This window comes from Astatotilapia calliptera, chromosome 9 (assembly GCF_964374335.1).
Source record: "Astatotilapia calliptera chromosome 9, fAstCal68.1, whole genome shotgun sequence".
NCBI lineage: Eukaryota > Metazoa > Chordata > Actinopteri > Cichliformes > Cichlidae > Astatotilapia > Astatotilapia calliptera.
The window spans coordinates 31477760-31766117 of record NC_137430.1 but is presented as its reverse complement, the minus strand read 5'-3'; the positions used below and the strand labels follow the sequence as shown (position 1 = coordinate 31766117).

Here is a 288358-nt window from a genome sequence, read left to right as displayed (position 1 = left end):
AGGTTATATATATATATATATATATATATAACCTATATATATATATATATATATATATATATATATATATATATATATATAGGTTATATATATATATATATATATATATAACCTATATATATATATATATATATATATAGGTTATATATATATATATATATATATATATATAGGGGTGCAACGATACACAAAATTCACGGTTCGATATTTTTTCGATACAAAAAAAATGTTCATGCCTTTTTGTCATTTATTAAATTTTCACGGCACATTCTGCACCACATCTCTGTGCGTTCATCATTTGTTTGAAGCCAGCTCACCTCCTGCAACCACTTTTCCGAGAATACGCGCTTCTTTTGTGGTTCGGCCTTCTGACATTTCTTTGGAGGTGGAGGAACATCACAGTAATTGCTTAAAGGAGCTTCTTCGACATCTTTAAGAGTTCTAAACAAATGTCTGTCCTCCTGAAAATCTTATGTACGCAAACACGTTGTTGCAACTCCTTATCTTGTGCGTGTTTTTTATTTTGACAGCGAATGCGCACCTGCGGACCACTTATGTGCAGCCCTGGTTATTTAGCTCGTCATATTGCAGCCACAGAAATTATTTTGTCCATGAAACCATAAAGCTGCACTTTCTTTTTGCCTTATAGTCTGATTTGTCATAACTTCTCCGTTTTGTGGTAAGCTTTTCTTTGGCTGTCACTTCTTCACCCTGACCTGTCTTATTTGGCTCAGCAGAACTGAAATGCTTTTACACACTCACTCACATAAGCTCAGCGATTCTCTGCGCGATCAACCTCTCACATGTTTAAGCTGCGGGAGATTTCACTTGTCATGTTTGCATAGTAAGCTAACGATTAATAAGACGATGTCAGAGGAATTGGTGCACAAATTATCATCACTCACAGATCAGTGCTGTCGCTCTCTATACACAGTCCGCACGATTGCAAAGTGAAAGCAAAAAAACAAGCGCAAATTCAAACGCGACTTCAATATGTCACATATTGACAGTGGCTCACCGATGCCAATGACATAATTACCCAGCTACATTTCTGAAAGAATGCAAAAGCATTGACATATATTTTTCCTTCCTATGACAGCCCGACGGGCAAGGAAGAGATAGATTTTGGTAGCCCGACTGGAAAAATCGCTAGCCCGACGTCCCGGGGCTTGACAAATTGGTGACCCTGTGTGAGTTTTTTGGCTGCAAGAGGGAGAAAGGAGAATTGGAAAGGCTCCTCACAGATTTGCTGTCAGATACCAGAACTGCAGACAACTCACGCTCACAGAAGGCCTTCAAAATGAAGGTAAGCAGAGCCTGTGTCATTACCGAAATTTAAATGTGAGCAGTGAGCGCTCAAAGTTTTCGCAGTCAAGCTGATAGAGCATCTATATGATATGATATAAAGCACAAAAAATTGAATTACAAGTTGATTATATAAGATTTAAAAAGGGGTTTGTGCAAGGTTTTAAGGTTGAATAAATAAAAATGAATGACAAATTGAACACGGCAGTAGTGGGTGCATAATTTTCATAGAGCTGTTTATATATTCATAAGTCACATTTGGCATCACTGTTTTATCAGAGCTGCAGAAATGCACTGAGGAACTCGGGAGAAAAAATAAGATGAGACATTGCATCTTTTAGATTTTTCAAACAAAGAAAAAAACCGTAGAAATTAGTCCACAATGAAAAGTACAAGAAAACTCATGGTGAAATAAATACCTGACAGAAAAAACTGATTCACATTCAATCATAAAAAAAAATCCTTATGTTTTAAACAGCTCTGTATATACAAAAAAATAAAAGCAAATAATTAAAGACAAAGCAACATGCTGCTGTTTGTCTTCATGAAAAATTCTGAAACACATATACATGAGACATATCCATACAGATACTTCTGTATGGATTCATCTGTATGCATGTAATAATAATTAATAATAACTATTCATGAAAAAGTACTGAAATCAGTTCACAAGCTGTTAGAGTTTCATACTTTAAGTTACATTAAAATCTATTCAGACAATGGTAATAAAAATAATTTAAAAAAAGGTTGCATGACACACACTAGAGAAATGCGTCATAAATGTAATTATTCTTACTGTCTGTTCACATGGATGCGTCAGACCAACCCAAGATATTCACAGAGGAAGGGGTCAAGCTCACACAGAAACTCAATCATCTGTGAACTGGCAGCTTCACCTTTCTTCCTCACAGTGTCGATAACAAAGCGAGCTCTGTCACTTCTGTTTTGTATGACGTCTGCTGCATCCATCTCAGCATCAGTTAGGACCTTTTCATCCAGCAGTTTGTCCATCAGACTGCTGAGAACAGGTCCTGATATACTTTTGATGAAGCAGCTCCGTAGAGCTGATAGTCTCTTTATTGGATCAGTGTCCAAAGTATCAGTTTTCCCTCCGCTGGGCAACAGACAAACCTCTCTTTCCCAAACACAGCTGGAGCTGCTCTTGTCTCCCAGACTCAGGTTAATATCCGTGAGGATTTTTTTTAAGACTACCTGAAATGATGGGAAGTAGCTTTCATGGTGCTCCTCATCAAAATCAGCTTCTTTGGGTTGAACTTTAATCAGGTCATGCTCAAGATCAGTGACCAGAGTGTAAACCTGCTTTGGGTGCAGTTTACAGTGAGATGATGTCTCTATGTATCTCTCAGTTTTGTCTGACGTCTTCCTGTTACGCAGAATTTTGCTGAACACAATATTTCGTGGCAGCATGAACACACTGAGGACAGATCTGAGATCAGGATCAACTGGGGGTTTGTAGAAGAGCAGAACCAAAGCTTGGACTGGGTCAGGGGGAGAGTCTTCATCCTTCACATTACCATAACCAGAAAACCCTGTGATGTTTATAAAAGCATGACTTTCTGTTATCTTGTGGGGGGTAATAAACTTGATACCCTCATCATTCACATGAGCGACCTGCAAGAACTGACCTCCACCTGTGGAGATGAGCTCACAGTGTGGGAGACAAAGCTGACACACAGACTGCTGCTGACATTTGATGTCAAACAGGGGTCCTGCAGGCTTCTTGTGGTGTTGGGCCAGCAGCCTCCTGTTCCAAGGGACAGTCCTGTAAACCACGTCTCCTTCTGCCTTCATGTCAAACACCAGGCCGGTCACACTGCACTGGTACAGGCCTGGACAGGAGCACTGGAACGTGTAGTTTTCATCATCAAAATCATCAGTGATAACTGGTGTAAACTCATTTAACCTCATATCAGGTGAGCTTGCTGCTTGTATCAAGTTCTTGATTGGTGTTTTGGTCAGTGAAGACAGGCTGTGAGAACGAGTCAAGTAGCAGGAATCTGTGGAGGAGAACTGTACATGAGAACTCTGTGAAAGCGTATTGGTTGATGACATGTTCTTAGTCATGACAGGAGGATCTGCTTCTCTTGACTTGTTTTTTATCCATGGAGAAGAAACTCTGCAACCATCTTCTTCAATTGTTCCTTCACTTATATATTTAGGCAACCCAGTGGATTTACAGGGTGATGAAGTCTTGCCCATCAGGTCTGTGGAGCCAAACTTAATTTCACCACATTTACCTTCAGTATACTGGTGAGATGTGTTTTGTTCCTCTTGCAAATCTTCCATCTCATGCAAAACAACAGTAAAAGAGCCAGACAAATTAAACTGTCTAAAATCACTGTCTTCCACTTTGAGCTCCTTACAAACAATTGCCGGCTCCCGTGATGGGGAAGGATTGTGGCTTAAAGGTTTACGGTTCTCCTTTCTGTCTGACTTCTTCCACTTAAAACGTAAACTCTGGAATCCACGTTTATCAGCTGAAATCGTTTTTTCTTTAGGTAGTGAAATACTCCTGTAGCAGACACCATCATCATCATTGTCGTCGTCTGTGTTCAGCTCTGTTCTGATGTTTTCATCACTGATGCAGTATGTCCTACAGGAGGGCCTTCTGAGAAAGAAGCACCAACCTGCTCTTACATCCTCCTCACCTTCTTCATCATGTGACTTAAATGCATAATTTGTGTCTTCTTCTGTTTTTCCTTCACTTATTGGATCATCTCTAACTTTAGTGATTTCTCTCTTTTTCTCCTTTAAGTGTCTGTTCTTAAATAAACACTTCATCTTTTCTTCTTTAAATGTCTCTTGTTTAAAGAAGCTGCTTCAGTCTTCTTTTTGGTTCTGATGGTATCCGTCACTTTCTTGAACCTGGAAAACCAATTGTAGACTTTGTTTTATTCTGTAAGAATCATTCAGTAGCTGGTGTGTATACAGAATAAATACAAATCATTATTTACGCCTACACATTCAATTTTATTTATAGAGTGCAAAATCACAACAACAGTCGCCTCAATGCACTTTATATTGTAAAGTAGACCCTACAATAATACATACAGAGAAAAACTCAACAATCATAAGACCCCCCTATGAGCAAGCACTTTGGTGACAGTGGGGACGAAAAACTCCCTTTTAACAGGAAGAAACCTCCGGCAGAACCAGGCTCAGGGAGGGGCATCTTGTCTAATGTAGACAAGATGCAATCCCGGATTGAAAATGCTGATTTGAGATGGTTTGTAGTGGACCTGTGTGGTTAAGATTTGGAATTGCAAATAAATAACACAGAATTGAATAAATAAAAAAATCCAAAATTGAATTCAAAATCCCGCTCCTCACATACAAGGTCTTAAATAATCATCTTTTACTCCAGCAGAGTTCATTCGAGTTCGTTAATTAAACAAATGTATACAAATATTATAATATCATATAACATCTGTAGGGCTCTGCACAGCATGGAGGCTGCATCACATGAAAGTACCTGGCTGGAAAAAAATGTTCAGTGAGAGAGAAGTTACTTACAAAGGCTACACAGCAGTACACTGAAGTCACTCCACTTTGTCACCAACACTTGTGACCAGACAAAAAATATGAGCACACGTTTTCCCCACACACCAGCTGGTGTTTATACACGAAGTAAAAAGAACACAAAAGTGTCAGAACGCATCAGAGCCTGATTAAGTGACGTTAAAAGAAAAAGGCAAGAAAGAATTTAACATAACATAAACCAATGAACAAGATGTGTTTCACTCGGACATTTCAGCTTAAACTATATTTTCATTTTTCGTTAATAGTTTTATTATTTAATCATTGAATTTCATTGAATAAGTGCAATGAATATATTGTCCTATTTGAGCCAAGTAGCTTATTTGTCTCTCTCTTATTTATTTTTCTTTTCCGGCTCATGTGTTTTCACACATTTAAACTGATGTTGTTATTTTACTCCTGTAGAGAACTACTGTTGACATCAGTTTTTACAAATCCATAATCAAGAAACACGAAGCAATTAATTATTTTTCTTTGTTTTTGTTTTTTAAGCGAGCGATACAAAGTTATCTCGGTTGTTTGGATGATTATATTCCAGCTTGATCCAAAAGTATGCAAAAAGAAATATGCGCATATTCAGTGAAACTGGAACAGGACGCAACGCTGTAAACAGCCTGGGTGTGTTTAACAGACCGAGGATGTCCAACCTGCATTTCAGCTTCGCTCCTGATCTGGACAGAGCCACGTTTTTACACTCGTACGTGACAATCAGGGCCCGAAATCTCTCTGGATGTGCGCTCTGTACAAAAATGTTCATGCCACAACTAAAAATAAAAATAAAAATAAACCCTTCTTTAATTAACAGAGAAATGTTAATCGTTACAGACAAACACGGCCCGCTGACGCCTGGGTGCAAACGGGAGTTCTAAAAAGTTTGTTAGAAAGAATTTGTTTCTGTAAGCTCATCTTTTCTTAACTTTCATATTTTTAAAATGTTCTCTACAAATGTTTTAAAATGTTTCTCTGCAGATAACCCAAATGTTCACATTCTACATTACCTGAAGCTTCCTTAACGTTTCAGTCTTGATTTCCTTTTTCGGTGTGATCCACCGACTGCACCTGCCAAGATCTGACTTTGCCTTCGACCAGTAAGTTTTAAGAATATATAAACGAAAACGGCTTAAAATCACTTTACCACCTATCGACCTTGATCCCATGTACACCTCAGCTATTAGAAATGTTTTTTGTTCATTTCAAAGTCCAGCAGGGCGCGGCGACCTGTACACGTCACCAGTATCAAACCCTTTTAGTTTATTTCGATTTATTGTTTTTTGCTTTGTGTTTAATAAACTTTCAGATCTCATTTAAATCCAATCTAAACTATTTTGCTTGTAAGAAAGGAACATGCTGCTTTCAAAAAGCATAGATTAGAAGTGGGCAGAGATTTATAGCTAAAGAAAGTGAAACAAAAACTAATGTATAAAAACAAACGCTGAGCTGTCTGACTGCTCCGGTAATTATGTAACAACAAATGCAGTTCCTGCTTTCTTGTTTGTTTGCTTGTTTTAATCAATTTTAAATCCTGCTTTTTATTTGTTTTTGTTTCTAATGTCTCTGTAAAGCACTTTGAATCACCTTGTTGTTGAATTGTGCTATACAAATAAACTTGCCTTGCCTTTCTCTCTCCCTCTCATTTATTTTTTTTTAAGTAAATGATTCACTCTCACCTGTGTTTTCACACATTTAATCTAATATTGTTATTGTTAGTTCTGGTTTAGGACTACAGCTGAAAAAACTGTGACTACATTTTCGAAGGTATGTTTTGGCGCATCAGTAAAAACCTCAGTATGGAAACATCAGGTTTTACAAATCCACGATCAAGACACACGAAGCAGACGATGTCCGACCTGCTTTTCAGCTTCGCTCCTGACCTGGACAGAGCCACAGTCTCTACTTTCATTTTTACACCCGTGCGTGACAATCAGCGCCCGAAACCTCTCTGAATGTTTGAAAAATGTTCGGCGGGGCGACCTGTACACGTCACCAGTATCTCACCCTTTTAGTTTAATTCGATTTATTGTTTTTTGCGTATTTGTTTAATAAACTTTCAGATCTCATTTAAATCCTTTGCAAACTATTTTGCTTCTAACAAAGGAACATGCTGCTTTCAACAAGCATAGATTAGAAGTGGGCAGAGATTAAAGAAAGTGAAACAAAAAGTAATGTATAAAAACAAACGCTGAGCTGTCTGACCGCTCCAGTAATTATGTAACAACAAATGCAGTTCCTGCTTTCTTGTTTTTCACTTTTTCCAGGATTTTGATTAAATTAACCTAAATGAATCCAAAATGTCTTGGAAAGCTCAGAATTACATGTCAGGGTTTTGGTAGCTGGCAGTCAGTCCTGATCACCTTCACTAAATCCCTGTCCAACAAAGCAGTATTGAGGCCTTATTGATTTAACTTGAGCTCCAGTCCTGAGTTTTATGTTTATGAAGGTGGTTCAGGTTTTTCTGGGATACATTGCCATGGTAACCTATGGTCAAAATAAGAGATCCGTATAAATGCCCAGGGACCAATCGAATTTGTAAAAAATAGCATCACCTGGATTAGTGAGAGGCAAGATCCCTCAGACCTCAGTGGGTGGATGGTGTCTAATGTTTTTAAGAGCATCAGAAGTTTCTGTATTCACCCAAAAAACATCAGGAAAAATATCAGTTCTTAGAAGCAACATAATACTCACAAATTTAAATTAAGTTATTGTTTATACATATCAATATAGGTGACCTTTTATTAGGTTTGGTAGTAGACCAAGTCTGTGTGTGACTTGTGTTTTGTGTCGTACAGATAAGCATTCATCTGATGGAATCGCAGGTTAGAACAATGTAGCTTTAACACTGAGATTTCCACAGTCAGCGTTTTTGAAGAGCAATGGTGAATGCATGTCATTCTAAAAGTACTGTAGCAAAGTTTAAGGCTATCATTTATTCAATGTTATGTGCCAACTAAGCAAACAGCAGCTGCTGCTACTCCCTCAACAGTCGATTGTCCTGTTTATTCTGGTTCATCCTGCACGCAAACATCACACAACGCTCATTCTCGAGTTACTTAAAGTTTTGCGGGTGACAGTCTGTACTTCTGCGTGACAATGTATACATGTGTGGTCTGTTCATCAGGGATTCCCAAACGCTGACACTGTCTGCACCACAAATGGGTAAATGGCATCGCCTCAAAAAAGAGGACGTGGTTTAAATAAGTAAAGAAATGTTCAGGCCACAAATAACCACAACATAAACACTTGTTTGTTTAAAACTCAGATGTTAATCAAAAAGAAGAAAAATATGAATACATTTAAAAGTTAGTTTTTGATCTGTAAATTAGAAAATTGTTTTGTTCCAGGGTGCAGCACCGTTTTCCTTTGAAGTCTCTCCCTCTTTCCTCCACCTTTAATCTTCTTTGAAATATTTGAAACATTATCATCAGAGATGCAGAAAGACCCTGCGTGTAGCTTTGAGCCCCAGAAACAATCAACAGATGCTGATCGTATTGAGTTTCATGCAAACAACCATAGACACTCATTCTCCTCTTAAAGTTTCGCATGTAACACTCTTGTTTCTGCGTGACAATGTATACACGTGTGGTCTATTCATCAGGGATTTCCAAAAGTCACACTGGTCACATCAAAATGGGTTAATCTATCACTTAAGAAAAAGGTGATAAATTGAGTACACAACCACAAACTATGTACACACTTATTTAAAACTCAGATTTTAATCAAAGAGGAATAGGAATACGATTAAAAGTAAAAATTTGAACTCTAAATTCAGGAAGCTATTTAAAAAAAAACAAAAAAAACCTATATATATATATATAGGTTATATATATATATATATATATATATATATATATATATATATATAGGTTATATATATATATATATATATATATATAGGGGTGCAACGATACACAAAATTCACGGTTCGATATTTTTTCGATACAAAAAAAATGTTCATGCCTTTTTGTCATTTATTAAATTTTCACGGCACATTCTGCACCACATCTCTGTGCGTTCATCATTTGTTTGAAGCCAGCTCACCTCCTGCAACCACTTTTCCGAGAATACGCGCTTCTTTTGTGGTTCGGCCTTCTGACATTTCTTTGGAGGTGGAGGAACATCACAGTAATTGCTTAAAGGAGCTTCTTCGACATCTTTAAGAGTTCTAAACAAATGTCTGTCCTCCTGAAAATCTTATGTACGCAAACACGTTGTTGCAACTCCTTATCTTGTGCGTGTTTTTTATTTTGACAGCGAATGCGCACCTGCGGACCACTTATGTGCAGCCCTGGTTATTTAGCTCGTCATATTGCAGCCACAGAAATTATTTTGTCCATGAAACCATAAAGCTGCACTTTCTTTTTGCCTTATAGTCTGATTTGTCATAACTTCTCCGTTTTGTGGTAAGCTTTTCTTTGGCTGTCACTTCTTCACCCTGACCTGTCTTATTTGGCTCAGCAGAACTGAAATGCTTTTACACACGCACTCACATAAGCTCAGCGATTCTCTGCGCGATCAACCTCTCACATGTTTAAGCTGCGGGAGATTTCACTTGTCATGTTTGCATAGTAAGCTAACGATTAATAAGACGATGTCAGAGGAATTGGTGCACAAATTATCATCACTCACAGATCAGTGCTGTCGCTCTCTATACACAGTTCGCACGATTGCAAAGTGAAAGCAAAAAAACAAGCGCAAATTCAAACGCGACTTCAATATGTCACATATTGACAGTGGCTCACCGATGCCAATGACATAATTACCCAGCTACATTTCTGAAAGAATGCAAAAGCATTGACATATATTTTTCCTTCCTATGACAGCCCGACGGGCAGGGAAGAGATAGATTTTGGTAGCCCGACTGGAAAAATCGCTAGCCCGACGTCCCGGGGCTTGACAAATTGGTGACCCTGTGTGAGTTTTTTGGCTGCAAGAGGGAGAAAGGAGAATTGGAAAGGCTCCTCACAGATTTGCTGTCAGATACCAGAACTGCAGACAACTCACGCTCACAGAAGGCCTTCAAAATGAAGGTAAGCAGAGCCTGTGTCATTACCGAAATTTAAATGTGAGCAGTGAGCGCTCAAAGTTTTCGCAGTCAAGCTGATAGAGCATCTATATGATATGATATAAAGCACAAAAAATTGAATTACAAGTTGATTATATAAGATTTAAAAAGGGGTTTGTGCAAGGTTTTAAGGTTGAATAAATAAAAATGAATGACAAATTGAACACGGCAGTAGTGGGTGCATAATTTTCATAGAGCTGTTTATATATTCATAAGTCACATTTGGCATCACTGTTTTATCAGAGCTGCAGAAATGCACTGAGGAACTCGGGAGAAAAAATAAGATGAGACATTGCATCTTTTAGATTTTTCAAACAAAGAAAAAAACCGTAGAAATTAGTCCACAATGAAAAGTACAAGAAAACTCATGGTTAAATAAATACCTGACAGAAAAAACTGATTCACATTCAATCATAAAAAAAAATCCTTATGTTTTAAACAGCTCTGTATATACAAAAAAATAAAAGCAAATAATTAAAGACAAAGCAACATGCTGCTGTTTGTCTTCATGAAAAATTCTGAAACACATATACATGAGACATATCCATACAGATACTTCTGTATGGATTCATCTGTATGCATGTAATAATAATTAATAATAACTATTCATGAAAAAGTACTGAAATCAGTTCACAAGCTGTTAGAGTTTCATACTTTAAGTTACATTAAAATCCATTCAGACAATGGTAATAAAAATAATTTAAAAAAAGGTTGCATGACACACACTAGAGAAATGCGTCATAAATGTAATTATTCTTACTGTCTGTTCACATGGATGCGTCAGACCAACCCAAGATATTCACAGAGGAAGGGGTCAAGCTCACACAGAAACTCAATCATCTGTGAACTGGCAGCTTCACCTTTCTTCCTCACAGTGTCGATAACAAAGCGAGCTCTGTCACTTCTGTTTTGTATGACGTCTGCTGCATCCATCTCAGCATCAGTTAGGACCTTTTCATCCAGCAGTTTGTCCATCAGACTGCTGAGAACAGGTCCTGATATACTTTTGATGAAGCAGCTCCGTAGAGCTGATAGTCTCTTTATTGGATCAGTGTCCAAAGTATCAGTTTTCCCTCCGCTGGGCAACAGACAAACCTCTCTTTCCCAAACACAGCTGGAGCTGCTCTTGTCTCCCAGACTCAGGTTAATATCTGTGAGGATTTTTTTTAAGACTACCTGAAATGATGGGAAGTAGCTTTCATGGTGCTCCTCATCAAAATCAGCTTCTTTGGGTTGAACTTTAATCAGGTCATGCTCAAGATCAGTGACCAGAGTGTAAACCTGCTTTGGGTGCAGTTTACAGTGAGATGATGTCTCTATGTATCTCTCAGTTTTGTCTGACGTCTTCCTGTTACGCAGAATTTTGCTGAACACAATATTTCGTGGCAGCATGAACACACTGAGGACAGATCTGAGATCAGGATCAACTGGGGGTTTGTAGAAGAGCAGAACCAAAGCTTGGACTGGGTCAGGGGGAGAGTCTTCATCCTTCACATTACCATAACCAGAAAACCCTGTGATGTTTATAAAAGCATGACTTTCTGTTATCTTGTGGGGGGTAATAAACTCGATACCCTCATCATTCACATGAGCGACCTGCAAGAACTGACCTCCACCTGTGGAGATGAGCTCACAGTGTGGGAGACAAAGCTGACACACAGACTGCTGCTGACATTTGATGTCAAACAGGGGTCCTGCAGGCTTCTTGTGGTGTTGGGCCAGCAGCCTCCTGTTCCAAGGGACAGTCCTGTAAACCACGTCTCCTTCTGCCTTCATGTCAAACACCAGGCCGGTCACACTGCACTGGTACAGACCTGGACAGGAGCACTGGAACGTGTAGTTTTCATCATCAAAATCATCAGTGATAACTGGTGTAAACTCATTTAACCTCATGTCAGGTGAGCTTGCTGCTTGTATCAAGTTCTTGATTGGTGTTTTGGTCAGTGAAGACAGGCTGTGAGAACGAGTCAAGTAGCAGGAATCTGTGGAGGAGAGCTGTACATGAGAACTCTGTGAAAGGGTATTGGTTGATGACATGTTCTTAGTCATGACAGGAGGATCTGTTTCTCTTGACTTGTTTTTTATCCATGGAGAAGAAACTCTGCAACCATCTTCTTCAATTGTTCCTTCACTTAAATATTTAGGCAACCCAGTGGATTTACAGGGTGATGAAGTCTTGCCCATCAGGTCTGTGGAGCCAAACTTAATTTCACCACATTTACCTTCAGTATACTGGTGAGATGTGTTTTGTTCCTCTTGCGAATCTTCCATCTCATGCAAAACAACATTAAAAGAGCCAGACAAATTAAACTGTCTAAAATCACTGTCTTCCACTTTGAGCTCCTTACAAACAATTGCCGGCTCCCGTGATGGGGAAGGATTGTGGCTTAAAGGTTTACGGTTCTCCTTTCTGTCTGACTTCTTCCACTTAAAACGTAAACTCTGGAATCCACGTTTATCAGCTGAAATCGTTTTTTCTTTAGGTAGTGAAATACTCCTGTAGCAGACACCATCATCATTGTCGTCGTCTGTGTTCAGCTGTGTTCTGATGTTTTCATCACTGATGCAGTATGTCCTACAGGAGGGCCTTCTGAGAAAGAAGCACCAACCTGCTCTTACATCCTCCTCACCTTCTTCATCATGTGACTTAAATGCATAATTTGTGTCTTCTTCTGTTTTTCCTTCACTTATTGGATCATCTCTAACTTTAGTGATTTCTCTCTTTTTCTCCTTTAAGTGTCTGTTCTTAAATAAACACTTCATCTTTTCTTCTTTAAATGTCTCTTGTTTAAAGAAGCTGCTTCAGTCTTCTTTTTGGTTCTGATGGTATCCGTCACTTTCTTGAACCTGGAAAACCAATTGTAGACTTTGTTTTATTCTGTAAGAATCATTCAGTAGCTGGTGTGTATACAGAATAAATACAAATCATTATTTACGCCTACACATTCAATTTTATTTATAGAGTGCAAAATCACAACAACAGTCGCCTCAACGCACTTTATATTGTAAAGTAGACCCTACAATAATACATACAGAGAAAAACTCAACAATCATAAGACCCCCCTATGAGCAAGCACTTTGGTGACAGTGGGGACGAAAAACTCCCTTTTAACAGGAAGAAACCTCCGGCAGAACCAGGCTCAGGGAGGGGCATCTTGTCTAATGTAAACAAGATGCAATCCCGGATTGAAAATGCTGATTTGAGATGGTTTGTAGTGGACCTGTGTGGTTAAGATTTGGAATTGCAAATAAATAACACAGAATTGAATAAATAAAACAATCCAAAATTGAATTCAAAATCCCGCTCCTCACATACAAGGTCTTAAATAATCATCTTTTACTCCAGCAGAGTTCATTCGAGTTCGTTAATTAAACAAATGTATACAAATATTATAATATCATATAACATCTGTAGGGCTCTGCACAGCATGGAGGCTGCATCACATGAAAGTATCTGGCTGGAAAAAAAATGTTCAGTGAGAGAGAAGTTACTTACAAAGGCTACACAGCAGTACACTGAAGTCACTCCACTTTGTCACCAAGACTTGTGACCAGACAAAAAATATGAGCACACGTTTTCCCCACACACCAGCTGGTGTTTATACACGAAGTAAAAAGAACACAAAAGTGTCAGAACGCATCAGAGCCTGATTAAGTGACGTTAAAAGAAAAAGGCAAGAAAGAATTTAACATAACATAAACCAATGAACAAGATGTGTTTCACTCGGACATTTCAGCTTAAACTATATTTTCATTTTTCGTTAATAGTTTTATTATTTAATCATTGAATTTTATTGAATAAGTGCAATGAATATATTGTCCTATTTGAGCCAAGTAGCTTATTTGTCTCTCTCTTATTTATTTTTCTTTTCCGGCTCATGTGTTTTCACACATTTAAACTGATGTTGTTATTTTACTCCTGTAGAGAACTACTGTTGACATCAGTTTTTACAAATCCATAATCAAGAAACACGAAGCAATTAATTATTTTTCTTTGTTTTGTTTTTTAAGCGAGCGATACAAAGTTATCTCGGTTGTTTGGATGATTATATTCCAGCTTGATCCAAAAGTATGCAAAAAGAAATATGCGCATATTCAGTGAAACTGGAACAGGACGCAACGCTGTAAACAGCCTGGGTGTGTTTAACAGACCGAGGATGTCCAACCTGCATTTCAGCTTCGCTCCTGATCTGGACAGAGCCACGTTTTTACACTCGTACGTGACAATCAGGGCCCGAAATCTCTCTGGATGTGCGCTCTGTACAAAAATGTTCATGCCACAACTAAAAATAAAAATAAAAATAAAAATAAACCCTTCTTTAATTAACAGAGAAATGTTAATCGTTACAGACAAACACGGCCCGCTGACGCCTGGGTGCAAACGGGAGTTCTAAAAAGTTTGTAAGAAAGAATTTGTTTCTGTAAGCTCTTCTTTTCTTAACTTTCATATTTTTAAAATGTTCTCTACAAATGTTTTAAAATGTTTCTCTGCAGATAACCCAAATGTTCACATTCTACATTACCTGAAGCTTCCTTAACGTTTCAGTCTTGATTTCCTTTTTCGGTGTGATCCACCGACTGCACCTGCCAAGATCTGACTTTGCCTTCGACCAGTAAGTTTTAAGAATATATAAACGAAAACGGCTTAAAATCACTTTACCACCTATCGACCTTGATCCCATGTACACCTCAGCTATTAGAAATGTTTTTGTTCATTTCAAAGTCCAGCAGGGCGCGGCGACCTGTACACGTCACCAGTATCTCACCCTTTTAGTTTAATTCGATTTATTGTTTTTTGCTTTGTGTTTAATAAACTTTCAGATCTCATTTAAATCCAATCTAAACTATTTTGCTTGTAAGAAAGGAACATGCTGCTTTCAAAAAGCATAGATTAGAAGTGGGCAGAGATTTATAGCTAAAGAAAGTGAAACAAAAACTAATGTATAAAAACAAACGCTGAGCTGTCTGACCGCTCCAGTAATTATGTAACAACAAATGCAGTTCCTGCTTTCTTGTTTTTCACTTTTTCCGGGTTTTTGATTAAATTAACCTAAATTAATCCAAAATGTCTTGGAAAGCTCAGAATTAGATGTCAGGGTTTTGGTAGCTGGCAGTCAGTCCTGATCACCTTCACTAAATCCCTGTCCAACAAAGTAGTATTGAGGCCTTATTGATTTAACTTGAGCTCCAGTCCTGAGTTTTATGTTTATGTGGGTGGTTCAGTTTTTTCTGGGATACATTGCCATGGTAACCTATGGTCAAAATAAGAGATCCGTATAAATGCCCAGGGACCAATCGAATTTGTAAAAAAATAGCATCACCTGGATTAGTGAGAGGCAAGATCCCTCAGACCTCAGTGGGTGGATGGTGTCTAATGTTTTTAAGAGCATCAGAAGTTTCTGTATTCACCCAAGAAACATCAGGAAAAATATCAGTTCTTAGAAGCAACATAATACTCACAAATTTAAATTAAGTTATTGTTTATACATATCAATATAGGTGACCTTTTATTAGGTTTGGTAGTAGACCAAGTCTGTGTGTGACTTGTGTTTTGTGTCGTACAGATAAGCATTCGTCTAATGGAATCGCAGGTTAGAACAATGTAGCTTTAACACTGAGATTTCCACAGTCAGCGTTTTTGAAGAGCAATGGTGAATGCATGTCATTCTAAAAGTACCGTAGCAAAGTTTAAGGCTATCATTTATTCAATGTTATGTGCCAACTAAGCAAACAGCAGCTGCTGCTACTCCCTCAACAGTCGATTGTCCTGTTTATTCTGGTTCATCCTGCACGCAAACATCACAAGACGCTCATTCTTGAGTTACTTAAAGTTTTGCGGGTGACAGTCTGTACTTCTGCGTGACAATGTATACATGTGTGGTCTGTTCATCAGGGATTCCCAAACGCTGACACTGTCCACAACACAACGGGTAAATGGCATCGCCTCAAAAAAAGAGGACGTGGTTTAAATAAGTAAAGAAATGTTCAGGCCACAAATAACCACAACATAAACACTTGTTTGTTTAAAACTCAGATGTTAATCAAAAAGAAGAAAAATCTAAATACAAATAAAAGTTTTTGTTTTTGAACTGTACATTTGAAATTATTGTTTTCCAGGGTGCAGCACCGTTTTTCTTTGAAGTCTCTCCCTCTTTCCTCCACCTTTAATCTTCTTGTGTTCTCCATTCGATCATCCAACTAAATAAATCATCAGAGAAGCAGAACGACGTCCTGCAGGACCCTGCGTGTGCAATGCGTGTAGCTTTGAGCCCCAGAAACAATCAACAGATGCTGAAAGATGCTGATCGTATTGAGTTTCATGCAAACAACATGAGACACTCATTCTCTACTTAAAGTTTACCAGCTACACCTGTCTTATCTATGACCTATGACACCTTTCTCTGTAAGATCTTTAACAAAGTCTTAATAATAAAGTCCTTTAAAAAAAGTTTCAGTTTTTAATGAGCAATTATAGAGAAGCTATATCAGATTCCCTTATGAGAGAAATGAGTAATATAACATTGCTGCCTTCATCGGTCCATTACAGGGACATTATTGTAGATTATTTGAGTGCTTGGACTCGTGGGAGAACCCCAAGTTCGATTCCAGCTGCAGGAATCACTCGGCTGTAGTAGGTTTTCTGAGCACACAGACTGTGATCAGATGACCTGCTGTGGATGGTTCTAAGGTTTACTGCTTTTTGTGGATTTAGCCATCATATTGTATAAGCACCTGTCACGTTAGAGATGCTTTCAAACCCCTGGTCATTGTCTAAACACCATCAGCTGAAAATCACATTTTAAAATCTCTGCACTTATTGGCAGTTATTTAGTTTTGCACACTTAATCACTGTGGTAGGCTGCCACTTATGAAACCCCTAAATGACATCACAGTCGACTGGGAAAGAGGAAGGAGTCACATGACAGATTGGAATAAAAAGACATGACAACCTGTCTAAAAGATTCAGTTATAAGAAAACGACGGACAAGTTACTGGGTAGGTGAGATCTCTTTTTTTTCTGTCTTTAATGCATGTAGGTTTATGTAAAACTAGATAAGTTTACATAGTTTATCCAGTTTATTCTGATGTCAGTTTTCATAAGAAAAGGTCAAATTAGAAATGCAATACAGCACTGCTAGTCTCCAGCCTAGATAGAAAACAGACCTATTAATTGCACTTGTGTGAATACTATGCATTTAATTTTTGCTGAAAGCGTTTAACTTGTAATAATCTTGTGATTATTATTATTATTTGCCAAATTCCTTTATTTAAAAAAGTTACATATGCTGAGAACAAACTAGCAGCACACAGAGTTTTTAATAATTTCTGTCATGATCTCTTTTAAAACAAATCTGAGATCACACTGTTTCAAAATGTTTTATAAGAGTTGAGAGTGAAAAGTGTTGCAATGAAGAGTTTATTTTTAATGTTTCACAGATGCAAACAAGACAGGATGAAACGCAGACAGAAACATCCGCACTGCTTTGATGCAGGAGACGCACCACTGAAGAAAAAGCTTAATGGACAGACTTCTGTACCAATGAACACACAATCTAACAGTCAGAGTGTTAATGGGCAGGAAAGCCTAGAAGGAATCAAACATACTGGTGCTATTACATATAATGCAATGATCCAGAACAAAGGTCGGCGTCAGTCACTGACCACAACACAACGAAGGACGGATTTAACACAAGCAACCTGTTCACCTGACATGAAGCCACAAAGCTGCTTTGAAGAGTTTACACCTATCATCACTGCTGATGAGTCTGAAGATGAAACCTACACGTTCCAGTGCTCCAGTGCAGGTCTGTACCAGTGCAGTGTGACCGGCCTGGTGTTTGACATGAAGGCAGAAGGAGACGTGGTTTACAGGACTGTCCCTTGGAACCTGAGGCTGCTGGCCCAACACCACAAGAAGCCTGCAGGACCCCTGTTTGACATCAAATGTCAGCAGCAGTCTGTGTGTCAGCTTCATCTCCCACACTGTGAGCTCATCTCCACAGGTGGAGGTCAGTTCTTGAAGGTCGCACATGTGAAGGATGAAGGCATTGAGTTCATCCGCCCTCATCAGATAACAGAAACTCATGTTGTTATAAACATCACAGGGTTTTCTGGTTTTGGTAATGTGAAGGATGAAGACTCTCCCGCTGACCCAGTCCACGCGATGGTTCTGCTCTTCTACAAACCTCCAGAAGAACTTAATCTCAGATCCTTCCTCAATGTATTGTTGTTGCCAAGGAACATCATGATCCATGATGTTAAAAACAAGAGGAGGGAATTAGTTGGTGAAGAGATGTACATAGATGTACCCTCAAAATGTATTCTGTATCCAAAGCAGGTTTACAGTCTGTCCACTGTTCCTGACGATGACCTGATTGTAGTTCAACCAAATGAGGCAGAGTTTAATGAGGAGCATCTTAACTACTCCATCACAACCTTCCAGGTGATTTTAAAAACAATCATTACAGATATTAACCTGAGTGTGATACACCAGGGTAGCTCCAGCTGTATCTGGGAAAGAGAGGTTTGTCTGTTGCCCAACAGAGTTAGAGACATGACTGCTTCTCCAAAAAAGAGGCTTTTAAATGTAAGGAGCTCATTCATTGATAGGATATCAGGACCTGTTCTCAGCAGTCTGATGGACAAACTCCTGGAGAAAGGGTTGATGGTTGATGGTGACAGGGAGGAAGCAGACGCAATGCAAACCAGGAGCGATAGAGCTCGTTTTGTTATCGACACTGTGAGAAGGAAAGGTGAAGCTGCCAGTTCACAGATGATTGCGTTTCTGCGTGAGCTTGACGCCTTCCTCCACAGAAATCTTTTTTTGATTTGACGCATCTGGCAAATTTTGTTATGTTTGCCTAGATCTGATATCGTCTTTCAGGCTTCAGCTACAAAATCAATAACCACGAGTGATCCAGTGTCGCCCATGCATCATTGTGTTGGAGGTTGATTTTAGTTTAATTTGTCCAAATAGGACTAATGCAGCTTTTTTTGATCTTTAAGCAAAGTTTAATCCTGACCTTTATCTTCAGACTGAAATCTGGTTTGTACCTTGTGGTGAATCCTCTTGGGTTTTTTGTTTCTTTGTTTTGTTTGTTTTGTGAAGGCTCCTGTTTATGATACGTACACATAGACCACCCAGATAGCAAGGAAACATTGAAACAATGTTGAGTCAATATCAGGCTGTGTCATTGAATCAATGTTGAAGTGTGACGTTGACCTAACGTCACTCTTGCACCCTTTTTTAACGTTGAAACAACGTCAGGTTTTGATATTGAATCAATGTTGAAACCTGACATTGATTCGACGTTATATTTTCTAATACTGTTGACATTAAAACAATGTCAGATTCTGATATTGAAACACTGAGCTATGGTGTTGATTTTCCACCTCTTTCGCACAGTTGCTTTTTATTAAAACAACAGTTAAATCATGACTGGAAATCTACCTTTCTTTATAGGTATTTTAACCAATACTAAACTACTGCATGTTTCCATCAATACTTCAACCACCTAAACACATAATTGTACTTATTCCTCAAATTGGACACCCTTTATAAAAAAATGTCTCACAATGTATCATGTCAATATTAATATCCTAAAATAAGAAAGCATTGCATGTGATGTAACAGAGAAAAAAAACTAAACAATAAAAGGTCAATAGACATGTTTCGTTTGCTAAATACTTTATTAAAAGACAGTTTCCTATTTACATTTATATGTTTCACAGAAGTTTGTAATTTTTACTCTGGGATGGGGATGGATGGTGTGGTCCTGCGCCACCCAAACGATCTGGGGCGTATCGGAGCCATCTCTGGACTGCTTATGCAAAGACAAACTCGGACATAGAATTATGCTGCATTTTTCTGACTTTTTCTTTCAAGTCTCTCCATCTCTCCTCCACCTTTAACCTTCTTCCGTTACCCTATTTCATCAGCCAACTTAAGTTGTCATCGGAGAAGCAGGGAGACCTCCTATAAGACCCTGCAAACAATTAATAGGTGCTTAAAGAAGAGCATGGAGGAATCCTGAGAACTGCGTGGGGTTGTTCCTCTCATTTAATTCATAATGTTGTTGATGGTTCATGCAAATCCACTGGTGAACAACACGAGACGGTTATTGTCACGTTACTTAAAGTTTTGCTGACAGTTGTGGTACTCTGTACATCTGCGCCACAATGTATGCATGTGCGGTCTGTTCAAAACTAGTTAATGCCATCAATTCCAAAAAAAAGAGGATGTGGTAAAGAAAAGCACATTTCACAGACAACCACTCAAACCCCGATTTTAACCAGAGAAAAGAAAAAAACAATAAATGTAAAAGTAAGGATTTGAACTGTACATTTGAGAAGCTATTTTAAAAACATTTAGACTATATTTGTAATTATTGCTCTCCGCTAATACTTTTAAATTCTCCATAATTATGCTTTGGGTAAAGCTTTAATTTGACTTGATTTCCCAGCTGCACTTGTCCAAGTTATGACTCCAACTTTGCTCTGTAAGGTTTGTTGAAAATAGTAAAGAATAATAATAAAGGCCTTCAGGAAAAAAAGTTATTTTTAATCATCCATCTTTATCCCATGTACAAGTCAGTTATTGTGAAAAGTTTCTGTTTAGTGTAAACTTAAACATATGTTCCTACCATCGCCATCATCGCCAACATGACGCGTTTTTGGAGTTTGACAGGTTTTTTTGTTCCATGAATAAGAACAAACAAAAAATAATAAAAGTTTTACAAACACTTTTATCATTTCAGTTTTGGGAAAATAACAGAAAATAAAGAAGCACAATATTAACATATATTTTCCTCTTTTTTCACAGTGAAAATAAAAACAAAATTGTAATCATGTGACGTATGAATGAAACTGAAAGAAAAACCATGACGTCTGCTGTTACGTATAATCATATTGTTGGTGAAACACTTTCGTGTTCTCCACTTTTTGGATATTTCACTCAATTCATTGAAATTCTCATATAAACATTATGAATATTTCAGAAACTTTTACGTACACAGGAAGCTGCATCATGTTTGTGTTTACATAAAATATTATATCTCTTACATAAAACCGCTGAGTTATGTGCATCTCTGTAATGAGAAGGGGTGTGGTCTAATGACATCAACACCCTATATCAGGTGTGCATAATTATTAGGCAACTTCCTTTCCTTTGGCAAAATGGGTCAAAAGAAGGACTTGACAGGCTCAGAAAAGTCAAAAATAGTGAGATATCTTGCAGAGGGATGCAGCAGTCTCAAAATTGCAAAGCTTCTGAAGCGTGATCATCGAACAATCAAGCGTTTCATTCAAAATAGTCAACAGGGTCGCAAGAAGCGTGTGGAAAAACCAAGGCGCAAAATAACTGCCCATGAACTGAGAAAAGTCAAGCGTGCAGCTGCCAAGATGCCACTTGCCACCAGTTTGGCCATATTTCAGAGCTGCAACATCACTGGAGTGCCCAAAAGCACAAGGTGTGCAATACTCAGAGACATGGCCAAGGTAAGAAAGGCTGAAAGACGACCACCACTGAACAAGACACACAAGCTGAAACGTCAAGACTGGGCCAAGAAATATCTCAAGACTGATTTTTCTAAGGTTTTATGGACTGATGAAATGAGAGTGAGTCTTGATGGGCCAGATGGATGGGCCCGTGGCTGGATTGGTAAAGGGCAGAGAGCTCCAGTCCGACTCAGACGCCAGCAAGGTGGAGGTGGAGTACTGGTTTGGGCTGGTATCATCAAAGATGAGCTTGTGGGGCCTTTTCGGGTTGAGGATGGAGTCAAGCTCAACTCCCAGTCCTACTGCCAGTTTCTGGAAGACACCTTCTTCAAGCAGTGGTACAGGAAGAAGTCTGCATCCTTCAAGAAAAACATGATTTTCATGCAGGACAATGCTCCATCACACGCGTCCAAGTACTCCACAGCGTGGCTGGCAAGAAAGGGTATAAAAGAAGAAAAACTAATGACATGGCCTCCTTGTTCACCTGATCTGAACCCCATTGAGAACCTGTGGTCCATCATCAAATGTGAGATTTACAAGGAGGGAAAACAGTACACCTCTCTGAACAGTGTCTGGGAGGCTGTGGTTGCTGCTGCACGCAATGTTGATGGTGAACAGATCAAAACACTGACAGAATAACACGAAGAAGAAGGCTAGGCAGAGAGACGCGGAGGGACACTAAATGACACGGGGAAACACAGAGTCATGTGGAGAAACGCAGATGATGCGATGAGTAGCACAGGCAGACACACACAATAAATACACACACCAGGTAATCAGGAAATGGCACACAGGAGGGGACACAGCGGGAGAGAAAACCGGGAGAGGACACAGGTTGCGAAAACAGAAACACTAAACACACGACTAAGAACAAATACAAAACAGCAGAAACTGGAAAAATAAAACAATAAACTCAGAACACTGGGTCAACGACCCAGGACCATGACAGTTCTTAGTATCAGACCAGTTTGATTCATGCTACAGAGCAAAGAGTCGCAATCCTTCAGACACACACACACACACACTGTAGTTTTCTGTCAGAGTTTCACGTGTCGCTTTTTTTCACCCATTAAAATAAATTCTATTAAATAGATTTGCTGTTGTATTTGTTTTTGCTGCAAGCCTCTGCTCACACCTTAAAAATCACCCTGCTCACTATTGATATTTGACTTTTAATTTAGTTATTTATTTAATAACTTATTTATTATTTATTTAATAGTTAAGTATAAACTTAGTGACTTCTTTGGTTTATTAATTGAACTAATAACTTATCCAGCTTTCCCAGCCGTTTTGATTATTTTTAATTAACTGTGAACCAATAATGAAAATGAAAGATACTAGCGGAGTTTTTCCTTTGTAGACAGAACAATGAAGTAATTTCAACATACCAAGGACATCTTGTCCTTATCAGCAATTCACTTACTGGAAACCAGATAAACCATCAGCAGTCAGGGTAAGCAGTCTCACAAAAGCTTTTGTCAACATTGTCAGCCTGGCGTTTGAAATTATACTGTTAAATTTACTGTAAATGTGTGTGTGTCCTGTATAATCTCTTTGGTCAGTCTACAAAAGTGCTCATATTTTTGGCGTGTTTGGCCTATTTAAAAGGAAAGCTAGCAAAAATGTTCAAAAACCTCTCAGTACTCAACTTCTGTTCTCATACATGCTCCATTAAATTCATATTTACATATGCCGAATACTCTTAGTTATTTACTGAGCTGTAGCCCTGACCTTGTTAACAGTCTTAACAATTTCAATAAGTTAACAATAAGTAGAACAATAAAAGTCAAAGGTGGTGTCAGCCGGTGATCGGCTGTGATCAGCTGATCACGGGGCCGGGGTTAAAAGAGAGACGCCACCCACCTGTTCGCCGCTCAGACATCAGTATCCTCGTGTCAGGAGCTCCGAAACTCTGCCGACGTCAGTCTCCGCCTGATTCAGCAACTGTGAGTTACAATCCCTTTCAATCCTTTTTCTCTTCCCGGCTCCGCTCGCTCTCTGTCTGTAACGACCGTTCCGAAGCCACGCTTCGTGCTCAGGTCATTACTAGAATAACTGCGTGTCTGCTTCAAACCCACCGCTAGCCTTCGCCGCGCTTGGGTCTAGCCAGAACGCCACACGGGCACGCCGAATTACTGTGTGCGATCCGCCCGGCCGTGACAGGATGTCTGAGCCGCATATAGACCCAGCGGAATTCGAACGGCTGAAAGCCGAAGTGTTATATCTTCGCGGTGTGGTGGATCGGATGAGCACAAAGATGGAGTCTCTCACCGAAACTGTCCTCCAGCTTTCCTCTTCCGTCACCTCGCTGCAACGTCAGCCAGCGCTGGTGAGCGCTGAACCCCGGATCGGACTACCCGACAAGTGGAACGGAGTAGACGGCCGGCCTGATGGATTGCTCGCCACCTTAGACATGATGTTTGAATGTCAACCCACTAAATACGCCACTGCCCGTGCAAAAGTGGCGATGCTCACCTCTCTCTTGTCTGGCCAGGCTCAGGAATGGGCCGCGGCTCTCTACAACAATAAGTCTGCAGCGTGTAATGACTATGCTCTGTTTGTGGAGGAGTTAAAAAAGACTTTCGTTCCCCCCAGCAGTGAAGTGGAAGTGGAGTCACAGCTGCTTCATCTACGCCAGGGCAGCCGACCAGTCTGTTACTTCGCCTCCCAATTCCGCACCCTGGCTGCTAAGCTTCAATGGGGAGAAGCTTCTCTGCGCTCCATCTTTCTAGAGGGGCTGGCTGATTACATCAGAGACGAGATGGCCGGCCGTGAGGCCCCAAAGACCTTGGATGAGGCCGTGGACCTTGCCCTGAAGATCGACCAACGCGTGATGTCGCGGCCTCGCCATGCCTCTCGGGCCTTAAGACCCTTCCAGCCTCAGCGGACCACGTCGTCGCGACCTCCTCCCCCCTCTGATGGAGCCACGGCTAGCCCAAGCAGCACATCCAGCGAGGAGCCCATGCAGCTGGGTGGACTCCCCAAAGAGGAGAAAGAGAGACGCTGGCGTGAGGGCCTCTGCGCCTACTGTGGATCAGCTCGACACCGTCGTCCCCAGTGCCCGCTACGGCCGGGAAACGACGACGCCAGGTAGACTGCGGGGGTGTCCCACCTGGCCCTTCCCACTCCTCCGATCCCTCTCGTTTTCTGTTACCGGTCACATTTCACCTGAAACACCAACAGCTTTCATCCGAAGCCCTCCTGGACACCGGAGCCGCCGAGAACTTCATCGACCAAAAACTAGCCTCTCGGCTCCGCATCCCATTGACTTCCGTCGACCGATTTCTCCCGGTGACCTCAGTAGACGGGCGACCACTCCAACCCTACCCGGTCCAGTTCCAGACCCAGCCAGTCCGCATGTCTGTCGGGGACCATCAGGAGGAGATCCGGTTTCTAGTAGTCTCGGCCTCTTCCTCTCCTCTCATCCTCGGATACCCCTGGTTCCGTCGACATGACCCCCACGTCTCCTGGTCTTCCTGCCAGATCCTGGACTGGGGTCCCCGGTGTTCACGCCGCTGCCTTCTCCTCCGGACTGGACAGGACTCAAAGCCAGAAGAGGCGTCACCCCCGGAGCCCGTCGATCTGGATAGGATCCCTCCGGCTTACCATGACCTGTCCGAGGTCTTCAGTAAGAGGCGAGCCTCCGCTCTCCCTCCTCGTCGCTCCTACGACATGGCCATCGAGCTCCTCCCGGGAGCAGTCCCTCCTCGTGGTCGCCTGTTCTCGCTGTCAACCGCAGAGAACAAAGCCATGGAGGAGTACGTCACTGAGGCTCTCCAACAGGGCTTCATTCGCCCTTCTACCTCCCCTGCAGCTGCGGGTTTCTTCTTTGTAAAGAAGAAAGACGGCGGGCTTCGCCCCTGTATAGACTACCGAGGCTTGAATAAAATCACCGTTAAGAACCGCCATCCTCTTCCTCTGCTATCCACCGTGCTCGATTCCCTCTCCCAGGCCTGCATCTTCACCAAACTAGACCTACGCAGCGCTTACAATTTGGTGCGGATTAGAGAAGGGGACGAATGGAAGACGGCCTTCATCACCCCTAACGGGCACTGGGAGTATCTGGTGATGCCCTTCGGCCTCTGCAACAGCCCTGCTGTCTTCCAACACCTGATCAACGATGTCTTGCGGGACATGCTGGGCCGATGGGTGTTTGCCTATCTGGATGACATCCTGATCTACTCCCGCACCGAAGTGGACCATATTCGCCATGTGCGGGCCGTGCTAAGCAGGCTGCTCGAGTACCAGCTGTTCTGCAAACTGGAAAAGTGTGCCTTCCATCAACGGTCCACTACCTTCCTGGGCTTCACCATCTCCTCCAATGGCCTGACCATGGACCCGCAAAAGCTCCAAGCCGTGACCCAGTGGCCTCAGCCTTCCAGCCTTAAGCAGCTACAGAGCTTCCTGGGCTTTGCCAATTTTTATCGGCGCTTTATCCGCAATTTCAGCACCATTGTCGCGCCACTGACATCCCTCACTAAACCAGCTAACCTGCCCAGGCCCTTCTGCCTCCCCCCTGGTGCGAAACTGGCCTTCCGAGATCTTATCCGTCAGTTTGCTACAGCTCCCGTCCTGCTCCACCCTGATCCTGCCGGAGATTTTGTGGTGGAGGTGGATGCCTCCGATGTTGGCGCTGGCGCCGTCCTCTCTCAACATGGCCCGGATGGAAAACTTCACCCGTGCTGCTATTTTTCAAGGAAGTTCTCGACACGCAGCGACGGTATGGTGTCGGCGACCGGGAACTCCTGGCCATCAAGTGGGCCTTGGAAGAATGGCGGCATTGGCTCCTGGGAGCGAAAGAACCATTTCTGATCTGGACTGATCACCAGAACCTGATCCACATTCGTTCTGCCAAGCAGCTCAACCCAAGGCAGGCCCGTTGGGCCTTATTCTTCGAACCGTACAACTTCCACCTCGCCTACCGCCCTGGCTCCAAGAACACCAAGGCAGACGCCCTCTCCAGGCAGTTCGCCCAGGACGACTTCATGTCAGACCCTGGACCTATCCTACCGTCTCATTGTTTCGCTGCCCCCCTTCGGTGGCCCTTGGAGGACTCTATCCGGGACGCCCTGACCGCCGAACCGCCTCCGCCGGAGACCCCAGCTGGGCGGCTCTATGTGCCATCCCGGTGCCGTCAGGAGGCCTTGCTCTGGGCTCACTCCTCCCCGCTCTCTGGTCACCCAGGGCCCGACAGAACCCTCCAGCTCCTCCGTCGTGCCTTCTGGTGGCCCTCCATGACTCGGGACGTCCGTGACTTCGTTTCCGCCTGTGACACCTGTGCTCGGGCCAAGTCCTCCACCCAGCCGCCCGCTGGCGACCTTCACCCTCTCCCGGTGCCGAGACGTCCCTGGTCCCATGTCGGCCTTGACTTTGTTACCGGCCTTCCATCTGTGGACGGTCTTGACACCATCCTCACCTTTGTGGACCGGTTTTCTAAGGCGGTGCACCTGGTCGCCCTGGCCGGCCTCCCCTCCGCCAAACGGACGGCCGAGCTCCTCCTGGACCATGTCGTCCGGCTTCACGGATTCCCCAAGGACATAGTCTCCGATCGGGGGCCACAGTTCACCGCCAGGTTCTGGAAGGCCTTCTGCCGCCTGATAGGAGCATCTCCCAGCCTCTCGTCCGGCTATCACCCTCAGACCAATGGGCAGGTTGAACGGACCAATCAACAGTTGGGGCGCTTCTTACGGTGCTTCGTCTCCGCCCAACCGTCGCTATGGCCTCGTTACCTGGTGTGGGCTGAGTTGTCTCATAACCTTCACATCTCTTCCGCCACCGGTCTCTCGCCCTTTGAGGTCTGTCATGGATTTCAACCTCCTATCTTCAGCCATCAGGAAGCGGAGGTCGACGTGCCGGCTGCTGAACGGATGGTCCGCCGCTGTCGCCAGGCCTGGATCAAGGCGCGGGCTGCCATTTCCCGGGCCAACGCTCTGTACACCCGGCAGCATCGTCGCCGCCACCGCCCGGGTCGCCCCTTCCGGCCGGGGGACCGCGTCTGGCTCTCCACTAAGCACCTACGGCTGCGCGGCGAGTCCAAGAAGCTCGCTCCCCGGTTCGTCGGCCCGTACGAAGTCACCGCCCGGCTCAACCCCGTGGCTTACCGTCTCCGGCTTCCGCCCGCCATGAAGGTCCACCCGGTTTTCCACGTCTCGCAGCTTAAGCGGCACGTCGCTTCCCCACTGGCGCCCCCCTCCCGGGCCCCGCCCCCGCCCAGGATCGTCGATGGGGGTCCTGTCTACACTGTCCGTCGGATCTTGGACTCCCGTCCCCGGGGCCGGGGGGTCCAGTATTTGGTGGACTGGGCTGGCTACGGCCCTGATGAGCGCTCCTGGGTGCCGTCCCGCTTCATCTTGGATCCTTCCCTCATCTCGGATTTCCGTCGCCGCCGTCCTGGCCCGTCGGGTGCCGGTCCTCGGGGGGGGGGGTCCTGTCAGCCGGTGATCGGCTGTGATCAGCTGATCACGGGGCCGGGGTTAAAAGAGAGACGCCACCCACCTGTTCGCCGCTCAGACATCAGTATCCTCGTGTCAGGAGCTCCGAAACTCTGCCGACGTCAGTCTCCGCCTGATTCAGCAACTGTGAGTTACAATCCCTTTCAATCCTTTTTCTCTTCCCGGCTCCGCTCGCTCTCTGTCTGTAACGACCGTTCCGAAGCCACGCTTCGTGCTCAGGTCATTACTAGAATAACTGCGTGTCTGCTTCAAACCCACCGCTAGCCTTCGCCGCGCTTGGGTCTAGCCAGCACGCCACACGGGCACGCCGAATTACTGTGTGCGATCCGCCCGGCCGTGACAGGTGGGATCAGAATAATTGTAAATTAAACTAATTAACTAGCTAACTAACTGTAAATTGAAGGTCAACAAGTAATACTCCATTACTACTCTACTCCACTGTATGCAACAAACTTTTTTAGATGGTAAGGAATAATGCTTTGTTCATTAATCAATATTTATTAATTTATTTGTTTTTTGCTAATCGATATAAAATGGAAACTTTAACACTGACACTCCTATTGTGTGCGAACCACGGTCTCAGGAGTCTTCAGTGCTCAAGAAACCCGGCTGATCAGCAGGTGTTGGTTTAATCAATTGTTTAACATAAGTTACTAAACAATGTACCCAGGTGTGAGGCGAGCATCATCATAACACTAAAACTTAACACTTAAGTTAACTTAACGAGCTCCCAGTTTCACTTTGTTGTTCAGGCCTCAGGTTTGAAGTAGTTTTTCCTTATGAAATCAGAAAGTAGTGGAGGTCAGTCCTTGATTCAGTGATGAGGACAGTGAGTTCACATGCCCTCAAAAGACAAGGCAAAGTCAAGTTGCTGACCTAGTATGAGTAATGGTCTTGTACTTCTAAAGACAATGAAAACATTCCAGTTACAATGTGACTCTTACAGATCACATCAGGGCTTCATTCCATGGTGTTAGTAAGGTATGAAGGTTATGAGTCTGTAGGTTCTCAGTCTGACTCACTGCAGCCCTGCTCATTCTTTACATTATCATCAGTGTCTGTCTGCCCAACTGTCTGACACCAGCTGATAAGAATGCCTTTCTAAATATTTAGCCTCTGTTTTCTATCATTATTATTACACTGAAATTCAATCCGATTCAATATAAATTGTATAGCGTCAAATCAAAAGTGCTCTGAAGGTGCTTTATATTGTAAGGTAGACCCTACAATGACACAATGATCTCCCTTGAGTTCATGCATGGGGTTAAAAAATGCCTCCAGATGTAGACACCACAGTTACTGATCAACACACATTTTATCTGCTTAATTCATTTTTCCTGTAAATGGTTAATTACAGTGAAATAAAGGACTCTCCATACAAATTTTTCCCTGCAGTTAATCCAAGCATACAGTGTCTGTGCGCTATGGTGGCCCTGAAAGTAAGCAGCAATTATTCCAATTTTCTTTTATGTGTTTTTGCATCTTTTTTCTCATTGCTGGTTTTTTCTTAAGTTGTACTCCATTTCACTGCTTGGGGCCACCATAATGTCATCTAAAAGGCAGCAATATAGAAGCAAGAGCTCACATTTATCATGGGTCAGACCAACCACATGTCCCGTATATGATAACCAGTTTGTTTCTTTCCGTTCAGTTTACTCACAAACTCTGTGTTTTATTCTCTGTCAGACTCCTGTTACGTTGCTCTTTGGTGTTTTGCTCAGTGAAGGCAGGCTGTGAGAATGAATCAGGAAGCAGGAAGCTGTGAAGGAGAGCTGGAGGTCAGAATTACATGTCAGGGTTTTGGTAGCTGGCAGTCAGTCCTGATCACCTTCACTAAATCCCTGTCCAACAAAGCAGTATTGAGGCCTTATTGATTTAACTTGAGCTCCAGTCCTGAGTTTTATGTTTATGTGGGTGGTTCAGTTTTTTCTGGGATACATTGCCATGGTAACCTATGGTCAAAATAAGAGATCCGTATAAATGCCCAGGGACCAATCGAATTTGTAAAAAAAATAGCATCACCTGGATTAGTGAGAGGCAAGATCCCTCAGACCTCAGTGGGTGGATGGTGTCTAATGTTTTTAAGAGCATCAGAAGTTTCTGTATTCACCCAAGAAACATCAGGAAAAATATCAGTTCTTAGAAGCAACATAATACTCACAAATTTAAATTAAGTTATTGTTTATACATATCAATATAGGTGACCTTTTATTAGGTTTGGTAGTAGACCAAGTCTGTGTGTGACTTGTGTTTTGTGTCGTACAGATAAGCATTCGTCTAATGGAATCGCAGGTTAGAACAATGTAGCTTTAACACTGAGATTTCCACAGTCAGCGTTTTTGAAGAGCAATGGTGAATGCATGTCATTCTAAAAGTACCGTAGCAAAGTTTAAGGCTATCATTTATTCAATGTTATGTGCCAACTAAGCAAACAGCAGCTGCTGCTACTCCCTCAACAGTCGATTGTCCTGTTTATTCTGGTTCATCCTCCACGCAAACATCACAAGACGCTCATTCTCGAGTTACTTAAAGTTTTGCGGGTGACAGTCTGTACTTCTGCGTGACAATGTATACATGTGTGGTCTGTTCATCAGGGATTCCCAAACGCTGACACTGTCTGCACCACAAACGGGTAAATGGCATCGCCTCAAAAAAGAGGACGTGGTTTAAATAAGTAAAGAAATGTTCAGGCCACAAATAACCACAACATAAACACTTGTTTGTTTAAAACTCAGATGCTAATCAAAAAGAAGAAAAATCTAAATACAAATAAAAGTTTTTGTTTTTGAACTGTACATTTGAAATTATTGTTTTCCAGGGTGCAGCACCGTTTTTCTTTGAAGTCTCTCCCTCTTTCCTCCACCTTTAATCTTCTTGTGTTCTCCATTCGATCATCCAACTAAATAAATCATCAGAGAAGCAGAACGACGTCCTGCAGGACCCTGCGTGTGCAACAGATGCTGAAAGATGCTGATCGTATTGAGTTTCATGCAAACAACATGAGACACTCATTCTCTACTTAAAGTTTACCAGCTACACCTGTCTTATCTATGACCTATGACACCTTTCTCTGTAAGATCTTTAACAAAGTCTTAATAATAAAGTCCTTTAAAAAAAGTTTCAGTTTTTAATGAGCAATTATAGAGAAGCTATATCAGATTCCCTTATGAGAGAAATGAGTAATATAACATTGCTGCCGTCATCGGTCCATTACAGGGACATTATTGTAGATTATTTGAGTGCTTGGACTCGTGGGAGAACCCCAAGTTCGATTCCAGCTGCTGGAATCACTCGGCTGTAGTAGGTTTTCTGAGCACACAGACTGTGATCAGATGACCTGCTGTGGATGGTTCTAAGGTTTACTGCTTTTTGTGGATTTAGCCATCATATTGTATAAGCACCTGTCACGTTAGAGATGCTTTCGAACCCCTGGTCATTGTCTAAACACCAAACACTGTCATTGGCCTCATTCAGGATGGTGATGAGTCTGCATACCGGCAGGAAGTTGAGTGGCTGGCACTCTGGTGCAGTCAGCACAATCTGGAGCTGAACACTCTTAAGACTGTAGAGATGACAGTGGACTTCAGGAGACATCCCTCAACTCTTCTCCCCCTCACCATATCAGACAGCCCTGTGTCAACTGTGAAGATCTTCAAGTTCCTGGGTACAACCATCTCCCAGGACCTGAAGTGGGAGACCAACATCAACTCCATCCTCAAAAAGACCCAGCAGAGGATGTACTTCCTGAGACAACTGGGGAAGTACAGTCTTCCACAGGAGCTGCTGATCCAGTTCTACACTGCGGTCATTGAGTCTGTCCTGTGCTCCTCCATCACAGTCTGGTATGGAGCAGCCACTAAACAGGACAGGAGCAGACTGCAGCGGACTGTACGGGCAGCAGAAAGGATCATCGGCGCCCCCCTGCCCTCCATCCAGGATCTGTACCTCTCAAGAACCAGGAAACGGGCAGAGAAAAATCATCACAGACCCCTCACACCCTGGACACAGACTTTTTGATCTGCTGCCCTCTGGCAGACGGTACAGAAGCCTGCAGACCAGGACCACCCGACATAGGAACAGTTTCTTTCCCCTCGCCATCTCCCTCCTAAAAAAGTTGACCTGTCACACTGCTCCCGCTGCCAGACTGCAACTGCACCTTATGTACATTCTGTAGTATTCATTCCACCTCACTTCATTTCTGTATTTTATGTATATAAGTTTAGATTAGTTATTTATAGTTTGTTTACACAGCTTTGTGTATGTATGTGTAATGTGTATATATACACACTTGTGTGTATATATACACTCTATATATATGTGTGTGTGTGTGTGTGTGTGTGTGTGTGTGTGTGTGTGTGTGTGTGTGTGTGTGTGTGTGTGTGTGTGTGTGTGTGTGAGATTTACATTGCTGTGCTTGAGAGCCACCATCTACCGGAACCAAATTCCCTGTATGTGTCTGCACATATACTTGGCCAATAAACACGATTCTGATTCTGATTCTGATTCTGATCAGCTGAAAATCACATTTTAAAATCTCTGCACTTATTGGCAGTTATTTAGTTTTGCACACTTAATCACTGTGGTAGGCTGCCACTTATGAAACCCCTAAATGACATCACAGTCGGCTGGGAAAGAGGAAGGAGTCACATGACAGATTGGAATAAAAAGACATGACAACCTGTCTAAAAGATTCAGTTATAAGAAAACGACGGACAAGTTACTGGGTAGGTGAGATCTCTTTTTTTTCTGTCTTTAATGCATGTAGGTTTATGTAAAACTAGATAAGTTTACATAGTTTATCCAGTTTATTCTGATGTCAGTTTTCATAAGAAAAGGTCAAATTAGAAATGCAATACAGCACTGCTAGTCTCCAGCCTAGATAGAAAACAGACCTATTAATTGCACTTGTGTGAATACTATGCATTTAATTTTTGCTGAAAGCGTTTAACTTGTAATAATCTTGTGATTATTATTATTATTTGCCAAATTCCTTTATTTAAAAAAGTTACATATGCTGAGAACAAACTAGCAGCACACAGAGTTTTTAATAATTTCTGTCATGATCTCTTTTAAAACAAATCTGAGATCACACTGTTTCAAAATGTTTTATAAGAGTTGAGAGTGAAAAGTGTTGCAATGAAGAGTTTATTTTTAATGTTTCACAGATGCAAACAAGACAGGATGAAACGCAGACAGAAACATCCGCACTGCTTTGATGCAGGAGACGCACCACTGAAGAAAAAGCTTAATGGACAGACTTCTGTACCAATGAACACACAATCTAACAGTCAGAGTGTTAATGGGCAGGAAAGCCTAGAAGGAATCAAACATACTGGTGCTATTACATATAATGCAATGATCCAGAACAAAGGTCGGCGTCAGTCACTGACCACAACACAACGAAGGACGGATTTAACACAAGCAACCTGTTCACCTGACATGAAGCCACAAAGCTGCTTTGAAGAGTTTACACCTATCATCACTGCTGATGAGTCTGAAGATGAAACCTACACGTTCCAGTGCTCCAGTGCAGGTCTGTACCAGTGCAGTGTGACCGGCCTGGTGTTTGTCATGAAGGCAGAAGGAGACGTGGTTTACAGGACTGTCCCTTGGAACCTGAGGCTGCTGGCCCAACACCACAAGAAGCCTGCAGGACCCCTGTTTGACATCAAATGTCAGCAGCAGTCTGTGTGTCAGCTTCATCTCCCACACTGTGAGCTCATCTCCACAGGTGGAGGTCAGTTCTTGAAGGTCGCACATGTGAAGGATGAAGGCATTGAGTTCATCCGCCCTCATCAGATAACAGAAACTCATGTTGTTATAAACATCACAGAGTTTTCTCGTTACGGTAATGTGAAGGATGAGGACTCTCCCGCTGAACCAGTCCACGCGATGGTTCTGCTCTTCTACAAACCTCCAGAAGAACTTAATCTCAGATCCTTCCTCAATGTATTGTTGTTGCCAAGGAACATCGTGATCCATTATGTTAAAAACAAGAGGAGGGAATTAGTTGGTGAAGAGATGTACATAGATGTACCCTCAAAATGTATTCTGTATCCAAAGCAGGTTTACACTCTGTCCACTGTTCCTGACGATGACCTGATTGTAGTTCAACCAAATGAGGCAGAGTTTGATGAGGAGCTTAACTACTCCATCACAACCTTCCAGGTGATTTTAAAAACAATCATTACAGATATTAACCTGAGTGTGACACACCAGGGTAGCTCCAGCTGTATCTGGGAAAGAGAGGTTTGTCTTTTGCCCAACAGAGTTAGAGACATGACTGCTTCTCCAAAAAAGAGGCTTTTAAATGTAAGGAGCTCATTCATTGATAGGATATCAGGACCTGTTCTCAGCAGTCTGATGGACAAACTCCTGGAGAAAGGGTTGATGGTTGATGGTGACAGGGAGGAAGCAGACGCAATGCAAACCAGGAGCGATAGAGCTCGTTTTGTTATCGACACTGTGAGAAGGAAAGGTGAAGCTGCCAGTTCACAGATGATTGCGTTTCTGCGTGAGCTTGACGCCTTCCTCCACAGAAATCTTTTTTTGATTTGACGCATCTGGCAAATTTTGTTATGTTTGCCTAGATCTGATTGAGTCTTTCAGGCTTCAGCTACAAAATCAATAACCACGAGTGATCCAGTGTCGCCCATGCATCATTGTGTTGGAGGTTGATTTTAGTTTAATTTGTCCAAATAGGACTAATGCAGCTTTTTTTGATCTTTAAGCAAAGTTTAATCCAGACCTTTATCTTCAGACTGAAATCTGGTTTGTACCTTGTGGTGAATCCTCTTGGGGTTTTTTGTTTCTTTGTTTTGTGTTTTTGTTTGTTTATGATACGTACACATAGACCATTGTTGTGAGTGCGCACGCCAGGGGCTGACACATTAATACAGCCATATTTCACACATGACTGTGAAAGGCGGAAGAGGAAGTAGTTCCTTCCAATGCAGACAATCCGAATGTTATAGTTTCTATCCACTGTGTTCCTGTTAATCATAAACTACAAATTTACCATAAATTACTAAAATATCGATATTTTAATATGAGAATCGATTCTAGAACATAAATGATTGGTATCGGAGGAATCGATATTTCAGGCATTTCAAAATTATGCTGCATTTTTCTGACTTTTTCTTTCAAGTCTCTCCATCTCTCCTCCACCTTTAACCTTCTTCCGTTACCCTATTTCATCAGCCAACTTAAGTTGTCATCGGAGAAGCAGGGAGACCTCCTATAAGACCCTGCAAACAATTAATAGGTGCTTAAAGAAGAGCATGGAGGAATCCTGAGAACTGCGTGGGGTTGTTCCTCTCATTTAATTCATAATGTTGTTGATGGTTCATGCAAATCCACTGGTGAACAACACGAGACGGTTATTGTCACGTTACTTAAAGTTTTGCTGACAGTTGTGGTACTCTGTACATCTGCGCCACAATGTATGCATGTGCGGTCTGTTCAAAACTAGTTAATGCCATCAATTCCAAAAAAAAGAGGATGTGGTAAAGAAAAGCACATTTCACAGACAACCACTCAAACCCCGATTTTAACCAGAGAAAAGAAAAAAACAATAAATGTAAAAGTAAGGATTTGAACTGTACATTTGAGAAGCTATTTTAAAAACATTTAGACTATATTTGTAATTATTGCTCTCCGCTAATACTTTTAAATTCTCCATAATTATGCTTTGGGTAAAGCTTTAATTTGACTTGATTTCCCAGCTGCACTTGTCCAAGTTATGACTCCAACTTTGCTCTGTAAGGTTTGTTGAAAATAGTAAAGAATAATAATAAAGGCCTTCAGGAAAAAAGTTATTTTTAATCATCCATCTTTATCCCATGTACAAGTCAGTTATTGTGAAAAGTTTCTGTTTAGTGTAAACTTAAACATATGTTCCTACCATCGCCATCATCGCCAACATGACGCGTTTTTGGAGTTTGACAGGTTTTTTTGTTCCATGAATAAGAACAAACAAAAAATAATAAAAGTTCTACAAACACTTTTATCATTTCGTTTGAGAAAATAACAGAAAATAAAGAAGCACAATATTAACATATATTTTCCTCTTTTTTCACAGTGAAAATGAAAACAAAATTGTAATCATGTGACGTATGAATGAAACTGAAAGAAAAACCATGACGTCTGCTGTTACGTATAATCATATTGCTGGTGAAACGCTTTCATGTTCTCCACTTTTCGGATATTTCACTCAATTCATTTAAATTCTCATATAAACATTATGAATATTTCAGAAACTTTACGTACACAGGAAGCTGCATCATGTTTCTGTTTACACAAAATATTATATGTCTTACATAAAACCGCTGAGTTATCAAACAGTTTGCGTGGTAAACAGCTCTTTGAGTAGACTTATGTTCTGATATTTTAGTATCAGATTCACTATCAGAAATGTGTGATGTAACATTGCTGCCTTTCTCGCTCCATTGCAGTGACATTATTTAAGCTCTGAGCTTAGACTCGTGGGGGAACTCTAAGGCTACGTTCACACTGCAGGTCTTAATGCTCAATTCCGATTTTTTGATCAAATCCGATTTTTTTGTCTGCTCGTTCACACTACAAATAAAATGCGACAGCAAACGCGCTCTAGTGTGAACGCTCAAAGCGGCCCGCATGCGCAAAAGAAGATGTCACACACAACGCGCTCTGTTTAGACCCAGAGCAACAGTATTGTTTGACTGATGGCCCTTAATATAAAGACTTCGGTCTTCACGTTTCCCAATTTTTGCTTTAAGTTATTTTGTTATTTACATAATAATGTAAATAACCTAATAATGATCCTTATTGCTGTTTTAGAGAGGAGCGGTGCTTCAAAGGATAGCTGCAGATTTCTGTCAGAATCTGCAGATTATACAGTACAAATAAAATGTTTACGTTGTCTTCCCAACAGTTTCACTGACATCTACACTGGATGGCCAGGAAGCGTTCGCGATGTCTTCTCGGGCGCTTCTCTGGCGCTGATAATTGGCTTCAGTCTTGTGTCGGTGACGTAAAAGGCGGATTTAATGCGACTTGACCGTTCAAACAGCAGTCGCTTTCTAAAACATCGGATATGTATCGGATTCAGTACCACATACGAAAGTGACCCAGATCGGATTTGAAAATATCGGATTTGCGCCGTTCACACTGTCATAGCATGATCGGATATGGGTCGCATAGGGTCAAAAAATCGGATTTGATGCGCTTTCGCCTGCAGTGTGAACGTAGCCTTAGGCTACGTTCACACTGCAGGTCTTAATGCTCAATTCCGATTCTTTGATCAAATCCGATTTTTTTGTCTGCTCGTTCACACTACAAATAAAATGCGACAGCAAATGTGCTCTAGTGTGAACGCTCAAAGCGGCCGCATGCGCAAAAGAAGACGTCACACACAACGCCCTCTGTTTACACCCAGAGCAAACAGTAGTGTTTGACTGATGACCCTTAATATAAAGACTTCGGACTTTACATTTCCCAATTTTTGCTTTAAGTTATTTTGTTATTTACATAATAATGTAAATAACCTAATAATGATCCTTGTTGCTGTTTTAGAGGAGCGCTGCTTCAAAGGATAGCTGCAGATTTCTGTCAGAATCTGCAGATTATACAGAACAAATAAAATGTTCACGTTTCTCCAACGTTGTCTTCCCAACAGTTTCACTGACATCTACACTGGATGGCCAGGAAGCGTTCGCGATGTCTTATCGGGCGCTGATAATTGGCTTCTGTCTTGTGTCAGTGACGTAAAAGACGGATTTAATGCGACATGACCGTTCAAACAGCAGTCGCTTTCTAAAACATCGGATATGTATCGGATTCAGTACCACATACGAAAGTGACCCAGATCGGATTTGAAAATATCGGATTTGCGCCGTTCACACTGTCATAGCATGATCGGATATGGGTCGCATAGGGTCAGAAAAATCGGATTTGATGCGCTTTCGCCTGCAGTGTGAACGTAGCCTTAGTTCCAGTCTACCTGAGGGAATCACTCACTTTAAACTAAGTCGTGTACATTTTGAGCTCCAGCAGATTTTCTGTGCAGACAGATAGTAATCAGATTACTTGATGATGATTTCTAATTTTTTTCTGCTTTTTGCCATCTTTGTACATCACGTGGCAAATGGAAACAAGTGTTCATCTTGTCCAGTTTTCCTTTAAGTGAAGTATTTCATGTACTGGAACAGTTTCACTCTCGGTAAGGGTGGACTTATTCCAGGCCAGGAATTTGACAATAAGAGCAAATATTCAATGTTGTTAGTGGGATTTGAACCCGCACACCCAGGGAAAACTGCAACCTGAACGCAGCACAATAAGCCGCTTGGCCATCCTGACACACTTCTGCTGAATAATCGTGCACAGCTACTGATGTCCACTCAACCACATTAAGTATATAAAAAATAAATAAATAAAACGATTATTCCTTTTTTTTTATATGATCTGCAATTTATTTTCACATTTCAGCATTACACCTGATGATGGACACAAACCTAAAGATCGCACTATCTCTATCTATCTGTAATAAAAATTATTACAAAGAAAATGTAATGAACTTTTTTGTGTGTTTTGTAAGTTGGATAGAGATAGAGCCATCTGACTTCCAATCTCGGTAGAAACTGAGTTTTGGGAGGTGAAACCATAAGACATGCACTATAGTGCATGTCTTCTCTGACACATTGAAATTGTGTTTTCAGTTAGAGTTGTATAAAATCAAGCAGCTGACTCTGACGTCTGCCCTTAGAAACACTTGTGAATCACTATGTGGTACTAAACTGTCTACTGTCTCACTCACTTACTGAGAGGACAGACGGATGCTCCACTTGACTGTCGCGTCTCTTACCCTCTCTGTTTTTCACATAATGATATTATCCTATATCCTCGCATGTGATTGGCCACAATATGGAGCGATTGGAGCATAACTGAGCCACTTTGTGAGAGCTGAGCAGCGAAAGGAAATTAAGTGAGGGTAGAAATGACTGAAAGATTATTATGGTCTGTTTTGAGTTTTGTTCAAAAAAGAATGACTTCATATATATATATATATATATATTGGCGTAATGGTCTATTTGATTCACCTTTTATTGTTTATTTTATTTATTATTTATTTTCACTTGCTAGATACGGGACAGACTTGAATGAGGAAAAGAAAAGGGAGAAAGGAAGAGGGGGGAAAAACAGCGGACAAGAGGGATGGGGATAAAGGGCAAAAAACAAAAACCAACTAAATAAGCAGACAAAAATACATCTATCGATCACCTGGATCACCTGTTGAGAAAGAAAAAAGAAAACAAGCAGAAGAGAACAAGAGTAATAGAATAAACAACATCATGATGATCTATGGGAATATAACAGTAAATACTAAATATTAAACATTATTGTGCAGTACGTAATATCAACAGCGCACAGTGTGCTTTGAGGTAGGAGCCAAAAAGGGTGTAGTTTGTGTGTGTGAGCACCCGTGTGTACACCTGTATTTTAAAAACCAAAAAACCTATACTTGTGATTCTTGCTCTCCACAAATATTTTTAAATTCTCCATAATTAAAATCAGATATCCTCTGGTCTTCTCTGAATAAACCTTGATTTGATTTCTCAGCTACACATGTCCAAATTCAATCATTAGGATTTTCTTCTGTTCATTTGAAGCCCAGTTGATGGACACGGTCCTGCTACATCATCTACATCACAAACTTTTTGTAGTTTCTCGTTTTCGTTTAAAGAGGAAAAATAATAATAAAAGACCAAAAACATTCATCAACATTTCAAATTATTTTTCCTCATTTTATTTCAACATTTCAAGAATTATAGATTAGATTATAGATTAACAAAGAAGCAGAACAGAAACATCAGATTTTAAAATGGAAGACTGAAGATAAAAGCTACATTTTTTAGGTGACTCATGATGAACGAAACAAATAAAAAGTCAAAATGTTGTGCTGTTGAGTAAAATCATGTTATTGATCAAAAGCTTTCTTGTTTTCCACTTTTCTGATTTTTTGCTTAATACACTTACATTCTCATTTAAAAAATAAAAAGGTTTTCAGAAACATTTACATACACAGGAAGCTGCGTCACGTTGTTACAAAGTCACGTTGTTACAAAGTCACGTTGTTACAAAGTCACGTTGTTGTAAACATCACAGGGTTTACTGCTTTCGGTAATGTTAGTGAGGAAGACTCTCTGACCCAGTCCGAGCGTTGATTCTGCTCTTCTACAAACCTCCAGTTGATCCTCATCCCAGGTCTGTCCTCAGTGTGCTGTTGGTGCCGAGGACTGTAGTGATTCGTCATGTTAAGCACACCAGGAGTAAATTAATTGGTGAAGAGATGTATATAGACATACCCTTAAGATGTAGTCTGTTTCCAAAGCAGGTTTACACTCTGTCCACTGCTCCTGATGATGACCTGATTGTAGTTCAACCAAATGAAGCAGAGTTTCATGGAGAGTGTTTTAACAGCTCAGTTCCATCATTCCAGGTGATTTTCAACAGAGTCATTACAGATGTTAACCTGAGTGTGACACACCAGAGCAGCTCCAGCTGTGTCTGGAAAAGTGAGGTTTGTCTTTTGCCCAACAGAGTGAGAACATTGAGTCTCCCTCCAAATGAGAAGCTGTTAAATGTACGGAGCTCCATTATTAAAGGGATATCAGGACCTGTTCTCAGCAGTCTGATGGACAAACTGCTGGAGGAAAGAGTGATAACTGATGCTGAGAGGGAGGAAGCAATCGTAATACAAAACAGAAGAGACAGAGCTCGTTTTTTCTCTAGACTGAAACTGGCTATTAATATTAATGTTACATGGCTGATTACAACAATTAACATATAATAATAATATCTTTAGTTTAAACTGAGATTTCCTTTGACTGGATGTAGTGAGTAAAAAAAGTGCAAACACAAACCACATTTTATCTTCATAATTTGAAACAGCTTTTAACAGAATTGTTAATGTGAAATACAAGATTGTATAAAAAAGATTTCCAACAGTTAATCCATTATTTTAGTTTTTTTAACTCCCAAAATTAAAAGTAAATGTCTGCACTTTAACCTCATATTAAACACATATTTGCAACTTTAATGTGTTTTAGCTAAAAAAAATAAACTAAAATTGTTATTGTGCAGTAATTTCCTGATGTATCTGTATATATTTTATCCATCTCTGTTGTGTATTTGTGGATTTTTTTTAATGAGGCTAAAACAAATGGCAGGAATTTGATCTTGTTGGCCCAAAATGATCTGATGTGATTGCTTATTGTTGTCAAGTCTTAAAATATTCTATATTTGCTAAAGATTTGTTCACTTTATGATTCAGTATTCACCGTAAATTTGACTTGAATCCAACTTTTTTTGAGTACTAAATGCTATGTATTGTCTATCTGAATCGATCGCCCTGTAATTAAAAAGAAAGAATGAAAATAAATTACTTGTGCATGTAATGAAGTTTGGCTGAGTTTCCTCACAATGACACTGAAGGCCTTCACACGCTCGACCAATGTGAACATTTCAGGTGTTAAAAATGCAACATGACGGTTCGTTATGTGGCTCTGAATCTCTCTGAACTATTAGAAACAGCAAGATGAAGATGGATAACTTTCTTAGCAGCACCTTTAATCTCCACACAACAAAAGCAACACTTCCTGTGTGCAGCCCCCATGAGACTTCGCTAGCCAATCAGAAGCCAGGAAATCCTAGACTCAGGTAACTGCAGCATTCAGTACGTACTTATTACTGCTTTGAAAGTGCATGTGTAAACATTCAAATATGTAAATATGTAAATATCAAAACATGTAACCATCAAATGTAAAAATAAAATGGTTACATAACTAGCTCTGTAATCCTCATAAACACTCCGTTGTGTATTAAATGACATATAAATTTACTTCCAAACTTTACAAAATTATTTGTCTGTTCTTCATGCAGCCGTTCACACCAACTGCCTGCCACCAACACCAACCAAGCTCAATTTTCCCAGCTTAACAGATCTCATCAATCAGATCACTGCACAAGTGAATCAAAATGTGCATCAACACTGAACTTACAACGAGAAGAAACAGTTAAATAACACAATTTATATCAGACACACAGCTAAACGCTGCTCCAGGTCATCTCTGAAATGATTTCTCTGCCTCGTTAGATGTGATCTCAACTTTTCCAAGAAGACTTCAAAGTGTCCCATTAACACTTAAACCCCCGTGGAGCCTGAAAGCAGTTTTGATTCAGCTTCAACTCCTAAATAAAACTATGAACTTCTCCCACCTGCTGCCTTCTACTGGTTATCAGATGAACGCTCAAATAACAGACACTCCAAATTGCCAAAATAACATAATACAGAAATGAAGAAAACCAATATAGAACAAGAACATAATCCCTTCACAAAACCTGAATGAAACCCATCCATCCATTTTCTTCCGCTTATCCTGGGTCGCGAGGGCAGCAGCCCAGGCAGAGAAGCCCAGACCTCCCTCTCCCCAGCCACCTCCTCCAGCTTATCCGGGGAAACACCAAGGCGTTCCCAGGCCAGCCGAGAGATATAATCTCTCCAGCGTGTCCTGGGTCTGCCCCGGGGCCTCCTCCCGGTGGGACATGGCAGTCTTTCTCTCATATTTTAGGAGAAAATTATGCAATTGTTCAAAAACATCAAGTCTGATGAACAAGTGTGGAGAGGTTGTGAGAGTCTCCAGTAATAAGTCTACAAAGGTGTACAAAATAACAACAACCACCACCATCATCGCCCAACATGATGCGTTTTTGAAGTTTGACAATTTTGCTTGATGAATTGAAAAATGATAAAAGTTTTACAAACACTTTTATCATTTCATTTGAGGAAATAACAGAAAAATAAAGAAGCGCAATATTGACATATATTTTCGTTTTTATTTTCACAGTGAAAAAAACAATCATGTGACTTATGAATGAAACTGAAGGAAAGACGATGTCATCTGCTGTTACGTATAATCATATTGTTGGTGAAACGCTTTCATGTTCTCCACTTTTCTGACATTTCACTTAATTCATTTAAATTCTTATATAAACAATGCAAAGATTTCAGAAAGTTTCACGTAAACACAAAACTGCATCATGTTTCTGTTTACACAACACATTATACGTCTTACATAAAACCCCTGAGTTATCAAACAGTTTACGTGGTAAACAGCTCTTTGAGTAGACTTATGTTCTGATATTTTAGTATCAGATTCGCTATCAGAAATGTGTGATGTAACATTGCTGCCTTTCTCGCTCCATTACAGTGACATTATTTAATCTCTGAGCTCAGACCCGTGGGGGAACTCTAAGTTCCAGTCTACCTGAGGGAATCACTCACTTTAAACTAAGTCGTGTACATTTGTACATTTTGAGCTCCAGCAGATTTTCTGTGCAGACAGACTGATCTTTGTACATCATGTGACAAACAGAAACAACTCTTCATCTTGTCCAGTTTACCTTAAAGTGAAGTATTTCATGTACTGGAACAGTTTCACTGGTATCAGCAAGGGTGGACTTACTCCAGGCCAGGAATTTGACAGCAAAGGTGAAGACTCAATGTCAGGAGTGAGATATGAACCCACACCTCCAGAGGAGACTGCGACCTGAAAGCAGCTCCTTCGACCGCTCAGCCATCTTGACACAATTAGCTGACATCGAGCTGAAGAATCGTGCACAGCTGCTGATTTCAACTCAACATTCCTGCTGAGTATATAGAAAATAAACAAAAATAAACAAATCTATTAATAAAAATGATCACAAAGAAAATGTACTGAACTTAATTAAAAGTTTGTGTTAAATTTTGTAAGTTGGACAGAGACAAATAGATAAGTTGTGTGTGGACAGTGAATGATTAGATGTGATCTTCAGTGATGGAAGCGAAAGTGTAAGCAGGTATAAAATTGAGGTAAAGAAGAGATTCTGGGTTCTTCACTTTTGTCTTCTGTGAGATGAGCAGTTCAGAAGATTGGATCTAAGAGGTTCACAGTTGAAAGTTCAAGCAGAACGTTCAACTGTTTGTCCACATGTTGGCCTATGGCTTCCCCCATAGGCCAACATGTGAATTGATTTCCACTGAATGGCAGCTGCTTTCCTGTTGGGTGATTATCATCAACATATGATGACTCAAGTAGTGCTCATCCTTTCTCCATCCTCTCCTCACCAAAGATAAGAACAGAATCTGCATTAACTCAGAGTAGGTTAGTTAGATAAGTGTAGTTTACATAATCTGATTTTGTTTTTGTGATTTTACTTGATTTTGCTTCGCACCTGTATAAAATCAAGCAGCTAACTCTAATGTCTGCCTTTAGAAACACTTGTGAATCACTATGTGGTACTAAACAGCTGTCTGAAATTCAGCTGCACCCCACACAAAGTTACACAGTGGGGTGTAAGTTGAAGTTTTAAGCTCCACACATATTAAATCTGTAAGCATTGTGCTTTGCTCTTCTTACAGTTGTGATGAAATACACTTGAAATTTGAGTTCATCAGGAGGTTTCTGGAAACTTGTGTAAGTAAGTAAGTAAGTAAAATTTTATTTATATAGCACATTTATAGATAAAAGATCACAAAGTGCTTCACAAGGTATAAAACAAAAACAGTCAAAAGTTAACAAAATGCAATTTTAAAAAGATGTGTTTTTAGCTGTTTTTTAAAAGTAATCACTGAGTCTGCAGATCTTAAGTTCTGAGGAAGAGAATTCCACAGTCTGGCAGCCACAGTAGCAAAAGCTCTGTCACCCTTGGTTTTCAGTCTTGTATACTGAATAACAAAGTAGGCCCTGATCACAAGACCTCAGGGACCTACTAGGGGCATAGGGCTGTAAAAGTTCAATGATGTACGCTGGTGCTTGTTCTTGAAGAGCCTTAAATGTCAGAACCAGAATCTTAAAATGGACTCTGAATTCAACGGAGAGCCAGTGCAGCTGTATAAGCAACGGTGTTACATGAGAGTATTTCGATGTTTTTGTCAGAAGCCTTGCTGCAGCATTTTGGACAATCTGCAGACGCTCCAGGGAGTTTTTGTTTAGACATGTAAACAGTGAATTACAGTAGTCCAATCGTGATGAAATGAATGCATGAATAACAATCTCCAGTTCAGTATGAGATACTATGGGGCTCAATTTAGAAATGTTTCTTAAATGATAGACGCAGGACCAAACCAGAGATTTAACGTGGACATCCGGGGTAAGAGCAGAATCAAAGGTTACCCCGAGGTTCCTGATAGACGATTTCACAAATGTTGAAAGAGGACCAAGAGCATTCATTATGTCAGGTACATGTCTGTCTGGAGCACATACAAGGACTTCAGTCTTTTTTTCATTAAGTTGGAGGAAGTTGTCAGCCATCCAACCTTTGATGGTTTCTAAGCACACATTTAGAATCTGCAGCTTAGAAACATCTTCAGGTTTAAAAGATATATATAGCTGGATGTCGTCTGCGTAGCAGTGGTAGCAAATGTCCTCAAAGGGGCTCAAAATATGCTGGAGAGGAAGCAGATATATTAAGAACAATAAGGGCCCCAGCACAGAACCTTGTGGCACACCATAGGACAGGGACGTGGAAGATGACCTGTACTTAGAGACCGCCACAGAAAAGTATCGTTCATAGAGATACGAGGAGAACCACTCTAAGGCAGACCCAGATACACCAACCCAGTATTTCAGCCTTTCAAGCAAAATGTAATGGTCAACGGTGTCAAAGGCTGACGTGAGATCCAACATTAAAAGAACAGAACACTTTCCTGCATTGTTTTGCATCAGAATGTCATTGGAAACTCTAAGAAGGGCTGTTTCAGTAGAATGAGCTCCACGAAAGCCAGACTGAAATTTGTCAAAGATATCATTTTTGTCTAAAACTGCTGTAAGCTGCTTAGCCACAACCTTCTCTAATATCTTAGCAATTAACTGTATTTTTGAGATTGGTCTGTAATTGCTAGTGAGAGATGGGTCCAGCATAGGCTTTTTTAACAGGGGGTGTATAACAGCAGTTTTAAAATAAGCAGGGACTTTACCAGATCCCAGTGAGGTGTTAATTATGGTGAGCACACAGGGACCAATAGAGTGGAAGACATTTTTGAATAACGATGCGGGTAAAATGTCGAGTGAACAGGAGGATGCTTTTGTTGCATTAACTATTTTTTCCAGCTCTGATAGTGAGACGGGTAAAAAGCATTCTGAAACGACAGGCCGAGCTGGCATAGGAACTGACAATGCAGATGCTGATGGGGACAATTTTTTCCTTACATTACTAATTTTTTCTAGAAAGAAAGAAAGAAATGTTTCGCAGTCTTTATTAGAAGAAATAATGGCAGCAGGTGGAGCAGGAGTAATAATATCAGTAATAGTGTCAAATAATACCTTAGGATTATTTGACACGTATGAGAGTTGTGCACCGTTCATCCCTGAATAGGACATTTATTCAGGTAACTTTTGGGTTTTATGTTTGCATCTTATAATCACAGGTTTGAATGACTGTGTTGAGATGGCACGATACCATTTTTTTAATGTCAAATACGATATCATAAATTTGGATATCTGCCGATACCGATATGAATCTGATATATAGTGTGTTTTTTAATCAATAAAACTTTTTTATATCTTGCTACATTTTGTATAAGGTAGACTGTATAACTGCATCTCTACCAGTTTCTCTGCACTCCAGCCTCTTCTGTTCCACGTGAAGGGATTTTCCTTAATGCAGGAGAAATTATCTCCACGAAAAGGAACAGTTTCAGCCATCGCTTTCCAGTTCTCAATCAATTCTACCCCCAGTTCAAAAATATGTATAGGAAAATTTCCCCAATATAATATTATTTATAAATACACCCGTCTAGCGATTAATTGCATAAGTAATGGAAGCATGACCTCACAGCAGAAGCATATTCCATAATGTGTTGTACAGTATTATATGCATATTATATGTAACGTGGTGTTTTCCAGTTATTGTATTTACCAACATCAAGAAGTGAAAAGCAAAGAAAGACCACACAATGGTGCATGTTTAAACAAGGAGAGTTTACTGGTCAAAATTATTTATTACACAAATAAACCACATTTTTAACCCCAAAAATAAACGTTCAAAGCAACACAACAGCGGCCCAATATCAGACAAAACTCCACTCTGTAGAGTGAGTGGGCAATCATAATGAAGCAGTTGGTTTTATTTTGTGGATTCAAGCTGCTCTTCATATTTTTGGCCGCCAGATGTCACCTGAGAGGACTGTGTTGAAAAGCTTCGAGTAATGAACCGTTTTTCAATACAAGCTTCAGAAAGCTTCATTTGGCCATCACTAGGCGGGACTATTCATTTCCGGAGTTTTTGAAGAACTGGAAAAGATTACAAACGTGTATGTCTTTACCTGAGTAGCGTCGATAGAGTCACTAGGACTTTTTAAATTTATTTATTTAATTATCTGAATCGAATAAGGAAATGCCAGATTGGATTTAAAATGGGACCTTCAACAGCAGGTACGGAAACAAGAGAAATTGTATCAAAGTCTTGAAGGAAGGGTCTAACTGGGGTTTGTTTACACGGATTACATGTAGACCTAATTATTTCAAACTTCGGCCTTGATTAATCCTAACATTAAGATCTGGAGTGAGAAACGGAAAACAAGGAAGTGTAAAGCAGATGTCTGTACTATGAAGTACCATTAACGGCTTGTCGAGCTGAACGTCAGAGTTCCCGGCTAGGAAATACGGTCGTTATGTTTAGAGTTTCGGTTTAAAATCGGTTCGCTGTGGTCTGTAGTTTCTGCTTCTAAAGGCTGACTTTGGTCCAAGATGGCTCCGGTGCGTGTTGCTTGCCGTTTGCCTCTGTAAATTGCGTTATTGTTTGTTTTGTTTCTTACAATTTGTGCCACCAAAATCAACTCACTCTGGTGTATGAACGCCCAAAACGTTTGGATCTTCAATATTTTGCCACTAATCAGAAAGACTTTCCTGCTTACTACGTGGTGCGCTCCTGCCCCTAAGCATAGACGCCGGGGTAAACGTGCCGGTCAGCTGGTGAAGCTTAAAGCTTCAGCGCCTGCTGCAGTTGATTATGGTCGGTTCCATCGCATCCCTAGGCGTCTTCTAAAAAAAAAAAAATCTCATGCAACCCGCTTGGCAGGGGCGGATCTAGAGAAATTTTCTTAGGGTGGCATGAGGGTGGCAAAGAAATCAAATGGGGTGGCAAAATCAAAGCGCCCCCCCCCCCCAACACATATGCAGGTGGTTACATATGGTTAAAATGTTTCAAACGCAGTAAGTACACACGTTTTTCATATAAATATAGTCTGTAACTTAATTATTGTCTGTAGCCCACATAATTACACACTTTAGTTACATAAAACATGTGCGTTTTGATATTATGTACTGTATAGCCTGTATGATAAATAAATATGTAGCCCAATAAGTATAAAATCCAGAAAGCTACACAACATGGGACGCTTCATTTACAAACACAAGTCTAACTTAAGTTTCACAGTTTTTGTTAGAAAACAGTCACATTGTTACAGCTTAAATTACACAAAATTACAGAAATCTGCACTGTCATGAACAAAAATTTAAAACTAATCTTTCATGATTTGTTGGATTAACCCTCTGAGATTTGAAGTACAACCGGCCATGTTTGACTCCTTTTCAGTTTACATTTGTGTTTCACACTCAAATTGTTTCATTTTATTTTTTTTCCTCTTGCCTTGTTTGGTATCTTTTCAGCTCAACTGAATTTAGTTGTTTTTTTCACTGACATACTGCATTAGTATTACTGATCTGAAATCACACAAAGAACTTAAAATCCTAGTAGTATTTTTTTTACTGTAAAAAAAACCACACAGACACGTTGAGTAAATTTTTATAACTTGAAATGCAAATATAAATTGTACATTTTGTAAACATATACAACTATTTATCTAAAAATGCAGCCAATACACCTGCTGGGTTTTTTTTTCCATTTTGTACAACCATTTAAAAATATTACTAAAACTAAAATGAGAGAACAATCAGGTGTCTCAATAAGATGCTCCACAAATGATGTGTGGCATTAAAAAAAAAGTTTGTCCACCAAAAGACAGAAGAGCACAGGGACAAACCTGCAGGCCTGACAACAGGAGGTGTATCACTCCACTGGTTTTCTACTTAGTGACAGTGTTTACATTGCAAATGTGCCTTTGTGACATTCATTAGTGCCCTCACTGACACACAAAACAAAACGACTACACAAGACAGCACAACACACTAAGTAAACACTCCACGCTAAACGTCACAAATCTCCCACATCTAAAAACCCTCTCTCTCTCTCTCTCTCTCTCTCTCTCTCTCTCGCTCTGTCTCGCTGCCGTTGCTCCCAAAACTCTCCCTCTTCCTAAACAACCAAATCCTACGTGTTGCCTTTTTTTAAAAAATTGGTCGACATGGTACGTTTTTCCCCCGATAGGAAAGCTTTTTTCCCTTTCTTTACTGTTTTTGCGCTGTCCTTAGAAAATGCTTAAAACACACACACACAAAAACGTGACGACAGTATTTAGAACAAAGCGTGGCTGATATATATGATCATAACTCTGGATTTACTGACCTGTAATTAAAATTAAAAAACTTTGAAGTCCGAACTTTCAATATGGGCTGAAATAGAGACTCAGCGTGGCTGCAGCTTGTTGCTGTGTCAGCTTACATCAGTCATGTGATTTGGAGGTGCAGCGTGTCCGTGGACCACAGAGGGTTAATAACACTCACCTTGCTTCCATTTCCAGAGTGTAACAACCAACCACATGTGTGAAATCTGAAATTCCCATGGTGTTATTCAAAATGTGCTCTGGCACAATCATAAGCATCGCTTGCTAGTGAAAACAAGAAAAAAGCCGGTCCTGCTGTGGGCTGAACCATTTGTTACTGGTGCAGGGGGGAAACACGATCCAATATATTCAGTTTTAGCATTTATATTCACTGTTGACTGTAACTACGCTCAAACTGTTAATGCTATCTTATTTTAATAAACAACACTGTCATATGCAAAACTGGGGTGGCACTTGGGGTGGCAAGGGATCATTTTAGGGTGGCACTTGCCACCCCATGCCACCCTTCTAGATCCGCCCCTGCCGCTTGGGTCATTTATCAAACATGATGTCACAAATCTGGGAGTCATTATGGACTCGGACTTTAAATTGAATAAACATGTTAGTTCTGTGTCAAAAAAAAAGCTTTTTCCAGTGAAGGCAAATGACAAAACTGACGCCAGTTTTGTCAAGACATGACATGCAGAAAGTAATACATGCCTTTATTTCAACTCGCTTTGACTATGGTAATGTAGACTACTTTATGTTGGAGTCAGTCAAGGATCTCTTGCACATCTTCAGCTTGTTCAAAATGCTGCTGCCCGCCTCTTGACTGGTACCCACAGGCACAAACATGCCTGTCCGCTCTTCATTGGCTTCCTGTTTATGATAGAATTAATTTCAAAGTCCTAACGCTGGTTTATAAATGCCATGAATGGGCTTTCTCCACCATAGCTTTCAGAGGTACTTCAGCCTTGTATTCCTTCGCAGGCCCTAGGTCAGCTGTTGGGCTGCTTTTGGTTGTTCTGAAAACTAGGCTGAAACTCAGGAGAATGGTTTTTCAATTATGGCTCCCAAACTTTGGAATATGCTGCTATTAGACAGGCGTCTTCGCTTCCTGTTTTTAAGTCACTTTTGAGAACACACCTTTTTTCAATAGTTTTTAGACTGGTGTGAGTTGATATATTTATGTGTGTATTATGTGTTTTTGTGAGTGTCAGTGGTTTTGTCTTGTGTTTTACCCCTTTGTTTCTGTACAGCACTTTGGGCAAACGTTCCTTTTTTAAATGTGCTAATAGGGGTGGGTTTTTATAATAAATTGATGCACTTTCGCCTGCAGTGTGAACGTAGCCTAAGTCTCATCAGTAAATCCAGCAGCTTTAGCTACAAGAAAAGGCCCTGCACTGTTGGTAAATCTGACCCTAATGTTTCTTATTTAAAATAGATCTTTGTACTGAAGAGATTTTTTATTTATTTATTTTTTCCCACAGGGCTGTTCTCATTTAAACAACCTTAAACAGTAGGGGTGGATCACTTTCTGGTGACTTAAGATGCACATTTTGTGGTCCACCTTTGATATAATGGAACACCGCAAGATCCAGTGTCACATTGTTCAGGAGACTAAAGCAAGGTTGTTTAGTTTCTCAGCGCCTCGCTCCTTTTTTAAAAATTCTTTATGAATCATCCTAAACACCTTTCCTTGACAAAGGTGTTGGCTTTTGTTAGTTTCTTTACAGCCTGTCTGACAATAAAAACAATGTGCTGACACTGCTAAAGATTGTCTTTAACCTAACTTCACTACAAATGACACTGAAACCTCAGGCTATAGCTTCTTTTCATACAGATGTCTTGCTAGAGCTTTGAAGGTTTTTCTGACTGTTACGTCCCCACGAAGAAGTGTGAGTGTGGGGACCGGTAACAAATGGGTCCAGAACGGAGTGAAAGGAAAGCAAACAGGTGTTTAGTAAATAAAGCAGTTTTTATTATAGATAATCTTAACATAAACAGCCGGCAACACTGTTTTACCAATAACACTAGAAAAAGGTCGCAACAACAAAGAACACAACAACCAAACAAAAAACTCCACACCACGAGGAGGAACTTCCGGGGGCCCACAAGCCCACCCTGTCACTAACAGCAGGAAGTTCCACGGCTGCTGCTGTTGAGGCCCACAAGCCCACACTACTCGCATGAAGCAGCTACTCTCCCCACTGCTCCTACAGCTCGACACCACAGGCAGGACCTCTTTTAACACCTAAAACACAGTAAATTCCCCTCCCTCATCCAGTTCATCCCCAGCTATATGACCTCAGAGGTGATTGCTGACTGGGCCCAGGTGGTAAATGAGGCCAATGAACAGCAGCTGTGTCCTGGGGAGAGAGAAGAGCGAGAGGGAGAGACAGAGGGGTGGAGCAAGAGAGGAGGCGGAGAGAGACCACCACACCCACACCCACACAACAGTAGTTTCAGGAGGCCCTGCTAGAGCCCTAACACTGACTTTTATGGTGTTTCTCACAAATATAAGCCAAAATTCACCTTAAAATACAAAAACAAAAGGAAAATTTAACAGTAAAACTGTTCCTCTTCTTACATAAACAGGTCATCACCAGAGGAAATCTGCATTTAAAACTGATTACTGACCGGTGCTGTGGAAATACAAGAACCAGCTAAACTGCTTGCAGTTTAAGCAGGACGGCACATGCCATTCAGACTCTCAGCTGTAACTGTCACATTGTTGCAGTATTGTGTCAGATTGATTTTGATGTTTATTTCTTTTAGGATTACAGTTAATCAAACATTTATCATTGTAACATTAAAATAAACACAAAGGAACTGTGTTTGAAACCATGAAGCACTGATTATTTTATAAGGGTTTTAATTGTTTGTTTGTTTGTTTTTATTCTGTTTTTCAGCAAGGGAAAACTACAAGAGCGAAAAAAAGGTCATGAGGGAATAATTCAAAACATCTGACAGGAAGCAGTGAAAACCAAGACGAGACGAAACGCAGTGTTACTGGAGAAATGGATATGCTATTTAACACAACATCAAGGAGCGAAAGTAGGAGTGGGAGTGAAAGCACTGAAGAAAAAGAAGAGACAGATGTTAGTATACATCCTTCAGAGAGCCGGAGTACACCTCGAGTGCTTTCTAGAAGTTTTAGCCATCCTCCTACAAAAAAAAGACAGTTAAAATCTGCACAAGGCAAAGGTTTGGGAATTGGTGAGACTTTCAATGCCTTGATGCATGACAGCGAGCAGTATAACATGTACAATCAAGCACGGAATAGTTCAGCTCTTGATGTTCTAACTACTTGGTCAAAGAAAGATGGTCCACAAGAGTATGTAATGAAGGAAAAGAGAAGAAATAAGACAAACAAAACAGGTCTGTTGGAAGATTTATTCCTTTATGGTAAAAACAAGCCAAGTGAAAAAGAAAAGACTGAACGCTTACTTTCAGAACCAATGTTTAATCAAGATTACGATCTAAAAAAAAAAAAAAAAAAGATTACGATCTAAAAAAAAAAAAAAAAAAGATTACGATCTAAAAAAAAAAAAAAAAAAGATTACGATCTAAAAAAAAAAAAAAAAAAGATTACAATCTAAAAAAAAAAGAACAAAAAGAATCAGGAATGAATAACTTTGCTTGGAAGTATCCATTGATCCCCTCCACTGGGATTTCAACAGCAAGCACTGAAGCAATGGAACAAGAAAAGTTTGATCATCGTGAACTACAATCTAGGAAAAGAATAATCATACGAAACAATAAGTTGGGTTCTTGGTTAATTCCTTGTGTTAAACACAAGCAAACACAGACAGAAACAACAGGAAGCTTCCTTTCTAACACTCCAGGTGATGGGCTGAAATTTAATCAGCTCCAAAATCCAAAATCAAGCCACTCTAAATATCCTCCTCCCTGCTCCCTCTCTGTGACCTCTTTTGTTGACGAATCAGCAGCAGGTAGCAGCACTGCAAGTCCTGAGAGTGAAGAAATCGTGACACACCGTATTATGAAGTCTGAAACCATGCCAGACGATTATAAACTTCGAGGAACATCTGGATCTAGTGGGCTGTCCAGCAGATCCTGCCTCTTGCCTTGTTCTCACAGCATGGTCTCACTGAGCAAAATACCCCGTGCAAAGAACAACTTTACACAAGTAAACAGCTCACCTGATATGCTGTTAAATGAGTTTACACCAGTTATCACTGATGATTTTGATGATGAAAACTACACGTTCCAGTGCTCCTGTCCAGGCCTGTACCAGTGCAGTGTGACCGGCCTGGTGTTTTTAATGAAGGCAGAAGGAGACGTGGTTTACAGGACTGTCCCTTGGAACAGGAGGCTGCTGGCCCAACACCACAAGAAGCCTGCAGGACCCCTGTTTGACATCAAATGTCAGCAGCAGTCTGTGTGTCAGCTTTGTCTCCCACACTGTGAGCTCATCTCCACAGGTGGAGGTCAGTTCTTGCAGGTCGCTCATGTGAAGGAGGAGGGCATCGAGTTCATCACCCCTCAGCGGATAACGGAAAGTCACGTTGTTATAAACATCACAGGGTTTTCTGGTTATGGTATTGTGAAGGATGAAGACTCTCCTCCCGACCCAGTCCAAGCTTTGGTTCTGCTCTTCTACAAACCCCCAGTTGATCCTGATCCCAGATCCATCCTCAATGTATTGTTGTTGCCAAGGAACATCGTGATCCGTGATGTACAGCGCACCAGGAGGAAACTAATTGGGGATGAGAGGTACATAGATACATCTCCTCACTGCAAACTGCATCCAAAGCAGGTTTACACTCTGTCCACTGTTCCTGAGGATGATCTGATTAAAGTTCAACCAAAAGAAGCTGATTTTGATGATGAGTACTACGACAGTTACTTCACATCTTTCCAGGTGATTTTAAGGAAAATCCTCAAAGATGTTAACCTCAGTCTGAAAGATAAGAGCAGCTCCACCTGTGTTTGGGAAAGAGATCTATGTATTTTCTCCCCTACAGTGGGAACTATAAATCTTTCTCCTTCTGAGAGGCTGTTAAACACACGAAGCTGCTTCATTGAAGCGATATCAGGACCTGTTCTCAGCAGCCTGGTCGACAAACTGCTGGAGAAAAAGGTGATAACTGAAGCAGAGAGGGAGGCAGCAGATGCGATGAAAAACAGAGGGGAAAAGGCTCGTTTTGTTATCGACACTGTGAGGAGTAAAGGTGATGATGCCAGTTCAGATTTGATAAACATTCTCCGTGAGCTTGACAAAACCCTCTTTGAGCACCTCAGGTTAAACTGAACAGATTTTTTTGTAGCATTTGTGGGGAGAAAGTGAAGCAATTACCTGCATGTGTGTAAATGGTAAAATTGCCTGCATTTGTATAGCGCTTTACTCGTCCCTAAGGACCCCAAAGCGCTTTACATATCCAGTCATCCACACATTCACACACTGGTGATGGCAGCTACATTGTAGCCACAGCCACCCTGGGGCGCACTGACAGAGGCTGCCGGACACTGGCGCCACCGGACCCTCTGACCATGACCAGTAGGCAACGGGTGAAGTGTCTCGCCCAAGGACACAACGACTAAGACTGTCAGAGCCGGGGCTCGAACCGGCAACCTTCCGATTACAAGACCATATGTGTAGGGTCAGCATATGGTGGCAAATATTTTAAGAGGTAAAAACAGTTTGTTGGTCTGAAAATTATTTGATAACACACTTTAAATATACACAACCAGTCAAAATTTGGACACACATTCTCATTTAATGGTTTTTCTTTAGTTTTACTACTTTCTACATTGTAGATGCATACTGAAGACATCAAATATATTAAGCAAAACATATGGAGTCATGTAGCAAAGAAAAGAAAAAAATTATCTGAATATGTCTTATACTAGGGCAGCACGGTGGCACGGTGGTTAGCACTGTTGCCTCACAGCAAGAAGGTCCTGAGTTCAATTCCACCATCAGGCCGGGGTCTTTCTGTGTGGAGTTTGCATGTTCTCCCCGTGTTTGCGTGGGTTCTCTCTGGCTTCCTCCCACCGTCCAAAGACATGCAGTTTGTGGGGATAGGTTAATTGGATAATCCAAATTGCTACTAGGTGTGAATGTGAGTGTGAATGGTTGTCTGTCCCTGTGTGTTGGCCCTGCGACAGACTGGCGACCTGTCCAGGGTGTACCCCGCCTCTCGCCCTATGACAGCTGGGATAGGCTCCAGCGCCCCCCGCGACCCTGAAAAGGAGAAGCGGATGGATGGATGGATGTCTTATACTACAGATTCCTCAAAGTAGCCCTTTGCTTTGTTGACAGCGCTGTAAACCCTTGGCCTTCTCTCAGAGAGCTTCATGATGTAGTCACCTGAAATGGTTTTCACATCACAGGTGTGCCTGTCAGGGTTCATTGGTGAAATGTTTTGCCTTCTTTATGGGGTTGGGACCATCAGTTGTGTTGTTTTTTGTTTTAAAATTGCCCGATGCTTTTGTACGCTTCCTTATGTTATTTTACCTTACAGTAACACGATATAACTAACAATGGCATGACCAATATTTTAGGCTTCACACAGTCAAACTGGTCATTTCAGTGACTTTTTGCTTTGAAACTTTGCACTTTGTCACAGACGTTAGACTTCTTCTGTTAAGTTGTTGTGACTGTGTGGAATGAACCAAATCTGACAAGTGAATATAATTCTTTGAAAAAATTTGCATTAAATTAAACTTGATTTGATTCAAACAAGTTCTATAAAATTAAAAATGTTTATAAATTGTGTTTTACTGCAGATCTCACATGTTATTTACGGCAGGAAGTTTCTGATTAAAAATCCACAAACGCACCTTTTGTAAAGACAGCTGAATACTGACATGATGACAGTGTCATCATGTCAGTATTTAAACTCAACATCAGTCTGAGTTTAAATAAAGTGAATCTGTTTCAACAAATCTGACCAAAAGAAGCAGCTAAACACATTTACCTTTAAATTCCTGCTTTGTTTTGAAGCTGTATTGCAATATTGTGAATTGGGTTTTAGTCTGCTCTTTAGGCTACTTTTTAGTATTGTTTATTTATTCTCACTTTTATTTTTAGATTTTCAGTTTCTAGCTTGCTTTATTAAATATAATAACTTGTATCCATGGTTATTTAACTTGTTTACAGTAAAGTGAAATGGTTTTTTTTATTTAATTTAAGATGTATTTACTGTACCTTAAATTACATTAATTTACTTTGAAGATTTTTTTTTTAATATTTCGGCGACTCTCCCAACATTGATGACATAGACTGGGCATGGCCTCCCATCCAAGGCCCTGAGAAATCACTTGAATCACTATGGGTTACCCTATGTACCCACGTAATTGGTTTTTGGTCCCGTATGGTGATGAATTGTTAAGTAACAATTTTTGTATGTTAAAAAAGCATTTTTTTTCTTTTTGTATATAAATAAATGTTGATGTTGTGTGATGGGATTGTGTGCTTCAGTTTTATTTATAATGTGCCAAATAACTACAATTGATGGCTCAAGGCAATGCCATCCAGAGTAAGGATCTTGTTAGTCACAGTGTTACTAAGAATTTTACATCCAGTACGATGTCCTCAGTTTTATCTGAATTTAGAAGCACATAATAATGAGCATTAAAAGTTTGTGAACATGTATGATATGCCTTCTGAAGCATGGATAATATAAATAGAAATGGTCCCAGCATGAAACCCTGTAGAGCATCATCATTAACCTCAGTTGAAGTCAAATTATTATGATTGGGAAACAGACTTCGGATGCAGTATTTCTCTTCATGTAGGTGTAATTCCCATCAGGCAAGCATCACAAAGATCTCCCAACTGCTGTGATAGTTCTACATGGTTTGGGGGAAATGAATAAAATCTCTTTAAAACAGAATATAAATGACATTTGTTTTATATTACTGTATATCTCTATATATTGTGTATTACTTAACAGACATATTTTTTCTTTGTTTCATATTCTCTAGGTCACATGGCCGCAAACGTTAATACGTAAGATGTCTTATGGTACTACTTCATTCAACAATCTAATTTATCCTTTGTTTAATAAACAACCTGAAAAAACAACAAAGAAAAGTATCAACACACCCTTTAAAGCCAGGAGTTCCTTTCTAAATTAGGAAATGGATAATGTTTAAATAAAGTGTTTGGTCTACTTTAAAAAAAATCGAATCTGGAATAAAATAAACTCACATACAGTGCGGGCATATGAGTTTAATATCAAAGTAAGGAAAAGGATCAGTGATGATTCAGTCGAAACAGGAGAAATGGTTTCAACACTGTTAGCTGTCCAGTGGATTGAAGATGCAAACCCGCTGAGATCTGTGTTATGCTCAGACTCGAGTTCATCATTGGCCAGTTTACAAGACAGTCACTCAGACTGCAGACCTGACATCCTGATAGAGATCCAGCAAACGTTAAGGCTGACGCATTTGTTTGAGAGGATTTGATTGATTTTCACATTTCAGTCAAGACTCCAACCAGTTGGTGGCGGTAAAGCACTATTTTGCTGTTTGCAAACCATCAATAAATAATATCAAGAAGAAGAAGAAAAAGAAGACGCACCTGAAAAAAAGGTGGGCGGGACTATTCATTAGCGGAGTTTTTGAATAACTGGAAAAGATTACAAACGTGTACATCTTCACCTGAGTAACATCGACAGAGTAACTCGCACTTTTTTAATTTATTTATTTAATTATTCGAGTCGAAGGAGGAAATGCGAGATTGGATTTACCATGGGAGCTCCAGCAGCAGGTAAGGAAACACGAGAGCATCTCTAGCAAATTTATCTATAAACGTTACACTTTTAAAATGTATCAAAGTTTTGAAGGAAGGGTCTCGATGGGGTTTGTTTACACGGATTACCTGTAGACCTGATTATTTGAAACATAGGCCTTGATTAATATGAGCAGATCTGGTGTGACAGACAGAAAGCGAGGAAATGTAACCTCCTAAGACCCGAACTCTTCCATGGCATGCATTTTTTATTTCCCTTTGATATTCGGGCATATTGGGACCCGATAAATGTAAAAACAAAGAATTAGCAGTTTTTTTTTTTTTTACCTAATTTTCTTTTCTAAGAAAAACGAGAGCCACACATGAGGATATTCGTTTAAAATTTCGATAGAACAGTAGTAGTATAACGTCCCCGTAAGTCATTCAGTTTCGGTTTGAAATCGTCTGATTCTTTTATTTAAAGCATGTTTCATGCGCAGTAGTCTTTAGTTTCTGCTTCTTGTTCAGTTGTTGCTTTGCATGCCCTGTACAGGCTCTTGGTAAATGCATTGAGGAAATCAATGACTGGTTGTGCCACAATTTTCTCCAGCTAAACAAAAACAAAACTGAGGTAATAGTCTTTGGTGCCAAAGAAAAACGATTACAGGTCACCAGAGAACTTCAATCTATACATCTAAAAACCACAAACCAGGCGAGAAATTTGGGTGTAGTGATGGATGCAGACCTAAACTTAGAAAAACACATTAAGACAATAACAAAGTCAGCTTACTATCACCTCAAGAATATTTCAAGGATAAAAGATCTGATGTCTCAACAGGACCTGGAAAAACTAGTCCATGCATTCATCTTTAGTAGGCTTGATTACTGTAACAGCATCTTTACAGGTCTACCTAAAAAATCAGTCAGACAACTACAGCTCATTCAGAACTCTGCTGCTCGAGTCCTCACTAAGACCAAAAAAGTGGACCACATCAGTCCAGCTCTGAGGTCCTTACACTGGCTGCCTGTCCGTCAGAGGATAGACTTTAAAGTTCTGATGCTGGTCTATAAAGCTCTGAATGGTTTAGGACCAAAATACATCAGTGACCTCCTGACCCAGTATGAACCTTCCAGATCCCTCAGGTCATCTGGATCCGGTCTTTTATCAGTTCCCAGAGTCAGAACCAGACACGGAGAAGCTGCATTCAGCTTTTATGCTCCTTATATCTGGAACAAACTCCCAGAAAGCCTCAGATCAGCTGAAACACTCAGTTTATTTAAATCCAGGTTGAAGACTCACCTGTTCTCAGCTGTTCATGATTTTATCGACTGTTATTTTTTTAATCAATTTTAAATCGTGCTTTTTTTTAAATTGTTTTTGTTTTTTAATGTCTCTGTAAAACACTTTGAATCACATTGTTGTTGAATTGTGCTATATAAATAAACTTGCTTTGCATGAATAACATAAATATAAGATAAGATAACCTTTATTAGTCCCACATGTGGGAAATTTGTTTTGTCACAGCAGGAAGTGAACAGTGCAAAAGTTATATAGCAAAAATTAGAATACAATAAGAATAAAACACTGTACACAACTGTACAGAATAGAATAAAATACTATATACAGTAGAATAAATAGAATAAAATATACAATAGGGTAAAAATAGAATACAAATGCTTAATACAACTGAGTAAAAATACAAGGAGTTCTAATAACTTATCAAAGTGTGTTTAATATTCTGTATAATCAATTTGTATTATTATTGCCTTCAAATGACTTCAGCTGGGATAAGTGATGGATGGAGCGAGTGTTACTGCGGTCTGGGATTTTCCAAACAGGGGGCTGGAAAGGAATTGCACTGGAGCACAGCAGTTAAATATAAGAAATAAAATGCATTTCATTGGCTATGGGACATATTTGTTAGACAAAACATGCACCTACAAATGACATGATGTTACTTTATTCAACAATATATATTTTATGCTAAATAAAAGCCTGAAACTAATATAGAAATACAAAAAGCAAATCAAAGTAAAACTGTTCCTCATTCACATAAACGGGTCATCCCCAGAGAGAATCTGCATAAAAACGGACATCTGACTTGTGCCATGGAAATGCAAGAACCAGCTAAAGCTACATATTTTCTTTGCAAGCCATGTATGCATTTTTCAGAGTTTAAACAGAATTAAGATGGCACATGCCATTTACATTTTCACCTGTAACTTTCAAGTATTTGTAGTATTTTCTATGGGCTGTGTTATATTTATATTGTCTATACCAGCGGTCCCCAACCCCTGTGCCTTGGACCGGTACCGGTCCGTGAGTCGCTTGGTACCAGGCCGCGAGAGTTGAGGCTCAGGTGTGAAATGTATGGTTTTCAGGGTTTTTATCGGTTTTCAGCGTTATTTTGTTATTGTCTTTATCGTTAACTCTGTTTTCCTGGGTCTTTTCACATGTGTTATGAATAAATCTTTTTTTTCGGTACTAGTACTAGTTTTATTTTGTTGTATTTATCCACGACACCTTAAAGGTCGGTCCGTGAAAATACTGTCGGGCACAAACCGGTCCGTGGCGCAAAAAAGGTTGGGGACCGCTGGTCAATACCACAGGTGTCGAACTCCAGGCCTCGAGGGCCAGTGTCCTGCGGGTTTTAGATGTGTCCTTGCACAGCTGATTTAAATGGCTAAATTACCTCCTTGACATGTCTTGAAGTTCTCCAGAGGCCTGGTAATGACCTAATCATTTGATTCAAGTGTGCTGACTGGTGTTATCTAAAACCTGCAGGACACCGGCCCTCGAGGTCTGGAGTTCGACACCCCTGGTCTATACTGTTGATTGAAAGTTTTGGGTTTTTTTTTTTTTTTTTTTTTTTTTTTTTTTTTTTTAAGGTTACACAGTTAATAAATCATTTACCATTGTCGCATTAAAATAAACACTGTGAGGCACTGTGTTTATAAGAGTTTTAATTAGTTAATGAATTTTATTCTGTGTTTTCCACCAGGGGAAAACTCCAACAGCCAAAGTCGCTGTAAAATGTTTTGAATAGTTCATAACATTTTCAGTGGTCATTGAAAACAAAGGCAAGCTCAATTTCCCTTGATGGAGGAATTTGGATATACCGCTTAACAAAAAAAATCAAGAAGTGAAACTTCGAGTGGAAGCGAAAGCACAGGAGAAAAAGAAGACTCCGAAGTTAGATCGTAACCTAATGATCCAGAATAAACCCGTGTCTCAGCTTCTAAACCAGTGTTTTAGAAGTTCATCCCTAAATTCTCAGTAAGCTTGTTTTTCAACTCTTGTATATCATTGGATGTTCATACCTGGGTGCATAACAGCCACTAGAACAAGATGTACAGTCCAACACGGAATAGAACAGCAAGAGCTGAACTAACTTCAGTTCAGGCAGCACAAGATGCCCTTCGACCAGCACAAGATGCCGTACAGTTCTTTCGGCCAACACAAGATGCTGTTCAGCCCCTTCGACCAACACAAGATGCTGTTCGGTTCCTTCGACCAACACAAGATGCTGTTCAGCCCCTTCGACCAACACAAGATGCCGTTTGGGCCCTTCAACCAACACAAGATGCTGTTCAGCCCCTTCGACCAACACAAGATGCCGTTTGGGCCCTTCAACCAACACAAGATGCTGTACAGTTCTTTCGGCCAACACAAGATGCCGTTAGGGCCCATCGACCAACACAAGATGCCGTTAGGGCTTTTCAGCCAAGACAAGATACCGTTCGGTTCCTTCGACCAACACAAGATGGCCTTCAGGCCCTTCAAACAACACAAGACGCCCTTCAGGTAAAACAAGACGCCCTTCGGGCAACACAAGATGCACTTCGGGCAACACAAGATGCCCTTCGGGCAACACAAGATACCTTTCGGGCAAAACGAGATGACCTTCGGGTCCTTCAGGCAACACAAGATAACCTTCGGCTCCTTCAGGTAACACAAGATGACCTTCGGGCAAAACAAGACGCCCTTCGGGCCCTTCAGGTAAAGCAAGATGCCCTTCAGGCAAAACAAGATGCCCTTCAGGCAAAACAAAATGCCATTCATGCAAAGCAAGATGCACTTCGGGCCCTCGAGGCAAAACAACATGCCTCTCAGGTCCTTCAGGCAAAACAAGAAGCCATTCGGGCAACACAAGATGCCCTTCAGGCAAAACAAGACTCTCTTCGGGCAACACAAGAGGCCCTTCAGGCGAAACAAGATTCTCTTCAGGCAACACAAGATGCCCTTCAGGCGAAACAAGATTCTCTTCGGGCAACACAACATGCCCTTCAGGCAGCGCAAGATGCCCTTCGGGCAACAGAACATGCCCTTCAGGCGACACAAGATGCCCTTGGGTCAAGACCAGATATCCGTCAGCCTCTTCAGGCAACACGAGATGGTCTTAATGACACTTGTTCACCTTTTGTTGACGAATCAGCAGCAGGTAGCAGTTCTGACTATGAAGAAGTCATGAAACGCATTAATATGGAGTCGGAAACTGTGTTGGATGATGATTAAATAAACTTTAATGAAAATCTGCTCCACTCTCAGCTTATCCTCTCTTTCACTTCTCCAGTAATTTCAGTGGGCCCTGGAGGACATCCTGCCTCTTGCCTTGTTCTCACAGGATGGTCCTCACTGAGCAAAATACCCTGTGCAAACAACGTCGCACAAGTAAACAGCTCACCTGATATGTTGTTAAAGGTCTTCACACCTGTTATTAATGATGATTTTTAATGATGAAACCTGCCTGTACCAGTGCAGTGTGACCGGCCTGGTGTTTTTAATGAAGGCAGAAGGAGACGTGCTTTACAGGACTGTCCCTTGGAACAGGAGGCTGCTGGCCCAACACCACAAGAAGCCTGCAGGACCCCTGTTTGACATCAAATGTCAGCAGCAGTCTGTGTGTCAGCTTTGTCTCCCACACTGTGAGCTCATCTCCACAGGTGGAGGTCAGTTCTTGCAGGTCGCTCATGTGAATGACGAAGGCATCGAGTTTATTAATCCTCACCTCAGGATGAAGACTCTCCTCCTGACCCAGTCCAAGCTTTGGTTCTGCTCTTCTACAAACCCCCAGTTGATCCTGATCCCAGATCCATCCTCAGTGTGTTGTTGCTTCCAAGGAACATCGTGATCCGTGATGTACAGCGCACCAGGAGGAAACTAAATGAAGATGAGAGGTACATAGATACATCTCCTCACTGCAAACTGCATCCAAGGCAGGTTTACACTCTGTCCACTGTTCCTGAGGATGATCTGATTAAAGTTCAACCAAAAGAAGCTGATTTTGATGATGAGTACCACGACAGCTACTTCACGACATTCCAGGTGATTTTAAGAATCCTCACAGATGTTGACCTCAGTCTGAAAGATGAGAGCAGCTCCACCTGTGTTTGGGAAAGAAAATTGTGTCTTTTCTCCCCTACAGTGGGAACTTTGAATCATCCTCCTTCTGAGAGGCTGTTAAACACACGAAGCTGCTTCATTGAAGGGATATCAGGACCTGTTCTCAACAGCCTGATCGACAAACTGCTGGAGAAAAAGGTGATAACTGATGCAGAGAGGGAGGCAGCAGATGCGAAGCAAGACAAAAGGGAAAAGGCTCGTTTTGTTATTGACACTGTGAGGAGTGAGTTCACTTTCTCCATGAGAATGATCACATCCTCTGTCAGCACCTCAGGTTAAACTGAATGGATATTTTATGGATCATAATGTGTTTCTTTAATGATGCCAAAGTCATTTTTATCTTTCTTTGACAACTGAAGTGAGTGAAGAAAGACATTTTTTTTTTATTCTGAAACCATATAATTTAAACTTTTCATCAAATATTGCAGCTGCATTTATTTTTATTCTGCACTTTTGCACTTTGTCACAGACGTTAGAGTTCTTCTGTTCAGTTGTTGTGACTGTGTGAACCAAATCTGACAGGTGAAGATAATTCTTTAAAAAAAAAAAGTTGCATTAAAATCAATTTTGATTTGTTTCAAAGAAGTTCTATAAAATTAAAAATGTTTATAAATTGTTTTTTACTGCAGATCTCACATGTTATTTATGGCAGGAAGCACACATTTCTCTGTAGGTTTCTGATTTAAAAATCCACATACGCACTTTTTGTAAAGACAGCTGAATGATGACAGTGATTTCAACATCCTAGTCTGAGTTTAAATAAAGGGAAACAAACATTAAAGTGTCTTTAGTGTGTGTTTGAATCTGTTTCAACAAATCTGACAGAAACTAAACAGCTAAACACATTTACCTTTAAATTCCTGCTTTGTTTTGAAATTATGCAATAATGTGAGTTAGATTTTAGTCTGCTCTTTAGGGTGTTTTTCAGCATTATTTATTCTCACTTTTATTTTCAGTTTCTATTTTGCTTTATTAACTATAATAACTTGTCCCCATGGTTATTTAACTTGTTTAAAGTAAAGTGAAACAATTTTTAGCTTTAAGACGGCCTTTAACGAGGTATCAAATTAATTAAATTTACTTGAAAGTGTGTTACAAGATAATTTCCTTTAAACTGTTTGTACCTTCATCAGCCAGCAGGGGGAGGCATTTGCTTAATAAGAGTGCTCTTAAACTCACTGCAGGTGAAACCTGATGAAGCCACGGTTTGATATCCTGCACAAAGGAAACCAAAAGCAGGACAATCACAGAATCTGTGCTCACATCTTTAGACAGCTAAATTTCACCCTAAGTTAGTGTCTGTATGTGTGAAATATAATACTACATTATTCTACAGCTGCACTCTGGTGTCCACATTAATGCTGTATTGTGAGTAAACCAAACTAGCATTTGATCTCAGTATTTACAGGCTGGCATCAAATGCAGAAGGAAAGGTTTAAAAATAAGCTTCTGATTGTTTCCAGGTGAGCAGTTTGTATTGTTTTAGCTCATTTTATTGAGACATGATAAGGTAAGCAATATTTAACATGAAACTTCGACAGTAACCTAAAGTGCAAGCACTCTCTGTCAGTATATCATTTGACTGGTTAGCCCACTATAGAATGGCTTATATTACATAAATCTGAATAAGTTAAATCCAGGATGTCTGAGAATGTAACAGACTGATTCAGTTTCATCTCCACAAGGACAGACAGCCTACAGGACGTCTTTCGAAACACTCAGTTTGATGCATCACACTGTTTATTCAACTTGCGCTCACAACACTCAACATTCGCTTTAATAATCATCAGATTGTTGTACTGGCAGACCGGGGTGGTGGTCCTCATTTTTAAGAAGGGAGTTGAAGGGTGTGTTCCTACCATAGGGGAAATCAGACTCCTCAGCCTCCCTGGGAAAGTCAGGGTGCTGGAAAGGAGAGTCCGTCCCTTAGTCGAACCTCGGATACAGGAGAGGGTGGCTGTAGCTCAGGTGGCAGAGCAGGTCAGCCACTAATCAGAAGGTCGGTGGTTCGATCCCAGGCTGCCTCCTAGCTGCATGCCAAATATCCTTGGGCAAGATACTAACCCCATGTTGGCCTACTGGTGGTGGTCAGAGGGCCCGGTGGCGCCTGTGTCCGGCAGCCTCGCCTCTGTCAGTGCGCCCCAGGGTGGCTGTGGCTACAATGTAGCTGCCATCACCAGTGTGTGAATGACTGAATGTAGTGTAAAGCACTTTGGGGTCCTTAGGGACTGAGTAAAGCGCTGTACAAATGCAGGCCATTTACCATTTAACAATGGGAGTTTTTCCCAACCAGTCTGGTTGTCTTAATTCTCAAGATGATAAAGAGCTGGTCCAGTGTTCCACGACCAGGACGAAAGCCGCATTGTTCCCCCTGTGTTGTGTGGACTTGGAGAAGGCATATGACTGTGTCCTGTGGGAGGTGCTGCTGGAGTATGGGGTGTCTAGCCCATTGCTAAGGGCCATTTACAACCTTTGCAAGAGTTTGGTCCACATAGCCGGCAGTAAGTCGGACTCGTTCCTGGTAGGTGATGGACTCCGCCAGGGCTGCCCTTTGTCACTGATTCTGGTCATAGTTTTTATGGACAGAATTTCTAGGCATAGCCAAGTGGCGGAGGGCTTTCACTTGGGTGGTCTCAGGATCTCATCTCTGTTTTTGCAGATAATGTGGTTCTGTTGGCTTCATTGGGTGATGGCCTCCAGCTTTCCTTGGAACGGTTCGCAGCCGAGTTCAAAGCGGTGGGAATGAGAATCGGCACCTCCAAATCTGGGGCCATGGTCCTCAGCCAGAAAAGGGTGGATTGCCCGCTCCAGGTTGGGGATGAGTTCCTGCCCCAAGTGGAGGAGTTCAAGTATCTCAGGGTCTTGTTCATCAGTGACGGAAGAAGGGAGCGGGCGATCGACAGACGGATTGGTGCAGCGGCCACAGTGATGCGAACGCTGCACTGGTCCGTGGTGGTGAAAAGAGAGCTGAGTGTAAAAGCGAAACTCTCAATTTACCGGTTGATCTACGTCCCTACCCACACCTATGGCCACGAGCTGTGGGTAGTGACCGAAAGAACGAGATCGCGGATACAAACAGCGGAAATGGGCTTTCTCTAAAGGGTGGCTGGCCTCTCCCTTAGAGATGGGGTGAGAAGTTCAGCCGTCCGGGTGGGGCTCAGCTTGGGCTGCTGCCCCTGCGACCCGGCCCCGGATAATCGGAAGAAGATGGATGGATGGCACTGTTGTAGTGAACCGCTCAGTGTCATGTCATCTTTATTTTGCTTGATTTATTTATTATTTTTGCTGCATTTACAAAGACATTTTTGGCTCTGCTTCTACTTTGTTGACTTATTAAACATATTTCAGTCTTACCTTACATTATACTGTGCATTGTGCTGATGTTTGTTGTGTTTAAATTAATATTCATGTGGTGGAAGAAAACAGTTTCTCAAATTCATAAAATCTACATCTTACAGTATAAAGCGCCTCGATCCGACTGTTTTTGCAATTTAATCAGAATCAGAATACTTTATTGATCCCTGGGGGAAATTATTTTTTGTTACAGTGCTCCATTTTAAACCAACATTAAGACAAATTTAGTGCAATATATAAAAAACTGAATATAAATTTAGGCACTTCCGCCCTGGCTTCACTTTTATAACGGTGTCTTTGACTTTGAAAGGATCGTAAACCCGCTTCCTGTGTGCGCTCTGACTGCCGCTGGCTTGCGCTCTCAGATTGAGTGATCGGTCCCAGCTCAGCATCCAGCCTTCACACCGGACGGTGCGCCTGTGAGAGGAAGAGCAGAGCCGCTCTCTGTCGTTCAGCTTCTTCACAGAGTTTACAGCCTCGCTGACAGAACTTTGGCCTTTTTGGAGCTTCGGAGCTTCGTTTTACAACATTTCATCCCGGCGTAAACAAGCGGAATTTAAGCTTTGGAGGAGAGCGCAGCGGAGGTCTGGAGATGAACCCCCCGTGTGCCCGCTGTGGCAAGATCGTGTACCCGACGGAGAAAGTCAGCTGCCTGGACAAGGTGGGAACTTTTCTTTGGGGACAAATCAGACGTTTCTGTGTGTTAAACAAAATGATGAAAACAGTTTAACACACAGAAATGCGTGTAAACTGGAGGTGGGTCACGTGAACGGTGAAGTGAGGAAAACTCACCTTTCAAACCCTTTTTAAGCTTCATGCTTGTAAAAACACTGGATCATTATATATAACTACCTTATGAGTGCAACGCTAGTGTGGGTTATTTAAGATGGTCTAGTGACAAAAGCTGTGATACACCGTTGTAGAGACCAAATGTGTGGGTGTGCCGTTTAATTTACCAAATTTATTTCCTCTGTTATTTAAATTTATCTAAAACAAACAAACAAATTAATATATTTCTGTTAATTTAGATTAAACCCAGCTTGCTATAAACACAGTTTACAGTTTGTTAATGTCATCGGTCAGCTCACTTCAGTTGTTTTTCTCTATATTTTTGTAAGTAAAATTGTTAAAGTGTCACAATTACAGATCAAGAAATATTGTAACAACCAGCTGTTAACATAGCGCAGACTTCTTTTAAATAAGTGCTCGAATGGTCCAATGATATGATGAATAATGGCTGTAACAGGAATGTTTTGGACCATCTTTGCTCTTAAATTCCGGCGTAAAACCACATTGTTAATTTGTGCATTTGCTGGTAACACCTCTGTAATAGTCGCTTGCATAATGGTGATAAATTATTAAAATATCTTCAGCAGCCTCATGCATTCACTGTCAGTCCTGTGTGGAATCAGATGACACAACAGCATGTAGGCAGCAGCGCACATAATATTAGCTCCTCGTCTTCATCACAAAAGACTCTTGTTTTAGGAATCAGCAGCAGATCAACAGTTTTTGATTGTAGAAGTAAGAAGAAAATATGTGGATCCAACTTTATTATAAGAGCTCAGCAATGAGGAGAGTGTGGTTTAGAAAGAGAGAGCAGGCTGGACCAAATGCTACCTGAAAGTCTGGGTTATAATAGAACTAAAGGCAGTGTTGGAGGCAGTCATTTAGAGAGGGACGCAGGCAAAGAAAGAAGTTTAAGGAGAATGTGAGAAAAAGAAGGTCGAGGGACATAAAGATGTTTGCTATTCAAGCACGTCCCTGCTGTCCCTTACAAAATAACCTTTAATCAGACGTTTTCACAGGTGACACTCATTTTACATTTTTGACTCAAAGTCTGAAAATAAAACTAAAGAAATAAAAAAAGAAATCCAGGATTCTGTTTATCATTTGTGTTTTAATTAAAAGTTCCTGCAGGATCAGCATTAAAAATAACAGCAGAAATGTTTTAGCGCACAGTTCCTGTTCTTGCCATGAAGAGTATTTCAGAGTTAGCAGCTTTTTCTAGATCCAATGTGATTCTGAGACCTCGTCTTTGGTCATTTGTTAATATCAAATCCTGATCCAGTACCAGTGTTAAATATACATATATAAGCTGTATTACTCACTAAGGAAGAGACTGGGAACCAGTCATGAAGTGTGAGGCAACATCAGGGCTGAGTTAAACACTGATTTACTTACATTATTAAAAAAAATAAATAAATAAATGTGACCAACAATTTAAATTTACAGAACTGGGTTTTGTTATTAGCATATTAACAGGACTAAAATCAAAATAAAAAAGGTAAATTTAAGATTTAAGCTCAGTGTGGAAGTCTTTTCTGTACTTTAATGTCATTCACAGTCAAATCAAAGGAGTCGCCCCCTAGTGGCTGTTACAAAGAAAGCAGGTTTAAGGCACCTCTGTAGCAGCTTTGCTTCTCTGGTTCTTCGAGTTCTCTGTTTACTGCACATTTTTTTTTCTATTGTATCCCAGGGAACATACTGCAAATGGTTGCATCACGCATGTCCCAGCTCACAGTCTTGGCAGGAAGAACAAACAAAAAACTTTAATCTGATTTTTAACAAAATACTTTGTACAGAAAGATTAAAAAAAATCTACGCGGACAGTTAACAAAAGAACAGAACAGAACAGAGATGATGTTGTAACATAAATACACACCAGGAGGAGGAAACTAAGGAACAGGTGAACTTAAAAAGAAAACCATTTAAGAAGGGAAGGCAACTGACTTTCAAAATAAAACAGGAAGTGAATTGAAAGTGTGACTGTCCATGCGGATGCTAATCTGCAACATAAAGACGGAAAACCTTAAAGCCTCTTGAAAATGGCTCCAGCTGTTGTTTAGCCAATCTTCTTGAAGTACAAAAATTGTAGTAAAGATAACAGATACAATATTTGATTGCTTGACACAGAGTCAAATATCAGCCTAAGTGTGCATTAGTCCATTTCTAGTTCTTCCTTTACTGAAACTGAGTGTGTGCTCTGTGCAGTGGAAAATAAAAGTTTGACTTGTTACAGGTTCACTGAGGATTTGCATTTCAACACATCCTGCTCTTTGACTGCACTTAAGTAGAGGATTAATATGGAAGTCATATGACCATGTTGACATCTCGAACACAAAATGCAGTCGCTTTCTAACTAATTTGACTTTGACTTTGACTAATCCCGGAGCGGGACAGATGGAGGACGATCTGTGCTGGATATTAAAACAAGTAAAACAGAATCATATCTGTCACATTTTCTTCTGAACAAATATCAGTTTGCTTTCAGCTTCATACGTCATGTAGAAAAGTTTCTGATTTTTGTAGCAACATAAGGTGGAGCTGCTCAATCAGAGTGTTTGTAGTCTGGTGGTTGTTATCATGTGATCAATCATTGATAGTGTTGTGATAACAGGTGGCATAAGAAGCAGGAGCTTCCCACTGGGACTCTCAGATTTTGGCACATGCAAAAGGACTCTGTGCAGACGAGGTGTGAGATCTTAGATGTGACTTGTAGTGTGAGGAGACCTTCACAGGTGAAACAAAGGCAAAATTAGCTGAATGCAAACATCAAACTAAAACCAGCGACCTTTCAGGGGTCAAGAGTCAGTGACCTGGAGTCACTCACATACCCGAGGCATTTCTCGCCTGAGTGCCTGAGAACGGGGCGGCACCGAATACCATTTGAAGGCTCCGGTTCTTCATCAGTAATTAAACAGCCAAAAGTGAGAGACCGAGCAGGTTGGAGGTGCTTGATTTTTTTCAAAACTTGACAAAATGACCATATAGGAAATAAAAACAAATACCTGTTCTGAGCAGCATGGGGTCAGTACTGTGGCTGCAACAAGGAAGTGTGGCTATAGAAGTCTATGATAAAGACCAGCGTGACCACAGTAAACACTTCCCAGAGGACTCAGTTTTCAGTGTTATTTAATACATTATGATGCTTAGTTTGTATATTAAACTTCATCAGAATCCAAAAGCAGAAGAAAGAAGGGTGGAGAGCTTTAGGGTGGATCTGTCCTGTCACTGACTGGTTTCAAAAAGCTAAGCTGATGATGACCAAAATGCTCAACTTAAGACTTTAAAAACTGGACACTGCAAATGTTTGGGTGACATTATCATAGCTGCATGTGTCTTTTATATATAGCTGTGGTCACTAGCTGCTCTCTCACTGTGTGATAAAACAGAGCAGTGCTAGCAGCCGAGATCAAGCCTGTTGATTAGCAACTTTTTTTAAAGAAATTTGGTAAAGAGCTACAAAAACAGACTGAATCTAGAAACAAAGTGACTCAAGTGTGATGCTCACCTGTCAGCGAGAAGGACTTCAGGCACTCAAGCTGAGCTGATATGCATTTCCACATTTAAATAAGCAAATAAATAGGCAAATGCATCCCTACCCATGCCTAACATCTGCCTTTAACCACGTCTTATTACATGAGCAGAACTTCCTACAAGCAACTAACCACAGATATTAGTAGAGCCTGAGCGATATACTGCTGGGGCCGATGTTAGCTATCTGACGATTATATTGGTATCTACATTTATAATACGTCATACATTAAAATTGAAAAGTAAGCAAGAGATGGGAGAACCAGAAGTTGTCTGCATATGCTTGTGCAACATCCCAGCTGGAAACATGCATGAGTGGGCTGCTACCAACACAACAGCCAGCTGATCCTTACAGAGTTGGGCAGGAAAGTAGCGTCCATGACTTGCTGTGACAGAAAGACTCATAAATAACCTCACATAACAAATATTATGTAAATCTCTTTATGTTTGGTGTGTCTGAAAGACGTAGATAGATCTTATTTTTAAATGCCCAAATATCTGCACTGGTCCTATAAATTCAACATCAGTCGTGCTCTAATTTAAGGATTTAACACAAAGGGAAGGCAATGTGGAAGAGCCTTAGACCTGCACTCTTAATGCCCACAGGGAGGGTGAAAACTGTGGTTCTGAAATCAATGCCCTGACCTCTGTAACAACTTTACAGGTGAGTTTACAGGTTCGGTGGTTCGTGTCATGTCACAGTGAATGAAAAATGTAGTTGATTTAGTCATTTTCAAGTTTCAGACAGAAACATGATCCACAACTGCGTCTTCACGTCCAGTTTCAAAATACCAAGACGGGCAAAATGTGGTGTTTGAGGTTTCATGTGACTTCATAAAACAATGGGTGATGGCTGTAGCCATCGTTTGTACCATTAATGCATCATAGCCATTACTGTACTAACCAGGAAGTTCAATGAGGAAAACCACAGAATGAAGCTTGAAAAAGTCTCCATGAAAAGGACGCAGAGATTTCAGACACAAACTCCAAACTAATTCTGCACAAACACAGATCAGTTCAAACCTCAGTTTTTCTTCTGAGGGGATGAAAACACACTAAATGACAAACAGACCACATCATCATAAAGTAATTATTCTGATATACTTCGGTGATCGTGGCTCAAGAGTTGGGAGTTCGCCTTGTAATCGGAAGGTTGCTGGTTCGAGCCCCGGCTTGGACAGTCTCGGTCGTTGTGTCCTTGGGCGAGACACTTCACCCGTTGCCTACTGGTGGTGCCAGTGTCCGGCAGCCTCGCCTCTGTCAATGTGCCCCAGGGTGGCTGTGGCTACAATGTAGCTTACCATCACCAGTGTGTGAATGGGTGGATGACTGGTTGTGTAAAGCGCTTTGGGGTCTTTAGGGACTAGTAAAGCGCTATATAAATACAGGCCATTTACCATTTATATACTTCCAGTTCACCAATTTCCTGTACATCTCTGTAGATGACATCTTTCACCAGCGTAGCATGCTTACTGGGCTTTAATGGTTCCACGAGGGTATCACTGAACTATGGAAGCATTTGAATCTATTGATTCGAGTGTGAATCTGTGTGTTTTCAGAACTGGCACAAAGGATGTTTCCACTGCGAAGTTTGCAAGATGACGCTGAACATGAAGAACTACAAAGGCTATGATAAGAAACCCTACTGCAACGCGTGAGTCCCGAGTCTCTCTCTCTCTGTACATTATAAATAACTTCAAATACTCTCCAACGTTTTGCATGTTGTACTGCATAATGACAGGTTTGCAGAGTGCTTATCTAACCTTGCCTTGACTCAAGTGTGACGATTATACGTCCACGAACGTTGTGCGAGTATAAACAGCATCGCCTGGCTGTAGCTGCTGTGTTATTATCTGCAGGCGGCTCATATCTGTGTGGTGATGCTTCCAGGTTTTTATAGCAGCGGTGGTTTCAGTTTTTGGTTGGTTTCAGTGGTTTTGGTTGCGAGCCCAGCCCAACTTCACTCCACTACTGTTGCTTCTCCCACAGAGCATTTCACTTTTCTGTTAGCATGTTCTGCTTGTTATGATCTGTGCAGATTGAGACACAACACTGCTGTTTGTTGCCAGTAGAGGATACTTACTGTGCGCTGCCAGACCTTCACAGACGAGATTACAAACTCTCCAAGGATTCAAGACTTGGATCTGCATTTGATGGATGATGGGAGTAAATTACAGCTTGTGCTGCAGACCTTGTTGTAGTATCTTATTGGGAGGTTGTGCCTTTGACCTTTGACCCTGTTATTGTTAGTTGTTCAATGATCTGAGTGTCTGTCCTTGTTGCAGATTGCTCTAACAAACAGCATCGACCAGTAAAATAAGAATGCAACACTCCATTTATTCGCTCAGCTGTTGTCTACTCCTTCCTGCTAAATGTGCAGCTGTTTGGTGTTTTTTTATTTAAACTGTTGACAGTTAAACAGATTCCAAAGTAGATTGAGGAAAGTCTCGTCTCCTTAATCAGGACGGACTAATGCTTGAAGCTCTGAGCTCAACTTTTCAGTGAAAATGCTGAGGATGTCACATTTCTGAATTAAAGAGTAGTAGTGGACTATTACTGGTTACATACCGAGGGTTCAGAGACGTTGTGCGGCTTCTTATATGTTGCCAGCAGAAATGCTGAAGTTAGCTGCTGGTTTTTTTGAATTCGACTTCCAGGCTGTTAAACTCAACACACTCATCAGCTGTTATAAGTGTTTTATGTTTGTTGTTGCAGAGAGCATTGTTTACGGTGTAATCACGCCTGAGACTACACCGTAGACCTTTGATGCATTTGAACAGGTCATGGTGGTGACCTGATGACACGGCGTCTCTCTTTCTTCCAATAAGCCAGATGTGCACTGGTACCACTGCTGTTGGCATACAGTCTTTTTAACTACACATTGCAACAATTAACATCTATTAAAGCAGAAAACTAGAAAACTCTCCACAGGTTTGTCAATTTTAATACTTTCTGTAATCGTGATAATTTAATAACAGTCAAGTTAAAAGTTTCCAAGTAGGAGAATAAACAAGAAAACCCCTCAGATGTATTAATGTACAAGAGCAGGTAAATATTTGGACGATGTCCAGAAGATTTTGAGTGATGTTGCCAACTCATTCATTTGTTGTATTACAGTGTAACCATTAGTTACTGTCCTTGCAGACTTTACTAAACTAGTAAGAAAAGCTTTTAGCAGAAAACAACAAGAACCTGGTTGATGCATTTATATAGTGGAAGCAGGTATCAGTGTGTTTGTAGCAAAGTCTCTTAAATGAGCTGAATATTTGTAGGAGCTTTATCAGAAAGTTATCTTTTGAATGGCAGCCAGCTGTGAAGAGAACAAGTACACTTTGTCCACCGCATCGACTTACTGGCCTCACACACAAACACACAACAGGGCTTAAAGTCAGAGGCATTAAATCGACCTTTGACTGTGGTTAAAAATATGTTTCCTGGTGTTGACCTGGTCAGTGTTTCCTCCTGTAAACAAACAGCACTTTAAGCTTAAAAGGGACTCAGAGCGATAACACTGGTGGCTTTTTCACTCAGACGTCTTACTCTATGAAAGTGTTTCATCTTTGGGGTGGGTGGTATCCTTCTGTTTTTCATGGCCTCATCCCTTCCTGACACTCTGTGGTACAATTCTGTCACAGCATTTGTGTTAAAAATACGTTAAAGCTTAGATACTCGTGACTTAAGTCGTTGTAGTGCAATCAGATAACCACATAAACAGAAATATCAGGTGGCTGATCCAATTATTGTTGTATGAGTAATGTACAACACTGAGTAACAGCATGGTTAAGGAGCTCCAGGCTCTGTCCATGCTAACGTCTCCATGTTGTAAACGAGTGTGACAGACAACATCTGGTAAAACCAGCATGGTTTGGCAGTATTTTCTTCCATGAAAAGTCATTTGTGTGCAAGCTGTGCATGCAAATATCTTCTAAACACTTCATGAGTACAGAGAAACACCCAGAGCTAAAAATTCAAGTGTCAAAAACTGCAGTTCCTGCAGGCACCACTTGAGGTGCACTCTTAAAACGAATCAGTTCCTGTAGACTCACATGTTACAATGTCAAAGAGACACTCTGGTTTTGCCCTCTGTGGGTTGTTTCCCCTCAAAACCACTGTGTCAGGTGGATGTTTTACAGCTGGGCCCCTGGATAACTGGATTAGGGACACGGCTGCATTGATTAACAGGCGTCCCTGCCCAGGCAGCTTCTGGTCTTTAAACAGGGCCTTCTCAGTTATGTGTGGGTGTGCTGCTGGTGTCTTTTGGAGAATTTTAATGGACTCACTAACAACATGACTTGCTGTGACGTCGGGCTAGCGATTTTGCGAGCCCTGCACCTGAATCAAATGTTTAGTTCATTACCAGGTCTCTGGAGAACCTCAAGACATGTTGAGGAGGTCATTTAGCCATTTAAATCAGCTGTGTTGGATGAAGCACACATCTAAAACCTGCAGGACACCGGCCCTCGAGGCCTGGAGTTTGATGCCTTTGGGCTCGGGGATCAAGGACGTAGCAATAGTGTCCCATAGTGGGGCACTAAATCTGCCAATCAAAAGAAAAATGTTCGCTGGTTCACCTTTTGTTTTTTATCTTGTTAGTTAAGTGGTTGTTGCTTTCACAGCTGAGGCTGCTCTGTAGTCAAACGCAGTAAATAATGTCAGTTCAGGGTCCTTGTCTTTATTTTATTACAGTACTGAAAATGATGGCCTTGGGATTTCTAAACAGAGGTGGGACCAAGTCATTGTTTTGCAAGTCTCAAGTAAGTCTCAAGTCTTTATCCTCAAGTCTCAAGTCAAGTCTCAAGTAATGTCAGGCAAGTCAGAGTCGAGTCTCAAGTCACTGGTGTAAAAGTCCAAGTAAAGTCACAAGTCTGAAAGTTTGAATTTCAAGTCCTTTCGAGTCTTTAAAAAACAAAAAACAAAAAAAAGCATGTTGCAGTTATATGCTAAATGTAAATATTAGACCATGTAATTTTTAAATCTGTTTTTCTCAACACATACAAAATAGTGAACTTAGAAAATATACACAAATTGTGAAATTGCACCTCTTTAAAATGCAGCTCAATTAAACCTAGCTCCAAGAATAATTTTCACCGACAGTTCTGAGATAAGCTGCATGTTATTCTTGGATACGGTTGTAGGACCGGCTTTAAAATCGCATGACAAAAATATCATACACATTAAAAAAAACTGCATCACCAACGTAGCCTGGACAACATTTGCTAGTTAGATGAAGTCAGCTATCTCATCGTAGCATATTTATATGCATATTTATAATTATACGGTTCTTGGAGTGAGTGCATACACTCATGAAGTTTAGTAACTTCAGGTCACTGCAACAAGCCCAGGTACAGTTTACCGACGGATGGGTGCAGGACCTTGAAACGCACAGTGTAGAACGAAAGACCATCGTACGTATCATAAGTTTACCAGTCTCACAAATCGTCGTCATAAATACAGATTCGTTAACCGTTTATTAATAGGACCTTTGAGCTCAACGGTAATTAATTAGTAGTGGAAATAATTTCTGGTAGTATCACAGAAATGTAGCAGTGACAATAATATTGTATGCTGTAATCGTACTGGGCAATTAGTGATACATAAAACCTGTTTTATCCTGTGAATAAACGTATATGTTTTTGTCAATGTACCATAATAACAGAAGCGAAACGCAATATTGTGTCAGGACAATTCACTATTTATGCACAATAAACAGAGGAGCATAGCGCGACAATTTCTGTTCAGCGCCAGACTTGCTTGTAACCTATATCACCAATTATGTTATGAAAATGACGCATTAACTACAACAGCAGACTGACCTTCGTGTAAATGCTTGGAGCAGACTAACATGTGAGCTGGAGGGTTCTGGGACGTTATATTTGCTCTTTGAATGGCTGCAATCCAGTCGCCTCTTTGTTACTTCGGAAACATGGCTTGAACAATTTCTCTTCAACGACATAATCCGATAACAACCGATCTCTTTACCCGTCGGCTTCCCGTGGCTGTCATGCGACCGGCTATTGCAGTTAATAATACAACAGCTTCTTGACATTTTTGTGTTTCTTTTTATCGCTGTGTAACTGATTTTAATTGAAAGCCTGCGTGCGCTAGTACCGCTTGCCACGAGTTCCCAGAATCCTTTGCGGTTCTACCCGTGAATGACGTCACATTTTCAATCTCTATATAATATGCATGTTAAATTTTATATTTGGGGTAAAATATCAAGTCTTTTCAAGTAAACCGGTTCAAGTCCAATTCAAGTCCCAAGTCATTGGTGTAAAAGTCCAAGTCAAGTCACAAGTCTTAGAACATTTTTTCAAGTCAAGTCTAAAGTCATAAAATTAATGACTCGAGTCTGACTCGAGTCCAAGTCATGTGACTCGAGTCCACACCTCTGTTTCTAAATACCCTGGTATACCATTATCTCATGAAAGCCCCCATGTCTACTCACCATCAACTGAAATGAGATTTACAAATGCTGTGTCACTTGCTAAATGAGAATGACTCACACTTGTTTTCTACAAGCACCTTTAAGCTGTTTTTGCCTCTTAAGTTTCTGCTGCACAAAAAGCCAAGTCTATGTTTTGTGTCATATAACTTGTATGCATAGAGTTTAACCACTGCCTGTAACATTGTGTGTTAATTTAGGTCAGCCCTCACACCACTTTCACACACTCTAATGGCTTTAGTGTGTGTTTTTCCCATAAAACACATTAGAGTGTGTTTGCTCTCTGCTGAAGAAAGTCACAGCAGGTCAGTCATTAAATTGGTCCACTTACCACGGCAGCTTTAAAGTCGTACATATATCTGAGGTTTCATGTTATCGTTCCACATTCGGTGCTTTTGGTATTTTAATTAGAAAGAACTTAACTCACAATCATACATTTCACCTCTCCTGGCCTGGGAGGACCTTTCAGACTATGGGAACAAACACATGAGAATGATTTCTGGCCTAAGTGGAAAGAAAAGTTGATTTTTTTTAGTAATTTTACCAAGTTAAAACATTTGATATGACATAGAAACCCAGACCATAATACCTGTAAAATGTTTACCTTTAGATCTACCATATATGTACAGTTAGTAATAGAAACTTTAGACTACAAGCAACATGCAACCATACATCAAACTCTATCGGCTTTATCTACCTCACATCCATGTGCTTAGATTCTACCATCAAATATCACTAAGCTTCTACTTGGATAATGGTTTCAGCCTGCAGACTGATTACCTGACAAGTGTTGGATCTGTCTGTATACATTCTGTTTTTCCCTTATTTGTACTTGAAGGTCCAAAGGACAGGATGTAAATCATTGCTGTGGCATAGTTATCTCCATCCATCAGGGTGGGACAGTCAGGACACGCTGCCAGTCCATCACACGGCTGTTATTTCATAAACGATTAATGACTAGAAGAGTTTGAAAATGATGCCCACAGCACTCCAAGCAACGGTCCTCCCTCCAATAAAAGGAACATTTTGTTTTCATTTACAACCATGAACAGTATTTTCATTTTGGAGATGATTTGCATTTTTTGTTTTCCAAAGCAAAGCAATTTATGATTTTTTTATAGGATATATTCAATTAAGTTCATTTTTTGCAAAATGTCTTACTCTGTTGATGTCATATGTAATGATGTACATCATTTGTTTCCAAGGTTTTAATCAAAATGCATAAAAATTAACAATGTTGGATACCAACAGATAGTTCCACTAAAGAAGCTGCTTTAAATGCATTAAATCATTGCTCATTTTGAGGCATATGGTACGATTGTTGTTAATGTTTCATTTAATGTGATCAGATCTAATAAACTTATTATCAACTGTCTCCTGATGGGAGGGAAAAAGCAAAAAGTCAAAGAGAACTCACAAGAAAAAGCCAGGTGTCTGTTTGTGTAAAGGTTTAAGTATTAACAGGTCATGTGACAGAGACTCGTGTAGTGATCAATGAGTCCCAGTCAGCATGTAATGTCCAGGGTTGTTGTTACAAAGTAAATAAAACCATTGCTTCTGTAACCGTGCGGTGTATGGGGCACAAAAAAAAGCTCCGTCTCTCAGCACAAAGTCTCAAAACATGGTAACTTCAACTTTTGTATTAATTTTGTCTTTAAATGCAGGAAAAATCAAACATTTATAACTGCAGCCTAAAAATATACAGAGTTCCTGCAAAAGTCTTAACCTCCTAAGACCTGAACTCTTCCACTGCATGCATCTTTCATTTCTCTTTGATATTTGGGCTGATTGGGGCCTGATGACTGTAAAAACAAAGAATTTTTACCTTATTTTTGTTTTTAAGAACAATAAGAGCCACATATGAGGATATTCGTTTAAAATTTTGATAGAACAGTAGCAGTATAATATCCTCGTAAGTGGATATCAGGCCCTTGTAGAGCAAAATTTAGTATTTTGGTCTAAATAAGCCAAAATGTGATGTCCACATATGTGGGCGCAGGTCCTAGGAGGTTAATGGTGGAAAAAGATGAAGGAGCCATATTTCCCTTTCTTGCCAGTTTTTTGAGTCGCTGTGTGTGATTAGTTCCTTCCACTGCTGCCTGGCTTGCTGTCTCTGTCTGTTTGTTACTCTGTCAGGTTTGTTTACTGTGCAGAAAGTGGCTGCAGACTTCCTGCAGGGAGTTCTTACTCATCAGTGAGAGTTTTGCTTTTGTACCTCACTGTTACATGTAGCGCTCAGTGTACAAACCAGCATCCTGTAATTACAGCGTCTCTGTGAGGCTGCGACTCTGACGCGCCTTGTTTTTAGTGCTGCCGTATATAACTGCTGTCTATTGTGCAAAAGCCCGGCAGCCATGTTTTTCTTGGCTGCTTGTGTCATCCCTCACCATTGTTGAGCTGTGGCTGAAGTCAACACTATAGTGACAACAATAACATCTGAATTGATGGCCTCATTTCTTATTTTTAGCTTTTTTCTATCACTCATTTAATTCTTGATGTTCTTTGCAAAGTAGCAGGTTTGATCATTAAAATGAGTTAAATCTAGACTTCCTTATTGAAGTATTTAAATGGAGGAAATGGAATAAATGCTAGTTTTTAACTTTAGACTTTAAAGTGGGTACAGAGAGTATTTATAGTCAGTGGCAATGCTGAGTCCTGACCAGGGTTTTAATAGTTTTGCAATTTTCATTAGTTTTTATTTTTATTTAGTTTTGACTTCAGATTTTAAATTTTATATCAGTTTTGATTAGTTTTTACCAATTGTTTGCTAGTTTAGTTTTTATTTTTTTGAAAATCCTTAGTTTCAGTTTAGTTTTGATTAGTTTCAGTTATAGTTTTAGTTGTTTGCAATAATTAACTGCAACAAAATCCCAGTTTCATCATATCAGTCATGCTCTTCTGCTTATCCTTGGGTATGTTGCTATTCCAGCTACCATACCCTGCACCCTGGACAGGTCGCCTGTCTGTCGCAGGGCTAACACGCAGAGACAGACAACTCACATTCCCACCCATGGGTTCTTTAAATAAATAAATAAATACATAAATAAATAAAGGCAGATGAACAACCATTGATACCAGGCAACTATAAAATGTATATCTTGGCCCCAATGAGACTATTAACTCTTGCAGCACTGGGTGTTTGTAATTTTGGTTCAAGTGAATTGATAAACTTTTTGAAGGCAATTGACTCACACAGTTATGTAGATATCCCCGTCCTGTTGTCCCAGGATGCATCACGCTGCCTTGCCTGGGGTTAGCTTCTGTTTCTGGGGATGAGGGTTGAGTGTGCTCCCTTACCTTCTCAAGGTAAGTTAGGTTAGCCTTCTTGTGTGAGCTTTTCAAGTGCACTTTAAGGTTTGTGGGATTTTTTTTCCCTTTAGAAATGTCCCTCATAATTTGTCTCTTCCCACTACAAGACACTTGTTTTATCCAAAACACAGTCATATTCAAAGTAATCCCAAATTGGACTTTGGCGCTTTCTCCCGACTTTTCCTGACACGATTCTGCGCGTGGACGGAGCAGCGACACAGACGACTCGACTAACGTACTGCCACCTGCTGGCATAATGAGACAGCAAGAAAAAAATCTGGAAACTAAACTTCATTTTGACTATTGTATGACACGCACACATCAATGAAAACGAACACATTTTTGCTATAAATTCAGTTAATTTTAGTTCGTTTTGTGAACACTCATTACAGTTTTAGTTTTCCTTTTTTTGTTTTTATTTTTATTCCCGTTAACGAAAATGTTTTTTCACTTCTAGTTTTCGTTATTTCGTTAGTTTTCGTTAACGATAATAACCTTGGTCCTGACAGTTTCTTTTAAGCACCCGTCTGCTCTTTGAGTTTGCACTTATTTTACAGTTTCTTCCATTAAATATCAGCTTCATTGCTATAAAACACTACAACAGTACCATAGCCTTAAAGGTTAAGTATTTTCTTCCCACCCTCACTGAAGCTTCCATCCACATGCAGTTTTGCAGCTTTTTTGCAAGACTAACCCAATCCCAGATAGGCTGTTAACTTGAAATGTGTGTCAGCAGTGCTATGGTCACTCTTCAGTGAGCTAATAAGGCTTTAATGCCAAGGATCCTGAGATTTTAATCACTGTATTGATACCAATTTTGGTCACCACCTCCTCAGAATCGTCACTGCTGCAATCCACAACAGTTGTGGCCGAAGGTTTTGGCAGTGGCACCAACACAAGCAAAAACTCACCAGTTCGTGGGTGAACTGAGTTAACTTTAATGTCATGATGCTTGGTGTAAAGGTTTAATAGGTTTCTTACATTAGATGTACATCTAGTGGAATTCTGTTGAAGCGTTTTATGAGTTGAATATTTTGCATGATTTCCAAATCTACAGATATTCAAATATGATGATACACATGACAAACATGAAAAACGCACATCATACATTGAATTGACAGTTTGGCTAATGTGAAAATATTTGTAGAAAAATGGATAATAATGTGAATGTGTGTGCTGCTGATGTGAGACAGTATGCACATTTAATCTGTATTACACAGGGATAAAGAGGCCACCGCTGAAAATTCTTTAACCTTCAACCTTGAATTGATGCACTATTGAAAAGAGTCCTTTTATGTGCTTTATTGACATCCTTGCTTCACCTGTCTAATTCAGACACATGGGATACTGTCAGGTGTGGATTGTTTGGCATTGATTGTTCACTTATCTGGGAGCCAAAGTGCAGGACACAACATTCAATAATAAGTCAGCCTTTTTTTGCATCTGATGATAAAATAAATAAAGTTCAAATCTAAAGAATGTCTACAAAGACAAAAATATAAATGCAGAATCCAAAAACTCAAATATATTAATTAAGAATACCAAATTTCAACAAAAATCTCGGGACCATGACATATGTCCTTTTTAACATGGACAACGTTTATATTTAATTATTATTGGAGTATAAATAAAGATTCTTTATGTTAGACGTGAGGACAGACGCAACTGACCTCTTTTTCACTTTGGGGGGTAAACTAAAGGTCTGCGGATCTAACGACCATAGTCCCGTGCTTTCCAAAATCCTATCTACACTTCAAAAGGCGAGGGGGGCAACAAAAAAAAGAACAGGGGGGCAAGTAGGGACAAGGATTACAGAGGCACATGAGAGCCAAAACTCTAACAGGCAATGCCTACTGACGTCACTAATGGACTAATGCAACCAGAAACTAGCTTTCACAAGCAGTAATGCTGCAGAGAAACCTCAAGCTGTCGCCTCTCACACACAGGGCTCAGTGTTTTCTTCAGGCAAAGGCACACACGCATGGATTCCTGTGGCAGGTCATGGGTTGAGTTTTAATCTGTTGTGTCTGAACCAGGACAGCGTACGACCTCTGAGCTGTTTCATTAACGAGGCTCTGACACGCCGAACTTTGACCACTGTCTGCAGGGCCTGAGAGTCATCGTTTGTCAGCGTTGTCAGATTAAATTGTCTCTTTAATTCTCACATGCGCTACATGACAGATCATTAGCTTTATATGCAAGGTAATTAAATTTGCATGACTGCTGCTCTGGCTCAAATAGCCGTCTTTGCTTTAGATATTTAAAAAAAACATCAGCAAGCAATTACACAAGAGGAAAGTTTGGTTTTTGCACAATTAAAACACAACACATTCTCTTATTTCTGTTCAAATGTGGAGATTTTTTGCTCTTTTTTGTTTATTAGTATCGGCAATAACCTTCAGGAAAAATACTGCAGTTCCTCTAATGGCCACTAGAGGCAGACTGCAAGAGTGAGTCAGTCAGTGAGACTGTACCCACGTAGCCACCATGAACCAGACCTGGGATCATGTTAAATGAGACAATGTAAACATGGAGAACATGGAGTGTCGAGTTATAGGCTGATGCTCACTGTAACAAGTTGCATTCATAAATTGTAGCAGCATAACGCACAAATTCAGGTACCTGCTAATTAGCACTACACAACACTTTCTTTCTTCTTTTTTTTTAACAAATTCAACACAAAGTAATTTGTTATGTTTAAGTAAAAGTCTGTTATGAGACCTGATTGCTTTTACAGTCTTATTTTCAGACTCAGTATTGACCGTCTCTCCTCTTAGGACATTTTATTTCTGACCATAAATGTATTCTTTTAATGAATCTTCTGATTTGAATCGTCTTACTGGACATCGTGTAATTACCACTTGCATTTTTTATAAAGCCTCTCTGCTATTTTTAATCTCAATGAATCTTATTTTTCTGAATAGAGGTGTAAGTTTCACGGTGCATCTTTCTAATCATCACTGTTTTAATCACATAATTTCATTTCATTAATATGGTATAGCATTTTGCATGTTTTGTTCTTGAAAAGTGCCACATACATGTACTACTTACTATGTAAAATATCAGAATTTCTTTTTACTAAAATTGGAGCACAAACTTTTTGGAAGGTTTATTTGTGTTATTTGTCCAAATATTCCTTTTAAGATGTAGTGGTCGAGTTCAGGGAAGTTATAAGGTCTCAGCTTGATTGGCTGTAGCTTCCTGTGTTGGTGTCCAGCTGTCAGTATAAATGGCTGTAGTTCAGAACTATTGTTGTGAAGGGGAAACTTTCCACAGAGACCAAAACCATTTCTGTAGCAGCCATAAACATGAACATTTTAAAAATAGGGCTTGAACAAAACTGCAGACTCTATGTTAAACTGTTGAATTTTACTTTGCCTCAAATATTCATTTCCGGCTCAGAAAAAAATGAACTTAGAACAACCAGCAGGCTCTCACCTGTTTACTGAGTTATATTCAGTATTTACCTTTCTGGTCGGGCAGTGTGTGTGTTGTCTCAGGTGAAGATATATTTTACACCCTCAATGTTTTGAGTCAATCTCAGATTATATCGCAGTTGATTAAAGACCAAATTAGTGACGCGCTTCCAGGATTTCCTGCACATCGCAGCAGAAACAGTCCGCTGACTGTGTTTGTGGGAGGAATCTTCCTGCATGAGATATTTCTGTTTAATTAAATGATCCTTTATGCAAATTAGTATTAATCAAAGCTGGTTATGTAACACTGCACACCAGCTGCTCCTTTGAACAAGAAGACACATGGAACAGATCACACTGAAGTCCCAACGACTCTCATCCACTCTCGTCCTCTCATCAGTGTTTCTGATCTGTGCATGTATTTAATGTAAACATTAGTCAAATTATTCTCCGTGTGTGCATCTTAACAGTCTTTTATCAGCTCAGATAATTGTGGTTAAGACTGTGTGGTTATGTAATGCAACTGCCCACATAACCCACATACTCCAGTCTTATTGTGCTCCTCACAGCGCAGAGAGAAAACACTGTTCGTTTCTGTCTCTGCTTCACCGAGGCGATGGAAATGAAAGTAAAACGGAGACAACTTCTGTTTAATTCATGCATCTTATTCAGCACAGCCGAGTTTACAGAGTAAGCAGGTAGATGATGAGCATCTCCTCCAGGTGTTTGTGCAGAAATCAGTCACAGAAGGAAATGCTTCCTTTAAGATCTATTAAAAGCTTCACTGCTCTGTTTTTAGATGTTTGTGCATTATTAATTTTGAATTTGAGTGCAGGAGCAGAGACGTGCACCACAGATTACAAGAGTTAAATAACTGTTGGAAGTGGGGAGTTTTCAAAAGAGTGAACGGCGTAAACACATGAATGGGGCAAATAACGACTGACATCTAATAATGTTATTTGTGCAAAAGCTTCGCACTGACTCACTGAACACAGGCTGAAGATTATGTTTTTTAATCATATATTTAAGATTTTTAACTGACTGCCTGAACAGATTGTTGTGAACAAGCAAGCTGATTTTACTCATAATAATACTGCTACTAATAAAAATAATGATAATACATGGGCGCCTTTAAAACCCTCAAGGTCACCTTACAATAGTACAATAACAGTAGCAATATAATAAAACAAAGCAAAATAAAATTATACATAAGGTTAAAAAAGCTGTAGCAGTTTAGTTGAGTATCGAGTAATTTGTCTGCATCAGTACGTGAAAACAAATCAGCAGGACATTCATCTCATGGAGGCATCGTGTCATTTTTTGGAACATAATGAAAAGTTGGCTATTGTCTGGTTAATTCCTTCTAATGTGGACAAACTGCAAGCTGTGTCATGCAGTAAACTGTACTCAGTGGATAAAGTTAAGCACAGTTACTTTAGCAGCTCACTGTATGAACAAATCATTTTCCGATTCATGCAGTGTAGTCAACTTACTACGGAGCCCCGCAGGGGACATGGGAGAAAAAAAAATTAAGGCGGACTTTTGCGAGATCTCGCAAAACTTTTGCGAGATCTCGCAAAACTAACTCGGGATCTCGCAAAACTTTTGCAAGATCCCGAGTTAGTTTTGCGAGATCCCGAGTTAGTTTTGCGAGATCTCGCAAAACTAACTCGGGATCTCGCAAAAGTTTTGCGAGATCTCGCAAAAGTTTTAGCCGCATTCTTCGGCCTTCGACCTCCGTTAACGGGAGGTCGAGACCTACTACAGCCGGGAGGAACACCGCTTTCCCGGCACATCGTGCCTCGACCTCCCGGTCGGCTTCGAGCTGGCGTCCGAAGAATGCTGCTAAAACTTTTGCGAGATCCGAGTTTGTTTTGCGAGATCTGGCAAAAGTCCGTCTTAATTTTTTTTTCTCTCATGTCCCCTGCGGGGCTCCGTAACTTACACCTGGCTGGTTACGTTTTCATACAAATTGCTTTACGAGCTAATGTCATCCACGATACGACATGTGCAGTCTGGTCCTTTGGTATTTGGACAATGACAGTTGTTTGTAGTTTTGTAGATCTCTAGACGACCACGGATTTGAGATCAAACAGTGAAGATGCATGCCTCACTCTCTGGATGACACATGGTTTGCAGTCACAAACGTGAGCAGGTGGTAGGCGCTTTTTAAAATGATCCATGTAAGTGTTCCTGAAGTGCTTCCAGCTCCCACAGTGATGAGGCCCACTTTACAATCCAGGTGGAGGTGGTGAGGTCATGAAAGCATGTGGCTTCAAACCTACTGAACCACTTTATAAGTTTCTTTCTCACTTGGTATTTGGTTATGTTAACATATTAAAGTCCTTTAATGGGGTTTTAGTGGAACTATATTCACAATAAAAGCTTGGACAAAGAACCTTTGGAGTCACTGATGTTGGAAGAAAGTTCATCTGTTTCCTGTTTGCTCCATCATTACACAAACTTTCCAGCCTAACGAAACACAGGATGGACATACTTTTTTTCTTTTTACAGTATTTTTAGAATATTTTTCTCAATTTCTGTGCTTCTCTTGGGGTTTCTGCACAAATTCACAATACACATGAAAACAGGGCAGAGAGCTCAGTGTTGTGACACAAACTAACGAGTCTGTCGCTCGGAGAGAGAAGCAGAAGAGAGTGGGGAGAATAAATCCGACTGTGAGAAACAGAGACGTCAGTGCAGTTCATTGAGAGACGAAGCTGTTGAAAAGATATAACAAAACTTATGTAACCCTCCGTCTGATCTTTCATGGTTCGACCCGAGAGTCTGCCGAGACGGGACGAGGAGGGGAACGGCACAGGAGAAGAGAGGCAGATACCGAGACAAAGACCGAGTTAGAGACAGTTTTAAGAAAATAAATCAATAGAAATGTGAAGGATTACTGGGGGCGACTGGGAGGCTCAGTGATCGCCATGAAATAAAATCAGAGGAAGAGAAGACAGAGGGATGAGCAACGGCTCTATTGAAGGCTGGCTGAGAACGTCACGCATGAACGAGTGAACAGAAAGACGAGGGACAGTGAAGAGAGATGAGTAGAGACAGTGTCCGGGTGCTAGAAGTGCTCCGGCTCTATAAACAGCCTTGTGATGAGATGGAGCTCTGAATGCATTGCAGTTTATGTTGTTGTTGTGCTTTCATCAGAAGCAGTGTCACGATACAAAGAGAGTAAAAAGCTCTCAGGAGGCTGAGTTAGACTCGCTGTACGTTCTTTTTCTGCTCTTTTAAAATTGTAAATATCTTCCCTCTTATTTTTTTACGTTTTTATTATATTACGTTTGTTTTTCCTGTCCTCCCTCACCTACATGTTTTGTCTTCACTCTTTGCTTTGTGTTTTCCCTCTTCCTTTTATCCCATCTCCTTTTGATTTATCTTCATCTTCCCAGATTATTTCTTTTGTTTTTCATTTGCTGTCCAGCTTCTTTACATTTCATTCTTTTTACTCTTCCTGTTTCTTTTATTCCCTTGCTCCTCTCCTCTTTTCCTTCAGCATAATAAAGATGTAGTGTTAAAGCCACTGAGGACAGCGTGGTCTTTTGTCAGCTTCTTAATAAAGATATAAAACGCCACCATTTGCTGACTGAGACTCATCTCCATGAACCAGAGACAAAGGTCCTGTCTACACAGCAGTATCGCTTAATGACGGCGACGGGTTTTTTTAAGTTTCTGCCATCGTCTGCAACTTTTAAACCGAAATTTGTGGCACAGATCGCTCCTCTGTGGGTGAAGGCAGAAGCAGGAGTTATGTTCCTGGAAACTAGAGTGGGTACTTTAATCTGGAAGATTATGATATTTATTGGTGGAGAGATCAACGATCAGGAAGCTGGTACAGGTTCTCACCAATGCATTTATTCTTAATCCTTGTTGTACCCGAGTCAGACAGAGTTTTGTTGTGAATTAAAAAAAGATTTTCCAAGGTGTCATTAGGTCGACCATAAAGAAAGTTGAGACTTCTTTTAATTGCAAAAAGGCTTCAACTTGTTTTTAATGAACTACAACAACCAGAGGGATGCACTACAAAGAACGTTCAACACAGCAAGACTTCTTTGTGTTAGCTGGAGACAGCAGGTAACACAACAGGCTGAACGTTCATGCACATAAAAACGGATGTTTCACACATGGCAGGACACCTGGTGACTGCAACCTTTTCCAATCAGAGACTCTATTAAATGCTGATGATAAAAAAAAAAATTTTAACTTACAGAATAATAATGGATTAGATTTATATAGCACTTTACAATGCTACTAGACTGACAGAAGCCAGGCTACCATATCGCGCCATCGGCCCCTCTGGCCAACACCAGTAGGCGGTAGGGTAAAGTGTCTTGCCCAAGGACACAACGACCAGGACAGAGAGCCCGGGGATCAAACCAGCAACCTTCCGGTTACAGATGCTCTTCCCAACCCCCTGAGCCACGGTCGCCCAAAAACGTAACACTGCATATAAAACAGTAAAATAAAGTTATTTCTGTCATGAACTCTGAAACTTTGAACTGGAAGGATTTAACTCTTTTCCCCTTTAATGGCGAGTTTTGGTATTTCAGTATGCATCAATAGAGACGTGGTGTGAAGACCATTCAGATAGTTTCCAGGTTTTTCCAAGGGTAGCTGCATACAGTCAAAAGAGATCACCCTCACTGACTTCTGTTGCAAACCCAGTCATTTTGTTCTGAAATGTGACAGAAACCACTCGTTTTAGAAGAGAGCTCACAAGTTATTCCTCATCAGCTTTCAAAAGGGTAAAACGTTAAACATTAAAGGTTACTGTCACACAATAAAGGAGACATTTAGAGTGTTGTGGAGCGCAGTGGTTCCTGATCTTGGTGTTGATGCTGCTGGTGTTTGTGTTGGTGATGATATTATTATTGATAGTGCTAGTATGATGATGTTGCTGGTGATGTTAGTGGTGGAGGTAGTGTATGTGGTGTTGCTGTTGCTTCTAATGGCGGTAGTACTGTGCAGGACAGCTGGCTGGGATCTTCACCAGGATTTTCAACAAATCCCTCGCACAGGCGACTGTCCCACTCTGCCTGAAGTCCTCCACCATAGTCCCCTTGCCTAAGAAGCCCCACATCACCGGCCTGAATGACTACAGACCGGTGGCACTCACCCCAGTGGTAATGAAATGCTTTGAGAAGCTGGTCTGCAGACACATCACAGCAGCCCTGCCCCGCAGCCTGGATCCACACCAGTTTGCCTACAGAGCAAACCGATCCACGGAAGACGCTGTAGCCACAGCACTCCATGCTGCATTAACTCACCTGGAAGAGCATGGTAGCTATGTGCGGATGCTCTTCGTGGATTACTGCTCAGCTTTTAACACCATCCTTCCACACAAACTGGTGGCCAAGCTACAAGACCTGGGGCTTCCAGACAGCACCTGCATGTGGATCAATAGCTTCCTCTCGGGCCGTAGACAGAGAGTCAGAGTTGGCCATCATACATCCTCAGCCCTGAGTCTCAGCACTGGCTCACCCCAGGGCTGTGTGCTCAGTCCACTGCTCTACTCTCTCTACACACACGACTGCACTCCTCGCCACCACAGCAACATCTTTGTGAAATTTGCAGATGACACCACAGTGGTGGGGCTCATTTCCAAGGGAGACGAGTCTACGTACAGAGACGAGGTGGAGCAGCTGACGTCATGGTGTAAGGCCAATAACCTCCTCCTCAACACTTCAAAAACCAAAGAACTCATAATAGACTTCAGAAGGAAAAAGGCAGAGATCCAACCACTATTCATAAATGGGGACTGTGTAGAAAGGGTGGCAAGCTTCCGCTTCCTGGGAGTCAATATAGAGGAGAACCTTTCCTGGAGTGTGAACACCTCCGAGCTGCTGAAAAAGGCCCAACAGAGACTGTACTTCCTGAGAATTCTCAGGAGGAATAACATCACACAGAGACTGCTGGTGTCCTTCTACAGAGCCACCATTGAGAGTGTTCTAACTTACTGCATATGTATTTGGTACACTAGCTGCACAGGGGCTCAGAGGAAAGCACTCCAAGGGATCATTAACACTGCCCAAAAGATCACTGGCTGCCCTCTCCCCACACTGGAAGTTCTACACAATGCCCACTGTTTTAAAAAGGCCCAAAACATCATAAAAGACACCTCACATCCTGGCCACTCCCTGTTCGAACTGTTGCCCTCAGGCAGACGGTACAGGGCAATCAGAGCAAGGACTAATAGACTCAAACACAGCTGTTATCCAACTGCAATAACACATCTGAATACTACAAAAAAATGTCCATCACGCCACTCTTGTGTTAATCTATGCACGGTCTGAAGCATGTGTGTGGGAATGTATGTGAATGTTTTACTGTTATATCTTATTAGTATTTTAAGTATTCTATCTATTTTATTTATTGAATTTTATTGTTTTATTTATATTTTGATATTGCTAGGGATGATGCAATGATCGGGGACCATTCTTAATTTCGTTGTTCTCATGACAATGACAATAAAGTTTCTGATTCTGATTCTGATTCTGATTCTATTGATGTGATGGTAGTGGTGCTGTTAGTATTGATGATGTTGGTAATAATGCTATTAGTGGTGGCAGTGTGTGTCTCGTTGATGGTGGTAGCATTGATGTTATTGGTGATGAGAGTGTATGTGATGATGTTGTTGGGGATTTTGTTGGTGGTGGGAGTGTGTGTGGTGTTGGTGGTGGTGATTTTGTTGGTGGTGGGAGTGTGTGTGGTGTTGGTGGTGGGAGTGTGTGTGATGTTGGTGGTGGGAGTGTGTGTGGTGTTGGTGGTGGGAGTGTGTGTGGTGTTGGTGGTGGGAGTGTGTGTGGTGTTGGTGGTGGTGATTTTGTTGGTGGTGGGAGTGTGTGTGGTGTTGGTGGTGGGAGTGTGTGTGATGTTGGTGGTGGGAGTGTGTGTGGTGTTGGTGGTGGGAGTGTGTGTGGTGTTGGTGGTGGGAGTGTGTGTGGTGTTGGTGGTGGGAGTGTGTGTGGTGTTGGTGGTGGTGATTTTGTTGGTGGTGGGAGTGTGTGTGATGTTGGTGGTGGGAGTGTGTGTGATGTTGGTGGTGGGAGTGTGTGTGGTGTTGGTGGTGGGAGTGTGTGTGATGTTGTTGGTGGTGATTTTGTTGGTGGTGGGAGTGTGTGTGGTGTTGGTGGTGGGAGTGTGTGTGATGTTGGTGGTGGGAGTGTGTGTGGTGTTGGTGGTGGGAGTGTGTGTGGTGTTGGTGGTGGGAGTGTGTGTGGTGTTGGTGGTGGTGATTTTGTTGGTGGTGGGAGTGTGTGTGATGTTGTTGGTGGTGATTTTGTTGGTGGTGGGAGTGTGTGTGATGTTGTTGGTGGTGATTTTGTTGGTGGTGGGAGTGTGTGTGGTGTTGGTGTGTGTTGATATGTGATTTCTCCTAGAAAGAAAAGGCTAAAATCATCCATCATTAGTTCTTTTTTACATCTTCCTCTGTAGCCCTCAGTGTTAAACTCAGACTTCTGCTCATCTCAGCTGTGGATCTTCCCGGCAGGCTGCTATTAAATCTTCTGACTGATAGTATCTCTTACTTAAATAAGCGCAGCCTGAATAAATTCCCCTCATTTCTCATGGCCTTTTATCTGGGCCTGCCACCAACACAAAGCCATGAGGGGTGGTTAAATGGTGGCAATGAAGGTGAACTAATTAAACTGAAGTCGGCAGAAGCTACGGTTCAGCAGCTTTATCACTCCGCTGTAGGAGAGGATTCAGGTTAACTCTACTTAAATAGTGACACAATGGGGGAACTTTATGAAGCCAGCCTGTTGAAGTAATGGTAGTTTGTCAAAGCTGCTGGCCCATCACCTTTCCACATGATGTGTCCATCGGGTCGTGGCAGTTTTTTGAGTGACAACATTATCTGTTTCTGGGTCCTAATGCTCCTTTGGTTCCCAAAAGCCAACCAACATCGCTGACATTTAAACATCCTCCAAATATTCTTGAAGTTGAATTTCATATTTATGCAATTTATTATCTTATTTATGCAGATTTTTACTGAATAAAAGAATTGTGGAACCTTCCAAAGTGATTTTATTCAGAGCCAAAGGCATTTCTGCCCAGGATGCCAAAAAAAGCCATTTAAAGATTTTTACTTTGTGGTTCATTTACACAACCATAAAGGATATTTTTATTATTCTAGTGATCATACATAACACCCCAAAAGTCCAACTCAGAGCCAAAAACGGCTGTTATATCGGCTGTTTAGTCTCCATACTTAACTAAATGAATATTGTCTCATTTAATCAACACTCAACACAGAACAAAAGTCTTAAATTGCATGTTGTGATCTTATTTCATCCAGGCATCAGTTTCAGCCTATACTCCTCAAATGTCTGAAGTAGGTGATACATCTTGTTGTGACACACGATCATAATCTGACATTCAGTTCGGTGCTCAGTTTAACTGTTAGATCTACAAAGATATAAACGATTGTGGGATCCACACAGAAAGACCCCGGCCTGTTGGTGGGGTTGCCTCACAGCAAGAAGGTCCTGAGTTCCTTCTTGCTGTGAGGCAACAGTGCTAACTGCTGTACCCCCATGCTCCTATGAATTTTATTTTGTTCATGCATCCTGATATTGACACTTTTGAGTTTCACAATTTTGAGGCCAAAAAAAAAAAACAGATAAATAAAAACAGCCTCGTCTCATGGGAGATGTTTGAAATACAGCAACTCTCCATGCCCGTCTTTATTCTTACTTCCACTTTCTACATTAGCGGTGAATTACTGCCTTACAGCAGTGAGTCAGTGACACTGATGCTTTCAAACATGCTCTAACAGCAGAACAATGTTGCATCGTTTTTCATCACTTTAGTAAAAAGCATGTCTGTTTCAGCCTGAAACTGGGAAGCTTTGGAAAACTGCCTTTTGCTTGTGATCATTTAATAGTTCAAGTTGATTTTAGCCCACTTTCTCATGTACTTGACCCCAGAGACCACCAGAGACCGCCATTACTGGTTGGTGGCATCATATATGTACAAAGCACATAATGTGGCAGAAACATGTCTGATGGATATTTCCAAGTTTATTCAGAGGTTTTAATTGAAAAGGGTGAAATTTTATAAAAACGTTCATGTTGAAGTGATAAGATGTCCTAGTGCCTCACTGCAGGTTTGTAGTGCAGGGTGTCTTTTAAAAGTCTAATACCAACTTAACATTGATTAAAGTTAAACATTGATTAATTTATATTCAGTATTCATTTAAATATCAGTCAGGTGAAGCTCCCCCATAGCTTCATGGATGTGGATATCTGAGTTTGAAATCGGTGGACTAGTCCTTCAGTAGATCTGTTGCTGGTCTTCCCAACATGAGACGAGCTGTGGCGTTCAGACCTGAGCCGAGCCGAGCCGAGCCAGCTCAGAGAGGAGCTGTTTATGGAGGATGACACTGCAGCACCTCAGACTGTGACCTGTCTGTGACCTGGATGTAATGAAGAGGAGCGTGTGTGTGTGTGTGTGTGTGTGTGTGTGTGTGTGTGTGTGTGTGTGTGTGTGTGTGTGTGTGTGTGTGTGTGAGTGAGAGAGAGAGAGAGCTTCCTCCTCTCCAAGTTTTGCATTTTTCAGAGTATTTTCATTAATTTAGTTTGATGTTGACTTAAGATTTTCCAGGAATCTACAAGAAAGACAGTAAGATATACCGTGTGTTCATATTGATGGGTTTTGTTTTACTGATTTAATGTTTTTAATTATTGAAAATACATTTATAACATCTTTATCTTGCTTTAATGTTTGTCAAGCTGAAGCGTTTGAAGCTCTGTACTCTGGCCATCATATTTTGTATCTTGAGGTTTCTCATGTGACATCATACGCACATTACTCAGAGTTGTCCACGGTGTTGGATGTGATACAACTGCTGGTTGCTAGGGAAACGTGAGTAGTCACCTACTGGTTGGCAGTGGTTTGTGGAGGTTGGTGGCTCTCGCTGGGTTAAGTCGTTTGCAAAGAAGGAGCTGATCACTTGTAAACCTTGAGTGTGGCACAAACTGGAAAGGGAGGCAGTTTGCCTTCAAAGTAAACGTTGCATCCTTGGAAACGAGTTGGCTGCAACGTTGACTTTGAACCCAAACTTTCTCCATTTCCCGTCTGTGCCACTTTGTGCAGTCAGTAACTCACCGTACAGCAGGCACAGTATTTTCCCTGCAGTGCATATTTTATGCTGCTGGACACTGAGCGAGGTTTGCAGCAGCCAAGTCTGTCCTGAGCCCACACTGAGAGTTTCATCAACACCTAAGCAGGAAGGTGGACCGAGGCCAGGCTGAGCGGCGAGCGTGCACACATATTCAGCCGTCAACCCTGCCCCGTCTTCTTCCTCTTCATCTGTCTCGCTTCCACTGAAAAAAGAGTGTTCTGACAGAAACTTCAGTTTCTCTTTTCTAACCTGTCAGTATGTGATCACGTGGCTCCGCCCACCTGTCCATTTGTTGTTTGTGTTGTTGATGTTGATGGGGGCAGCTGAGGACTGTGGAGCCCTGGCTCACCCTCATCACGCAGAAAGCCTGGATGAGCTACAGTGACAGCAGGCTTGATAACAGCTATGTCCTCTGCTCTCTTTTCACTGTTTGTAAAGACCCGACAATATTAGAGAGAAAACTTCAATAATTAGATGATAAACTGTAAGCAGGCACTTGGTGACGGTAGGGAGGCAGAACGCTCTTTCAACAGGAAGAGATCTCCTGCAGAACCAGGTTCATGGAGAGGCAGCCATCTGCTGCAACCATTTGGATGGTGGAGGGGATTAGGAGAAGAGAAACAGGACAAAAACACAAACTACAGGAGACGGACGGCGAAACGTAATCGTGTAATAAAATAAAATATCAGGACTGAAAAAGATGAGAGGAGCAGAAGTGCTCAGTGCATCCTGAGATCCCTAATCTCAGAGGTCGAGGCGTCAACTAAGCCTGCAGTTCTGTTCTGTTGGGATAAGATGATGCTATGAAGTCTTTAAGATATTATTTAAGAATAATTCCTGATTATTCAGGACTTTGCATGTGAAGAGAAGGATTTTAAATTCTGGATTAAACAGAGAACCAGACGAGAGTAGCTACGGGGAGCAGTTTTGTCCAGAGAGAGAACGTTGCTGTGTTACTCGTGTCCTGGGTGTGGTACCACTCAACCACCTGATTTAAAAGAATTACAGCAGACTCACTCTTTCACAGGATGTTCCTCATTTTAGCAATGTTGCACAGATGAAAGTCCAAGGAAAGAATAGTAGATATCATGTTTCATAAGTAATCACACTTATCAAGAGTATGTTAAAAAAGAAATCAACCTAATCTGTGATAACGATCGCTGACACTTCAGCTCAGTCTTTAGATTATTCATGGAAAAGTGGGGCATCATTCTGAGAGCACAGACTGTACTCATTTAGTTTTATGTAATGGTGCAAGGACCGAGATTTATATGTAAATGAAGATAAACCTTTTTGTGTCGATGTCGGTGTGATGACGTCAAATAACGATTCTTGTGAAACTATCACACTTCAAAAAAAGGTGTGTGCAATAAATAAACCCCCAGTCCTTGTGTTTAAATGTGAGAACATGATGTAGTGTTTCTTTATGGGGCTCAAACACACGCAGACGCACACAAACACACTGTGTCTGAATGCTGAGTTAGAGTCGTGTGCGTCACTGCTGCTGGGAGAGTGAGGAGACTGTCGTTTGGCAAATGCCACTGCAACATCATAGACAATGGTAAATCTAAATCTGTATCCACAACACACCCACTGCATCTCTCTCACACACACACACACACACACACACACACACACACACACACACACACACACACACACACACACACACACACACACTCCGGTGTACTGTAAATGTGATATCTTAACAGAGCAGTAACAGAAAGGCAGGATGTGTCTGAGGGTATTATTGGAAACAGTTTAAAGGACACTGTGTGTGTGTGTGTGTGTGTGTGTGTGTGTGTGTGTGTGTGTGTGTGTGTGTGTGTGTGTTTCCTTATGTGGCAGAGATTATTTTTAGTCCTCACGTAGACGAGAGCGGCACAAACACCTCACTGTTTGTTTAGCACTGCGTGTAGTTTGTTGTTATCCTGAAAATTGTGTATCTGTGAATAAGAGAGAAACACATCCACTCATTCAGCATTTCCACCTTTGTCTCATGGCCGTTCTTGCCAAACTTCACTAAATCACTGCCACTGAGTTCTGCAGAGAAAAACAGGGGATATCCCTGATACAGCCTCAGAAGCTCCACCCACCTGCTTGCTAATAAATGCAGTTTATGAGGAACAGCCAATCAGGAAGTTAGTTTAAAGGGGCGGAGTTAGATGGAAGATGAGCTGAGGGGCTGCATCATGCCCCAGTATCAGATAAAGAAGGATTTTAAACAGTGAGTAGTGCAATCAAATAAAAATCTGGAGTTTTGCATCCACATTTATTTATCTTCTAATTCTCTTATCTGGACTTCATATATATCGCAAATCATCTGCAGCTGATGTAGGTCCCAAAATCTAACAGGTGTTCTTGAAGCTGTGCAGTGAGGGATGATTAAAGCAGTAATGTCAAAGTCATTTCAGATAGTGGGTCATACATAGTTATGTTGTGTATGAACGGTCTTTAAGAGTAGGAGAAGCTGTAAAACATTTAAATATATAATTAAAGGTCCAGTTGGCAGGATAGGACTCTTTGTCAGGCTGAATCTGGCCCCCGGGCCTTATGTTTGACACCCCTGGTGTAGAGTGTTGTAACTGGTTAGTATTCTAAACATTTACACTGAATTGGAAGTTTATTTATTAGTATCTTTAGTTGTTTTGTTTTTTTACTTTTTACTAAAAAGCAGAGCTTATGTGTAGAACAGAGCAGACTGCTTGTCTGCTGCAGGCGTCTGGATGTCCGCTGGCTGTTAATGACTTCACACAAACAGAGTTTTTGTCCTGAGCTGCTTGTCCAGCCAGAAGCTGTGTGTGTGTGTGTGTGTGTGTGTGTGTGTGTGTGTGTGTGTGTGTGTGTGTGTGTGTGTGTGTGTGTGTGTGTGTGTGTGTGTGTGTGTGTGTGTAAGATATCCCACAGAGCCAGTCTTTGTCTCAAAGGATTGGGTTGCGCCAAATGAACAAAGCATTCATGGTTGCCAGTAGATACGGGAGCAGGTGAAGTGAAACTTAATGCCGAAATGTGTGTGTGTGTGTGTGTTATTAATAAAGAAGCAGAAGTGAAACACACAACCATGTTCAGGCATCATTCGTTTGCCTTACAGTGATGTCCTGGAGCCTTACCAGACATCTTTACAGCTACTTTTCCAATCCTGTTCTTGACCTTCACACAGAGCTTAATCCTAAAACCAAAGTTTTTATTGTATATTTCGCAAACTAAGCCCTAAAAAAGCATTTTTCTCTCTATATAAGAAATATATCCATCCAAATAGATCTATATAAGAAAAACATGCACTGACCTGAAAAAATACTTTGATACTTTTTTTTAACTGCCCTTCTTTAAGCTAGGACATCTCAATATTCCTCAAAAAGAAAAGAAAAGGTCAAAACTCTGTTGAGCCAAGTATTCATTTAATCTTAAATAACAATGACTTTATGAATTTCTGAAGTCATTAGAGAAAAAAATCAAGCAGTTCTGTAGATATATCATTAAGTACATTAACTTTATTAACTCTTTTCTCTCTTATACATCTTTCTGAGCTCAATTTAACTTCAGTAATGTCTTCTTCTAAACCATCAACATACCTTTTAGACCCCATTCCTACAAAACCACTCAAAGACACCTCACAGTTAAGTAATTCTTCAGTTTTAATTTTGGGTTTTATACCACAGGCTTTTAACGTGGAGGTAATTAAGCCGTTACTTAAAACCTCTTACTTCCTGTCTAGTGAACAGAAACCATGGAAGCCGTACGGTCAAATGTAGTTAGCCTCTTTGCAACACGGAGTGGGCGGTTCCCAAACTAAATTTTGTAACTGCCAGTTACAATGAAGAATACCACTGATTCATTTGTGAGGCGGTGGTAAATAAATTATAGGGTTACCTAGGCAACCAGAACCTGGAATGTCTACTAGCGACGGACTGTAAGCAACAAAGTGATGCATAATGAGTAAATTGCTTCCTGTGTGGCCCCCCATAAGTCAGCAGAGTAGCCAATAGATTCAGAGACTGGGACTTTTTAAACAAATTGGGAGAAAATGTATAAAAAGAAACAATCACCAGTCCAAGGATCTGGGAGATCAATGTGAGGACCAATGTGAGGACTAAATGCATTCTTGAAACAGTTGAGGTGTTCCTCTGAAGCACACACACAATCGAACAAAAAGAAAATGAACAACAATCCTGTGCAGTACCGTCATGGAGCCAAAGACTTCAAATGTCACAGAAGTTTAAGAGGAAAGAGACAAAATAGAAAGTAAGACAAAGAAAATGAAATGACAGGAAAGAATCAGAAGCAGTGACAGGTTCGAAATAATGCTTTTAGATTCATAGAGGTGCTACACTTCTGAGTGTGAAGAAAACACAGTGAGAAAGCCCTCTAAGTAAAGAAGATGATGACTGTTTATGTCCCTGTTCAGACCACAGCACAGTTATGCTGTAATTACAAGGTTAAACTGAGACACAGAAACAGAGTGATGCTGTTCAGTACTCAACAACATGCTTCTCATGTTGTTCAACTACAGCGCAGAAACACAGAGGGGGAAATAAGCGTATCATGTGTATATCACTGAACAGTTTAGTATAACTACTAAATTTATATCAAACAAACAGCAAACATGCATTAAAGGATTCACAAGACTTTATCTGTGCTTCAATTACTGATGGACTCATTAAAAATGACATTTGTTATAACTGTGAGGAGTGTAAAACACGAGCAGGCTCGCTCTATCTGGATATGAGAGAGAGTGCGTGGGAGAGGAGTGAGAAAATGAGAGTGGGAGGAAGAAAGAGGTGAAGTAGGAGGAAGAGAGGAGTGAAGGACAGTTCGCTGAAGTGGTCAAACTCTGCTGCTGAATACGCTGGTGGCAACGATGATTCACTCACGCTCAAAGAGAGTTACGAGGCTTCTCTCTGAATCAGCAGATCGACTGGTCGCTGGGCTCCTCCGGGGTTTCCAGCCTGCTCGCAGGGTGCTGTAGTCAACGGCAGATACATTACCTGAACCTGGACTGAACGTAGAGACAACCGTTATGTTGTTATTGCTCTACCACAGACTGCATATAAAGCATGGACACCAGTTGTATATGGTCTGACTGAGAAAACTGGTCACTGAGGAGCAGCCACACCTTAAAGCACCCACTCAACTGTTCCACTTGATTTCTCTACAGTCTGACTTCGATTGAGGAGTCGCCCTCTGTTGACTGATATAAAGAATGCAGGCCGTGGCACTTCACCCGGAAATATGTTCATTTTTTGTATACACTTTAAAAACATAGTCAGTGTATATAATGTCTGTATAACCATAAACTGTTAACAAAACCCCACCACTCTAATAGAAATATTGTTTCTTCCTGGAACCAGCAGGTTTAACATGTTAGCATGTCACATGTAGGCTTCTATGTTCCACACTTTAATCTGATTCATCTTGGCTGAAGTTGATCTCGTAGTAGCTATGATCTAAATTGGATTTCATAGATTAGACTCATCTTTGCACTTACAGATTGTTTAATTTGATTTCTCATTTTTATAATAATATACAATCATAATAAAATGATGTTCCCTTCATAGAGTATTTTAATAACTTTAAGGATACATAATAATAAATGTAAATGGCCTGTACTAGTCCCTAAGGACCCCAAAGCACTTTACACATCCAGTCATCCACACATTCGTGATGGCAGCTACATTGTAGCCACAGCCACCCTGGGGTGGCTGTGGCTACAATGACAGAGGTGAGGCTGCCGGACACTGGCGCCACCGGGCTTTCTGACCACCACCGGTAGGCAACGGGTGAAGTGTCTTGCCCAAGGACGCAACGACCAAGACTGTCCAAGCTAGGGCTCGAACCGGCAACCTTCCGATTACAAGGCGAACTCCCAACTCTTGAGCCACGATCGCCCCAACTAATAATAATAATAATAACAGAATGATGAAATATCAAGTAAAGCTACAAGAGTTTGTCAGCACCACCACTGTCAGCGGAGGATTGCTATTACCATGAGCAGCGGTTAACATCTGTTTGGTGGCTGATTGTGAGATCAAGACATCGATGACCACAAATATGAGTTTAAGTTAGACACAAAATGAAAATGATGAGGTGGTGAAGGTGGGTTGCAAAGTGGTTTGTATAGTCAGGTTAAAGCAGTTTAAATGGCTAACCCATTTTTTTCAAGTTGGATTTGTAGAAACCTGATGTGAGCTGGCACTGACCACATTTATTTAATCTTTTTATTGTATTTTAATTTGGATCATTGGTCAGACAAAACAAAATATTCAATAGATGCCAGGATTCAACTGGTGTTTTAAAAGTTAGCTTGAATGATTTATTCAACCAACAATTACAAAGTTATCTATGAAGGACTAATTGTTACGTAGTTTGTTTATTCAGTGTTCAGTCTGTGATTCTTACAGCGGGTCGAGTGTGTGATCAGGTTCAGGACACTCAGGCTTTGTATCAAACGCTCAGTTTAACAGTTTAATATATTTTGTAAAACTGTCAGAGGTGCTGATTAAGTTGGAGTTTGTGTTATTGTTTAGTTTGTGTTGGCGTGTTGTTCCTCCGCAGTGTTTAAGTCTAAAAAATGTTGTTAAAGCTTTCAGAAATGTCCTTAGACATCTTAAAATCATGTTTGCCTAGTGGCCTTCGTGTCCGTGATTCAGTTCTCTGTGTGCTGAGTGTCGTTTTTCATGCCGTGTTTTGGTTTCTTCCACCCACTGCGCCTCAGCGTTACAAAAGCAGCTCCACCACTGAGCCTTCGAGCTGAGCAGCAGCTATCAGCACGAGACAGCTGTGACAGTTTGCTGACAGTCAACAGTTTTGATGGAGTTTCGTTTAGGTGGCACGAGGTCACTCAGTGAAGTTCAAACAAGCCACAAACTTGATCCATTTTTCTGGAAACAGTACCGTAGTAATCAAACAAAACTTGAACTGGAAAATGGTTGATAAATTTGATAATTAGTTGCCCAAAAGTTATCTTCCTTTTAATATCAGAGCATTTCCTCTCAGTTTCATCAGTGATCCAAAACATGGAGGGGAAGGGGCATATTTTAACTGAAACCATGATAGGACAAAGCCACAAACACAAACAACAACAAAAACCTTACATATGATGGAAGCTGTAGGGGAAAAACCTATCAGACCAGGTTATTTATACACATAGGTACACGCGGATTGAAAAATGAGTCACAGGTTTTAGCAGTCAAAGTGGAGCTGATAATGTGGAAAGGAAGCAAAGGCAGGAAGTACAAATACAATGAGGCATAGAGAGATGAGAACTAGAAATACAAATGAGAACAAAAAACTAACATTTCAAGGTCCATGACAAAATCGAGCAGATTTTAGTGCCTACACCAGCAAACTAAGCGAATCAGCAAGAACTTAAAGGACGAAACAGGACATGAACCAGGACATTGTAAAGATTCTGACACCATCTCCCCTCCAGCCTCTTAAATTGAACTGTACATGTCACCAAAAGTAGAACAACACAGACACCAAAGAGCACCAATGTTACAGAAGTGAGGGCAACAACTTGTCCAACTAGGTTTTGGGGACCCAGAGCCTATCCCAGCTGGCTCTGGGCACCAGTCTCTCCCATTTTGTTGCTTTTGGATTTGTTAGTTTTCCTTCTCAGACTGTTATACCAGTGTTTGTGACTTTAGCATCTACCGTTTTTCTTCCCGGGACATTGGATCACACTTTGAATCCAGAAGCAACAAACATTCAGTGTTTCATAGAAAAATAACATCCTGTTTTTAGAAGTGCATTCATCATGAAAGATGCAAAATGAGGAAACAGTAGCAAAGAAAATGTTAAAAATCAATTCAAGCCAAAGCATGAATTGCTTCAAATAAGAGGAACGAGGTCGATGATCGATGACCTTTACAGAGAAACTTGCTGGTTGAAAATGTCCAAGGATTTGTTTGAGGAAAAAGCTGTTACACGAAACTTTTGATATCAAGTGTAGGAGGGTGAAATCTCTGTTTTGTGGGGGGATTTGGTGAGTTTTTCCAATAAAAATTACATATTCCGTCCATAGATGAGAGAAGGCTCAAGGTTTTGAGGGCGATTTGAGATTTTAAAGCACTACATTTATGCTCACTGGTCCTTCCTTTGCAAAACTATCCTTAAAAGCTCACAGAGGGTTTCTCTTTGTGGGCTAAACGCCAGTTATACTAAAAATATATCCTCAAAGGTTGTTGGAGGTGGTGTGTGGGAGTGTTTTCCACCTCCGTCTCCCATCCACTCTCCTCATACGGTAGTTACTGAAATCCATTGTCCTACACACCGTGGGTTCCTGCAGACAAAAGCTAAAATTCAAACTCTGTTCTTAGATGCGGAGAAATGAATGCACCAAAGGCTATTAGTAAGAGATGGAAAGGTCAAGTGAGATAACTAGAGTAATAGCACAGTGCTGCTTTTTAATTTTACGTCCTCTTAATGGGTCATTGTTTCTGCTAATGTCACCGTCCTGGTGGGTCATTAACTCATTGAGGTGACTCACAGGACACAAAGGGCTCTGACATTTTTCAGCCCATTGCCTTTATTATTAAAGTGGGCTCAACATTTGTATTAAAATGTTCTTCGCAGTGAGAGAAACAAAGATGTGAGTGGTTACAGCTACAGGTGATAAACAAACAGCTTCGAGCACATTCAGTAGAAATGTATCATTAACAGGTGCAAATGTGTCAGTGGGGAGTTTACAGCATTTCTGCTGCTTCTAAGCACTCAAATATTTATTATTGTGAATTTTCTGTATTAGCATCATGGCTGTTTGTTGAGGCAACAACCTTTAACAAGACCTTTAAATGCCATGTAGTTCTGGCTTTTGTCAGAGTACTTCAGATATTATAGTCAATCTCAAAACTTTTTAAGGATTTCTAAAACGTGCATGCGTCACTTATCCGATTCTTTCCTTTTTCAGACATTCTGTTGTAGATTTCCTTCTGTGCTTAGGATCATTGTCCTGTTGCATGACTCAGTTTCAGCTTTATCTGTCAGACAGACAGCCTCACACTAGACTCTAGAAAACTTTGTTATACAGAGGAGTTCTCGGTCAACCCAGTGACTGCAAGGTACTCAAATCCTCACCCCACCATCACCTCACAGACAGCTGGTGTTTGCTGATATTGTGTGTTTGGTCTCTTTTGTCCAAATGATACAGTTCCAGAAGTGTTCTGTTTTGTTCACATGCAACTTTGCAAACCTACGATGTGCTTCAGTATCCTTTTTAGAGAGAAGAGGCTTTCTCCTGGGAACCATTTCAAACAAACCATAGTTGTACTGTCATGAACTTTCACCTTTCATGCATGACCACGCTCTCTGTCTCATTTCAGACATTACCCCAAGACGTCATTCACCATCGTGGCCGACACTCCAGAGAACCTGAGACTGAGACAGCAGAGCGAGCTGCAAAGCCAGGTAAACACACACACACACACACACACACACCAGGCCTCAGATGTGTGTACGATGCAGGAGCGCTGCCATCATCTCTGACCTGCTTTGATGATGATGATGCCATGTAGTGTTCGTCTGGTTGGTTTTTCCTTTTGAATCATGCCAGGCAGCCTCCTTGTTTTCCCCACAGCTCTGATTCGCACTGGTGTACTTTGACTGCGATAAAAAAAAATGTATGTAAAAGCCAGATGCAGTGTATAAATAGACAAACTTCCATCACATTCTCCTCATTTCGCCTCCAGGAAGCAGAGCTGTGCACCTGAGCGTTTTCATCTCTGTGCCGTGCCAAAGGGGAGGAGACATGAAGCTAAGAAGGTTTCACCAACATCAGGGCTTCATACTGTGACCTTTCAGTCAGTTTAGGTTTTCACTGGAGCTTTTTCCCCTTTAACTTCTTCAGTTTTTCTTTTCTCAGTGTGCCAAACCCTATGGTCCACATTTTCTTTACCTATTTTCTGGAAATGGGTTAAAATTTATGCTACATTTGGATGGAAACTTGGCAGCTGAAACCCCGCAAAAAATCTGCCTGCTTGCCCAGATCCACTTCAGTCATCAAGTCAAGAAACATAGTTATTCTTTCAGCAGAGGCCGGGACAGCTTGTACTCTACAAATGGCTGCTGTGTAGCTTGGTCTTGAATAAAAGTACTTCTTTTGTTTTTAAAATGACAGATCCTCGTAGATTAGGTCACACTGTTTGATGCCCTGATGTATTTGAAACCTTCTTAGCTTCATGTCTCCTCCCCTGTGGCACGGCACAGAGATGAAAACCAACGCTCAGGTGAGCCGGTAGAAGCTGTGCTGGCAGCTCTGCTTCCCGAAGGCGAGATGAGTCACTGTGCTGATTTACTGACACTAACTGATGCAATGGACATGTGAGAGAATCAGCCAGCTATCTGTGCCATATGTCCTCATCCAGTGTGTGTGTGTGTGTGTGTGTGTGTGTGTGTGTGTGTGTGTGTGTGTGTGTGTGTGTGTGTGTTTCAGCCCAGCAGACTGCAGTACAAAAGGACAGATGTCCACTCAGCAGTCTGCTGGAGGGGGCATGCTGTTTGGCATGCTTATGTGTGTCTGTGTCCTGCTCTGTGCCAGTAACGACCCCTCCATCAAATATTTGTCATTTACAGACCAGTTTCACACATTCGTGTATTCTGTCCCGTCTCCGTTTCTTCTTTTCACTCATTTTCCTCTGCTGTGATTTCAGGAAACTGTAAAAACCAAATATTTTACATCGGTGATCTTTTGGATTTTAATGCCCTGTTAGTGCAGACTGCTGACATCATCACTGTTGCAATGTTGTTTTGATGAGGAGATCCAAACTCTCCTACACATGTGAGAAAGGCTTCTTCCTACTCTGCCTTTCACAATAAGAGTCTTTGAAGTATACACTGGTGTCATCAGAGCTGAATGCAGGACTCAGCAGGCTGACATCCAGTCAAAGATGAATGTTTATTTAGGCAGTAAGCAAAGTGGAAAATGTTAAGCTAATCCAGAAACACAGGTGAACACACAGGGTAGCACAGGGAGAAGCATAATGGAAACTGACAAAAGACACTTTATTAGGAATACCTGCTCAATTGTTCACCCAAATATCTAATCAGCCAATCACATGGCAGCATCTCGGCGTGTTGAGGCATGTAGACATGATCTGGGCAAAAATGGCTTGTTGATGGCAGAGGTGAGAGGAGAGACCAGGCAGCTACTCAAATGATCACTCGTTACAAGCGTGGTATGCAACAGAGCATCTCTGAACACACAACACAAAGAACGTTTGTTTAATCTGTGCCAGTTAAAGAAGTTCTGAAAGCAGAAGAGTGTCCAAGCCAGTATCAGCACGGTCTACCTAATACAGTGGCTGCTGGATGTACACGCAGAGGGTGAGGAAGGAGGTACAGCTGAGTGTAACTGACACAGGTAGAAACAGTTAGGGGTGGGCTGACAGACATGTAGGGGGAAGAAGACAGAAAGTAAACCAAGAACCTAGAAATAAAAAACATGACGCTAAACTTCAAAGTAAAACAGAAACAAGACTCACAGACACAACAGCAGAGACAAGCTCAGAGATGAGGCAGAGGGAGGAACAACAGGGAAGCACGGAGGGAAGTAAGACCACTACAAACAGAACAAGGACATGAAACCAAACACAGGACGGAAAAAATCAAATTCAGCACTTAAAAAAAACATAAATAAAAACAAAACGCTCAGTAATACCACAGGATTAGGAAACTATGATTCAAATAAAAAAATGTCTTTGTTTCCTAAAGTTATGAAAATGAAAGATTAATTTATTTCTTCCGATTTTAATAATAATAACAACATTTTTAAAAAGTAATTATTATGTCAAAATTATAATAGATGCTGTTTGGGTTCAGTCCAGAGCATGAAGCTGCTGCACAGGAAGTATAGCTGTTCATCCAGGATAACACCACACAGCTGCATGCAGCAGGCATCACTAAAGCTAGAGACAGAGTAGGGCACTTCCTTCTATTTCAAAATAAAGCACATCCTGTGAGCACTTTCCATAAGAATACTAAATTATTATTATTATTTATCATTATTATTATTTAGGTCTAAACACTTTCACATGAACAGCATGCTGCAGAATATGTGAAACCAAACCATCCAAACCAAAATCAACACTTTTCCATCTCTTGGCACTGGTTGGCCTTTTACATACAAAAACATTGTCAATATCATAAAACCACAACAGACCAAAGACATAGATCCACATCGACTGAGGGGAAAATAAATGTTTTATTTTGTACAGCTTTACAGACCCCGCAGGTCTGTGTAGCTGTGCTATAAGTCTTCATGGTTTGTACACTGGATTCATATCAGCAGAAATGGGTTAAAGATCCACTAACATATCATACATCTACACGGCAGGCAGATGTGGAGTGGGAACCACTCAAATAAAGAAGGTGCATCCCTAAAATTTCAACAGTGGTGCGTTTGCATCTTCTCCTCTTTGGGTGTGGAGGTTAGCTGAAATAGAACTGGAATAAACTTAAATCAGCATCAATAAAGATGTAAAATGACTAATGTGTCATTTTTAGCATTGTCTTTGTAAAAGAGGCTTTCTTCCCTTGTGCCGTGCAGAAGGTGGAAACAAACCCTCTTCTTCCTCTTCTTTAGTTACTTCCTGCCCACTCGCCTGCTCTCTCTGTAGGTCATGTATAAGTCTGTTTATATTTGCTCTGAAACTCACAGGTTCTCCTTCAGGAAGCTGATTGTAACAGACAGTGACACTGTGTAGCATTAGTGTGCTTACATTGCACACACTGGGAAACCCCGCATATGTTCAGCACTGACCTCGTTGTGTAAGGCACAGAGGAAAGGATGAGACATGATCGTGTGACCTGGTTATGGTTGGCGCTGTCTGTCTCAAGCATGTGGATTACATATAGAGAAGTCACAAAATAAAAAACAACGATTTTTCATTGCAAACTAAAATCATTCGGTTTTATTTAAAAGTCATTGTGAGATCAAATAAACAGCTCTTATTTTATTTGCTCTGAAACTGCAGTTTTTCATCCTTCAGACCAGCTGATCGTTCATCAAAACCTAAACAGCCTCACAGACCATCTCACACAGTCCTGAATGATCAGCACATTTTAAACACCTCATAGTTTCTTTTCAACCTAATAGAGCACTTTGCTCTCAGACGGGCTGACTTGTAAATGGTTCTTATATAGCATTTTTCTACTCGACCACTCAAAATGCTTTGTACAACATGCCTCATTCACCCATTGACACAAGCACTTTTGTCTACGTTTTTTCTGTGTAAGTGCTTCCTATCATGAGCTGTTCTGCTTCCAGAGCTGCAGCCACCTCCATGTGGTTCTTAGACTTTCTAAAAGTAGACTGGGATGAGTGGAACCAGCTCCCAGTTTGTGTAGCCTGTGTACTTCAAGGATTAGCCTTAAAACATCCAATATTGATTAAAGCTTATTTTGGGGGCTGGATCATCCTTTAGTTATGCTGCTTTGGTTCAGGCTGCTATGGGACAAACCCTGATGCATCTTCACTCCCTGTTTTCAGCTTTTGTCTTCTCTCTGTTGGAGTTTGTTTTGTCCAGTTTGTTGTTCGTGGTCTCTCCATGCTCCATTTCTCTCTCGTCTTTCTTTCATCGCCCTGAAAGCTGAAGCAGATGACTGCCCCTCCCTGAGCCTGGACTTCTCTTCCTGTTAAAAAAAGTTTTTTTCCTTCATTTCACTGCCAAGTAGAGGATTGTTCAATCAGTGAAGTTCTCCTTATAATAGTTAAGTAATAGTTGAAACCCTGTCCCCTCAAACCGGACTCATACAGGACGCAGAGATCTGTGTTCAACCACGCAACTTCCTGAAACCAGTGAAGCAGATGAAGCAACCACGACCATATAAAACTATAAAACTGTTCCACTCCAGTCTAGGAGGAGGAGGTAATGTTGAAGACTACAAAAAAAGAGTCTCCACATACAGCAAAGGACAATCAACAGTGCATGAAGCTGTGCTGCTGTCAGTTGTGATTTAGTGCTTTGCAGATGAGATCACTGAGTCGTATCCACAAACTCTGTAAAAGATTGATGCTTTTCCGCCGTCTCAGTGTTTTCACGTCAGACGTCAGAGCGCAGGTGAGAGACTCACAGAGACTTTTTTATCCAAAGTGAAACCAGCGATCGAGACTGTAAACTCATCAGGAAAGTATTCCGAGTCCACAGATTGATGATGACAACTGATGGTTGTTCTTAGATTTCTATTCAGTCACACTTTGCTTTGAAACCAAACGAATCGTCCTTTGTTCATCGTTAGTTTCACGGTGACTTCAGTGTAGAAGCCACATTAGTTTTATTATATACAGTCTACAGTCATAACTGTGGAGAAGACGTAGGCAGTCTTACCAAATTCATCAACAAATAATTTAAATTAATTGAATGTAAAAAGAAAATGAGCCAATGCACTCAACCAATCAGAAATGGTCAGCCATGCAAGCCCCACCCCACGGTCCACTTTTGTCCAGTTTCTCGAGTGTGTGTGAGAGAGAGGGTGTGTGTAGTTTAGCTCATTAGCTTGTCATATTAGCTCTGCAGGGAGCCTCGGACTGATGAATGGGGATTTAATCTGCTTTGTAATGAGAATGGGGGCAATCACTGTGAGAGCAGAATAACAGAACACACAACGCTATGAGTCATACTCCTGCGTTTTATAGCCTTATGCAACGCTGTTCTGAGGGCTAATGGACTGTTACTGATGACTGATAGGCACCAGCAGGATGACATTAGGTCCAAACGAGCTGCAGAGTGTTTCCTCTGAAGGTCGAGCTGAAGTGCGGGCGGGACCGGAGTAAAAATGACCGCATGCTTGTTATCGTTGTTGTCTGTGGGCTCTAAATCATCCACTCGGCCTGCTGCTTGGCAGGGACACAGTACTGGTTTGGCTGACCCTGACTCATTTACAGATCTGTGATCAGTCTGCCCTCATAGAGAAATAGTGTCCTGCAAAGTGAATGTGTTAAACGTGTGGAGAATCCTGAACATGCCCACGACATGATTCAAAACTAAAATGTAAAAGAGCCGTTTAGAGTCTGTATCTAAGGATAAAACAGAAACACCACAAGAAATCGTTCTTTTGAAACATGTCCGCTCATTGAAATGACAGCAGCGCACTTCAAAAACGCTGAGTTAAGAGCATGTTTACCGCTGAGTTGCATCACCTCTTCTTTTAACAAGACCCTGCAAGTGTTTGCCTTTTAAAACTACAGCATTGGTCTCCCGAGTTCCCAGATTTTTTATTCCTGTTGCTCGATTTCAGCTGCTGGGTGACAGGTCCGGACGACAGGCGGACCGGTTTAACAGCTGTGCTGTTGGAAAATGTGGAAAAAGTGTCAGTGTGGAATAAGCAAGTCCTTTCCTGAAAAAGATGTTGTCTGGATGGCAGCACATGTTTCTCCAAACGCTCAGCATTAATGAGGCCTCCACAGATGCACAAGCTACCCCTGTGCATGTGTGCCGACGCCCCCTCATTCTGTCATACAGGCTCTGTCCCACCTCTCTTTATTCCACGGCTTGTTGTGATTGGTCAGACTGGAGTCAAAAGGCAACAGTGTTGCTGGATTTGGATCTTTGCACAGTCGAGTTCAAACTTTGTGTAGATGCAGCGATGAGTTCACTGACAGTGGTTTTTAGGAGTGTTTCTGAGCCCATGCAGTGATTTCCAGCACAGAGTCAGGTGTGTTTGAGTTCTGCCTGAGGGCCTGAACATCACTTCTCTGGATCTTTGATGATAACAGATGATGAAATCTTACATCAGAAGCTTGATTGTTAAATCGCTGAACGATTTGAACATGCCGTCTGTCACAGAGAGGTGAACTCCTCCCCATCGTCCCTTCTGATAGTCTCAGTCTCTTTTTTGTCATTTTACTAATCAACACCATCAGTGTCGGCACGATTTTTTATTTTTTAGCTCTGCACAACTTTTCCAGTCTCTTGTTGCCTCTTCCCAAAAATCATTGCATTCTGTTTTTATTTACAGCTCTCACAGCGTCTCGCTCTCACTTTTTTGCAGACTGGGCTCTGTTAGTCTGACTTTCATTCATGAGTTGTTTATCAACCTCTCAGTGGAAGCTGTGGCTTTAGAAGAGATCCATGAAGTGACGAAGTCACTCTGGATAATAATCTTGTCATCTCCACTTGTTTGGAGCCATAATGTCCTAATCTTCACTATTGTGTCATCCGCAGCTTTGTCTCAGCACAAGGCAATTTTAAAAGAAGTTTACTAAGTAGCAGCTCCGCTTTCAGTCAATAAATAACCATCAGTCAGTCACATAAACATTATTATAGGTGTGGGCCTGAAATAACTTTTCCAGATCATTAACCAAACTGCCTCTGTTGGACTCTGTGAGGAGCGAGAACAGTCGAGCAGTGAAAATCAGCTTCTAAAGCCAGAAATAAAAACTTCTTTACTTTTCATATCCTGCAGATCGAGTTCCAAACGTACGCGGGGCAATTACAGCATATTTAAAGTCCTTTTCACACCGTGTGAGGTTGATTGTTGCCGCGGCGTATCTGAGCACTGAGTGGTGTAATTATTTCTTGCTGCTGTGTGGGCTCACTTAAAGGTGAAACCCACCTTCAGATATCATTACACGTCATCACGGTTTTGTTGCTTTCATGAGACCGTAGCTGAATTATGTCGTTAATTAGTTCCTGAACCACATCGTGATCGCAGCTGTCTGCGGATCCTCATCCGTCTTTTCACCCAGAGGAAACCGAACCACTGCTCTTCTCAAAGCCTTACTGCATAATGTTATACACTGTCTCTGAGTTTGGATACTTCTGTTAGTGCACTTCCACGCAGTGTGCAGGTATTGGAAAGGACTGTTGGAATACGTTCTGAGTTGTGACTCCCTTGTGTCAGTTTTCTGAATAGACTTTTGCTTGGATGCGTAAAATAAGGTCTGTTGTTGAAACTTTCTTTCAGGGTGCTGGTAAAGCTCATGAGGCTCAGCAGGTGAGTCTCACGCTGTACGGCTGCAGAGGCCTGAGCTTGAATCTGCCCCGAGGCGCTTTACTGCCAGTCTTTCTCCCACCTCTCCTGTCTTGTCTAACTAAATAAAGCCTTAAAGCACAAACTTAAGATATTTTTCATGTTTTGTTCTTTGCAATGTGAAACACAGAAGTTACATTTTAAAGCTAAGTGGGGATAACTTGTCCCACAGAATAAAATAAGTTAAAAACAGAGTGTTGCACCTTTTAACTGTTTAATTGTTGAGTCAGCTGCTGGTTTTTGCAGACATTTGCTTCCTGTCGGGTGTCTGACCACATAAAACTGAAGTCGAAACTAATGTAATCCTCCTGCTGGCTGAAAATAGTTGAGTGGTTTCCACGATTCTTCGGTGTGTCAGCGATTGAGGCTGAGAAGTGTAGCTCCAGCGTTTCATGTTCATCCTTGCTGTGCTCGTCATGTAGCCGCACTTGTCAGTGTGAACACGCTTGTGCACTGAAAATAGCGAGTGTAAGCGTGGAAGTACTCGACTGGAGACGCCGAGCTGGTGTTTGTCTTTGTGCAACAGTGTGACAGACGTGGACGAGCTAAATATTGCAGCACATCAAATATAGATCGAGTTGTGTCCCTCACACTGCCACAGAGACGCTTTCATAGTGTGACTGTCCCTTTGACATGAAGTGTTTCGTTCCCTCTGCTTCTCCTGCAGGTGAAGTATAAGAAGGACTTTGAGGAGAGCAAAGGTCGAGGGTTCAGCATCGTGTCCGACACTCCGGAGATGCAAAGACTCAGAAGGACTCAGGAGCAGATCAGCAACGTATGAACACACACACGATACACACCAAGCTACTGTTTGTCGCTCTGTATATGAGAGTGTGTGTGTGTGTATGTGTGAGGATGCACTCTGGTCGGTGAGCACAGTCTCTTACACGCACACACACAAACACAAAATGTCTACATCATCAAGCCCTGCAGCGTTTTGACGTCAGCTGTTTGAAGAGGAGCATCTTCTACAACCATTAGTGTAAGTGATCACGACTTCTATTTACTGAATGTAGGCAAAGTAGGTTACATTATGAATGTTTCTGAAAGGCAACAGAAGAAGAAGAAGAAAGGTTTCTGGGAGAGAACAGACGCAAAGGGGAGCGTGAAGGGCCAGAGGAGGAGAACGATAATACACGAGTAACAAGACAAGCTAGTAAACAGGGAGGACAGAGTTACTGCTAGAAGTTTGTGGATGTTTGAATGTTGTAGAATCAACTGAATGAAGTTTGAATTTATTACCAGTAAAGATTAAAAACTATTGAGTGTTTTTACACTAAACGAATGATTTCAGTCCAGAAAGTAGTTTGTCAGAAATGCAGAAGTTACAACTGTTGTGATGTTGAATCATTTAAAATCAACATTTAATGAACTTTATTTTTTGTGATTGTTTTCTTTTTGTGGTGTGTGAGAGAGAGTGTGTGTGTTTGTGCGCACAGATGTTCTACAGATGTGTCCTGATGACCAGACGACGCTCAGTGGATGATGCTGAGGTCTGTTTGTTTCCTTCCTGTAGTCGTTTTCTGTCTCTTTTTTACGTCAGTCTGATTGTTTTACGTTTGTATTCCTGCTTTTATAAAACATGTAAAACCAGCAGTCTTGGAGAAATTTTAGAAATTGGTCATGAAGTTAGGATCATGCACTTCTGCCCCTAAAAAGCAAAGATCATCGTGCACTGCTGCATCTACAGTTTATCACGCTGCATCTCCTCCACCGATTCAAAATATTCAAAACCATTCAAACCATTCAAATATGAGCTTAAACAGTACATGTGTTTATACTTAATAAAGTCTAAACACATGTACTCTGACTTGACATCTCTCTTTATCTCAAATATATGTTAGCATATAAATTATATATAGTCTTTGAAGACTGGTGGACTCTTTGCCTTTGTGTTGTTCTAGACATTTTCTTGAGTTTTGTCGTTAGTGGGGTAGTGAAGTGAACTTTTTGTGCTTTTGTGGATCACTGGGAAAAGTCAGTGTGGAGTTTGTTTGGTTTCATGTAAGTGGAGCAAACTAGGAATTGGAAAAATGTGGAAAAGGGATTCCTCTCTACTTTCTATTTGCAGAGCTGACCTTTGTGATTTTGGTTTGTATATTATTAGATCTTGGATGGTTTGTATGGTCGATTTATTGGAACTCCATTGTATTTATTCCATGTTTTATCCTGGAAATCGGGGGTTGTGGGATTACCGAATTACTGAATCTGTGGAGTCTGAGTCTTTTGGGTCCATCGTTTTGTGCAGATTTGCTCAGTTTGAAACACGTGAATGCAAAAACTCACTAAAAACCCAAAACAATCATTTGAAATGTAACATATAGAAACATTTGCATGTAACAAAACCCAACTTTACTCTTTGCAGGCTGCCAGTGAGCTGCTAGGTGTTGAGAGGTTAAACAGCATTCAGTAAAAACTGACATGTGTGCAAAAACTTATCAGATTGATTTATATTCAGTGTCATTTTCTGACCTGTTTCCAACTGTCTGACTGACAGTAGATGGTTGAGACGTGTCGTCTGTTGGGAAACCTGCTCACTGTGCAGAGGAAAACCCCGCAGATTCCCTGATGTAGAATCTGCCCGGGCTCAGGCCAGTTTAACCATGTATGAATCCTGGCATGTGGTTTAGGTCCAACACTGGTTATAAACAATTTGACTTTATTAGAAAAGAAAAACACAATTAATTTGTTTGTGTGTTGGAAGTGTAAAGGTGAGGTATGCCCGCCCTCGGCCCATCACAGGACTAACACACGTGTGAGCAGCGTGACCCTCACGTTATCCAGCACACGTGAGAAACTTGGGAAACAGTTCAGTCGTATAAAAATGAGATTGAACAATGTTGGACTGAGTTAATCGTACGCTGACATATTTAGCCGTTTCTTTTCCCTCGTCTCTTCTGGGTTCTTCATTTCCAGCCTGTCGATCTTGGGCTCCGCCTCTGTTTACCTGACCGAGTGATCGCGTTATTCCGCTCCGTTAGCACAAACTCTCCCTCCTCTCTCGCTCTGCTTTAATTAGGACGCACACATTGGCTCTCTCGCTCAATTGCTGTGACCTTTAACAGCCCACACTTTTTATTTTATTACTCAGCTCTTTTCGAGGTTGACTTGGCGAAAGAAAGATGAGGGGGATAAGTGTGAGGAAGAGGAGGTGGACGAAGACGGAGAGAAGCAGTTTGAGTTGAATATGATCAGCAGCTCGTGTTTTATTAGGAAAAATGTTTCATGCTAACCGCTCGGACACGCTGACGGGTGTCGTAGTTCGTCGTCTGTCCTTGAGTCTCATTGCTATGCTGTGGGAATCCAGATGATGTTAACGATGTAGCTGCGGTGATCAAAATGAGAACTTTTTATGTTCCTCACGTCAGGCTTCAATCTGCTCTTAGAAGTGTGTCTGTCGTATGGCTGAGGTTTGAAATTCTTCCTCAGCTTCCCTCGGTTTTTATTACCCGCTCTGATGCTGCTGTCACCTAACGAAGAGTAATTGTCATCGAAGGCGGCGCGAGCGTCTGTTTTGGAATTCATTCATTCCCTGATGGAGATCCTGTCACTCCTGGAGTTCTGACGAGCTGAAACTTTATGACCCTGCCTTTGGTCCACCCTGTAGCTTAAATACAGCTCCCCCCTGTGGGATCGGGCACCAGCGCGTTAGCAGGAAATCATCACATCTAAAAGTGGTGAGTTGGACCTGCTGCATATCACCTGCTTCATCACACCCCTCCAGCACCCTGCCACCAGCTGACAGCCTCTAATCACCACCTGGCCATTTTTAGAGAAGCTCCATAAGTTTGTCACACAGGTCGTCACACCTCCCACATCCAGCATGTTCCACTCAGGGTTCACGTCTCAGCCCCGACTGCCACCCCTCGGCTTCAGGTTTCACCTCATATTCAGTCTGAGACCTGTGTTAAATTAATAAGTGACTTTTACATGTAAGAAACCATCAGCTTTGACTTGATGACTTGCTTTCCTAACCCTTTCCCTAAAGATGGAGGCTTGGATGGAGCGCTGAGAGAGGCGGAGACGGGGAGGAGGGGGGGGTCGCATTTCATTTGAAATGAAGGAAGTGAGATTTAGTGCAGAGTGGAGGCTAACTGGGTAAAAGAAGATGATTAGACTAAAGTAGTGAGACAGCACTGACATACGTGGGAGAGTGGAAGTGATGTAACGAACAGAGATTAACCTCGACCCTGCTGTCCTCCGTGCCGTTATTATGTTCAACATAACAGGTGATATTAATAATCTGCAGCTATTTATACAGAAGGATAGAAAAAGCCTGATTATTGCTCAGTTTAATCTTCAACATCGTGCTGTAAAGCAAGTCCAGTGGTGTTAAGATGAGTCCGTTTATTTTACAAGTGTGTTAAAAACTCTAAATGTCAAAATCAGAACTCAGTTTGGTTTAAAAGCCAAAGAATGAAAATATTTTTTAAAGGATTTAAAAATGTTCATAAAGGGGACGTCCATCCCAACATTTAGGAGAAACTGCTGTGCAGTTTCACCTCTGTGGTGCATCAGCTCAGCTCTGTAGTGTAGAGGGAACAAAAGAAACATCTATAAAGTCTGAAATCATTGGAAACTGTCAGACGCCACCAGGGTGACATCTGGCCTTGCTTGTGTGTCCCAGCAGAGTTCGGTGCAGCTTCAAAAAAACTGAGCGACAGCAGACTGGCACCTGGATGAAGACCATTACAATAGTACTGGGAGAGCTGGGATGAATTCAAGGCATGCTGAATGAGAGCTTCCCCTCCATCAGTGCTTTAACGTCCACGAAAGTCATTTTTTAAACACTGTGTTGTCAGCGATCACTCGCAGGTTCTTTGCAAGCAACAGATCCTTAAAGAGTCGAGGTCAGAGCATCCGGAAATAACACAGCTGGTTTTCTGTTTGCTTAATTGAGAAAGAGCGATGTCATCCACACATCACAGTGCAGGCTCATTAGAAAGAAAAACATCATCTGCAAAAAGCTGCAGATGAGACGCGCTTCAGCTTCAAAGCGCTGGTATGGCATAGTTTCCACTGTCAGTAACAGCAGCAGGATCTGAGTTTATCTGTAGTGCAGTACAGTATTCCATTAAAAAATAAACTGTTGAAAACCTGAAGAGAAATGTGTTGTTTCTGCTGAGCTGTGGCTGGCAGCAGCACTGGTTCACATCAGGACGAGATCACAGGGCCTCTCCCAGGAAAAGCTTTGTGTTTCAGAATTCATTAACAAGATCTGAGGAAAGACACAAAGAGAGAGAGAGAGCTGGTCAGTGAGGAGGCTTTCTTTTCTTTCTTTTACCACCTATAAAAACTCCAAATTCAGCTTCAAGAAGAGACCAAAGCAGCTCGTTCCCAGAGAGTCGTGTTTGCTGTGATTCTGGGTGAGGCTGTGATGGCTGCAGGCCCAAAGTCAGCCAGGACTCAGCTGTTTCTCAGGCCACTGAACCACTGATTTACTGTTTGACCCCTGATGGGTTTGGATCTCTGTGAGTGCTGGTGAGCACAGAAATATCAAGTAGAAGGATAAATATTATGAGTATTAATGAGAAAGTGCCCCAAGACGATGGTATCACCAGTTATGAAAGCATGCTGGTCTGTAACAGAAGTCAGCAGTGCATTTTCTTGCCAACATTATTCAGTTGTCATGGTAACTGATGTATTTATATATATTTCTCTTTTTTTTTTACATTTACAATTAACTGTGGGAGGAAAATGCTGTTCTTGGAACAAATCCGTCCGTGGAACTGATCCTGATTTCTAACGAAATCCGATAGTAAAGTCTTGCAGTTGTATTTTCTTCACAGTGATCACAATAAAAACTTAAAATCTAAGTTTTTTAATGTGATTGGTCAAAATAAATAAATGGACACCTCCAAAGCTGAAAAAGAAGCTGAAGTACCAAAGGCTGCAGTTCCTCTAGTGGCCACAAGAGGCTGGCTCCATCAGCGAGTCCTCATAGACATTTAATGTTAAAATCTTTGCAGCAGAAATAAACTTGTTTGCCTGCTTCAAAAAAGATTTTGGTTTCTATTGATGCTTTCCAACATCATAACTACAGTAAGCTGCGTGAATTCTGTTACAGCTCAATGATTTGGAGACTGTTATGAGTTTAAAATTAGGGATGTGACTGCACTGCAGTGTGTTTTCACCCTCACCTCACCTTCTCAGCTGTCTTTGTCTTACTGTTTTAATGCATTTATACATGGAAATCAATTGTATGACTTAGAGCAAATCTCTTAATAAGTGGAAGATAATCAATGGTGGCATCAATTAGCAGATATGTGTGTCTTTGGCTTCCTAACCATGTCAGGCGCAGTGGCCCGTGGACATGGGATGGACTCAAGTGCAGATTCAAAACCGGAGGCCAGGGGTGAGGTGTAACGAAAAGAGATTTTATTTTACAATGCTCAGAGGCTAACAGAAAGTGCAGACTAGAATCAATGAACATAAACTAGATGTCTGAGGCGAGAGAAAAATACTGTGATGAAAACTAGATGGCAGGGATAACTGGGTGCAGGTACTGGGCAGGGGAAACTGTGGCGGGCCAGGGCACTGAAACAGAGGACAGAGCAGTCAGGGGAATCCCACAGAGGGTTGCGAGTGAATCTAAGGATAGTACACTGAGCTGTCTTACAAGCTTGCAGGTGGGGGTTGCGTGGAGGGGGGAGGCAGGAGAGGTCCAGGTGGGTGCTGCATGCAATGCAGGGAGGCAGGCAGGAGAGAATGGCAGCTCCAAAACGGAGAGGGATTACCGGCGGCAGCAAACTGGTATCCAGGAGAGCTTGGTAGGTGGGTTTCAGAGGCTGACGAGAAAAACAGAGATACGGTTAATACACACGATTAGTCACCAAGGAACGGACGTGAGGCCGAGAACTGACTAAAGTTGGCAGATAATCTGGCGAAGACCAGTTGAGTGCGCCGGTCATAAATACTGCTGGTACGATTGCCATCAGGTGAGGAACAACAAAGACTCCACCCACTGGGGAGGAGCTGATGCTGTGGAAAACCACCCAGACCACGACAAACCAGGCTTGCTCATGTTAGCAGAAAGCTTATTTCCTCACCTTCTCGTGTAAATTTGGTCACTTTTGTCTTTAAAATCGTGGTGGAGGTGTGGCACAGCTGCAGGGGAGGGGTGGTGCGGTGAGCTCAAGGGCCAGCGCCAGCGAGGTTAGAGGGACAGGTGGACATGATCTAAGTAATGAGGGTTCCCCCTGTTTATAGTGAGGTCAGAGACCAGAGGCAGCTGGAAAGCTGGTGGACGCTTGTGCCGAACCTGGGAAACAGTGTTTATGTGCAAAGTCATTAAAACAATAAAGCACAATGGGAAGTGTGTCGAGTCACGGTCCTTAAATCCTAACATGCAGCAGCCAGTTTACGCTCACCGCTGTAAAAGCCTCAGAAACCAGAGCACAAGCCGTGGGTGGTGTGTGTGGCTACAGTCGCCTGTCATATAGTTTACAGGCTGAGCTGGGTTTTGCTGGTTGTGGAGCCTTCCAGGTTTGAGCCGTGCACATTCCAGTCCACAGATGTTTTTACTAGTTTGGGATGTAACAGGTACTGGAAAAATCTTTTTAATTAATTAACTTTTTTTAATATGTCACAGTTTGTAAGATTTGTTGTGTAACCAGGACAATGTGCATTTCCAAAGTGCCCAAACCGAGAAAAATGAGCTTTCAGTTGATTATTGAAGCTTATTTTTTCATATAATCAACAACAACAGCATTATCCACGATCAGAATCATTTATCCACATTTTATTATTTTTTGCTTGATATGCGTATTTTCTTAATTCAGAGTCAGTTTGCTGTTATATGTGGATGATTCGGTGTCAATGGTGATAAATGAACCCTTTGCTGTTGTGTTGAGCTGTGATTAGTCTTTGTGCAGTCTGGGAGCAGATGGTCACTCGGCGCCTACGCGGTCGGTCTTTATAAGGTCGACGTCCTGTTTACATGGACACCCATCTGACACATCCCAGAGCCAGATCACCTGCAGTCTCTGGCTTCATATCGGAAAATCATTCATACCAAACGATGCTGGAATATTTAAAGGAAATGGGTGTTTTAATTCTGCACCTGTGTACACTGTGAGTACAAAAGAAAACATAAACAGATAAAGTATTTAAATTCATCAGTGCATAATATCAGATGATAGTTCAGTAATACGTTTTAGGGAGTAAGTGATTGTTTTATTTTGAAAATAGTTCCAGCATTAAAACTTCAAATGTAAATATAATATATAACAGTCAACACCAAACTTAATCCTGTGACCTTCAGATCCCATTCCCAACTCTGAACATCACCTAAACACCACAAATAAACTATTTGTTTATGTTTTCACTGATTCATTCTGAACAGCTGCTTGATGGAGTTGATCAAAAATAGAGCAGAAAATTAAGAATAATATGCTTTTTTTTTAAAATTTCATACCTTTAATTAATTTTCTTTGTTTCCAGATATATTAATCTATGAGCTTAATTTCTTAATTACTTTCCAGTTTAGCATTGCAGTGAGCCAAAGCCTGTTTAACAGGTGTAGACGGATACACCCTGACAGGTCAAAGGTCTATTGAAGCACCAGATCTGAATATTTAAAGACATTAAGTTGTTTGACATTAAACACCAGGTGAGGCAGGAACACGTGGGCTCTCACTTCTGGTGTTGATTTATCAGAAATGACTTCTTGTTGTCCAGCTGTTCACTTCTGCAGCCACGCGGGCCTTATTTAAATGTTCCAGCAGAGTTTGGTGTTAGCCGCAGTCCACGCTTTGGGAATCAGTGATATATAACATTATTATATTTCCAATTCAACCATATGTTCAATTCCACCATCAGGCCGGGGTCTTTGCATGTTCTCCCCGTGTTTGCGTGGGTTCCCTCCGGGTACTCCGGCTTCCCTCCGGGTACTCCGGCTTCCCTCCGGGTACTCCGGCTTCCTCCCACCGTCCAAAGACATGCAGCTTGTGGGGATAGGTTAATTGGATAATCCAAATTGCCACTAGGTGTGAATGGTTGTCTGTCCCTGTGTGTTGGCCCTGCGACAGCCTGGCGACCTGTCCAGGGTGTACCCCGCCTCTCGCCCTATGACAGCTGGGATAGGCTCCAGCACCCCTGAAAAGGATAAGCGGAAGCGAATGGATGGATGGATATTTTTGCTATCGTGGATTTATATTGATTTTTTTCATGTATGACTTGAATGTCATAATTAATCAAGCGATTTACAAACTGGTGGTGTAGCTACTCTCAGATCTTTTGGTCTTTCCTGACCCTGCGTGGGTTTGCTTTTGGTTTGCAGACAGAAAGCTGCACATCTGCTCAGCAGAAAAATAAAAAACTCAGCTGGAGATGAGATGTTGAGGTTGTTTGATCTTTTCAGCAGCAACACTGTTGGATCTTTATCTCAGGGCACCAAAGGCAAAGCTAAATGAAGCAATGAACTTGGACTTACACTCTTCAAATAACATTAAACATAAACGGTAATAATAATAATAACTTTAACATATATAGAAATTTTAAAATGAATATGTCAACGCTGTGCTTGTAGTTTATCAGTTACTGCAGGGACCAAGGCACCTGATTAATATTTGTCTGTTTGTAAGTGGTGAATGCCTTCCAGCATACGACACCTTCATCCCTGAACACACACACACCACAGTCACACAGTCACACAGTCACACAGTCACACAGTCACACAGCTCCGGTGCCTCTGTCTTTGTTTCTGGGCAGCACACACTGTACCAGAGCTGGCACCGTGGCTGGGATGAGGGGCATGGCGGTGATAAGATTCTGAGTAGCGGGCTAAATGTAGAAGCTAAAAATGATAAGAGGCACTCGATCAACATGAGTCAGAGAAGACATTCAGCCATCGCAGGAGGCTAGACGAGGCAGTGCAGACGCTCACAGGTTTTACTGAATATATAGAGAAACGAGAGGCGAACACGACATTACAGAAACTGAGTGTCGAAGAAGCTCAAAGTGTGACAGCAAAGAAGGTTTAAAGGACCTGGAGTGGAGGAGTGAAGTGCTGGAACAAAGTGACAAAACTGAGTGATCACTACATCAGAGAAGGTTAATAAGAGGCAGTGAGTAAAACCTGAAAGACCGACATACGCAGAGGAAGCCAAGAGCACAGCATGGAAAATCAGCCACAGGTTGAAGGTGAGAGAAAAACGAGCGAGTGAGGTGAAGGTCTGAGGACGTAAAGTTGGAGATCTTTGGTGTCAAAATGAAAGTAACAGCACACAGTAACCTGCAGAATTAGGAGATGACTTATAATGTAATGTGACTGTAATCTTATTCTGAAAAGCCAAAGTTCAACCTGTTGTCCAGTGAGCACAAAAGACGACCTTGATCACAGGGTGAGGATGACTTTGAGGAAGCTGTTAGCACCAGATCAAGGGCGACTGTAACATGGAGGACTGTGACAGGAGGCTCGTCTTTGCTGGCCGCCTGTTATCAGCTGACATGGGAAGACTGACCCAACGCAGCTCTGATGTGTCTTCCTGGCTATAAAAGCAAACCCAGATCAGCTGCTCGTGTTTTTCTTCCACTCCACCTGGAATCAGACCAGTTGTGATGGTTGTATTTTGGCTAGTTTGTGTTTATTAAATTATCTTTTATTTAAATGAACATCTTGTGTGAACTCTCTGCCTGTCATCTACTTTGAGCCAGTTCATGATGAATAAAGTCCAATCAAATACTTTTGCTTTACTTACTTTCTAATCGTGGGGTACAGGCTACATTGACTGCTGAGTTATATCTAGTGTTATTATTTATTTCTGTCCCAGTGGTAACTATTACTGTTATTACAGTTTTATGTTACACAGAAGTTGTCGTGGTTTCAGGCTTTTCTGTTGTGTTTGAGTTTGGTTGTGATCGTCGTCGCAGTGCTTGAAGTTTTTGGATTATTATTAGTTTTGGATTCCTTTTGTTTTGAGGGTGATTTTAGTGATGTCAAGGTTTATTTTTGGACTTATTATTTAAGTCTTGGTTCCTCAGGGAGCAGGTGGATGAGAGAGAAGTGGAGGTATACACTGGAAATAAGGGGAATGAAAGTCAGTAGAAGCAAGACAGAATATGTGTGTGAATGAAAGGGAGGCTGGAGCTGAGGCATTGAAGAACAGAGTGCAGGCAGGGCTGAGTGGGTGGAGATGAGTAAAAGGGAAGGTTTACAAGGTGATGTGTGGTTTGGAGACAGTAGCATTGATAAACAGGCAGGAGGCTGAGCTGAAGATGTTAAGTGACCAGAATGGAAAAGATCAGAGACGAGTAGAAATGTCAGACGGACATCTCGGGTCGAACGGTTTGGAGACAACGTCCAAGGACAAAGCTGAGCTGTTTGGACATGTGTAGAGGAAGGATGTTTGGATGGAGCTTCCAGGCAGGAGTGAAAGAGGAGGAGCTCAGACGGAGGAGACTGATGGATGTACTGTTGGAAGGCGTGCAGGGTGGTGGACAGATCACTGTGGTGGCTCCTAAAGGGAGCAGCCAAAAGAAGAAGACGATGGAGTTGTTGAGATGTTTGACTTACTCTGATGTTTTACACTTTCACTTTCTGAATACTTGGTTTTTATTCAGTGTGAGTTACAAATTGAGTTTATTATTTCTGTCTGCCTTGTGTGTCACTTAGTGTCGTTCCCCACCTTTGGTATCATGTTTGTGTTTCTTTTGTCATTTTTTACCTTTTGTCCCTGTTGTGTGTTTACAAATAAATATAATTTCAAGTTTATTTCTTCTGGAGTTCAACATGAACTCTTTTTTCCCTCAGAGCTGGCCGAGGTGGAGAATGAGGAGGCTTCAGCTGCAGAGACAAAAAAGGTGGTGACAGTGGAGGAAAATGAAGAGGAGTCCACGGTAACATCAGCGACCACTGTGGGCACGGTTGCTTATACAACTGCTGAAGGTCTGCATGAAGAGGCTGAAAGTCATAATACAGCAGAGGAAGTGGAGGAGGAAGATGATGATGCAAAGGTGGAGGCAGGTGGAAAGGAAAAGGATGAAGATGAGGATACAAAAGCAAAGAGGTTGCTGGTGTCGTGGGAGTCAGAGGTGAGAACCTCGAAATTTGACTGATTTATAAACTCTATCAGAAACAACAAACTCATCAAACACAAAATGAGGAGATGAAACTTTTACAAACCTGGATTTGTGCTTTAATTATACTCAAAACAGAAGGAAATTCATCACAGCACAGAAACGTTTGGGAGAACACGAAGCCTGCTGCTCACACCAAAGAGGATCTTAAAATAGTTTCAAGGCTTTTCAGGAAAAAGGGCTAAATTCTGCTTCCCTGAGTTACATTTGTGCAGCTCTCATCTCATCAAACATAAAAGAGAGAAAATAAATAAAGTTTCCCACCATTTTCTATTGTTAGAAAGCCTCCATGATAAATCTGATCTCTTTACAAATCTTAATGGTCTTAACATCAGTCTAATTAGAACAAACATAATTGTTCTGCAGAGAGAAACAGCTTCTGGAGGCAGCAGGAGATCTCCATAAAAGTTGTGCTTATTTGGTTATTCTTTGACTGATTTCCCTGTTAACTACAGCAGCATGTTCCCAAACTACCAAACACTTTGAGAATCTTCCCGTTCTTTGATGAAGTCTGTAGAGCAGCAAATTTTGTTAAGAGGAGTCACACCCCCACACCTCTAAGCTCTGAGTGGGAGTCTTTCAGTTGACCTTGGCGCGGGCCTTTGTCTGGCACTGCAGGTTTTTATAAAGGCTTAGAGAGGATTAGTGAAACTACAAATGAAAATGTGCCATTATTAGCCTTGGATAGTGGGATTTTGGGGGGCTGAATACAGCCTGTTAAGAAAGTCAAAGGATTAACAGTGCATGAATTAGGGAAGTTTCCACTGGTTGACTCAAAGCTTTCTGTTGCTCTGGATCGTTAGTGAAGTCAGTCCATCAGTTTCTACTTCAGCCAGGAAGACTTTATTGCTCTTTTCATTGGACTTCCATTGCTGTTTTATACCCATGGAGTGGATGGTGGGGTTGCAAAGAGGCTTGCAGTAAAACATTAGCAATTAGAATTGTAGAGATCAGCTAATTTGGCATGATTGTGGCTGATCTTGACTCTTTGACCTGCATGAATAAACTCTATGCTCAACATGTTGTCTGCAGCCTGGTAACATGCAGAGGTGTCATGAAGGACACTAGACTTCTACCTAATGTTGCTCTCATTTGTGCTGTGAGGTTTTGCATGAGGACAGCTGACCTGTGTGTCTGACTCTGACCATTTTCCGTGCCATGTGACATCATAAAGTCACATCTGAAAAAGTGAAATAAAGCAAAGGCATGACAGCCGAATGTCCTGAAACCACATGTTGTTTATAAGCGTTTCCATGTTATCATGTAGGTGTGTGAGAAGCAAATGAAATGTTGGATACTGTGTTTAATGGTCTTCACTCAGGCTTGTCTGCTTTTAAAATCTTTCCCAAACAATGGATGCAAAACTGATTTCATCTAAAAATAAAATCATCAAACCTGCATTTTTCCTGTTAGTTTTAGCATTAACCCTTTAAAGCCGGGCGGGCACGCTCCGACTATTTTTGAAACCCCTGTAGAACCAGAACCACGTAAACTAGCGCAATAATGTTTTTTTGCATATGAAACCAGAGGAGTTGTACTTACATCTTATGCCTCCAGCTTGTCCTCAGTCACGGTTTCCTTCCACATATAGCTTTGCAAACATTGCATAAAAAGCACTTGCAGGAACAAAAACATAATATTCCAGAAACACGCTTTGCCGATCCGATCAGCTGTTTGTAACACTTCCTACATTGAAATAGACGTCAGTGCGAACTACCGCATGTCCGCCATTACCTGTCCGAAACCGGAAGTGACATCATTTTCGCGGAAAATGACGTTTTTTTTACTTATAGGCCTTAAAAGCCTATACTGGTGTTTTTATAAGTCATGTTTGACTTCATGCTTTTCTGAATAGTTTCTGTGATGCTTAGAACTCAGATTGCACTGCTTTAAATAGTTTATTTTGATGCACCTGCTGGTTTCTTTGCAAATTTGCATTATAGGATTTATTTTCATTTATTCTGCAGTATATAAAAATTGGTGTATGTCAAAAATAAAACTATGAAGACACTCAAAATAAATTTCCTGTTGTTGGAAACTATTTTTTGCAACTTTTTTTGTATTTAAGGTTTTGAGGGATAAGCCTCTTAAATTTCTCTAAGTAGAAATGTATGTAAAAAAACCCACAAAAACGATTTCCAATTTTTTTTTGTAGTTTGTTGCACTTTTTTGCATTTATGTAGATACTATGGACTTAATGCAGACATATTATTAAAATATGGGCTATAACAGTTGTATTGATGTATAGCAACTTGAAATGCTCCCATAAATGGCACTACAGCATGTAAAAATATAATATAAGCTCTGGCGGACTTGGTTCTATGGTAGGTCTTAAAGGCTTAATGGCCACTCATGTAAATGCTGGAATTTTCCTACATCCAAGGATAATAATGTTTTTTCCTGGTTTCTGTCTATATAATGTCAGAATTATTCTTATATATCGTCTCGTGTTTTTCAGGCCTCGTCTGACGGGAAGCCTCCGCTGCCAGACCCGGCGTTTAACAGGAGGTGCAGCCTGCTCGCCAGTGACGTGAGTTCATTCAGTGTCACCTCATTATTTTAATGTCACCGTTCATGCTTATTGTCTACAGTTGTGTCTACAGCTCTGTGATGCTGCACTTAGTGTAAGCACTGTAAGTTAGTTTGAGCAGTATGCACAAACACACGTGTGCGCTAACACGCTAACGGCGTGCAGCAGCTATAATGTCGTCATTTTCTCCTTCTTAGGCAGCTGGAGAGGATTTTATGAACTTATAAACTGCCTGGTGGTTTGATCTGTAATTCATAATTACAATAGTAGATCTATATTTTAAAATGTACAAATCAGAAGTAAGTAAACCTTTCAAACTAATGTTTTGGAATAGAAAGCACAATGTTTGCATTAAAATATAGTTCAAGGGTCAGGTTTTTTTTCAAGTTTCAAATACTTGCTTTAGAAATAAAATCAGCAGAACATAAAGATGCTCAAATACATTACACGAACAATAAAACTGTACTTGAGTAAATGTACCAGGTTCCACCGTTGATCCGATCGATGCTCCTGTCCAGTGACATTGAGAAGTGTACGAATCAACAGGATCTTTCCTTGAAATACTTTGTTGCCCACATGAACTCTTTGTATTACCAACAGCACAACTGAGCCTCATCTTTAAAAAAGAAAAACCCTGTTTATTCGTTTTTTTTAAATATCTTTGGGGGAAATGGAGGCCATTGCTATTGCTCTGTTTTTGCTTTTTGCAGAAAGAATCATGCACTAGTTGCCAAAATATTCAAATCTAATTCAACATCATTCTGCTAATTTCAACAGAACTAATGAGGTTCACTGCAGTGAGGGAGCTCCTGAATGTTCCAGTTTTCAGCCCTCTGAAATCATTGATTCAGTTCTGAGAGAGGATCATGTGAATATCTGTGAAATGTTTCATGGCTGTCAATGTGACAGTTGGGAACATAATGACACAAAGTGTTGTCATCATGTTCCCATCTCTCTAAGCAGACTGCTTAGAAATGCAGACAATGATTATCATGTGATTTAAGATTAAATGCCTCTGCAATTGTAAATGTTCCCGTCACAGAAAAGCAAAAGTGGAAACTTCTGCTCGTATATGCACCACCCACAGCAGAGGCCTGACAGGCTACACCAGCAGAATAGCCGTTGGGGTCCCAGTTGGCTCTGCTGATGTCATGCTGCTAGCTCGGCTAAATTCTCGGGCTGAAATGTCATCACGGTGAAGTCCGACGTGGTGCGTAACACCTGCTGCTGTTTGCGTCGCCTGATTTGTAACTCATGAATAAAATGTGAACTTCTCGAGGCGTAAGACAGAAATGTGTCATCCTCTCTTCCAGCACGAAGAGCGTTGCCATTGGTAACCAAAGTGCAGCGCTGCCCTTTATTCAACACGCAGAGAAAATATACTCAAAGGAGAAAAATGCTTTCTGACTTCTAAAACAGCCTTTTGGAGTAAAACGCTGAATGAGGCTGAATGTTGCTGTTGGATGTGGGAGGGCGAGATATTGATTCCCTGGTGTGAGACAAACTTGGCAGCTTGACTGTTAGCAACAGCAGAATGAGTCATCAGCTACAGTGGAAGCAACTCAACCCACCTGATGAAATCATTTTCACTTTTATTCCTCCAGCCGCTCTCTACATGGGAGAAAACCTGCCCTCAAACATCCTTTTAAGAGGTGTAACACACACTAATGACTTTGCCATCCTTCGGCAGAATCTTAATGAATTTGCACAACAGATGGTGGAAAAAATCAGATTTTTTTTCTTTGGTTGATTCTATAACTTGAAGGAAGACAGCTACATTTATCAGACCATATCTAAAATATAGATGTAGCTACCGCTGCTAGGTCCAACCACTCGCACTGAGCCCTAAGAATAGAAGAAGTTTCTCTGCAGATGTTATGAAAGGTTAAATGTGCCCAAGAAAGCACAAAATGTTCTGCTTTACAGTTTAATACTGACGTTTATGGCTAATGGACTAGAACTAATAATGCTTTTCTACTCTTCAACTTCTACATCTAAACACTTTTAAACTAACAATCACACTTTTGTACTTCAGTGAACACATCAGGGGCAAAACTAGAGGAGGCGGGGCTCAAACCATTAACCTTCCAGTTGGTAGATAGCCTGCTGTACCCCCTGAGCCACAGCCATCCCATATGGAGACTGGCTCACTTTTATAGCAAGCCTCAGGTAGCCAATGGGGCTTTGGTTAACCTCGGTAACCAAGGACGTGTCTGAGAAGCTTAACATGGTGTAGGCGTGTATTGTAACCCCAACTCTAACTAAGTAATGGCTAAACCTGATCGAACAACAGCAAAAGGACGAGTTTTAAAAACCATAAAATGAGGTGTAAATAAACTGAAACAGGATTAATGGTCCCCCCTTCCCTCGGGACAGCGGCTGTGGGAGTTTTGTAAGAACAGTGTACAAACAGGAGTCTGCTGACTGCACTGTGCTCACCTTTATTTCCTTTAAACTCAACTTTCATCCTTTTCTATTTTTAATAATAAATAATGAAGAAAATTGTTGGAGGCTGAACTATGTTTGTCTTGTTTGAGAGCCGCTTTATTAAAAATATGGTGAGAATAGGTGTCTGACCAAGCGTTGGTTTGTGTCGAGGTGTTGAGAACGTGTTGTTCTGCTTATTTGTGTTGAGTCTGAAGTCGGCCTCGCGTGTTCCTGGTTAGAAGCCATCGAAGCTGTATTTAGTACTTTAAGCACCTGTCGCTTTTTGCCCACACTGACTTCCTGTCACAGATTGGCTGTGACAGATTGTCGTCTGTGGATTAATTCCATTTTTCTCCAGAGTCTCTACAGAAAATCTGCCAGGCTGTTATTGGACCGAACATCCAATCAGATTCAGACAAACACCAAACTGCACATTGTGAAAATATATGGTGAACTATTTGCAGGTCACTTCATTAGCAAAGCACCAGAATACAGAGAGTTTGCATAGTTTTAATCAGTCTGGGATCATGAAGTTAATAAAAGCAGCTTGTTTTGTTGAACAGAGAATAAAACTGAGAATAATCCAGAAATTAAGAGACATCCAGAGTAACTGTAGATATAAGTTTCATTGTTTAACCATTAAATAATGAGACTTATACGTATATGTATACAACAATGGTGAAAGCCCACAAAATTCCCCAAACGTACAACCAATTAATCAGCTTTCTGGAGAGCCCACGCAGCTCTGGAGACACACAAGCCCCGCCCACCCGATAAAACCTAATACCAAACAGAAGAGAGGAGAGCTCAGTCAGGCAGGAGCCAATCAGGAGAAGGTGTAGCAGTGATACTTCACCTGGAGTTCATGTAACGGGGTCGGCTTGTGCTGTCAGTGATCCCCAGTGTAAGTTACATAATGCAGTTAATGTATTTCAATCCTCTGATGCTAATTAAAAGGTAGGCAGCAGAGAGAGATTCTGAAACTCACAACCTGAAGGGATGAAACGTCTGCACGGCTGAAAAACACATCACACGGTCCTCGTGGGGACGCAGCTCAAGTTCACGAGAAGTTCGGCTCAGAAACACGTTAACACTCGTGTTTCATCCTCCAGGTCAGATATAAAGAAGACTTCGAGAAGATGAAGGGACAGAGTCTGTTTGTTCCCGGAGCCGAACTCATCCACGCCAAGAACATCAGCGCTGTGATCTCTGAGGTCTGACACACATCGTACTTGTGCTTCAATGTTAAGTGAGGACCAGGCCAGATCTGCTGTCTTTGTCTAACATTTCCTCATCTTTACGGTCTAAAATTGGCCCTACGATGACTCGTTCTCTCTCTTTTAAACATTGATCGAGTTGTCTGCTCATTGTGCTGAAATGTGACTGTTTCAGTCTAAGTATAAGGAGGAGGGGAAGAAGGAGGCGGCTGTTTCGCTGTACTCCATCCTGCCGGAGACTCCCGAGACGCAACACGCCAGAGAGGCTTCAGAGCTGCAGAGCGAGGTAGTTCAACTTCAGCACAGCCAGATTTTAGTCAGTTTCTCCACACGAGCCACGTTTACAGCGTTCTCATAGAAAGTATGACTGAAACTCTGAAGACAAGACCGATGTCTTAAAAAGAGGATTTTTTAAATTTCCCATTAAAAATGTTTCATTGGCTTTAGCACTGACAGTCGCGTGTGTTTGTTTTTCAGATTAAATACAAAGGAAACGTGAAGACAAAGATTTCCTCGTCCCTTTATTCTCTGCTGCCAGAAACCACAGAGACCCAGTTTGTCAAAGAGCTGTCTGAGATACTGAGCGAGGTCAGACCCGACGGATGGATTGTTGAGACTAAATGTTAAAATGGAAAATAAATGAAGATGAGTGAATGAAGTGTTATGTCAGCACCACTCGTCCCTCTGAAACTCTCTCTGCTCCTCAGAACAAGTACAAGGAGGAGGGAAAGAAGGAGATGAGCAGCAGTTTGTACTCTCAGCTTCCCGAAACCACCGAGATGCAGCTCGCCAAGACCGTCCACGAGTTCCAGAGCGAGGTACTCGGCTGTTGTACAGCAGCTCTGTGTCAACATGTTTCAGCTGAGCCCGTATCACAGCTGCTCACGCTGACTGTGGCAGATTCATGCAGCTGTAGAGCTCGGAAGACGTCCGCCACACTGACTTTAAAGTTAATCTGTAAAGAGCTACTAGTTTGTGTCTTGTTACTTCCTGGTCTATTCTGATTGGTTCTGATGTCGTTCTGTTTCAGAAAAAGTACAAAGAAGACGGGAAGAGGAAGGCCTCCATCTCCATCTACTCCCAGCTCGCTGATACTCCAGAAATACAGCACGCTCTGGAGGTGTCACAGCTGCAGAGTGAGGTACACACACACACACACACACACACACACACACACACACACACACACACACACACACACACAAACTGTATCCATGATCCTCTTTTACAAATATCTGTCAGTGCAAGATTAAATGCGCCTGCTCGAGACTCATTTCTACCTTCGGTCTTTCAGATTTGAGTGAATGCAAATGTAACAAAATATGTAACATACATTTTTAGAAACAGCAAAGAAAAAGCAAAATTACACCAAAGTTGACAGTGAGACATGAAGGAAAGATAGAGGGAAGGAAAGAAGGAAGAATGGAAAGGACAAGAGAGAGAAAAAAAGAGAAAGGTGAGAGAAGAAGAAAGGAAGTGGAAGAAAATAATAAAGACAGGACTGAAACTAAAGAGGAGGAAAGAGATAGAAGGAAGGAAGGATGAAAGAGGAAGGGTGAGATGAAGAAAGGAAAAAAGAGAGAGAAAAGGAAAAGAAATAAAGACAGGAAGGAAACAGGTGAGAGGAAAGAAGAAAGAAAGGAAGAGAAGAAGAAAGAAAGTGAGAAAGTAAAATAAAGAGAACTAAATTAAGAGAGGAAGAAAAAGATAGATGAGGAAGGAAGGATGAACGAGAAAGAAAGAAGGAAGGAAGGGCATAAGAAAGGAAACGGCGAGGAGAAGATGGAAAGGAGAATGGGAAAGACGAGGAAAGAAAGCAGAGCAACAAAAGAAGGAACAGTAAGGAAAGGAGAGAGGAAGGAAGGAAGGATGGAAAGAAGGAAGGCCTCGCAGCCATCCCGGGCGTTACTGAACGAGCATCAGAGGCTCAGAGTTTGAACAGATGGCTCTTTTTCTGAAATCGTTCTGTTTTTTGCTGTTGTCGTCTTCTCTGTTTTATCCCTGAGCTCAGCCTCTCATCACTCGCTCTCTGTCCCAGGTGAATTATCGCCCTAAGACGATGGTTAGAGGAGCTCCCGCCTCTCTCTACTCGCAGCTGCCCGACACCACAGAGATCCAGTTTGCCAGAGAGATGACTGAGATGCACAGCGAGGTACGACACAGGCGCACCTTTACAACATACTGTGTGCAAACAGGCTGAAACTCTCCACAAGCTCTCGTGCTGTCGGACTCGGCAGCAAAATGTCAGAAATATTCTCGAGACCTGAAAGTTCCCATTTGTTTTCACAGCGTTGAATGAGGAGCAGAAGAAGAAGTTTCCTTTGATAGATTCATATAAGACATTAAAAACAACAAGACTCTGTTCTGTGTTTTTACATTACTGACTCACAGGATCCCCACAGGTCCACCATGAACATCTGATGCATTATTTTGTGTTGTCTCCCCTCAGAGTAAGTACAAAGAGGGCGGCAGGAGGAGCCTCTCCCAGAGTTTCTACTCTCAGCTCCCAGAAACCGCCGAGACCCAGTTTGCTAAAACAGTTGCTGAGCTGCAGAGCGAGGTGAGCCAGCCTCACAGCTACGTGTGCAGATATAATCACAACTCGTGCGTGATTAGTTATAAAAAGGGAAAATTAGTTGTTTCACGTGCACACTGTGGGAAAATAAAGTGCCTCATTGTATGTTTATGAGTGCAGTTTGTCCCCTGAGGTGGTGCCGCTGTGGTTTTACAGAAACCAGCATTAAAGCTGTGGGCAAAGTTTTATTCCTGTAACGCTGCTCAATGCACCCTTTAAATTAAGCAGAAGGCATTTACTGAAATATGAAAAGTCTCATTCTGTGTCTATATGGGTGGAATAAACACCAGTGGGAAGGTCCACACTGTCGCACACTTTCCTCTTTCAGTTTTCCTGTTTTTTCTTGGTGCAGATTATTTGAACATTTCACATAAATCAGTTGGTGCAGAGATAACAATTTATTAGCCCACCTGTCATTAAAATGAGGAAACACAAATATTTTAGGAATCAGTCACAAAGTTGTTTAAAACTGAAAATGATATTGTTATTTATGAGACATGTAATAAACTGAATTCTCAATTTTGGACCCAGATCTGAGTCTTCACACTGGACCTCTGTGTGTCAGACACATGAATCAAGCATAACAATCAACCACTGAAACAAACTGTTCAGTAAATACAGAGTTACTGTCACTTCATCTTAAGACCTGAACTCTTCCACGGCAGCATTTTTAATTTCTCTTTGATATTTGGGCTGATTGGGGCCCGATGAATGTAAAAACAAAGAATTTACCTTATTTTTGTTTTTATGAAAATCAGATGATATTCGTTTAAAACTTTGATAGAACAGTAGCAGTATAATGTTCTCGTAAGTGGATATCAGGCCCTTGTAGAGCAAAATTGAGTATTTTGGTCTAAATAACCCAAAATGTGATGTGGACGCCAGGTCCTAGGAGGTTAAACTAACTTGCTTTACTTCCTGGATAACAACAATAATTCTATTTTGACATAAAAAAATATGATTTTAATTAAATTGTTTGTGAATGCTGATGGATTAACAATTACAGAAACATTAAAAATTACCAACAGTGTTAATTCAGGTCAGCTGTGAGGAGGGGGGATCATTTATTTGTTAAGCGCTGGACCTCTGCACCTGATTTTGCACCTTTCTAAAAAATAAACAGTCCTGTGTTGCTCTTGGATTTCTCTTTTTAATTACTCAGAAACACGTATTTGTCTTTTTTGACCTCTGAAAGTTGCACATAGATACCTGGAGTTAGCTTCCCGACAGTTTTGTAGGTTGTACCTGTGAGCACAGACGTGGACTTTTACTGCACATTTATATTTCATGTTTGTTCGTGTTTGAAGGCTTTTATGAGCTGACGCTGGATTAACATTTGTCTTTGTTTTCAGAGGCGCTACAAGGAGTCGGGGAAGAAGGGCGTGAACTCGTCTCTGTACGCTCTGCTCCCGGAAACGCTGGAGACGGCTCGCGCCAGGGAGGTGTCGGAGCTGTGCAGTGAGGTACAGGAACTGTACAAAGCCAGAGAAATGTTGCAATAAATTACATCTGTAGGTGGAGATTTTTTGGACTTATTTAATTAAATGATATTTTGTAGTTCGAGTTATTTCAGTAACATTTGGGATCATTTCAGGAGAAACGTGCAGATTTTTGTAGAAGTATTTTCTGTGTGGATGAACTTTGCTGTGATCACAGGTGAAGTATAAAGAAGACGGTAAAAAGGAGATGAACATCAGCCTGTACTCTCTGCTGCCCGAGACCATCGACACCCAGCACGCCAAGCAGGTGTCAGACCTGCAGAGTGAGGTACCCAACAACCAGGTTTTTTAAAAAAAACTTTAAACCTGAGTAAGACTATTAGTAAAAAAGACATTTATATGATCATCATACGATTTTCAAGGATCATTGTGTTGTTCTTCAGCCATCTTTAAACTGTGTTAGCTTTAATGTTGAACTCAGCCTCGTCTTGTCTCCTGCAGGTGAAATATAAAGAAGGTCTGAAGCAGAAGATTCAGAGCAGTTTGTACCATCGGCTCCCAGAGACCACAGAGACACAGCTGGCCAAACAGCTGTCTGAGCTGCAGAGTGAGGTACACGGCACACGATGACATGTTTACTGTTGTTAAAGTATGACTAAGAAAGATGTTTGAGGTAAGAAAGAAGATTTGAAGCAAAAATAAGGGCGAGGAGTGTTTCAAAGTGAAAGAAAAATAATAAAAACGGAGCCTTTAATCAGTGAGGCTGTCAGCTATTTGAGCTTGACTTCCAAATGAGCGTCCACGTCCACCAGAACATGACACGGCTGCTGCACTTTCGGTGACACGCTCCTCTGTGTTCGGTTCTGGCTCCTTACATTCGGACGACTCTGGTTTTCCTGCTACTTCAGTGCAGCACTTCCTGTTTTCTTGATATGAAAACCATCCTTTCATCTTGTGCTCTCAGTCTTTGGGTCTTTCCTTGAACTGTGGCAGGAAAAAACCTTTTCACATCCCTGACAGACTGAATAAATCATTTCAAATCTCATTTCTCAGTTAAATCAATATTTACTCAGTGACAGAGAATCAAAGCTGAAAAATGGAAAAGCAACTTAGACGTGATACTGATGTGTAAAAATGTGAATTAGAGCTGAAAAGAATCTGTTTTCCACTCGTTTTTTAGATGTCGCAGTAACAGCGAGTGAGCATCAGCCGCACAGCAGCGTGAAGTCGAATTTTCATTAAAAAATGAAGAGGCTTGTGCTAAATATACCGCTGCATTGTGAGAGTGAGCTGCTTCACTCCTCAATCGTTTGAAGCTTGCGCTCCAACAGCAGAGTGCGAACTGTAGTTTCTATTAACATGATCACTGACGGCCTGATGATTCAAGTCATAGTTCATGTCATCTCTTGTTTGTTGAAGTCATTCAGAGGACTCTCACTAACAGCTCCTGTCCCAGACTGAGGACACGTCTGGGTTTAGTCTGAGTGACGTGTCGGCTCAAAGTCTCCGACTTGGCTGGACTTTGTGGGCCACGTGTGAGGCAGATGCTGGATCAAATGTGTTGGTCAAAGCCCAAAGGAGACTGTAAATACGGGACATCTGGACCAGACAGTTATTGCTTTCTGTGTTTAGTGCTGCTCAAGCAGCTCTGACCCACCGGAGCGTGATGACGGGATCTCTGGGGTGTCGTGTGGTGTCTGGCACAGGACACTGGCACTGGATCCTTTGGGTCCCGTGCTTTCTGATGCATCCAGCAGAGGCACCAGAGGCGAGGCCAGCGCCGTGGACTCGTTTATATCTTTGGAGCTTTTCCCGCAAGTTTTGTGGTACGGCAGGACGCACGGTGCTGACGGGATCAGCTGCAGTTATCCATCAGTGCTGTCGGAGGTGCGAAGAAGAGAGGCATTGTCTAATAATATGATGCATATGGGTTTGGTTATGTGACTATGTGACTGTCTCATTCTCGTTTCATTAAAAAAAGCTACATCTAATTTGACCCCACTTTTTCTTCTCCGTCGCCTTTTTCACAGAGACACTTTGATTGATTCGCATCGATCCTGAGGAGTGTCACAGTGATGGCCGTCGTTTACTGAGAAGTGATATTTGTTCGTTTTTGTTGACGTCTGCAGGTGAAATATAAAGAAGATGGAAGGAAGAAGGCGAGCGAATGCCTGTATTCTCTGCTGCCTGAAACTCTGGAGACACAACACGCTAAAGAGGCCGCAGAGCTGCTCAGTGAGGTGAGAGCAGCCTTTCAGTTTGTGTTGCTCTGACATGAGAAAATAGATCCAACGAGTGAAGATTATTCGTGTTTCCTGTTGTGGATTTAACCAGATTAAATATAAGGAGGGTGGGAAGAAGGAGATGTCCAGCTCGCTGTACTCCACTCTGCCCGCCACTTCAGAAACCAGCTTCGCCAGAGAGATGAGCGACATGCTGAGCGAGGTAAATGTGATGTCATGACCTCTGCTCCAGTCTCCCATCAGTTATGATAAAGCATGTCGTTTTGGGGAGGTTGAGCTTTTCTTCTTCTTCTTTTCTTTTTTAACAAACTCTGATTATGAACCTGAGTCTCATCACACTGAAAAATAACCTAAAAACAAAAACAGTGATGTGACAGTTCTTCTCTCTGAATAAAAACCTCAGTGTGAATGTGCCACACGGACAAATGGAGGCTGTCTGCACATCTCTGCTCTGTGGCAAAACAAACAGTTTGTCTGCAGAATCTCAGAAACTGCTTGATTTGTTCACGTGGACTTTTCATGCTTTCATGTGAATTTCTGTCACATGCACAGTGGTGGATGTTCATGCTTAGCCTGCTCACAGGTTCAAGTTAGGTGAGAGAGGTCAGTGTGTCAAAGGTCAAAGTTCAGAAAGCTCTAAACACCCAGTTTCAGGCTGTTTTTTTCTTTTTTTAATCTTTTGGCCCATGTGTCGTCAGCTGTGAGCACAGAAGCCCCACCCACCTGCTGTGCAAACCCTGTGTTTACAAAGGGCAGCCAATCAGAGGGAGGTTTGCTCCGGAGGGCCTCCCACAAAAAGCCCAGTATCAGAGAAAAAAGTATTATTTTGAACTGTGAATCATAGAAATATGAAGCATTCAGTTAATTGCAGTTCAATACAGATTTATTTATAAAAGTGCACATGTCAGCATAATTTAAATAATAAGGCCACACCTTTAAAGCATTTAGTGTAGACGCCCATCACTCTATGCACTAGAGTGAGAGTGATGGAGGGAAAACTCTGCAGCTGAGGCTGCTGAGAAAACAGCAGAGAGAGGAAAGCCGATCGTTTAGAAACACAGAAAATGAAGACGTCACAGGAAGCTCGCCGGAGGTTCCTGCAGAAAACACCCGACAATGAGAGCAAAAGTGAAGAACACAACGAGATTTCACAGAAATAAAACTGAAGGAAATAAAGTCTGAGTAATAATTAAGAAGCTAAAACTCGTGTTTTTACCAAATCAGGGGCTCAGACTAGAAGTTTAATTGGTTTTTAATCAAACATGGTGTGTTTTTAACTTCAGTAATCACAGCTATTATCATCTGTAATTAATGACAATGAGCCTGACTGGGCAGGAAATTAAAGCAAATCTTATAAAAACCATCAGGTTGAAAAACGACTGAGAAAAACTGACTTATAGGATTTAATGCAGGAAAAGTTAAAGAAGCATCTAAAAAGGCATACTCACAGTAACATCAGCTCTGATCAAAGCACAGGGGCCGACGTAGCTGATCACGTTACGGCGGGCACAGGTCAAAGGTTTATCAAAGACTTATCTCAGCAGCAGTCAGTGAATCGTAAAATAAACAGGACGGCATGTAAAGAGGCTGAAACAGGAGCAGCATCAGGTCTCCAGTTCCTGCACAGAAACTCGTGTCAGCTCATCGTTAGTTGGTTTATCTGCACTGCTGCATTTAATTAGCATTACAGATACAGTCTGCACTGCCGAGGCTCGGCTCGCTGTCACTATTGATCTGTGAAAGCACAAATATGCGTTCATTTAACACAAGTGATGAAAAAGCAAACGACAACAAAGAGAAATAAATACAGAGAGAAGTGTGGCTAATCCGTATGCCTTACAGATGCTCGAGTCCTTTATATCTAATAGATCTGAAGAGTTCATCACTGAATAGAAGGAAGTAACTCTTCCTGTTTTTGATGTGCTGTCTTTTAACAGATTAAATACAAAGAGAGCGGGATGAAGAGCCTGTCTAAGAGTGCCTACAGTCAGCTACCAGAGACCGCCGAGATGCAGTTTGCCAAAAATGTTGCTGCGCTGCAGAGCGAGGTGAGGAACGGGTGTCTTTATGGGAAATGTTTTCAGCTGATTCACGGCAGAAAACAACTTCTTCCTCTTGAAGTAGCAGAAATGAAACATTTACGACAGATTCTAAAGCAGCAAAATGAACATTTTTAACATTTCAGTTTTGTCACAGTTAAAAATACAATTATTCTTCCTCCCAAAGCAGCGTCACAAACACAGAAGAAGAGAAAACAATGTTTGTGTTTATAGTAATTCCTCATCAGTCTGTGTTAATCACACTAACAGACAACACAGTAAAGAAAAGTTCAACTCTCAATATCAATATTATTTTTGTCTGTCCACCTCATGAATCTTTCAAAATAAAAGCCATCTTATATTTTTCCATTTGAAGTCTTTTAATGTGAAACAACAGCAGGAAGAACTGTTGCATTAGAAGTGACTTTAAACAGCATGAGCCTAGAAACCACTATAGGAAATATACAGAGTGTTTATTTGATATTGTGGATGTTGAAATTTTAATATTTTTGTGAATTTAACATTAAACTGAACTTAACCCACTGATGCAGATCACAGAGATTCAAAAAGTCAGTTTAACTATAGAAGATGCAAACTGAAAGGCCACTGAGGTCGTGTTTAATGAATTACTGTCAAAGTCTGTTCCTTGAACTGTTAGAAAATCAAAAGTGTAATTTCGTCAAATTATTTTCAGATGAAGTACAAAAAGGGGAAGAAAGACGTGTCGAGCTCTCTGTACTCCACCCTGCCGCAGACTCTGGAGACGCTGCACGCCAAAGAAGCCTCTGAAGTGCGGAGCGAGGTAAAACCCTTCACTGCTGTGATTGTAGACTATACATACACATCTATCAGTACATACAGATATTTGGATTTACAGTAAATAGCACTGAGGCAGAGCAGGCGCACACAATACATAAAACAGCTGATTAATTCAAATACAGTTATGAGTTCAAATGAAATAAAAATGAATAAAATAGTCGTTCAATTTTGTGTTTGTTGGATCCTAAAGGTTGCAGGAGTTCAGTTAGCTGGTTTGAATAGTTCACATCATTGGGCAGACAGATGTGGAACCCTGAGGAACAATGTTCAATGTTAGAAGTTTGCTCACCATCACTGACAGTTTGATACTCTGCATGTGATCCTGTTTGTGCTCAGCTGAACTACAAGGCCGACCAGAAGAAAACTCTTTCCTGCAGCCTCTTCCACCTCCTGCCAGAGACGTTAGAGACGGCTCACGCTAAGGAAGTCTCCGAGCTGCTCAGTGAGGTAAATAGAAGAGAAAAAAAACCAAGAATTACTTTAAAGGGCAGAAGCTGCCGATTAAATCAAATGTTTTTTCTAGGTGAAATATAAAGAAGACGGTAAGAAGGAGATGAACATCAACCTGTACTCTCTGCTGCCCGAGACCATCGACACACAGCACGCCAAAGAGGTGTCGAACCTGCAGAGTGAGGTACTTTAATCCCATTTTAATGGCTTTTTCTTTCCATCGTCAGTCAAGATAAACAACCTGTGTATGCAGTACTCCGAATTAAAAAAAGAGTACACATAATAATTTATGAGAAAGAGAAAAGTAGGAATAAGAAAGTAAAGGTGCGATTTTATTTATCAGGATAAATATTACAAAGTGTTTCACACCAAATAAAAAAATGAGGGAAATGAATGTTTGAACATAGAAGACTGCAGATCTTTGTGTGATCTGAAGTCCAGTGAGTTGAAGTGTGGAGTAAACCACGAAACAGACGTCTGGCCTCAGTTTGTTAAATAATACAAAAAAATCTAATCCATTGAAATCTGGACAAAAAATGAAAACGTGTTTCTTCTTCATCTCCTGCAGGTGAAATATAAAGAAGGTCTGAAGCAGAAGATTCAGAGCAGTTTGTACCATCGGCTCCCAGAGACCACAGAGACACAGCTGGCCAAACAGCTGTCTGAGCTGCAGAGTGAGGTCGGCACTCAAACAGGAAAGGCTTGAAATTTGTGCCTGCTTGTTATCAAGAATAAGTTGTTATTTTATTATTCAGTGTAGCTTTAAACCCCCCTCCCTCAGGCCAGTGTTGACTCTTTTGCAACCTGCAGTCAGCTGAGACAGAAGAAGTCACTTAGATGAGTGAAACGTTTCTCCCACTGAAAACGTCCAGATGAACAGAATCAAACTTTGGGGAAACCCAACAAAATCCATAAATAACAATCTGTTCAGAATCTACTCCTAATGTGCAAATGTCTTAAAACACCGGTAAACAGCAGGCAGCATTAAAACTAATTCTGTTGTTTCCATGTTCAACTGTTGTGCTTTGTGTGTGACGTGCACCAAGATAACTACTCAACCTGTCCGGGCAGCAGCGTAGCATATGAATGGCAAAGATTAGCTCCATGTGGGGTAAAGCAGTAACTACAGGCTACAGAGAGTGATGCACAAGCCACCACTGATGCTAACGGTTCATTTGAAATTGCAGACCAAGTACAAGGAGGCTGGTAAAAAGGAGGCGAACGCCTGCCTGTACTCCCTCCTGCCTCACACCATGGACACGCAGCACGCGAAAGAAGCTGCAGAGCTGCTGAGTGAGGTAATGTGTTGTTTTCTTGTAGCATTACCTGACGACTAGTCATCCACAGAGGGATGATTAGGAGCAAATAAAAGATTCATATGTGACAATGAGCAAACATGAAGACAGGGAAGAGAACAGTTGGCAGGAAGGAATGAGCGTGACAGAAACAAAGAAGTACAAAGAAGTACAAAGAAGTGCGACCAGCACACGGCAATTCAAGCTAAACTGTCAGAGAGTAAAAGTATGTAGCATGATAAACATTTTTGGCTCCACAGGTAAAATACAAAGAGAGCGGGAAGAAGGAGATGTCCAGCTCGCTGTACGCCACTCTACCCGACACTTCAGAAACCAGCTTTGCCAGAGAGATGAGCGACGTGCTGAGCGAGGTAAATAAACCATCAAAGTATCCCACAGTCACCTGTTGATGACCAGAGCAGAATCTAAAACCACTTCAGAAGAGAAATATGACGGAAAGTCATCAAAACAGGAAACAAGATAAAAACGTTTGTGTTGCAGCAATAGAGCAAACATTTTACTGCCCAGAGCTGACGACAACAGAGTTCGGCTGCACATTTTGGCTAAAAAGAAGCTGTGAGACTTCAAAACTGCTCAGTTAGTTTGTATAAAAAGGATTTCTCTGTTTTCCTGAAAATAAGAGAACAAACTAAATTAGAGTAGAAGATGTTCTTTGTGCTTCCCCACCAAACGCTTTTAAAAACATGAGAGTGACGCGTGCTGCTGCACAGGCTGACGTGTTTCCTGTTACATGTCAAACGTTTAGTGTGACTCAGTCCAACATGCCACAAATACTCACTGTAGAGCACAAGATGTTGATTTCTCCACACTTGAAAATGCACTTTTTACTAAAAAATCAATGATGGGTTTGGATAATGGATGGAAACGTGACACATCAGTACTGTTGCTATAGTTACCTGGTTTTAATATACTTGATGCGCAGATTTAAACGTCATGGTTAGCCCGTTCGCTGGTTTCCAGGTTATCATTACATGAAAGTCATCGTCCGAAACAACGTCCCGATCTTAAAGTCTTGTGTGAGATTAGGTCAAATATGCTGTCTCGTCATTTGTTTGCCTGACATTTTGGAGAGAGATCGAATAAACAGCAGCGCTTCGACATGCAGGAGGGATCCAGGCTGTGCTTCAACTGAGAACTGAGAGCAAAAATAGGGAAATGCAGAGAGAGCTGCAGTAAGAATGCCCTTTGATTAGTTATAAATAATCACTACCCAGATTATTCACCGCTCTCTGATGCTTCTACCTTAGACGCTCATCAGAGGGCAGATTAGCATCAGAAACAGGATCAAAGCATCGCAGGCTGTTCGCAGCACGTACTGGAGAGGAGTTAATAACAATATCTGATCTGTAAGCAACGGAAGATGGGAAACATTTGTTTTTAAGGATTCAGATAAAAGTGACATTTTTGCCTCTCACTTATTACAGTTTCAAAAAAGTCAATATTTCCACTAAGTTAGTTACACAGCTAATAAAACTGAGTTTTTCACCATTAACGATCCTCTAACATGTACATGATCGCATTTAAATGTGAAAAAGTGTTGGTGTTGGGGCCATTTTCTCTGCTTTTTACTGTTGGCAGACTTGTTCGACTGTGCAAAAACAGCCTGTTTATTATTCCTTCAACCACCTTCTGAAAAATCTTGACCGTATATGTGGGTGTCAAAGGACTGTGGGACGTGTTTTTAATACCTTTTCTTGCAAACAACAGACTGGTTGGTTTGTGAGCAGCTGTAGGCTGTATACAGTATGTGGATTTTCACGTATGTGTTGCAAATCCATGTAAAACACATATTCTAAATGTGCTGCATACGTGCTCACAAAACTTTATCAGTGTCAGAATATTCTACATGTCTTAGATTTATGACAGAATATCACAGTAGTGTTTACATGACTATGACCTGGAAGCGGAATATTTCTCCAACATAACTCAAGGCTGGTTGTGCAGCATTCAGTCCTTTTAAAACCCTTCAGGATATTTTACATTACTTGTCCATCTTTTCCAGAACAAGTACAAGGAGGCTATGAAGAGAAACCTCTCTCAAAGTTTTTACTCACAGCTCCCAGAAACCATTGAGACTCAGTTTGCAAAAACAGTTTCTGGGCTGCAGAGCGAGGTAAATGTCTCTACAAACGTTATCTGCATTATCTTCCCAGGGGTCCTTGCAAATTATGTCCAAATGTTTAAATGTGTGGTTTACAAGATAATAACGTATTGCATCTATGCAGATGGAACAAAACTCTATGTTTCACTCACTCTTTTATTTGATTCACATTTGGTTCAGTGGTTAAAATGACAAAATAAATGTAGTTGCACAGGACAGAGATGGAGACGGAGCTTTTTTGGAAATTGAGATATGTCTATTTGGAGAAATCTGCCCTATATTTTGTTTATTCATTCTTCTTTTTTGTTAAGATGAAGTACAAAGAAGCAGGAAAGAAGGGCGTGTCAAGCGCCCTCTATTCAACTCTACCTGAGACTCTGGAGACGCAGCACGCTAAAGAGGCTTCTGAGCTGCAGAGTCAGGTACCTCAATTCACTCATCAGCCAAATGTCTCAGAGGTATCAATACATTTAGTCATAGGGTCCAAACCAGTATATATAAACAGAGGAATTGCTTTTCCCACATGGTGCAAACTTTGAGGACTTTTACTATTAAGTAGTAACTGGATTCCTGTGCAGAAAAGGATATGGATGTTCTTATTAAAGCGATTAAAGACATCGTAAATAATGTTCTTCTACATCTGTTCTAGCTGAAGTACAAGCAGCCTTTAAAGAAAGATGGGCCCAGCCTTTACCACCTGATGCCAGAAACCAACGACACACAGTTTGTTCGTCAGCAGACAGAGATGCTGAGTGAGGTACGATTTCTACCTGCTCTTAGGTAGAAATGTTTTTCATCATCAATGAACAAAGTACCTCGATCAGCTCTGGTATGCGAGTCCGTTTGTCTCCCCTTCAACAGAGAATTCAGTCTCCAGATTTATTATGTGATCAGTTCAGTAAGCTTTCAAATAAAACGTGACCTGTATAGACAAGAAGTCTGCATGATGTGATCCTGCTGTAATAATAAAAAATATCTGTGTGAATGAAGAACTCTTTGTTCTCATCCTGCTGGCTCTGCTTTGCTTCATTACAAGGTCAAGTACAAAGAAGATATGAAAGAGATGAGTTTCAACTTGTACTCTCTGCTCCCCGACACCCTCGACACCCAGCACGCTAAAGAGCTGACGGAGATGCAGAGCGAGGTGAGTGCTCTGAATATTCAAAGTGCAGTCAGGTCTCATAGAATAACCCAGAGATGATGCTGATTTTATGCAAATATGATTAAATGTAAGATTGTGGTGATATTTACAATTTCTTTTATATTTGCAATTTCTAGCTGAATTAAATACTGAGTTCAGTCAAGATGCATGAGCTCTCATGACGTCTGGCTCCTATAAAATAGGCCAAATAAGCCATAGATCAACTTTAAGGTAAATGCACGTCAGACCACGAGTGTCTGGTTTTATATACTACAATTCAAAATGTTAGGGACCTATTTCAGCATTTCTTACATTTATAGATAATAATATAGGAAGGAACCAGAATTGTATGTATTTCATTAAGGCACTGAGGAGGTATTTATGACCGTCATCTGGAGAATTAAAATAGTCAGTGTAATTTACAGGAATTTATTATAATCAGTCTAAAACTGGCAACCATCTCAGCCTGTATCCAAATAAAAGCCATATTTGTAGCTTTAAGCAAATGCTAAGCAAATAATAAATATAGATATTTAGCTCTATTTATTATTTGCTTAACAAACCAGGTTAACAAACCAGGTTGGTTATTAACAGTGACGCAACTAATTCTACAAACATATCCCGGATAAGCCCCCAACTGTCACAAGATTTTTTAGGTTCAAACGCCCACATGAATTCTCCCCATATCAGCCAGTTGCCCTCTAATTTAGGCTAACACTACCTTCAAGAAAGTGGAAGAGAAAAACATAATTTGTATACATTTTCATAGTCTTTATGTTTCTGTGGTAGGTAGGAACCTCGGTGTAGAGTTAACTGCACATGACTGATTTTTTTAGTGCTAACTGCACTTAAATCTCCAGTGCAAATTGTGTCTTTCAGGCAAAATACAAAAAGGCCAGTAAGAAGGACACATCGACATCTCTGTACCACCGACTACCTGAAACTCTGGAGACACAGCACGCTAAAGAGGCTTCCCAGCTACAGAGTCAGGTATGCAGGAATATGACTAAAAACTGTTAACAAAAGTCTAAAAACTTTTGTTAACATGAACTTTCAACCGTGAAGCTAGATCCAAACTAGCAAACTGAGAAGAAGCATGTGGTGGTAAAGCTTACTTTAAAAATGGTACACAAAAAAATCACGAAAGTTTATTTGTGAATGTCTATATTTTGTCTCTGTGTCATGTAGGTCTCATATAAAGACGCTGTGAAGAAGTACTTGTCATGTCCAGTTTACCACCTGCTCCCTGATACTCTGGAGACCCAGTTTGCCCGAGAGGTCACCGACCTGCAAAGCCAAGTAGGTGCAGAGAGACACGGCTGCTTTAGACCAACCTGCAGATTCAATTCTTAAAGCTGTCATAATACATAAAATTATGCCTTACACATGCAGGTCTGGTGCATCTCTTGTTAACTAACCACAATAGTACTCTAATAACGACTGAAAGAAGCATTAATTCAAAACATGATCAGACATCATGTCATGAAGTATCAATAACCTGCATGTATTAAACATGAGGTACAAACCCTGTGACTGCTGTCCCCGCTGTGTGTGATCATGATGAAACTATTACTTAAGTGAAGACATATGCAGACAAATCCAGCTTAGCACTGCTGATGTGATGAGCTCAGTAGATGGTAAAATAAGTCATTAGTTAGTTTAGTTAACTATTTAATAAACAATAAACTCCCCCATCCACACTTCAGTTGGTAGCTTTGCAGGATGAAATGACTAACAGTTATTCAGTGACGTTCACACTGTGATTTGAGTGGAGTGATGATTGGCTTCCCCAGCATAACTCTGACTAATCCCAGTGTGGTACTGGTATGACTTCAACCTTACTTTATTTCTTTTAATCAAGGAAAGCCAACTCGGCCCACTGCAGACCTGTGGGAGTATTGGACTCACTGTGTGGCATTTAGAGGGGTGCTGTTTCACTCATCGTACTTTACAGCCAAGTCCTCAGGGTGTAATCAGGAGGACAGAACGGAAGCAGCACAGTTAAATACTGACAGTGTTAAGCAAATTATTTTGAATAAAATGGCAATGAAGTCTGAAAGAAGGCTCTGATTGGTCAGAAGTTGATGTGTCTTCTAATAATTTCTTTAGATACATTTCTAAAGCAATTTTTCTTAATCCCATGTTACAGATCCTGTTTTCTGTTTTGATTGTAGAAAAAGTACAAGGAGGGGATGAAGAGCATGTCTCAGAGTTTCTACTCTCAGCTGCCTGAAACCGCTGAGACAAAGTTTGCTAAAACGGTGTCTGAGCTGCAGAGCGAGGTGAGATGAAGGAAACTTGAGAGGATGATCAAAAACACTTAAATGTGTTGATGAAAGATAGAAAGAAGCTGTAAGTGTTACATAAAGCTGCTCTTCAGTGAAAACCTAAATTAATTTGGACAAACATGATGAAGCTAATTTAGTAACGTTGGGACTGAGAATGTGAACGTTTATGCTGCAGATTTAGATGTTTGACAGCTCAAACCAATAAAGCAGTAAAGAAACTGATCTTATTCTTTATGTGATCTTCAGACAAAGTATAAGAAGTCAGGGAGGCAGGAGACCGGCAGCAGTTTGTACTCTGTGATGCCTGAAACTCTGCAAACTCAACACGTCAAGCAGGCCTCACAGATACAGAGCCAGGTACTGTTTGCTGTTTTTATGAGATAAGAAACATATTGTCAGGAGGTAAGACACACCAGAGATTCCTTCAGTTTATTAAAGTCCAGCGGCTTGCCAAGCCTAACGGAGGACCGTCAAGTTTTTAATCAACACACTTTAAGTTAACTGTTGTATCATAAAAGCCTGGTGTTCATGTTTTCACATGTATTTGCATAAAAAGGCTTAAACTGTAAACATTTTGAATTTATATCAACATAGTGATGGCTGAAAATAGTTCAAAAATGAAAGCTGTGCTGATGTTGGAGACCATTTGCAGAATAGCAGCTGGGAATCCTTCTGCTCTTTCTTCAATGAAATGTGTAAAACAAGCAAAATGTGACCCACGGTGACTCAAACTCTGGACCTTTTGCTCTCCTTGTCCATTTTATATCCCACTAATCTAACCAATCAACTTTGAGAAATCCACAAAACAGGTTTATAATCCTACAAGACTCTTTGCAATTTTAAACCCTTAAAATAGCTTTAAAAAATAATAAAAAAGAGAAAAGGGACAGAAGAATGAGGGACATCTGTGTCTTATATGTTATGCTTGTGGTAGTTGTGTCCATGTACAATAAAAGTTCACTCAGACCGTGTCTTACAAAGTGAGAATTATTGAATGCAATTAAGAAATCAAACGTCTTTCATTTTTTGAAGTACCAAACATTTGACTGACAGTTTATTTGGTTTCTAAGTGGTTTTGAGCTGCCACACGTCTTCTTTCCGTGCAGACTAGTTACTGGCAAGTTGTTCTTTTAAATACAAAAAAAATCTTTGTGTAATTTACTCGTATCTGCATACAAACTGTCATTGTCTCGCTGTGTGCTGCATTGTGAACTTTATTTTCTAAACTGTCACATCCATCGCCTCCTGCTATCATTACCATTATACCCTGCTACGCAGTCAGTGTTTGGATCTGTTAGCTTAGTGGGATTTTAAATATGGGAGGTTTCAGGAGTTAAAGGTCACCAGTTTTAGTCTCCCTCTCCTTCCATGAGTTGTCAAACCTCATGGAAAGAGAGGCAAAGCTGGCAGATGGTGCAGTGAAGTCTCCAACTTTGGCATCGCTTTCATTTTGAAACAATTTTTCAGCTAAAACTAGAACAAAACAGTCAGGCCACAGTTATTCAGTGTAAAGAAATACTTTAATAGTTTAATGCAAACCACATCATTCATCTCTGGATGTGAATGGTGGCAGCTCGGTGCTCTCCTGCTGCCAGATCCAGTCCTTTCTCCTCATAAACATGCTCTCTTCTGTGTGTCTAACAACTCTCCTGACTCAAACCCTGAATGCCTTTTCACTACTCAGTTTACGTTTTCAATAAAAGTAAAAAGAAAATAAAAGAACATAAAAACAGTTCTGTTGACCCTGCAGGTGAAGTACAAAGAGGACGGGCAGAAGGAGCTGTCGTCCACTTTGTTCTCCAGCCTTCCTCAAACCCTGCAGACTGAGCTGGCCAAAGACGTGACGGAGCTGCAGAGTCAGGTGACAAACACTCATCCAGCCACTGCTGTGCCTCAACACAGAGGCTTTTATTCAGCAGGAAACTTTTCAAGTCCGAGTCTGAAACTTTCCCAATCGGCCTTTTCTTCAATCTGATCTGTGTGAACACTCATTCTGAAGTTCCTCTGAATCAAACACTGTGGTGTTTGAAGCTGCTGCAAAAGCACAAAAAGTTTGGGAAACTATTTCAATGATATTTTACTTAACATGAAATCTTTCTCACTGGATAACAGATGAGTTCAAAGTCTAAGTGAACGTTAAGATGATACAGTCCATATTTTCCTGCAGTGCTTGTTGATGATGTGACTGAATAGAAGTGCACGTCCAGTTGTTCCTGGTGACCTTTAAGGTTTCCTCCTGTGCACGAGTTCATGCTGTGCCTGTCGAGCTGTCACAAAGTGTTTCTGCTGCAGCTTCTATTATCTGAGGAGGAGGAAGGTTTTCCAAAAATACGACATTAGTCAGGCTGACTCAGCTAGACTTCTTCTAATCACTGCTCGAAGTTAAGAAAACTTTCGCTGTGCTGAAAATAAGTGAAGACAGAAATGTCTGAACTTAAAGTGGAGTTATGAAATTGAGGATGGGGGCAACGCTGAGCCTCGAGAAAGCAAAGTGTTTTATTGCACATTAACAGAGATGTGTTTGTTTGGTTTGTGGTGCAGGTGAAATACAAGGAGGGCTGTAAGAAGGAAATGTCCTCCTCACTCTTCCACCTCATGCCTGAAACACCAGAGATGCAGTTTGCCAAGCAGATGTCGGAGATCCAGAGCGTGGTGCGGCTCTGTTCTCTCTCATCACACACTGATATCTTCCATTCTCCTGTGCATTTCAATGTTCTCTTATTTCTGTTCATTGATTTGTGTTTATTCCTCTTTGAAGGCAAAGTACAAACAGGACAAAGAGGATCTGCCCAACACTTTGTACTCGCTCCTGCCCGAAACTCTGGAGACTCAGTTTGTTAAAGAGATGGCTGAGACGCACAGCGAGGTGGGAGCTCCGAGCTTACTGACCTGCAGCACTCATCGTGACTTTAAAGATTTTTCTCCTTGGAGTGAATCCTCTTGAATGTCTGAAATATCAGGGTGAGATAAGGATGAGATTTGCACACCTTGCTGAGACTGACTGAAGTCTAAAAGCAGGAGACCAAAGCTGACGAGTTGAACTAAATCTTTATTTGGGCTCAAGCCATCAAACTGCAGGAGTACAAAGAGACAAAGACCGAAGAGAAGACAGGACTATTTATACACAAAGAGTAATCAGGGAAGTTAAAAAATGAGACAAGTGAGACACAGATGGTTACAATCAGACTAAAAAAGGAAATACCAACAGCAGATCTTTTTCTAATGGCTGTATTTATTAAGTCATTGTAGAAATTTATGGCACAACGGATTGAAAATAGGGCAAAAAAAGTTTTTTAAGCATGTACGAAAAACATATCAAAGACTAGTATAGTATGTGTGCAATCAGAGTCCGAGCTGAGGCAGGCCTGCAGCGTGTTGGACAGCTCAGCCATAAGTCTCAGTTTAAACCCATTAAACTTTTGTATTTATCAGGTAATAACGATCATCAGCATCCAGTAGAAGTAAATTAGAAAACAGTAAATGAAGTCCAACAGAATTCAATCACCTCTTTCCGTTTTCCCACATTCATGTCATGTCTTAGCTACACAAGGTCAAACAGTTCATCCTATTGGATGCAGCTGGTGATGTCACAGTAGTTGCTACGTCACCTCCCAGTCGCCTGCAGAGCTGATAACGCTGCTCAGTGAAGGATGAGATATTTCCAGTCATGAGTAGCTGGGAAACAGTTTGAGGCAGGATGAAGTTGTGAGAGTGTGATTCTGTGGGGATTTAAAGTGTGTGTTTGTTTGACAGGTGAAGTACAAGCAGGCAGGTAAGCAGCACGCGGCGTCGTCTCTTTACTCCAAACTGCCCGAAACTCTGGAGACCAAACGCGTCAAAGAAGTGACTGAACTGCAGAGTGAAGTGAGTGAATCCTGCTGTGTGTGGTACCATCGCTCTACCTCAGTCTGCTTTTCCATTATTTCACACTTTTCAAGTTTAGGTTGGAGAAAGCGTTACTTCTAAGTGTTGCAGAGGTAGTTTGGGTGAAAAACACTTATTCGTTTTATTGCACTGTAAGATTACATCAAGTGCAGTTCCATATATAGCACAAAACAACAGGCAGCAACCCAAAGTGTGTTCCAGTTAGGGGAGAATATATCACCAGTCCAAGTATAGGAAATTATAAGCACAAAATAAAAAAGCCACATACACATGATTCATGTCCACAGACCAACTGAGGCCTTTACATGCTCTTGCTGTAGCTGCGTGCGATCTCATCAGGTACTCCAGGTTCCTCACATAGACAAAGACGTGTCGAGGTTAGTTGGTGATTCTGTCTCTCTGTGTATCCCATCCTGTGACACCTGGGATACTCCAGGATAGATGGGTGGAAGTGAAGCTAAGGAAAAAACACTGAATAAATATGGTTGGAATATCGTAAATAAGAAAATTATTACGTTAAACAAATCTACAAGTAAAAAACATACACTTGATACAAACCGTGAGGCACCTCAGGCTTGACTGGAAGCAGGAACTGATTTAAAGTTGTCAGCTGTTTGACTTTATGTGGGATGACAGATTAATCCAGAGCCAGGAGGCAAGAACAGAGGAGACCTGTCACCCTCAGTTTTTAGGTTAGAGGGGGGGCACTGAGGGAAACTGCTGAGGATGACTCCAGTGAACTGGCAGCAAAATGTGGAGTTACTCGATCTGCAACATACAGCTGAGCTGATCCAAAAAATAAAATGTAAATAAATCCTGATTCCACAGCTAACCAGTGCAGCTGAGCTAAAACTGAAGTGATGTGTCGTCTTTTCTCTGGACCGATTAAAAGCCAAGTAGCTGCCTTTTGAACCAAAGAGTCGGACAAACCAAATGTACTCCAGGCTGGAAGTCACAGCAGCATCAACTACAGTTTGCTTAAGATATAAAAGCTGTTTTAATTTATCAGTCTGGTAAAAGCTGCCCTCCGTACGCAAGAACTGTAAGGTTTTCATTTATCGTTCAAACTGGATATCTGTTGTACAGTGTCCTTGGGTGCTTTGAAAGGCGCTATTTAAATAAAATGTATTATCATTATTATTATTATTATTATTATTCACACTTAGCAGAGCTAATGTTGTTTGAGCTCAGGCTCCAAAACTGCCATTTCCACTATAATTTAATACAAATACGTTGGGTTTTCACCCAAATGTAGAAGGTCACATGTGACAAGTAGATAAAACTGAGTGTCGTCAGCATAATGGTGAACATGGTGTTTTTGGTTGATGTGTATAGAAGAAAGAACCTAAAACATTTATAATAGTCTCTGAGAGATGAACTGAAACTGAAAACCAGCTTTGTGAAAGAAATCATGGATCGAGATGTATCTCTTATGTCATCTCTGTTATTATCTGTTTCCAGTAAGCAGCAGAGTAAAATGCAGCTGAACTGATGCTTAAAGACTTTTCAGAGGAATTTTAAAAGCAGCACAGAAACAGCTGTGAAGTGATCTGTTTGTGCCAGTTGTAAAACAGGAAAGTTGGCAGGTAACCCAGCAAGCCCCTTTTTAAATGCAAATCAAGATGATGCTTTTTCTTTCCAATCATTTCTGGCACAGCTGTAAACAGCTGTTATCTGCTGGGAGCCAGTGAGGAGTTCAGCTGTTGCCTGAGATGAAGATTTCTTGCAGTGTTTTGTTGTTTGTTTATATTACATCTGCTGAGGACGTCGTTCTGTCTGTGAACACGAAACCTTCTGAACTCCTGGAAACTTTGTCTGGGTCATGTTAACAATCCATTAACATTTGCCTTAAATCCACCAACGTCTTCAAGGTCAGCTGAAGGATTTATTGGTAGAAAACTGAGGAGCAAAAGGCTGTGGTGTATGTGCCAACATACAGAAAGCACTGTTTTAAAATATCATGTCACATTTGACCTCTGACCTCTCCCTCAAGCTCGATAGATTTATCTGAAGGTCAAATTGATATTAATGCTATTTTAAACTATATTTCTTGCTGCCTTTGCTTTGGCTGAAGCTCAGCAGGTAGAGCACGTGGTCTACTAATAGGAAGGTCGGTGAGTCGATCCTTGACTGCATCCTTGGGCAAGATATTAACCCCAAGTTGCTCCGATGCATCCATCCGATTATGAATGTGTGTGAATGTTTGATAGAAAGCAGTTAAGCAAAGGAAACAAAGTGTTTATATGAATGAGGCATGTTGTATAAAGTGCTCTGGGTTCTCCATACTTGTTATCAATATTAGCCATCACTCACACCTACATAATGTTTGTGTAATCAAAGTAAACTTTTGTTTTGTTGCCCTAATCTTATTTTTACTGCTTTACAAGTTACATTTAAAGAGAATAAAGAAAATATATTTGTATGAATATATAAAAAGTACAAAACTCCTCCCTTAAAAGTAAATCCTGCGCAGACTGAGCTGCCTGCGATTGCTCACCTCAGCGTGTCTCTTGTTTACTTGAATTCTTTGTCTCCAACAGAAAAAGTACAAAGATGAAGGGAGGAAGGAGATGATGTCGCCTCTGTACGCTCAGCTGCCTGAAACCACAGAGACCCACTTTGCCCGGGAGATGAGTGAAATACTGAGCGAGGTACAGTTCTGCTGCTATGATGCATTAAGGATTACAAAGAACAGAAAGTGTAGTAAGTAAGGCCACAGCATTAAAAGCAGCTGCCTGATCTTGCCCCACAAAAGCTTTCACTGTTCAGGGCTTGGATGTGGGACCTCCAGTGTTTTGACTTCACCTGTTCTTAAGGTGCTTGGAGGAAAACACGGGAAGGTGGCATTACATTTTCCCGTTACTGTTCCCGCCGATGTTGGATTGGATTTGTATCTGCAGGATTTAGAGGCCAGGTTTACACTTTGCGCTTGTCACATTCACGTCAAAGTAACATCTGCATGAATGCCAGGGAGTCCTGCTTTTTAAGACCAGGAAAGTCACACTGATACCAGCTGTTTGCTGTGATTTCTGTTTGCAATAACGCAACTGCTGGTTGAGCAACTCCGACATTTCAAGGCTGAAGAGCCGTAAGATCTCTGAGACTGTCTGTATGCAACATGTCATATACAGAATATGTAATAAAGGACTGAAGGATTGTGTCTGAGTCCAGCTGTGAGCGTTAGCTGGAAGAGAAGAGAAGAGAAAGTGATCCTTATATCATTTCCATCTCTGGGAAACTGCTGCCTCCAATTACTGAGCTCATCTCACAGAAGGATGAAAACAGTTCAGATAAGTTTTGTAGTGGATCCTGTAGGAAATCCCTCTGATTCCGCTCATCTGCACGTTTGCTTTGTCTTGGTTGGTGTAATATCTGCTGAGAGACAGGAGACCAGCGTCTGATGCCACGTCTTTGTCTTCATTTCTAGAACAAATATAAGGAAAGTGGGAAGAAGAGCCAGAGTGTCAGTGTGTATTCACAGCTGCCACAGACCAACGAAATCCAGTTTGCCAAAGCTGTATCTGAAATACAGAGTGAGGTACGGGAACATCGTGTGTTTAAGATCTGTTTAAAGGTCAAACCTCAGTCACAGCGTTTACATTCGATGCCTTTATTTATTATTTTCCTCTCTTTGTTTTTCAGAGCAAATATAAAGAAGCAGGGAAGAAGGAAGCGTCCAGCTCTCTGTACTCGAAGCTGCCCGAGACTCTGGAGACTCAGCACGCCAAAGAGGTGGCACAGCTGCAGAGTCAGGTACTCACATCACAGACAAGAGAGAAAACACAAGCAAATGTTCCTCTGCAGTTTGAATTCTGCCTGTTGTTTGGTGTCTTTGTAGGTGAAGTATAAACAGGACGGTAAGAAGGAGGTGAGCAGCTCTCTGTATCATCAGCTACCTGCAACCACAGAGACACAGCTGGCCAAAGAGCTGAGAGACATCTGCAGTGAGGTGAGAAACACAGAGACACAGTCTGAATGTGAAAGTGTCCCTGCTGTGTGTCAGCTGTTTAAAGTCAGTGTGTGTGTGTGTGTGCAGGTGAAGTACAAAGAGGAGGGTAAGAAGGAGATCAGTAAGAACTTGTACTCGCTGCTCCCAGAGACGGCAGAGACACAGTTCGCCAAACAGATGTCAGAAATACAGAGTGAGGTGAGGACCCTGAACGCACCACAGGTGTATAGTTTCATCAGATCTCAGAGGATCTGTGTCTGTAAGAAATCTACAGTTTGCAGCACTAATTCTATTATTGGTATTATAGTAAAAAAAAAACTGTTTTTAAGTTTTTCGTGTAGGATTAAAACATTTTTCATTCTTTTGTTTGAAGGCAAACTACAAGAAGGACAAAGAGGATCTGCCGAACACTTTGTACTCGCTGCTGCCTGAAACTCTGCAGACTCAGTTTGTTAAAGAGATGGCTGAGACGCACAGCGAGGTGGGAACTGTTTTAGTGATCATCACTGTCCTGCCATTTTTGGACAAAGCGTTGTTACAGACAATATTTGGGTTTGAAGCCTGCAGGGTGTGTCCGACTATCAAGTACTGAAGTAGCACTGCATTGTGCAGAGACCTTATAAAGCAGGGAGACAACACTCGAAAATCCCAGAATAAACAGCCTTGAGAGAATTCTGAAACTTCAAACACTTGGAGTAAGAATAAAGTCCAAATTCAGATATTCTCAAATAATTCAAAATTCCCAAAACAATGAAAATTCCCAAACGCATAAATACTGAATGGACTGCGTTTATTGTTTTCTACGTGAAGCTGGTCTTTTCTCTATTTTAGGCCATCTAAGCATTGATGAAATGAGGCTGCTTTTGTCAGCTCTATAACACGGAGCTCCTGTTTTTCCAGCTCTGTCATCCGTGCATCCTGGCACTTTGGATCAGTTCTGCATTTCCAGTCTGTCACAGCTCACATGTCACTCAGTTGTTGTCAGTGAACTTCTATATACAGGTGTTATCCAAAAAGTAGCTCATAAGTCTTGATAAATATGTCCGTGTCCGAGAGTTTGGAGTGATGTCACATCTACGTTTAGATGCTTCCAGCACTCTGCTGTGTTTCTAAGGTCATATCAACACGTCCTGTTCTGGATTTATTAAGTCAAACTGGAAATTTAGGACACGAAACATTAACAACAGAAGACCAATAAACATTTTTAGCGTGTTGGAAAACACATCAGAGACTGATACGGTCCTTCAATGGCAGCAGTGAGAGTGGGCGCTGCTGTGGACGCAGTCCTGCAGCGTGTTGGACAGCTCAGATACTCTGACCTTAAACCTGTTAAACAGCTTTACATTAATAAGCTCCAGCCGCAGCACACGGGTGCAAATAAACTTACAACAGTAAATAAACTCCAACAGAATTCAATCAGCTCTGTCCGATTCCCCACATTCATGGCATGTCTAAGCTGCACAGGGTCAAACAGGGCATGAAGCTGAAATCCTATTGGATAGAAGCAGCTGGTGATGTCACAGAGTGGTTACTAAATTAACCCCCAGTCGCCTGCAGAGCTGATAACACTGCTCAGTGAAGGATGAGATATTTCCAGTCATGAGTTGCTGGGAAACAGTTTGAGGCAGGATGAAGTTGTGAAAGTGTGATTCTGTGGGGATTTAAAGTGTGTGTTTGTTTGACAGGTGAAGTACAAGCAGGCAGGTAAGCAGCACGCGGCGTCGTCTCTTTACTCCAAACTGCCCGAAACTCTGGAGACCAAACGCGTCAAAGAAGTGACTGAACTGCAGAGTGAAGTGAGTGAATCCTGCTGTGTGTTTCCTGCTCCTCACGCTTCATTTGGCTTTTATTTATTCAGGGTTGGAGATGTGAGACTGTGTGATTACACACAGAACAGTGCATGTACAGTGTTTAACACTAAGCAGCAGGAGCTGACCTACAGCGCCTCCAGTTGATTAGATACCATCAAGTACAGGAATCTAAACACAACGAACCAGAGTCACGTAAACACACAGCAGGTAGAACAGTTACACAGATGTTAAAAACAGAATTAAAATGAAAACTGCGAATGAAGAAGAGAACAATTAGCTGCACAGCGGTTTAAATCCACCAGGCGTCTGGACCTGTCTGTGTGGCTTCTCTCCACACAGGCGACACCTCATCCAACACTTCTTTCACAAAGCTGGTTGCAGTTTGATGAATCAAGTCCCGCATGGAGGCGAATCACCACTGTCCAAAGTGTTTCTGTTATTACTGTGAAGTGTTGGCTTTATGTTAGTACAGCGAGCTAAAGAAACTCAGCAGGTGACCCGACGAGCTTCTTTTAAATGCAGGTCAAGATAGTGTTTTTTTTTTCTTTCCAATCATTTCTGGAACAGCTGTAAACAGCTGTTATCTGCTGGGACTCAGTGGAGTTTATTCTTGTTCGCAGAGATGAAAAGTTTTTGTTTCTTTTTCTTTACTTGAATTCTTTGTTTCCAACAGAAAAAGTACAAAGATGAAGGGAGGAAGGAGATGATGTCGCCTCTGTACGCTCAGCTCCCTGAAACCACAGAGACCCACTTTGCCCGGGAGATGAGTGAAATACTGAGCGAGGTACAGTTCTGCTGCAGATCTTTAATCTTCTATACGAGACTTCTTAATGTGATGTTCAGAGACTTTTTTTGTTTCTACAAAATCCATTAAGCATTAGAAAGAATAGAGAGCATGTACAAGTGAGCAACAGCATTAAACCACATGCCTGATATTGTGTAGATCCCCAGATAGGTGTTCAGGACTCCGGGGACCTCTGGGGGTGTCCTGTGGGGGCTTGATGTTTTGAGTAGAGGTCTCTGGCATAACTGCACCTACTTCCAAGGTGCTTGGAGAAAATTACAGGGATGTTGGCAGTTTGCAGGGCCTGTGAGCAACTCCAACATTATAAGGCCGAAGAGCCGTAAGATCTCTGAGACTGTCTGTATGCAACATGTCATATACAGAATATGTAATAAAGGACTGAAGGATTGTGTCTGAGTCCAGCTGTGAGCGTTAGCTGGAAGAGAAGAAAAAGTGATCCTTATATCATTTCCATCTCTGTGAAACTGCTGCCTCCAATTACTGAGCTCATCTCACAGAAGGATGAAAACAGTTCAGATAAGTTTTGTAGTGGATCCTGTAGGAAATCCCTCTGATTCCGCTCATCTGCACGTTTGCTTTGTCTTGGTTGGTGTAATATCTGCTGAGAGACAGGAGACCAGCGTCTGATGCCACGTCTTTGTCTTCATTTCTAGAACAAATATAAGGAAAGTGGGAAGAAGAGCCAGCGTGTCAGTGTGTATTCACAGCTGCCACAGACCAATGAAATCCAGTTTGCCAAAGCTGTATCTGAAATACAGAGTGAGGTACGGGAACATCGTGTGTTTAAGATCTGTTTAAAGGTCAAACCTCAGTCACAGCGTTTATATTCGATGCCTTTATTTATTATTTTCCTCTCTTTGTTTTGCAGAGCAAATATAAAGAAGCAGGGAAGAAGGAAGCGTCCAGCTCTCTGTACTCGAAGCTGCCCGAGACTCTGGAGACTCAGCACGCCAAAGAGGTGGCACAGCTGCAGAGTCAGGTACTCACATCACAGACAAGAGAGAAAACACAAGCAAATGTTCCTCTGCAGTTTGAATTCTGCCTGTTGTTTGGTGTCTTTGTAGGTGAAGTATAAACAGGACGGTAAGAAGGAGGTGAGCAGCTCTCTGTATCATCAGCTACCTGCAACCACAGAGACACAGCTGGCCAAAGAGCTGAGAGACATCTGCAGTGAGGTGAGAAACACAGAGACACAGTCTGAATGTGAAAGTGTCCCTGCTGTGTGTCAGCTGTTTAAAGTCAGTGTGTGTGTGTGTGTGTGTGTGTGCAGGTGAAGTACAAAGAGGAGGGTAAGAAGGAGATCAGTAAGAACTTGTACTCGCTGCTCCCAGAGACGGCAGAGACACAGTTCGCCAAACAGATGTCAGAAATACAGAGTGAGGTGAGGACCCTGAACGCACCACAGGTGTATAGTTTCATCAGATCTCAGAGGATCTGTGTCTGTAAGAAATCTACAGTTTGCAGCACTAATTCTATTATTGGTATTATAGTAAAAAAAAAACTGTTTTTAAGTTTTTCGTGTAGGATTAAAAACATTTTTCATTCTTTTGTTTGAAGGCAAACTACAAGAAGGACAAAGAGGATCTGCCCAACACTTTGTACTCGCTGCTGCCTGAAACTCTGCAGACTCAGTTTGTTAAAGAGATGGCTGAGACGCACAGCGAGGTGGGAACTGTTTTCGTGTTGTTACAGACAATATTTGGGTTTTAAACAAACAGTCAAAGTAACATCAGGTAAAGAAAATTGTGGTACAGGTATAAATTCCAGGTTAAAAAATCCTGTGGTGCAGCATGGTGGTGGAGTGGTTAGCACCACCCAGAGAGTTCCTGCAGAGTTTGAATATTCTCCCACAGAAGGATAGAGAGGCGTGGCCGTATCTGAGACGTTATCAGCCTGCAGGGAGCGTACGACTGTCAATGCAAAGCCCTTAGAGTCTAAAATATGTGTGCCCGTCTCAGACACTCCATCAGGCTAACACAGGGCAGATAAACTGGCTGCTGTTGTCTATTCTGGTCTTGTTATCAGTGTTATCACATTCAGAGCTCCTGGGTGCCTTTCTGTGCTCCCCCTTCTTTGCTGCAACATATTCAGACTGATTTTATTCTCTTTGAAGAACACAAGAAACATCCAGTTCTTCCTGTTTACCTGGTGTTAGTCCATATCCAGTGCATACAGAGAAAATAAGCACAATATTAGTCTGAAAAGGTGACACTAAAAGCTTTTTGCAACAGCACATCTTCTCCCATAATGCTGTCCGAGACAGAATGTAAAAACTGTGATAATGAACGTAACATTTTCCTGCAGGTTAAATACAAAGAAGCAGGGAAGAAAGAGGCCAGCAGCTCTCTGTATCACCAGCTCCCTGAGACTCTGGAGACGCAGCACGTTAAAGAGGTTACTGAGCTGCAGAGCGAGGTACACACATCCATTATTCACATTTACTTATCCACTTTTCATGAAGTGGAATATTAGAGCACCAAAACATTAGAGAGCTATTCCCTTCTTTCCATGTAAAATCTAATATTTAGTTTGAGTTTGTCAGAGCTGGCCGGTGTGACCATCGTCTCTGTTTGCTGGCAGCTGTAAAGATGTGTTTAAGGACGACTGCGTGAACGTTTTTTCCTGTAAAGTCAGGTCTATGAGAACGTTGTGTCTTCGCTGCTGTCTTGCATTTTTTAAGCCGAGACACTGAGTGCAGCGTTACTCCTCAAATATTTAATAAATGAGTCATATTTTGCACTTTGAAGACGCTCAGCTGAATGTCTGGGATATTTCCAATGCTGTTTGTAACAGTGAGAACTTGTCTGCATGATGTCACTGAGGAACAGAAGTCTTTGTAAAGAAACTCAGATATTCAGCAGAAAAACAACAAGTTAGAACTGAGAGTCTGTAAACAGCAGAGTTTATGATTAATTCTCTGGTTTGGAGGTTAGATCTCTGTAATCACTGCTGAATTTGTTTTCATTTCATAGTATAGCAAGTAAGTTCAGTCAGACGCTCAGCCAAAGCCCATCTTCAAACTTTTAGAGTGAATCTTTGAACTGCTGTGGTGCAGGTGTGGTGCAGTCCTGCAGGACAGTGACTGATGAAGGGGAATAACAAGAGGAAGGTGTCATTGCAGCCAGAGCAGAGTTTGTACTCAGGAAGTCAAACAGAGGGAGGAGATTCTTCCAGAAGATATTCCCCTTTTCCGGGGTTGTTAAGATAGAAGTGGAGAACATACTGGGATGAGATCATGGACTGTATATAAAAGATGGACATACAGTGGGGCAAAAAAGTATTTAGTCAGCCACCGATTGTGCAAGTTCCCCCACCTAAAATGATGACAGAGGTCAGTAATTTGCACCAGAGGTACACTTCAACTGTGAGAGACAGAATGTGAAAAATAAAATCCATGAATCCACATGGTAGGATTTGTAAAGAATTTATTCGTAAATCAGGGTGGAAAATAAGTATTTGGTCAATAACAAAAATACAACTCAATACTTTGTAACATAACCTTTGTTGGCAATAACAGAGGTCAAACGTTTACTATAGGTCTTTACCAGGTTTGCACACACAGTAGCTGGTATTTTGGCCCATTCCTCCATGCAGATCTTCTCGAGAGCAGTGATGTTTTGGGGCTGTCGCCGAGCAACACGGACTTTCAACTCCCGCCACAGATTTTCTATGGGGTTGAGGTCTGGAGACTGGCTAGGCCACTCCAGGACTTTCAAATGCTTCTTACGGAGCCACTCCTTTGTTGCCCGGGCGGTGTGTTTTGGATCATTGTCATGTTGGAAGACCCAGCCTCGTTTCATCTTCAAAGTTCTCACTGATGGAAGGAGGTTTTGGCTCAAAATCTCACGATACATGGCCCCATTCATTCTGTCCTTAACACGGATCAGTCGTCCTGTCCCCTTGGCAGAAAAACAGCCCCATAGCATGATGTTTCCACCCCCATGCTTCACAGTAGGTATGGTGTTCTTGGGATGCAACTCAGTATTCTTCGTCCTCCAAACACGACGAGCCACTATGATGTCACCCAGTGACTGAAGCCTCAGCATTAGTGTTTTGGCTCCCACAGTGTTATTTTTTGGTTAACAAAAGTGCTTATATCTAAATAGCAGGATGGGCTGCTAAGTAATTAACTGACACTACAAAGTTAGCAAGCTAGCCGTACAGGTGCATTGCACAGATAGAGATACCTGCTAGTTACTGCTAACATCCAAATAAACTGAACCACATCCATATTATTTATCAGATAATTGCATGAAAAAGCCCCAAAAGGCTCCAGTTCAGTGATTCCACACAGCCGAGGTGAGGGCTCATAGACAGCTTGCAGCTACGCATCTGTCAGCCAGAGCATCCTGTAACACGACATAACTTTCAGTACTCATAAAGTTTAAACAAGTGAGTTAAAAACCCTCAACAGCTGCGTCTGTTTCTGCTGTAAAATGAACATTTCTTATGACTGACTCGTTTATAGAGCCAGCTTCAATTAATAATAATAATAATAATAATAATAGATTGCATTTATTTAGCGCTTTTCGAGACCCTCAAAGCACTTTACAATTCCACTGTTCATTCACTCTCACATTCACACACTGGTGGAGGCAGCTACAGTCGTAGCCACAGCTGCTCTGGGGCAGACTGACAGAAGCGAGGCTGCCATACCGCGCCATCGGCCCCTCTGGCCATCACCAGTAGGTCGTAGGTGAAGTGTCTTGCCCAAGGACACAACGAACAAGATAGACAGAGCTGAGGATCAAACCGGCAACCTTCCGGTTACAAGATGAGCTGGTCACTAGAGGAACTGCAGGTTTTTGGCAAAGGTGACTTCATGTTATGTTGTTGTCTTTCTGTTATTGGAGTTTTCTGTCTATTTGTCACTAGTTTGAAACGTTCTTTATAGTAGTTTCTATAATTTAATTGAAGTTTTTTTAATCAGCAACAAGTCACAACAACGTTGGCCTCGGGGCACTTTATTCTGAAAGGTAAAGATCCGACAGTATTGTGGAGAGAACCCCAGCAATCAAGTGACCCCTTGTGAGCAGGCACATTGTGATTGTGGGAGAGAAAAAGTCCCTTTGAAGGGAAAGATCCTGTGAGTGACGAGAAAGAGAAAAGAAGAGCAACAGGTGGATACTTACCTACATGTACTTTCTGCAGTGAATAGAGCTGCATGGGCATAACCAATAAAGGACTTTAATCTTATCTTATTGCACACATTGTAATATTATCATTATGAATCACTCAGTATGCCCCCCTCTGGTGCTGCACTTTATTTGTTTTATTTAGATTCTGAATAATGCACAGCTGCTTCTTTTGTTTCCAACAAATGAACAGGTTGCATTTTATTTTAGTCGAGTTCAGTTTCCTGAGTCACGCTGTAACGTTTAGAGCTGTGCAGCAATAAAGCTGTCATCCTTAAATTAAAGGGCCTTTGTTTTATTATCTCTGGATCATAAAGCTGTGTTTGTGATGCAGGCAGGATCCAACATCAGCAGCTCTGTAGGACCTGACGTGAAACAGTTTTTACAAACAGCGCAGAGGTCAGTTCTGTGTAAATGAAGCATTTCCATAAAACTGAGACACCAGCTGCTGCTGCTGTTACTCATCTGTTCAATCTGAGACCAGCGAGCATGTCACAGAAAACTGACATTGAACAATAAAAAGAAACTAGAAAGCGAAAATTTCAGAACAAATTTTAAGTGTGCCTATGCCGCTGCCAATGAGTGTAGTTTGCCTTTAATGTGGTGCAATTAGTGCAGGTTGCCATTTATAACACTAGGGGGAGGGAAATTGAATACAGCTGATTTTCAAGTTAAGGAAAAGTAAGCTGTATTGTGATCTCTGCTATATGCAGTGCAGCATACAGAGATGAGAGAAAGATGCTCCAGTTGCACCATTACAAAAGAAGTTAATAGATATAAAAGAAATAAAAGAAATTATGTTTAAGTCTGAGGTGTTCAAGAGAAGTTACAATTTAGATTTTACAGTTTTGAGTCGTTTAAAGTGAACAGTTTAACAGATTGTAAGCCAAAGTAAGTTTTCTTGGTAGAAAAAAAAAAAGTCCATTAAGCGGTATTCAATTTGTATTTCAAAGGTATTTTAATGTGAAAAGGGAAAATACCACATGCAAATTTTGAAATTTTCCCTTGTGGGACTAATAAAGGTATCTTATCTCATTCAAATTATATTTTGTACAAATACCATTTACAATAATGTATTCCATTTAAACATGATATTTAGATTGTGGTAAACAGCAAAGCAACATAAAATAAGGAAAAAGGAAACCATTCAAGTAACTTTATATTATGAACCGAAGAGTAAGGCAAAAGAATAAATGAAAAGCATACAAGCATTAATGTATATAGATAAACCCAACACTCATGACCCCCTATGAGCAAGCACTTTGGCGACAGTGGGAAGGAAAAACTTTTGACAGAAAGAAACTTCCGGCAGAACCAGGCTCAGGGAGGGGCAGCCATCTGCCGCGACCGGTTGGGGTGAGATGTAAACACATCAAAAACCGTCCACAGAGCTACAGGGGGCACACTGGGATCGCAACAGCAGCCATAGAGGCTTCTTTATTCTCTGTGCACACAACTTTTTATAAATGGTGAAAGATGCAGTGGTAGCCATTTTGTGTCTCTGGTACTGGGTACAGCGCTGTATATGGTGCAGTCTGAATTGTGAGTCATTGTGATACCTGGCATGAATTGATTTTTTTTGTTTGTGCCTGTAGTTTGGATCAGATGCATATTTTGTTCTTATGTATGCCCTCTTCCTTTCTCTGACATGATCCTCTCTGTATTTCTGGCCCATGTATTTTTTCTGTCTGCTTTGAAAGTCAGCATCCGTGTTGTACCTTTGGACCAGATATTGCTTCTGTCTGATTTTAAAGTTGGGATCCGTAGAATATCTTCTGATAATGTAGTCCCTCTTCTTTTGTTGAAAATGAGGATCACTTTGGTACTTCTTCACCTTGTGGGCTTTTATTACTCCTTGAATTTGAGGATTTGCATAATAATTTCTGTTTCATAACAGTTTTTGTTTGTGGTAATGACAGTTTACAGCATATTGAGTTTTCAAAGTCTGTAATTTTTTCATTCGAAATTTGTGACAAGTTGCATATCGTTCCCTTTCGTGCCTTTTTTTTGTGCGTCTTCTTTGCCACTTGATCAGATGAAGATTTATCTTTAGGTTCTACATTCTGCCTCTGATTTTTTTTGAGCGACGAATAGCTTTCCGACGTCGTTGTTTATTTAATTTGCACACATTCCTTGTTGTTTCTCTTTTATTATTAAGTTCAAGATTCTCTTCTTGTTCTTTCCTGATGTTGCTTGTTGGATCGACAGATGTTTCAAGCTGATATTCACATGAAGCCATTTTGTCTTGTGATGAGTTTGAAGTATTTTCTAACATTGTCATATAGGTTTGGGCTGATTCTGGTTGAGGCACTTGCACAGTGGGATTTGTGGTTCATCATTTTGTGGTGATGATGTAGCTGTTGCTCCTGTTGACTGTGCAGGCTGTTCGTTGTGAGTGCTGACTCTTTTGAGAGAAACAGGCACAAACTCATATTTTGCATACTTGCCTTGATTTTGAAAAAGGTTATGCAAGTGGGTGATCAGGTCATCCACATGAGTGAAAGTGAGCATGACTGCTGTTCCATTTGGCTCAGATAAACCTGCTGCACTTCTTGAATGTGAATCAAATAATCCATACCTCCCAGATTTGTCACGGAAAACTGCAATGCACTGAGGTGAGACCATGAGCAAAGCATAGTTCACATCTGTTGACAGACATACAAGGCGACTAGCAAGAGGCAACCACCACTCTTTTCTTTGATAAGTTTTGTCTGGTGTTTTCAGGTATCCATACCTTATGTTGTCCATTTTCACACTGTAGACATTTATGTCGGTATGAACTTCTTTGGGCAGGTCTTCCATGGTCAGATGATCTTGTGTATAACACCTCTCCTGCTGAAGATTTGTTTTAATCCAACAGTAGAGTGCATCTCCCTGTTCAAGCACCTTATCAAGTCGGGCTGTGTTGAACTGGTGTTCCTCATTAAGGTAGGCCAGGAATGTGAGGGCATTACATGTGCACTGATGATTTCGAGAGAATTCTGTGTACCTTTCATCACTTTGACAATGAGTTGCACTGACACACCAGAAGTGCTGAACTGCGTTGCTCTGTAGCTCCTCTGTCAGTAGTTCTTCATTGATGTTGTGGAAAGGCTGATCAAGGAATGGTAAAGGTGACATGTTATTGTTTAGTATTTAATGATATGCATTTCAAGGTTGAGCAAAAACATATGCAACTCTTGGTACAATGATGTAAGACATTTTTAAGTTGCAAGGGTTGTATAAATTTCGATTTTCTTGTAAAGTAACAACATTTTTAACTATGGTAAAACAATTCATAGTCGTGTTACGTTTTGTAAAGAAATGACACAAAATTCAGTTACAGGTTAAATGTGATTCAAACAGAATACACTGACATCCATCTTGATAAAAGATGTCACAAAGCCATGTTTGTATTTATTTGCACTGCTTTTCACTGTGGATGTCAATTTATCTGAAGCTTTAAGTATAAAATGGTATAAAAGTTTTTTCTGAACAATATATATAGAAATAGCTAAACAGACAGAAATAACTGTTGAGATGTATATTTAGTAAGAGTTAGCAAGCATACGTAAGGTGAAAGACTAAATATCAACCCTGGTGATTATACAGCAAAGATCACATGCATACCAATTGGTTATAGACATTTGTGGGCATACCTTTTTAGGTGGAGAATTTGATGCTGTGTGGAAATCATCAGTTGCCCAGACTCGTTTTGCTGGTGGACGAGTGTCTGAAATCTGATAATGGGTTACATACAGTTAATCAAAATTATAAAACCTACTAACAGAGTTGAAACAGAGTGTAACACTGGATACTTTAAAGAAAACATGAAACAGTAGTGGTTACTAAACTTACAAAGCAATAAAAAAAAAAATCCCTGCTGTTTGCATAATGGTGAGATGTAACCATTAATATGTCTATAACATGTAATTGTCTGTTGTAAATTCTTAATAAGAGGAATATTTTTTGATATTTACCTTGATACCTGGGGAACATAAGGAGGTGGGTCTATCCTGTGTTTCCAAGGATAACCTGGCTGGTGCCATCTAAACCAGGAAAAAGGGTATAGAAGACATTAAGTGACCTGACACATTCATTTCATTTAAATGCTCTGCATACCATGCACTATTATGCCAGTTGTGTGATATTGTAACAAAAAATCCTAAACTGTATGGGTAGGCGTTCTTAACTGTCTCAAACGTGTTTCGAAAACTGTTCAACTGTTTGTGATCACTACCATATCTTCATTACCTGGTCAGATGGAAAACTACTGACTGCCTCATCTTGGTTGTGGCCAGTGAGCATTGGGACAGCAGGATCGACCAGGTCAAGTTGTTTCCAGCGCTTCTTTTGTGCCTGGGATCTTTTATTTTTTCTCGGCATCTGGTAGAATGTCAGCATAAAAACAGAATATCAATTGTTGGCATTTAAAGCATGTGAACAGACCGAGCTTTCATTATAAGTCAAGCAAAATAACCAGGTAGCTGCATTGGTAGCCAAAAGATTTTACACTGACGTAAATGGACAAACAGTAAACAAATCAATAATTCTGATGTTTACCAGCAATTTGTTATTTTAACCCTCTGATACATTGATAGACAAGATGACTACAAGAACAAAAAAAACAAAAAAAAAAATCTCTCTTTTCTTTAAATAGACATATTGATAGTGTCACTACCCGGTCTTAAGACTTTGTTAAGTAAAGTTCCATAACAGTTTGTATTAGAGATGGCACGATACCACTTTTTTATGTCCGATACCGATATCATAAATTTGGATATCTGCCGATACCGATATGAATCCGATACAGTGTTTTTTAATCAACAAAACTGTTTTTTTAAATATCTTGCTGCATTTTGTAGAAGTTCATACTCAAGTTTAAAACAACAACTACACTAAAGCTATTCTGTTATACCTGTATGCAAAAAAATATTTCATAGTTCAGCAATACTGATCAATCTAATAAACTTAAACCTACACCATCCTCCCTATTCTGGTATTTTAAAGAGTACTTAGCAGAAATATTAAGCAACCTAACTAATAGAGTTCCAACTCCCAGCAACAACAAAAATAAAAAAATAGGGAACCACCCCTCACGCTCCACCTCATGATGCTTAATCGACGTAATCAACCTTAATTTGATGCAGTGTGAAAAAAAATGCACAGAAATCAATAATTTTTCAAGAAATATTAAATAGATTCAGCATCTTTCTTCAACAAAATTGCAGACTGCACAGATGGTACCTTCTCAAAGGAAAAAGGACTATAGCTTACTAGGGTATATATATTAGACTTAATAGTCACTATATACAGTAATGGACTTCTATTCCTTTTACATCAAATTATTTATTAAAAGCTAGACATTTTAAATGAGAATAAGAAAGAAAAGTATGTCTTTGTGCCCCCTTTTCCCTGTTAATGCCCTATCGGCCCCCCTGGCTAAACTTTGCTAGATCCGCCCCTGCACAGTTACCAGCCGTCAGCTATGTAGAAAAAGATCCTGGTGTAGAAAGTAATATTAAATAAATTCTAACAACAGCTTATCAAGCTTAAACGTGCTGCTGTTGTTCAGCTGCTGGTTTCCTCTTTCTGGTGCAAAGTGGGCCAAAAACAAACCAGAGAGACGGAGTCGCGACAGAAAAGCCGATCAGCTGATCGTTAAGCAGTTTCATGATTGAAGTAGCAGCAGGAGAGGCAGTCGCTTGTTAAGCTTAACGCAGGAATGCTTTACAAACATTCAGAGATGGACTTACACACTTGCTTTACTTCTCTCGGGGATAACTTTGTCGGAGATGAAATGCCGGGTTGCTAGCGAAGCTCCACATGCTATCCAGACCACCGACAGGTCCCGCATGCCACAGCCGCTCTATCACGTGATGCATACTGCTCCGACGTGCTAACGTTCTGAGGCGAGTTACGGCATGTTGCAAGTTTTGTGAGGTGCTTTCGTGATATTTAATGGATCGGATTACATTTTTTATTTTTCTCCGATATCCGATCCAGTAATTTAGATCAGTATTGGACCGATACCGATACGTAATATCGGATCGGTCCATCTCTAGTTTGTATATTGTAATTGGGAAAGTGATTACCCGGGTATTTTTGAAAACGCAGATTTTTCTATGCGTTTGCACCTTTCATCCACACATAAATGGCGTTTTTGGTCACTGAAAACGGAGATTTTTAAAAACTCCGGGCAGGGTGGATATTTTCTAAAACTCCGTTTTTGCATTTACGTGTGGACGAGAAAAACGGAGAAAACGCAGCGTCAAAGATGTGCGCCTTTTTTGACGTCACACTGTGCGCCACGTTATTGTTTCGGTGAAATGAATTTCTACAATACTATTACTGTTAATCCTACTCTCTGCAGTGTTTAAATGCTTACATATACACACAGTTACTGTCCGTCCACACATACTACTCGGTTCTGCTTCTATGCCCCAGCTTTGTTTACTTTTTCCTGCCGAGGCTTCTAGACTTCTGATTGGCCAACATTTCTGCACGGTTAGGAATATGGTGTCACCTGCTGCTTTGGCATGTTCATAGCAGCGTTTTCCTTCATTTCTGCCTTCACGTGTGGACGGGATTATTTTTTAAAACGAAAACGGAAAATATCAGTTTTCAAAAATACCCGTGTACGTGTGGACGTAGCCCAAGAGGGATTTCAGTACACAGCAGGATATTCACATTTGTAACCAGATATTTACACTTTAGGGAGAAAACATAAAACATTTTTACTGTACAACATCAATTTAGAGTAAACTTTTGTTTTAGATAAATATTTAAATATATTTTGAATTAGTTAAATGTCAGAATAAAGAGAGACAGAGCTGTCTATTTTTTATCACTTTGATCAAATTTAGGAGTACATATACACTAAGTTTATTGTTAATTAATAAGAAACTCCAGACGATTCCATTCTGAGCTGAAGAAGCTTCTGATAGGTTCGTAGAGTCCATGTGAGTAAATTGGTGGCACAGCTGTGGATGCATATAAGGCAAAACACAGAGCCTGTTTCTTTGACATGGGAAAATCAAGAGATGTCAACAAAACACCAGAAAAAGAATTGTGGAGCTCCATAAGTGTGGCTCAATTTTGAATGCAATTTGGTGCCATTTACAATTAAGAAATACAGATATTTGTTAACTTTAAGAGTAAAGAGAGAAACTATGTTTTTTATATTTATCAATCTAAAAAAAATAAACATTTAGTCTGATTTGATGTTACAATTAAAAAAGTGTTTTGATCTGAAGAGTTTGTAAATATCTGTATAATCAGAATCAGAATCAGAATACTTTATTGATCCCTGGGGGAAATTATTTTTTGATTTGATGTATATTTGATGATTGTCAGCACAAAGAGAGAGAGAGGTAGAGAGAGGAGAATGAGGACAGAACAGAGATGAACAAGAGCAGGTGAGATACACATGTTAGTCAAATGGTTGTTTACCAAAAGTATCACCGTATCATAGGTCCTCATGTATCTCGTACCTAGTGTTTCTTTTTAGGTTTGTTATTTTTCAAATTCTATATTTATTAAGTTTTGCAGGCTTGTTTGCACAACAAGGCTAAATAATTATATGAACTTTTCTCAATCTAAATAGTGGACTTTGGTAGAATTAAAAAAATAAGTGTAGTGCAGGTCTATGATGATTTTTAGTGCTACTACCATCTAGTTCTGATTCTTGTTCTGTTTTGGTCAAGTCCCAAATAGTCCTGATTTTGAACTGTTGTAGTCCTGTTTTAATTCTGGATCAGTTCTGGGTCTGGTTGAATTGGGGTTTAGTCCTCGTGTCTTGATGCAGCCCTGACTTTTTTCTGCCTTGCTGCTTAATTAAAAAACTAGTTTAAGGTGTCCTGCACAAAAATATATATTTTTCCCTATATGAAGTCATTCCTTTTTGAACAAAACTCAAAACAGAGCCAATTAATCTTTCAGTCATTTGCACTAAAATCTAAATATTTAAAAAACTATAAAAGTCATAAACACCAAAAGTCATAGCATACTAGTCCAGACCCAGCCGCACAAAATGATATAACATATGCAACCCTTGTCTCAAAACTGTGCGGCACATAAGCGCGGGAAAATTTTCACTAAAATATTAATATTTGAAAAACTATAAAAGTTATAAACACCAAAAGTCATAGCACACCATTCCAGATCCAGCCGCACAAAATGCGGTAACATATATGAAGCTTGTCTCAAAACTGCGGGGTGAGTTACCACATCATTCCAGATCCAGCCGCACAAAATGCGGTAACATATATGAAGCTTGTCTCAAAACTGCAGGGTGAGTTACGTGGCCAAATTTTAGGCAGAAGATTGAGAATAATAAGAATAATAAATCTGACGAATAGTAATAAGTGTGCCTTTTGGCATAGGCACACTTAATGAAGTCCATCAGTGGTTTGGACTCATTACAAACGGCTTCATGGACATCGGTCCATTCATTCACTCACTTTCAGCTCGTTCAGAGTTTCCAGTTTCACAATAAAAGATAAAACAACAATAACCACCAAACTGGGCTGAGACGGAAATATTTCTTTATTACGATTTTTTTTATGTAAACTTTATTTCTTCAGAGTTCTTGTTCTGTTTGAGTAAAAGTCACGATCTCAAATATTTACTTGATATTTAGTTTTGCTCTCCTTGCTTTCTAGAACAAGTACAAGCAGAGCGGGAAGAAGGCGATGTCGTCCAGTTTGTACTCTCAGCTGCCGCAGACGGCCGAAACGCAGCTCGCCGCCAAGATGTCCGACATGCAGAGTGAAGTAAGATTTCAGCTGCTGTTCCCTCGGTTTCTTCTTCGCTCCTGGTTCCTCCTCGTGTCTGAATTAGTTCAGGATTGGGGGTCACTGGGCCTTAGGTCTTTCTTTTTCCCTCTGCAGTGTAAATACAAGGAGAACGGCATCAAGAGCCTCTCTCAGAGTCTCTACTCGCATCTACCAGAAACAGCCGAGACTCAGTTAGCACGAACTGTGTCTGAGCTGCAGAGTGAGGTGAGGAAAACGAGAGCATTTCATTTTTAGTTAACAGGATCATAGAGTTGTTGTGTCTGTTCTTGACTGTTAAACTAAAAGTGATTTAGTCATAAATCCATCCAAGTGTTTTATTATTACCTGCACAATAAACACAGAGGATGTAACTTTCTAAGAATCAGTGACTCAGTAGTTATTATCTTTACACCTGCAGACGCTGGTTCAAAAGTAAATCACAGTCCAAAAAGTGTCCATGTTTACGGTCTGTGAGCCGCCAATGAGACTGATGGCAACAATGTGGCTTTTTAATGTTCGGTTATGTTGTTTTGAACCTGCAAGCAAATATTCTGGCTGATGTTTTCTTTAGGCCAAGTACAAGGAGGCGAGCAAAAAGGAGGCGACCAGCTGTCTGTACCATCAGCTGCCTGAAACACTGGAGACTCAGCATGCTAAAGAGGCTACTGAGCTACAAAGTCAGGTACGAGACGTGACTGTCAGAAAACTATTCAAGAGATTTACGACTCTTTATTGACTTTGTGCAAGCATCATTAAATCATAGCAATCTCCCTCACATGGCACATGATAAATACCTGACATACATAAGAATACAACAGGCTGACACGTATTATAAAGTACATATTTTCCATACCAATATCAGTGCTGTTATTCTCATTTATCTGTGAATTTTATCCACCTTTCCAGGCACCCAGGGCTTGATGTTTTTATATGTTTAAAAACTGCAGTTTCTGCCAAATAATAATCCATCTGTTTTGAGAGGACTGGAGTGAGGAGCCAAATACAGACACCAAAGCAGATGGAAGTAACAGAAGTCAAGCTTTTATTTCAGTTTATAGAAAAAAGTTCCAAAATTATCAAAGTCCAGAAGGTGAAGTAACACAGATATCCAAGAAGTAAACACGAAGAAACATGGAGCGAATAACAGCAACAAACAGGGCTGCACATAAAGACGCCTCAACAAGAATATTGATAGTCTGGTACACGGCTGCCGACACGCTTCTTTGAGGGGTGGCTGTAGCTCAGGAGGTAGACGAGGTCATCTACTGATCAGAAGGTCGGTCGTTTGATCCTTGGCTCCCTGTAGTCTGCATGTCAAATATCCTCGGGCAACATATTAACCCCAAGTTGCTCTCGATGCATCCATCGGAGTGTGAATGTGTGTGAATGTAGTTAGTAAGCACTGAAAAGCAAAGAAGAAAGTGCTTGTGTGATTGGATGAATGTGCACTTTGAGTACTCGGGAGTGTAGAAAAGCACTATATAAGAATCGGAGCGTTTACTGCTTACACAAAGAGACGCAGGAAGAACGCAGGTTAAAACAATCAATGACACGTGAGGAAAGTTCGTTACAACAGCAGGAAAACAGAGTTATTAAAGAAAGAAAACAACAGAAAACTTGGTTTGAAAAACAAAAAGACTGGAATAAAATCCACAGGAGGCAACAAACATTTCCACAGAAAAAAGGAGGAAAAGACTGAAGTAAGAAAGTCAATACGTACATTTTTCTACATGTTCATGTACAAGCACAAATTTGGCATCACTGTACACCTAAAATATTAATGCAGTCAGATCAGTTTTGTTCCCGTCACCATTCTGTTTCTTATATGAAAATAATTATTGTGGTTTTTTTGCAGTAGTTCAGACGTTTAAACTGACATTTAAAGGATAAAGTCCTGAAAATGATTTCATGTTTAAACGTTTTGAAAAGGCCTCAAGTTGGAGAAATGATTTCTGAAAAAAAGAAATAAAATTAAAAAATAATGTTGTTGTGTCAGGATTTTATGGCAGATTTTGTTTGTGTACTTTTTTGTACACGAGGGTGTCAAAAGGGTGCAAAATTTCAGGAGGGCACAAGGGTTGAACCCCCTCCACACACACACACACGGACACACACACACAGACACACACACACACACACACACACACACAAAAACCAGGTACTAAAATAAAACCTCAAAACTCCACGAGTGCAATTAAATAAACACATCAATGCAAATAAATGTGTCAATTTTTATTTCAAATCAGAATTAATTAATTAAATATTAAATAATGACTTAAATGTAGAATAATGTTGTTTAAAACATTTAATACAGTATTTATCTGTTTACAATTGTATTTAATTAATTTCACTTTTAATTGATGATTTAGTGTTTGAAGTTTTGGTATCGGGTTTAAATTGTCAGGTGTTTGTGTGTTTGTTTGTTTGTTTGTGTGTTTGTTTGTTTGTGTGTTTGTTTGTTTGTTTGTTTGTTTGTTTGTTTGTTTGTTTGTTTGTTTGTTTTTCAGCAAGTTCGGGGTCCATTTTTGATTTCGTTTTTGTTCGGCTGAGTTTGAGTAGTTTCTGTCTGTGTCTACCATTTTTTCTGCATCGATTTTTTTTTTTTTTATTGAGCTTGACTTTGATCGTTCTCCCGCTCATATAAAACGTCTGTAGATAGAACAAATTCTGACTTTTTTATGTAGATTTTTTTCTGTTACGGTGTATGATTAACCGAGTATGTCTCTGCTCTCCAGGTGAAATACAGGGAAGGTAAGAAGGAGCTGAGCACCAACCTGTACTCACTGCTGCCTGAGACAGAGGAGATCAAGTTTGCTAAAGCAGTGACGGAGCTTCAGAGTGAGGTGGGCGGACGTCCGCAACGTGTAACAACATGTTGGTCCAATAGTTTCACTGCAGCTTGTTCTGTGTCATAAAATTGCTAAAAAAAAATAAATCCCAATGATTCATCGTGTTGATGTTGTTACAACATCCTAATTTACTGTTCTCATTTTTTTCTGGACTCTTTTTCATCATCTGACTCTGCATGTTTGTGCGCTGCAGAATAAATACAAGCAGAAAGGCAGACAGGACATCGGCAGCAGTGTTTTCCATCAGATGCCGGAGACCAAAGAGATGGAGTTTGTTAAGCACATCTCAGAACTTCAGAGTGAGGTGAGCTGCAGCATGCACCAGATTTACTCATTTACACCTATTTAGGTCAAATTTGACAAAATATGCTTCAAAACTGTGGAGTGTTTAGAAACTAACAGCCCTGTATGTTTATGTCAAGTACTGTTCTGTTCATGGTATGTAAATTTACTGCTTCTCTGAGAAATATAGCAAATATATCTCTCAATGTGTTTTTTTCCTCTGTGCGTCTGGCTTTTCTAGTCAAAATACAAGAAGGACAAAGAGGATCTGCCCAACACTTTGTACTCGCTGCTGCCTGAAACTCTGGAGACTCAGTTTGTTAAAGAGATGGCTGAGACACACAGCGAGGTGGGAGCTGTGTGTGTTCACAGTTTGATTGCACATTGAAAATTAAGCATGTATAAAAATAAATCAAATACAACTCTGTGAATGTGGGGAATAAAAAAGCTTTCTGTGTTTGCTGTTTTTGCTGGTAACATTTTACTAACGTCTGGCTTCATGAACTTACTGTAAAAAAATCATAAATATGGAGGTCTTTAATTTGGATTTTCTTTCTGTCAGCTTTTTCAGTTTTAGAATTGAGTGTCATCTGCAAACAGCTGTATATTCTGTGCTCCCCGTGCTCCAGGCCTGCATGCTGCATACTTCTGTTATAAAGCTGTCAGTGCAAGCTCCAAATCTATTCAAACACAGACAGAATCAGATGAAGTGTGAGGTGCAGGCGTGTGCTCAGTGTCACTGAGCAGTTATTAATCTCCTGTCTTGTTTTCATCACCCAGAATAAATACAAAGAGGCGGGTAAGAAGGAGATGGTGAAGTGTCTGTACTCTCTGCTGCCCGAGACCAAAGAAACTCAGCATGCCAAGGAGCAGAGCCAGCTGCACAGCGAGGTACATTTAAACATGCAGCCACTGCTCTCTGAACCTTCATGAGCATGTTGTGAGTCAGCAGCAGGTTCGCTTTACAGGCGGGATTGTTCCCGTTTGCTGTTTTTGAACAAGGCAGGGCCAAATATCACGACGCACTTCCTTTGAAGTACCGGTGTCTTGATACAGAAGTGCTGATGTTGTATTTATAACACACATTTAATCGTTTTGTGAATGTTTGTGCAGCTCTGGTTGGAGACTGTCTCTACCTTTCAGATTCTTATTACAAATGCAGAACAAGTTAACAGTGAGATTTACCTGCTTTTCAGATTTTCTGTGCATTACAGTATCATTGGCATGAAGGTTTTTTGCTATGATAACAGTGTTGTTTCTTATAAAAAGGATGTTTGTGTAGTAACAGAAAAAATCTATTTAAAGTTTTATGGTTGAACATTGAGTTTTCAGGCAGGATTTGCTTTATTTTTGCCTCATGGGATCACGAGGGAGCAGCACATGGGAACAACTGCTGTTCAGCAAACCAACAGGGCATTTCCATTTGTTTACCTGTACACATGTGCTGCTGCACTTTCTGATGTTTTTTAATCAGTCTGTAGCTCGGTGCAGTGTTTCCAGTTTAGAGATGAAAATCATTAAAATCAGCTTAACTGTGTAAGTCAGGCAGGCGTCATTACATTCTGTTAGACCTCAGCACGCACAACTGTTGTGATCATATTTTTTGAGCAGATTTATAATGCATCAGCCTCATAATAATAAATATTTCATTATGAAATCTCTAATTATGCAGAACTTTAAAATAAATGCTGGTGAGACAGCAAAGCAAAATGCTGCACTGCTTTTTTAAAAGACGTCCTGATGTGGTCGGCGTCTGTTGATGTGGTTCACGTGTTTGTGTCGCAGAAAGCTTACAGGGAGGAGAGCAAGAAAGAAGCTGGCTGTAGTCTCTATGCCCAGATGCCCCAAACCATCGAGACCGTGTTTGCCAAAGAGCTGAGCAAGACACAGAGCGATGTGAGTGTGACGCCGCCTTCACAGCATCAAGTCAGAGACACCAAATCGCTATTCGCGCTCAGTTTAACGAGCAAACGGAGCAAATTTGAGATATAAAAGCTGAGCTTTTGAAAGAGCAACAACAGAAAAATATTGAACTTCTCTGCATGTTTTTAAGCAGCAAAGCGATGAAACGTGAACATGGTTAGACAGATGTCACACCTCTGGAATTATAATCCACTCGGAGTTCACATTTCTAACTAAAGAGCAGATGGGAGGCATTTAAACAGCAACATCCCGCGGTCCTGTGTTACACACACACACAAATACACACACAGACACACACACAGACACGCTCATGGGAAGTGTTTTGTGAGTCGGTATCATTTTGTCTGTAGAAGCGTGAAAACAGGGAGCAGCTGTGGGGTGCTCCAGAGCCTGAGGACACAGACACTGACCTACTGTCCACCACACACACACACACACACACACACACACACACACACACACACACAGTAGTGGCAGATTGAAGCTGATAAACTGGGACAGGCACACACTTCTCACAGACTCACTGCTGGAAACTGACACCTGTGACAGATTTTACAAACTGTCCACGAGCTGGACGCTGCTGATGTTCATGAGCATGTGATGGTGAATCTGGAGAGAGAAAGGATGACTGTGTTTCACACCTTTCAACAGTTCCCAGAAGAGTGCTTTGGATGAGAGATGAAGGTGTTAGGACAAGATGGATAAGATGCTCGAGGAAGTATAAAAAGATAGTCAGGATTAAAAACAGAAGGAGGCAGCTGAGTGGTTAAAGGCCTGTCCATGTCCCAGCTGAGGTGTGTCAGGCTTGTCCTGGTGGGTGGAGGCCTCAGGGCAGATTCCGGACACTGGAAAAGTTGTGTCTCTGTAAGCTTGGGAACACCTCCCAGGACAACAGGGCATCTGTGCTTAGACTCCTGCCCCGTCACCAGTGTAGGTGGAGTTAAAGACTCAAAGAGCATCAACAGTTAAAAAGTAGGTTTTATTTCAGATATGAACAAACTGCAGCAGAGAAAGGTCTTCAGCAATCACTGAAAGCTGTGCAAAACTCAAATTCTCTTCAGGATGTGACTGATGTGATGCACAATCATGGTCTTAGTGAGAGCTCTGATGTAGCTGTCTAAAGACATTTGGCACAAAATGCATGACGCAGCCTGCTCTCCTGTCTTTGTCCCGGCTGTGTTTACAGCCTGTCTGCTCCAACTGATTTGCACATGCTCACAGACAGCTCCACCAGCAGGGTAGCAGGAAACTTGTAATTGCTCATGATTGTACAGAGACCTGCTTTTGCTATTTTCTACATTAAGCTGAGCAAAGACTTTAAATTGTTATGCAAACTGTTGCTGCATCTTGCACTTGAAATAGCTGTATGGAAATAGTCAGGGGAGGAAAATGTGTTCACTTTAGCTCAAAAGTGAAATTTTGATTGTCTAGAAGAGTTAAATCCACTCTGTGGTGTTTTTCATTTCTGGTAACCATGAGTGATGTTTTTTACAGGCGTGACACATCGTTGGCGTGGTGTCAGTGTGAGTGGAGCAGGTGACGGTCCGGTGCATTTACTACTACAGAGTGGGCGTCATGTGTTCCACCTCCTGGATGCTCTGCCCTGTCTGTTTGTTTTGTTTGTCAGCGTGTGTGAAGTGGACAGTTTTCAGCTATGTGCTACATGTGACCTGATTCTGCTCAAACTGTCTGAAGTGCTGGTGCAGAACACGAAATTCTCTGTTTATTGTACGGATGTTACACATGAGGGGAATTGTTTGGTGTCAATCAGCCCCGAGGGCAGAAAATCAAAGCTTTGGGTAATCTGGGACGCGGGCCTGATCCTCCTCTGGTTTCATGTCTGCTGACCGAGCAATGCGACGCTAACTGGAGCGCGAAACGTAGACCGCCTTTACATCAGCAGCCCAGACAATCCCAGTGTCTGTAAAACCCTGAAGGAACAAACCAGGACAATACCGTCCAGTATGCTGGTTCCAGTATCAGCTCTTTCCTATAAAACCAGTTTATTAACCTTCCTACTCAAAGGGTCCAGTTTGCGGCCAATAACAGAGCCAGATCAGTTTCTTCAGTCTGTCTGTTCTTCACGCTGCGCCACATGTGCCGCAATAAAAATAAAATGAAAATGAAAAGGAGAAGCTAAAAAAATTCACCTCATTTAACAACAACAACATTACATTTTATTTTCAGGCACCAGTAAAGACACTCAAGGAGACCTTACAAGCAATTAAATAACAGTTTTATCCAAACTAGTTAAAACTCATACATCACTCATTAGTTTGTCCTTGTACTCCTGATATTATAGTACAAGTTTACAGATATGCAGCTGTTTTATGTTTATATGCAACATATCTAATGTTTGACAGTCTGCAGTAATTATTATTATTACAGTAATTATTATTTTCTTCACAGATTCATAGACCTTAAGCATTTTTTTAAATGTAGGACTCTTATTTCTTTATAAAGAAATGACACATTAGCAATCAGTTGGTTTTTGAAACACGATTAAAGCAAAATCCAAACAGAAGGCGGCCGGTTTATTCTGCAGGCCTTTTAACTTCACTCAGTTTTTGTATTCATTTGTGCATCACGCTGTGAATTCCTCATTTTCACAGTTGGAAGTCAGCTCGTCTTATTTTTAGACAAATGAACGAGTGCGCTTTCAGACGCAATCCAGCACCAGGATGAATTAGTCATCTGATGTTTTCCTCCCTAAATTTATCAGGCTTCTGTTTCTCTGCGTCTCTCTTTTCAAATCCTCCACATCTCCTTTTCTTCACTTATTTAATCATTTTTTCTTCCTCAGTCCTTTTTGACTCTCTTCTGTCTCTCTGTAGAAGCTCTACAAGGAGAAATATAATCGGGAGAAGGGGAAGTCCAGCTACACCAACATGAAGACGCTTCCTGAGGTGGAGCACGCCATGGAGGTCAACAAGAAGCAAAGTGAAGTAAATATTTACCTGTCCGTCTGAATCAGTGATACAACAGCTGTTATGTAACGTTTGTTCGTATAACTGTGCCGACAGCAGCTCATCAGCAGAACTTAACAGTTTCTCTATTAAATTACAGTAAAACACAACAAGTAACAGTTATTTTGCAGTGCATCTGCCAAACCACTGTTCATGTTTTACTGTACTCTGCTGCATAACATTGCGCTGTCTGTGATTGGTTAGGCAAGTCTGATACTGAAGCTCTGAGCCGACTGATTTTACTCGTGGCTTCACCATCACCATATTTGTGTGTTGAAACTGGATCTGACGACTGAGAGCACAACGTTTGATTAATGAGTTGTTAACCAGTGAATGTGTAACCTGGTCCATCCTTCTATCAACTCCGAGGAGAACTGTAATTAAAAATGGACATTGTGTTTTATTGAGCAATGGTGCAGCATCATTACATACAAATACAACAAGACAAACTCACAGCAGGTGATGGGAAAAGAGGCGAGTCAGCGTTTGCACAAGTCGATCAAAAATTTACTCGACTTCACGCTGCATCGCAAAAAACCTCAGCTGAGATTCTCCAAACACCACCGACAATCAGCTTATTAAAGCAAGGAAGGACAACGCTTGGAGAAAACGAATGAAATCTTTTTATTCTGAATTCTAAAACGATGCTGCCGTCAGTTTTAGAGGCGAATATTTGTGCTTTTCCAGAGCAAGTGTATGAAATCCCAAGAAGTCATCAGGAAAACGTTCTGTAAGGTACATCAAGGAAACAACAAACCTCTAACAAACTTCTAGATACTGGAAGTATCTTTGCAACCAGAGGAGGCGCCACCTGCTGGCCATTAGAAAGAATGCAGTCTATGCACAGTCTATGATATTAGACCATTAGCTGTTATTTCAGTCTTTCTACAACAGTGTCCTTTGACGGTTAATACTGTAAAATATTATTATATTCACCTGTTGAATGTGTAAAATAGATTGCATGAATAAATATGTTGGCAAGAGACATGATTTGTGGTACCAGAAGCTTTCTGTTTCCATTTATAGTCCACGATTATGTCAGAGCTAATAATAAACTGGAATAAAAGGTGGAGGAAAAAGAGTCAAAGCTACCAGAGACAAACAAAGATAGTTGTCATCAGAGTGCAAGTGGAAAAAGCCCCACTGAGATCTGAGACACACAAGGGAACACAGGAGCGACTGGGAAAGGACTTAATTATATGATTTTTGTGCTAAAAGTGAACACCGTGGAGCTGTGCATGTGATCATCATGCTAGCTAAGTGGCTTTACTCATAGTGTAGACCTTCTGTTTCCCGACAGCAGCTTTCAGTGAATTCAGCTGTTTTTTTCTGTTTTTATGACCAGTGTGTTTAACACCTGCGTTTTATTTATGTTTTTAATTTTGAACTTCACTGCACTTTTGTTTATGTTGGTTTTATTAGAGTAACTCCTCCTTTTCTCCTTAACCTCCTCTGCTGGTCTCAGGTCAGCTACAGGAAAGGTAAAGAGGAGCTTCATCACTACAACACCATCCCAGACAGACCTGACATCGTGAACGCCACCAACGCAGCTAAACTGGCCAGCGATGTAAGCGTGTGTGTGTGTGTGTGTGTGTGTGTGTGTGTGTGTGTGTGTGTGTGTGTGTGAACATGTAACCACGTTCCATCCAACACTCATTTCCATGACAACGTTCCTGTTCAGCTGCTTCTCTCTGAGTGGAAATGCTGATTAATTATAGAAAATGTTCTGCGCTTAACACTGAACTGTCATTATGTGCGAGTGTTTTGTAGCTTTATGGGAAAGTGTGACGTGTGTGTGTTTGTATTTCTGTCTTTGTGAGGACTTGTTTTGGAAAGTGGGGACATTTTGACCCGGTCCTCTCTTTGGGACAGACCTTCAGGGGTCTCTTTGAGGGTTTGGACTTAGAAGTAGAAAGTATGTGTTCGGCTGTAATAACATCCACTTAGTGTTCTTTGTACTTTACAAACAGGAACTAGTAACAGCTAATTCAGTGCTAACAAATGTACACAGACAACGATGCACCAGGTTCACTAACAAGAGGGTTTGTGGAGAATACAGCAGACGTTGTACGATAATGTCAACATTTAAATAGAATTTTGACTTTATTCTCAAATTATCAATAATATATTATTTATATATTTATTTATTCATTAATTTATTCATTGTGTGGCCCTAATACACTGCAGCAGTTTTTAGTTTGTATTGAGGGGCTTTGTCTCTGATTGTTTTCAGTTGGGTTTACTTATTTTTTACCTGGTTTTGTTAGTATTAGATGCTGTTAATATATATTATGTGGATGATACTGCCAAGGGCAAAATGTAAGGATTTTGGAACAGATATTACAGTTAAATCTCCTTACTCCCACTCAGACGTCTCAGTCTCAATAAATATCTGCTCCGGCGCCTCCTGATGCTTGTAAAGTTCACAGATTTATCAAATTACCTAAAAACTGAAAGTAAAATAACTACGTTTAACTAAAATGTCTTTTCACAGCTGTTTTAATCTTTTTGTATTTGTTTTATTTAGTCTTTCTTGTGTGTTTGTGACATCTACAGGTGACCTATAAGAGTAATACTAAGCAGCCCGTCTACAGTGACGAGTCTCTTCTGGCCAGAACCGACATCCAGCACGCCAAAGAGGTCTCAAAACTGGCCAGCCAGGTAACACATAGCCTTCCCAGCATGCACTAGTAGCCGCTTTGCAAGTGAGCACTATAATGTGTGGTTAAAAGACTTGGAAAAGATACACTTGCATTTAACAGCTGATGTCTCTGTTTATCGCTCTCCTGCAGGTGAAGTATAAGGAGAGCTTTGACAGACAGTTAAAGGGGCAGAAACCTCAATACAACCCGCTGGACTGTGTTTCCTTCAAACAAACGCAGGCTGCTGCTGCTCTGGCCAGTCAGGTGAGTGAACCGTGGTCACATGATCAGTCACACACAGGTTGAAGTTCAAATAAAGCATGTGATGATCGTTCATCAGGTTTTTTTCTGAATGTAGGTCAGCATAGTCTAACTGGGTGAGTATGAAAGTGCACCACAAAGGAAAGCTGTTAAAATGCCTGCATGTGTGTGCTGTGTAGTTTAGTGTGTCCATAGTTTTCTATAAAATTCTTTGTTTTTATTTTATGCCTAATGGGAAAGCAGTGCAGAGTGGGAACAATATTTTACTCTTTGACTTCTGTGGGCTTCATTATATTAAAGTTGGGTGTTGTTCAAGCATTATGCTTTAATGTAATCATTTTAGTTACTTTTTTAGTTACTGAGTATTTGAGTTTTTGTGAATCTCATCTCTGATTTTTGCGGATGATGTGGTTCTGTTGGCTTCATCGGGTGAGGGCCTCCAGCTCGCACTGGAACGGTTCGCAGCCGAGTGTGAAGCAGCGGGAATGAGGATCAGCACCTCCAAATCTGAGGCCGTGGTTCTCAGCCGGAGAAGGGTGGAGTGCCCACTCCGGGTCGGGGACGAGTTTCTGCCCCAAGTGGAGGAGTTCAAGTATCTCGGGGTCTTGTTCGCGAGTGATGGGAGAAGGGAGCCGGAGATCGACAGACGGATTGGGGCTGCAGCTGCAGTAATGCGGACGCTGCACCGGTCCGTCGTGGTGAAGAGGGAGCTGAGTGTAAAAGCGAAGCTCTCAATTTACCGGTCGATCTACGTCCCTACCCTCACCTATGGCCACGAGCTGTGGGTAGTGACCGAAAGAACGAGATCACGGATACAAGCGGCAGAAATGAGCTTCCTCCGAAGGGTGGCTGGCCTCTCCCTTAGAGATAGGGTGAGAAGTTCGGCCATCCGGGAGGGGCTCAGAGTAGAGCAGCTGCTGCTCCACATCGAAAGGAGCCAGCTGAGGTGGTTCGGGCATCTGACAAGGATGCCCCCTGGGCGCCTCCTGGGTGAGGTGTTCCAGGCATGTCCCACCGGGAGGAGGCCCCGGGGCAGACCCAGGACACGCTGGAGAGATTATATCTCCCGGCTGGCCTGGGAACGCCTTGGTGTTCCCCCGGATAACCTGGAGGAGGTGGCTGGGGAGAGGGAGGTCTGGGCCTCTTTGCTTAGGCTGCTGCCCCCGCGACCCGGCCTCGGATAAAGCGGATGAAGATGGATGGATGACTCATTCTTTTTTTATATTTTACAGAATAATCTGATTTTTTCCCGTAGATCACCTGGAGACATTTTTTTTCTTTTAGTCACTGAGATAATCAAGTCGAAGAGGGAAAAAGCTGTGTGTGTGTCGTTCTCTTTCACACACACACTCACGAAAAATTCAGTCTGTTGTGTGGGCGTAACCATGGCAACCTTTCTAAGGCAAATGGAGAGGGATTGTGGGATGAAAGCTGGAGAAGTTGAAGAGGTTACACACACACATGCTGGTCTATCTGCAGTTGTGAGGACATTTATTGATATAAGCATTCCTCTTTCTCTCGCTCTGAACACCATCATCACTATTAAATATTAAACAAATCTAAGCCAAATATGAGCCCAGCTCTAACATGAAACCTAAAACTACATCTGAACCTCGGGCAGCCCCCTGGAGTTCAGATGTCTTTACAAAGTCACCATAAATTTCACTCCAAACAAACAAAAAGAGAAAATAAGAGCTGAACAGTGAAAAGAAGCACCATACAAGCACAAATAGACACACACACAGAGGCAGCCGTTTTCGTCCACTCACTGCCCACACAGCTGCAGGAAAGAGCCTCCCCACTTCACCGCATTACATAACAGCTTGTTGTGTTGAACGCTGCCCGGCGTTCAGGAGTGCTGCACGTTCACACAGTGCTGCATTTTTAGAAAAGCCTCTCTTTGAGACTCAGCATCATGATACATAGGCGGATCTCTGAATGCAGGTTTTTAGTAGAAGAGCTTGTTGAAAAGGGGGCTGAAACTGGAACCGATTTTGGCAACACAACTGAAGAAAACATCAAAGTAAAGTGTTATATGTGGAACTCAAAGGGAAATTTCTGTTTTTTTAATACTTCTCACACTTTGCTGTTTCTGCAGACGGTAGAAAATGTGGCTCGTGTGATGTTCTGACCCTGAGATTGGGTTTGCTGTTTGAACAGCATGATGATGAACTGAAGCCAGAACATCTTTACTTGGCAGAGAAAGAAGAGAGCTTTACAATGACTGACCCTGATGGACATTAATGTCTGTAAAATGTCTGCTCATCTTTAACCTTTAACCAGGAAACATAATCACCACACGTCACTCTGAATCACTGTGATGCTGGATCCGTTTTGGATACCAAAGGCCCCAGTAGTTCTCGAGCACAATGGCACAGTGATTTTTTTTAACCCTCTCAGGCTCAAATGAAACTTTTTGTTGCTAATGCACAACCAAGTCCTGCAGTGGTGCTTCTGAGAAAAAAAACTCAGAAAATATGTATGTGGGGTAATCAGGTTGTTAGTTTTTAACTGCTGCAAATCGGCAACGCCTGCCTTGAGAGGGTTAAACATATGCAAACATGGAAACATGGTATATAAGGTGGAACCAGAGTTTGTACTCACCTAACAAACCACCTCGGCCACCTTGTTCAGCACAGCCTGAGGCACCTTTCTGTCTTCTTTGGATATTTCTGAATTTTGTTCCCTCGCTACTTCAATAATGTGGAGTTTCAAAGGTCAGTGTTTAAAAAAAAAATCTGAAAATGGTCAGATACAAAGACTGAAAATGAGTGAAAAAAACCTGTTTTGAACGTTTGGAGAGCTCATTACAAGAAAGTCTGGCTCCTCAAAGAAAAAAAACGAGGTGTGGATTGAGACCTTTACACAATAAAACATCTTTGGGAACGTTTTTTATCCCACCTTCTGCAGATTTATGACTAATAACAGTCCCCTTACTCTTATTTTGATAGTTGAGCTACAGCTAACCAGCTGTAAACGAGGCCTGGCCTTTCACGTCGTGCTTCTTTACTATGGTCTGCAGAGTCACTGTGATGGTGGACCTCCGGATGATTAATCTGCTTCTCCAGAAAGAACCTCGTCCATGTTTAGACTTAAACATTTCTATAGCGCGAGGTTCAGTTAGCTTTGTGAAAAAAGTAGCTGGTAGAAATACCCTCAAAAGAGCTACTTCTTACTTTCTTTGAGATTTGTATTTGACATTTCAGAGCACTTTGTCAGTTGTACTTGAGTAAAGACGTTGCATCTGTACTTCAACTTTTACTAGAGTGTTTTTTAACACAAGTATCTGCACTTCTTAAGTGCAGAATGTCTGTACTTCTGCCACCTCTGGCAGAGCATCACTTAAAGCTGCACAGATAAGTGAGTAAAACCAGAGTGAACGGGAACAAATAAATCTCTTTGTTTTGTGATTGCCAACCTCACCATTCCTTAAAGGAATCACATGTGCCCTGAAATCATTTTAAAACCCCTGGAAAACCTTGAGTGCTGATATGCATTTTTCCTGTCTTCCAGGTGAAATATAAAACCAACCAGAACCAGAAACCAGACGGTTCTTCCGACCTCCCGAACCTCCTGCAGCTGGAGCACGCCCTGCACGCCACCAAGCTTCAGAGCAATGTAAGCCACATGCTGTTAGACAATAATTCAATATGTTAGACTGTCAGAGAAAAACTAGCTGTTTCATAGAATAATAACAAAGATTATTATTTTTGTTAAAGTGCTACGATGCAGCCTTCAAAATAAAAGTCTCTGCAAAGCCCATGCGGATGTTGCAGGAGTTAATAAAGAGTTTAACATCTGCTACCGACACACAATTACAATAACAGTCCTGCATTGTGCTCGTGTGTCTTTATTTATTTTATTTTAGTTCGTTGAGTGAGGACGTTGTTGGACTGGACTCGGGCTTATTCAGCCAGCCTTCTGCTTGTTGAATAAGCCTGTGCTTATATAAATAGTCATCTTGTATAATAGTGTGTGTTTGTGTATATGTGATCAGGTAGAGTATAAGAAGAAGTACGAGCAGACGAAGGCTCATTACCACACAGCTCTGCACACGGCTGAACAGCTCCACCACAAGGAGAACGCAGTGCTGCACAGCCAGGTACACACACACACACACACACGCACACACACACACGCACACACACACACGCACACACACACACACGCGCGCACACACACACACACACACACACACACACACACACACACAAGCAAAAGCTTTCATTGTCTGATCATTTCTAAACTTTACATTGTGTAAGTGCGTCTGATGGGTTTGTGTGCTTTGTTGTCTTCAGGTCAAGTACAGAGAGGAGTATGAGAAGAACAAAGGTCGCTCCCTGATGGAGTTCGGAGACACTCAGACCTACAAGGTGTCCAAGGAAGCACAGAAGATGCAAAGCGAGGTGAAACGTCTCTGCAGCTCTGACAGAAACAGACTTTATGTGTTTCTTTAGCTTTACACTCCAGTCAGACGTTTCACTCTGAGCTTTGGATCCAGCAGATGAAGACTTCAGGTTTGGCGTGTTGTGCGTCTTTGGTTGTAACTTTTAAACTTTTTATGTGACATGTAGCAAATAATCCAAACAATATTTTGGCCTGCAGACTGGAGTGAATGAGTTTGGAGAAATTAAAGTGTTTTTATTTGCACAGAACACAGCGAGCATATATCTTCACTGCCTATTATAGAACTTTGAACACTGATTTCACAGCTGAGAAAATCTAAACCTAAAATAAATCATAACTCATATAATAATACGACTCCAGAAGGGGCTTAAATCAAGGAAAGCTATCATATTGTTTAAAACAGAGTTTAAAGTGTATGAGTGTCGTACAGAGAGAGTTCACAGCACAGCCACAGGTTATTAACGCTCTGCTCGCATCATGAACGATGCTGCAGCGTGGTGTCACTTCTTTTTCTGTCAATCGTTAACAACATGAAAACAAATCTGTTGTATTTTAGAGAAGCTGAGATCAGTGTGTGCCACCTGCTGTGGATCTGTGCCCCACAGTTTGACCAGTTAGACTCCAAATCAGCCGCTGAAGGAAACACCAGTGAAGCTCGGGCACGATGAAGCGATCGTACTTTTGTGGGGGTTTACAATTATTGGTTGTACAAGTATGAGGGTTATCGTGCACCTGTGCCTTAAAAAGCTACAAATATTAATGCTGATCACGTCTATCTGTGTGTCGTTGTTCTCTCACTGTGCTGTGTGTCTCTTACAGAAGGAATATCGGAAGGACTATGAGGAGCAGATGAAGGGCAAAGCCTTGGTGGACATCGACCAGACGCCTGGATACCTGACAGCGCGCCATGCTAGCAGCCTGCTGAGCGAGGTGACGTAGCCTCAGAGGGATGAACTATTTAAAGCCACGTTAGAGGTTTGATCAAGCTGTGCTCAAACCTGGAAGAGCAGATAATCCACTGATTTCCAACATCTTTTGGCTTGTGAAGCACTTGTGTTGTGGATTTTGGTGATTGTTCCTTTTTCTGGTTTTTTCTTTTCATGTCTTTTATTATCTGAACGATTGAAAGACAAAATCAGTGAACCCACATATATTTGTTTTAAAGAGTTTTAATAAGAGGAGGAGCTAAATGTATAGAGTATTTTGCTTATTTAAACAATATATGGCAGATTCTAAGGAGAGAAGCAAAGAAATCAACACATTTTTAATCTATTTATGTGAAATGAAGCACTTCACAAAGAAAAAGAACAAACATTTGGCTTTAATCAATCAAGCATTACTTTTAAAAAAATCATTTACGTTTTCATTTTTAGTTTCCCAGTTTTTGCTCTTTTTTTTTCGCCCTTTCCTTGCAGAAAGAGTACAAGAGGGACCTGGAGCAGGAGGTGAAGGGGCGGGGCTTATCTGGTGTTGGTCTTGAAGAGACACCTGAGCTGCTGAGGGTCAGAAAAGCCAATCAGATACTGAACCAGGTAAACTAAAAACACACAGATTTCTGAAAGGTGTAAGTGGCCTGATCTGAACTGGAGTTCCAACTGTGGTGTTCACAGAAGGAGTACCGCAAAGATCTGGAGAGGGAGATTGTGGGGAAAGGCATGGAGCTGAGTGCTGATGTGCTGGAGATGCAAAGAGCCAAGAGAGCCTCACAGATCCAGAGCCAGGTTTGTGTCACCGGATTAAAGTAAATGGAAGTTCTTTCTCGGACATCTTATTCTTATAAAACATGCAGCCTGCGAACATTGAGCTGATGGTTTCTGTCTGCCTGATGCAGAAGTCGTACAAGCAGACGGAGCAGCTCAGAGAACACTCATACGGGTCGGTTACAGACACTCCTGAGCTGCTGCACGCCTCCTACCTCAAAGACGTCTACAGCCAGGTCTGTGTGTTAAAACAAGATGCTTTAAGTGAAACGACAAGTTCATCCCTCCAATCTAACCCCCCCACCTCCCCCGCCCCCCCTCTCTGTAGAAGAAGTATAAAGACGAGGCGGAGCGACTGAAGGGACGCTACAGTCTGGTTTCTGAGACCCCCGAGATGGAGAGGGTCAAAGCCAACCAGAGACACATCAGCTCTGTGAGTGCTCGGTGTCCCCACCATCTGTTCACTGTATTCCTGTTAATTATGATCGGCTAAAAGCTTTGACGTTTTAGTTCCTGTGATTTTTATGTAACTTCAGGACAATGAAACAGTGTAGTAAATGCACAAGATTGTTGTCATTTTTAATCTACTTTTTATTATTTTTATTGTTGTTCATAATAACGTTTTCTTCTCATTTTAGTAATGATGACTTGGTGAGCACATGTTATTCTCTAAAAATGAAATTCATGAGTCATAAGCACAAATGTTTAGATCCGAGACTGCAGGCTTTGGGCACGTACACAGTAAAGTCTGTTCTTCGGTATTTTTCTATAAAAATCTTACACTACTGCCACAAACACCAAGAACAAAGTGTGCAAACGTAGGAACAGACATTGCATTTTCAGTCTACATTGATTGTATTGCTGCTATTTCAGAGATAAAACAATTCTTCGTTTTCAGGACTGGGATGAAGTTTATTAGCAAAGTTTTGCAGGGTCATTGTAGTCAGCAGTCACAGGCGGTGATATGTCTAAAAGGTTATACGACATAACTCTAAAGTGTTATTTGCACACTTGTTACAGCAGCGTTTTCTTTCCTTTTAGCTGCGATACTGCTGGGACTCAAAGATGATGAGAAACCTGACGTCATCGGTCACAGAGACGCCAGAGATCGTCCTCGCCAGAGAGAACGCCAAGAAGATCAGTGACGTACGTTTACGGTTGGAATCAACAAACTTGTTTACTTGCTTCAGAAAAACAGTTTGCTTTTTTTATATGAGTGAATGTTAAGCTCAGAGAATCAATCTTCAGAACACTGAAGTAAAGTGTGTTTTTGAGTGGGAGTGGAGTTTAAGTAACCGCCACCAACAAGCAGCCTTTATAGCAGCAGATGACTCACCTCCAGCTCTATTCAGGTCCGGTACAGGGAGGAGGTGGGTTGTGGCACCGCAGTCATGGACACACCTGAGATGGAGCGAGTCCGACGTAACCAGGAGAACATCAGCTCAGTGAGTACGCAGACAGCGGCCTCACAAAGTGAGCAGGGCAGCAGTCAGCGAGTCGTGAGGTTCGTTTGCACGGTCATGATGTGGGGATGAGGAGCGTGAGGACCGAGTGTGGCTCTGGGGCAGGAAGTCAGAGTGTGAGCGAGTCAGCTAATAGAACAGAACAATCATACATTCAGAGAGTGTCTCAAACACACTAACTACATGTTGGAGTCAGTGCTGGCTGACTGACAGCTTGTCCACTGCTTGAGTTAAATAAGCAGCTAATAACAGTAATAGTTTAGCACCACCTGATCTGGCTAACCTGATGACACCTGACCTGACATTTCTGATTTTGCCACCAGGTCAAATACAAGCAGAGTGCAGTGAAGGCCACCAGCGTTGGAGTGACTCCAGAGCTGGAGAGAGTCAAGCAAAACCAGGAGAACATCAGCTCGGCAAGACACACACACACACGCACGCGCACACAGACACACACACACACACACACACACACACACACACTCCTCGTGCCTATGGTACGACAACTTTTCTCGTGCCTATGGTACGACAACTTTTCTCCGTGCCCCTGGTACACCGCTCAGAAACACTTTGCCACACACACACACACACACGCACGCACACACACGCACGCACACACACACACGCACACACGCACACACACACACGCACGCACAAACCAAAACAAACCCTCAGTCAGTTCCTCCAAAGTGTAGATTATCTGAAGCGTCCTGGTTGTAGTGGGAAGGAGGCAGACGGTGTGTTAGTGATCGATCTGAATCACACAAACGTTTTATTTGCTACCACCACACTCAAATTGTCTCTTCAACTGCTCGCTGAGGTCAGAGGTTTTTGATAGGACGCACTTCAATCAGAGGACAGCTGATGAATGAAAGAAGAGCAGAAGTGATGACCGGGCCAAAGTGTGCAGGGAGTGAAGTAGAGAGGAATTTTACTCTGAAGGTTCTGAAACATAAATCTGCAACAAACTCAGACACACACACAAGTAAGTAATACAGTATTATCTGTATCTGTAATGTGTGTGTGTGTGTGTGTGTGTGTGTGTGTGTGTGTGTGTTAAATAGGTGAAGTACCAGCGCGGGCTGCAGGAGGTGAGGGGGCGGAGCTGCAATGAGCTGGACACACCTGAGTACAGACGTGTCAGGAAGACACAGGACTCGGTCTCCATGGTAGCAGCCTGGTTGCTGTGGTTCCCACCTGTGCAGTGGGAGGAGCTAACACAAGTGATGAGTGACGTGGCACCAAGCGTGGGACCGCAGCACGGATACTAACAAACACCAACAAGCTGACAGCACGGAGGACAGAGCAGTGTGTGTGTGTGTGTGTGTGTGTGTGTGTGTGTGTGTGTGTGTGCGTGCAAGTGACCTTAATGAGTGTGGTGTGTGTCCACAAATAAAGATTTAAAAACACTCCCTGTGTGTGTTTGTTTACTTGCTCACTGACTACATGCATCCTGACCTGTGTGTGTGTGTGTGTGTGTGTGTGTGTGTGTGTGTGTGTGTGTGTGTGTGTGTGTGTGTGTGTGTGTGTGTGTGTGTGTTGTGCTGTCTAACACTAGACTGTGTTTAAACTGTGTCTCAGTCACTGACACTGACTCCTCTGCTCTTCACAGGCAAAGTACCACGAGGACTTTGAGCGGGCGCGCGGTCGAGGCTTCACGCCGGGGTTGGACGATCCCAGCATGGAGCGCTACCAGAGAGCCAATCAGATGATGGGAGAGGCGGGCTACAACAAAGGCATGCACCACCAGGTGACAGAGATGGACAGACGACCAGGAGGCATCATCGTAGGTTAGTGAAAGAGCCTGTGTGTGTTAAGGATTCAGCGGTTGGTGTGTCTGCTGGCTGCTGTGTGGTATTGCACCAAGAAAGGGATTGGCCAGCAGAGTCACATGACACAATCATCTGATGTTGTTTAGTTGTTGAATTCTTTATTCTTCTTAGCTCTAACTGTGAACTTTGGACCTATAAAGAATGTGATGCTTCATCAATAACTTTTGTCTCCTGTAGTTTCTGTTATGTGTTATTCATATAGTGTTTCACAATAAAAGCCTCTGAAATAACAGCAAGGTTTAGGTCTGGACCAGGTGGTTGATGTGCTGAGTCTGGTTTAAGTATTATTTTATGGTAAAGTGGAGCCACTTTCCGCTTTGTTACTTTCTTTTCATAGTTTGTTTTTTAAGTGAACAGATGAGCTGTGATTTGGATTTTTTTTTTTTTTACTTCAGCCCTCTGAGTTTATATCTGTTACGGTCAAGAACAAAGTCAGAGAAACGTCAGTTCAAATGAAGTCATGGAATATTTATCAACTTAATAATGTTGGATTGTTTCAGTCACTGCTTCTGTCCAAATCTTGTTCCCTCCTGTCTGAAGACCTGAAGGTGTGGAGGGCAGACCCAGGCTCCATCTTTGACTTTGACCCTCTTGAGGACAACATTCAGTCCAAAAGCCTCCGCAGGATGTCTGGTAGCTCTGGATCCTCAAGAAATGTTTTCAAACTAAAATATTTTGCATATTTGCATACATCTCTCATGACCCCTCATGACCCTGGTTTTACTATTAATGATTTTTAAAGTCACATTACCCTTTTACACACTAATAAACATGTTCACAAATTATTTTCCAGCCTGCTGTGTGCAAGTTTGATCCTCAGTTCACACTCTTGCATTGATCAAGTTGAAAGTTCTGCCTTTACTTTAAAAAAAATCCTTATTATCATAAAGGTCCTTTTTTAAATGTCTTTGTTTGTGACGTTAAAATAAAATAAAATAAAAATACTAAAACTGTCAACAGTCACACTGTAAGTCCAAGATTTAGAGATATTAACTGGAAATATGCTCTTGTGTAATACCAGTCTGAACCACAAGATGGCGCATTCAGCCTTTGTAGTACTCAATATAATATGTGTATATATATTTATATCATTTCATTTACCATAATTTTTAGTAGCCTGAAGACCTAAACATTACATTAAATTAGTTTGAAGTCATCTTCAGCAACACAAAATTATTTAAAATGGTAAAATGGCCTGTATTTGTATAGCGCTTTACACATGCAGTCATCCACCCGTTCACACACACATTCACACACTGGTGATGGCAGCTACATTGTAGCCACAGCCACCCAGATCCAGGTCCCTGACAGAAGCACCTAAAAGTAAGTCCAGCTGCCTTCAACTCAAGCTTTCCAGAGTTTAAACAAAAAATACATTTAAGCAAGAGTCTGGTTATAGTTAGTACCAGCACGTTGATCCTGTTAGCCAACATCCTGACTGAAGCTTTGCCGTTGCCATGTTGTGCAAAATGCATTGGATAAAATCCAAGTAAATATAGTTGATGGAAATGCAACTAACACCCAAACATTTCAGTTTACTGAAATAAAAACATGTCTAAAAAGCAGCTAAATGGAAAAACAATGTGTGCTTATGAAACCAAATGAAAATATAATTTGGGTGAAATTTGGAAGGAAACATTTTTTGCATGTGGCGTTTTATTACTAGAATCATATGTGACGGTGTTGACACTGTATGCTGAAATAAGTAACCCCCCCTCTGGAAACTAACTGAAACTAAACTGAATTAAAAATAGCAAAAAAAGAAAACTAACAGAACCATAAGTTATAATTTGAAATAGCTGATATGCTCATGCTGTTACGCACTGTGTTTGTTCTTATTAGAGATGTTTTCTTTGTTTTTCCTGTTGTTACTTCTGTCCCGCGCTGCCCTCCGGTGGTGGCCGGCTGTTAGAGCGAGCTGACCGCAGGCTGAGCAGGCAGCACTCCCAGCAGTCGCTCACCCTCAGCCAGGCTCAGTCTGTCAGCTCGCTGACCTCTGACCTCTGGGACCGCAGCAGCGCTGAAACTCCGGGTATCTTTCCTCCTCGGTTTTGTTTCCTCCTCACAGCAGGGTGAACGCATGGGCCGACTTATGTTTCCCGTCTCTGATCCACAGATTAAACTAACTCACTGTCTCCTCGCAGCATTGTGCATGAAGGTCACTGTGGGGGTTTTATTGTTAACGTTTCACAAAGAGTTTCACAGCAACAGAGGCAGAGTTTTCCAAGAAAGCAGAACAGAGTTTTCAACTTATTTGCTCTCACGCCTCTCTCTCTCTGTGTTTCTGTGTCTCTCACCCAGCTCCTGTGCTCCCTGGAGCGTACCATCAGGGCGTCCAGATGCAGCAGCAGCAGCAGTATCACGGCTACATGCATCAGACCAGCATGTCATCTGTCAGATCTGTCACCTCTCCTCCACACTCAGGCACCATGGTACACTCTTCTGAAACAAAGTTTTTTTTGGTCTAAATTTAAAGGTTTTTTTTCCCTGAGAACAAAATCCCTGAAACCCTGAAATCTGTGTCTCGGTCTTTTTGCAGCGTGTTTACCGTGCGCTGTATGACTACGTGGCTCAAGATCACGATGAGGTCTCATTCAGGGACGGCGACGTCATCATCAACGCTCAGCCCATCGACGAGGGCTGGATGTACGGCACCGTGCAGAGAACCGGCAAGTCCGGCATGCTGCCGGCAAACTACGTGGAGTGTTGCAACTAAAGCGGAGAGGAAGACGAGTTTGTGAGAGAGAGGGCCTGAAATTCACAGTTACATCCACCTTCAGCGTTATAAAAGCAGCTGGTGATGTTCTTTGCATTTCAGGGCTCATTTACATTTTCAGTGTTATGGGAAACGAGAAAGACAGGTGATAGATTGTTAGACTGTTCTGGTCAATTTTTAAAACAGGAAATTATGTTTAAAAAAATAAGTTTAATGGGTTTTAATTAGACGTGATGGATTACAAAGCTGCAGCTTCTTTGAGAACAGCCAATCAAAGAGCAGTTTCTGCACTTAAAGGTGAAGGAAACTGACCAGGATGCAGTGCAGCGGAGCAGGGTGCGCTATGATTAAAGAGGGCTGTCTGAATGCTTGGGGAAGCCTTTCCTGTATCTGATGGACACAGATACGTCTATCAGGTCCATCGCTTATTGGAAAATACATCTACTTCAGCTCCATTCAGGCCTTTTCTACAGTATCTCCAAAATTATTCTTCTTGTTATGTAAAATTAGCATTTATGTTAAAAAAAAAAGAAATTTACAAAAAATCTACACAAAATATTATGAAGCACTGTCCAGAAATATGTGCAAAGTCATGGAAATCAATTTCACTTTTTTTTGACACAGATCTTAAATTATTACATTGAACACAAATCTGTAAACTCCTGGAGTTTCATCCATGTCCGTCCGAAAGCAGCTGCAGAATCAGCATCAGTAGTAACCTCGAGGCTCTGGTCACGTCTCAAAGTTACTGTATATGGTTTGAAACAGAGTGAAAGTGCGCCGAACGAAAGGTTTGGGATCTGAGCTGGAAATGAACCACAAGCAGCTTCATGGTTCTTCTTTAGGTGGCACTGAAATATATATTTTTTAATTTAGGCATTAAAAGTTTAAGAATCTATTGGGCAGAACTGTCTGGTGTAAAAAAAAATTAATAGATAGATAAAAGATAGATAAACCTTTGTAGTTTTACACTGAGCGCTGCAATGCACTGAACATCATGAGCCGGTGATATCAGGTAATAATTGACCTGAAGGGGAATTTTCTTTTGATGAGCGGTGGATGAAGAGAAAAAAGCAGATGGAGGGATAAATCTAGCATGCTGTCATGTTTTATGAGAATATAGAAGTAGAGGAGCGAACGACAGAAGGATGCATGAAGAGAAGCAGTGAGAGAGACTAGAAACAAGTAACGTGTAACTTTTTAATCACCTGTGACAAACTAGAAGAGGAAATGAAGAAGGAATGAGCAGGATTAATCTAGTTTATAATACAACAGGAATTCAGACAAGACTCCTAAACTGCAGCTCTGGGTGTGGTCTGTGTTTTTAATACTGCCAACAACGCCCAGGAAAAGACCACAAAGCCTCGTTTCAGCTCCACATGTCGATTAATCCACAACAAATTCACTGTAATCTCACTACATCCACATAAAAGACTCATAAATGTTTCATACTTCAAATGAACATGTGATAAGCCGAATCAAAGTTCTTGTTCATTGTTGAAAACTGCTAATTAGACTCATAACTCATGATATAAGTCACTGCTTGGCAAATAATCCTAACAGGCACTGCAGTCAGCTCACATCAACACGCTGCAGAGGAGATGCTCCTTAAACATAAAGGCAAACAAATCTGAGAAAGGTTCTTACTCGGGTCATTCTTTAAATATTCAGATTACATTTGTGACTTTTACCTACTATGAAATGTTTCCGTTCTACAGTTTGCATTTTTAATTTGCATTTTTTTCCAAAATGTTTTAAGTTTAAAAGACTTTAAATAACAGAACAAACTAAAAAAAGATTAAGTTGATTATTCCACCCTCACAAGACAAAATCCCAGATAAACAAAAACAGATCAATAAAAAAGTCCAGCAGGTCCAACAGTGGCTGCTCCATCGGCAGGTTTCTCCACCCTCAACCAAATTTCCTCTCATCAGACGCGGTGTCCCTGTGCTCTGATCAAACTCACTCACTACAGAGTGGATCTGATGGACTTCCTGTTCTTATTGAATTCGTGTTCAGATGTGAGAAAGACAGTTTTAGTTTTTATTCTTTAAAATAAAAGGAAAATGCTGCCTACAGCTTCCCCCGTATTCAGAAGGCTCCCCACAGCAGGTAGCGGGTTTGTTTGGAGGGTTTTCCTGGTTTTGTGTCTGTGGCTGGAGTTGAACTGGGGATCGTTTTAACTGCTTCACTCTGGCACCACCAGAATAAAGAATACAAATGAAAACTGAATTCAAATGTTGGCGTAATGCAAATTTGATATGATGTCAACAAGTACAACGAGTTGTCCTGTTTTAGGACCATTATTAAGATGCATAGAAGAATAAGTGCTGTAAGACCTCTTACAGTCAGCAGGTGCTCATCAGGGAGCGACACCCATGAAACAGACCCCCTATTATCTGCGCACTGAGGTCTGAGGGACCTCCCAGGACCTCCCTGACACTATTTTCCACATTCCAGATATCTCTTGATCTCTAATGTCGAACACGACCTGCTCCAGAGCAGGTCTGTGGTTCTGAAAAGCCAGGATTAAACCAAAGTTACCTGGACGAGCCCAAATACTGCTCTGTCAGCCATCGATGCCACTAATGAAACAAATATGGTCACATGCTGACACGTTTATGTGATCTGAAGGGAATCCAGAAAGCACAGAGAGATGAATTGAGACACTGATGGTTTTTGGTCTTTTTATGGGTTTTGTTGGCATTAAGAAAACGACAGATTGTCAACAGACTTTCATTTGAAAGGATGCAGAAAAAGAAGAAGAGGAGCAGGGAATGAAAATAATTAGATCTGTCTTCTCTCTAGACGTGAGCCCGAGAATGAAAAGGAAAGAATGAAAAGTCAGAAAATACTTTTTTCTTAGCAGTGATGCAACCAAAAGGAAGGAGTGGGGCAGGCGAACAGGAACAAGGTTTAGAAACCTCGAGTTTGAGCATTTATTTATCCCGGGTTTAATTCATGTTCAGGGGAGTGTGGTTTTGTTTTTGACTTCTGATGTACAGTAACCTGTCGACAAACCACCGACAGATCATCGGTTTTAAACAGCAGCAGTAACCTCTGTGTTTGTAAAGGACTTAACTAACACACTGTGTCTTTCTGTTTCTCGTGTCATGCTGTCTGAATATCTCTGCACACAGTAAAAGTTTATATTTCCTGAAATCTGAAGAGACTGTTTAAGTACGTCGGACTGGAGATTTCTGGACGTTGCAGACTATTTTGATACACGGGCTCCTGTCCACGTTTGGGAAAGTTATATTTTACTCTTGTGTGTATCCAGTAAGTCGTGTTTTTGGGGTTTCTTGTCTTGCTGTGTGGATTGCATCCCAGTCATGTACTGAATAAATCTTCACTCAGCCATGATTTGTCATTCTAGCTGGAAACCATTTTTGCATTTTGTATGTTTTATTTCATAAAAATAGATGCAATAGAATATAATTTACTGAATATTCATGTGTTGATTGTGTTAAGTTTTGAAGAGACGCTGTTTCTTTTGTTTTTGGTTCATGCTTTGATGATTTTTTTGCTTCTAATGTCACAGTTTTTTTTCTTATTTACTCAGTATATCATCACAGATTTTACTAAATTTATTTACATATTATTTGAAATTATAGATCATTCAATCTCGGCCTGTTTTGCCATGTGATAATTGCAGTGTGTTCCATATGGGAGAAATAAAAAACAAATAAACAATCAACAGAAAAGTTCATCTTATTTAGAAATACGACTCAGATCCTGTTATTGCATCTCTGAAAGTGAGACGTTTACTGATGCCAACAGCAGATATTTAGCTGTTGTGTCACATCACCTTTCATGGACAAAAATATTTCTAAAAATGTGCAATGATGATTTTTAAAATGTATTAGATGTGTTACATCTAATCTGGGGGGGAGGGAGCAAAAATAAATAAAATAAGACATCAGCTCAGCTGAATAATTACTTTAAATATGTGGACACAAGTGCAGCAAATACAGCATAAAGCTGAGCCATCAAAGGTGTGAAACACTAGGACATACAGCATGTTTGAAAACCATGACAAAGAAGCAAACTGAGGGTTTAAATACACACATAAGGTCATTAGTGACAGAGGACACATCTGGGGAAAAGAAGCACAGGTGAGCAGAATCTAACTATACAAGGGGACACAGAACTTAAAGCATGTGACATGAAGGAAAGTAAGACAGGAAGTAACAGAACACAAGACTAACACAAAAAAAAGGGTCAGAAGATGCACAGAAACGAGACTAGGAGACATCAAACAAGGAGCTAAGAAACATAAATACCTAAGTCAGAAGCACTGGAAATGCTATACCCAAAAGACTAAATAATATAACACTTGAATGTAAGCTACCTAATAAACCCAACAATAAATTGTGAAAACCACAAAACTCAAAACACGAGGTCAAAGATCCAAGAGCTCTGGTTTTTCTTGCCATTGAATGTGTGAGGTAGTTGAATGCAAGGACACTCTTAAAAAAATCAAAATAAATAAATCTTGACGTCAAGAGTTTCACTTCTGGTTAAAGTACCAGGAGATGATGTGGAAATGGTTACAGAATATATATACATGCATACAGTGTATTAGTAGTAGTATTGTTTTTGTTTTTTTAACTTTTATCTGTTTTTGTTTTATACTTTATCTCTGTGTGAAGCACGTTGTGATCTTTTATCTAGAAATAAATAAAACAAAATTTACTTACTAACTGTTCAACACCTTTCATCCTGGTTAGTGAAGTTCAAAGTGCTGCACAGATGACTGACAGTCTGATAGTAAAACAGAGGAAAGTCTAAAGTAGCAAAACAACATGCAGTGACAAGGAATTTCAAATAAATTGTAATAAAAATAAAATTATTTTTTACAAGTGGCATTAAAACGTAATAAATCTTATAAACAGTCAGATTAAGAGTTTGCCATTAAAAATATGATGAATAAAAATAATTAGCAGTTGTTGTTTTTTTTAAAATAATATTGCTAATTCATAAAAAAATATTTTTTCTTTACTTTTATCATTCTTTTTCTCATATCTGTTGTGGAACATAACGCTGAACATACAACAGGAGAAAAGTGCGCACTGACAGAAAAAACAAAGAAAAAAACATCTGTATATATTGCATATTGTGATTTGGATGTGTACGTGACTGAATTGTACGTGTTTGAACGCAATTTGTGGCTACAACAGCAACAACGTTAAACTGCACTGTCCCTTTTAAATAAAGAATTAGTATTATTAATAGAAAACAGTTTAAAAAGATTAGACATTCATTTTAAAGCATCAGAAACAAGTTTTCGTTCTAGCTGCATCTGCTAATTTATTCTGACATTTCGTAGAAACTCCCAGTTTCTTTATATCTGCAACAAGAAACAGTACTATTATTCATTCTTAGAATTAAATATGAAATGTAAGTTATGAATAAAGGTCATTCTTTCAGCACTTGATCAATTAAAGTTCGTTTTTATTCTGTTTTTTTCTCGGCAGTGTTCACTTCCGGTTTTGTTTCCTTTGCATTCGTGCTTCCTAAACTTCCCCAACTTGAGCAGAAAGTCCACAACTCAGGTCAGCTGTTCTCTGTAAAAGTTATATTATTCTTAACAATCTCAACCGTGTCCAACCATTTTTATACCAACACAACTGCGACCTGAACGGGGGCTGACGCCACACCACAAACTCCACCGTGACTTCTGCGCATGCGTCATAGTTAGAGTAACGGAAGCAGTACAGCGACGCTCATAGACAGCCTGACCGACGCTGAATGAGAACGCATTGATTTCGACTTCAAAATGATGAAATTTCTGCCGAAACTTCTGCTACTGGTGTTGTTAGCCTTTCCGGCGACTCTCCTTATCAAAGGTGAGTCTGTTTGTAAAGATACGAAGAAAAGCGCAGCGATTTAGGGGAAAAAGAAGTGTTAGCTGTCGAGCTAAGTAGCTGCTGTGGGGAAAGGGGAAGGCCGCTCTCCATTAAGCGTGCTGGTTGAAGTGAAGCGTGTATATAAAAATGAAGGGATTCATCGTAAATGTGGGGCAATTAGAGGGATATCTCCACGGTGGATTTCGTTTTCGCAAATGCCTCTTGTTGTTTCGTGTAATTTAGTGTATGGTAGCTCACGTCAAGGTACTTTAAACGCCTGGTTAGACTGACGTGTCCTTACTGTTAGCAGGGAAGCTAAGAGGCTCAGTTAACGTGCTGCTTTATTTCAGCTCCTTTATTTCCTCTCTGTGTAAACGGAGCCTCGGAGTTGCCACACATAATATGATGTAATCAACAAAACTTGTGAAAGTTGCTGAAAAACGGGGTAAAGTTACTTTTGTTGCTACGCTAGCTTACTTAGCTTAACCCCGCAGAACTGAATCACAGAGGGACTGTTACTTCAAATGCCCGCTTAATTAATGTAAGTAGATAATTAAGTCTGTAAGAGTATGGCTTATTTACTCAATTGGTCTGCACACTGTGCAGCTGAACGGCTGTTTGAGGCCGATTAAGTTATCTGGATCGTATCCTGTTGGCTGTGATTGTAAGCTGTGGGTTAGTTCGGCGTTTACATGACGAAACGGACGTGTTGGCTTCCTATTTCTTTTAAGCAACACTGTTTTTACATCACGGGCCTGTGGATACGCTTTTAGAGAGTTTAACAATAGCAATTTTATATTAGGGTATTGATATTTGTAATCATAAAGTCTAACCAAGAACTTGGTGTTGTGTGGATATTATGCACATCATTATTATCACGGTTAATAATGTTGTAACAAGTTTCATTTTAATGTGTTGGTTAATCCCTGGCCTTGTGTATATGCAGACAGAGTGAGGGGAAGTAGTGGGACTAACCTGACTGTGTTATTGGGTCGCTGTCATGAGTCATAAAACTAGGCAGCATGGTGGTGCATTGGTTATCATGGTTGCAAAACAGCAAGAAGGTTCTGAGTTGGAGCATCCTGGATGGAGAAGTCTGCAGCCCAAATAGATGCATGTCAGGCAAATGGGTGACTCTAAAATGATCTTGTGTCAGTGTCTGACTCTGTAAGCTGGGGTATGCTGCCTTCATTTGGATAAGCTTTTAAACAAGTGGATAGCTGCACCCTAATTGACAGGGTGTGACTGCACTGATGAGCTGAACAAAGGTATTTGCTTTCACGCAGATCTGAATGTTAAATGTTCAAAAATGTTTGCATGCTAGTGTTATTCGTCAATTTTCTTAACTCTTTATCCAGTTCAGCGCGGGCTCCATCCACACTGAACTGGACAACAGACGACTGTTCCAGCTGTCATGGGGCGAAAGGTGTGGTGCAGCCTAGGTTATGCTCTCCATTGTCATCTCTCTGCGCAATGCAAGCCCAAACTGACGTCACAACTGCTGGCATGTGCCACACTTTGGCATCATTTCAGTTTTTCATGCTTCTCTTAACTTTTGTAATGTGCCATGTGCAGCCAGCTGGGTGGAAGAGAAAACTGTTCGATCAACTTGGTTTTTTTTGTTTTTTGTAAACTAAGTTTTTAGTTGTATATCAATACCACAGTTCAAAGGTTCCCTGATTACAGCAGATGTTGAAACAGCAGAAACTTCTACACTTACACCAGCACTGATACAGACCAGTTCAGGAGAGAACTGTGGCGAGTACCGTGCGCCTTCAAGTTACAGTTTGCGCTTGATACAACCAGTGAACCAGTGTGGTGACCATAAATGCCAGTAAGGTTTAAATACATGTGACTCGCTACCGTTTAGTTCTAGAACTAAAGATGGCTCTTGGGTGAGAAGTGAAGTCCAGTTGCCTTCTTCACTTGACTTAGATCTGAGATGATGGCCGTCTTGGAAAATGTAGAACTGTTTTTGTTTGTTTATAATATATTTACATGGAGACTTTGATGCTTGTATCTACCTTTGAAAGATTGTGTGATGTTACCTTAACAAAATCTATCATCCCAAGCTTTAAACCACCAAAAGTAGAGTTTGTAATTTCCAAGTTTTTAGGTTGTAGTGAATGCTGCAGCTCGGTGTTTAGCTTGGTCTGGATCTGTTCTCCAGGCTATGCTTGGATTGTTCTTAAGCACACCATGCAACAAGTTTGAGAACCATGTAGTCTTAGGTACCAGAAGAACATTGATGGAGTACAAAGTCATATCTGTGTTGTGGTCAATTTTAGGCTTGCATCCATTTTTCCAACCATCACGGAGCTCATTGGTGAACTGAAGATGTGCTTTAAATATCAGACCTCTGTAGCTGCTCCGGGGTCTTTGAACCATTACATGAAATAAAGATTGTTTATAGGCTTGGTAAAAATTCCCATACTTTCTGTCAGGACCAGTGGCAAGTGCCCAGGATTTGACTGAGGATGAGGAGGCTGAGGCTGTGGATGAAGACGTGGTGGACGACGTGAACGAAGAGGATGATGAGGCAGAAGTGGAAGATGATGATAACACAGAACTGGTAAGTGATTAAATTGGCTGTAGAAATGTTTTCATAGATGATGCAAGTTTTCGCTGTTTACTGTACCGTGATAAACGTGAACCTGTTCTTCGTCCCGTTACCTAAACCTGTGCGCTTATCTAGACGGAAGAAAAAGAAGATGAAGAGGAGGAAGCGTTGGTTGGAGAGGTGAAGGCTTCCCCCAACGCTGACACAACCATCCTGTTTGTCAAAGGAGAAGGTGAATGTCTTTGTGTATCCGCCCTCTTGTTTTCATTCAGCAGTTTCTAGATTTTCCTGTATTGAAACCCCCTTTGATTCATGCCATCCTTCCTCTAGACTTCCCAGCCAATGACATCGTTAAGTTCCTTCTTGGCTTCACTAACAAAGGGTCGGAGAACTTCATCGTAGAGTCTCTGGATGCTTCTTTCCGTTACCCACAGGTAAGAAAATGAGCTGTAACAAATATTCATAGCTGTAGCTTCATCTCTCTCTAAATTTGTCCTGTTGTCCCCTTTCAGGATTACCAGTTCTACATCCAGAACTTCACCGCTCTCCAGCTCGGCACCGTGGTTCCTCCCAGCAGACAGGCCACCTTTGAGTACTCCTTCATCCCTGCAGAGCCAATGGGTGGGCGGCCATTCGGACTCGTCATCAACCTCAACTACAAGGACAGCAGTGTAAGCATGACTGGTTTAAGCTCTTCTAATGTCAGCGATGTAACAAATCAGATTCTGTGTGGAAATTTGGGACAATAAGTAGGAAAAAGTGATCTGTAGCCATTATTTTCCACCATTGCGTTTTGTTTCTTTATTTACATTTCTCATCCATTCTTTTCCCACCTACAGGGAAACGTTTTCCAGGATGCTGTGTTTAACCAGACTGTCACCATCACTGAGAGAGAGGATGGGCTTGATGGAGAGACGTAAGCATGCATATATATATATACACACCCAATCTGGCTTTTTTCCTCCCCCTTTGCCTGCATTTGTCCATAAACCCACCCTCTCTCTCTCTCTCTGCCAGGATCTTCATGTATGTCTTCCTGTCAGGTCTTGGGCTGCTCGTGGTTGTAGGCCTTCACCAGCTGCTGGAGTCCAGAAAGGTGCAGATACCATCAGATGAAACTGTTTTTAAAGAAATGGGTAGTTGAGGGGAAAAATAAACCCTTTGATGGTTTAGCTAGTGTTTTTTACATCAGGATCTGCAGGTGTTTGTCACAGACTTAAACTCTTTGGAGCTTTTGGCCAAAGCATGAGCTATATGAGGTTGAGTTGGTGTCATTAGCAAAAAAAAAAAAAAGCAGACAGCTCATTCTGTGTTTGTTTGTAGAGGAGGCGTCCAGCTCCAAAGGTAGAAACGGGAACTTCGAGCCACAACGACGTCGACCTGAGCTGGATCCCCCCAGAAACACTGAACCAGATCAGTACGTACTCCTCGCACACATCCTGTGACCTCATCAGCTCGCACACAAGCTTTCTTTTTTATGTACTTTATTATCTGCAGACACAGAAATCCAACTGTTTATACACCACAAGTCTCAGATGAGATTGTCAGCTTCATCCGAACACTCCCTCTCAGAGCACCTTTTAGGCTTTTCTTCCTCACAGAATCAGCTGATTCACGCGTGCAGGTGTATCTTTTGTAACATTGAAAACATTCACCAAAATTACATTTAATTCCTTTAATTAAACAAAAGACTACACGAGCTTTAACCATTTAAATATGGAAGTGACTCTGCAGAACAGTAGCATGTTGGCTGTTTTAGAGTGAAGTAACACGAGCACTGGACCACATGGACATCATTTGCAGTGAGCCACACGTTTCAGTGATATTTAAAATACAACCTGATTATAGGAGGAGGAAATTTCAGGTTTCAACAGTGCTTGCACAGATGGTGTTTAATTTCATTTCTTAGTACATGCTTAGTTTAGGGAGTTGGACTACTTTTAGGTTCATAGATTTCTCCAGGTTAAACATCTTAGCTTTCATCACGGGTCCCTGCAACCTCTGCTTCCTGTGCAGCTCTTGAGGTTGGCAGACGTCTGTAGAGCTGCTGTTTCTCTCCGCACCCAAACATTTTCGAGTTTATTATATGAACAGGTTCAGGATATTTGCTGCTGTTGCTGCTCTGTTCTTTCTTCCTGCTTCACCTGCTGTTTCAGAATGATCTTAATCCTTGACTGAGCACGAGGATCACTCACCTTCTTTCTCCTCCTCTCTCTGCTTTCCTTGCTCTCATGTTTTCCTGCGTCTTCAGTGCAGAGTCGCAGAGGTGAGGTCTGCTGCATGTCGTGTGTTTGTGTGTCTGTAACACAACTTTGGTCCTGATGTTGGAGTGTTTAGTGTTCTTCTCCCACTCCTGGTGCTCCAGATGTTCTGATCTGTTAGTGAGAAACTGCAGAAAGTTAAACTAAACACAGTTTCCCACTGACATCACGTCACATTATTCACCTGTTTTGTGATCAGACCATCTGGTTCTTGGCATTCTTCCTTGTGTGTGAAAGTTGGTCTTAGAGAGTGGTGGTCACAGTAAGCGGGGTTGTGGTGCAGCTGCTTGGTTGGATGTTGGCTATAAAAATGATTTTCCTTCTTTCATTTTTACTTAACCCAGCAAACTCCTCCAGTATCTGGAAAACATGTGAAGACGTTAGTGATCCCGTTGCTTGTTTTTGTCATGCCTGTGATATTTTCATTACTGTTACAGATGTTATAAAATCCTCTAAAGTCTTCAGTTACAACTTTCAGTCATTTTTATACAAAAGGCAGTCAACCCAAGTTATCTGTCAGTCGAGTTGCAGGTGTAAAATACTTTTAGTCGCACATTACATGTGTGGTCATTTTCCCCCTACACACTGCTTGTAGGAAGAGAGTCAAAACCAGGTGTCGCTGCCTGATGGTAGCAGAAATAACAAAGTAGTTGAGCAGGAGCATCTTTTTTTTTTTTTGTTGCTTGAAGTTTTCTTTGGACCTTAATAACTTCAAGGAAGTTTCTTTGGAATCACGTAATTATTTCAAAGTTCCTTAGTTTGCTTGTCAGATGTAATAAAAACCTCAAACCTGTTGATGGAGTCTCCACTGTAAATAATACATGTGTGAGAAAGCTTCAGTGAAATGTTTTTGGAAGACACATTTGGTTTTTTGGGGGTTTTTTTTAAGCATGTTCTGACCTCATGTTTGGCCTGATTCTGAGAACATAAAACCTGCAGGTGTGTGGCATCACCGCTCTGTTTTCAGAAAAAAAATTACAATTCACCTTCTTAACATCTTCTCCTCCTTCAGACAAAGCATCTCCCAAAAGATCTCCTCGCAAGAGGAACCAGAAACGCTCGGCCGGCTCAGACGAGTGACGGCTGACAAACGTCACTTCAACAAAAATTTCATCCACCCGTGGAGGAAGAGGAGGCGACGGGCTGAGAGCTCCACCGTGAGCACACTCTGCCCTCTGCTGAGGAACTTTAACCAGTGCCAAGCACAGCGATGGCTGGCTCAGCTTAAAAACTGTTGAACACACACACACACACACACACACACACATACACTGCAGCCCCTTTTGTTTAACGATTACTTTTTCTGACGCTGTCACAGAGAGATGTGGGGAGGCTCATCCTCTAACAGGCATGTTGGCCGTTTGTTTTCTCTGAAGGTTGATGGGTTTTCTTCAAAGATCAGATTTTTTTTTAAGCCTTGGTAGTACAACTGCTGACATTATCATTGTGAGACAGTATTGATTGTGTTGTTTGCCTCGCACACTGACGCAGGGCTGAAACGATCAGGATCATTTTTGTCTAATTCGACTCTTCTTTCAAGTTACTGGTTCAGAGTAGAAACACTGGTTAGTTGCAGCCCTGCTCTGATGTGTGGAGGAGCTACAGTAACAGATGCAGTTTTGTTGTTTTTGACATTTTTGTATATTTTCTCTGTTCGTTGATTTTGTCTGCACATAATTTTTGGTTTTGTTGGGATTTTGTAGACTTAATCTGCTTCCCTTCTGTCTGCTGTCCCTCTGTGTTTCACCCTTTAGTCACAGTCACTCAGTTTCCTTTCTGCAGATACTCAGTTTTTTTTGTGGTCTGATCCCGTCGGTCAGCTATCAGCGCCGTCCTTCTTAAACTGTAACTGACGTTTTGAGCTAACGTTTCAATGCTCATGTTATATTTAGGGAGGAAAGGTCCAAATCTTTGTCTAACAATGATGAAATATTGTTTTGGTTTAGCACAGAAAAGAAACCGGCCGCAGTAATGCAGTGCGGCCAGTAGGAGGTGGTACGAGTAGATCTCCAGAAACTCACCAGGCATTAATCTCTAGTTTCTCCTTATGTAATTGATTAACCGTGTATTTCAGCAGGCAGCTAATTATTGAGAGAGAATATGGAGATATTGATTATCTGCCTGATAAGACAGATGGACGACATGACATCCAGCAGCTGCTGAGTTTCTTGTGCTACAGAGGCTGTGACCAGCTGCCCGCCATCATCACAGTCACTGTGACGCAAACGTTCATACTGTGTGCTGCCTCAGCGTGTTTTACTTTACTGTGATATAGTGAAGAGCAGTCATGCTCATGTTCCACGGGGTTTTTTGGCAACTAAATCAAAGTTATGCAAAGCTTCAGTTTTACAGTGACGAACCTCCTGCAGTTCTGTGGTGTGCTGGACTTTTGAGCTTCTGAGCCAAATCATTTTAGCAGACGATGTGCTGCTGACTTTGTGCGTGAAGTTGATCCGTTTGAGTTTTTTGCTTGTCCTTCTACTTTTTGAGATTTTCAATTGTATTAAAATCCAGAGTTTCCAGCCCATGGTGCCGGGAGAGCGTCATGGGCTGGAAACGGTGACACGAAGCTCCATCATGTTAGAAAGTGTGCCAGTTGTTAGGTGGACAGACAGAAGCGGAGAAACGGATCAATATGGAGCTCTGAGGCAGGAACGGATCACCATCAATCAGCATTTGGCTCAGAAGCTGATATCCAGCACGTTATGTTGTTCACGCTGTAAACACAGAGTCTGCATGAATTTGATTTAGTTGGAACTAAACTCATTTAGTTCTTATGATTTTTCTTCACCATATCATAAAGAAAATGTGCGAAACACAAAATTTATGCCACTTAAATTTTTGGCCATGGTTCTTTCTCGACAAGGCTTCTGAGTTTTCTGTGCTGTGAAGCGTAAAGTCTGTTATTGTCAACGAAAATCGTCCAAGTCCTGTTTTTAGAACAGTTTTCATTTAGGAATCTGAAAAAGTTCATTAGGCAGAAAATGTTTTGCTTATCCTTCTTTAAATCATGTGAAAAGGTTAACTTGGTCTCTGGGAGCCTCTGAGGGGAGTAACCATCATCCAGCAGGTTCATCGATAGCAAGAATAATCTAGTTACAGCCTTAAGCATTAAAATGCATGAAAGCAACTTTCTTTTCTCTCATTAACATGAGTATTTTAACATATGAGACGCAACTCATGGGGTTTTGTGAAATCGGATGTTATGTTTCTCCCGGCTCGCCCTGTGAAATATCTGCATCGTGATGTTACGTCAGACCTGCGAGTGGAGACCCGAGTGTCTCGTCAGGTGGACTCATCAGCACTGTTGCGCTCGCTTCGGGCTCTGGCTCAGAAGATGACGGGTAAAGACTCATAAGAATCTAACAAACTGAACGGTTCGGGTCCTCTCCACGTGTGCCTGTTTTCTACCTTTTCCGTTTGTACGTTTTTATTCACTTCTGGCTTCTCTCCTCAAGCAGCCTGTGCAGATCAGAAAAATGTTGAAGCACTGGTGTAAATACTGGCTGACTTATGCTGATTTCAGAGCAAATTTACCGAGCTAATTTATTCAAGACGAAGATTGGGATTAAAGGGGAGGGGGGTGGGGTTTGTATACTGTACCACTAGGGGGCATCAGATTCTGCAGGGCTTGAGCATCAGATGAGGCTCCTGGTCTGCAGAGATGTCATTTCCTGTAAAGCTTTTTGTGGATATGGAAGTTGACAGCTGTTCACTGAGGCTCCCACATCCACAAGCAGCCAAGCTGACAGGTTTTTGTTATGTTTCTGTTTTTCTAAAATGATGGGGGCTGTAATTCAGAGATCTGAGCTTGTTCTTTTATTTGCTTTTAAATGTGCAGGAAATAAACTGAGGATTTGCTGTAGAGCTTCTGTCGTTTTTATTAACAAAAAAGAAAGCGTAAGATTTTCTTTTCTCCATTTGTGCAGAAAAGTGAAGAATGAAGGTTTTTACAGAGTTCAAAGGAAGCAGAAATGAGGTTTGGTAATGGTCAAAACAAAACTGGGTAGATGAAACGAGCAGGAAAAAATCTTACAGATGAGCGCAGGCAACAGTAAAAAATACTACAGATTAATGCGAAGTAATTCACGTGTTTAATTTTAGTATATTTAGAACAAAGTTTGTCAGTTACAGTTGGAGTATGAACGTTAAAGCTACAGAGGTTGCATGAGCACACTGCAAGCAGAATGAAACATGCTCACCACAGTGTAAACGTGCGTGGTCCTTGGTGATGTCATTAACTGACTGAAAGGCCCCCGCTGACTGTGCACTGGCTGGCCACTTCATTAGGCACACCTGTTCAATCGCAACTGTCTAATCTGCCAATCACACGGCGACATGGCTCCAGTGGGTGGCGCTGAGGCACGATGCGCTGTTAAGACATAAACCTCAGAGAAGAAGAAAGCAACTTTTATTTTGAAAACTCACTCTCCTGCAGCTGGTAGGCTTTGCTAAATATGCTTCCCAGCTCATCATAGCCTCGCCAGCCTGACTCCAGCTTTTTCACGGACTTCCCCTTCAGTCTTTGGTAGTGATGGTGAGATGAAGCCTAGTGATGAACTGAAGCTTTTCATTTGCTCTACTGCGCCATCAAGTGGACGATTCAAGTGAAACGGGCTCTGTGATTATAATGATGTGTAAACCTCTAAACTGAATAAATAAATTGTGTTCGTGGTTATTTATCCCGAATATTGTCTCAGTATGTCTGATACAAAAGAGAAACTGGAAACTATCAGGACAGAGTTTTGCTATGATTGTGTAACTGTTAGGGCTGTGTGGGGAAATTTTGCCTCAGACAGTCAGAAATATTATAATTCAGATCATGCATCAGTACATTTTGTATATTTTTATAGATATAAAAAGAAAGCTGACACTTTGGAGACTTTATCAAAGGTGTGAGCATCAGCAGATGCCTTTGTGTCAAAGTAATTGAGGATAAAACACAGAAAAACGTGAAGGCGATTTTCTTGGCCTGGATTTTAAAAATATATTCTGCAGTACATAAAAAACAAAAGAAAACCATTAATCAACACATGAACATTACCTGATGCAGCTGAAGTGAAGCAGAGCAAAGTTACAGAGGTTTGATTAGAGACACAACTAAGCGTTTTGTAATTTTGCATAATTTTAAAAACTTTAAATTTCTTCAGTATTGAACGGCAGAAATTAGCTTTTCTTTTCGGAATTAAGTAAAAGGAAAAAGTAGCGGCCGACAGCCTGTAAACAACGGTAGAATTGTGCGTAACAAATAAGCGAATAATGCAGAAAACAGATTTTTAGACTGGAAACTGTTCTTGAAGTACACAGAGAGAGAGAGCTGTGCATGAAGTGTGATTTTATTGTGGTGGAAACAAAACAGCAAAAGTCAGAGTGAATTCATGACGATGTTTATGTGAAGCGTAGTTTGGATCTTCTTTTGCTGCTGGTTCGCTCAATATTGTTTGGAGAGAGATCCGTCGGAGGCTCCGTGCTTTGTGTTTACGTCTTTGTGCAGAATCCGTGTTCCTGCTCTCATTTACTGCTTTAGCTGTTTGGTGGTTGTTGAAATTTTGTGAGGTTTAACCTGAGATTCTGGCATTTCGGGCAAAATGAATTTATATTTTAAAAAAATGATTCAGGATTTTAATGAATCGATATGACTTTATCCAAGTATCGATTTTAATCGATAATCAAAACCCACCCCTAGTAACTGTAATCATGCTTATGTACATCTGGATAATGACACAAACTAGTGTGTGGCGCTTCACTTTTTAAAAAAAAGACAGAAATCAGATTATAGGATATGTGGTGTTGTTTATTTATATTATGGTACTAATCATTCGTGATATTTATTACTGTGTGCATACTTTATTAGAAGAGATGAGATTTAAAAAAAAATCTCTTCCTTGCTGGTTCCATCGAACAATAAATGCTCAAGTAACTATGTAACACGTACGTAATCGGTTCAACAACACAGTGTGATGGGAAATCAGCTGTGTTTTGCTGCCCACTTTATTTCGAATCTGGCGCGAACCGGCGAGCCAGTTCCTGAATCAGTCACATGGTACGGACTGCCCGCGAGGCCTCGAACGTCACTGCATACGTAATCAAAGCGAGCCTCGATACGCGTTTCACAAAAACTCGCCGAGATTACCCGACACAGGTATCGAAGCGTCGACACACAGGACACATCACTAGTCTTTGGTCTTTTCTCCTGCACAGGTAACCAATCTCAAATCACTTTTATGGGTACATCACATCACAGCATATGTGACTGAACACGTGATTAAGCTGGCGCTAGCCTTTAGCTAGTTATCTTAGCATGCTGCTAGCTGCTTTAGTTGCTGTGTGATAACACGAGGGGAATACGACTCCATACGACATGTGTACAAATAGATCCAATGGTTTTTCAGAGGTAGTTTATGTGATTTAGTCTCATATGAAGGCTCATAGTGGGTTGAAGGTGGATGGTGTTCACATGTGATTGTTCTGATTTTATTTCTTAGTTTGGATTCACTGAAATCATTTGGACCTCCAGTCGGAGTGAACTACAACACTGACGTCTGTGAGGTTTTGCTGTGAAAGCCCAAAACTCTGGGTGAAACACTATTACTGTTTCTTCTAATTAAATGCCCACGACATATTTGTTTTAACTCGGTGAAATGGAGAATAGGGCCTGCCGAGTGGGAGACCCTCTTGGTTTCTTGCAGAGTATTTCAGGGCCTAAATTTCAAATTGTTTAGAGAAAAATAGGTATAGAGATCGACAGACCACGTGACTTTCGCGCATTGCATGCTGGGAACTCGTGGCAAAACAATCCAAGTACCACATCAAACGCAAGCATTTGCAGCACCGCAAAACGTTCATTCTCCCGTTCCAATACCTTCTTGGCTTTTCTTTGCCCCCAAAAAGGTATGTACAAAACAAAGGAGAACAATGCCGGTCCGTACAAAGACAGACTTGATGAAAAGTCAAAGAAGAGATACGAGGAAAAAATCAAAGGAGTGAAAGGGTTAGACCCGTACGAGCACACAGAGTGGACAAAGGACGTTAGCGTGCTGCCCAACTTTCACCACGCTCATATTTATAATCATACGTTCTTGGAGTGAGTGCATACACTCGTGAAGTTTAGTAACTTCGGGTCACTGCAACAAGCCCAGGTACAGTTTACCGACGGATGGGTACAGGACCTTGAAATGCACCGTGTAGAACGAAAGACCATCGTACATATCATAAGTTTACCAGTCTCACAAATCGTCTTCATAAATACACATTCGTTAACAGTTTATTAATGGGACCTTTGAGCTCAACTAGGGCTGAACGATATATCGCATTTGCGATAATATCGCGACATGATCAAGTGAAATTTTCTAACCGCAAAGGCTGCGATTATACTCTGGACATGTCCAAATTCATGGGCTGCATCCTCCTGAGGCCGCATTTGTAGACCGATTACGTCACAGCGACGCGCCGAAGGCTGTCCAAATTACTACCATATCCCAGAATTCATAGCGCGGCCCAGCCAAACTCCAGTTTCCAGCAATGGCGGCCGCTACTAAGTTTTAAAATTACTCATACTAATCTTTCTGGGTCACAAAATAAACTTTTAACATATTTTCAGGCGAGAAAGTAGTTGTGTAAACATCAAATATCTGCTCCGTTTATCAAGATATCCCATATTTGCAAAAGTGCTTCGACGTTTTCAGAGGCGTCTGCTACCCACCAGCTCGACAGCTAGCCGGGAGCTCGAGGGTTACTGATGCGGCCGAGAACGGCACAACTCCCGGCACATCATTTTCAGATCACCGCGGAGTTTCGCTGCTCGGGTTAAACGTAATATATAAGTCACTTAGACAACCTAAAAATGTTATTGTTGGGCTTTTTTCAGTGTTTTGTTTGTTCGTGAGTAAATCGGTTTGGCTGAGATTAAAGTTATTAGATTAGATAAAATAAAACTTTATTAATCCCCAGGGTGGGTTCCTCCTTGGTTTTCACACAGCTGACTAAACGTCAAACAGAAAACTTATTAAACAGAAGTATGAGACAGTCGAGAATTTACACCAGTGTCTGGTTATATTTTAGATAGCAAGAAGCAGACGGCCGAGTTTATTAAACTCCACCGAGACAGCGGTGACGCTAATCAGAAGGCTAGACCGTCCAATTTCACGCCTTTAAATTTTAAAGGCGTGTTTGTGTGTGTGTTTATACAATTGCTATTATGTTTGCACTTTATGTGTAATGTTACTGACTGCAGAGATCAGTAAGATGTGTGTATTTTTTATTTATTAGTTTTATTTATTTAATATTATTTTTTAATTGAATGACTGTCTAGTAGTTCACAGATGTCGAAAAACTGAGTGTGGTAAAGCCACTGATTTTTTTTATGTATATTTCTGCAATCTGCACATTGTACTGACTTTCATTTTAATGTTTACACCAGGGTTCCTTGTCAGCACTTTATGCTCAGATGTTTGTAAGCCAAAAATAAACTATTGTGTATGTTCAAATATACTGTTGTGATTGAAGAAGTAAAATAAAAATGTCAGTCATCAATTCATGCATCACCTCATGTCATCATAACAGAGGTCTGTCTTCCAGGAAAGAACAGTTTAAAATTAATGTAATATAGTATTGGCCATACTATATGATGTATTGCTTGTCTTTGTTTAATAATACAGAAGACAAAGACCTTAAAAAATAATCGCATCGCAATCGCAATATTGGGGCAAAAAAATCGCAATTAGATTATTTTCCATAATCGTTCAGCCCTAAGCTCAACGGTAATTAATTAGTAGTGGAAATAATTTCTGGTACGCATCACAGAAATGTAGCAGTGACAATAATATTGTATGCTGTAATCGTACTGGGCAATTAGTGATAGAAAACAACTGTTTTATCCTGTGAATAAAAGTATATGTTTTTGTCAATGTACCATGGTAATAACAGAAGCGAAACGCAATATTGTGTCAGGACAATTCACTATTTATGCACAATAAACAAAGGAGCATAGCGCGACAATTTCTGTTCAGCGCCAGACTTGCTTGTAACCTATATCACCAATTATGTTATGAAAAATGACGCATTAACTACAACAGCAGACTGACCTTTGTGGGAATGCTTATAGCAGACTAACCTGTGAGCTGGAGTGTTCTGGGACGTTATATTTGGTCTTTGAATGGCTGCAATCCAGTCGCCTCTTTGTTACTTCGGAAACATGGCTCGAACAATTTCTCTTCAACGACGTAATCCGATAACAACCGATCTCTTTACCGGTCGGCTTCCCGTGGCTGTCATGGGACCGGCTATTGCAGTTAATAATACAGCAGCTTCTTGCCATTTTTTTGTGTTTCTTTTTATCACAGTGTAACTGATTTCAATTGAAAGCCTGCGTGCGCTTGTACCTCTTGCCACAAGTTCCCAGAATCCTTTGCGGTTTTACCCCTGAATGACGTCACATTTTCCATCTCTATTCCTTTCATCACAGAGTTGAAACAATGTAGAGATGGTAAATATAAAAATGACAACATTTAACAATTCACTTTAACATTTCCCTCCTGTTTTGTTATTTGTATGCTCCAAATTATTCCTGTGTAGTATATTCTCAGCCATGCACCAGTTGCTTGACATTTTCAGCGCAGGCGTCATTTATACACAGGCTTCTGTCATGTCATTCACCTCCTATTGCAGCAAAACATCACACTTAATTCTTTTAAGCAGTTAACCTGCTTCTCATTGATCTCATACACAGTAAACTACAACTTGCAAGTAAACAACTGGATGTCAACAATCAAACAAGAAGAATCAACATTCTCAAAAATCATATGTCACTACAATCCAACTGTATACAGACATAGGCATTCACACACATCAGTTGATTTTATTGTTTGGTCCATGTTGCTTTCAGCTAACTTCAAAGCTGCAGCCTGGTCAACACTCCTTTTTATGACTCCTATCAACCCCCCAAATCTTCTCACTGTAGGCATCCTGTGGGGGTTAGAGTCAACTGGTGAATTATCTGCATTTACAACACTTCTCCTTTCCTGTTGTCTCTGCAGAAAAAGATTTTTAGAAGGAAATTAGATCAAGCTGTTTTGATCTTCTTGGCTCAAAACCTCAACCAGCTTAGAGAAGTGTTCATGATGTAAATGTAGACAAAACTCTTTTCTGTTTACACCCCTTCTTGCAGAGGACAAAAAGAATGGGTGATGTTGCACAAATTCCATGGTAAATCTCCAACTTGGACTAATCCATTGCCCTTCATACACATGGGTAACTGGCCTGCTTCCAGTTTGTTTAGCTGTTCAATGTCCTGCAGTGAGTCAGATACTTGGAGTCAGGCCAGCAGGTCTGTCTTACCAGAGCAGTTCACCTTCCCGGCTACTGGTGAATCAACCATCCATTCAGGTTCAGAGGAGTTGAAAATTTGGCAGTGTTCCAAGTACGTTTACTCCTGGATGTGTTGCTAAGGCAAGCAAACAAACTGTCTCGCTCTCTGTGGCTATATGGCCACAGTCCAGAAGAATGTGTAGACAGTGGCATCACAAGCATAACCATTGGTCTCGTTGTTTATGTGAGCGGTTGTGTTCAACTGCCACCAGCAGTTGGTTGAAAACCCATGCGGGTACTGGGTGTGGTTTGCTCTGTCCCAGTGCGCTCCTGTCAACCCACTCAGGGCTAACAGGCTCAAGAAGGTGCACAGCACATTCCTTAGCCATTCTAAGTTGGGTTCTGGATCCATTGGTTTCTTCACCAGGATTGAGACGAGAGGTCCTAGAGATATACTCCCCCCTTTGTACCGCTGGCCTTTTCACCATTACCCAGAGTCGGCCAGGAAGTGTGTTACCTTCTTGCAGTGCACTTGATGTATCCAAGTGTTTATCTCAGCAATCTTCACTGCTGTGGGCGTCGTCAGCAGCACCTGATAGGGACCTTCCCGCCGTGGACTGGGCCAGCACTTCCTCTCCATGGCCTTAATGAGCATCTAATCTCCAGACTTCAGACTCTGCTCCTGCAGAGAAACAGAATCATCTGGCAGATGATTTGTTCTCATGACTTCTTTACTTTTAAACATTTTAAGCATCCAATCTGCTAATGTGTTCTCTCTTCTGCTTTTCTATCATCACTACAGAAGACTAAACCTCTAAATGGTCTACCATATATAATCCCAAAGCGTCAGACCGTTCTCTGTTGGAGTAATCCTCATGTACATCTTAACTAATTCTATACAGTCTAACCATGTCCTGCCTTTCTCTTCCATTGTTTTCCTAAGTCTTAGCTTTACTGTGCCATTAGTTCTCTCTACCAACCCTGCACTTTGTGGGTGATATGAACAATGATGTTTTAGTGTTATCCCTAGATGCTGTGCCATTAATCCAATCACTTCATTTACAAAGTGTGGACCATTATTACTATAAATGGTCTCCGGAATCCCGTGTCCCGGATGATATTCTTACATATGGCTTTGGCAACCGAAATGGCATCTGCTTCCCTAGTTGGGACGATTTCTACCCACTTTGAAAAAGGGCACACTATCACAAAACAGTACTTATAGTTATTACAGTTAGACAGCTCTATAAAGTCCATGTGAATAACTTGAAATGGGTGACTGGGTCTGGGGAATTTCCCTCTCTTAGGTCTCAAATTACCCCGAGAATTGTTCTTGCAACATATCATACATGACCTGCAATTTTTTTTTTTTAGGGCTGAACGATTATGGAAAATAATCTAATTGCGATTTTTTTTGCCCCAATATTGCGATTGCGATGCGATATGCGATTATTTTTTAAGGTCTTTGTCTTCTGTATTATTAAACAAAGACAAGCAATACATCATATAGTTTGGCCAATACTATATTACATTAATTTTAAACTGTTCTTTCCTGGAAGACAGACCTCTGTTATGATGACATGAGGTGATGCATGAATTGATGACTGACATTTTTATTTTACTTCTTCAATCACAACAGTATATTTGAACATACACAATAGTTTATTTTTAGCTTACAAACATCTTACTGATCTCTGCAGTCAGTAACATTACACATAAAGTGCAAACATAATAGCAATTGTATAAACACACAAACAAACACGCCTTTAAAGTTTAAAGGCGTGAAATTGGACGGTCTAGTTCTGATTAGCTAATCAGAACTAGCCTTCTGATTAGCTAATCAGAACTAGCCTTCTGATTAGCTAATCAGAAGGCTAGTTCTGATTAGCGTCACCGCTGTCTCGGTGGAGTTTAATAAACTCGGCCGTCTGCTTCTTGCTATCTAAAATATAACCAGACACTGGTGTAAATTCTCGACTGTCTCATACTTCTGTTTAATAAGTTTTCTGTTTGACGTTTAGTCAGCTGTGTGAAAACCAAGGAGGAACCCACCCGGGGGATTAATAAAGTTTTATTTTATCTAATCTAATAACTTTAATCTCAGCCAAACCGATTTACTCACGAACAAACAAAACACTGAAAAAAGCCCAACAATAACATTTTTAGGTTGTCTAAGTGACTTATATATTATGTTTAACCCGAGCAGCGAAACTCCGCGGTGATCTGAAAATGATGTGCCGGGAGTTGTGCCGTTCTCGGCCGCATCAGTAACCCTCGAGCTCCCGGCTAGCTGTCGAGCTGGTGGGTAGCAGACGCCTCTGAAAACGTCGAAGCACTTTTGCAAATATGGGATATCTTGATAAACCGAGCAGATATTTGATGTTTACACAACTACTTTCTCGCCTGAAAATATGTTAAAAGTTTATTTTGTGACCCAGAAAGATTAGTATGAGTAATTTTAAAACTTAGTAGCGGCCGCCATTGCTGGACACTGGAGTTTGGCTGGGCCGCGCTATGAATTCTGGGATATGGTAGTAATTTGGACAGCCTTCGGCGCGTCGCTGTGACGTAATCGGTCTACAAATGCGGCCTCAGGAGGATGCAGCCCATGAATTGTATAATATAATCGCAGTATAATCGCAGCCTTTGCGGTTAGAAAATTGCACTTGATCATGTCGCGATATTATCGCAAATGCGATATATCGTTCAGCCCTAATTTTTTTTAAATTTTTTTTTTTTAAGTATTAAATCCTAGATTATGAAAATGTTGCTCTACTGCTGCCATCATCCCTCCTGTCGAGACATGGCACGGCCCATGGTTCAAAATCGCAGCGGTCATACAAATTCTGAGGCAGTATTGGGTTATTACATAGACAATAAACACCATCCTGCAAGCTCGCTGCTTTTGTGAGCCAAACTGTTTTTCTGCAGTAGGTGAGTGGGCCTGCATGTCTGCCAGTACATCTCGTATAATAGGCAACATCTGTTGGTGTTGCACCGCTAAAATGTGAACACCATGTGCTCCGAAAGCTGCCTCTCTTGTGATCTTATCTGCAAAAGCATTCCCTAATGCAACTGGATCTTTCCCTCACATGTGTGTACACATTTACAAATGGCAATTCTACTGGGCAATATTATTGCTTCCAGCAGATTTTGCAGGAGTTTGGCGTGTTCTACAGGCTTCCCTGTAGAGGCTGTCACATCTCGTCTCACCCACTGCACTTCAAAGAAATGTAATGTAGCAACTGCATATTGGCCATCAGTGTATATTGTCTCTCTGCAGCTTTACACGCTTCCGTTAAAGCTACTATCTCTGCTGCTTAAGCAGATATGAAACATGCTAGTTGTCCTGCACAGATAACTTTCTCACTATCTACTACAGTAAAAACCTGTTTTAGCCTGTCCTTCTGCTGTTGTAAAGCTCAAACCATCAACAAACCAAACCTTTCCCTCAACGAGTGGCACATCTATTACGTCATCCCTGGGCTTACACTCCTCCTCCACGTGCTCTCTACACTCATGAGCAGTGCCCTCTTCTTTCATTGGCAAAAGGGTTGACGGATTCAGAATTGTGCCCCATTTTATGATTGTGTGGTTGTGAGAGTAATAGTGACATTAGAGACAAGTGTCTTGTAGCTTACAGAAAGGTCATTTTAGCATGCAGTAGTAAAACATCCACCTCGTGTGGAACTAACAGTGTCAAAGGGTGAAATAAAACTATTTTCCGGAACATTGTACAGTTTGAGCCGCTGCATATACTGATCTCACGCATGGAGGTAAAGCACAAGCAACTAGGTCTAATCTTTTAGGATAGTAAGTCACTGGCTTCACTTGTGGAAAAAGTGCTGTTAGTTATTTCACAGTCACCTGGCATTTGTGCTTTTCACAGAACCACAAGTCCATCGCTGGACCTCCTCTGCGCTGTCACTTTTGGAGCTTGGCACCCTCCCTTCATCCCTCAGGTTCTCATGTTCCAATGCCCCGGACGATTTAAGGCAGAGCACGTCGTACACCTTAGTTGTCTTCCTCAACTTCAACGTCAAAACTCTTCCACTCCTTATAGTTGTCTGCTGTGCAAAGACTCCTCTTGATGATCTCCTAGAAGCCCAGTAGCACAGCTCTCTGCGCGATGTCTGCTGTGCTGAAGGTGATCTCTGATCCTCCTGAAGCCTCTCTCCTGGCCTCAGCTTCCACGTTGTGGACGATCCCCTCAGTCACTCCTTCTCGTCATGGCACCTCACGACATATGCAAATTAAAAAAAATGACACTCCTCTTGTGCCACACGGCTCTCGCCATGTGTCAACTCCCCAATGAGACATGTAAAAGAATGTTTTAGGGAGACTGTGCAACAATCTCCAGAGTTTCCCACTTGGAGCAGCTTCACTCCAACCTGTAACCCTGTGTAAAAACATTAGTCAGTAATTAAATGTTTAGCTTGTTTAACTCCCAGCTCCACCCAGAGCCTGTATCCTAGAAGACAAAGTCTTTAGGTTAAAGCAACTTCACATTTGCAACCAACTACAACTCATAAGTGTAATAAAGTATTCAGCATCACAGAGACAAGTATCATTGCAGGTTTATTCTAAACTCATTTAACTCCTACTTTTCCCATAATTTGCACCAAATCATTGAACATCTCAACATCATTCCACGTTATAATCAGTATGTGGAATGACGGCTTGTAGGAGAGAGGTGGCCTGTCTGGTGTCATGGTATGAGGACAACAACCTCACCCTCAGCACTGATAAGACAGAGTAACCGAGTCCCAGGCTGAGAGGCTGAGGGCACCCCACCCCCGAAGTGGCCCAAGCGAGCCCCAGGCCCCGATAAGCAGCCACCAAGGAGTGAGTCGGTGTGTACCTGGGCGCCCATCCCCGGACACAAAGAACCACCAATGCACCGATGTCTGAGGGCATCTGCCACTGGCAGGGGAAGTGGTGCGGGGAGATAGGCCTCCTTACCTTTGAGGGCCTGAGATGTCCCCAGAGAGGTGGCGTCTGATACCCAACCTGACATATAGACAAGACATACAGGCACACACAGATGCAAACATCCATTCCCACCCTCATGCTCTCATATGCACTTACTCCACACTCAACCAACGTGGAGACAGACATAAAGAGACGCTGTACACACAATCACACTCCCCAAGCGTACTCTAAGAACCGGGTCTAGGTACTCTTGCCCCTGGAGGGGGAAACTGCACCCAGACCCAGGTGGTGTTACCCTTTTCCCTGCGGTGGGGAGAAGCAGACCACCCCGACTCCGCAGCAGCAGGGAGGCCCCACACTCCAGACCCCAGTCGGACGGCCAACTCCTCCTCCTGGCCCCCCCGCTCCAGCAGGTCGCAGAGAACGGGGGTGTGAGAAGGCCCATCCGGACCGGGGCCCAGAACAGCAGTGTCGACCCTCCCCTAGCCCCGCTGCACGCAGCCACGAGGAAACAGTCACCTAAGAGCCAACAGAGCCCCTAATAGGCCATGACTGCTATCCCGGGTTGAGCCCCCCCAAGGAAGATGCTCCTGGGGAATCCCCCGACGCCCTAAGCGTGTCCCTACCCCCACACCAATCACAACAGCGAAGGTGGGACAAAACTATGACCCCCCCCCCACCCCCACTAGGTGATGGAGCTAATCAAAGGAGCCCAGAGCAATTGATCTGATGTGGTGGCAGAGGCTGTATCGAGACTAATGTAATCTCGATGGCTGTAGCTCAGGTGGCAGAGCAGGTCAGCCACTAATCAGAAGGTCGGTGGTTCGATCCCAGGCTGCCTCCTGGCTGCATACTAACCTTGTTTGCCTACTGGTGGTGGTCAGAGGGCCCGGTGGCGCCAGTGTCCGGCAGCCTCGCCTCTGTCAGTGCGCCCCAGGGCAGCTGTGCCTACAATGTACAGTGGGGCAAAACAATATTTAGTCAGCCACCGATTGTGCAAGTTCCCCCACCTAAAATGATGACAGAGGTCAGTAATTTGCACCAGAGGTACACTTCAACTGTGAGAGACAGAATGTGGAAAAAAAAAAATCCATGAATCCACATGGTAGGATTTGTAAAGAATTTATTCGTAAATCAGGGTGGAAAATAAGTATTTGGTCAATAACAAAAATACAACTCAATACTTTGTAACATAACCTTTGTTGGCAATAACAGAGGTCAAACGTTTACTATAGGTCTTTACCAGGTTTGCACACACAGTAGCTGGTATTTTGGCCCATTCCTCCATGCAGATCTTCTCGAGAGCAGTGATGTTTTGGGGCTGTCGCCGAGCAACACGGACTTTCAACTCCCGCCACAGATTTTCTATGGGGTTGAGGTCTGGAGACTGGCTAGGCCACTCCAGGACTTTCAAATGCTTCTTACGGAGCCACTCCTTTGTTGCCTGGGCGGTGTGTTGTGGATCATTGTCATGTTGGAAGACCCAGCCTCGTTTCATCTTCAAAGTTCTCACTGATGGAAGGAGGTTTTGGCTCAAAATCTCACGATACATGGCCCCATTCATTCTGTCATTAACACGGATCAGTCGTCCTGTCCCCTTGGCATAAAAACAGCCCCATAGCATGATGTTTCCACCCCCATGCTTCACAGTAGGTATGGTGTTCTTGGGATGCAACTCAGTATTCTTCTTCCTCCAAACACGACGAGTTGAGTTTATACCAAAAAGTTCTACTTTGGTTTCATCTGACCACATGACATTCTCCCAATCCTCTGCTGTATCATCCATGTGCTCTCTGGCAAACTTCAGACGGGCCTGGACATGCACTGGCTTCAGCAGCGGAACACGTCTGGCACTGCGGGATTTGATTCCCTGCCGTTGTAGTGTGTTACTGATGGTGACCTTTGTTACTTTGGTCCCAGCTCTCTGCAGGTCATTCACCAGGTCCCCCCGTGTGGTTCTGGGATCTTTGCTCACCGTTCTCATGATCATTTTGACCCCACGGGATGAGATCTTGCGTGGAGCCCCAGATCGAGGGAGATTATCAGTGGTCTTGTATGTCTTCCATTTTCTGATGATTGCTTCCACAGTTGATTTTTTCACACCAAGCTGCTTGCCTATTGTAGATTCACTCTTCCAAGTCTGGTGCAAGTCTACAATACTTTTCCTGGTGTCCTTCGACAGCTTTTTGGTCTTGGCCATGGCGGAGTTTGGAGTCTGACTGTTTGAGGCTGTGGACAGGTGTCTTTTATACAGATGATGAGTTCAAACAGGTGCCATTCATACAGGTAACGAGTGGGGGACAGAAAAGCTTCTTACAGAGGACGTTACAGGTCTGTGAGAGCCAGAGATTTTCCTTGTTTGAGGTGACCAAATACTTATTTTCCACCCTGATTTACGGATAAATTCTTTACAAATCCTACCATGTGAATTCATGGATTTTTTTTTCACATTCTGTCTCTCACAGTTGAAGTGTACCTCTGGTGCAAATTACTGACCTCTGTTATCATTTTAAGTGGGGGAACTTGCACAATCGGTGGCTGACTAAATACTTTTTTGCCCCACTGTAGCTTGCCATTGCCAGTGTGTGAATGGGTGAATGACTGAATGTAGTGTAAAGCGCTTTGGGGTCCTTAGGGACTGACTAAAGCGCTATACAAATGCGGGCCATTTACCATTTTTAATAGATAATTTCTATATTGGTTAGAATTAAGATTATTTTTATTTTTCCAGTTCATGAGGGCTGTTTTCTTGGCTATGCATAGGGCAGTGAAAACCATATGGGCGATATTCTTTTCTGAAGTGACATTATCTAAGCTGCCCAACAAACACACTAAGGGGGAAGTTGGAATGTTACATTTCAGACACTTTGATAAGTCTTCACATATCTCGCACCAAAACTTCTGAACTGGTGGACAGAACCAAAGAGCGTGGATATAAATGTCCGGTGTTTTGGTTTGACAGTGTGAGCAGTTGTTGGTAGACGTAAAGCCCATCTTGAACATCCGATGACCTGTATAGTGCACTCTATGTAATATTTTGTATTGAATTAATTGAAGACTGGGATTTCTAATTAGATGAAAGGTTTTTAAGCAAATCTGAGACCAGAAGTTTTGGTCTAAGTTAACTGATAAATCCGCTTCCCATTTTGCAATAGGAAGTGATATTGATTCATCTGTTTTAGAAAGCATTCTGTATATTTTGGATAGTAATTTGGGGGTTTTAAGAGTAAGAAATTGAACCACACTTGGTGGTGTTTGTAGTTCAACTTGACCTGGTTTAAATTTCTTTTTTACTATGGATTTAATTTGTTGATATTCTAAAAATCTTTTCTTGTTGATCCCATATTGTGTAACTAGTCTGTCAAATGAAATAAATTCTGTTCCTTCTAGTATATGTTCTAAATATTTGATTCCTTTATCACTCCAATCTGAAAAGTTTATCATATTATTGTTTTGTAATATGTCAGGGTTGTTCCAGATAGGTGTACGTTTGCATGGGATTAATGAAGACGCCGTCAATTTTAGAAACTCCCACCACGCTGTCAGAGAAGAGCCGATGTTGACGCTTTTGAAGCATTCATGTCGTTGGATGTTTGAGCTGATAAGCTCTAGATTATTGCAAAGTGCTTGTTCTACATCTAGCAAAGGTTCATCTAAGAGGGTATGTTTTAGCCATCCTGAGGTAAACTGAAGCCTGTTGGCTAAGAAGTAGTGCTGAAAGTTAGGTAGTTCTAATCCTCCTTTATCCTTGGTCTTTTGTAGTGTTTTTAAGCTTATACGTGGGGGTTTATTTTCTATCTCAGATTTAAATTTTATCTTCACTTATTTATTTGTATTATTTATATTTTATGTGGTGTCATTTGTGTATATATACATACTTTCTTTCAACCCTTAACTTAACCGGCATGTGTGTGTGGCAGCAAAGAAAGAATTTCATTGCACAGAGAAATGCTTTTTCTTCTTGTACATATGACAATAAACCCTTTGAGTCTTTAATCTTCACTATATATCTACAGTGTAAATAGTAGTAGAAATAGACAAAAACCATTAAAGGAGAAGTATTAAGAAGCAATGCGAAGTACAAATATTTTTTAAAAATTCTGAAATTGATATTTTATTTATGAGGATGCTTTTGATCTGAATAAGGTTCTAAGAATGCCATGTGTACATCTGTACAGTTTATGGGTTACTTCTTACCATAACTGCATTTGGTTTTCTGTTTTATTTCTTTGTCATTATAGGAGAGATGTGGGAAAGCAGGCCAAAACCTCAACACATTGAGGACATCAGCAAAAAACAGCCAACGCCGGCAAGCACAGATCCAGTTGTTGTCCCTTTGACCACTATGAAGCAGCCCAGAAGACGCCAGTGCATCGATAGTGGGAACAGAAGCTTTACCTGTGATCAATGTGGAAAGTCTTTCACTCGGAGTAGCAGCTTAAAAGTACATCAGCTCATCCATACTGGAGTCAAAGCATTCAGCTGTGATCAGTGTGGAAAGTCTTTTAATCGACTTGGTCCCTTAAAAACTCATCAGCTCATTCATACTGGTATTAAGGCATTCAGCTGTGATCAATGTGGAAAGTCTTTTACTCTGAGTAGCAACTTAAAAAGACATCAGCTCATTCATACTGGTGTCAAGGCGTTCCGCTGTGATCAGTGTGGAAAGTCTTTTACTCTGAGTAGCAACTTAAAAGTACATCAGCTCATCCATGCTGGAGTCAAAGCATTCAGCTGTGATCAGTGTGGAAAGTCTTTTAATCGCCTTGATCACTTAAAAGCACATCAGGTCATTCATACTGGTGCCAAGGCATTCAGCTGTGATCAATGTGGAAAGTCTTTTACTCAGAAAAGCGACTTAAAAACACATCAGCTCATCCACAGTGGAGTTAAAGAATTCAGCTGCAATCAGTGTGGAAAGTCCTTTACTCAGAAAAGGTACTTAAAAAGACATGAAGTCACGCATGCTGGTGTTAAATCATTTGTTTGTAGTCAGTGTGGAAAAGCTTTTACTCAGATTGGTAACTTAAAAAGACATGAAGTCACGCATGCTGGTGTTAAATCATTTGTTTGTGGTCAGTGTGGAAAAGCTTTTACTCAGATTGGTCACTTAAAAAGACATCAAGTCATCCATGCTGGAGTTAAATCATTTGTTTGTGGTCAGTGTGGAAAGGGTTTTACTCAGATTGGCCACATAAAAACACATCAGCTCATCCATGCTGGGGTCAAAGCATTCAGCTGTGATCAGTGTGGAAAGTCTTTTACTCAGATTGGTCACTTAAAATCGCATCAGGTTATCCATAGTGGAGTTAAAGCATTTGTTTGTGGTCAGTGTGGAAAAGCTTTTGCTCACAGTTACAGCTTAAAAGTCCATCTGCTCACCCACAGTGGAGTTAAACCTTTCAGTTGTGATCAGTGTGGAAAGTCATTTACTCTGATTGGTCACTTAAAAACGCATCAGGTTATCCACAGTGGAGTTAAACCATTTGTTTGTGGTCAGTGTGGAAAGGCTTTTGCTCACAGTTACAGCTTAAAAGTCCATGAGGTCATCCACCCAGGAGCTAAACATTTCAGCTGTGATCACTGTGGAAAGTCGTTTGCACGGCTTGGTTACTTAAAAGCACATCGGGTCATTCATACTGGTGTCAAGGCATTCAACTGTGATCAGTGTGGAAAGTCTTTTAATCAGAAAAGAGACTTAAAACAACATGAGCTCATCCACAGTGGCGTTAAAGCATTTGTTTGTGATCAGTGTGGAAAGTCTTTTACTTTTATTGGTCACTTAAAAAGACATCAACTCATCCACAGTGGAGTTAAATCATTTATCTGTAATCAATGTGGAAAATCTTTTACTCAGAGTTGCAACTTAAAACGACATCAGCTCATTCATACTGGAGTTAAACCTTTCAACTGTGCTTAGTGTGGAAAGTCTTGTGCTAGGTTTCATCATCTAAAAAATCATCAGCTCATCCACACTAAAGTTAATCCACTGAAATATGAGCAGTGTGAAGTCTTTCATCCGTAACACAAACCTATTGAGGCATCAGCAAATCTACAAAGTGTCCTGCTGTGACAAAAGTGGCAGACTAATGGGACATTATCCTGACAAAGTTCATTTGAACACAGCTAGAAACACGAGGGATCTGAACCAATGCTCTTCTGCTGGGTCAATCTTAATCAGGCTTTACAGAATTCAGCTTTAATCTCCTGTTCAGTGTTACTGTGTGGAAGTCCATTAGATCAGTTATGACCTCATAAGTGTTGCATATTCAATTCAATTCAATTTTATTTATATAGCGCCAAATCACAACAAAAGTTGCCTCAAGGCGCTTTATATTGTACAGTAGATACAGAAAAAAACCCAACAATCATATGACCCCCTATGAACAAGCACTTTGGCGAAGGGGGAAGGAAAAACTCCCTTTTCACAGGAAGAAACCTCCAGCAGAACCAGGCTCAGGGAGGGGCGGGGCCATCTGGTTGGGGCAAAGAAGAAAAACAGGATAAAGACATGCTGTGGAAGAGAGACAGAGATTAATAACAGATTTGATTCCATGCAGAGAGGTCTATTAACACAGAGTGAGCGAGAAAGGTGACTGGAAAGGAAAAACTCCCGGAAAGGAATCCCCGGCAGCCTACACCTATTGCAGCATAACTAAGGGAGGATTCAGGGTCACTTGGTCCAGCCCTAACTATATGCTTTAGCAAAAAGGAAAGTTTTAAGCCTAATCTTGAAAGTAGAAATAGCGTCTGTCTCCTGAATTCAAACTGGAAACTGGTTTCACAGAAGAGGGGCCTGAAAACTGAAGGCTCTCCATATGAACACTTATCCTGTGAATTGCCTGTTTGTTACCTAAGCAACACTTTTTAGTATGATGTCCATGTTAAAAGTAGCAGTGCTTAATTCCGTAAGTATTCTAACATGAATTGCTTGTAATGAAAGATATAAGTGTAACAACTGGAAAAAGTGCTGTTGCTTTATTGTTATTGCAGTATGTATTTTTTCCACTGGAACCTCTCATCGTTGTAATGAGGTGGTGCTGTATGTGTTAGCCAACCGCCTGTTAGAGCTACACAGTTTGAAATGTTCACAAAAGACATGGAAAATCAAGTCAAATCACTTTTATTGACACATCACATGTGCAGGTACATTGGTACAGCACATGTGAGTGAAATTCTTGTGTGCGAGCTTCACAAGCAACAGAGTTGTGCAAAATACAATAATGTAAACAAACAAAATACAAGAATGGCTACATCTGAAACTAATAAATATATGTACAATATATAATAATAGTATATGCATTTCACACGCCTGTCTGAAGCTGGCAGCCAGCATGTAGAAAGATTTCCTTTGAACTGTTATTAATTTTGTATGTTTTCTAAGTTTAGTCAAACCGTCCAATTAAAAAGCAACAGAATTCTACCAGAACCTCCTGATTCTTGTTTCATGAATTGCATGGCTATTTACTAAAAGTCTAAATAAAACTCATAATTAAAAGGCCACTGGTGCAACATGGGTTAAAATCTATGCACGCAGAACAAAGTGGATGTTAATATTGTCATGTTAATATTATGTAAAATATGTTGACTATATGAATGGTGTTATCTGTTCTGTGCAAACATCCATGTAATCTTAAAAACTAAACATTATTCCCATCATCTGATCACAGAGAGAAGCAGAATGTCAGAACAGATTACCTTCTGGTCAAACTGAAACACCTGCTCGCACTGATGGTGAGTTTGGTACATGCCTCACCATATGGTATACCACAATGACAAATGCTTATTCAGCCACCAAGGTGCCAATCTGAATGACCTGCATCTCCCAAGGCCCACACTGACATCCAGTATGTTGGGAATAATGTTGAGCTTTCGAGAAAATTCCACTGCTATTTGTAGTAATATTTAAGCAATTTTCATCAGCCGTAATTGCTGCCAAAGGACGAATCTCTTATCAGTTTCTTGCGGCGAGACCTGCAGACACAGCCAGCCCAGAGTGTCTAGGAATTTTCATGTCCTCCCTTTGGGAATCAGCTGTAGCTCGTGTTTTGTGACCAGTCACTTCTGGCTGACGAGGGATTTGAGGGAAAGCAATACTAATTGTAACTAAGTGTCCAGTAGACAGTGTTACATGTATCAGTGAATGCTGGTATGCAACATATTAATTTGATCACTCTACATGCACTGCTCATACACATGAATGCTTAATTAAGATTGAATTTTGTATCCTTTGGCAAAAACTGATTACATTTCTGTATGGAACTATTTGAGAATTTGCCAAAGATTATCAGTTATGGAGAGCAGTAGAAACAAAGGGAAGTTAGCTTGAGTAAAAGTTTCTAATGAATATCTCAGGCAGTACAAGTTATTGACAGATAGAAGTCCGTCAATAACTTGTACTGCCAAATTGTCAAAGGGATTTTCTTTAGTGTGATAATGCTAATTTTGGTCAATTAGGATGAAGATGACGTTGACCATCCCATCTGTTTCTTTTCAAAAAATGTATAAAACACCAGCTACATTACAGCACGATTGAAAATTAGGCTTTAGCCTTGCAGCATTTCGAAGTGTACCTTGGGTCCAATCCTCTACCAACCATTGTATTTTCCGACCATAACCCCCCCCCGATGCAGAACAGCAACCAACGCCTCATGAGCTGGTCTTTACTTTAACATTAATATCCGTTACAAGAAGGGTTTAGGTCAGGGGTGGGCAACTCCAGGCCTCGAGGGCCAGTGTCCTACAGGTTGTAGATCTCACCCTGGATCAACACACCTGAATAAAATGATTAGTTCATTACCAGGCCTCTGGAGAACCTCAAGACATGTTGAGGAGGTAATTTAGTCATTTAAATCAGCTGTGTTGAATCAAGGACACATCTAAAACCTGCAGGACACCGGCCCTCGAGGCCTGGAGTTGCCCACCTCTGATGTGTTTTTTGGTCTGCCACACCAGAGGGTCGCATAATTGTGTCCTGTGTCAATTTTGTTTTTTGACTCGGTAGCTGTAGGGGTGAGAAGCCATTTTTCTTTGGGAACCTTTTCTCCTGTTTTTGGTTAGGGAGGCAGGTAAGAAACCTGTATTTTTCTTTTGGGGTTTCCCGTGTAGGTAAACCAGCTGCATTTCATTTCTAGAGTGTTGTTTGTTGTTTTGGCCATGCTCATCCTGACACCCGCTACCTTTTGGGACTTAATAAACTGACTGGTTGTTGCAAACTCCGTGACCGTTGTTTTTTGGTTCGTCTTCCTTGAGAGCAGGGAGTGTGGGGACATTTTCCTTTTTTAAAATTTTTTCCTTGTGTTGCACGCCAGTTTCCCCTGGGCTGGGGTGTAACAGTTCCTTATAGGTCAATATCTCAGATGTCCTCAATTGACAGTCCCACCAGGCACATGACGCGGCATTTGGCCCAACCATCTATTGTGTATACGGCAGGAAATGTCCCTTCAGGATAGTCGGGCTCGAACCCAGGCTTCTCGTAGGGAAAGAGAGCGATCAACTGCAGCCGCTGTGAGGTAAGTAACTAAATCAAATTGGGCCCAGTTCTCCATTTGTAGAACATTTCAACACCTCATATGCTACATTATTACCGTATTTTCACGACCATAAGACGCACTGTACTAAAAGGCGCAGTCTCAGTTATGTGTGCCCTTACTGTATTTAACACACACATAAGGCGCACTGGATTATAGGGCGCATACAAGTACCGTGTGCGTATTTAAAAATAAAGCGGGAGCAAACCTGAGTTCGGTACTCACATTTTTATTACCAGTAATCGTCATCATCAACAACACACAAGCATACAAGTGTGCATATTTAAAAATAAAGCAGGAGCAAAACAAAGTTTGGTACTCACATTTTTATCATCAATCAAACCCATCGAAGTCCTCATCCTCTGTGTCTGAATTGAACAGCTGCGCTAAATCTCCATCAAACATGCCAGGTTCACTTTCTTCACTGTCAGAGTCACTTTCCGTGCCGTGCGGCTCCTCGGAAATGATGCCGGCTTTTGTGAAAGCTCGAACAACAGTGCCAGCAGACATGTTAGCCCAAGCATCTACAATCCATTGGCAAATTGTGGCGTAACTCGCCCGGCGCTGCCTTCCACTCTTGGTGAAACTGTGGTCTCCATCGGTCATCCATCGCTCCCAGGCCGCTCGTGAACGGGCGGTTCACACCGATGTACAGCGGTTGGAGTTCCTTTGTCAGGCCTCCCGGAATGACAGCAAGCTCACAGTTCATTTGTTTCACTAGTTTTTTCACATCGGCTGTGAGATGGGCACGCATAGAGTCACAGATTAAGAGCGATGGTGATGCGTGGAAAAAACCACCTGGTCTCCTTACATACACCTCCCTCAGCCACTTTTTCATCATTTCCTCATCCATCCAGCCCTTTTCATTTGCCTTAATGATGATTCCTGCTGGAAACTTCTCTTTAGGCAAAGTCTTTCGCTTAAAAATCACCATAGGCGGCAGTTTCTGTCCATTAGCATGGCAGCCAAGCACAACAGTGAAAGAAGACTTTTCATACCCCGTTGTGCGTATCGCTACCGTGCTGGTCCCCTTCTTCTCCACAGTGTGACTCACCGGGATGTCAAAAGTGAGCGGGACCTCGTCCATGTTAGTGATGTGGCTGGGCTGGATGTTTTTGTCGCCGATGTGTTTGCTGCAGTAGGAGCGGAAGATGGCCAGCTTTTCCTTATAATCCGCTGGAAGTTGCTGCGCTACCGTAGTCCTGGTCCGGATGGAAAAATGGCACCGTTTCATAAAACGAAAGCACCAAGACGGACCTCCTTGGAAATGTTCAATGTTCATCTCTTCAGCTAGTGAAACCGCTTTTAGCCGAATGGTGACCGTCGAAACGCCTCTCCCGCTCGTTCTTTGCTCGATGATCCAACGCTCAAGTCTTTCCTCCAACTCGGGCCACCTCGCCTTATGTCCGCGGAAACTCAGCTGCGTTTTCTTGACCTGCCGGAGCTTGTTTTCTAGCTTCCTCCATTTGCGAACCATCGATTCGTTAATCTTAAATTCTCTCGCCGCTGCTCGATTTCCATGTTCCTCCGCGTAGCTGATGGCCTTCAGTTTAAACTGTGCTTCATAAGCGTGTCTCTTTGCCATTTTCAGGGTTGTTAAAACAACGATGTTCCACATAATGCACATACCTGTCCTTTTAGACAGGTATGTGCGATTGTCCGGTATATACGATCAACGCCCACACTTCACCCTTTAGCGTTCTCATGGTGTTCTCTACTATGTCCTCCTTACAACACACAGGGCGCACTGCGCTATAGGGCGCGCCGTACTTTTTAAAGAAAATCTAAGACTTTTAAGTGCGCCTTATGGGCGTGAAAATACGGTATATATGTATATAATGCAGGGAAAAAACAGAACTGCTTTCCATCCATTTTCTTCTGCTTTATCCGGGGCCGGGTCACGGTGGCAGCAGCCTAAGCAGAGAAGCCCAGACCTTCCTCTCCCCAGTCACCTGCTTTAGCTTGTCTGGGGGAACACCAAGACGTTCCCAGGCAAGCCGAGAGATAATCTCTCCAGCGTGTCCTGGGTCTGCCCCGGGGTCTCCTCCCGGTGGGACATGCCTGGAACACCTCACCCAGGAGGTGCCCAGGAGCATCCTTGTCAGATGCCCGAACCACCTCAGCTGGCTCCTTTCGATGTGGAGGAGCAGCGAGTCTACTCTGAGCCCCTCCCGGATGGCTGAACTTCTCACTTTATCTTTAAGGGAGAGGCAAGCCACCCTTCGGAGGAAGCTCATTTCTGGCGCTTGTTTCCGCGATCTCGACCCCTATGGCACATCCCGCGGGTGGTACGATAGGGGTAGGGCGCATTGTATGCCGGGCGGCAGCCAGGAGCGGATGCCCTGGCAGACCGATCCCTGGCTACTAAGACTGGCAATTGGGACATGGAGAAAGAGCCTGAGTTAGTGCATGAGGTTGAGAGGTACCAGCTAGATATAGTTTTTCTCACCTCTACGGATGGCTTGGGCTCTAGAACCAGTCTCCTGGAGAGGGGCTGGACTCTGTCTCAGTCTGAAGTAGCCCCTGGTGAAAGGCAGCGGGCTGGAGTGGGTATTCTAATATCCCCTTGGCTTGCTGCCTGTACGTTGGGGTTCTTCCCGGTGGATGAGAGGGTTTGTTCTCTGCGCCTTAGGGTTGGGGATCGGGTCCTGACTGTCATCTGCGCTTGTGCGCCGAGTGGTAGTTCAGAGTACCCAGCCTTCTTAGAGTCCCTGGGTGGGGTGCTGGAAGGTGCTCTGTGGAGACTCTGTTGTCCTGCTGGGAGACTTCAATGAACTTCAATTTTAAAGTTTACTGGATAAAGTGGCTGTGTTGATGCTGTTTTTAACATTCAAACATACAAAACTATATGTTTGAATGTTAAAAACATTCAACCACAAAGTTCTTTCATCTAAACTTGCACTTTTGAGGAAGCTATTGTTAGAACAATTAGCTTATAAAGTGAGACTCAGAGAAAAGGCTCTGGTGTGAAGTGTATGGTTTTCAGGGTTTTTATCGTTAAGTCTGTTTCCCTGGGTCTTTTCCCATGTTGTAGTCATGTGTCTTATTTTGAAAGAACTATTTAAGCGTTAACATAGCGATCAGAGAGCATAAAGAAGCAGAGAGGAGGATGTTACTCTCAATGTTGTTGGCGCATTTCAGGAGGACGCTGCTAATAAAGTTACACAATTACACAGCTGAATTCGCGTTTATTATTATATTTACAAAATACCACAGTTTTCGTCTTTGTATCGTTTTATTTTGTTGTATTTATCTTAAAGGCCGGTCCCTGAAAATATTGTCTGAGTTGTCCCTGGTGCAAAAAAGGTTGGGGAATGCTGCCCTAAAAAATGTAGAGAAAGTCAGGATCTTTGGGCTTATGTCCGCTAGGCATATTTTTTGTTTGTTTGTTTTGTTGTACTGTACTGCTCCAAGACTGACCACTAGCTTTTTTTTCTCTCTCTTTTGGCTCTCAGCGAAGGCGGTCGCACTTTTCTCCTCTCCTGCCCTTATCTTCCCTGCTTAGCTTCTTATGTCCTTGTCTTCTCTTGTGTTTTTACTTACTTTTCCTTGGAACACTCTCTCACAGTCTGTTCTAAAAGATGAATTATGGATTTGATCAACTGGTCTCTGAATGCAATTGACACCCCTTCTCAACGAGAAGTCCGGGCTCGAGTGAGCCTGACTGCTGAAGATATCTACCTATTTGGAACCATGATAACAGGGTTCTTGCTGATCGGAGCTGGCTTATCGAAGAATTAAGGAAGCGGAACCGGCTGTTCAAACCCCCACAAGGCTGCCCGCTGGGATTGAAATGATGGGACGAGGCGTGAGTTTCTCAAAATGGGCTCATTGAGTGCAGCACGGAGAAGATCTTGGAGAACACACGGCTGCCGTCAATACTCAGAATAAGATCTCTGAGTGAAAAACTGGATTACATCTGGAGGGGCTAGCTCGAACAACACCTTTGAGCGCAAATTCGATTACATCTTGGGGAAGTGCACTGCGGTCGTTAGTTCTCAGAACTTGCTCTTTGACCACAAGAATGACAACATCACAGAATGTAAGTTTGGATAACATCATAGAAAGCTCACGGCTCTCCAACGGGAAATTGAGAGACTAGTGTTGGACTGTTAGAACAGCTTTGAAATTCATATGAGTTGTTCGCACTAAAGTAAAAACCACCATCACTTCATGCGGAGACCCCTTCGGCTCCAGCTGCAGCCTCAAGGCTGGAGCTGAACAAAACACCCTGATAACGACTGCGTTTAGACTGTTCCCCCCATTCCATGCAAGGCCACCTGGGTTGGCTGGAAGACTGTTTACTTAGCCTGGCAGGGCGAAGGACACTGTCTCAGCTGAACTCTGGACACACACACACACACACACATACACTGATATGCACACACTCATCCCCCCTCCCTTTCCAAATGCCTTCGATGCTTGTGCCCTACCGGGGAAGATGGCAGTCGACTGGACCAGCGCAGACACACTGCAGGATCGGATGCGCTGTCTACAGCGGCTCTCTTACCCTTTACCCTCCCCTGTTGCTTGTCTTGTGTTTCTATGGTGTATTGATAGTCATGTGCTTTTTGTGCTGAGGTGTTTTTTCTGTTATCAAACTGTTCTCCCACTAGGAGCTCAGTCTGAGTGGAGTTTTTTTCTCCTCCTCTTACCTCATGTTATGTATTTTCGTTGTTTTTTTTTTCCTATCAGCCTACCTTTCTGACATGTCTCCTCAATGTGATGTTTGTGTAAAGTTGGTCAGAAGGTTCCTTTGTAAGTGCGCATGCGCCATTAGCCTGCTGTAACCCTAATTTCCTTCAGGATTAATAAAGTATTCTGATATCTGAAACAACTTTTCAAGTGAGCACAGAGCAGAAGTACACAAGGGTGAAGGCTTATGAGAAGTGTTGGCACTGGGATCTGCAAAGTGTCATCTTAAGACTACTTGCAAGCAATTTATAAAGACCCACCCGGATGCCCTCCATGCTGTAAATATAAAGCATGTTCCAGACGACAGGCCTGCTCCCAGAGAAAATTATGTATTCAATCTGAATCAATGGTCAGGCTGCTACTTAGTACTGCTGTTAATATTTAATCAAGTACCATTTATATTGTCAGATAGACCCTATATAATATCCTTGCTCTTATACACAGCGACTTTACCATTTCTGGTTCGGGACCACTGTCTTCTAAAGGCTGGTAAGTCTTCTGGTACAAAATGTGAAGAAGTAAATGTGATGCATTCAGCTAGAAATGGAGCAGACAATGTACACTCCAATAGTGGATTTAGTGATCAGTGTTCATGACACTTTGCATGCTAATGATCAAGGAACTGACCTCACAGCCCATTGTTCATTCATTATGCAAAAATTATGCAAGTGTTTATAAGATTGGAGAAACCTGCAGTCAGCTGAGACTGAAGAAGTCTCTGGGATGAGTTACGAAACGTTTGTCCCACTGAAAACGCTACGTCCAGATGAACAGAATCAACTTCTGGGATTTCCTTACCTGGATGATTGAGCGTGCATCTAGATATTACCCACAATTACTTAGGTACACGGGAACAAAGGGACAGCAAGTCAGTTTCTTACAGAGGAAGAAATAAACAAATAATTATACTGCAATTAATTTTAAGCAGTGTGTAATTATTCAGAAAAAAAAACCTGAAAGATACGTCACATCTTTCTACATTTTATTTTTCATAGGATTCAGTTAATCTTTTACATACTGCCTGGATAAAATGACGAAAATATATGACTTACAATAAAAATATTTTTACTGCAACATAACAAAAAATGAAGGTTTGTGTCTTCATGGAGCAAAACACACTCACATCCTGTAAGAAAACAGACCACTGAAAACATTAAATATATTCTTACCCACGTGTAATTTTCCACATACTGCCTGTTTAAAATGACACAAATTTATGAATTTACTTTTTTTTACTGTAACATTAAAAATTGCAGGAATGGTTGTGTCCTTCTGGAGCAAAACAGACTCACACAATATTGTAAGACAATAGAGCCCATTTAAAACACATTTCCTGTGAGTTACAACAGAAGTGGCGCAGCACTGACACTGATAATTACCTCACAATGAACAGCCAAATAAACAGTAACAGGTCTGACAGTTTGACCCAGAAGGTGAACTCTTCTGACATTTTGCTTTTCTTGTGATCAGATGATGGGAGTAATGTTTGCTCTGCATGCTGTTTGTGGACACAGCCAGTGAAGTGTAACTTGCTAAACTTGTGTTGGGATAACTAACTCCATAAGCTAAGATTTTGTAATCGCGGCTCGATCACTTCACAACATTCATGATCTTCTCTTAAACTCTTTTTCTTTCCATCCTGTCTTGCAGCTCTATTGTCATCATCCTTTCCTGAGTATTGCCCTCTCTTTGAAAAAGGAAGAAGGGGCTCAGAATTGATGTAATCCTGCCCCCACCTTCAACCCAAGTATGTGTGGTAGTCACTGCTACCACACAAACATGTCCTGAACCACGCTCACATACTTCTCTGTCACTTCTGACTTCATCATGCAGTACCACAGTGCCTCTTTTTGCACCCTTTCATGTTTTCACTAGATCTACAAAGACAGTGAAGCTCTGACTTTCTCAGGAAATTAAAGCTGAATTCTGTGAAGCCTGATCTCAAGCTTTTTAAGTTTGACGCAGCATCCAGAAGAACTTTTGTTCAGAACCCCCGTTTCTCCCACTGTGTTCAAATGAACCCTGTCAGGGTAATGTCCCATTGGTCTGCCACTTTTCTCACAGGAGGACACTTTGTGGGTCTTTTGATGGCTCAATAGACTTTTGTAATGGATGAAAGACTTTCCACACTGATCACATACAAATGATTTAACTCCACAGTGGGTGCGCTGATGTGATTTTAAGCCAGTCATACGAGTAAAAGCCTTTCCACAGTCACCACATACAAATGATTTAACTCCAGAGTGGGTGCGCTGATGTGATTTTAAGCCAGTCATACGAGTAAAAGCCTTTCCACAGTCACCACATACAAATGATTTAACTCCAGAGTGGATGAGCTGATGCATTTTTAACCTACTAATCCCAGTAAAAGAATTTCCACACAGATAAGAGCTGAAAGGTTTAACTTCACTGTGGACGCCCTGATGTCTCTCTAAGTGATCTCTATCCTGAAAAGACTTTCCACACTGATCACAGACAAATGATTTACCTCCAACATGGATCATATAATGTCTCTTTAAGTCACCTTTCTGAGTAAAGGTCTTTCCACACTGATCACAGCTGAATGGTTTAACTTCACTGTGGATGAGCTGATGTGCTTTTAAGCGGTAATTCTTAATAAAAGACTTTCCGCACTCACCACAGGTGAATGGTTTCACACCGGTGTGGATCAGCTGATGTGATTTAAAGTAAGCTTTCCTAGTAAAAGACATCCCACACAGATCACAGTTGAAAGCTTTAAATTTCGTGTGGACGACTTGATGTTGTTTTAAGCTCCATCTCAGAGCAAAGGTCTTCTCACACAGATCGCAGCTGAATGGTTTCTCTCCACTGTGGATCAGCTGATGTGTTTTTAAGTTCCATCTCTTAGTAAAGGTCTTTCCACACTGATCACAGCTGAATGGTTTCAAACCGGTGTGGCTCAGCTGATGTGATTTCAAGTGAAAAATCTGAGTAAAGGTTTTTCCACACTGATCACAGCTGAATGGTTTCACACCGGTGTGGATTAGCTGATGTTTTTTTAAGCTGCATCTTAGAGTAAAGGTTTTTCCACACTGATCACAACTGAATGGTTTCACACCGGTGTGGATTAGCTGATGTGTTTTTAAGCTGCATCTCTGAGTAAAGGTCTTCCCACACTGATCACAGCTGAATGGTTTAACTTCACTGTGGATCAGCTGATGTGATTTTAAGCTCCATCTCAGAGCAAAGGTCTTCTCACACAGATCGCAGCTGAATGGTTTCTCTCCACTGTGGATCAGCTGATGTGTTTTTAAGTTCCATCTCTTAGTAAAGGTCTTCTCACACAGATCGCAGCTGAATGGTTTCTCTCCACTGTGGATGAGCTGATGTGTTTTTAAGTCGTTACTCCGAGTAAAAGCCTTTCCACACTGATCACAGCTCAAGCTTCTCTCCTCCCTGTTGGCGCGCTTGCGTCTTCTGGGCTGCTTCATAGCAGGAAAAGTCTTTTCCACAGGGATCGCCGCTGGCTCATCTTTACTTGCTGGTGCTGGATGTTTTTGGTTGATGTCATCCATGTGCTGAGGTTTGGGCCTGCTTTCACTTCTTTCTCCTGTAATGACAAAGAACCCAAACAGTGACATCAGGTCTATACCTTCAGCTCATCCACAAGTGCCCCCTCTTACCTCACAAAGATAAACAGTTTCACCATCTGCCAAACGTCTCAGGTGCCTGGGGACGCTATGCTGTGGTAAACATTTGAAGTGAGCTCATTTTGGCGATAAAAGTAGTAAAAGTTCAACATTGTGAATAAAATTTTGGCTTGTGTGACTTCAAAGTTTTTTAGTTTTTACTTTGTTCAAATTTGAAGAACATCACACTTACAATGTGCAGTTCAGGTTGTATGTGTGAGAGCTGTACAACCAAATCCACACTGACTCAGATTTCCCTCTGATTAACCACGAGGGTGTCACAGTTATCAAAGTCTGCAGACACTGTCAGCTGCAATCAACACCTTTTATTATAATGCACAGGTGAGTTATAATGCATCTCCACTAGAAGATGGTCCCCTGTTATCTAGTTTTTCACAGGCAAGCGTGGGCGAGAGTCTACAGCTTTCTACCCCCCAAGGACACGTAGTCTAATGCCTTTATTTTTCAGGGCCATGTCCACTTAATACTACACTATACGGTTATATGGCATTTTAGTTAATATACAGCATAGAATTGAGGCACTTCAAATAATTTCATCTCAACACCTCCTCCCTGGAGATAAGGAGTCTCACTATCTGCCTAATGTCTCATGGTGCCTGGGAGTGTCAGTCCAACTCACTCACAATACCCATCTGTGTGTGGAATAACCTGTGAAATACATATTTGATGTTTTCCTATATGTAGAACCAAGTCACACAAAATGTACTATAGATACTACTAAAGTCATTTTGTCAAAACATATGATCAACACATAAAATAAAGAAATCTCCATCACAAGAGTTAGCAGCTTACACAAGAAAAGACGTCAGAAAGAATATGAAAGAAGAAAAGTGGATTTTTAATGAGGTCATGCTGAGCCTCTTGTCCCGATTGTTTTATGTTGGGCTGAGAACAAACAACCAATACTCAGATCAGGTCCAGTACACAACAATTATGTATTAAGCACATATGTGGGAGACGTACACGATACCACCCTCAGTGTAGTCTGGTAGATCTCATAGAGGAAGGACAAGAACTTCTTTATTTTATAGGGTTGTACACGCTAAAGATGCATGAGTAAGTTCCTTTTTACAACACTTAGAATGCCGTTTCGAGACCCTTTCACCCCCAGCTGTTTCCTGTTGATCGTTATGAGGCCCGTGATCGTGTATGCCACATCCTGAGTACATCCTGTTCTAACCGCCCCTGTGCAGGAACTTATGCAGTTACAAGCAAAACACTTCTTTTAATGTGTTTTAGTTTAAATATTCTTTTGCTTCTTGACTGACTGACACTTACTGAAATACTGCTACATGTATATTTCCCACAATATCCACAGACATCACCTTCATATGAACGGAAACAGAGAGTTTATCTCAAATGATAAAACATTAATGTACTGAGGCAGACAGAGAGGCTAAACAGAAGGCAGAAATCAAATCAAAGTGAGCTAAGAGAGAGAGACCCTGTAGAAAATGATGAAGTTAAGCAACCAGTGTAGTTATAACTGACTTACTCTGGATCTCCTCTCAGACTCAGGAGGGGGCGAGCGGGCCGGCTTTGTAGTTGGAGTCGGACCAGCAGAGACAATGGGCTCACTGACCTCCACTCCCCAAGTCAGTCACCACGAGGACAAGTTCTTTTTTTAGAGATGATTTAATCCAAGCTCACCAACAACATCACTCAGCTGTCCTCGTCAGAACTAATGAAATAAAAGCAGTAACATTTAGAAACGTCAGTGGTTTACAAAAACACATTTTTACCAAACTCAGCGAACAAGTGCGCATCCAGAAATAACTGTTTTATCTCGTTTGACATGGAAACTTAAAATTACAAAGACACACTGAACGCACCTTCCTACCAGCTGTAACCTAACAGGAGAACGTACGTTCGTCTTCGCAGCTGCAACACATACCTCACAAAAAGCCGTTCATCAATTAGATTTAACACGACGCTTCTCCACAATACTTTGATGCGGGTTCTTCAAAAAGTGCCCATTTTTAAAATGGCGGAAAGACACAGCAAAGAGCACAGTACGCACACTCCTCCTTCTTTGTCTTCTTCTTCTTCTTTTTTTTTACAAACCTTTATTTAAACATCATTATACAAAATAGAATTAAACAGCACTATATTAAAGGTATTGCACAAGCTCGTGGGAAAAAAAACATAAAAAGAGGGATGTCTTCCTAAACATTTGGATTTGTGAATATGAAATTTAACCATTAAGATTAACAAGTTAATCACACATCTGTTGTGGTTTTGGTGTTTGTGTAGACCATGTTTGTAAATAAGAGTCCATGCTAAAAAAGCTTGGCGATGAAATGCAGAGATTTATATAGGGATTTTATCAATATTAAAATTATAAGTAAGGACACCTTCCTTAGAAAACATGTACATAGGTATAGTATCCAAATGGATGTAGGATTTGTAATTATATTTTTTAACCAATTTATTTTGAATGTGTTATTTAGAGTGTTAAAATCGAACACATTAAGTCCTCCATTGACACAGGAGTTCATAAGAACTGTTTTTTTAAATGTAGTGTGTCCTATTTTTCCAAATAAAGTTGAAAAGTAACTTATCAACCTCTTTTATGAGTTTATTATCAAGGTGCAATGCCAATGCAGCGTATGTAAGATGAGAGATACCTTCTGCTTTAGTTTTTAATACTCTGCCTTTTAATGATAAATCTCTTAAGAGCCACAGAGTAAATCTGTGTTTGAGTTTCACTAGAATTAGATAAGAAATTTGATCAATTCTTCTTTCCTGGTTTTTGGTTATTACAATACCGAAATAACGAACTTCTTGTTTTATTGGAAGGAACAATAGTTGGGCAATTAACTAAAACAGGTACAGGGACCTGTTTTGGGACAGCCTCGTCTTTTCCCTCTTTGTATGTTAAATCTGGGTGAAGTACTGTTTGTTAATTTGACACTGCTGTTATTGTTATAATGTTTTAATCACCGTAGAAAGTAAGTACCAAAACCATATCTATCTAGAGCTTGAAATATAAATTCATGCTTCACCGTATTGAAGGCCTTGTAGAACTCTAAAAATAATATGAAACCACTGCTATTTATCAGAATAATCCAGAATATCTAAAACCAATCTGATATTGTTATATGTCTTTTGGGCATAAACCCAGATTGTCTTTCATCATTAACCGAGTCAACAACCATCTTAAGTCTGTTAGCTAAAATTAGAGCAAGTATTCTTTAATTATTGTTTAATAAGCTATTTGGTCCGCAATTATCAATCATTAAGAGGTCCTTATTTTGCTTCAGAAACAATGTGGTCAAACCTTGATTCATCGTAGTGGGAAGTTGGTGGTTTCATATGCTTTCAGCAAAAACCTCAAGAAGAAAGGAAGAGAACTCTTCAGAAAAAGTTTTATATAATTCTGCAGTATGATCATCTGTGCCTGGAGATGTATTATTTTTAATAGCCCAATTGCATCTGTGACTTCTTCTAATGAGACGGGTAGATCACATAATATAGAATCTTCTTGGCTGACAGATTTAACATTCAGCAATTATAAGAGGTGATCTGAAGCTTCCTGAGAAAATGTACAGCTAAAAATTCCTTATAGAAATGACTACAGAGTTTAGAGATTAATCTGTAATCCTCTGTTATAACCACATTTATCATTAATTTGCTAATATTATGCTTGAGTGTTTCTTTTCTAAGCTGAAGAAATAATAGGAATTGCACTCACCTTCTTCAAGATCTGGATCTGATAAAAGCTCCTTTTGCTTTGTCTGAGTATAAGCCATCTAATTTATCTTGTAATTTAGCAAGGTTCAGTTTATCCTCTTCAATTAGTGTCAATTTGAGAGATTGTATTTTCTTCCTCTAATCTTTTCGATTTCACGTTAAGGCTGCCAACCTTCCTTAAATATTTGTCAATTTCAAATTTTAATAATTCCCAGTTATTTGCAAACTTTAATTTTTCTCGAGCTCTAGATCAATAGTTTGAGATCAGTTCTTTAAGATCCTTTTTCACATCATCTTTCTCTGTCATGAATCGCTGTGTGGCAGACAGGAATTGGACCCAAAATGCAGGCTCTTAGACACGAGGGATGAACTCAAAACCACAGCTTTATTTGCTGGCCGGGAAAAGCATACAAAAGCAAAAGCAAACTAAACTGAACTGGAAAATGACAAACTAAACACTCAGGGAGACACAGGGAGTTCCACACAGCACGAGGAACGACGTGACACTGACTCAGAGAAACACAGGGTTTAAATACACTGGGAAGTGTGTGAGACACAGAAGGAGGGCACAGCTGGGAGAAATCAGAACTGACGAGACAAGGAAGCGTAATCTGAACACACTGAGATCAGACACGGACCTTCAAAATAAAACGGGAAACACACACGCAAAGACACAGACTCAGAGACGCAGGCTTAACGCAGAGACCTGACTACACTAGAGGGGATATACAGGCAGGGACGACAGAAAACAAAGGGAGCACAGAATAAACACTGGGAAACCAAAAACACAAACAGTTATCATTCATACTATCAAAAATAAGAGTACAAAATCAAAAACACTGGGTCACTGACCCAGAACCATGACACAAACTAACCAAAAGTCTATCCTTGAATGTCTCGAGTTAGAATTGTTGCACTAAGTAAACGTTTTGGAATGAGCATATTTGAATCTCCAAATGTCTATGAGTTTAAGGCGTACTATAACAGCTTTCAATGTAGTAGTAATTCTTTTTTTTAACACTTGTAGTTTCCCAATTATCATACATAGCATTCTTATTATTTTAGAATAGAATACAATTCAACTTTATTGTCATTGCACATGCACAGGTACAGGGCAACGAAATGCAGTTTGCATCCATCCAGAAGTGCTTTAGCCATGATATAGATATATTACAATATATATTAGCAATAGTATAGATATGTAAGTATATTACAGAAATGGGTCTATTATGGTATGTTATAATGTACACGGTATGAAGTATGTTGTGAATATTCTATAACTATAAGTATGTACAGGCTGTAGTGAGTACAAGCTATGTACAGGCTATGAACAGGATATAAATATGAAAAACTATACAGAATATGAAATAAATAACTTTACAGAATCTGAGATATACAGCTATACAGAAATGGGAACTATGCAAGTTGTAAACGGTTGTAGGATTAAAGATTATCGAATGTACAGAATGATTATTTACACAGAGCTATACAGTAGTGCAGTTAAGATAAGTGAGGGTGTGGATAGTTTCTACAGAGGCTATATAAAGTGCTAGTGGTTGTGAGTGGTGGTTCAGTCCATGTTATTATTGTGTTTGAGGGTACAGTTGTCCATTGTGGGTCTGTGTATGTTCAGTCCATGAGTTTAACGTGGGTCAGATGTCAGGAGGCAGAGTTCAGGAGTCTGACAGCTGTGGGGAAGAAGCTGTTCCGGTACCTGGTGGTCTTAGTCCGAAGGCTCCTGTGGCGCCTCCCAGAGGGCAGGGGGGGGTGAAGAGTCCATGTGATGGGTGACTGGGGTCTCTGATGATTTTCCCAGCCCTTTTCAGACACCGCTTCCTGTAGATGTCTTTTATGGCAGGAAGTGGTGCTCCGGCGATGCGCTGGGCAGTTTTCACGACCCTCTGCAACGCCTTCTGGTCCGAGGCAGAGCAGTTCCCGTACCAGACTGTTATACAGTTGGTCAGGATGCTCTCGATGGTGCAGCGATAGAAGTTCACCAGGATGTCTGAGGACAGGTGGTTCTTCCTCAGAGTCCTCAAGAAGAAGAGGCGCTGGCGAGCCTTCTTGACCAGCTTGGAGCAGTTGGTCGTCCAGGTGAGATCCTCGGAGATGTGGACTCCCAGGAACTTGAAGCTGCTCACACGCTCCACAGCTGTCTCCTTAATGTGGATGGGTGGATGTGGGTCAGCATTCCTCCTGTAGTCCACGATGAGCTCCTTGGTCTTCTCGGTGTTAAGCAGCAGGTTGTTTGTGTCGCACCACTCAGCCAGACGATCCACCTCCTCCCTGTAGGCGGCCTCATCGTTGTCACTGATGAGGCCAATCACCGTGGTGTCATCTGCAAACTTAATGATGGTGTTGGAACCATCAGCCGGTCTGCAGTCGTGGGTGAAGAGGGAGTAGAGGAAAGGGCTCATCACACAGCCTTGTGGTACACCGGTGTTCATCGTGATTGTAGATGAGCAGCGGTTATCCAGCCGGACATGTTGGGGGCGGTTGGTCAGGAAGTCCAGTAACCATTTGCAGATGAGGGAACTGATGCCCAGGTCTGTCAGTTTCCTGATGAGTTGTGAGGGGTGGATTGTATTGAACGCTGAACTAAAGTCTATAAACAGCATTCTGGCGTAGGTGTTGTTGTTGTCCAGGTGTGAGAGGACAGAGTGCAGTGCGATGGAGACTGCATCCTCTGTGCTCCTGTTCTGGCGGTATGCGAATTGGTGGGGGTCCAGGGTGGGGGGGAGACAGGATTTGAAGTGTGCTAGGACCAGTCGCTCTAAGCACTTAGTGATGATGGGGGTGAGTGCTACTGGGCGGTAGTCATTGAGGCAAGATGGGTTGGAGTTTTTGGGTATCGGGACGATGGAGGTGGATTTGAAGCAGGCCGGTACCACAGCGTGGGCCAAGGACAGATTGAATATGTCTGTGAGCACTCCTGCAAGCTCCCCAGAACACGCTCTGAGAACACGCCCGGGGATGCCATCAGGACCTGCAGCCTTGTGGACATTGATCCTGCTCAGCACCGCTCCTACATCGGTGGGGGAGAGAGTCAGAGGTTGGTGATCTGGCGTCATGTCTGCTTTGGTTGTGGTTGTGGGGTTCCCTCGCTCAAAACGAGCATAAAAGTTGTTGAGCTCATTGAGGAAGGAGACATCAGTGGATGCGGGGGAAGGTTTGGTGGTCCTGTAGTCTGTGATGGTCTGGAGTCCTTGCCACATGCGTCGGGGGTTGGAGTTGGAGAAATGTTCTTCTACCTTCTTTTTGTAATGGTGTTTGGCTTTTTTGATGCCCTTCTTTAGAAGGGCATTAAAGGGCATCATTTTACATAAAGGGCATCATTTTACAGAAAACCACAAAACAACAATCCCACAGATCATAAATACAGATAATACCAAGACAGGAAAAGGGAACAAAAACACTAAACAAACAAACAAGCAAAAACAAACAAACAAAAAAACAAACAAAAAGCACAGCAACAACAGCAAAAAAAAAAGAAAGGGGGGGGGTGCACCTCTCTATTGTTTTTACAGGACTGTTCTAGGGCAAACAAAAACACTGAAGATTCCAGTTCCAGACCGGATAAATTGTTGACGTATGTTAACAGAGGGTTCCACGTTGTGTGGAATTTGCCGATGGATCCGTTCAGAGTACATCTGATTTTTTCCAGTTTGACATTTTGCATAACATCCGTTATCCAGCGGTGGTGTGATGGAGCAGTAGTAGACTTCCATTTAAATAAAATCAGGCGTCTCGCTAATAATGACAAAAAGGCAATAACCCTCTGTAAATGGGCAGGGGGAACAGAAGTCACAATACCAGAGAAACAACCAAAAATTGTCACCAAGGGGGAGGCGAGATGTTATAGGCATAGGCTTTAGAGATGACTTCAAAAAATGATGACCAGAAAAGAGCAATTTTCGGACAGGACCAAAACATATGAAGGGAAGTAGCTGGAGTCTGTTTGCATCTATCACACGATGGGTCTATGTCTATGTTCGGAAATATTTTTGCTAGTTTAACTTTTGAAAAATGTAACCTGTGTAACACTTTGAATTGTATTAGGGAGTGTCTTGAACATATAGAAGACGAATGGACCCTGGTAAGAGCCATATCTCACTCTTTGTCAGACAGCTGGGCACTGTCGTGGAAAATTTAACAATAACCTGCAACACACCCAGCGAGCTTGATTTGAAGTGGGTTTAATAAACACATTGCGATGTGGAGAGAGCATCCCAGTGAAACACCGGGACCATCTCCGGATTGTGGCCACCGCCCACACAGACAATGAACATTCCACAACCTCACATGTTGGCCCCTCTCACAGGGGGCTATACCTCCTCCCTCACAGAGAGAATTATGACCTTGTTTTCTGCTTGGCTGTCACCTAAGGATTTACATCCCTGATAAGCAGAAGGAGTCTCACTATCTGTTTAATGTCTCCCATTACAATGGCCTCACTGTGTTAACTTTCCACATGCATGTAAACTAGTGACAGGAGTGCTCTTACTATGGTAAAGTGAGAAAGTGATATTACTATAACTAATGTGATATGATTAAATATGTGATAAATACATGAGAAAAGAAATCTGCCACCACAGCACCCAAATCATTCTCCCACTGTTCTCGAATGTATGAAATAGACAGGTTATATGTCTTAGTTACATCAAGCGGCTCTCTCATAAGAACCCGTTGTTAAAATAAGGAAGTTTTTAGGTGTGTGATATATTTCCTATTTTATCATTAAATCTCCCAATTTATTAACTGTTTCTGTAAAAGACCCTCTTCCCCAGTGTTATTAGGGATTGATTTTTTGCAACAGAATTATAGATCTTTCCTCTCTGTCTATGCAGCGTACTGTACTCTTTACTATTGTAGGGCCATCAGCCCGTTTAAAAGGTGTGAACCCTCTCCAAGGCATTTACAATTATCTTTACTGTGCCCACATCAGTGATTGGGGAAACCAAAACAACCACAACTCTGGAAGAACGACTTCCTTCTTTAGTGCTTCCAGCATTTTTGAGGCCTATCAAAACCCCTCAATGAAATGGGATAAACCAAAAATCCAATCTTTACGGTGTCAAATGTGTCAAAATTGAGTACACATGTCAAAAGAACTCACAACTGTTGTTACTATTGTTAAATTCTCCCAATTCTTTCGATCTTTGGGCTGAAGGATGGACAATATTCGGTGTACAAATGCTCAATCAACAATCTTTTATTACATACAATTGAACACTTTACGAGCATAAACCATCCAGATGGGGAGACATGCATGAAGAGGGTCACAGCAAATCTCAAACTGGTGGAGGGTTACTCAAACTCTTATAGCCTCTAGTGGCCCCCACCTAGTCATAAAAACCTAAACATTCACATTCTTTCTAACTCCTAGCGAGCCTGACTTATGGCCTTGGCTCCCTGTTTTGTCTGCCTTCAACAACGGTGGGGGTGTAGTCTCCCGTGGAATGTGCTCTCTGTCTCCTCCACTATGAGAAAAAGCAAGGTCCTGACTCTCTGAAAACCGTGTTTCTTATAACTCAGCAGTATAATGCATCATAAACAATATCATTCATTCACACTGAATCAGCAGTCTAACGTAATACAAATCAGTTTAATAACTGTAATAGTTATCACCTTCTTCTAATTCAGGAGAATACTACAAACTAAAACTACATAATGATTTCACAATCTTTAATCAGGGGTATAACATGTCATAAGCTCATATTATAATCCCACACTATGTTTACTCAGACAATGAGGGCCTAATGCACTTACGCATCAGGAACTGACATGCTAGATAATCAGTCTACCTACCCTACAAAATGCACACAAGTTGCTGTAAAACTTGCATGCTATAATTACTCCAATCACTTTTACTCATGCTCAGGACTCTAACAGAGTTTGTGATGTTCGGAGAATCATGTAAATGCATATCATTTATAAAATGATTATTAACGTCACAACAACGACCTCCGTAACTTAAAAACATACTAAGCTTTCCAGGGAAACTGATTGGCTGTTTTAAGCAGGTGTGATAAGCATTCATTCGCAGATCCCTCTTGGGTGGCACAGAGTCTCACTCTGCAGTCGCTGAGTTGGAGCTCAGCACGCTCTTGTTGGAGGAGGGGGCTCTTTTCAGCCCTCACCCTCTCGTTCCAACGCAGCTTTATGGTTATTGCTGTGGTTCTGGAATCTTCTCATGATGACTAGTAGGGCCCCAAACTGCATGACCTTTGACCTTAACCACTGCCTGGGCTGTCAGCTCTGTTATGAATGGTCCCTGTTCTTGCTGGGTCTCTGAAGACTTCTGATCAGCACCCAGACTCAGTCAGGAGATTCCACCCTTGGGATGATTTCTTCCAGCAATACTCTGGCTGCTGCACCTGTATCTCTTCACTAGGAGGAAAAACTTCTAACCATTTAGAAAACACGTCAACCATAATAATAATAATAATAATGAATTGCATTTATATAGCACTTTTCGAGACCCTCAAAGCGCTTTACAATGCCACTATTCATTCACTCTCACATTCACACACTGGTGGAGGCAGCTACAGTCATGGGCAGACTGACAGAAGCGAGGCTTCAAACCACATTTTCCTTTCAGTTCAGTGAAGTTTACTTATAGATCATCAAAACCTTATCTGAACATGGACTTAACCCCCCTGTAGAGGTTTAATACCTGTACATGAACGGTTAATCCCACAAATCACGGTAAAAAGCCATGGACAAAAACACCATGAAAAAACTCATGGAAAACATAGAAAACATTGTTTAAACCTAGAATCCCTCCGTTTGACACGTGGTCTCTCCCATGAGTCAACTCATCAGAACTAGGAAGCCCATTGTAATCTAGAGAAGCTCACCTTATATTTGCTCTCAATTAAAGTATTTTATAACACTTTTACTCCCGATCTTGCAGGCCTGCTTTTAAATCATCAACACACAAAATATCACCCCCAGAGGGATGATACCTGGCAGGTTTTTTTCCCCTAAGTGCACTGTTACAAACAAAACATATTAGGCCTTGTTCAGGACATGTCTAAATATATATAAAAAATAAACCTGTGTTTCTCTTACAAAAAGAAAACAACCCTAACCTATCTGGCAAAATCAGCCTGGTACTAAAACCAACAAACAAACAAACAAACCAAATCTACCAGAAATCACAGGAAAAGTTTTGCTTTCTGGTGACACAACATGCTGTAGGGATTAGAACCTGCCATGCAGTGTTGCAGTCACTGCTTCTGTTCATGTTCCCCACATCATATTTACGCCTTTAGATGAAGAAGAACACCCACTAGAATACCCAAACTGAGTTTCTAGGAACCTGCACCCAATAATTGCAACAGTAAGGAAGCCAGGCTTTCCCTGTTGGTCCGCTTGAAAATCCTCCCAAATCAAAACAGCTCACCGTTGCAGATCCTTTTCAGTGCCTCTCTTGGTTCTTTTAAAAATTTAGTCTGACAAAAGCCAAATGACGAATTAGCGCTTCTCTGCGCTACTTAATTTGGATTGGCTGTTCTCTTTTTTTTTAAGAGTCCAAGAGAGATGAGGCCTATCGCAATAGTTTAATTTTTCTATCGAGAAAAAGTTATTTCGCAATACATTTCGTTATTGTTCTATCGCCCAGCTCTAATGCTTATCCTACAAAATCAATCTCTCGCTCTCCCTCTCTGTCTTTCACTCACTCACACAGACACACACCACCACTGTCAACTTTGCTAAATTACTAATGAAAAACACTGACCAGGCAGCTGTGATTGAGCAGCAATGTCCATCCAACTCTTTTCATGGTTGTTGTAGTCGTGATAATTTTGTGAGGCCACATTGAAAAGCCTCGGATATGGAAGCGTAGAGCTGCCACCCAGGCAAAAGAAAAGTGAAAAGTATATTGTTTAACAATATACCTTTCATGTTTTTTAACAATATAATATCACATTATTACAATATACAGAATTATCACATTCGTACAATATAAATATTATATAGGCTACATCGCAGCTCCAGTCACGCTTCCATCACCGTCTTTCTCGTCTTTTGCCAGAGTAACAGCCCAACAGGAGGATCTATTGGCTAGCACTGCTTCGCCTTGCACGCGTTCTTATTTTAAACTTAATCTGGAATTCACTGCAAACTGTTTGTGCGGGATATGAACGACAAGATTTTGTTTTTCTACAAGAGTTAGTAAAAAAACATCTCCAGTGTGATCAAATCTTCTTGCCAAACATCCGCAGCTTGGCAGTGTATACAGCACTATAATGAAGAGACCCAATTCTTTTGAAAACCATACATCTTTCCACAGGTCTCAACTTCATCAGACATCACCTAGACACAAAGCTGGATGATGCCAGCGCAAACAGCAGCCTAACCGACTAAGATGATAGATCCATGGGGTCAGGAAAGCCAGAAGCAGGGCTGGAGCGGTACCTTTCATGTCCATTCACTGGAGGTGTGGATCTATTGCATGGCGTTCCTCACATCAAGAAGCTGTCGATCAAAGTCAACACAGCTCTTCCTGCATCAGGAGCTTGTGAAGGACTTCTCAGTCATGCAGGACTCCTGTTCACTGCTAAACAGTCACAGCTTCACAGAAAGAACCTTGAGAGCAAACTGCTGCTGAAGCTTAACCATCACCTCACTGAGTGAAGAAATGGCACATTTTTGCTAAATATGCAGAAATAGATTCACACCCATACAATTTATGGTAAACTGAGCTGGCTTGTATGTACATGAGGAAGATGTCTCGTTCTGTTTTCTCTGAGGCTGCTGTGGCATTTGGAGCAAACATGAATATAAAGTTTACAGCAAATCTTGTCACTGGAAATTGTTTGCACTGTTTATATATTTATATTATTTACTGCAGGTATTGGTGAAAAAAGCTTGTTTGAAAAATGTTGTGAAAATCTGGAAATTAGAATTGTTGTGCCTTATTTTGTTGATGTTTTTACATATATTCCTTTTGGAAATACTAAAATTTGTATATTTATTTATTTTTGTTTGTCTGATAGCATTTATAAAATAAATTGGACATTTCAAACAGTTACTCGCTACTTGAGTAGTCTTTTCACCAAGTACTTTACTCTTACTCGAGTAACTTTTTTGAAGACTACTTTTCACTTTTACGTGAGTAATAATATTTCAAAGTAATGCTACTCTTACTTGAGTACAATTTTTGGATACTTGACCCACCTCTGTAACCGGGCATGATCAGAAATGACGATTGGATCATATTTACAGTCTGTAATAGCACTCAGTAAGTAGGGGCCACATCTGTCTCCGGAGTCTGCACCTTGGGTCTTTTTCCTGCCTGCACACAGCCGTCACATAACAGGTCTTAGTAAAGATTGGGAAGAGCGATCCCAAACAGAATCCATTACCAGGTTGTAATCCCCAGACATAACCAGATGATAACTATCCAGATTGGGAATGGAGCTTAGCATTAGCGCTCAGCCTGAGCTGGAGGTTTAAGGGTCAAGGGTCTGCGAGCCAGAGGGGTCTGCTCAGCCAGAGCTGGAGGTTTGAGCTCTGGGGGTCTGCGTGCCAGATGGGCTGCTTAGCCCAAACTAGAGGTTTAAGGGCCGAGGGTCTGTGCGCCAGAGAGGGCCATTCAACCCAATCTGGGGGTTTGAGCTACATGGGTCTGCACACTAGAGGTGCCCGCTCAACCTGAGGTGGAAGTTTGAGCGCAGAGGATCTGCGCACTGGATGGTCCCACTCTGCCTGAGTCGGAGGTTTGAGCACCGGGGGTCTGCGAGCTGTCCATACCTGCCACACCTGCACACCCGCTTCCTCATCCAGCACCGACTGCACCGCTGCTTCCGAGTCCAGCAGCGAAACACCAGCCATCAGCCAAGACCAATAATCACTGGCCACTTTCCAGGCCAACAGCTAAGGAGCTGTTGAGAGCCACCGGAGCCATTATGTCATCACTGCCACTGGACCCAGGGCAGGCCGGTTGATCTGTAACACCATTGTCACTGGACCCGGGGCAAGCTGCCTGAGCCGCAATGCTGCTGCCACTGGTCTCATCACAGGCCGCCTAGACTGTTTTGGTGCCACTGGACCCATGGGAGGCCGCCTGAATGGTCTTGCCGGATTTGCCACCAACCAAGTTGGCCACAAGAACTTGGCTTGTTGGACTGTGTGCCGCTGCTGCTGGAGGTGCAACCGGGTTTTTTAATTGTTTGGACTAAGGCTCTGATATTGTTTTGAGTCCTTTGTCCTGGAAATCCCCCCCCCCCAAACCAGGCACCTTCAGGCCTGCTGGGGGGTTCATTCATTATGCAAATGTAGTGTGTCTGTGAAGGTTCTCAGTCATCCAGGTCATCGTAGTCAAAGGAGCTTGCAAAGAAAAGCGTCTGGACTTCTTTAAGTTACTTGAAGATGTTTCACCTCTCATCCGAGAAGCTTCTTCAGTTCTAAGGTCAAATGGTGGAGAGTCCCAGATATAAACCTAGTGGGAGTGACCCCCCACAGAGGGACAAAAGGACCCCCTGATGACTTAACTTAAAGAAGTCCAGACGCTTTTCTTTGCAATGCAAATGTAGTGTTTATAAGATTGGAGAAACCTGCAGTCAGCTGAGACTGAAGAAGTATCTGGGATGAGTGACGAAATGTTTGTCCCACTGAAAACGCTACGTCCAGATGAACAGAATCAACTTCTGGGATTTCCTTACCTGGATGATTGAGCATGCATCAAGATATTACCCACAATTACTTAGGTACACGGGAACAAAGGGACAGCAAGTCAGTTTTATCATAAATGACACACATTTATGACTTACAATAAGAATATTTTTATTGCAACATAAAAAAATGTAGGTTTGTCTCTTCATGGAGCAAAACACACTCACATCCTGTAAGAAAACACAGACCACTGAAAACTTTACACATGGGTAAGAAAATATTTAGTTTTCCACATACTGCCTGTTTCAAAATGACACAAATTTATCAATTTACCTTTTTTTTTTTACTGTAACATTAAAAATTGCAGGAGGGGTTGTGTCTTTGTGGAGCAAAACAGACTCACACAATATTGTAAGACAATAGAGCCCATTTAAAACACATTTCATGTGAGTTACAACAGAAGTGCACTCACACTGATAATTACCTCACGATGAATAGCCAAATAAACACGGGGTCCCCAATCCCAGTCCACGAGGGCCGGTGTCCCTGCAGGGTTTAGAGGTGTCCTTGATCCGTCATAGATGATTTAAAAATGTTAAATTATCCCCTTCAACATGTCTTGACGTTGTCCAGAAGCCTGGTAATGAAGTAATCATGTGATTCAGGTGTGTTGACCCAGAGTGAGATCTAAAACCTGCAGGGACACCGGCCCTCGTGGACTGGGATTGGGGACTCCTAAAATAAACAGTAACAGGTCTGATAGTTTGACCCAGAAGGTGAACTGTTCTGACATTTTGTTTTTCTTGTGATCAGATGATGGGAGTAATGTTTGCTCTGTATGCTGTTTGTGGACACAGCCAGTGAAGTGTAACTTGCTAAACTTGGAACACAAGCTGAATTCTGTGAAGCCTGATCTCAAGCTTTTTAAGTTTGACGCAGCATCCAGAAGAACTTTTGTTCAGACCCCTGTTTCTCCCACTGTGTTCAAATGAACCCCGTCAGGGTAATGTCCCATTGGTCTGCCACGATTAGTCGACTAGTCACGATTACGTCGACTATCAAAATCGCCAACGACTAATTTAATATTCAACGCGTCATTTGAAGCTTTGTAAGATCCCAAAAGACGCAGGAATAAGTAGTAGGATTTAAGAGTGTAATAACGGACTGAAACAGAAGATGGCAGCACTGCATGAAGAAGGATGACAGCTGCCATTAAACCCCGAAGAAGAAGAAGCTGTGTCCCAGAATTCATAGCGTGGCCCAGCTCAGTTTCCAACAATGGCAGCAGCTAGTCAGTTTTATTCTTATCATTCTTTCTGGGTCACAAAGTAAATGTTTAACATATTTTCAGGCGAGAATGTAGCTGTGTAAACTTCAAATATCTGCTCACTTTATCAAGACACCACATTTTTTTGAAAGTGCTCCGACGTTTTCGGAGACTTCGATAGCTAGCCGGGGTTACAGGCTCCCTGGAGCCGGTGAGAACACCGGACTCCCGGCAAATGGTTTCCAAACCCACCGCCATCTTTTGCTACTCAGGTTAAACATGATATATAAGTCACTTAGATAACTTAAAAATGTTACTGTTCGGCTTTTTTTCAGTATTTTATTTGTTCCTGAGTAAATCGGTTTGGCTGAGATTAAAGTTATAGTTTTTACACAGCTGAATAAACATCAAGCAGACAGCTGATTATCAGAAATGTGAGATGCTCGAGAATATACTCCGGTGTCCTGTTATATTTTAGATAGCAAGGAGTAGGGATGGGTATCGTTTAAGTTTTATCCGATACCGGTGCCAAACTGGTACTTTTGAAACGGTGCCGGTGCTTAAAGAATGGAGAACACAAAATTGGTCCAAAAACCTCTCATGTTTAACTGTTTTCCACTTTTTCTTTGTTCATTTTAGCCTTTTTGGCCAGGGTGAAGGGAGTATCTGCCATCAAACAAGAAGACAGCCGCATGTAGCTATGATGATGTTTGCTAGTTCACCTTACCTGCATTAATGTAATAATGTGGTTAGCCTACTCAACGTAAATTACACAGGAACAACATTAAGCTACTCATGCAGAGAAGCACGGCTGCTGCTGCATCATCATCCGTCATCATTTCTGCTACACTGGCAGGGCTAGGGGCCAGGACTCCCCTCTTCGGGTTTTTGGGGGATGTTGCTAACTCCGGGTCTGATAACAGGCACCACACCCGCAGTAGATGTGCTCGGTGTGAGGTCTCGCAGCAAGCTCTCAAATACGGCGCATTTTTCGGCTTTAAAAAAAAACGCTATGCGTCGCCAGGTGTTTCATCGGATTCGAGGTGTTACCTCCTTTGACAGTATCAAAGTATCACCTTAAAGCACTTGTTGCAGGCTGCTGAGTTTGCATATTTTGCTGTGAAGTACAGCCAGACTTTTCACCGCTTTGCCTTGGGCATTTTTAATCTGTAGCCCTGCTCTAAAAGAACGTACGTACCTGGACCCGCCTACTATCCTCAGAAACGTAAAATGATTGGCTAGAATCTAAAGTGTATGACATCTCAGGAAAATAAAAGCACCGAAATAAGCGCTTCTTTTCGGTCTGGTTACTACCGTTTATGTCAGAACTGGTGCCGTCATGGCACCGGATACAGGTACCCATCCCTAGCAAGGAGTTTATTAAACTTCACCGAAACAATCTGCACATTTCATTAAAATTTAATAAACTATCACCTTGTCTCTATTCTTAGTTAGCACAGACCTTAAACACTTAAAGCTGTAAGCTCATGATAGTTATATAAGAGCAGATGCATGCTGTACATTTTACGTCCAATGGATGCATGATCTGATTAGTCGACTAATTGCAAAAATAATCGGTGACTAGTCGACTATCAAAATAATCATTTGTGGCAGCCCTAGTAATGTCCCATTGGTCTTCCACTTTTCTCAGAGGAGGACACTTTGTGGGTTTTCTGATGCCTCAATAGATTTGTTTTATGGATGAAAGACTTTCCACAGTGACCACATACAAATGATTTAACTCCAGAGTGGGTGAGCTGATGTGATTTTAAGCCAGTCATGTGAGTAAAAGCCTTTCCACACTGACCACATACAAATTGTTTAGCACCAGAGTGGATCAGCTGATGTGATTTTAAGCCAGTCATGTGAGTAAAAGCCTTTCCACACTGACCACATACAAATTGTTTAGCACCAGAGTGGATCAGCTGATGTGATTTTAAGCCAGTCATGTGAGTAAAAGCCTTTCCACATTGACCACATTTAAATGATGTAACTCCAGAGTGGATGAGCTGATGTGATTTTAACCTTTCGATCTCAATATAAGCCTTTCCACAGTCACCACATACAAATTGTTTAGTACCAGAGTGGATAAGCTGATGTGATTTTAAGGCAGCAATGTGAGTAAAAGACTTTCCACACTGCTCACAGCTGAAGGGTTTAGCTCCACTGTGGATAAGCTGATGTCTTTTTAAGTTACTAACGTAAGCAAAAGCCTTTCCACACTGATCACAGGTGAGAGGTTTCTCTCCACTGTGGATAAGCTGATGTACTTTTAAATTGCCTATCTGAGTAAATGACTTTCCACACAGATCACAACTGAATGGTTTCTCTCCACTGTGGATGAGCTGATGTCTTTTTAACCTATCAATCTCAGTAAAAGAATTTCCACACTGATCACAGGTGAAAGGTTTAACTTCACTGTGGATGCCCTGATGTCTCTCTAAGTGATCTCTATCCGTAAAAGACTTTCCACACTGATCACAGACAAATGATTTACCTCCAACATGGATCATATAATGTCTCCTTAAGTGACCTTTCTGAGTAAAAGACTTTTCACACTGATCACAGTTGAAAGCTTTAAATCCAGTGTGGACGACCTGATGTGTTTTTAAGCTCCATCTATGAGTAAAGGTCTTTCCACACTGATCACAGCTCAAGCTTCTGTCCTCCCCGTTGGCGCGCTTGCGTCTTCTGAGCTGCTTCATAGCAGGAAAAGTCTTTTCCACAGGAATCGCCGCTGGCTCATCTTTACTTTCTGGTGCTGGATGTTTTTGGTTGATGTCATCCATGTGCTCAGGTTTGGGCCTGCTTTCACTTCTTTCTCCTGTAATGACAAAGAACCCAAACAGTGACATCAGGTCTATACCTTCAGCTCATCCACAAGTGCCCCCTCTTACCTCACAAAGATAAACAGTTTCACCATCTGCCAAACGTCTCAGGTGCCTGGGGACGCTATGCTGTGGTAAACATTTGAAGTGAGCTCATTTTGGCGATAAAAGTAGTAAAAGTTCAACATTGTGAATAAAATTTTGGCTTGTGTGACTTCAAAGTTTTTTAGTTTTTACTTTGTTCAAATCTGAAGAACATCACACTTACAATGTGCAGTTCAGGTTGTATGTGTGAGAGCTGTACAACCAAATCCACACTGGCTCAGATTTGCCTCTGATTAACCACGAGGGTGTCACAGTTATCAAAGTCTGCAGACACTGTCAGCTGCAATCAACACCTTTTATTATAATGCACAGGTGAGTTATAATGCATCTCCACTAGAAGATGGTCCCCTGTTATCTAGTTTTTCACAGGCAAGCGTGGGCGAGAGTCTACAGCTTTCTACCCCCCAAGGACACGTAGTCTAATGCCTTTATTTTTCATGGCCATGTCCACTTAATACTGCACTATATGGTTATATGGCATTTTAGTTAATATACAGCATAGAATTGAGGCACTTCAAATATTTTCATCTCAACACCTCCTCCCTGGAGATAAGGAGTCTCACTATCTGCCTAATGTCTCATGGTGCCTGGGAGTGTCAGTCTAACTCACTCACAATACCCATCTGTGTGTGGAATAACATATTTGATGTTTTCCTATTTGTAGAACAAAGTCACAAAAAATGTACTATAGATATTACTAAAGTGATATTGTCAAAACATATGATCAACACATAAAATAAAGAAATGTCCATCACAAGAGTTAGCAGCTTACACAAGAACAGAAAGAATATGAAAGAGAAGTGGAAAAGGAAAACAGAGGATTATTAACGAGGTCATGATCACTCCACAGACATCACCTTCATATGAAGGGAAACAGAGAGTGTAACTCAAATGATAAAACATTAATGTACTGAGGCAGACAAACAGAGAGGCTAAACAGAAGGCAGAAATCAAACCAAAGTGAGCTAAGAGACAGACTCTGTAGAAAACGATAAAGTTAAGCAACCAGTGTAGTTATAACTGACTTACTCTGGATCTCCTCTCAGACTCAGGAGGGGGCGAGCGGGCCGGCTTTGTAGTTGGAGTCGGACCAGCAGAGACAATGGGCTCACTGACCTCCACTCCCCAAGTCAGTCACCACGAGGACAAGTTCTTTGTTTAGAGATGATTTAATCCAAGCTCACCAACAACATCATTCAGCTGTCCTCGTCAGAACTAATAAAATAAAAGCAGTTACATTTAGAAACGTCAGTTTACTAAACATAAAAATATTGCTCTATTAGCCTCGCTCACATGTTCTGTAAAGATTAAATTACTTAAATCATCACGTGGTTTACAAAAACACATTGTTAATCTCAGCAAATAAGTGCGCATCCAGAAATAACTGTTTTATCTCGTTTGACATGGAAACTTAAAATTACAAAGACACACTGAACGCACCTTCCTACCAGCTGTAACCTAGCAGGAGAACGTACGTTCGTCTTCGCAGCTGCGATACATACCTGACAAATTGCCGTTCATCAATTAGATTTAACACGACGCTTCTCCACAATACTTTGATGCGGGTTCTTCAAAAAGTGCCCATTTTTAAAACGGCGGAAAGACACAGCAAAGAGCACAGTACGCACACTCCTCCTTCTTCTTCGTCTCCTCCCCCTGCTGCTTCTTCTTCTTTTCTTTTTTTTTACAAACCTTTATTTAAACATCAGTACAATACAAACTAGAGTTAAACAGTACTATATTATAGGTGTTATGCTTACCAAAAAATGTATACAATAAACAAACAAATAAACATTATTCAGAACCTACAGGGGGAACCTGCTAGGGGGAAAAGTTTAACCGATTAAAGCAAAGAGTAAAGTGATTGAAGGATCTTCATTTTTTTTACACACAACCATAGTTTTTATAGCTTTTGGGTTAGTAGAGTTCTTAATTGAATTAAGATATTGCACAAGCTCATAGGAAAATACATAAAAAGAGGGATGTCTTCCAAAACGTTTGGATTTGTGAATATGACATTTAGCCATTAAGATTAACAAGTTAATCACACATCTGTTGTTGTCAATGTTGAAATGTCTTTGGTGTTTTTGTAGACCAAATAATACATAGTTCCAAAACAGTACAAATCCTTTAAATACATTTTCTGAGATAAAAACACATAATCTCGGCCAAAAGTCTTGCACAAGGTTACAAAACCAAAAAAGCTGCATAGTAGATTCCTTGCACTTTTGACAAAATCTGCAGTTTGCATCAATGTCTAATTTGAATTTGCTGTGAAGATAATCTTTAGATGGGTAAATTCTGTGTATTAATTTATAATAAATGTCTTTACCTTTGTTGGTAATTAAAAACTTCGTCTTCCAAACTTCGTTCCACATAATATCGACAGGCAACCGGTTCCAGAAAAAAAATTACATACGATTCTGTGGTTATACTATCCTGAAATAAAGATCTGATAGATTTGTTGTTGTTTTTAGAATTCTTAGAAAAGCACATCTTCCAACGAAAGTTTATAATAAAGATGCCAACGGCCTGTGGAATGAAGTGATGTTAGGTTTATTCTTAAAAAGCATACAAACCTGTGATGGTTTTGAGCCAAATGTTTTTGTATAATCATCACGATTTACAGCTAAATTATTAAATATAGACAAAATGTTTTATAGGAAAAAAGCATACCATTGGAATTGAATAATTGGTCGACTAAAACAATATTATTCCTAAACCAACTCCCTAAGAAGAGAGATTTTCTTTTATATAAGATATCCTTGTTATTCTACATATAATAACTGTGTGGACTAAAGTTCTGCTTCTATATAAGAGTCCATGTTAAAAAAAAAAAAAGCTTGGCGATGAAAAACAGAGGTTTTTATGGGGATTTTATGAATATTAAAATTACAAGTAAGGAAAAAATCAGTGCCACCTAACTTAGAAAACATGTACATAGGTATATATAGTATTCCAAATGGATGTAGAATTAGTAATTCGATTTTTTTAACCAATTTATTTTGAATGTGTTATTAAGAGTGTGTTATGGATTCAAATATTGGGGATGGATACAAGAGGAAAACCAAAATAACAACACTGGTCCGGCCGGGTTGAGTCAAACGATGATTTTAATGATCACACGCGTGGGAGATGGACACCGTACGCAGACAGCATCAGATCTCAAAATGGTGGAGCATTGATCAAACTCTTATAGCCTCTAGTGGCCCCCACCTTATCATAAAAGCCTAAACATTCACATGCTTTCTCTCACACAGCGCCTAAGCTACGACCTTGGCTCCCTGTTTATCTGCTCCTGCTGAGATGGGGCAGAAAACTCCAGTATATTCTGTTCTCTTCTAATCAGACAAATAAGGCGATGACTTTCTGCGAACAGTATTTCTTATAACTCAGCAGTATAATGCATCATAAAACAATATCATTCATTCACAATAAATCAGCAGTCTAATGTAATGCAAATCGGTTTAACAAATGTAATAGTTATCAGCTTCTTCTAATTCAGGAGAATAATGCAAACTAAAGCTACATAATAATTCACAATCTTTAATTAGGGGTCTAACATGGCATAAGGTAATATTATAATCCCACAAGTGTCAGAATCTAACACAGTAAGTCCTCCATTGACACAGGAGTTCATAAGAACTGTTTTTTTAATGTAGTGTGTCCTATTTTTCCAAGTAAAGTTGAAAAGTAACTTATCAACCTCTTTTATGATTTTATTATCAAGGTAAAATGCCAATGCAGCATAATAAGACGAGAGATGCATCTGCTTTAGTTTTTAATACTCTGCCTTTTAATGATAAATCTCTTAAGAGCCACTGAGTAAATCTGTGTTTGAGTTTCACTAGAATAAGATAGAATTTTGATCAATTCTTCTTTCCTGGTTTTTGGTTATTCAAATACCTAAATAACGAACTTCTTGTTTTATTGGAAGGTTACACAAAGCTGTTTTTGAACATTCTTTTATTGCCATAAGTTCACATTTAGGAATATTCAAGTACAATCCAGAAACTTTAAGAAATGTTGAGATTGTTTCAATAGCAATAGAAATTTGATACTCATCTTTTAGGAATAATGTAGTTTCATCCGCTAACTGTGTTATGAGTAAATCTTTGCCTATTAGCGATATGCCTTTTACATTGCTTGAACAAAGTAAGCAGATTTCCCTTCTTCACGTGCTTTCTTTATAATGGGCCACAGCTTCAGTCTGTTTTCTTTGTCCTCTCTCATCAGGTTTTCAGTGAACCGCAGATGATTATTTTGAAGGAAAGGATTGTTCTTGGCAGCTTTCAATCCATGAACTGGATGATGATCCCTAAGGGTTTCCGGTAATTTTGTTTAGGTTTCCCCACTCGATGAGCAATGTCTAAGATCTTGGGAAGCTTTTCCTTTTCTGCTGGCAGAAAAGGAAAAGCGGTTGTAGCGTTCAACTTCAGAAATGTATTCGTCACATTTCTGTGTAAGCATTTCATTATTCTCAACCCTCTTCTCAATGTCCATAAACTTTTTTTTCCTTTGGTTTCAACGTAACTTTATTCTTTCATGAGTTATTTAGAAGATTCTTTTTTTGTTGTTGTTGTTGTTGTCCCATTTGGATCTTTACCCATCAGAATTGTTGTCTTAAGGCCAAGAAAGATGCCAAGCGGATTTATTTTACCAAGTGGATCATCATGGCCTTGCCATATTGGTCCATTTGATTGACCTTTATTATAATTATGTATTTATTTTATTTTCGGTTGCTACAAACGGGACAGACATGACTGGGGGATAGGACAGGGAGAAAGAATGAAAGAAAGAGAGGGAGAGAAAGAAAACCAAAGGGGAGAAGAGACGGTGAGAAGGGGGGGAAGAAAGAAAGAAAAACAAACAAAACACCTGGATCACCTGTATGGAGAAAAAAAACAGAAGAGAAAACAAAAAAAAAGGGCAACATGATAAATGCAGCACCATCACAATAAACTAGTGAACACCCGTGTGTACACCTGTGTGGATCAGCATGCTTGTATTCCAAAGGTTTCTCCATGTAACGATCTGCTAGGGAGTGTGGGGAGCCATAGCCCCGTCCCCCAAGGCATGAAGCAGGTATGGAGGAGATCCAGGCCCCAGACATCCAGAGACCCCAGAGTACGAGGACCCGATGAGGACCACCAAAAGAGGGGGGGGGGGGGGGGGGGACCGTGTGTTAAAAGCCAGGGCATAAAACTGTTTCTTTAGTAGTGATTTAAATTCATCAAGTCTTTGTGAAGATCTAACATCTAAGAGAAGACTATTCTAAAGTCTGGGACCTGCCACAGAGATGGCAGAGATTTGAGATTAGTCTGTGGGATGTGCAGCATTAACCTTGAGTGACTACACATGGTTTTTCCTGGAGCATAAACACAAAGGAGCTCAGACAGGTCAGAGGGGACTTTGGCGTTGAGTGACTTAAAAACAAAAAGTAAAAGTTTTAGTTGGATCCTGTAGGAGACAGGAAGCCAGTGTAGGTAAAATAAAAGTGGGTTTATATGCTCTCTCTGTTTGGTACCAGTTAGCAGGTGAGTACCTGCATTTTGGACCATCAGAAGACGATGAATGGAGGCCTGGTTGAGACCAAAATACAATGAATTGCAGTAGTCCAATCTGCAAGTAAGGAAAAGGTGAATGACACGTTCGAAGACATTCGCGGGGAGGTACGGTGTTACCTTGGCTAGCTGTCTTAACTGAAAGAAGCAGGACTGGACTACTGTACTCACCTGCTTATTCAATTTAAAAAAAAAACATCGAGGTAGACAAGGTAGGTTTTTTATGTGTGTCTTATAGTTGGAGGAAAGGGGGCAGAGTGCTATTGATGTGATTATTGACAATGTTGCCGACAATGATAACTTCAGTTTTGTTTTGGTTTAGCTGTAGAAATTTTATAGACATCCACTGTTTGATGTCATCAAGGCAGCGTAATAAAAGCTGTGGACGGTGTGACCCTGCTTTTAAAGGCAGATAAATCTAGAAATCATCAGCAAAGCAGTGGAATAAAATGTTGTAACGCGAAAAGTTGGAACCCAATGACAACAAATACAGTGCAAACAGGGCAGGACCCAAAAAAGAGCCTGGAGGTACAACATATTTAAGAGGTGCTATTTTAGAGCTAGGGGCCCATATATTTTGCTTTTTTTCCCTGCCTGTCCTGTTTGGTTCTTTTGCCATCAGAATTATTGTCTAAAGGCAAAGGAAGATGCCCAACAGATTTACTTTACCAAATGGACCATCCCACCTTGCCGTATTGGTGTATTTGATTCACCTTTGCTTTTATTGTTTATTTTATTTTATTTTCACTTGCTACACACGGGACAGACATGATTGGGTGAAAGAAAAGCCCCAGGCTCCAGGACCCGACAAGCAGCCACCAGGAGTGAGCCGGTGTGTACCTGGACGCCCATCCCCGGACACAAAGAACCACCAATGCACTGATGTCTGAGGGGATCTTCCACCGGCAGGGGAAGTGGTGGGGGGAGATAGGCCTCCAAACCATGGAGGGCCTGAGATGTTCCTAGACAGGTGGCATCTGATATCCGACCTGACATATCGACACAGACATACAGGCACACACAGATACAAACATCCATTCCCACCCTCATGCTCTCATACGCGATTACTCAACACTCACCCAACGTGGAGACAGACATAAATAGACACATTACACACAATCACACTCCCCAAGCGTACTCTATACCCCAGGTCTAGGTACTCTTGCCTTGGAGGTGGAAACTGCACCCAGGCACAGGTGGTGACACCCTCTTCCCTGGGGTTTAAGCAGAGAAGCAGACCGCCCCGACTCCGCAGCTGCAGGGAGGCCCCACACTCCAGACCCCAATTGGACGGCCAACTCATCCTCCTAGCCCCCCCGCTCCAGCAGGTTGCAGAGAACGGGGGTGTGAGAAGACTCCAAATCTCTCTCTGCCCACTCATACGTAGTGTTGATGCATGTGTGTTCTAAGGTGCATTTAAACCCAGGAGGGCATTGAGCTACCTGCCAGAGAGCAGCAGGTAAGCGCATAGCCCCTCCTGATAGCCCTCAATGTCTATGTGTATTTAAAGTTGACAGGTGGGCAAGAGGTGAGGTGTACACCCTGATGGTCTTCTGGATGCCGTGTAGCGTGCCCACCCCCAAGATCCTATATGTATGTGTTATGAGAGTGTGAGTAATGTGAATGTCTAAGTTGTGGGATAAAATTGAGACACAGGCAGCCGGAAGGGGACAGAAGGGGGGGGATGCACCCTGGTGACACACCTTTACCCCAAGGCCCTGCATGTGTGGGTGATTGTGGTGGAGCGAGAAGAGGGAGGCAGCTGGAGATGGGGAGTGAAGGAAGGGGCAAGTGGCCCCTCCCTGGGCCCAGCACCTCCGCTGAACCCGGTAGGCATCCCCCTGGTGGGTTGCAGAGTATGGATACCATACACTGCAACCCACCAGGGGGATGCCTCCCTGGGCCCAGCAGCGCCGCCCGGCCCCACAGAGTCCGGGACAGCCCACCTGACCCCACCACAGAGAAAACTGCACCCAACCTGTCATCAACTCATCTTCCAGACTACACAAGACAATAGACACCAAGGCTGAGATCTTCCTCCACCTCTCCTATATCTCCCCCAGGCCAATATTAATGTAAAAAGACCTTCCTGACAAGTAGGGCAGAAACCACTGGAGGGCACATCCTTTTAGTCCAGGATGAAATTCTAGCTGTGATTACAGGATGTCATGGTTGACCGTGTCAAAAGCTGCTGACAGGACCAACAATAAAAGGGCAGCAGGGCTGTATTAAATTCGGTTCCTTGCATTCTTTTGGCGGGCTCAAAGTGGTCTAACTCAAAAAGTGATCTTTATTTTGCATTCCCGGGAATGGGGAGCTGTTAGGCGCTATCATGCACCCACACCTCTGAAAAAATCATAAGATGAAACTGTATGTGTCTAGTTTGGCTACGTCACACACACACCCTCAGTTTACTCAGTTCCTCTTTCTTTGTGTCAGATTTCCAGTGCAGCTCTGCACTGAACTTCCTCTTTTCTTTACTTCTCCTTTCTAAAGTCTGTTGCCAGGGCAACAGGGGCAATATATATTAAATACATGACAGCTGCCGGATTCCAAAGTTAAAAGAATATAATTAAAAATCCTTAAAAGTGCAGTCTCAGTGCAATTTAGTGATTTAAAAATATATTGGAATTTTTCCGAGATCTTGTTAAAATCAAGGTGGGCCTGCAAGTAGACAACTTTCACCAAAACTGTAGACAGAAAAGTATGCTTTGAGATTGGCCGCGTCCTCATCCAGCACGGTCTGCACCGCTGCTTCCAAGTCTATCAGCAAAACACCAGCCATCAGCCAAGACCCATAATCACCGGCCACTTTCCAGGCCAACAGCTAAGGAGCTGTTGAGAGCCACCAGAGCCGTTATGTTGTCACTGCCTGAGCTGCAACGTTGCTGCCACTGGTCTCATAGCAGGCCGCCTAGACTGTTTCACTGCTGCTGGACCCGTGGCAGGCTGCCTGAACTGTTTTGCTGCTGCTGCTGGACCTGCGGGAGGCCGCATGAACAGCCTTGCTACTGTTGCCACCAATTACCACCAATCACTTATTTTCCACCCTAATTTACGAATAAATTCTTTACAAATCCTACCATGTGGATTCATGGATTTTTTTTTTCACATTCTGTCTCTCACAGTTGAAGTGTACCTCTGGTGCAAATTACTGACCTCTGTCATCATTTTAAGTGGGGGAACTTGCACAATCGGTGGCTGACTAAATACTTTTTTGCCCCACTGTATATCTTTGTTAAGTCTAATTGTTGAATGTTGTCATTGTGTTTCTTAAATTTGTTAGGTCTTAGTTCAATCTATAGGATCAAGCCAGTCCTTTGATCCTGACCACGTCTCCACCCACTCTGTGCTGGGGGAGGTTTTATTGCAGATGCACTCTCTCTGGAAGATCTGTTCCTTGTGATGTTGTTTCCTGCTTTTATGATCCTTTTGGTGAGCAGGAAGTCATGGATACACACACACACACACACACACACACACACACACACACGCGTTCTTGCACATGCATACAGATGTTTACACATACAGACACATAGTGTCTTGTTTTAGAACCATTTGGCGGGTTTACGGTGGGAGGCGCTTTTGCAATAAAAGGCAGCAAGCGGAGGCCGGATTTGGGGTCATTTTGTGGTAGATACCGATGAGGCCTCCTTTGCAAGCAAATCGATCGATCGCTGACTGTCTTGTTTTCCTCATGATGAATAAGTCCCTAGACTAGTGGAGCTTGTGGAAACACAGACCCAACAATCTTCTTCTCTTTCACTTCAATTGCTTCTTCTACATTGTCCAACTAGTCTCTATATACTATAATTTCTGTCTTTTCAATTGTGCCTACTTTTTTCCTGTAACGTTACGTTGATTATACCCTATAAACCTTATCTTTACTGTGTTTTATATTAAATCCTTTTAATCTCCTGTACTTCCTTCAAAGAAATTGTGTCCTCAGCAAATCCACATGTCCTGAGGATGCAGGAATCTGTGTTTGAAATCCTTGGAGATGCTGTTAAAGCGAATAGGGACCCACAAAAAGACCAGACACAAGAATCAAAAGGTCAAAACGGTCCACAAACATTCTCCATGGTGTTGCCAGAAGGTGGCACCACACCTAAGTTACAGTCAGCTGGGACCGCAGGCTGCAATTTTTCAGACAATAAGAAAGATGCGTTACATCTTAATTCATTTTATTCATAGGATAAAGTAAATGTGTTTACATATTGCCTGGTTAAATGACAGACATTTACGACTTACAGTAATAATATTTTCAGTGCAACATAAAAAAAAAAAAACATGGTTTGTCTCTTCATGAATCAAAACAGACTCACATCCTGTAAGACAACAGGGACTAATGAAAACACATTGCACATTGGTAAGCTGCAACAGAAGTGGCACAGCAGTGACACTGATAATTACCTCACGATGAATGGCCAAATAAACAGTAACGGATCTGATAGTTTGACCCAGAAGGTGAACTGTTCTGACATTTAGCCTTTTCTTGTTATCAGAAGATGGGAATAATGTTAAGTCTGTATGCTGTTTGTGGACACAGCCAGTGAAGTTTAACTTGCTAAACTTTTGCCAAAATATAAGACAACAAAGATGCACCAGTCAATTAAATGCATGAAACAAAATGGAACACAAGCTGCGATTCTGTGAGGCCTGATCTCAAGCTTTTTAAGTTTGACGCAGCATCCAGAAGAACTTTTGTTCAAACTCCTGTTTCTCCCACTGTGTTCAAATGAACCCTGTCAGGGTAATGTCCCATTGGTCTGCCCCTTTTCTCACAGGAGGACACTTTGTGGGTCTTTTGATGCCTCAATAGACTTTTGTTATGGATGAAAGACTTTCCACACTGACCACATACAAATGATTTAACTCCATACTGGATGAGCCGATGTGATTTTAAGCCCTTCTTTTGAGTTTAAGCCTTTCCACAGTGACCACATACAAATTTTTTAGTACCAGAGTGGATGAGCTGATGTGATTTTAAGTGACAAATGCCAGTAAAAGATTTTCCGCACTAGTCACGGCTGAAAGGTTTCTCTCCACTGTGGATGCGCTGATGCATTTTTAACCTATCAATCCCAGTAAAAGACTTTCCACACTGATCACAGATAAATGATTTAACTCCAACATGGATCATATAATGTCTCTCTAAGTGACCTTTTTGAGTAAAAGACTTTCCACACTGATCACAGTTGAAAGCTTTAAATTCAGTGTGGACGACCTGATGTGTTTTTAAGCTGGATCTATGAGTAAAGGTCTTCCCACACTGCTCACAGCTGAATGGTTTCACACCGGTGTGGATCCGCTGATGTGATTTCAAGCTACCAATCTGAGTAAAAGACTTTCCACACTGATCACAGCTGAATGGTTTCACCCCCGTGTGGATCAGCTGATGTGATTTCAAGTTACCAATCTGAGTAAAAGACTTTCCACACTGATCACAGCTGAATGGTTTCACACCGGTATGGATCAGCTGATGTGATTTCAAGCTACTAACCTGTGTAAAAGACTTTCCACACTGATCACAGCTAAATGGTTTCACACCGGTATGGATCAGCTGATGTGATTTCAAGTTACACATATGAGTAAAAGACTTTCCACACTGATCACAGTTGAAAGCTTTAAATTCAGTGTGGACGACCTGATGTTGTTTTAAGATGCATCTCAGAGCAAAGGTCTTCCCACACTGATCACAGCTGAATGGTTTAACTTTGCTGTGGACAACCTGATGTTCTTTTAAGCTGGATCTATGAGTAAAGGTCTTTCCACACTGATGACAGCTGAATGGTTTCACATCGGCGTGGATCAACTGATGTGATTTCATGTTACAAATCTGAGTAAAGGTCTTTCCACACTGATCACAGCTGAATGGTTTCACACCGGTGTGGATCCGCTGATGTGATTTCAAGTTACCAATCTGAGTAAAAGACTTTCCACACTGATCACAGCTAAATGGTTTCACACCGGTGTGGATCCGCTGATGTGATTTTAAGCTACCAATCTGAGTAAAAGACTTTTCACACTGATCACAGCTGAATGGTTTCACACCGGTGTGGATTAGCTGATGTGATTTCAAGCTACCAATTTGAGTAAAAGACTTCCCACACTGCTCACAGCTAAATGGTTTCACACCGGTGTGGATCAATTGATGTGATTTCAAGTGACCAATCTGAGTAAAAGACTTTCCACACTGATCACAGCTGAATGGTTTCCCACCGGTGTGGATCAGCTGATGTGATTTTAAGCTACCAATCTGAGTAAAGGTCTTTCCACACTGATCACAGCTCAAGCTTCTCTCCTCCCTGTTGGCGTGCTTGCGTCTTCTGAGCTGCTTCATAGCAGGAAAAGTCTTTTCCACAGGGATCGCCGCTGGCTCATCTTTACTTTCTGGTGCTGGATGTTTTTGGTTGATGTCATCCATGTGCTGAGGTTTGGGCCTGCTTTCACTTCTTTCTCCTGTAATGACAAAGAACCCAAACAGTGACATCAGGTCTATACCTTCAGCTCATCAACAAGTGCCCCCTCTTACCTCACAAAGATAAACAGTTTCACCATCTGCCAAACGTCTCAGGTGCCTGGGGACGCTATGCTGTGGTAAATATTTGAAGTGAGCTCATTTATCGGTTTTCAGCATTATTTTGTTATCGTTTTTATTGTCAACTCGGTTTTCCTAGGTCTTTTCACGTGCGTCATGTATAAATCTTCTTTTTTTTTTAGGTACCAGTAGAGTTGGATGTCTTGAGACAACTTTTACGTGGTCTTGGTCTCGACTGACTTTTTTCTTGGTCTTGTCAAAAACAACACACAACATTCGAAGCACATTGCACACCGTCGTAAATTCCCCCTAATTTTGGTAGGACCCGAGCTCAGGTACTAGCTGAGGACAGCAGTTACGCATGTGAGCGAGGGGGGAGAAGCTGCTGCCTGCAAGCTTGCTGCAGACAGAGCAAAGCTTAAGTTTAACCAGGTACCAAAGCAAATCACTCGTATTGTACAAATAATGTAAATATGACGGTGTATCACCAAAGATTGATATCAAACTGATTACTTGGCCCATATTACGCTTCTCACTCTTCGAGTGAATCAACAAATGGCAAAATGAAAAGCAGAACAACAATGCTGTTTTTCTTTTTAGAGAGTCTTAGCTTACATGTGTGTTTATTCCATATTTTTAGTTGTTACCCTCCACGGCTAAATAAATAACTCTAAATCGTTTTTAGTTATGTACGGATGAACACAACAATGGACATAAGGGGCGTCTTTCAAAGAAAAAAACTTAGGTAGATGTTATCTTATTGATTATGCTGTGTATGTTGTTCAATATAATTCTATGCCAAACAAGAGGAATTTCAATACACAGCAGTATATTCACAGTTAAAACTAGAGATGGCACGATACCACTTTTTTATGTCCGATACCGATACCGATATCATAAATTTGGATATCTGCCGATACCGATATGAATCCGATATAGTATTTTTTAATCAATAAAACTGTTTTTTTAATATCTTGCTGCATTTTGTATAAGTTCATAATCAAGTTTAAAACAACAACAACACTAAAGCTATTCTGTTATACCTGTATGCAAAAAAAATATTTCATAGTTCAGCAATACTGATCAGTCTAATAAACTTAAACCTACACCATCCTCCCTATTCTGGTATTTTAAAGAGTACTTAGCGTAAATATTAAGCAACCTAACTAATAGGGTTCCAACTCCCAGCAACAACAAAAATAAATAAATTAAAAAATAGGGAACCACCCCTCACGCTCCACCTCATGATGCTTAATCGACGTAATCAACCTTAATTTGATGCAGTGTGAAAAAAATGCACAGAAATAAATTATTTTTCAAGAAATATTAAATAGATTCAACATCTTTCTTCAACAGAACTGCAGACTGCACAGATGGTACCTTCCCAAAGGAAAAAGCACTATAGCTTACTAGGGTATATATATTAGACTTAATAGTTACTCTATACAGTAATGGACTTCTATATATTTTACATCAGAATAAAACTTTGGGTGTCAGATAATTATTTATTAAAAGCTAGACATTTTAAATGAGAATCAGAAATAAAAGTATGTCTTTGTGCCCCCTTTTCCCTGTTCATGCCCTATCGGCCCCCCTGGCTAAACTTTGCTAGATCCGCCCCTGGACAGTTACCAGCGTCAGCTACGTAGAAAAAGATCCTGGTGTAGAAAGTAATATTAGATAAATTCTAACAACAGCTTATCAAGCTTAAACGTGCTGCTGTTGTTCAGCCGCTGGTTTCCTCTTTCTGGTGCAAAGTGGGCCAAAAACAAACAAGAGAGACGGACTCGCGACAGAAAAGCCGATCAGCTGATCATTAAGCAGTTTCATGATTGAAGTAGCAGCAAGAGAGGGTGAGAGAGAGAAGAGGCAGTCGCTCCATATATCGGTTATTAAGCTTAACGTGGGAATGCTTTACAAACATTCAGAGATGGACTTACACACTTGCTTTACATAACTTTGTCGGAGATGAAATGCCGGGTTGCTAGCTAAGCTCCAAATGCTATCCAGACCACCGACAGGTCCCGCATGCCACAGCCGCTCTATCACGTGATGCATACTGCTCCGACGTGCTAACGTTCTGAGGTGAGTTACGGCGTGTTGCAAGTTTTGTGAGGTGCTTTCGTGATATTTAATGGATCGGATTACATTTTTTATTTTTCTCCGATATCCGATCCAGTAATTTAGGTCAGTATCGGACCGATACCGATACGTAATATCGGATCGGTCCATCTCTAGTTAAAACCAGATATTTAGATACACTTTAGGGAGAAAACATAAAAACATTTTTTTACTGTTAAAAATCAATTTAGAGTAAACTTGTTTTGTTTTAGATAAATAAATATTGAAATATATTTTAAATTAGTTAAATGTCAGAATAAAGAGAGACAGAGCTTTCTGTTTTTTATCACTTTCATCAAATTTAGGAGCACATATGCACTAAGTTTATTGTTAATTAATAAGAAAACTCCAGACGATTCTATTCTGAGCTGAAGAAGCTTCTGATTGGTTCGTAGAGTCCATGTGAGAAAATTGGTGGCACACCTGTGGATCCATATAAGGCAAAACACAGATCCTGTTTCTTTGACATGGGAAAATCAAGAGATGTCAACCAAAACACCAGGAAAATAATTGTGGAGCTCCATAAGTGTGGCTCAATTTTGAATACAATTTGGTGCCATTTGCAATTAAGAAATACAGATAGTTTCTCTCTTTACTCTTAAAGTTAACAAATATGTTTTTTTATATTTATCGATCTATAAAAATAAACATTTAGTCTGATTTGATGTTACAATTAAAAAAATCTTTTTTTTTATCTTAAGGGTATATAAATATCTGGTTTCAACTGTATATTTGATGATGTTGGTGTTTGGCTTGATTGTCAGCACAAAGAGGGAGAGAGAGGAACAGAGAGAGAGATGGAGAGGAGAATGAGGACAGAACAGAGATGGAACAAGAGCAGGTGAGACGCACATGTCAAATGGTTATTTGCCAAAACTCTTCAGAACATGTATCTAGTAGCTAGTGTATCTTTTTAGATACCATTTGTTACTTTTCAAATTCTATATTTATTAAGTTATGCAGGCATGTTTGTGCAACAAGGCTAAATAATTATATAAATGTTTCTGTATCTAAATAGTACTGTGCTGTATTTATCTGCAACACCTTAAAGGCCGGTCTGTGAAAATATTGTCGGGCATAAACCGGTCCGTGGTGCAAAAAAGGTTGGTGACCGCTGGTCTACAGCATTCTACCCCCCAAGGACACGTAGTCTAATGTCTTTATTTTTCAGGGCCACTTAATATTACACTATATGCTTATATGGCATTTTAGTTAATATAAAGCATAGAATTGAGGCACTTCAAATATTTTCATCTCAACACCTCCTCCCTGGAGATAAGGAGAAGGAGTCTCACTATCTGCCTCATGTCTCATGGTGCCTGGGAGTTTCAGTCCAACTCACTCACAATACCCATCTGTGTGTGGAATAACCTGTGAAATACATATTTGATGTTTTCCTGTATGTAGAACAAAGCCACACAAAATGTACTATAGATACTACTAAAGTCATTTTGTCAAAACATATGATCAACACATAAAATAAAGAAATCTCCATCACAAGAGTTAGCAGCTTACACAAGAAAAGACGTCAGAAAGAATATGAAAGAAGAAAAGTGGATTTTTAATGAGGTCATGCTGAGCCTCTTGTCCCGATTGTTTTATGTTGGGCTGAGAACAAACAACCAATACTCAGATCAGGTCCAGTACACAACAATTATGTATTAAGCACATATGTGGGAGACGTACACGATACCACCCTCAGTGTAGTCGGGTAGATCTCACAGATGTGTGGAGGCGTGGAAGAGACGACCCAAACGCAGGACTCATGGTGCAGAACAAAGAGGATTTATTGGTGCGAGTGAATGGACAAAGCAGCAACGGCAAGACTGACTAGCTGACTGAAAGACTGAGTGGCTGGCTAAATAACTGAACACAGACGGGAACGACAACATAACATCAATGACACGACACTGGACTGGTGGAACTGAGGAACATAAATACACAGGCTGAAAAATGAGTGACTAGAGACAGGTGAGAGAACAGCTGAGCATAATGAACTAATGATAAATGGGAAGGGAGCTAGAACATAATGCACAGAGTAAGGCTAACACAATAAAACAGGAAGTAGAACATGCAGAGGATAAACAATGAACAAGAACTGAAAATACCAGGTCAACAGCCCAGGAACCCTGAGAAAAAGAGGAAGCCCGAGAACTTCTTTATTTAAAGGGTTGTACACACCCGAGATGCATGAGCAAGTTACATATCATGCATCAGCGACAGTTAGCTGCATCTGCTTTTTACAACACTTAGAATGCCGTTTCGAGACCCTTTCACCCCCAGCTGTTTCCTGTTGTTCGTTATGAGGCCCGTGATCGTGTATGCCACATCCTGAGTACATCCTGTTCTAACCGCCCCTGTGCAGGCACGTATGCAGTTACAAGCAAAACACTTCTTTTAATGTGTTTTAGTTTAAATATTATTTTGCTTCTTGATTTATTGACACTTATTGAAATACTGCAACATGTGTATTTCCCACAATCTCCACATAGATCACTCCACAGACATCACCTTCATATGAAGGGAAACAAAGAGTTTAACTGAAATGATAAAAGTAAGTCTGTCTCTCCTGCTGCTTTGAGCATGTACATGACAAAAGAATTTCCCTCGGGATAAATAAAGTTATTCCTATTCTTATTCTTAAAACATTAAAGTACTGAGGCAGACAAACAGAGAGGCTAAACAGAAGGCAGAAATCAAACCAAAGTGAGCTAAGAGAGAGAGACCCTGTAGAAAATGATAAAGTTAAGCAACCAGTGTAGTTATAACTGACTTACTCTGGATCTCCTCTCAGACTCAGGAGGGGGCGAGCGGGCCGGCTTTGTAGTTGGAGTCGGACCAGCAGAGACAATGGGCTCACTGACCTCCACTCCCCAAGTCAGTCACCACGAGGACAAGTTCTTTGTTTAGAGATGATTTAATCCAAGCTCACCAACAACATCATTCAGCTGTCCTCGTCAGAACTAATAAAATAAAAGCAGTTACATTTAGAAACGTCAGTTTACTAAACATAAAAAAATTACTCTTTTAGCCTCGCTCACATGTTCTGTAAAGATTAAATGACTTAAATCATCACGCTGTTTACAAAAACACATTTTTACCAAACTCAGCGAACAATTGCGCATCCAGAAATAACTGTTTCATCTCGTTTGATATGGAAACTTAAAATTACAAAGACACACTGAACGCACCTTCCTACCAGCTGTAACCTAGCAGGAGAACGTACGTTCGTCTTCGCAGCTGCGATACATACCTGACAAATTGCCGTTCATCAATTAGATTTAACACGACGCTTCTCCACAATACTTTGATGCGGGTTCTTCAAAAAGTGCCCATTTTTAAAACGGCGGAAAGACACAGCAAAGAGCACAGTACGCACACTCCTCCTTCTTCTTCGTCTCCTCCCCCTGCTGCTTCTTCTTCTTTTTTTTTTACAAACCTTTATTTAAACATCAGTACAATACAAACTAGAGTTAAACAGTACTATATTATAGGTGTTATGCTTACCAAAAAATGTATACAATAAACAAACAAATAAACATTATTCAGAACCTACAGGGGAAACCTGCTAGGGGGAAAAGTTTAACTGATCAAAGCAAAGAGTAAAGTGATCGAAGGATCTTCATTTTTTTTACACACAACCATAGTTTTTATAGCTTTTGGGTTAGTAGAGTTCTTAATTGAATTAAGATATTGCACAAGCTCATAGGAAAATACATAAAAAGAGGGATGTCTTCCAAAACGTTTGGATTTGTGAATATGACATTTAGCCATTAAGATTAACAAGTTAATCACACATCTGTTGTTGTCAATGTTGAAATGTCTTTGGTGTTTTTGTAGACCAAATAATACATAGTGCCAAAACAGTACAAATCCTTTAAATACATTTTCTGAGATAAAAACACATAATCTCGGCCAAAAGTCTTGCACAAGGTTACAAAACCAAAAAAGCTGCATAGTAGATTCCTTGCACTTTTGACAAAATCTGCAGTTTGCATCAATGTCTAATTTGAATTTGCTGTGAAGATAATCTTTAGATGGGTAAATTCTGTGTATTAATTTATAATAAATGTCTTTAACTTTGTTGGTAATTAAAAACTTCGTCTTCCAAACTTCGTTCCACATAATATCGACAGGCAACCGGTTCCAGAAAAAAAATTACATACGGTTCTGTGGTTATACTATCCTGAAATAAAGATCTGATAGATTTGTTGTTGTTTTTAGAATTCTTAGAAAAGCACATCTTCCAACAAAAGTTTATAATAAAGATGCCAACGGCCTGTGGAATGAAGTGATATTAGGTTTATTCTTAAAAAGCATACAAACCTGTGATGGTTTTGAGCCAAATGTTTTTGTATAATCATCACGATTTACAGCTAAATTATTAAATATAGACAAAATGTTTTATAGGAAAAAAGCATACCATTGGAATTGAATAATTGGTCGACTAAAACAATATTATTCCTAAACCAACTCCCTAAGAAGAGAGATTTTCTTTTATATAAGATATCCTTGTTATTCTACATATAATAACTGTGTGGACTAAAGTTCTGCTTCTAAATAAGAGTCCATGTTAAAAAAAAAAAAAAGCTTGGCGATGAAAAACAGAGGTTTTTATGGGGATTTTATGAATATTAAAATTACAAGTAAGGAAAAAATCAGTGCCACCTAACTTAGAAAACATGATATAGTATCTAAATGGATGTAGGATTAGTAATTAGATTTTTTTTAACCAATTTATTTTGAATGTGTTATTTAGAGTGTTAAAATCTAACATATTAAGTCCTCCATTGACACAGGAGTTCATAAGAACTGTTTTTTTAAATGTAGTGTGTCCTATTTTTCCAAATAAAGTTGAAAAGTAACTTATCAACCTCTTTTATGAGTTTATTATCAAGGTGCAATGCCAATGCAGCGTATGTAGGATGAGAGATGCCATCTGCTTTAGTTTTTAATACTCTGCCTTTTAATGATAAATCTCTTAAGAGCCACAGAGTAAATCTGTGTTTGAGTTTCACTAGAATAAGATAGAATTTTGATCAATTCTTCTTTCCTGGTTTTTGGTTATTCAAATACCTAAATAACAAACTTCTTGTTTTATTGGAAGGTTACACAAAGCTGTTTTTGAACATTCTTTTATTGCCATAAGTTCACATTTAGGAATATTCAAGTACAATCCAGAAACTTTAAGAAATGTGGAGATTGTTTCAATAGCAATAGAAATTTGATACTCATCTTTTAGGAATAATGTAGTGTCATCAGCTACCTGTGTTATGTGTAAATCTTTGCCAATTAGCGATATACCTTTTACATTGCTTGACTTCATATGGTTAAACAATAGTTGGGCAATTAACTAAAACAGGTACAGGCACCTGTTTTGGGACAGCCTCGTCTTTTCCCTCTTTGTATGTTAAATCTGGGTGAAGTACTGTTTGTTAATTTGACACTGCTGTTATTGTTATAATGCTTTAATCAACGTAGAAAGTAAGTACCAAAACCATATCTATCTAGAGCTTGAAATATAAATTCATGCTTCACCGTGTCGAAGGCCTTGTAGAACTCTAAAAATAATATGAAACCACTGCTATTTATTAGGTCAGAATAATCCAGAATATCTAAAACCAATCTGATATTGTTATATGTCTTTTGGGCATAAAGCCAGATTGTGTTTCATAAATAATGAGTCAACAACCATCTTAAGTCTGTTAGCTAAAATTAGAGCAAATATTTTATAATCATCATATAAATCATCAATAAACTATTTGGTCTTCAATTATCAATCATTAAGAGGTCCTTATTTGGCTCCAAAAACAATGTGGTCAAACCTTGATTCATCGTAGTGGGAAGTTGTTGGTTTTCCATCTTCCATTGGTTTTAATTTTGCACTCCAGTATGAACACAAATCCCCCAACACGAGGATCACCACAACATAACCTAACAGACCTACACCTTAGTTCACAGATTCACTTTGTCTAAGGTTTATTTCTGGGACTTCGCACAATCCAGGAGCAAATCATGAATACATAATGGACTTACATTTACAACATTATGAATGAAATGTGCTCTATCTGGAAGCAGCGGGTCTCCCTCCCCCTTCAACAGGTTGTGTGTGAGACTTTAAATCATCAAACTGTAAATTATACATTTTAAATTGTTATTGATCCTTTACCCCGAGTCCTAATGTGTATATTTATTTTCTTACTCTTCTTATATTTATTGTTTGTTTACTTGCATTGTTGTAACTGGAGCCTCGTCATCTCGTTTCTCTGTATGTAGCGGAGATGACAATAAAGTTTACTTTGACTTCAGCAACAAGCAAGCGCACCGAGGGCTCTCGCGCTCACTTAACGTGTATAGAATTAAAAAAAAAACATCGGTGTAAATTATAAGTCTGTATCATAATGTCTGGTGTTTTCGTGTTTGTTGGTTTGTTTTTATTTTGCTTTATTTTGCGAGTCGGTTATTAGATGCCGCTCCAGCCGGTCAGACAATCCCCCGCCGCGGTTAGGAAGCATGTAGCGAGGCTCTATCTATCTATCTATCTATCTATCTATCTATCTATCTATCTATCTATCTATCTATCTATCTATCTATCTATCTATCTATCTATCTATCTATCTATCTATCTATCTATCTATCTATCTATCTATCTTCGCATCTTTCCTTCACGTCATGACGTTTTTCATCCGTGTTAAGGTAAAGTGATCAGGAAAAGGAGATAGGAGGGACTTCTTTCTGGTGCTTGCCCTCAACTCTCGTGCTGCCCTGTCTGCGCTATTGGCTTCGTGTCCGGTGGAATACGCCGGAAATGGGATGGGTCTACAGATAACCACGTGGGTTTCTGCTCCCTGCTTCCAGCTTCACCCCTTCTCTCGGTTTGTGGGTTGTAGGGTAAGAACTGAGCAATTAATGTCAGTTCGGTTAGTCTTGGGTAGATCCTGAATGTGCAAAGCGTGAAACACCGCAACATCCGACCCGTCTGAAATAATCAGAAACCCATCCCCGCATTGACACCTACTGGCCATTTCGGCTACCATTACATGTTGATGGATGCTGCTGAGTGACGCAGACGAGCCCTGCACAACCCCAACAAACTACTTATTATACCAGACTGTCAGTAGCTGCGGTCTACACGTTTTGGAGAAATCCCGCAAAACAAGGAAAGAAAAATACTGAGACGGTTAAAGACAGAAAACTTTGTGCTTCAGCAAAATATTCCATCTTTTATTGTTTGTGTTGCTCAGAATAAATCTATTTAGAAGTCAGTTTATGATGCGAAACACACAGAGAAAGGATGCTGTGTTTACTGTGATAAGCACACAGGTTTACAGCTGGTTTTGCAACGTTGCATGTGTTTGGTTGACTTTTAGCTTTCTGTCAGTTCGTGTCATCGGGTTTGTTCTACACACTGCCAATAAAAGCCAGACGCTGGCCTAGATAATTCTGACACATCTTTAAATCCTCCTCTGCTCAGCAGCCTCTGAACACGAGGAAACCTTCCTGTACTTCACTCTGCTGTGGATTTGTTTATGATATATTCACACCGGAAGCGCATATCGTCACGGCTGCGCAGCGCGTGGGTAACGGGTTAGCGTGACAATGACGTCAAACGATTCGGCAATTTCTTTTCAGGTGAAAGTAGAAAAAAAGAGCGGATGGAGCCCGAGCTGAAGATTTCATCCTGTGTTGTTTAAAAGCAGAGGCGCGTTTATTGAGAGATTTGAATGAATTCACAGCGCAGTGTGTGGCTCTCTCCCCCTCTCTCTGCTGATGGGAGTCAATGGAGCTCACCACTCTTTGTCTCTCGCTTTCTGTCATGTGACAGTAGCCGTTCAAATATATTTATATATTTATATAGCTCCATCATTTTGACTTGATTACGCCAAAGGTTTAAGTCCTGGTCACGTGACCTGGGTGTCGCGATCCACGCTTCGGAAGCTGGACGCTGCTCACTGCTGCAGGTCTCCTGCCGTTTATGGTTTACACGCTGAAGGAGAACAAACTGAGGAGCAGAGGAGACAAAAGGAGCGCTGACCGCGATCACTGCAGCTCTTTTTAAAGGTCGACTCTAAAAAGGTCTGCGCATCTACATCGTTATGTACGGCTCATTGTGTGGAGGCAAGTAGGAGAAATGTGTTATCATAAACACTCTCATCTCTTTTTTTTATTCCTTTTAAAGACTTAGATGCTTAGATTATAAAATATAGCACAGGTTATGTGGTATTGCTGTACAGACACGTTTCTACATGTATATGGCTACTAAACACGTAAAATAATAGGCTGGTTTTCACGAGGTCATTAAGCGTGGTAACTGAATCCCACTGGACTGCAGCCAGGAGTGAGTCAGGCTTTCAGGTTTGTTTTCACAAAATACACATTCGTTCACGTCCAGATTACACTTCAGTTGTGTGATCAGTTGGGCAGATCTCATATATGACTTTTGAAGTTTGCTTCTTTTACTTAAAGAGGAATGGGAAGAGAAATTTATTTTCTCTCAATAACTTTGACATCCTCACTCTTTAATTATTTTAGAATAGTTTGTTTTAACTTGGTAGGGATAAATTGATCACCTTGTTTGTGCACCTGCTGTCACAAATGTCAATTCTGAAGCTATAATGGGGAACCAAACTGCAGTTATTCTGTGTTTACCTGTTAAGACTTTTGGTTTGATTGGATTAAACATTTCCTTCTCAAATATTTCCATCTTGCTTTGACTGCAGCTGTAACAACATTGATTCCAGCAGGATTTGTAAAAAACATTTTGATGGACACACAGAGCTGGACAGCTTTTATTCTGCGGGTTTGGAGAGAGTCTGTGTGTGTCTGCATTCACTTTGTTCCTCTAATAGACAATCAATGTGCAGATGTTAATTCCTGCAGTGACTGCTGTTCTTCAGCCTGCAGAAACCACCCTGCAGCTGCTGGAACAAGTCAATCTTCTTAATGTTAATTTGCGTAGGTTCTTTTTTTTTCAAGGATGGTTGCCTAACAAAGATCTGTTCTGTATCCCAGCTGTTCAGCAGGAGGAGAAGAGTCTGACGGAGCAGCAGAAGAACATTTTCACCCACCTGTACTCAGGTCGGCCACTACAGAGGAAACAATGAGTTCAACACAAAAGGTCAGCACAATATCACTGCTAAGCTACAGTGATATAACTATGTGCACTTTATCGGCTGCTGTTGGTTTTATTACGGTCTCAGGTAACATCAGGCTTAGTGTTGTTATTCTTTCTCAACCTCAGTATATTCACACATAGAGAATCTCTGAAATTAAAACAAGAAAAAAGATCAGACTAAGAAACGGGAACAAAAACATCAATCAATTAAACAATAATTTTTAAAGCATTTTTTAAGTATGGCTCTCTTGTCCTGCATTTCTGCTCATATGTAATTTAGATAAAAGGAGATCATGTTGAAGTCACTGGTGACACCAGGTCGGCCACCATTTGCACCGGCCCCTCCCTCTGCTGGCCCAGTCCTGGGTCTGCCGTGCAGACCCGGTGACATTACCATGCTTTACAGCATTCTTTATTAGCACACACATGGTTGCTGTTCACAATGCACACAGAGCTGCAGCTCTTCCGCTGCCAGCTCAACATTACCACAACCACAGGACCCAGTACAATATTTAAGTCGGCGGGCATGATTACGGATGCTGTGCAGGTGCGTCTGCCTTCCCTGCACGGCACTGCAGGCCACGCCCCTCCACATGGAAAGTATCTCACTTTTCTGTGGGTCAACAGACTCACTGCAGCTGGTGGCAGTCGTCTTTGTGCTCTCTGTCCGTTGAATGAGAAATACCATGGAGAGACTGCTTTGTTGTTTATTGGCAGAAATGATGTAAAGTGGCTCTTTAAAGTTTGGGCGCAGCAGGCATGTTTGTCACTATCTGCTTACTGAAAAATATACTGAAAAATAAAGAGTTATTTCCAACATGACAGAGTGTTGGCTGACTTAGACTTATGTGGTCAATCTTCGTATGTTAAATTATAAGCTCTACATAAGCAGTCTACGTCGTTGCCAGCATTTATGTTTGTGGCTGTCCTGGTGTTTTATCCCCCTCCTGTATCCTGTTTGTTGTGGCCATTATTTTTAGGAGAAACGATATTTGTCTTCTTTGGACATTCCCGTGTGTTCAGTACTTTTCTCAACGAATGTGTCCTTTTATTGATGCCGAGATTAACATTTCTTATATTGAGACCGTGAATTAACTGTACTAGAGAGGCCAGTCACAGTTGTTGCTGTAGTTACATGGCACCTGCAGTCAAATCTGCGTGAGTAAATTGATACAGGGACACCAAGTGCTGGTGTTTTGTTAAATTAAAATACTCTGGGAATGCTCTATATTTCACTGGGCTCATCTAATGCATCACAATCCTGATATACCATCGTTCCCTCGAAGCTGGACAGGAAACTGCAGGATCTAGGACTGAGCAGCTCCCTCTGCAGCTGGATCCATAGCTTCCTGTCTGACAGACGCCAAGTGGTCAGACTGGGCAGCATCACCTCATCCCCCGTCACACTGAACACTGGTGCACCACAGGGGTGTGTACTGAGCCCTCTCCTGTACTCACTCTACACCTACGACTGCACGGCCACTAACAACTCCAACATCATTGTGAAGTTTGCGGACGACACTACAGTGGTGGGTCTTATCACCAACGGTGATGAGACGGCTTACAGGGAGGAGGTCAGCGCCCTGACCCACTGGTGTCAAGACAACCATCTCACCCTCAACGTCGCAAAGACAAAGGAGTTGATAGTGGACTTCCGGAGGTGCAGAGAAGTACACACCCCCATCACCATCAACGGCGCTGCTGTGGAGAGAGTGAGCAGCTTCTGCTTCCTTGGTGTACATCTGGCTGAGGATCTTACGTGGTCAGTACACACAAACAAAACAGTGAAGAAGGCGCAGCAGCGCCTCTTCTTTCTCAGGAGACTGAAAAGATTCGGCATGAGCCCCCGCATCCTCAGGACCTTCTATCACTGTGCCATTAATAATGGACTGGATTTATATAGCGCTTTTCAAGGCACCCAAAGCGCTTTACAATGCCACTATTCATTCACTCTCACATTCACACACAAGCTACGGTTGTAGCCACAGCTGCCCTGGGGCAGACTGACAGAAGTGAGGCTGCCATATCGCGCCATCGGCCCCTCTGGCCAACACCAGTAGGCGGTAGGGTAAAGTGTCTTGCCCAAGGACACAACGACCAGGACGGAGAGCCCGGGGATTGAACCGGCGACAGATACGCTTCCCAACCCCCTGAGCCATGGTCGCCCACATTGAGAGCATCCTCACTGGATGCATCACCACCTGGTATGACAACAGCACCACCTACAACCGCAAAGCTCTCCAGAGAGTAGTGCGGTGCTCTGAACGGATAATTGGAGGTGAGCTTCCCTCCCTCCAAGACATCTACAGGAAGCGCTGCCTGAGGAAAGCGGGGAGGATCATCAAGGACTCCAGTCACCCCAGCCATAAACTGTTCAGACTGCTTCCATCAGGAAGGAGGTTCTGCAGCATCCGGTCCCGTACCAGCAGACTGAGAGACAGCTTTTTCCATCAGGCCATCAGACTGCTGAACACGTCATAGACACCTCAGCTTCACTACTGGAACTTCAACATTATGCACGCCATACTGTATATAAATGCCACTTGTTTTGCACATGTCAACTACCAACCACTGTATATTTTATATATTTTATTGTTTTACTCTATTTAATTTGTAAAATATGTATACACACACGTAGACATACATATTTAGTATACACATTCAGTAATATGCATACACTCTTATATTGTACATATATTTATTCATATAACTCTCAGATTTAGCCATTCTTATATTTTGCTTGTTCTTATTTTATTGTACTTTGCACACCTCTGTTGCTTGTGAAGCTCGCACACAAGAATTTCACTCACATGTACTGTACCAGTGTACCTGCACATGTGATGTGACAATAACAGTGATTTGATTTGATTTGATATATGACCATGACAATCTCTGAAAGATATTCAAATAGTTCACAGAATTTCTGCTTGAATTCTCATCTGTACTGAACCTTGCCTTACTGTAAACATTGTTTTTGACAGCCTTGATTTTGTTTCAACCTTCAGGTTTAAAACTAGTTTGAAGTTTCGGTTTGTTCCACGACTGCATTTCACTCACTGCCTCTGTTTGTATCTCTGTCACTGCAGGACCAACATGGAGCGAGAAGTCAGCGCTCTCAGGAAGCCGACAAACCTCACAGAAGAAAGAGAGAGAAAACATACACCTGTGAGGAGTGTGGGAAGGATTTTACTGTAAAGTCTAACCTAAGAAGACATCAAGTCATCCACACTGGAGAGAGACCGTTCAGCTGTGACTTGTGTGGAAAATCTTTTAGTTTGAGGAATACCTTAAAGACACACAAACGCATTCACAGTGGAGTTAAACCATTCAAGTGTAACCTGTGTGGAAAGTGTTTTACTCTAAAGAATAACCTAAATAGTCATACGCTCATCCACACTGGAGAGAAACCATTCAGCTGTGACTTGTGTGGAAAACCTTTTAGACAGAAGAGTGGGCTAAAAAATCACCAACTCATCCACAGTGGAGTTAAGGCTTACAAGTGTGATCAGTGCGGTAAATCTTATACTCGCAACGATGCCTTACAGACTCATCAAGTTTCCCACTCTGGAATTAAGGCGTACAGCTGTGACTTTTGTGGGAAAACCTTTAACAACCTTGGACGCCGAAATAAACACCAACGCATTCACACTGGAGAGGATGTGTACTGCTGTGATCAGTGTGACAAATGGTTTACAACATATGCAAACTTACAAATCCACAAAATTACCCACACCGAAGAGAGATCCTATAAATGTGACCTGTGTGAGAAGGCTTTTAAATATCCACATTCCCTGAAAGAACACCAACAGATCCACACCAGAAAGAGACTCTACAAGTGCAGTTACTGTGAGGTATGTATTTATATTGTTATCTTGTCATTTTAGCCTGACTGTTTGGAACAACTCGGCTTATTCAATTGTGTTTGCATGTTAGTAATTCTACTACATTTCAATGGGACACTGGTTGAGTCATCCAATTTAGTTTCAGTTGTGAATTTGCTTACATTTTTTGAAATAAAAATTGCATTTTGTAGTACTGGTCATCGTTATGTCTACTATTACTACTGGTAGAATTTGTGACAAAGGGCAGCGAGTCCAACACCCATCGGGAGTGAGTCTGACTTGTTGCCGGTAATATAGACTATTGTTTAAGGATGCAATGGATTGAATTTATGTGTCTGTATGTGTAGTAGGATTTCAACAGTACCATATTCCTGTCCTTCTTGTCAGGTGGACCCAGCAGTCAGATCTATTTTTGCACTCAGATTTACTTTAAACTTTTCATTACAGTGGCCTTATTGCTGTATTGCTGCAGAATTGTGTCAGTATTAGAGTGATGTTATTGTGGAATTACTGTTACTTGTTGTGGTACCACTGTATTATTATATTGTTATTATCATGGTATAGGATTGGGCAATTTGCTTGAAAGTTCAGTTGTTCTGTTGACCCCGGTGGCATCGCCAGTGAATGAGGGTACCAGTGCCAGGAAGCTGAGGAGTCTCCAGTTTTGGTAGTGATCTGTAACATAACCTAAATGTTATAATTGAAACCATAAAAATGATGTAGGGACTCTTTTCTTTCTTTCTTTTTTTTAAGTGACATTCAGGATAAAAATGTTGAAGGACTGACTTACACTCTCTTTGTGTCTTTGTTTAGAAGCAGAGCGACACAGATGGATCCAGTTCTCAACCCTGTCATCACTGTGGTGGTGGGAAAGAGTTTCATTGTGACCTTTGTGGAAAAACTTTCTATCATCAAAGGAATCTAAAAATACATCAACGTGGACATACTGGACAAAAGTTGAACTACTGCAAAGAATGTGGCAGAGGCTTCCCCACACCTAGTGCATTAAAACGCCATGAACTCATTCACAGTGGGGTTAAAAAGCACGTCTGTGACCAGTGTGGGTCATCCTTCACCACTGCAGGTCAGCTTAAAGCACATAAACGAGTCCACACAGGAGAGAAACCATACAAGTGCACATACTGTGACAAAAGCTTCTCTCATTCAAATAGCCGTATACTTCATGAACGTACACACACTGAAGGAAACTACAGCTGTGACCAGTGTGACAAAAGCTTCAAGAATCTCAGTTCATACTCCAAACACAAACGATCCCACGCTGTAAATAAACAGTTTCAGTGTGACCAATGTGCAAAAACATTCACTTCATTATCTGCTCTGTGCAAACATCAACATGATCATCCAGGGCTGAAATCACTCCCATCATTTGGTCACAGTGAATCCGAAGAGATGAAAATCTCCTCTTCTGGTTGCAGGGACGGACTTAAAAGCCTTGAGATCAGGCTCCACAGAGTTCAGATGAAATCTCCTGTAAAGGGTGTCAGCTAATATCACAGTTAGATCTGATGAGGTAGTGTTTCTGGGCTTGCAGTGAGTAATAAAGTTCAAATGTAAGAATCTGCATATACAGCATATATATAACAAGTATTTTTCCTAGAAGCTCTTCATGCTCCAAAATGTCCCAGTTACATTTTAGTCTCTTCCCTTCAAAACAGTAATATTTGGTGGTAGTAGTACTTGTGTTATAAAGTTGCAGAAATACCTCTTGTGAGTCAGTGAGCGTGCCTGTGTAGCCGTTATTTAATTAGGCTGAAGAACACATTCTTATTTGCATTGGTGGCTTGCAGAAGGAAAAGCCACTTGAAGAAATGGGGTTAAGTTGTAATAGATATATTGTATGACTGAGAACTAATTCTGCATTGATTTTGAATATTCAACATGTGGTGAATACTGAAAAGAAGTGTAAGTCTCACAGCACGTATACTCGCATGTTCAGACTTGCTCATAGAGGGAGGGTGAGTGATAGGGATCCATGGAGATAATCCAATAATCAGTGTTTTGAGAAGATTCAATCGTCCTTCCTCCGAACTCTGTGCAGAGCAGACACACCTGGAAGATGGGATTATACTAAGGATTTGCAGTTGGATTATAAAGCAGAGTGCAGGAGGATTAACCATCACCAAACAAATACCATCCAAGAAATGGATCTGTAAGACTTTTCTACTAAGCTCACTGTACTGTACTGGATTGTAAACAGTGAGGAAATCAAGGGACATCAGATGGAGTTGGTACTTTGACATCTTTTTTCATCAAACATGCAGGGAACAACAAAACATACAGAGCATCTATGCCTCCCCTTTTCTTCACACCACATTCTGGCTTTGACGCTCCTACTCTGTGCTGTAGTAAATTCTATTTGACAAGCAGTTTCTGATGCGCCAGAACACGACATCGCACCAGAGTTCCCTTCACCGTCAAGCAGCAAGTCAGAGGAGTGACAGGTGTATTGTTCGTACCGCTCCAACTCTGAGCACTATCTGTTTCAGTGCACCTACTTCAGTCAACTGACTACAGGTCAGAAGTGCACGTGGGTGCAGGCTAATAAGAAGTGTTGGTGTTCTGGCTAGACTGCAAGGTGTTGACGTAAAAGGACATGAAAGCAATGTAAAGAGACCCACCTGGATGGCCTCTTATGCTGTGAATGTACATAGTAGTGGTGGATAAGCAGAGGAAGACAGCCGTGGTGAAAGATGTAGCTGTGCCAAATGAGGAGAACATCAGATCATCCACGCTGGAGTGAAACCTTTCAACTGCCATCAATGTTGCAAGTCCTTTGGTCAGATTAGCATCTTAAATTTGCATAAGCTTATCTAAGCTGGAATTAAACCTTTAAGTTGTGCTCAGAGTGGAAAGTTCTTTGGTAGTTTTTATCATGTAAAAAATAGTGCTGTTAGCGTTAATCTCGTTAAAATGACGTTAACACCGTAACTGCACATGAACTGAATAATAATAATGCAAACTGCAGATGTAAGCATTATTGTGCTGACCTTTGTGGAAAAACATTCAGAGTGCCGTGTGCTCTAAAAACACACCAACACATGAATACTGCACACACTGCTGTGACAAAACTGCCAGACCATTGGGTCAAACTTTCAAAGTTTAAGATCAGGCTTCACAGAATTCAGCTTTAATCTCCTGTTTAGTGTTACTGCGAGAAAGTCCATCAGATCAGTTATGACCTCAGACGTGCTGTCTGGTGCAAGCAAGTATTGTTAAACTTTTAAAGTATTCAGCTAAGTATTAGAAAAGTACCAGGACTGTTAGGATTATCAAGTAAATAAAAAGACTACAGATGTGATGTTTGCTTTGAGGATTTGATCGAGAAGTACAGACAATGAAATTTACCCCGTAAACTAGTTACTTCCTGATAACAGCTGCATTTACACCGTGTTGTACTGGATGCTTCAAAGAAATGAATATGTAGACTGTATGCTAATCTGAGGCTTTGTTTTACATAATCAGATGTTTATAGTCACCTTATACATTTATAAGCTACATACCAAGAAATCAAAATTACTCAGAGTAAAATTTGTCTCCATCCTGATAAAATACCTAAAATTATGCCACACTTAAAGTTACTCATGCATTCTCTGAATTTACTTACACATTACTTAAAATTAACAACAAGAAACTTTTTTCCTGCAAAAAACTGGTGTTTCACATCTTTATTCTAGTGTACCTAATTTTAAATATTTGTGCTTAAAGCCTTTGAGATTCCAGAACCTCAGCAGATATAGTTGGTTAACCTAGTACATACTTTTTATTTCGTTTCATGGATTAAATTGACTGCATGCATTTTTGTTGTCTCTGGTTTTGGCAAAAGCACAACCAGTTAAGCTTTGCTAGCTGTGTATGAACACTTAACTTGCGGCTTGTCTAAATGTTGCTTTAACAAAACCTTTTAGCAGCATGTACATGTTCATATAGCAGCGCTTAATTCTGTAAGTATTCTAAAAACAGTTGTTTGTAATAAAGGATATGAAGTGTAACAATTAGTGCTAAAGCTTTATTGTTACAGCAATATGTATTTTCTCCACTAGGTGGAACCTTTGCTAACTGCCTGTCAGAACTTAACAGATTTTGAAATATCCATGTCTCCCATTGAATAATGGAGGTGAAAAAACACCTGTCTGAAGCTGGCAGCCAGCATTTGCAGAGACTTCCTTTGAATTGTTGTTATTTATTTATTTATGTATTAGGTCTTCTGATTTTACTTAAACTGTGCAATAAATAGCAGCAGAATTCTGTCAGAACCTCCTGATTCTTGTCAGTGGAGTCGGTGCTGCGCCATTTCTGTTCTAGTTTACTCATGTGAAATGTCCTATAAATGTCTTTGTTGTTTTAAAATTTGAGTTTGTTTTGCTGCATGAGGAGATAAAAGTACAAAAAAAGGTTTTTATTGATCCTATAAATAATAAAATATACACAAAATTAGCTTACGTGCAGTTTTGACTCTGGTACTTACTGCTCAGTATCTTATAAATGTCAAATATGGTTCTTATCAAGTGCTCAATTTAATTTTAATTACAACATCAAAGCTTGAGGTAAATACCCTACAGTATATATATAATAGAATCACTAATGAACTGATTACTTTAATGTTTTTGGCATACAATATGCAGTTATTAAAAACTCATGTCAGTCATGATAACTGTTTGGATTTCCATGTATCATATGGCTTGTGAAAATAAAAGGGAAGTGGTTTCAAAGTTAAAGACAGAACACCACTGTGTGGCCACTACCAGCTCCACCACCATCATCAAGTTTGCTGACGACACCGTCGTGGTGGGCCTGATCTCTGATAACAACGAGACGGCCTACCTGAAGGAGATTAGGAATCTGGAGAACTGGTGCCAGAGGAACAACCTCCTTCTAAACGTCAGTAAGACAAAGGAGCTGATAGTGGACTTCAGCACTAAGCAGGAGAGGAACTACCAGACCCCCGTCATCAACGAGTGCCCAGTGGAGAGAGTGGACAGCTTCAAATACCTCGGAGTTCACATCACGCAGGACCTGTCATGGTCCTGTCACATCAACACCGTGGTGAAAAAGGCCCGACAGCGTCTCTACCACCTCAGACGCTTGAGAGACTTCCAACTGCCCTCCAAGGTGCTCAGGAACTTTTACTCGTGCACCATAGAGAGCATCCTGGCGGGAAACATCTTAACCTGGTTCGGGAACAGCACCATGCAGGACAGACGAGCTCTACAGAGGGTTGTGCGGTCAGCTGAGCGCACCATCCGCTCCGAGCTCCCTGACCTGCACTCAATCTACAGCAGGCGGTGCTGGACCAAGGCCAGGAAGATCGTGAAGGACCTCAGCCATCCCAACAACAGACTGTTCTCTCTGTTGAGGTC

The 288358-nt window shown here is 41.2% G+C and overlaps 8 protein-coding genes and 1 long non-coding RNA gene across 19 annotated transcripts in view; 6 read left to right on the top strand and 3 right to left on the bottom strand.

Moving 5' to 3' along the window:
- Window positions 1–53393: 53393 nt before the first annotated feature.
- Window positions 53394–54665, top strand: LOC145430863 (caspase recruitment domain-containing protein 8-like). The gene has a single exon (XM_080305841.1). The coding sequence runs from the start codon at window positions 53394–53396 to the stop codon at window positions 54663–54665; it is 1272 nt and encodes a 423-aa protein (XP_080161967.1).
- A 3198-nt stretch (window positions 54666–57863) lies between these two features.
- On the top strand, window positions 57864–64276 carry LOC113029815 (uncharacterized). The gene is made up of 2 exons (XR_013911367.1): window positions 57864–58130; window positions 61094–64276. It is a non-coding gene; the product is annotated as an uncharacterized LOC113029815 (long non-coding RNA).
- Window positions 64277–112217: 47941 nt separating this feature from the next.
- LOC113029692 (uncharacterized) lies at window positions 112218–197182 on the top strand. 5 transcript variants are annotated; one of them, XM_080306762.1, is made up of 75 exons: window positions 112219–112926; window positions 123186–123466; window positions 125970–126041; window positions 129581–129682; window positions 129861–129971; window positions 130163–130273; window positions 130393–130503; window positions 130716–130826; window positions 131724–131837; window positions 132135–132245; window positions 133613–133723; window positions 133917–134027; window positions 134201–134311; window positions 135829–135939; window positions 136034–136144; window positions 137880–137990; window positions 138676–138783; window positions 139137–139247; window positions 139324–139434; window positions 139819–139929; window positions 140438–140548; window positions 140806–140916; window positions 142569–142679; window positions 142979–143089; window positions 143317–143424; window positions 143704–143811; window positions 144688–144798; window positions 144997–145107; window positions 145983–146090; window positions 146343–146453; window positions 147847–147957; window positions 148638–148748; window positions 148855–148962; window positions 149850–149960; window positions 152522–152632; window positions 153409–153519; window positions 153624–153734; window positions 153820–153930; window positions 154018–154128; window positions 154304–154411; window positions 155616–155726; window positions 156415–156525; window positions 157200–157310; window positions 157415–157525; window positions 157611–157721; window positions 157817–157927; window positions 158104–158211; window positions 158851–158961; window positions 170324–170434; window positions 170552–170662; window positions 171009–171119; window positions 173173–173280; window positions 173480–173590; window positions 173810–173917; window positions 174349–174459; window positions 175354–175464; window positions 178326–178436; window positions 179923–180024; window positions 181014–181118; window positions 181250–181363; window positions 184874–184978; window positions 185358–185462; window positions 185659–185766; window positions 186587–186697; window positions 187183–187299; window positions 187378–187488; window positions 187599–187703; window positions 187796–187900; window positions 188509–188613; window positions 188820–188912; window positions 189254–189346; window positions 189995–190240; window positions 190543–190720; window positions 193064–193194; window positions 193302–197182. In XM_080306762.1, exons 4-72 carry the CDS (start codon window positions 129608–129610, stop codon window positions 190199–190201), a joined length of 7620 nt encoding a protein of 2539 aa, XP_080162888.1. In that variant the 5' UTR covers window positions 112219–112926; window positions 123186–123466; window positions 125970–126041; window positions 129581–129607; the 3' UTR covers window positions 190202–190240; window positions 190543–190720; window positions 193064–193194; window positions 193302–197182. The 5 variants fall into 5 exon arrangements, with proteins under 5 accessions (XP_080162890.1, XP_080162888.1, XP_080162886.1 ...); XM_080306760.1 differs by having other exon boundaries at window positions 189995–190720; XM_080306764.1 differs by lacking the exon at window positions 175354–175464 and having other exon boundaries at window positions 112218–112926; window positions 189995–190720.
- A 1947-nt stretch (window positions 197183–199129) lies between these two features.
- On the top strand, window positions 199130–208015 carry ssr1 (signal sequence receptor, alpha). 2 transcript variants are annotated; one of them, XM_026180682.2, is made up of 10 exons: window positions 199130–199327; window positions 201772–201899; window positions 202023–202119; window positions 202218–202321; window positions 202400–202558; window positions 202727–202803; window positions 202905–202983; window positions 203211–203304; window positions 204139–204153; window positions 205161–208015. In XM_026180682.2, exons 1-10 carry the CDS (start codon window positions 199258–199260, stop codon window positions 205226–205228), a joined length of 891 nt encoding a protein of 296 aa, XP_026036467.1. In that variant the 5' UTR covers window positions 199130–199257; the 3' UTR covers window positions 205229–208015. The 2 variants fall into 2 exon arrangements, with proteins under 2 accessions (XP_026036467.1, XP_026036468.1); XM_026180683.2 differs by lacking the exon at window positions 204139–204153 and having other exon boundaries at window positions 199132–199327.
- Window positions 208016–209944: 1929 nt separating this feature from the next.
- On the top strand, window positions 209945–226814 carry LOC113029694 (uncharacterized). The gene is made up of 2 exons (XM_026180684.2): window positions 209945–210349; window positions 223627–226814. The coding sequence occupies exon 2, from the start codon at window positions 223632–223634 to the stop codon at window positions 225303–225305; it is 1674 nt and encodes a 557-aa protein (XP_026036469.2). The 5' UTR covers window positions 209945–210349; window positions 223627–223631; the 3' UTR covers window positions 225306–226814.
- A 7761-nt stretch (window positions 226815–234575) lies between these two features.
- LOC113029697 (uncharacterized) lies at window positions 234576–239319 on the bottom strand. Of its 3 annotated transcripts, XM_026180688.2 has the most exons (4): window positions 239176–239319; window positions 238777–238962; window positions 237255–237314; window positions 234576–237181 (listed from the first exon to the last, which is right to left on the bottom strand). In XM_026180688.2, exon 4 carries the CDS (start codon window positions 237144–237146, stop codon window positions 235524–235526), a length of 1623 nt encoding a protein of 540 aa, XP_026036473.2. In that variant the 5' UTR covers window positions 237147–237181; window positions 237255–237314; window positions 238777–238962; window positions 239176–239319; the 3' UTR covers window positions 234576–235523. The 3 variants fall into 3 exon arrangements, with proteins under 3 accessions (XP_026036473.2, XP_026036471.2, XP_026036472.2); XM_026180686.2 differs by lacking the exon at window positions 237255–237314; XM_026180687.2 differs by lacking the exon at window positions 237255–237314 and having other exon boundaries at window positions 239114–239289.
- Window positions 239320–251743: 12424 nt separating this feature from the next.
- On the bottom strand, window positions 251744–257510 carry LOC113029704 (uncharacterized). Of its 3 annotated transcripts, XM_026180700.2 has the most exons (4): window positions 257300–257508; window positions 256827–257012; window positions 255762–255821; window positions 251744–255688 (listed from the first exon to the last, which is right to left on the bottom strand). In XM_026180700.2, the coding sequence occupies exon 4, from the start codon at window positions 255651–255653 to the stop codon at window positions 254481–254483; it is 1173 nt and encodes a 390-aa protein (XP_026036485.2). In that variant the 5' UTR covers window positions 255654–255688; window positions 255762–255821; window positions 256827–257012; window positions 257300–257508; the 3' UTR covers window positions 251744–254480. The 3 variants fall into 3 exon arrangements, with proteins under 3 accessions (XP_026036485.2, XP_026036484.2, XP_026036483.2); XM_026180699.2 differs by lacking the exon at window positions 255762–255821 and having other exon boundaries at window positions 257238–257510; XM_026180698.2 differs by lacking the exon at window positions 255762–255821 and having other exon boundaries at window positions 257300–257500.
- An 8018-nt stretch (window positions 257511–265528) lies between these two features.
- On the bottom strand, window positions 265529–273443 carry LOC113029700 (uncharacterized). The gene is made up of 3 exons (XM_026180696.2): window positions 273277–273443; window positions 272801–272986; window positions 265529–267823 (listed from the first exon to the last, which is right to left on the bottom strand). The coding sequence occupies exon 3, from the start codon at window positions 267786–267788 to the stop codon at window positions 266382–266384; it is 1407 nt and encodes a 468-aa protein (XP_026036481.2). The 5' UTR covers window positions 267789–267823; window positions 272801–272986; window positions 273277–273443; the 3' UTR covers window positions 265529–266381.
- Window positions 273444–278982: 5539 nt separating this feature from the next.
- LOC113029707 (uncharacterized) overlaps window positions 278983–288358 on the top strand; it is a 10969-nt gene continuing 1593 nt past the window's right edge. Inside the window, exons 1-3 of one of the 2 annotated variants that reach the window (XM_080306708.1) lie at window positions 278983–279141; window positions 282225–282989; window positions 283794–288358. The exon at window positions 283794–288358 is cut by the window's right edge and continues 1195 nt beyond it. In XM_080306708.1, coding sequence (XP_080162834.1) covers window positions 287637–288358 — 722 coding nt within the window. In that variant the 5' untranslated portion in view covers window positions 278983–279141; window positions 282225–282989; window positions 283794–287636. The remainder of the gene's footprint in view (window positions 279142–282224; window positions 282990–283793) is intronic. The other variant, XM_026180704.2, reaches the window with a different exon arrangement.

Coding starts and splice junctions, on each gene's coding strand:
- LOC145430863 (XM_080305841.1), top strand. CDS start 53,394: ATGAAGTCTGAAACCATGCCAGACGATTATAAACTTCGAGGAACATCT.
- LOC113029692 (XM_080306762.1), top strand. CDS start 129,608: ATGAAGGGACAGAGTCTGTTTGTTCCCGGAGCCGAACTCATCCACGCC. Junction 132,246..133,612: donor TTGCTGAGCTGCAGAGCGAG/GTGAGCCAGCCT, acceptor CTTTGTTTTCAG/AGGCGCTACAAGGAGTCGGG. Junction 157,526..157,610: donor TGGCACAGCTGCAGAGTCAG/GTACTCACATCA, acceptor GTGTCTTTGTAG/GTGAAGTATAAACAGGACGG.
- ssr1 (XM_026180682.2), top strand. CDS start 199,258: ATGATGAAATTTCTGCCGAAACTTCTGCTACTGGTGTTGTTAGCCTTT. Junction 202,322..202,399: donor CTTCTTTCCGTTACCCACAG/GTAAGAAAATGA, acceptor GTCCCCTTTCAG/GATTACCAGTTCTACATCCA. Junction 202,804..202,904: donor GATGGGCTTGATGGAGAGAC/GTAAGCATGCAT, acceptor TCTCTCTGCCAG/GATCTTCATGTATGTCTTCC.
- LOC113029694 (XM_026180684.2), top strand. CDS start 223,632: ATGTGGGAAAGCAGGCCAAAACCTCAACACATTGAGGACATCAGCAAA.
- LOC113029697 (XM_026180688.2), bottom strand. CDS start 237,146: ATGGATGACATCAACCAAAAACATCCAGCACCAGCAAGTAAAGATGAG.
- LOC113029704 (XM_026180699.2), bottom strand. CDS start 255,653: ATGGATGACATCAACCAAAAACATCCAGCACCAGAAAGTAAAGATGAG.
- LOC113029700 (XM_026180696.2), bottom strand. CDS start 267,788: ATGGATGACATCAACCAAAAACATCCAGCACCAGAAAGTAAAGATGAG.